The 261,823-nt window shown below is 46.6% G+C and overlaps 8 protein-coding genes across 15 annotated transcripts; 5 read left to right on the top strand and 3 right to left on the bottom strand.

Moving 5' to 3' along the window:
* Positions 1 to 1,388: 1,388 nt before the first annotated feature.
* On the bottom strand, positions 1,389 to 16,413 carry LOC149438141 (purine nucleoside phosphorylase-like). Of its 2 annotated transcripts, XR_016307949.1 has the most exons (7): positions 15,972 to 16,413; positions 13,693 to 13,856; positions 13,297 to 13,400; positions 11,183 to 11,358; positions 8,263 to 8,453; positions 2,298 to 4,061; positions 1,389 to 2,183 (listed from the first exon to the last, which is right to left on the bottom strand). XR_016307949.1 is itself a non-coding variant. In XM_089660212.1 (6 exons), exons 1-6 carry the CDS (start codon positions 15,992 to 15,994, stop codon positions 3,832 to 3,834), a joined length of 888 nt encoding a protein of 295 aa, XP_089516338.1. In that variant the 5' UTR covers positions 15,995 to 16,413; the 3' UTR covers positions 1,389 to 3,831. The 2 variants fall into 2 exon arrangements, 1 of the variants encoding a protein (XP_089516338.1); XM_089660212.1 differs by having other exon boundaries at positions 1,389 to 4,061.
* An 8,211-nt stretch (positions 16,414 to 24,624) lies between these two features.
* LOC149438140 (transcription factor Sox-12-like) lies at positions 24,625 to 26,638 on the top strand. The gene has a single exon (XM_089660211.1). It carries the CDS (start codon positions 25,107 to 25,109, stop codon positions 25,881 to 25,883), a length of 777 nt encoding a protein of 258 aa, XP_089516337.1. The 5' UTR covers positions 24,625 to 25,106; the 3' UTR covers positions 25,884 to 26,638.
* A 30,315-nt stretch (positions 26,639 to 56,953) lies between these two features.
* TBC1D20 (TBC1 domain family member 20) lies at positions 56,954 to 72,174 on the bottom strand. Of its 2 annotated transcripts, none has more exons than XM_089660209.1 (8): positions 72,019 to 72,174; positions 68,220 to 68,405; positions 68,055 to 68,135; positions 64,931 to 65,117; positions 62,741 to 62,842; positions 62,513 to 62,654; positions 59,883 to 60,070; positions 56,954 to 57,484 (listed from the first exon to the last, which is right to left on the bottom strand). In XM_089660209.1, exons 1-8 carry the CDS (start codon positions 72,041 to 72,043, stop codon positions 57,229 to 57,231), a joined length of 1,167 nt encoding a protein of 388 aa, XP_089516335.1. In that variant the 5' UTR covers positions 72,044 to 72,174; the 3' UTR covers positions 56,954 to 57,228. The 2 variants fall into 2 exon arrangements, with proteins under 2 accessions (XP_089516335.1, XP_089516336.1); XM_089660210.1 differs by lacking the exon at positions 72,019 to 72,174 and adding an exon at positions 71,887 to 71,908.
* Positions 72,175 to 90,629: 18,455 nt separating this feature from the next.
* On the top strand, positions 90,630 to 146,450 carry LOC149438138 (tyrosine-protein kinase HCK-like). 2 transcript variants are annotated; one of them, XM_089660207.1, is made up of 12 exons: positions 90,630 to 90,726; positions 95,362 to 95,669; positions 123,076 to 123,106; positions 123,280 to 123,376; positions 126,684 to 126,782; positions 129,355 to 129,458; positions 130,597 to 130,746; positions 132,391 to 132,543; positions 135,953 to 136,212; positions 138,573 to 138,726; positions 140,128 to 140,259; positions 142,982 to 146,450. In XM_089660207.1, the coding sequence occupies exons 2-12, from the start codon at positions 95,556 to 95,558 to the stop codon at positions 143,182 to 143,184; spliced, it is 1,497 nt and encodes a 498-aa protein (XP_089516333.1). In that variant the 5' UTR covers positions 90,630 to 90,726; positions 95,362 to 95,555; the 3' UTR covers positions 143,185 to 146,450. The 2 variants fall into 2 exon arrangements, with proteins under 2 accessions (XP_089516333.1, XP_089516334.1); XM_089660208.1 differs by lacking the exon at positions 90,630 to 90,726 and adding an exon at positions 95,116 to 95,253.
* Positions 146,451 to 156,242: 9,792 nt separating this feature from the next.
* On the top strand, positions 156,243 to 194,901 carry TM9SF4 (transmembrane 9 superfamily member 4). The gene is made up of 18 exons (XM_089660205.1): positions 156,243 to 156,291; positions 163,775 to 163,888; positions 163,975 to 164,074; positions 165,883 to 166,051; positions 167,472 to 167,601; positions 169,943 to 170,066; positions 171,474 to 171,592; positions 175,023 to 175,134; positions 175,212 to 175,282; positions 175,365 to 175,497; positions 177,949 to 178,030; positions 180,279 to 180,354; positions 181,006 to 181,089; positions 181,165 to 181,340; positions 183,902 to 183,965; positions 185,211 to 185,330; positions 189,620 to 189,709; positions 192,119 to 194,901. Exons 1-18 carry the CDS (start codon positions 156,277 to 156,279, stop codon positions 192,266 to 192,268), a joined length of 1,929 nt encoding a protein of 642 aa, XP_089516331.1. The 5' UTR covers positions 156,243 to 156,276; the 3' UTR covers positions 192,269 to 194,901.
* A 20,523-nt stretch (positions 194,902 to 215,424) lies between these two features.
* Positions 215,425 to 226,467, bottom strand: LOC149438136 (zinc finger protein PLAGL2-like). 4 transcript variants are annotated; one of them, XM_089660199.1, is made up of 4 exons: positions 226,235 to 226,467; positions 220,292 to 220,425; positions 218,322 to 218,627; positions 215,425 to 217,660 (listed from the first exon to the last, which is right to left on the bottom strand). In XM_089660199.1, exons 3-4 carry the CDS (start codon positions 218,555 to 218,557, stop codon positions 216,541 to 216,543), a joined length of 1,356 nt encoding a protein of 451 aa, XP_089516325.1. In that variant the 5' UTR covers positions 218,558 to 218,627; positions 220,292 to 220,425; positions 226,235 to 226,467; the 3' UTR covers positions 215,425 to 216,540. The 4 variants fall into 4 exon arrangements, with proteins under 4 accessions (XP_089516325.1, XP_089516326.1, XP_089516327.1 ...); XM_089660200.1 differs by having other exon boundaries at positions 220,292 to 220,358; XM_089660201.1 differs by lacking the exon at positions 218,322 to 218,627.
* On the top strand, positions 226,343 to 244,402 carry POFUT1 (protein O-fucosyltransferase 1). 2 transcript variants are annotated; one of them, XM_089660203.1, is made up of 7 exons: positions 226,343 to 226,638; positions 231,012 to 231,133; positions 234,197 to 234,379; positions 235,186 to 235,298; positions 237,903 to 238,095; positions 240,131 to 240,406; positions 240,523 to 244,402. In XM_089660203.1, the coding sequence occupies exons 1-7, from the start codon at positions 226,497 to 226,499 to the stop codon at positions 240,709 to 240,711; spliced, it is 1,218 nt and encodes a 405-aa protein (XP_089516329.1). In that variant the 5' UTR covers positions 226,343 to 226,496; the 3' UTR covers positions 240,712 to 244,402. The 2 variants fall into 2 exon arrangements, with proteins under 2 accessions (XP_089516329.1, XP_089516330.1); XM_089660204.1 differs by having other exon boundaries at positions 226,347 to 226,638; positions 240,131 to 240,373.
* A 2,869-nt stretch (positions 244,403 to 247,271) lies between these two features.
* On the top strand, positions 247,272 to 261,165 carry LOC149438134 (kinesin-like protein KIF3B). The gene is given in 4 exon segments (XM_089660198.1): positions 247,272 to 247,399; positions 256,754 to 257,203; positions 257,205 to 258,209; positions 261,019 to 261,165. Coding segments are annotated over 3 exon segments (1,542 nt in total). The 5' UTR covers positions 247,272 to 247,399; positions 256,754 to 256,798; the 3' UTR covers positions 261,151 to 261,165.
* The last annotated feature ends 658 nt before the right edge of the window (positions 261,166 to 261,823 follow it).

Raw genomic sequence — 261,823 nt, 5'->3', positions numbered from 1 at the left:
GCCTGTCATGATGGGGGAGGTTCACCCTCACAGCTTGTCATGACGGGGGAGGTTCACCCTCACTGCCTGTCATGAATGTATAGTGACCCAGGAATTGTCGGCTGACCCTTCATCTGATCCCCACACCTGAGATCCTGGCCGCACACCCACCCACTGCAGCCATTATTAAAGTGCATATGAGGTGCTAAGACCTTCTGCCTTCTTTATAGATTTGTTATTGTTGTCATGGAGTAGTATAGCCGTGGTGTAGCTGTGACTAATCCGAATATTGGGCCTGTACCTTCTGCACACACAATGGCTTCCAGGATCTCCTTGGGCTGTGACAATGAATGTAGAATTGGAGCTCCACACCGCAGTATTCAAGTCCAAATACAAGTTTATTCCAGGGGTAGACGGCTGTTGTGGTGCCCCCTGGCAGGTGACACAGGCTTGTCCAATACATCGGGTCTGTGTGGTACGTAGTCTTCACCAGAGCTCCTGACGAGGAACATGGGCCAGAAACTCTAGTATTCCCCCATTTTCGTTTTAGCAGAATGGCATCGGGTTGCAGCCCTTAGGATCGCCCCACCAAGGGGTTGCTAGGACAGAAGGGCTACTGTTCACAATACTATAGACAGAAGAGTAGCCAGGTCCAGGCAGGGGTTGTGGCATGCAGGAGATTAGTGAGGTACAGGAACGGGTGATGGCTTTCAAGAGAGTAGTCTGGTCCAGGTAGGGGTTGTAGTATGAGAGGGAGTAATCAGGACATGGCAGACAAGACAGTAGTCAAATCCAGACGGATCATGGTAGGCAAGACTGGTCAGGTTCAGGCAGGGGTCATGGCAGATAAGAGTAGTCAGGTTCAGGCAGGGGTTATGGCAGGCAAGAGAGTAGTCAGGTCATGGCAGGTAAGAGATTAGTCAGGCATGGGTCACAGCAGGCAAGAAAGAAGTCAGGTCCAGGCAGGGGTCATGGCAGGTAAGATTAGTCTGGTCCAGGTAGGGGTTGTAGCATGAAATGGAGTAATTAAGACATGGCAGGTAAGAGAGTAGTCAGGTCAAGGCAGGGGTCATGGTAGGCAAAACAGTAGTCAGGTTCAGGCAGGGGTTATGGCAGGCAAGAGAGTAGCCATGCCAGGTAGGAGATTAGTCAGGAATGGGTCACGGCAGGCAAGAGAGTAGTCAGGTCCAGGCAGGGGTCATGACAGGCAAGAGAGTAGTCAGGTCCAGGTAGGAATCATGGCAGGTAAGTAAGTAGCTAGGTCTAGGCAGGGGTCATGGCAGGCAAAAGAGTAGTCAGGTCCAGGCAAGGGTCTTCATCCAGAGTGGGGGCGCTCTAATACATGAGGTGTGGCCAAATCACCAGGTGAAAACAAAGGGGAAAAAAACATAAACAAATCTATTGATAAATACAATGCAATAAATTAAATTTTTTATTTGGGGGTTTAATACCGCTTTAAGACATCCGTATTTGAGGTTCTTACTTGCATTCGCTTGGATTTTTATGCATTTTATGGTCGAGAAGTAAATTCCATTTTAGGAGAAAGCAAGAAACTGGGAATATGTTGCTGCCAGAGTCTCCAAGAGAAATAGGAAGCAAATGGGTGATCCAGCAAGCCAGGTCCACCCATTACTGAGAGATCTGTTCTGGGGTTTGTTTGTTTTTTTTAACAACTGTACATTGAAAAGCAACCACTGCAATAGACAGTTAATAATGTTGTTTATTCTAAATGCCACATGTAATGTTTTCTGTGCTCAGACTGTGCTGCAGAGAGATGCTGGACCAGGATAATGATTTGTGTGCTCATGGTGCTTCCTTTTGTACCGTAAAGGGAACCAGTTCAGTAAAAGGAAGAAGGAAGCTGCCACTGCTGACTCCGCAGTCTGTGAGCGCTAGTTACCTGGCTCTTGAAAGAAGGCGAAGGGTCTATGTAACAGGAATTCTACGAGTCCAGAGGGAGGCCGGAGGTGGCAGCTTTTTGTGTTTCTCAGATAGGGTTTACTTCAGTAGTGCAGGTTCCGGTCTGCGGGGCCATAGGCTAGTTTGGTCAGATGCAGTGTTTCCCAAAAAGTAGAAAATTACTTGCAAGAGGAGTCTGTGCACAGTCTAGACGTATGGAGCATCATTTTTGGCCCTTGACACCCCAAGGGGGCAGTTTTTGGACCCAGGTTCCTAAGTACCAAAAGGTGTCAAGGTCAGTGGTCCTCGTGTCAAGGTCAGGGGTCCTCATACCAAAGGGTTTCAAGGTCAGGGGTCCACATACCAAAGGGTATCAAGGTCAGGGGTCATCATACCAAAGAGTGTCAAGGTCAGGGGACCTCATACCAAAGGGTGTCAAGGTCAGGGGTCCTCATACCAAAGGGTGTCAAGGTCAGGGGTCCTCATACCAAAGGGTGTCAAGGTCAGGGGTCCTCATACCAAAGGGTGTCAAGGTCAGGGGTCCTCATACCAAAGGGTGTCAAGGTCAGGGGTCCTCATACCAAAGGGTGTCGAGGTCAGGGGTCCTCATACCAAAAGGTGTCTAGGTCAGGGGTCCTCATACTTTCTAAATGAAGGGCCAGTTCCCAGTCCGATTTTATTTACATTTTTTAAATTGGCCAGTGGGAATAAAAAATAACCCAAGCAATGGAAATAAGACAAAAATTACCTAGCACCTGTGGTCAGTGGGGAGAGGAGGATTAGTGCCCCATCATTGGTATCAGTGGAAGGATTAGTGTCTCATTGTTGGTGTCAGTGGGAGGAATAGTGCCCCATCATTGGTGTCAGAAGGAGGAATAGTGCCCCATCATTGGTATCAGTGGGAGGAATAGTGTCCCATCATTGGTGTCAGTGGGAGGAATAGTGCCCCATCATTGGTGCCAGTGGGAGGAATAGTGCCCCATAATTGGTATCAGTGGGAGGAATAGTGCCCCATCATTGGTGTCAGTGGGGGGAATAGTGCCCCATCATTGGTGTCAGTGGGAGGAATAGTGCCCCATCATTGGTATCAGTGGGAGGAATAGTGCCCCATCATTGGTATCAGTGGAAGGAATAGTGCCCCATTGTTGTTGTCGGTGGGAGGAATAGTGCCCCATCATTGGTATCAGTGGGAGGAATAGTGCCCCATCATTGGTATCAGTGGGAGGAATAGTGCCCCATCATTGGTATCAGTGGGAGGAATAGTGCCCGATCATTGGTATCAGTGGGAGGAATAGTGCCCCATCATTGGTATCAGTGGGAGGAATAGTGTCCCATCATTGGTGTCAGTTTGAGGAATAGTGTCCCATCATTGGTGTCAGTTTGAGGAATAGTGTCCCATCATTGGTGTCAGTTTGAGGAATAGTGTCCCATCATTGGTGTCAGTGGGAGGAATAGTGTCCCATCATTGGTGTCAGTGGGAGGAATAGTGCCCCATCATTGGTATCAGTGGGAGGAATAGTGCCCCATCATTGGTATCAGTGGAGGAATAGTGCCCCATCATTGGTGTCAGTGAGATGAATAGTTCATCATTGTTGGTGTCAGTGGAAGAATTGGTGGCCCAAAGGCTGGACAAATGCAAGGCAGTTTGCGGTCCCCAGGGGCCCCCTGGTCTAAGTGGTACATAGAAATGCTTGCTGTCATGTAGGCAGGCCTGAAGCCTAGGCATAACATAAACCTGTCTCTGGGACAGGAAATGATGGGAAATCTTCTCATGGGGACACAGGCAAAAAAGGAAGTCGGTAGATCTTCTAATCTTTCCATTTTAAGCACAGAAAGTTTTGTTGGTAGTATAGGACCACCTAGAGTTTGGGAAACACAGCTCTATCATTTTCCGAGAATAGTTTAGCCGGCACTGGATTGGCAGAGTAGCCGGCTCTCGTCCAGCACAGCGTCTTATGCTGGTTCCTGTTTGTCGTCGCCTTTGAAGCTGATACTTTTCACCAGCTCAGTAATTAGCTCTTGCAGGACTTTTGATCTTTGCTTCCCCACTTCCAGCACGCTTGTGTGATCCACCGACTCCACCATCTCATAGGCCTGGGCCACGCGGTTCGTGATCAAAGAGAGGCCAAACACTCGCATCCCACAATGCTTTGCAACCACCACCTCGGGGGCTGTGCTCATACCTGCAAACAAAAGGTAATTTTAGCTAAAAGCTCATGATTGCAAGTCTGTTGCTTAAAGAAGACCTTTGTGGGGGTTCCTTTCTTGTCATACAAAATGTTTAGCTGTTAAGGTGTGGATCTGAGACTGGATGTAGTTTTGCAAAAAAAAAAAAAGGAAAAAGGCAGGACTGACACCACTCAGTCCACACAAAACCTGCGTGTTGTCAGCCCTCAGCAGGAAATTATATGCTGAATTCATTTCTGGAACATCAAAATTATTTCTCTGTACTTGCAGGATCTTGTGTGTGTATTGCAGAGTATACTGTATATGTTTTTATTTATTTTTTTCTCCCTGACATACATGTTTAAAATCTCCTATCATTTCCTGGAATACAGTCTATTTAAGTTGCAACCTTGATCCTTCTATGCTGGATGTTCCTCTTTCAAAATATAAAGGGGTCATTGACCATTACAGTACACAGTGTTTGAAAAGTTCAGCCTTGAAAAGCATCAGTCTGAGCAAAATTAACATAGATGTGTCAAAACAGGCTGCTATAGACAGAAGACCGAACTCACAGATACCGTCGTCTTTGGATTCTGTGATTGGACAGCCTGGAACTCCTTGTCCCACGATTATGGTTTCTCCTGAAATACGTTCGTGCCAGGAGCATCGGCCTTATGTTTTTCTTGTTTGGCTCCATAGACTAAACAGGAGCAATCGACTGAGCTGAGCATTTGTGTTTGGAGGTAGGCCAGAAAATACGGGTGCGTGAGGGGTGGATAGGCCATGCCTGCAGTCCAAGCACCCTCTTGTGTGTATGGGTACTTTTTCAAGGCAGTTTAACACATACTGACTGTTCTCTTTATACAGTGAAGGAAATAAGTATTTGCTCCCCGGCTGATGTTGAATGTTCGCCCCTCACAAAGAAATGATTGGTCTACAAATCGAATGTTCGGTGTATTGTAACACTGAGAGACCGAATAGCAACAACAAATTCAGCAGAAATGCGTCTAACAAATGATGACTGATCTGCATGTTCATGAGGGAAATAAGGATTTGATCCCCTTCACAAAACATGACTTAGTACTTGGTGGCAAATCTCTTGTTGGCAGTCACAGAGGTCAGATGTTTCCTGGAGTTGGCCCCCAGGTTTGCACACATCTCAGGAGGGATTTTGGCCCACTCCTCTTGGCAGATCCTCTCCAAGTCATTAGGGTTTGGTGGCTGACATTTGGCAACTCGAACTTTCAGCTCCCTCCACAGATTTTCAATCAGATTAAGGTCTGGAGACCAGGACCTTAATGTGCTTCTTCTTGAGCCGCTCCTTTGTTGCCTTGGCTGTGTAGTTTGGGTCATTGCCATGCTGGAACACCCACAACCCATTTTCAGTTCCCTGGCTGAGGGAAGAAGGTTCTCACCCAAGATTTGATGGTACATTGCCCCATCCATCGTCTCTTTGATGTGGTGCAGTTGTCCTGTCCCCTTAGCAGAAAAACACCCCCAAAGCAGAATGTTTCCACCACCATGTTTCACAGTTGGGATGGTGTTCTTGAGGTCATAGGCAGCATTCCTCCTCCTCCAAACACAGTGAGTTGAGTTGATGCCAAAGAGCTCGATTTTGGTCTCATCTGACCACAACACTTTCCACCAGTCCTCCTCTGCATCATTCAGATGTTCAGTGGCAAACTTCAGACGGGCCTGGACATGTGCTTTCTTGAGCAGAGGGACCGTGCGGGCACTGCAGGATTTCAGTCCTTGTCGGCGTAGTGTGTTACCAATTGTTTTCTTGGTGACTGTGGTCCCAGCTGCCTGGAGATCATTGAGATCCTCAACATGTAGTTCTGGGATGATTCCTCACTGTTCTCATGATCATTGACACTCCACGAGGTGAGATCTTGCATGGTGCACCAGACCTAGGGAGACTGACACTTGTTTTGTATTTCTTCCATTTGTTAATGATTGCACTAACTGTTGTCACCTTCTCACCAAGCTGCTTGGCCATAGTTTGGTAGCCCAGTCCAGCTTTGTGTAGCTCTACAATCTTGTCCCTGACATCCTTGGACAGCTCTTTGGTATTTGCCATGGTGGAGAGTTTGGAATCTGATGGTTTGATTGCTCCTGTGGACAGGTGTCTTTTATACAGGTAACACAATGAGATTAGCAGCTCTCCCTTTAAGAGACTGCTTCTAATCTCAGCTTGTTACCTGTATGAAAGACACCTGGGAGCCAGAAATCCTGCTGAATGATGGGGGATCAACTCCTTATTTCCCTCATGAACATGCAGATCAGTCATCATTTGTTAGACGCATTTCTGCTGAATTTGTTGTTGTATTCTGTCTCTGTGTTACAATACACCGAACATTCGATTATTAGGCCGATCATTTCTTTGTGAGGGGCAAACATTCAACATCAGCCGGGGAGCAAATATGCATTTCCTTCACTGTAGATTTTCATATATAGTTTGGATTTTTCTAGCATTCCTGAGCCTACATGTGATGCATAGAAGATCGCTGCACCTTGTGCGTTTCTTGAGCACGCAGTACAGTCGGCGAGCTGTAAGTATTGTGAATGCAATAGGGTACTGTACAATTTATCTCAGAATACCTCGGGAAGTCCCTGAACCCCAGCATGCAAATATGTACTTTGCTGTAAGTTGACTCTCAGGAATTTCCCACGTCTCGCCATGCAGTAGCATTTCCATAGGATGCTAACACATCCACGGTTAGGCTTGGTTCACACTGCAGCCCCTTTGTTGTGCGATTTCCAGTGCGACTTTCCTGCGACTTGAGGAGTCTATGGGACTCAAACCGCATGAAAGTCGCATCAAAGTAGTGCAGGAATCTTTTTAACCACCTCCCTTCCAGCCGTTGTATATAAACGGCCGGACGGTGGCAGTGCAGGGTTGGATGGCCGTTTATAAACGGCCTCCCCACCCCCTGCTTGTGCGCACTCACCGATCATCATACGGGACCTCTGTGTGAGGTCCCGATCGTGTGATCACTGATTGGCCAATCAGTGATCACATGCAGAGTAGTAAGCAAGATGTCACTTCTGACATCATTGCTTGCTACGTGTGAAATCTGTGAATGATCACAGAGGTCACATGGTACAAGGCCATTCACAACAACCATGTGACAAGCTGTGACCAATCACGGCTCACACAGTATTTCTCAATGGCTGCAAGAATGCAGCCAGAGAGAAGGAGAACTTATTGCGTTTACATCCTTTATGGGTGTAAAAGCAATCAGTGTAAAAAAAAAAAAAAAAAAAAATCTTCATCACCCCCCACAAGTAGTCACTATGGTGACACTGTACTGCTAGGGTGACAGTATGAAAAAAAAAAACTAATAATATAAAAAATGAAAATAATAATGTAAGAAAATGTTTGTTTGTTTGTTTTTGGTTATAAACGAATTTGGGTTATTTTTTTTTTTTTTACTAAAAAGATAACAGAATAAATTTTGTCCAAGATTTATGATGAAATATTATTTATTTGCAAAATGTTATAAGAAAAACAATTTTTTTCAAAATTTTTGTACATTTTCATTTACATAGCAAAAAAAATAAAAAATCCCAGCGGTGAATAAATACCACCAAAATAAAGCTCTATCTGTCTCAAAAAAATGCTAAAAAATTAATATGGGTACAGTGTTGCATGACCGCACAATTGTCATTCAAAGTGTGATAGTGCTGAAAGCTGAAAATTGGCCTGGACAGGAAGTGGGTGAAAGTGTCCGGACTGGAAGTGGGTGAAAGTGTCCGGACTGGAAGTGGGTGAAAGTGTCCGGACTGGAAGTGGGTGAAAGTGTCCGGACTGGAAGTGGTTAAAGTTGCTGCGACTTGAGTCACGTTGATTAGAACCTCCGCCATTGAAATAAGTTTTTCAATCGTCAAACGACTTTATTTGTCGCAAGTCACTGCAGGGCGAACAGAGAGAAGGAGGCAGGTCTAATCAGGACTAACATGAAGTCCACATGACATTTGCTTCCAGTTTGAAGACATCTGGGACATGCTCTTGCTATAGGGGCAGACGGTGAGGCAGCCATCTTTGGCACGGTCAGTAGAATATCATACTAGGGCCCATTTTGGATAGGAGCCAATTTTACCTAGTGGCATGTTTTGAAGTGTGGGAGGAAACTGGAATATTCAGAGAAAACCCGCAGGTGAGACAGAAGTTTATCAGGACAGAATCACTCAATGTCTGCTGTAATTCAAACTCACCCACAGCATCAGCACCCAGCCGCTGCAAGAACCTGGCTTCTGCGACAGACTCAAAGTTTGGTCCCCCTACCATGCAATACACCCCTTCATGGGTGAACTCCGCATGGCCGAGCCGGTGAGAAATTTCCAAAGCTGTAGAGCGCAGGCCCTGATCGTACGTGTCCCAGAGGGAGGGAAAGCGAGGACCGAACCTGCAACATGAAAAGGAATATTAGAGTGGCCATGTTGCAGATTTGTGCACTACTAACATTCAAAGCTAAATTTCCTTTATATTATTAAATGCAGAACATCCAGGCTACAGGCGTGTTTGGTGAGAACGCTGCAGAACATCCAGGCTACAGGCATGTTTGGTAAGAACGCTGCAGAACATCCAGGCTACAGGCATGTTTAGTAAGAACGCTGCAGAACATCCAGGCTACAGGCATGTTTGGTAAGAACGCTGCAGAACATCCAGGCTACAGGCATGTTTAGTAAGAACGCTGCAGAACATCCAGGCTACAGGCGTGTTTAGTAAGAACGCTGCAGAACATCCAAGCTACAGGCATGTTTAGTAAGAACGCTGCAGAACATCCAAGCTACAGGCATGTTTAGTAAGAACGCTGCAGAACATCCAGGCTACAGGCATGTTTGGTAAGAACGCTGCAGAACATCCAGGCTACAGGCATGTTTGGTAAGAACGCTGCAGAACATCCAGGCTACAGGCGTGTTTGGTAAGAACGCTGCAGAACATCCAGGCTACAGGCGTGTTTGGTAAGAACGTTGCAGAACATCCAGGCTACAGGCATGTTTGGTAAGAACGCTGCAGAACATCCAGGCTACAGGCGTGTTTGGTAAGAACGCTGCAGAACATCCAGGCTACAGGCGTGTTTGGTAAGAACGCTGCAGAACATCCAGGCTACAGGCGTGTTTGGTAAGAACGCTGCAGAACATCCAGGCTACAGGCGTGTTTGGTAAGAACGCTGCAGAACATCCAGGCTACAGGCGTGTTTGGTAAGAACGCTGCAGAACATCCAGGCTACAGGCGTGTTTGGTAAGAACGCTGCAGAACATCCAGGCTACAGGCATGTTTGGTAAGAACGCTGCAGAACATCCAAGCTACAGGCATGTTTGGTAAGAACGCTGCAGAACATCCAGGCTACAGGCATGTTTAGTAAGAACGCTGATATCAAAAAACTCGCCTTAAAGTTGCTGTAAAACCACACATATACCCAGTGAAGTGACTGGCCTCAGGCGATACACAGAGATGAAACAAATCCTCTTACATAAGTTGTACCTGTTTGTCTTCTCTTTTCTACATCCTTTCAAAGTTCTGAATTTATAAAACTTGTGAGTTCAGAAAAAAGGGAGAGGAAAGCTGAAATTTCTCTCTGCAGAGCTCAGTGAGGAGAGCTTTGAGAGCTGATTGGACGGAAGAGACACACCCGCTTACACACAGCTCAAGGGAATAGAGCTGAGGCTGTCAGACTGCTGGAGGTCCCTCCCTTGTCACCATTTTTCTCTTGGTGTCAGGAAAACTTGTCAGAACTGATTCATGATGATAGCAGAGGAATGAGGCAGCAGACAGAAATGACACTTAGTGCTCTGGACTGAGGCAAGAACACGCTATAGAGGGATATGCTTTGTTCATATTTCATGTCTGAGGTTTACAACCACTTTAAAAGAATGCCCCACTACATGTTTCCCCCTTCCATCCCTAAACACTTTCCATTCTTTCTTCCTAGCTTCACAAGGGACAGAGGCAACAGAGGGAGCCATAGGCTCCTGCTGACTTGAGCTGGAGCGGGGGCGTGACCCACCCGCTCTGTGTGTATCTATGGATGCACTCAGCCTGACTCTGAAGTGTGCCGGCATCGGTGCACCTCAGCATACAGTTTGCTGAGGGGGCACCAAGAGGAAGAAGGAGTAGACAGCACTGGCGGGGGACTCCAGAAGGGGAGGTAAGGGACCATTTTGTGAAATGCCATTGCACAGAGCAGGTGAGTATAGCATTTTTTTTTATTTTAAATTAAAAAAAAAATTATATATTTATATAATCTTTTACAATCACTTTAAAATTATATATTTATATAATCTTTTACAATCACTTTAAAGCTAAAATGTATTCTGTTGCTTTTGCCTTCTCTGCCCCCCTATCAACATGCTAATGACTTGCATACCTATCTTCTCTATGCAATGCAGGAAGATCGTGGCTGGTGGGAGGGGCAGACAGGGTGCTGTACATAGTTTCCTGAAAACATCACAGCACCCTGCCTCAGTACCCTCAGCCCCAATGAGCTTTCTCTTGGGAGGTGTTATGCAAATTTCAAATGCCTTGATGGGTGGATGTCAGTGTGGAGCAGTGATCATTCCTAGGCAGTGGCGTCCCGAGGCAGGTGCGGGGGGTGCGCACCACACCGGGTGACACCTACCGCACGGGGTGAGATCGGACCCGCTCCACGAAAAGGTAAGTTGTAAAGAAAGGCGATGATCCCCGCAGGATTGATCAGATCTGTGGATTGGGGAGCATAATGGATCGGACTCTGATCCATTATGCTCAATCAGCAGATCCGATCCATTCTGCGGGGATCGTCGGAGGGGGTGTCACCAAGTGTTACCGCACTGGGTGACACCAACCCTAGGGACGCCACTGTTCCTAGGCAAGCATGCAGACCACCCTAGGTAACGCTCACACGTGATGCTGAGTATCCATGGTTGAAAGAATTGGCATCCAGTGAATGGGGTGCAGGGTAGGGCCAGTCAGGCTGTGGAGGAAATGGTTAGCTATTTCCAAATATTGTTCTGCAGAGCAACAAAGCATTCTAAATTTGTTACAGCATTTATAAATGACTACAGCACATGCAAATTATCACCACTGCCCAATGCATTTATAATGGAAACAGTTCTAACAGCCCTTTTCTGCAGAGTATTCCTCCCCTCTCACCTCTCGTCGTTTGGCCCTCTCAGGGGGTTTAAGGCAGCCAATCCCGGCATATTGATGTGATCTCGGATGATCATGAGGTCCCCTGGGCTGTACGTCTCACATAGTGACCCCGCAGCGTTTGTCACCAGCAGGGCCTTGACCCCCAGAAGCTTAAACACTCGGATAGGGAGAGTGACCTGGAAAGACAATGTCAGAATGACAGCGACCGATGGGGTAAAGGTGTGCCGTACAAGGCAGTGCGCTCTATAGAAAACACAGATAAGAGTGAGCCTGGAGTTCATGAACTGGAGGGAGCCATGAATCCCATACAAGAGTCCCATACACTATGCAAGACCAGAGACGCCTCACTGCCCAGTACTGTTTCTTCATAAAAGATGGAGTTTCAGTATATGGTATTCGAGATCTGATACTAAGCAAAATAACATACTGTATTAGTGATGCACCGATATATCGTCTGCCAAAAATTATAGGCTGAAAATAGGGTTGTTGGCATTTTGCTGATAGAAAACAAAGGTGCCAATAATGATAAATAGCTTGAACGCAAAATCGCAGCCCATTGACTTCAATGCAAAGTGCCCCCTATGGGCAGCACAGTGGCTAAATGGTTAGCACTTCCGCCTGGCAGTACTAGTGTCGTTGGTTCGAATCCCAGCCATGGCACGTCCTGCCTGGAGTTTGCATGTTCTCCCTGTGCCTGCGTGGGTTTTCTCCGGGTACTCTGGTTTCCTCCCACACTCCAAAGACATGCTGGTAGGTTAATTGGATCCTGTCTAAATTGGCCCTTGTATATGAATGTGAGTTAGGGACCTTAGATTGTACGCACCTTGAGGGTTAGGGACTGATGTGAATGTACAATATATATGTGAAGCGCTGCGTAAAATTGACAGCGCTATATAAGTACCTGAAATAAATATTGCCTTTAATGCAAAACTGCGTCCCATTGACTTGAGTGCAAAAAAAAAACACCCCTATTGACTTCAATGCAAAATCGCGACCCATTGAATTCAATGCAAAATCGCATCCCGTTGCCTTCAATGCATAATCGCGTCCCATTGTCTTTAATACAAGAACGCATCCCATTGACTTCAATGCAAAAACACTTCTATTTAAGTTTTTACATTTTTTTTATATATATGGTTCATTTTATTTTCTGCCCAATTTTTGTGTGTTACTTTCAATAAACGTTATTTTATGTTCCTGGATTGTATTTGTTAAATTCATATTCATTCATGATTATTAAAAAGATGAGTGTAATACAATTATATTCAAAAAAATATTTTTTTAAAAAAAACTCCATTTTGGTTTCAGCCAAGTGCATCCTGAATTTTAGGTTTTGGTCCAGAATTTTCATTTCAGTGCACCACTATACTGTATGTTCATGTATATAGAACAAGAAGAAATCATGAGAGTTAAACCAAGCAAAAGTACAGAATAAGAACAGATTCCAAAAATTATATCCAGCATCCAGGACAGGAGAAGTGGGACTGTGCAGAGTCCATACATACAGAATAAGGACAGATACTGAGAATGACCCCGGCATCCAGGACAGGAGAAGTGGGACTGTGCAGAGTCCATACATACAGAATAAGGACAGATACCCAGAATGACACCCAGCATACAGGACAGAAGTGGGACTGTGCAGAGTCCATACATACAGAATAAGAACAGATACCAAAAATTACACCCAGCATCCAGGACAGGAGAAGTGGGACTGTGCAGAGTCCATAAATACAGAATAGAAACAGATACTGAGAATGACCCCAGCATCCAGGACAGGAGAAGTGGGACTGTGCAGAGTCCATACATACAGAATAAGAAGAGATACCGAGAATGACACCCGGCATACAGGACAGGAGAAGTGGGACTGTGTAGAGTCCATACATACAGAATAAGGACAGATACCGAGAATTACATCCACGGGGGCAGAGGCTCTATGATGGTACACTGCTTTCTAGGCACTGACGATTAGGAAGGACGTTGGACCTTTTTGGCAGTGTAGTGGTACTGAAATCAGAAGCACGTTGTAGATGGCACAGCACAAGGGATGTAATTCTCAGATAGAAGTTAGGGGGTTGATCATCCCCCTGTCACATGTGTACATCCCAAAGCCTTACTTTCCAAAGTGGATATCCTTCATAGACGTGGAAGCGGCCTTTCATAACAACGCATGACTTGCCTTGAAGGATGCCAAACACCAGCTGCCCCGAGTGCCCAACCACTGGAAAGACAGAGAATACAGAATAATGAGAGGTCTTAGGAAAAGAGAGGTAGTGAACATGTCAGCTGAAGAATTGGAGGAAGCCGCCATTGTTTTTGGGGAATACGAAGAGAATGGCTATTTTTTTTGTGAATCCTTGGAAGCAGCCATTGTGTGTAGCAAATTAATGAAAGCTGACTTTTTTTAATGGAATATTTTAAAAAACAGCAATTTGTGTGGAGAATTTGTGCCAAGGAGCTATTCTGTGTGGAGAGTTTCAGAAAGTGGCCGTATTCTAGAAGCTGGTACGTACCTGTGCTTGTAGGGAAATGTGGGATTTGGCCATAGTCGAAGGTCTTCACATCAGTCAGCGTATCAGCAAGAAGCCCCAGACCAGAGCCGCAGATGATGGCGATCACGGGAGGGGACTGTACACGGTCCAAGAGCCAACGAGCTGTCTCCTCACAGTCCTCGTACCTGTTAATAGAATCGACTGTGAGTGGAAGAGTTTTTTCACACAGGTTTTGGGGGTTTTAAGATGCATATATTTTCAACCAGCAGTTCAAAGGAATCCAGTGCTTTGTAACAACAACAGGTTATGATGTAGCAGTGCAAGTGGTCGATTCTGGGGTGAAAGGGAGAGGTTTAGGGAGGGTGGGCAAAGGGATTTGTATCAGGGGGGGGAGTAAGGTCAAGATGAAACCTAAGGTGTTAAGTGGGCGTATATAGGAGGATTGGGAGCTTCCAAAGGAAGGGTCCCAGGGGCTCGCTGGAACCATTTGAGTAAGGGGAGGAATTAGGGGCGAGAAAGTGGAGGGGTTGGTGCCTGGGAGTAAAGTTGGGGTAAAAGCGGGAGAGCAGAGGAAGGAGAGAGGACACCTAGGAATGAGGTGGAAAGCAGAGAATGCAAGTATGAAAAGGGTAGGTGGGAGAACTCGGGAGTCACCTAGTATTCAGGTTGAAAGTAATGAATGTTGGGGATTAGTGGCTCAATCATATAATATTTAGAAGTGTTCTGATTTATTTATTACAGGTACTTATATAGCGCCATCAATTCACACACTGCTTTACATAAGTATTGTAAATTCACATCAGTCCCTGACCCTCAAGAGGCTTACAATCTAAGGTCCCTAACCCTCAAGGGGAGTACAATCTAAGGTCCCTAACCCTCAAGGAGGGTACAATCTAAGGTCCCTAACCCTTGAGGGGCGTACAATCTAAGGTCCCTAACCCTCAAGGGGAGTACAATCTAAGGTCCCTAACCCTCAAGGAGGGTACAATCTAAGGTCCCTAACCCTTGAGGGGCGTACAATCTAAGGTCCCTAACCCTCGAGGGGAGTACAATCTAAGGTCCCTAACCCTCAAGGAGGGTACAATCTAAGGTCCCTAACCCTTGAGGGGCGTACAATCTAAGGTCCCTAACACTTGAGGGGCGTACAATCTAAGGTCCCTAATCCTCAAGGGACATACAATCTAATAATCCTCAAGAGGCTTACAATCTAAGGTCCCTAACCCTCAAGGGGCGTACAATCTAAGGTCCCTAACCCTTGACGGGCGTACAATCTAAGGTCCCTAACCCTTAAGGGGCGTACAATCTAAGGTTCCTAACCCTCAAGGAGGGTACAATCTAAGGTCCCTAACCCTCAAGGGGCGTACAATCTAAGGTCCCTAACCCTCAAGGAGGGTACAATCTAAGGTCCCTAACCCTCAAGGAGGGTACAATCTAAGGTCCCTAACCCTCAAGGGGCGTACAATCTAAGGTCCCTAACACACATTCATACATACACATACTAGGGCCAATATAGACTTTAAATAGTGAATCAAACTCCGTAACCAATGGAGACCTCAAAGCTGATAAAAATTGACATATAATTGGCCAATAAGGGTTGCCATACTTATTGTGCTTTTTTCTGTTTTACTGGTGAAAAAACATGACAGTTTTCAGGCGTGTCAGACAAGCACACAAGTAGAGGTCCAAAAACACCGGCAATGTCACCGACTTGCATTCACAACACTCGGGGGGCCAGCTCATTAAAATTTAAAAAAAAGTTGGTTACTTTTGATTTTGGAACTGCAGACATGGAAAATGTTAGAGTTCCTAAGAAAAGGGGAACTCCGGTGAAGTTAAGTGAATTTCTGAATGGATGTGATCTGCCTGCTGACACCTCTCGAAGGAGCCAATTCAATAACATTGGAATTAAGAAACATTCTATGGAAAAATAAAAGGAAGAATTATCATCGATTGCTGTTGGCAACGACTCCACTTTTTGTTTTTTAAATTTTCCCTGGTATTAATGAATTGGCCCAAGAGATTGCAGTTGTAACCCTGTAATAGCTACCCCCATCATCTTTTACAAAGGAGTCTCACACCCCCCTGTTGCAATCTTCACAATGTAAGATACATCAAACTTCCAACAGAAAAGAGGAACCCCTAGGGACCTTTGGTGCGAAGACTTCAGTGCAGGTTTTCCTGAGAGATCTAAGAACAGCGAGCGATTCATCTATCCTTCATTCAGCCAAAACTGAAATATTAGGACTGTCCAAGGACTGTAACATTCTTGCTTCCCCTGCTAGTAAGTAGCATTCACTCACCTGAGATCTTCATTGTTCTGCATGGTCTTCCTGTCTCCCGTCTGTCAACTGCTCTTGGAGTGTGACTGTGGACCAGATATATAAGGATGCCTGGTATTGCCTGAGGCTGCAGTTAATGATTTGCACGGGACAGTCAGTGGTTGGAGGGGGGGGGGGGGGAGTGGGCATTGTGGTGTCTTCTCCCATCAGTCCCAAAGGATGAGGCTGGGATTACTTCCTAGACTTGCAGTAACTGTTCCCTATACTACATACTGTACCTGTTGCCTGTTACAGGCTCCAAACCAAGCTGATGACCGGCATGTGATAGCAGTGCTGAGAGAAGATCCTTTAGCACCAGAGGCAAAAAAAAGTCGAATTGCGTCCCATTCCCCCCATGATCTCTGAACTATCTTAGCAGCATAGGTTGTAGGTCATGCCTATTTTTGTACCCCCCTTCCTTTTTTTTTTGAAGCACCCAAAGCAGGCTTCTCTTCTTTCTACCCCTCCGCCCGGCCCTGTCTGATGGCCTTGCAGTGAGGATTTGTTGCCTTGTATCCTAAGGCTGCATGTACACGGGACACTTCTGAACGACGGAGACTGACTGCTGGAAACGTAGGTTAAAAAACATCTGTTTAGCCACGTTTACATACCGCGTTTGCGTTTAGAAGCATTTTTTAAAGATAACCGCAGGAGACCTTCCAAAATGCACTGAAAAACAGTAAAAAAATAACTATTTCTGACATTTTGAGAGAAATAGAGAGAGCAGAAGCAGAGAGCAGTATGTATTGAGATTAGCTGTCTTTTCTTTTTTTGTGGTGTTTGGATGTTTTCCGGCTCATTTCTGTGCAGAAATTATTGCAGCGGTGTCTAACATATTTTTTCACGCGAAACCTCAAAGTACGGTGTAACGGGTCCATTTGAGTACCAGGAAAACACTTTGCATGCATTTTATATGATGAAAAAAGGCTCTGGATAGCATCTGGAAATGGAAGAGTTAAAAATTAACTATTTCAGACATTTTGAGAGATCTAGAGAGAGCAGTATGTGTTGAGATGACCTGTCTTTTCTGGTTGTAGTCACTATGGATCCCATCATGAGCATAATGCGGCGCATTCTACCATTTTTTTTTTCCTTCACACAAAACCTGCAACTGACTGCGCTGGTGTACCGGGTCCATTTAAATACATGGAAAATGCTTTGCATGCATTTCTGATGATGACAAAAGGCTCCGGACAGCATCTGGATATGGAACCGTTAAAAAACGTTTCTAAACGCAAACGCTTATAAATGCGTTTAGTTGCGTTTACAAGCATTTGGCGTTTAAAACGCTGATAAAATCTACTCCTGAATGCAAGTTTGGTTTGTTCTAAAAATCGACTAAACACAACGGCCCGTAAACTACGATGTGTACATGGACATATAGGAAAACATTAGGGAGAGTTCAGGGGCTGCTGAAAAAAACGTAGAAAAGCTGCTAAACGTGAGTTTATCAGCTGCAGTGTACATGGAGTATAATACCCAAGTTATTAAAGTAAGAATAAACCTTCCCTTAAAAGAGACAGTTTCGCTGCTCCTCCGCATCCCTGCTTTCTGTATCAAATTTGGTGGTTTTTTTTTTTTTCTAGAACCAGTTACCTTTTTCTAAAAGTTACCTTCTCCAACTTCCGCAATTCTGGCCTACGCGAGAATTACACCCCCATCTGCCTCCAACCCCCGGGACACCTCACACGTCCCATGTCCCAGAAGGCTGCGGTACCAGTCACTGCGTGATCTTGCATATGTGCAGTCCGGGGCTAGCAGTGATCCATCAGCAAGTCACAGCCTTGCCCCCACATCCAAGATGGCAGTTCCGGTGATTGGAAGCTCAGCAAAAGACTGGCTCCTGTGAAGCTGGCTGTGCCGATCACGGGGCGAACAGTCATTGTCAGCCTGTCATTACTGAGCGGCTGCAGCTCTCCACACACAGCTGTCATTTCAACTGCAGTAATTTGCAAATTCTCGCAGCTCAAATTCTCAGTGTGTGCTAATCGCCTGTGTCAATGCACGCTAACTGGACGACATTTAGTTTGCTCAAGCACTGTGTATCATAAACATATGCACCTTTTTAAACAATAAAGGAGAATGTCACCAGCACACAGAAGATCACCAGTATGGGTCCAAAAGTTTTAATGAACGATTACATAGTTACAGCAAGGCAACGTTTCGGAGTCTCGCAGGACCCCTTCATCGTCACATGCCTGATGAAGGGGTCCTGCGAGAGCGAACGTTGCCTATGGTCACATGCCTGATGAAGGGGTCCTGCGAGAGCGAAACATTGCCTATGGTCACATGCCTGATGAATGGGTCCTGCGAGACTGAAACGTTGCCTATGGTCATATGCCTGATAAAGGGGTCCTGCGAGACCGAAAAGTTGCCTATGGTCACATGCCTGATGAAGGGGTCCTGCGGGACCGAAACGTTGCCTATGGTCATATGCCTGATAAAGGGGTCCTGCGAGACTGAAACGGTGCCTATGGTCACATGCCTGATGAAGGGGTCCTGCGAGACTGAAACGTTGCCTATGGTCACATGCCTGATGAAGGGGTCCTGCGGGACCGAAACGTTGCCTATGGTCACATGCCTGATGAAGGGGTCCTGCGAGACTCCGAAATGTTGTCTTGCTGTAACTATGTGATCATTCATTAAAACCTTTGGACCCATATTGGTGATCCTCGGTGTGCCGGTGACATTCTCCCTTGCTGATTCTGATCGGTCTCTGCTGCACCCACTTATACACACAGCTTTTTTTAACGCAGGAACGTGTGTGTTTGGATTATACACTTGCTTTTTAAACAATAAAATACCTTTTTTATGGACACCCCCCCCCCCCATACTAATAATAAAATAGCTGCATATCTCATTAGTGAAGTGAGGTGTACGGTACACCTATGGTCATGTTACATCGCAGTGTATATAAGGGGCCTTGCTGTCCTGTTTTTTTGCACATATAGAAGCTTGTACAAAGTGGCTCTATAGCGCGTGGCACACTTGTGATCCTTTGGCTGTAGCAGGATTGCTAAGAAGTGCGGAAATCCCCTGTTCTCATGCACAGCTTCCTTGCTGGCGGGATGAGCAAAACTTCTCTCTAATGGAAGCAAAATATCGCTCACCAATGAGGCTGCGATTCATGGAAACCAGTGAATAATTCTCTGCTCTGTATAGCTAGGCCACGGGTGTCAAACTGGCGGCCTTCCAGCTGTTGCCAAACTACAATTCCCATGAGGCTTTGCAAGATTGCCAGTTACAAGCATGACTCCCAAAGGCATGATGGGACTTGTAGTTTCCCAACAGCTGGAGGGCCACCAGTTTGACATCCCTGAGCTATCCTAACATTGGTGGATTGTCCCCAGCGAGGGGGTCCGTTGTGTGTCATTGTCCTAAGTCCATCTGTGCCCTCAGAGTGTGGGAGCAAGCTGGCCTGTATTTACGTGACTGTGCCAATGGACCCATGGCTCCCATTTCAGGTAATGTAGGAGTAGTCCTTTCATTGACCATTGTAATACAAGGACCTGCCTGATTGGGTACAGTTTGAATGAATAGTTTGTCTAGATCCTGATATTATATTGTATTAACAAATCTAAAGCAGGCTGTACATCAAACTATTTTCTTTCCTGTAACCATGGGTTGAAATGTGTTGATGGGGGAATTCCTCCCACGGAGCTTTTGTATTCTGACAGTGGGAGGTTTCCCAGCCATCAGAATACAATGATTACTGCCAACTGCTATAGCCACCAGCAGTAATCGAGCAAAAAACCCCCCAAAAAAACACGACAGGCTGGTTGTACTGAAGTGGATCGATCAACTTTAGTACAACCAATCTGCCTGTACATGGATCGAAATTCGTCTGGCTCCTGCTGAACCGGCTGAATATTGATCTGTCTATGGCCACCTTTAGGCTTACAATACACAAAACAATTTAATTGTATGCGGGGCGCTCAAACCAAACCAGGAATAAAAGGGACGCTAGCATGGCGGTACTACACGCAGTAGTAAGTGCCAAATGAGTCCTATTACTGATAGGTGGCACTCATGTCACGGGCCAGTCCAGAGACCGTTAATCAAGATGGCAGATAGCAGTGTTAGTGCGTACATGGAACAGCGTGTGGTGATGATGTTTCTTGTGAACGAAGGCGTAAAACCTGCGGAGATCTACAGAAGACTTCAGGCGCAGTACGGTGATGAGACTCTCAGCCGCAGTAAGACATCTGAATGGTGTATTATTTATGTTTTTTGTTTCAACATACTGTCACCCTAGCAATACAGTGTCACCATGGTGACACTGTACTACTTGTGGGGGGTGATGAAGTTTTTTTTTTTTTTTTACACTGATTGCTTTTACACCCATAAAGGCTGTAAAAGAAATCATTTCTCCTTCTCTCTGGCTGCATTCTTGCAGCCATTGAGAAATACTGAGAGAGCTGTGATTGGTCACAGCTTGCCACATGGTACAAGGCTGTTGTGAATAGCCCTGTACCATGTGACCTCTGTGATTATTCACAGATTTCACACGTAGTAAACGATGTCAGAAGTGACATCCTGCATACTACTATTCATTTGATCACTGATTGGCCAATCAGTGATCACATGATCGGGACCTCACACAGAGGTCCCATACAGCGATCGGTGTTCCCGGATCACGGTGCTGCACGCTCCAAGGAAAGCAAGCACAGGCTAAAAAGGCGGGCGCCATTTATAAACAACACCCCTCTTCTGTACTGCTCCCGTCCGGCCATTTATATACATGGGCCAGACAGGAAGTGGTAAAAATGGCGGTGTGGAAGAGCATGGCCGCATAGGTGTGAACCGGGGGTTAGAATGGTGAATAAGAAGCATGGATAAACGGGAGTGTAAAACCTATTCTGGATCTACAATCCAGCTTGTGACTGCTCCTGCTCTCCCCCGAAATGATCCTGTGCTCTGATTTAATTTATTTATTAAACTTCAGCTCCCACTGCGTTCTCATCAGGAAGGAGAAGGAGCTTGTGCCTCCAATTATAAAACACTGTCTGGATTGTTGTGTATGCACTTCTATTAAAGCCATTCTCCATTAAATATCCGGTTCCAAGTTATAAGCGACTAATGTAATTTTGTACCTGCCAGCGTACAACAGGAGATGGTACAGACTGGCCACGCTACAAGAGATGGTACGGGACTGTGAACATGTGCTAGGAGTTGTGGGAGACATAGGCTAGGGATACATTACATAGAATGCCAGAGATCACTGATGTTACAACCCTTTACAAATCATTACTTCCACATTACTGTGCCTCATCCTCTCAGCAAGATCAGAAAAATTATAAAAAGAGAAAAGGGAGAGAAAAAAGTAAGATTGTGTGAAAGAAAAAAAAAGAAACCCATTTGAAGTGATTGTAAACCCATTGTTATGCTTACCTGCTCTGTGCAATGGCCATGCACACAGCAGCCCTGAGCCTCCTTATCTCGGATCCCTCGCCAGTGCCCCTGGCTCCTCCCCCCTGCAAGCCGCATGCTATAGGGGCACTCATGCGGGATTGCTCCTGAGCTGGCTCTGTATGTCCATAGACACACGGGTTTATTTACTAAAGCTGGAGAGTCCAAAATCAGACTCCCTTCTGCATAGAAACCAATCAGCTTCTAACCTCAGCTTGTTCAATGAAGCTTTGGCAATGAAACCTGGAAGCTGATTGGTTTCTATGCAGAAGGGAGTCTGATTTTGGACTCTCCAGCTTTAGTAAATAAACCCCACAGAGTCTGGCTTGGCCCTGCCTCCACTCCCTCCTCACTGGCTGTGATTGACAGCAGCAGGAGCCAATGTCTCTGTGCCTATGAGGAAGGGAGAGAGCTGCTGCTTTCATGCGCATCTCTGGATCAGGCTCAGATAAGTATATAGCCTTTAGAACCACTTTAACTATTGTTATATTTTTACTATTACAATATTTTCCCTTCACTGTCCTGAGTAAGCACCTAGGTAAGGAGAACACAGACTACTGCCTACAGGTGCCCAGAGAGCCACATGTGGCTCCCAGGCTGCAGTTTGGACATCAGCAGCCCTTATTTTCATGGGATAGACAGTGCCTCTAAACCACACATTATTCTTGCTCTGCTGACAGGTTTGCTTCAACCACTTCCCGTCCGCCCTATAGCAGAAATACTGCCACAGGGCGTTCACAGGTGCGCAAAATCACATATATATTTACAGTAGTATGCTTACAGTGAAGCACTAACACACACCACCTAGTAAAACTGTACACAGTTAACCCTTTGATTGCCCCGCATGTTAACCCCTTCCTGCCCAGTGCCATTAGTACAGTGTCAGTGCTTTTTTTTTAGTACTGATCAATGTATTGGTGTCACTTGGGATGTCAGTGACACCAAGCCAGGTCCCCCCAGTGTCAGAATGCCCGCCACAGTCCCTCTATAAGTCGCTGATTGCCGCTATTACTTGTAAAAATACAAAAAAATCCCAGTATATATATCACCATTTGTAGACGCTATAACTTTCATGTAAACCAATTAATTTACACGTATTGGAATTTTTTTTAGCAAAGACATGGAGCAGAATACATTTTGACCTACATTTATGAGGAAATTTAATTTTTTACATTTTTTTTACTGGACATGTTTAATAGGAAAAAGTCATAAATATTGTTTTTTTTTCTCAAAATTGTTGGTCTTTTTTTTTTTTTTATGGCGCAAAAAATAAAAACCGCACAGGAAATCAAATGCCACTGAAAGAAAGCTCAATTCGTGGGGAAACAAAGGACGTAAATTTCATTTGTGTGCAGCATTGCATGACCGCGCAATTGTCAGTTAAAATAATGCAGCGCCGTAGTGCAAAAAATGATCTGGTCAGGAAGGGGGGTAAATCCTCTGGACTCCAGTCAAATTGTTTATTTTCCCATGCAGTGGGGCTGTGCCAGCACTACATGGGATAACTGCTCGTTTTTTGCAAGGGTTCAGGAAAAAATCTATACTTACCCCATCCTCTGATCCTCCGGAAAGCTCCCCCATGTCCAGCGGTGGACTGTTCCTGCTGTCCTCACATCCAGAGCCAGTCTATGGGTGTGATGACGTCAGGAACAGCCCATTCACAAGATGGGGGGGCAGGAGCTGTGGGGATCGGTCTTTTGCTCGGAGGACCAGCGGATTAGGTAAGTGTATCTCAGCTTTTTGAACACATAGACAAAAATGAGCAGTTAACCCATGCAGTGTGGGCACAGCACCACTGCATGGGAAAATAAAATTTTTGCCCGGATTTTTTTATTTAAAGGGTAATGTCAATTTCTTATAAAATTTCCTTAACTTTTTGCTTCCTTTCCTTCCCAAGTAGGTCTAACCAGCCCTCTCGCCCTTCAAGATTGCTATACTTACCTAGATTTTGCTGTGAGGCCTATGAGATTGGTTGAATCGCTCCCGCGGCTTCTTGACCTGACATCTACGCCTGCGCAGCTCTATGGAGCTGGAAGATGGATTCGCTGTTATCTGTCTCCGGCTGCTGACTTCGGATCAAAAAGCCGACGGTAGGATCGGCCTAAAAGCAGGATCTGGGTATGTATATTGGGAGGGCAAGTCCCTCACAGGGGGGTTGGGGCAAAAGAGTAAGGGAACTTTGTGGGAAAGCCACACCAATGAATCGTGAATTTGTTATATTGCAGTGCAGTTTGCATCTCACTATCTTTACACATCCTTCTTTGCTTGGTACAGCAGTGGGTGATGTGCAGTAGCAGCCAATCATTGTTCACATTTCTGTAGCCAGATCAGTTAAGTCATTTTTGATTGGTCCATTCAAACCAAAAACAAATCACTGGAAAATACCAATTTGTTTTGCATGTGATTTTAGACTGTAGCTTTTTTTTTTAATATATTTTGCATTAATTTCCAACCAAAGCCGATAAAATTGTACTTAGGATTTTCAACAGCATTTATTATTATTTTTTTTTTCATCCTGATTTTCTTTAATTTTCAACAGCATTGCTTTTTTTTTTTTTTTTTTTTCATCCTGATTTTCTTTAATTTTCAACAGCATTGCTTTTTTTTTTTTTTTTTTTTCATCCTGATTTTCTGTGATTTTCGAAAGCATTGATTATTATTTTTTTTTTCATCCTGATTTTCTTTGATTTTCGACAACATTGTTTCTAATTTTTTTTTCCATCCTGATCTTCTTTGATTTTTGACAGAATTGATTATTATTTTTTTTCATCCTGATTTTCGACAGAATTGATTATTATTATTTTTTTTCATCCTGATTTTCTTTGATTTTCGACAGCATTGATTTTTTTTTTTTTTTTTATCTTGATTTTCTTTGATTGCATTGAATACCCCCCCCCCCCCCCCCATACACACACACTGAAACAAAACAATAATATTGTGGAATTGATGAATGTGCAGCCAGCATAAAGGCATCAGGCAGATATAAGCAGGACCCTGCCGGGTCCTTTAGTGCCTTTATAGCTGCCCAGCTTAATCAGCCTACTGGTCCTTGTAGCAGGCATTGTGCATGCCATCATACAGGAGTGACAACACCGCAGGTGACCGTCCCTCCCACCCGCGACATGACACGTGCTGGCAGTCACCTCCGCCACATACGGTCTCTGGGCTGTAGCTGTCTGAGCTGCTCTCCTCTCTTGGCTCATTAACGAGCTGGTGCAGACTTAGAACCGCCCAGCAACCAATAGCTGCTCAGGAAAAGAATATGGTTATGGAAGGGGGGGAGATGCAGACTTGTGTTTACACCGACCCCCCCAGACTGAAGTGGGGAGACAGGCAGTGAGGCAGCGTCTGGGACACAGCAAAGGAAGAGAGAGAGAGAGAGAGAGCAGAGCTATAGACAAAGGAAGGGAAGGAGAGAAGAGGAGAAGAAACACTGAAAACTCCTGGGCACTGATTGGGACTTCTGACCTTCTCCTGCTGTGCCAACGTCCTGCCTTCCAGCGCCAGAATTCTGCTGCCCTGCTTCCTGTCTGCAGGTATTTCTCAGCTAACCCTTTCCTAGCCTCTTGACTCTGCTCTGCACCTTCTGTATTGCCCTCTGCAGCATCCTTCCACCTCTGTGCCCTCCTCACCACCCACGTGCCCATCCTGCCTTCCCGACAGTCTAGTGATGCCACTGTGCAGCAACTTCCCATAGGAAAACTCAGCATGGTTCAACATAAATCTGTTGGGGGCAACCCAAAGAGCCAAGATGCAGTCCCCGGGGGCCCTAGCTGGTGCACGACCCCCAGCGGGCATATCAAGCGTCCGATGAATGCCTTCATGGTGTGGTCTCAGATCGAGAGGAGGAAGCTGATGTCTCTGTGCCCCAACATGCACAACGCTGACATTTCTCGCAGCCTCGGCCAACGATGGAAGTTACTGGAGGACACAGATAAGATCCCTTACGTCCGGGAAGCCGAGCGCTTACGGCTCAAGCACATGGCCGACTACCCCAACTACAAATACAGGCCACGCCGGCGCACACGGGATCCAGCGAGCAGGACACGTGCCAGGCTGTCCCGTACAACGTCGAGGTGCCAACCTGCTTCATCTCCGTGCCAGTCGGAAGTGAATCTGGGATCCAGAATGCACTGGGGGGAGGAAAGCTCCGGATGGGGGGGGCAAAAAGTCGGCCAATCAGAAGATACGCCGAATCAGGAGTCGTCAGAACGCAGCCCAGAGGTGCCCCCCTACTCTCCTGCCCAGCCCCCCCATGCCCGCTCATTGCCATCTTCACCAGAACCAGTGGAGGAAGATGAGGGACTGGAGGAAAGTCTGCCCGGGCTTTGCGCTGGGTCGCTCTACGTCCCATCGGACAGGGACCTCCTACCCAGCAGCGGGTCTCACTTTGAGTTTCCTGATCACTGCACTCCGGAGGTGGTGGAGATGATCTCCGATAGCGGTCTTCTTGGAAGTGTCTCTGACTTGGTGTTCTCCTTCTAGAGCGTTTCGAGAGGACCCGGCAGCAGGCAACACCTTGTTGAACTGTATACAGACTTTTTCCGAGCAACGAGAAAAAGGTGATTCGCATGGAACGTTCTCTCCGCAGTCTCTCAGCACTCTCCGTCTTAACCGTCTCTCTCCGAACACTCATACTTCAGTTTCTCAGGGTGCTCTCTGCTGTCTGCCTACGCTTCTGACTCTCCAAGCTATATCTCTGACGTTGCCATCTGAATTCCTGGCTGTCTCTTTTCAAGCACTCTCATGCTGTCTCTCAGTGCAACTCTCTAGCTGCCCCTCAGAACGAGCTGTCACTATGGTGGGAGCTCTCTCTGTTGTGCTGACCTCCTCTCCGCCTATTACTAATACAGACAGACAGACATACTGTGCACACTTCTGTCAGCACTATGCATGCATCAGTGTCTGTCTGTCCATCTCGCTCTCTCCTGTCTCTGATTCTGGGAGTCCAGCCCGGTGCAGACCCCTCCATCCGAGCCGGGGTCACCCCAGCCAGGTAAGGACATGCATACCTCTGTGTATGTATGTGTGTATGTGGGCCATTATTGGACCGATATCTGTCTATGTGTACGTTTGTCTGTCTATCTAACTATTTATCTATCAATACCTCTATATTACTGTAATGGGTCTATCTATCTATCTATCTATCTATCCCTCCCATATCTATCTATCTATCTATCTATCTATCTATCTATCATCCCTCCCATATCTATCTATCTATCTATCTATCTATCTATCTATCTATCTATCTATCTATCTATCTATCTATCTATCTATCTATCTATCTATCTATCATCCCTCCCATATCTATCTATCTATCTATCTATCTATCTATCTTTCTATCATCCCATATCTCTCCCCCCCATCTCTATCTATATTCCCATATCTATCTATCTATCTAGCTATCTCTCCCCCCATATCTATCTATCTATCTATCTATCTATCTATCTATCTATCTATCTATCTATCTATCTATCTATCTATCTATCATCCCATATCTATATCCCCCCCCCATATCTATCTCCCCCCCCCATATCTATCTATCTATCTATCTATCATCCCATATCTATATCTCCCCCCCCATATCTATCTATCTATCTATCTATCCTCAGGACAGTTGCCACTCCCTCCTCTATACAGCGATAAACCTCAGGACATATCTCAGGACACCTGCCCTGTATTTCAGGGTCTCAGACACCTTCAATAAAGAGCCTCAGGACCCCCCTGTGCACAGAGACCCCTCCCCTTACGTCTCAGTTTATCCTCAGAAGCTCTCAGGAACCAAATGACCTCAGATTCCCTCCTCTAGAAGGGGGGCTACCAGCCACTCTCCACCTCCCCACAGCCTCAGCAATGTCTGAATGTGTGTGTCTGCCTTCTCTGACGTGTCTGCGCAGATGAGCGCTTGCCTCTTTCTGTGTCTGAATCATTGAATGTATGGCTCTCAGCATACGTCTGAGCTGCACTTCACCCACACAGCACACTTGCATCCTTTCTCCAGGCCTCGCCTACACATTCTGTATATTTACACAGTGGACTGGAAGGTCAGCTCAGCAGAGAGTGCTACTGAAGGGCATCGATGCATTCCGTTGGGTTGGGGTATTGGGAGATGTTTTCCTTAAAGGAGAGCTCCAGTCAAAGACAAAAAAAAAAAAAAGATAAAACCCATTCTTAAGCCATAAAAATATCCGCTATCTGCCTGTACCATTTTATTTTTGGTTGAGCAGTCAAACGTTGATTCTGCCTCCATTCTGTATATTTCCACTTTCCGATCCCACTCGTTTGTCAGCAATGCATACCGAAGAAAGAAAAGGCTACCAAGAGGTTTCTGTTTTGAAGAGGTTCTCCAGAAAAAAAAAAAAGAAACTCCTTCCACTTATTCACAAAGGGATTCACATCCTTCAGTTTGTTCTTTCACACTACTTGGCTGTACTGTGAAAGCTGGGGGCTGCGAAAAACCTGGACATATCTGAAATCAAAGTGTGTCTAGAGGTGCTGCCATAGATCAATAACCAGCCCTCACGCTCGGGAGAGTTTAAAAGATAGACAACCTTTGATAAAAAAAATATATATAATATATCCAGGTAAAAGAAAGCACGTTGGTAAACGTGACCTTTTATTCTTCCTTTCATGGTCTTCAAAGACCCAGTTCAGATTTTCTTGTTAGTCTTCGGACATACTTGAGGTAGGGTTGAAGGCATTTTCGAAACACCAACTTGTGAAGATAGTTCAGAAGTGACTGGTGAGGATTTGCTGATAGGAAAGTCACATTGCTGCTGGAAGCAGGGGCGGACTGACCATTCGAGCACTCTGGCACTGCCCAATGGTCCAGGGTCAGCAGGGGGCCCCATGAGATGCCCTTGATACCTTTCACAGGCTTTTTTGGGTGTAGTTTGAGCATTGGCGAGGACACAGAGGCCCCATAATTTCCTATTGCCCAGGGGCCCCATGAGTTGTCAGTCCGCCCCTGGCTGGAAGTGTTTTGTTTTTTTTGTAAGGTTTGGGGGACATTTTCTTTCATGCTTTTCTGCTTTTTGTTACCTATTGATGGCATGCACTACATGAAAACATTTAGGCCCCTTTCACATGATCAGTCCGATCATGTCTGCCTTTCTGTTTTTGAGGCAGACCTGATCGGACCCTCCATTCTCCTCTATGTATACAATGGTTGTTATTAATTTTTAAACAATTTAAGACAGGAGCAACAAAACACGCCCACGCAGGGGCTATCAATTTCACATAAAAAATTTGAAAAAACAGTGCTCTAACACCAACAGAGCAAAAGGTGCGCCCACGCAGGGGCTATCGATGGCACATAAATGACAAAAACATTAGTATAACACCGACAGTAAGGCAGGCCATAGACGGGCTGTTTATCGGCCAAATGTTCGTCCGCACGAAAAATCGGCCGATAATAATCACACCATTAGTGGGGCCAGCCCATCGGCCGTTTTTCGCGGATCTGCTCATTTATTTTTATCAGTCATGCTGGAAAATCTATGAAAAATGGCTGTTTTTCATGGACATTGGTGGCAGCATCGACAACGGGGCCGACCGATTTTTCGTTTATCGGCCGACATTTCTATTCTATGGCCTGCCTAACTCAAACTAAAGGCAGCTATCCACTGCCACACCAAAAACAAACAAAAAAAGAAAAGGAAGGAGGAGTACAAAAGAAAAAAGATAACAAAACCAAGAGCAGGGGTCCGAGAACGCCAATACCGAACAACATCACATCCCCAGACTAGCCAGGGGGAGCGAGGGACAAATCTCCTCTATGAACCAGCAGATGCAAACGGACATGTGTTCGTTTACACCCGTCTACCTCCAATTCAGTCCAGGCCGAGGAAAAAAAAAAAAAAGAAGGGGATCTGACTGTCTGGGTGGGTTGGAGGGCAGCCGGGTGGTCTGTTTACATCCGACCGCCCATAGAGCAGAGCAGGCTGGGTCTGTGTCTGCTCTGCATAAGTGGAGAGGACACAGACCTGTCAGCCGCCTGCTCCACTCTGCTCAGTGGGGAATCAGACAGATCCTCTACTAAGCAAGCGGATTGCTTGTGAATAAAGGGCCTTAATGGCTCCTGGAACTGACTTTGTGAAGAGTAGAAGGATACATATGACAGGTGCTCATGATAGTTCTCATTAACTTGGGGCTTACTAAGGCCGGCCATACATAGGTCGAAATTCGACCGATTTTTCGTCCAAAAATCGGACCTAAGAATAATCGGCTGTTAGTGGGTCAATGACACCGGCCAATGTTCGTGGTTCCTCCCCTTTTTGGTGATCGGGCATGTTGGAAAATATATGAAAAACTACCGATTTTCAACTCAATGATGGTCAAATCGTACAATCGTTTTTCCGAAAAGAATATGCCCTGGAAGGAACAGAAGTTTTGCCTGTTATATGGGGTGAACTTTATGACTGGGTCGGCCGATCTTCTAAATCATTGATAGCGCCATTGGATTACCGAGCGAATGACGTTTTCGATTTTAGGACAAAAAAATTGTTCGGAGTTCGAACCATGTATGGCCTGCATTAAGCGTGCACCCGTTGAGGGCCTTGTTTACCTGCACACTGTGTGATATCGGAGACACGCACCTACACTCACATAGATGTCAAATTGTGAGCAGCGGATGTGTCTGTGCAGCTGTTGCGTCCCAAAATGATATCAATGGGACTACCTGCACAGAGCACCTGCGCATCTGTGTGCGGGTAAACATGGCCCTCCACACGCATACACTTTAGTACAGTCCGTGTAAACAAGGCCTTGAAGTTGAACTCCCCGCAAACTGCTAAACACACATCATATTAGTAACTTGGGCCCATTCACAATTATGTGTTGTGGGGTTGTGCGTTTAGACACATGGATAACATGCATCACCACAGCACATGACATCACACCTTTCAGTACCATTCATGGGGAATGGCACCCAAATTCACTATAGAGTGTAATGCAGAACACACAGCAGTGTACCACAACCCACACACACCATGCGTTGTGGTGTGCCGCACTTTGCGTCATTTACCTATCGTGGTGTGTTGGCAGCCCTTTCATTATAAATAGGCTGAATTGCATAATATTTTGGCATGTACTTCAAATGTGTGTTTAGCCGCCTGCCTGGGGTTCTGGAGTTAAAGCGGTTGTAAACCTTAAAAAAAAATTGAAATGTTTAAATACAACCAAAAGAAAGCTCTATTTATGTGAAAAATTTATATAAATTTCATTTGCGTACAATACTGCATGACCGCCAGTTAAAGTAGCACAGTGCTGAATAGCAAAAAATGGCTAGCACTGTGCATAAGAGCCATTGGCTGCTGCTGCTGTTAATCATATCCTATGACAAGGGTGCAGGGAACGGGGCTGAGTCCATTGACACAGACAGAGGGGCTCAGAAGTGAGACTCTGAGCCTCTTCTTCTGGGGTCCCCCGCTGGCGCTCCCGACTCCTCATCTGCAGTGAGTGCCCCCATAGGAAGTCGCTTCCTGTGGGGGCACTGGTGCGGGCTCACTCCTGAGCCACGCTGTCTGTGTCAATGGACTCAGCCCCGCTCCCTGCACCCTTTACAATGTTGCATGACCGCCAGTTAAAGTAGCACAGTGCTGAATAGCAAACAATGGCTAGCACTGTGCATAAGAGCCATTGGCTGCTGCTGCTGTCAATCATATCCTATGACAAGGGTGCAGGGAGTGGGGCTGAGTCCATTGACACAGACAGCAGGGCTCAGAAGTGAGGCTCTGAGCCTCTTCTTCTGGGGTACCCTGCTGGCGCTCCCAACTCCTCATCTGCAGTGAGTGCCCCCATAGGAAGTCGCTTCCTATGGGGGCACTGGCGCAGGCTCAATCCTGAGCCACGCTGTCTGTGTCAATGGACTCAGCCCGCTCCCTGCACCCTTGTCATAGGATATGATTGACAGCAGCAGGAGCCAATGGCTCTTATGCACAGTGCTAGCCGGTTTTTTGCTATTCAGTACGGTGCTACTTTAACTGGCATTTGTACGGTCATGCAACAATGACATTTTTATCTATTTTTCACATAAATAGAGCTTTCTTTTGGTTGTATTTAACCATTTTAATACCTTCACCCCCTTCCTGCTGGATAGGGCTCAGGTAAGAATATGAAGAACATGGGGGGTAAATGGGTAATTTGTTGATTTTTGCCTTAAAATAAAGAATGAATTAAGTTAAAAAAAAAACTTTAAGCCTTTAGAACCACTTTATCTGCATCTGAGCAACACAAACTGAATACAGAATGTAAATAATTTTTTGATAAGCAAAGCAAACTCCCTCATCCATCCATGTCTTGCATTATTTTGTTGAGAAATTACTTTGAAAAACACCCCACTAGCATATCTAGTTGCGGCCATCTTAAGTAAGGGCAAATAATTCATGTAGCATTTACTTCCTGGAATATGTTTACCTTTAGCTCAGGCGTGCAGGTAGGAGGACTTCTGGTGGGATGTATGACATCATTTTGGCCTAGGCCAGAAACTAGGAAACAACTGAAGAAATGTAAAAAAAAAAAAGGAAGGTTAAAACAATATATAATATACCTTCCTATATACTAATGTTAGCAGCACAGGGATTACAAATGGTTACCTGAGAGAGTTTAGATCCGTTTTGACTGTCTGGAGAACATCTTCAATCACTACCGCTCTCTTCCTCCTCTCTTATATGAGCAGCCAGTGTGGCCACTCCCACTGTCTGCCTGATTTGAAGTTTCAACCAGTGTGCAGCAGACAAAGCTACTGTTTTCTCTGTTGGAAGTCTTACCTCTTCTGGGCTGTCTATAAACCTGCTTCACCCAATGCCAATGCACAAAGTAAATCAAGACCAGATGCTGGTTCAGCGACTGACGGTATGACGTGTCTCAGTCACTCCTGCTCTTTGCCTTTTCCGCGGCCAGGGCAGGCGCTGCGAGTAAAAGATGGATGTTGGGATGGATGTCATGACACCCAGCAAACAGTTTAAACAGTTTTGTAGTTTTCAGTGACTACTAATATGGATTGAATGGAGTATTTTTTTTTTATTGCCTGGAGCTCTCCTTTTAGTGGCGGGGGGGATAATGTATTTTTTGGGGGTAGGGTGGAGGGGGGTGGGGGTGGGAATCCAAGTTGGGGTTCTCTCTTTGACGCTGGGGTATGTCTCTTGGGGGTAGGGTATTTTTCACTCTTTTTTGACCCCTCCCTCTTGGGGAAACTCTCAGACTTGCTCAGGAACTGAAGATTTTAGTGCAGGGAATTCCTATTTGATTGTAAGGACCATGGGCGTCGGGTGGCATTGACCAAAACTGACAAAACGAAGGCTTGTGTTCCAATGATGCCAGCAGGGCGGAGACACTGAGCAGTTGGACTTCCATCAGGGCTGGGGCTTTTTCGGGGGTTCGGGTTACCAGCGAACAGTGTTATCATGTCCCCCCTGGGATCACGCTATTTGCACATTTTTTGGGGTTTACTTGGAATGGAGCCAAGTGGTGACTTTTTACGGGCAAACTTCCCTGAGCCCTTGACCTTGTATGCCGGCCAAGCAGTAAAGGGTATGGGAAGAGGGGGGGGGGGTAAGGGAAGGTTGGGATTGGGTGGGAGGGGGTATATGGGTTTGATCTCACGTTGGATGAACAATATGTGGAAAATAAAATGCAAACATCAACATGTGTTTTGTGTCGTTCTTACAGTCAGGAATTGGGGACAACCGATAGATCCCATCAATTCCTGTGTCTGGCTGGGGCAGGAAATAGGGGTAAATCTCCACCAATGGGGACACAAACAACAATGAACAGTTGACAGGTTATAAACCGTACTCACCCTATACAAAATGGTAAGAAGACATTCGGCTGGTGTTTTGCTTTAATGTTGACATTTTGAATAGAATCTGCTTCTTTTCCCACAGTGATGGATCCTATTCACGGGTCATTCACGGATCCTATTCACGGGTCATTCACGGATCCTATTCACGGGTCATTCACGGATCCTATTCACGGGTCATTCACGGATCCTATTCACGGGTCAAACTAATACCCACCTTTGTCACACTCCCCGCTGCTCTATTGGGGCCTTTCTGGGTATGGGGTAGCATGTGACCTTCTCCACTTCCTCCCAAGATGCACTGCTCTGCCTTGAGAAGCCAAAAGCTGGGCCAGAACACTGTCACATGGCAGGGGGGAGGTCTCTAGGAAAAAGTGTTGGAGCTTACACAGGGATTTAACTGAGGGCTCCAACAGGTGAATACGGGAGCGCAGTGAAGGTCAGTATTAGTGAGGGGGGGTGGCCTGATAAGGGATTCTGTCGCTTTGCCCCAAATGGTCAAAGTGACAGAGGTCATAACCCTTCCCCACCTTCTACGAAACCAAGGTTTTGCTTTAAAGGTAAAATTTAAATGGAATGGGTCCCTATTGCACATAGTGATAGATTCTATTGACGGGTCACTCCCTCACACATACTGCTACCCACCTTTTGCCCTGATGCTCCATTTGTCTTTCGGAGCCCTTAGAAATGCCACTACGTTTGCGTATGGGGCATGTGATCTTCTCCTCTTCCTCCCAGGGGGAGAGCGGATATAGTGAATGCAGGGTCCGGGGTGAGCGGATATAGAGAATGCAGGGTCTGGGGTGAGTGGATATAGTGAATGCGGGGTCCGGGGAGACCGGATATAGCGAATGTGGGGTCTGGGAGAGAGCGGATATAGAGAATCCAGGGAGACCAGATAGAGTGAATGCAGGGTCCAGGGAGACCAGATATAGTGAATGCGGCGTCCTGGGAGAGCGGATATAGTGAATGCAGCGTCCAGGGAGAGCGGATATAGTGAATGCGGGGTCCGAGGAGAGCGGATATAGTGAATGCGGGGTCCGGGGAGAGTGGATATAGTGAATGCGGGGTCCAGGGTTTAGTATCACTTTAAAGCGGAGTTCCAGTTGATTTAAAAAAAAAAATAGCAGCTACAAAAACTAGCTGCTGACTTTTAAAATATAGACACTTACCTGTCCCACAATCCAGCGTTGTTCTCACCACGGCTGGTTTCACCTGCCATCTTCTCTCCCTGGCACCGGCATTTTCAGTGTTTGCACCCGGCTGTGACATCTTGCGGCTTCACAGCCGGGGGCAGACTGCACACGCGAAAGTAGTGCTGTGCTTTGCAAATGGTCCCCTAGTCTTCTGGGACCTGTCACGTGTCCCAGAAGACTACGGTGAGGGAGGGGGGGGGGCACAAGTTCCGATCACCTTAGTCCAGGGGTGTCAAACTGCGGTCCTCTAGCTGTTGCGGAACTACAAATCCCATGAGGCATTGCAAGGCTAACAATTACAAGCATGACTCCCAAAGGCAGAGGCATGATGGAGCTTGTAGTTTGTTGACAGCTGGAGGGCCACAGTTTGACACCCTGGAGTAAGGCTATCGCAGCCGAAGTGGATGACAAATTCAGGAACCCGCTCCCCAAACATGCCAATCCTTAACGGGGAGCTGGGGGCAATGCATTAAAGCGGAACTTCCCCTTTTGGGTGGAGCTCCACTTTAAGTGAGCAGGGAAGGCAATATAGGCTCCTTGAGAGCACACATTCAACAAAACAAAAGGGAGCAAATTAGAGAAGATCATTGTTGGCGTATGTTTCATGCCTTGTGTTCCTTGCATTCATCCCTGGGCACATACTGCCCCAAAAGTAAGCACCACTAGATGCACTGTCCAGCACCAACAGCTTGCAGCCCCATATGGAGTGTGCCCGGCCGCAGGCGGAGGGGCTGGACTGTGTACCTCTACCCACACCTAAACCAGGCTAATCACCCAGTGTGTGTGTAGTGCCTTCGGTTATGCAGTACCTGTAACAATGTAACACTTCCTTTTGTATTGTAGACGTTTGCAGCAGTGTCACCTTTCCCAGTGTGTAGGAGATTCACTTTTATATTTCAATGTTTTTTATTAATTTTAAACAGTATAAAACAGAGGCAACAAAACTCGCCCACGCAGGGGCTATCAATCGCACATATAATAAATAGTGCTCCAACGCCAACTGAGCAAAAGGTGCACCCACGCAGGGGCTATCAATGGCACATAAATTACAAGAACATTAATATAACTCTGACTGTAACTCAAACTAAAAGCCACACCAAAAACAGAAAAAGAAAAGAAGGAGGAGTACAAAGAGAAAAAAAAAAAAAATATATATATATAACAAAACCAAAGAGCAGGGGTCCAAGAACGCCAATACCGAACACCATCACATCCCCAGACTAGCCGGCTGGAGCGTGGGAAAGGGATATTGCAACCACGGCTCCCATATTTTCAAAAATTTACATTGGGAGTGGTTGCAGATACTCGACATCTGCTCATTGAGCATCATAGTGGTCATACGATCCCGCACCCCCTGAAGAGGGGCAATCGGGCTCTTCCAGGCCTGAGCAATTGTTCTAGTGGCCGATAAAAACAAATAGGAAGCCAACTTACAGTTGCAAGAAAAAGTATGTGAACCCCTTGGGATTACGTGGAGTTTTGCATGAATTGGGCATAAAATGTGCTCTGAACGTCATCTAAGTCACAACAATAGAAGAACACAGTCTGCTGAACATAATACTACACAAACATTAGATGTTGCCATGATTTAATTGCACATAACATGTAAACATTCACAGTGCAGGGAGGAAAAAGTATGTGAACCTTTGGACTTAATAACTGGTTGACCCTCCTTTGGCAGCAATAACCTGAACCAAACGTTTCCTGTAGTTGCAGATCAGACCTGCACAATGATCTGGAGTCATTTTGGACCACTCCTCTTCACAAAACTGTTTCAGTGTAGCAATATTCTTGGAATGCCTGGTGTGAATCGCTCTCTTAAGGTCATGCCACAGCATTTCAATTGGGTTGAGGTCAGGACTCTGACTGGGCCACTCCAGAAGGCGTATTCTGTGCTGTTGCAGCCATTGTTTTGTTGAATTACTTGTATGCTTTGGGTCATTGTCCTGTTGCATCACCCATCCTCTGCGGAGCTTCAGTTGGCGGACAGATGGTCGTACGTTTTCCTGCAAAATGTCTTGATAAACTCTGGAATTCATTTTCCCATCAATGACAACAATCCGTCCAGGCCCTAAGGCAGCAAAGCAGCCCCAAACCATGATGCCCCCTCCGCCATGTTTCACAGTGGGGATGAGGTTTTGATGTTGGTGTGCTGTGCCTTTTTTTCTCCACACATAGTGTTGTGTGTTCTTCCCAAACAACTCAATCTTGGTTTCATCTGTCCACAGTATATTTTGCCAGTAGTGCTGTGGAACATCCAGGTGCTCTTTTGCAAACTTCAAACGTGCTGCAATATTCTTTTTGGACAGCAATGGCTTCCTCCGTGGTGTCCTCCCATGTACTCCATTCTTGTTTAATGTTTTCCTTATTGTAGATGTGTCAACAAAAATGTTAGCATGTGCCAGAGATTTCTGTAGGTCTTTAGCTGACACTCTGGGATTCTTCTTTACCTCATGCAGCATTCTGCGCTGTGCTCTTGCAGTCATTTTTACAGGACGACAACGCCTAGGGAGAGTAGCAACAGTGCTAAACTTTCTCCATTTGTAGACAGTCTGTCTTACCATGGACACATGAACATCATCGCTTTTGGAGATACTTTTGTAACCCTTTCCAGCTTCATGCAAGTCAACAATTCTTGATCGTAGGTCTTCTGAGAGCTCTTTTCTGCGAGGCATGGTTCACATCAGACAGTGCTTCTTGAAACCAGTAAACCCAAAACAGGTGTGTGTTTTTTAAGGGCAGGACAGCTGGCAGCAACACATCCAATATCATCACACTGATTGGAGTCAAGGTTGGCTCACTCCTGGCTCCAATTAGCTCTGGGAGAAGTCATTAAGCTAGGGCCTCACATACTTTTTCCTCCCTGCACTGTGAATGTTTACATGTTATGTGCAATTAAACCATGGCAACATCTAATGTTTGTGTAGTATTATGTTCAGCAGACTGTGTTCTTCTATTTTTGTGACTTAGAGGACGTTCAGAGCACATTTTATGCCCAATTCATGCAAAACTCCATGTAATCCCAAGGGGTTCACATACTTTTTCTTGCAACTGTATGCCGATGAGCCAAGAGGCCCGGTATGGGACAATGAAGCAAAGCGTACCGAGCATCCCGGCGTATGGAGAGATGGAACAAGGTGAAAAGGAGGCAAAAACAAACGAGACCAAAAACGAAACAGTCTCGGGCATGACCACCAGATGTGCAACACATCACCACGATGGCCACAACCCCGAGAATCACTTTTAAAACAAGTTGCAGAGTGCAGTGACCCTTTGCCACCAATCCTCTTTTGTTTCTCATATTTGTTTTTGTTTTCCTGTGTTCATAAAATACAACAAAAAATAAGCACGAGATCTTTGAAAGATTTCGTAAAATTCTATAGATAGAACATCTGGAGCTGAAATGTTTCTGCAGTCAGTTTGCAGGCCTTCCAGGGGAGAATTATGTGTACGTAATGAATCAGCTCCCGTCTCCTCTCTGCCTTGCTGTGATCAAAGCGCGACGTCCTTATGTCAAGATCATGCCGTTTTATTCCGCAGTCTCTTTTCAGAGACCTGAGCACAAAGGCATTAATGTCTGCACTGTCATTGCTGCATTAGCTGAGAAGGAGCAGTGCTGAAGGTGGAGGGGGAAGGAAGGGAGAAGGGTGAATCTAGGTCCTTAAAGGGAACTTGTCAGGACAACTGAGCCAAGGCTCCAATCCATTGCGGGAGTGTGACGCAGCCCGATTCCTGGAAACAGTGCTGATTCCGGGGCAGAGTGCATCAGTCTGTGTCGTTTGCCTGCCTGTGTATCAGAACTGCGTGTCGGACTGAGACAATAGCAGCTGACAGGTTCCCCTTAAACACAATTTTGTATCTATAATTGTTTTTTTTATTTTCTTGCTTTGTTTATATACTGTACATGTGGATATCACCAGCTTAAAGAAGAACTCTCCTTTACTGTTTACAAAAGAACTCTCATTCCTGCACAAACCAATAGAAAATATGTCCTGACGTGAGCGCACACTCATCACTCGCATCTTTATGGCGACCAAACGATCATGAACGCTTGGAAATCTACATTTCGCTACGAAGAAGTCAAGAAATGGGTTCAGGGTGCACTTCAGAGAAGTGTGGGATTGTTGTTTTTTTTGTATTTCAATACTTTTATTAATTTATAAACAGTTTAAGACAGGAGCAACAAAACACACCAACGCAGGGGCTATTATTATTATACAGGATTTATATAGCGCCAACCAGGGGTGGACTGACAACTCATGGGGCCCTCGGGCAATAAGGAATCATGGGGCCCCTGTGTCCTTGCCCAAACTCAAAAAAACCTATGAAAAAGGTACCAGGGGCATCTCATGGGGCCCCCTACTGACCCCGGGCCCTCGGGCAGTGCCCGAGTTTCTAAATGGTCAGTCCGCCCCTGGCGCAAACAGTTTGCTCAGCGCTTTACAATATAACAGGATACAATACAGCTACAATACAGTTCAATACAAGAGGGATAGGAGGGCCTGATCCTGGGAGCTTACAATCTAGGAGGGAGAGGCTAGTGGTACAAAAGGTAGTAACTGTGGGGGATGGACTGGTAGAAAGAGTAGAAGATTCCATTATTAGCTATTATTATTATCAATTGCACATAAAAAATGAGAAAAAAACAGTGCTCTAACACCAACAGAGCAAAAGGTGCGCCCACGCAGGGGGCTATCAATGGCACATAAATGACAAAAATATTAATATAACACCGACAGTAACTCAAACTAAAGGCAGCTATCCACCACCACACCAAAAAGAAAAGGAAAAAGTACAAAAGGAAAAAGATAACAAGACCAAGAGCAGGGGTCCAAGAACACCAATACCGAACAACATCACAACCCCAGACTAGCCTGGGGGGGAGCGAGGGAAAGGCATATTGCAACCACGTCTCCTATATTTTCAAGAATTTCCATTGGGAGTCGTTACAGATACTCGACATCTGTTCATTGAGCATCCTAGTGGTCATACGGTCCCGCACCCCCTGAAGAGGGACAAACAGGCTCTTCCAGACCTGAACAATTGTTCTAGTAGCCGACAAAAACAAGAAGCCAACTTATGATGGTGTAAAACATATATAAAAAATCAAGCACAGTGTATAAAATATGGTAGCCGCTGGCAACAAAAAAGGCACCTCGGGAACCTCCACAGTAAATGATAAAGAATAAAAGTGCAGCGCTGCACTTTTATTCTTTAACAACTTATGATGGTGAGCCAAGAGGCCCGGAATGGGACAAAGAAGCAAAGCATACCGAGCATCTCGGCGTATGGCGAGATGAAAAAAGGTGAAAAGGAGGCCAAACTCACGAGACCAAAAACGAAACAGTTTCAGGCATGACCACCAGATATGCAATACATCACCACGATGGCCACAACCCCAAAAACATCGATCACAGGGTTAGCCTGGGCCAAACAAGCCGGAACCCAGTACCAACGAAGCGTTTTGTAGTAAATTATACTTACCTAGGTGGATGCAGCATCAGTCCCCCACCAGCTCTAAGTGTGAGAACTCAGCAATCACATGACCACTGATCCCTGAGTTCTCACAGCTGCTCTGAGCAGAGAGCGGTGACTGGGCTGTGAAGTGGGAGGGAGTGGGTGGCTCTGGTGGATCGCTGAGAGGCTGAGCCAGGTGCCGCTCCAGACTCTGGGGTGGATCTCGACTTTAAAGTCAGGATCTTTCCCCAGCCTGGACCGGCTGAATGACATCAGCTGACTGTCGCCTGAAAACGGGTCACAGCAGTGCAGAACTAACTGCACTCCTGTGATCCACAGAAGAAGCACAGCAAAAAGAGCTTTGGCTGTACTTCTCCTTTCACATGATAAATTATTGCGCACATGGCTTCACCACTTTCCAGTCTCAGCCCGGGTTCACACTGATGCGGTGTGGAATTCATACCGGTTTCTGTGCGAATTCCGCACCGCATCACCATCACACCCCATTTATGCGAACCTCTGCGGGTGTGTATGTTAACAATGCCCCGAAATCGGTTCTCAAAACGATGTGCAGAGTCAGATCGCATGGGTGTGCATACCCTTGCGATCCGATTCTAGTGCGGACCAAAAAAAGGGTCCTGCGCTATTTTGGTGCAGATTGAGGCGTACAAAATACATGGCTCAGATTGCACCGCACAGAAAAGGCATGTGATTTGCACAGGAATGCCGTGCGGTTCCTGTGCGGATCACATGCGATGTGCAGCACCGCATCAGTGTGAACCCGGGCTAAAGCTGCCACTGCCTACTTACTTTTGAAGGTGCAAGGGCCTGCTCATCCTGGCTTCCTTTTTGTCCTCCTGCACACGGGACGTTTTTACAGTGGCTGTATTTGGCTTTTGACGTTTTTTCTACAGCCAGTAAACCCCCCCCCAGCATGTTATCCTATGTGTCCATACACACACAGACTGTAATCAGCGTTTTTGGCAGGGGTGTTTTTTTGGCTGGAAAAAATACCCAGGACTTGTGGGATTCTAGAAGAGTTCTTTAGCTGTGAAAACACTCTTAAGCTGAAAAGCGTAGTAAAACGCCACAAACCAGCGTTTTTGGACTTTAAAAAAAATATTTTTTAGTTAAAAAAAAACGTTAAACGCAAATGCGGAAAAACGCAGCAAGAAGCCGCTAAATACTAATGCAAAAACGCTAAAAACCTTGCGGTTTTTAAACTGAGTTTACACCGCTAACATTACCAGCGTTACGAAAACGCCCCCCCCCCAGTGTGCATGGAGCCTTTTATTTCGCTGACCCGCTGACCCAGAACAAGCATGGAGCCTTTTACTTCGCTGACCTAGAACAAGCATGGAGCCTTTTACTTCGCTGACCCAGAACAAGCATGGAGCCTTTTACTTCGCTGACCCAGAACAAGCATGGAGCCTTTTACTTCGCTGACCCAGAACAAGCATGGAGCCTTTTACTTCGCTGACCCAGAACAAGCATGGAGCCTTTTACTTCGCTGACCCAGAACAAGCATGGAGCCTTTTACTTCGCTGACCCAGAACAAGCATTTAGCCTTTTACTTTGCTGACCCGGAACAAGCATAGAGCCTTTTACTTCGCTGACCCAGAACAAGCATAGAGCCTTTTACTTCGCTGACCCAGAACAAGCATGGAGCCATTTACTTTGCTGACCCAGAACAAGCATGGAGCCTTTTACTTCGCTGACCCAGAACAAGCATGGAGCCTTTTACTTCGCTGACCCAGAACAAGCATGGAGCCTTTTACTTCGCTGACCCAGAACAAGCATGGAGCCTTTTACTTCGCTGACCCAGAACGAGCATGGAGCCTTTTACTTCGCTGACCCAGAACGAGCATGGAGCCTTTTACTTCGCTGACCCAGAACGAGCATGGAACCTTTTACTTCGCTGACCCAGAACGAGCATGGAGCCTTTTACTTCGCTGACCCAGAACGAGCATGGAGCCTTTTACTTCGCTGACCCAGAGCGAGCATGGAACCTTTTACTTCGCTGACCCAGAACAAGCATGGAGCCTTTTACTTCGCTGACCCAGAACAAGCATGGAGCCTTTTACTTTGCTGACCCAGAACAAGCTTAGAGCCTTTTACTTCGCTGACCCAGAACAAGCATAGAGCCTTTTACTTCGCTGACCCAGAACAAGCATAGAGCCTTTTACTTCGCTGACCCAGAACAAGCATGGAGCCTTTTACTTCGCTGACCCAGAACGAGCATGGAACCTTTTACTTCGCTGACCCAGAACAAGCATGGAGCCTTTTACTTCGCTGACCCAGAACGAGCATGGAGCCTTTTACTTCGCTGACCCAGAACAAGCATGGAGCCTTTTACTTTGCTGACCCAGAACAAGCATGGAGCCTTTTACTTCGCTGACCCAGAACAAGCTTAGAGCCTTTTACTTCGCTGACCCAGAACAAGCTTAGAGCCTTTTACTTCGCTGACCCAGAACAAGCATGGAGCCATTTACTTTGCTGACCCAGAACAAGCATGGAGCCTTTTACTTCGCTGACCCAGAACGAGCATGGAGCCTTTTACTTCGCTGACCCAGAACGAGCATGGAGCCTTTTACTTCGCTGACCCAGAACGAGCATGGAGCCTTTTACTTCGCTGACCCAGAACGAGCATGGAGCCTTTTACTTCGCTGACCCAGAACGAGCATGGAGCCTTTTACTTCGCTGACCCAGAACGAGCATGGAGCCTTTTACTTCGCTGACCCAGAACGAGCATGGAACCTTTTACTTCGCTGACCCAGAACGAGCATGGAGCCTTTTACTTCGCTGACCCAGAACGAGCATGGAGCCTTTTACTTCGCTGACCCAGAACAAGCATGGAGCCTTTTACTTTGCTGACCCAGAACAAGCATGGAGCCTTTTACTTCGCTGACCCAGAACAAGCTTAGAGCCTTTTACTTCGCTGACCCAGAACAAGCATAGAGCCTTTTACTTCACTGACCCAGAACAAGCATTTAGCCTTTTACTTCACTGACCCAGAACAAGCATGGAGCCTTTTACTTCGCTGACCCAGAACAAGCATTTAGCCTTTTACTTCACTGACCCAGAACAAGCATGGAGCCTTTTACTTCACTGACCCAGAACAAGCATAGAGCCTTTTACTTCGCTGACCCAGAACAAGCATAGAGCCTTTTACTTCACTGACCCAGAACAAGCATAGAGCCTTTTACTTCGCTGACCCAGAACAAGCATAGAGCCTTTTACTTCACTGACCCAGAACAAGCATAGAGCCTTTTACTTCGCTGACCCAGAACAAGCATTTAGCCTTTTACTTCGCTGACCCAGAACAAGCATAGAGCCTTTTACTTCACTGACCCAGAACAAGCATAGAGCCTTTTACTTCGCTGACCCAGAACAAGCATAGAGCCTTTTACTTCACTGACCCAGAACAAGCATAGAGCCTTTTACTTCGCTGACCCAGAACAAGCATTTAGCCTTTTACTTCGCTGACCCAGAACAAGCATAGAGCCTTTTACTTCACTGACCCAGAACAAGCATAGAGCCTTTTACTTCGCTGACCCAGAACAAGCATTTAGCCTTTTACTTCACTGACCCAGAACAAGCATAGAGCCTTTTACTTCGCTGACCCAGAACAAGCATTTAGCCTTTTACTTCACTGACCCAGAACAAGCATGGAGCCTTTTACTTCGCTGACCCAGAACAAGCATGGAGCCAGAGCCGTGTCAGCACACCTAACATTGCTGGCCAGCAAATCACCAAGACACTATGCAAGGGGTCTGACAACCTTGGATCCGGAACCTTCCGATGAGCGGTGGGCAGCCATAACCAATTTTAGGCGCTCATCTAGCAAAGTAGAATTTTTCTGTCCATCTCCCTTGACATCTGCAGACCTCAAATGCAAAGCTTTGTTCTAGGGTTACTGCAGACGTCATACCGTTGAAGAATGAACAGACGTAGCTGCCAAGAACTATTCATTCTGCACACACTTAAGAGGCTAAACCCATTATCATGAATATCTATTTATTTTATATATATATATATATATATATATATATATATAGCTCCTTGCTGTTGACGTCACCTGCTTGCATTGGAACAGTGACCTACATAGGGCTGCAGTGATCTCAGTCTCCCATTAGGTGGCGCTACAGCATCTATAGATTGGACTGCTATGGAACATATACTGTGTGCTCGGCTGTGGCTTACATAACTGGCTGTCTAGCGTGTTCACCCATCTGAACGTATGCTAGGGAGAAATCAGTCACCTTGTTTGTGTTTTTACAAACTGTAGCGCCGGCCCCACGCCTAATGATAATCCAGCATGGATCAGGTCTTTCAATCAGAACCAATGGTCCAGCACAAGGCAAAAAAATTGGTTTGTTCAAATAAACCGGACTCTCTGCCAAGATGATCGTTCCATTTTTTGATGAAAGCGAACCTTCATTGATCAAACTGTTCGTTTAGCGAAATTAGTTTCTTAATTAAAAAAAAAAAAAAAGTATATACGATTTTTTTAATCAAGGATTTATGCAAATGATATAGAATTTTGTGGTGAAAAAAAAAAAAAGAAAATGGAAATCCATCAATCCATCTAGATATAGAAAACACAGATGAAGGCTGCTCTCTAATCATTAATACAGCAGTGAATTGGACTTGGTATCAGCTTTTTACAGTGCCTGTACAGCAGAGCTCAAACTGGGAGAGGGAGAGAGCGCTTTTTTTTTTAAATGTACAGAGCATTTTATAGGTGCTGCAATGTAAAAATACATGCGCTGCAGTGTGAAAGCAGCCCAACATATACCAAGTGAAGTGACTGGCCTCAGGTGATACACAGAGATTAAACCAATCCTCCTACATTAGTTGTACCTGTCTCTTCTCTACATCCGTTCAAAGTGCTGAATTTATAAATCTTGTCCGAGAGTTCAGAAAGGAGATCTGATTGGAGGGCAGGGACACACCCTCCCAACACAGGAACAGAGCTGAAGCTGTCAATCACAGACTGTGTGTTGGAGCTCTCTCCCCGTCACCTTTTTATCTCTTGTTATCAGTAAAATGTGTCAGAAGTGACTCAGGCTGATAGCAGAAGACCAAGGCAGGAGACAGAAATGACACTTAGTGCTTGGGATTGAGACAAGTGCACACTATAAAGGGATATGCTTTGTTCATGTTTCATGTCTGAGGTTCACAACTACTTTTAAGGCTCGTTCACACCATATGTGCATGAAATCCGATGGAAACTGAAGCTTCAGATTTCATTGGCAGAGACATCAGTTTTGCTGCACGCTGCAATGAGTTTTATACACTGCAGATTCCTGCGCAGAAAAAAAACTGCACGTGATACCAGTGTTGTGTGAACAGGACACATAGAGAACCATTGACTTTGTTTTGCCCTCGCAGAACGCATACAGAACAACCGACATCTCTGCACTATGGTGTGAATGAGCCCTAAGTGTTAATGAACTGCAGCAGAGAAAAAAAAAAATCAGGTCTCCTGCCCTGCCAGGCAGGGCTGTGGTATGTGACAGAGCTGTGTAAATCTCAGGACTGGGTAGGCAGGAATATGAACCCTTGGCGTCTATAAGATCTCCCGCTTCCATCTGCGTATGTAAGTGCTTACCCAGAGCTCACCATTCATGCATTATCCTTTCTGCATCTACTCATCTCATGAAGGAGCGTGACAGGACTGTGAAATCGGTTATCAGGAGGTAACAGGTTCTCTTTAAAACATATACTTCTGATACATGACGATTGGCACCCGCGGAGGGAGGTGAGAAGTAAAGCTCCACAATTTTTACCCCAGAATAAAAATGTCCTTCCTATGCGCATAGATTTTTGTAACGTTATCTTTTATTTTAAAAATATGCTGAGCATTTATCATTTGGATCCTTTTGGATCCTTCCTATGGTTCAGGATCTACAATGTTTTTCTGATTGGGATCTGCTCCTTCTGCCCAAAGCAGAGCCAGTTTCCCAAGAATGCCCTCTACTGGCAGTTAAGAGCACCATCAGCTGGTCACAGCTGATCCCATGTAAACAGATTGGCAGTTATTGGCATTCCTTTACTGCCATGCTGTGGAAAGGACATTGTTTTCACTGATAATCAGTGCCCTGATTATCTGTGCAGCCCCATCAGTGCCCATCAGTGTCACCTATCAGTGCCTTCTCATCAGCGCCCATCAGTGCTGTCTATCAGGGCCTCCTCAGTAGTGTCCTCTCAATGGTTCCCCATGAGTGCCACCTCATCAGTGCAATCTATCAGTGCCTCCTCATTAGTGTCCTCTCTTCGATTCCCCATGAGTACCACCTCATCAGTGCCCATTAGTGCTGTCTATCAGTGCTTCCTCATTAGTGTCCTCTCAGCAATTCCCCATGAGTGCCACCTTATCAGTGCCCATCAGTGCTGTCTATCAGGGCCTCCTCATTAGTGTCCTCTCATCGATTCCCCATGAGTGCCACCTCATCAGTGCTGTCTATCAGTGCCTCCTCATTAGTGTCCTCTCATTGATTCCCCATGAGTGCCACCTCATCAGTGCCCATCAGTGCTGTCTATCAGTGCCTCCTCATTAGTGTCCTCTCACCAATTCCCCATGAGTGCCACCTCATCAGTGCCCATCAGTGCTGTCTGTCAGGGCCTCCTCATTAGCGTCCTCTCATTTATTCCCCATGAGTGCCACCTCATCAGTGCCCATCAGTGCTGTCTATCATGGCCTCCTCATTAGTGTCCTCTCATCAATTCCCCATGAGTGCCACCTCATCAGTGCTGTCTATCAGTGCCTCCTCATTAGTGTCCTCTCACCAATTCCCCATGAGTGCCACCTCATCAGTGCCCATCAGTGCTGTCTATCATGGCCTCCTCATTAGTGTCCTCTCATCAATTCTCCATGAGTGCCACCTCATCAGTGCTGTCTATCAGGGCCTCCTCATTAGCGTCCTCTCATCAATTCCCCATGAGTGCCACCTCATCAGTGCATTCTCATCAGCACATATCAGTGAAGGAAAATTACTTATTAACAAAATTCTCTAACAGAAACTAAGAAAAACTTTTTTTTTCAAAATATTTGGTCTTTTTTGTTAGTTTAGAGAAAAATAAAAAAAACCATCAGTGATTAAATACCACCAACAAAAGCTCTATATGTCTAAAAAAATGATAAAAATTCCATATGGGTACAGTGTTGCGTGACCGCACAATTGTCATTCAAAGTGCGACAGCGCTGAAAGCTGAAAATCGTGGGCAGGAATGGGGTGAAAGTGTCCAGTAGGCAAGTAGGTAACAGTGATCACAATAAAATAGACATTCCCCTGTAAACTGTTAACATTCTTACCCCAGCACTTGCCAATGCTGCTGTCTCCTGTTGTCTCAGTGCTGCTTCCCTGAACTTCCGGTATTCACAGAAAAGAGTTAACAGTGGACAGTGCAGTTTCAAACCAGTCTGTTAGCTTGGAGAAGGGAGGGGGAAGAACAGGGGAGTGCCTTGCCATCCTAGGCTACAGGGCTAGGTGTTTCTATTGATGAACACACTGTGTAGGGAGACACAACTCTAGTCCTTCCATGCAGAGGTGTCTCCCTGGGATGCTGCAAGAGTAAGGAGCCACCCTGAAACAGGAAACCTGTGGTAATGGTCAAAGCACCAGAGCACTGACCTTCATACTAGGACAGGAAACCAACTCTAGATCCAGTGCCTCCTATCTGCTTTTCGAAAGCAATTTGAACCAGGCAAGGGGTCTAACTCTTCCCCACCCTATTAAGAATGTCACACGTTTTGGCTGCTGTTCCACGAAGGTCAGGGGCGTATCCACCGCCAGGCACACAAGGCGTTTGCCAAGGGAGGCAATTTTTAGTGGGGCGGCACCGCCCCCCCCCTCCCCTCGAAGAAGGGACCATTTGAGCAGGAAGATCGATGTGGGGGAGGGCAGTTGCAGAGCGACGATCGTGCACCTCTCCCTCCAGCAGCTGACAAGCCAGGACCAGGGGAATGCCTGGAGCAGGGAGAGAAGTGATGAAAGAGCCCGGAAGAGGTGAGCTGTGCTCTCTTCTGTGAGCTCTCCCTTCTGTCATCCATCCAGCAGATTACACTGACACTGATCACTGACAGATCGTATGGGACTGCACACACCTCCCCCCCCCCTTCCTGCTGCACGGAGATCAGCAGCCCTTGGAGAGGGGGGGGAGGGTGGTTGTGTGTGTGTGTGGTCCCATACGATCTGGGGGGGGGGGAGAGGGAGGGAAGAGAGAGAGAGGGAGGAAAGGGGGGGGGGGAGAGAGGGAGGAAAGGGGGGGAGAGAGAGGGAGGAAAGAGGGGGGGGTGGAGGAAGAGAGGGAGGGGGGAAAGGGAGAAATAGAGGGAGGGAGGAAGAGAGAGAGAAGGTGGGAGGAAGAGAGAGAGAGGGAGGAAGAGAGAGAGAAAGAAAAAGAGGGAGAGAGAGAAGGGGGGAGGGGAGAGAGGGAGAAAGGGAAGGGGGGGGAAGAGGGAGTGGGGGAGAAAAAGGGAGAGATAGAGAGAGGGAGAAAGGGAAGAGGGGGGGGGGGGGGGAGAGAGAGAGAGGACAGAAAGAAAGGGAGTGAGAATCATATATACATACACACACTTTATGAACTCTCTCATGGGGGGGGGCGCAAACTTTTTGTGTTGCCTAGGGCAGCACAAAATCTAAATACACTACTGAAGAAGGTGAAGTGAGGCGACTGTGATCTCAGCTCAGGTTCACAGATCACTTTCACTTGCTGCCTGGAATTGCTTCGTAATCGTCCTTTACCAGATGTAGCACATTCAGTATTTACACACTTTGCATCATTTCTGATGATCTGTCTGCATTGTGCGAAGTGCTGAATGCAGTGCAGGCCGTGGGCGAGCAGATGGCAGACACCATTGTCCTCACATCCATTGCAGATTTTCTTCGATTCATCACTGACGATGAAAAGTGTTAGTTGTTAAAAACGAGCTAATGTAAGGAAGCCAGGTTCACACCGGGTGCCTCGAGGGTAATCCGCTGCTGTACGGGAAAGTCTCAGCTTTCTGGAATCCTCACATAGAAGTCCTGAGCATCTTCTCAGCCTGGAAGTCAGTATACAACACTCTGGAGGTGTATCCGTCTTGCAGGATCCATGTGGCTCTAAACGCAAAACAAAAGTGTAAAAAAAAAAAAGCCTTTGCTGAAATACTCACTGGTAATGTGGAACTGCCCCCCTGCTGTACTTCTTTTCTGTCACTAGATGTCCTCGGTCTTCTGAGTGGAATGAGGGCCAGCATCATTCAACCCTATTTCTCTGAACCCGGACCAGGGGTGGACTGACAACTCATGGGGCCCCCGGGCAATAGGGGACCATGGGGCCCCTGTATCCTCACCCACCCTCAAACCACACCCAAAAAAGCCTATGAAAGGTACCAGGGGCATCTCATGGGGCCCCCTACTGACCCCGGGCCCTCAGGCAGTGCCCGAATGGTCAGTCCACCCCTGGCCTGAACTATCATCGACCTGCTCCCAGTCAGTGACAGGACAGTTAAGGAGCAAAAGCAAATTGCCTCCTGTATCAACTGCCTGCTCTTTGGACTATGAATCATCATTATTTATTTCAGGTACTTCTATAGCGCCGTCAATTTCCACAGCGCTTTACATATATATTGTACATTCACATCAGTCCCTGACCCTCAAGGGGTGTACAATCCAAGGTCCCTAACCCTCAAGGAGCGTACAATCTAAGGTCCCTAACCCTCAAGGGGCGTACAATCTAAGGTCTCTAACCCTCAAGGGATGTACAATCTAAGGTCCCTAACCCTCAAGGGGTGTACAATCTAAGGTCCCTAACCCTCAAGGGGCGTACAATCTAAGGTCCCTAACCCTCAAGGGGCACACAATCTAAGGTCCCTAACCCTCAAGGGGCGTACAATCTAAGGTCCCTAATCCTCAAGGGGCGTACAATCTAAGGTCCCTAACCCTCAAGGGGCGTACAATCTAAGGTCCCTAACCCTCAAGGGGCGTACAATCTAAGGTCCCTAACCCTCAAGGGGGGTACAATCTAATAACCCTCAAGGGGCGTACAATCTAAGGTCCATAACACATTCATACATACATGGGACAATTTAGACAGGAGACAATTAACCTACTAGCATGACTTTGGGGTGTGGGAGGAAACCCACACAGGCACAGGGAGAACATGTAAACTCCAGGCAGGTGGTGCCGTGGCTGTAATTCAAACCAGCGTCCCTAGTACTGCCAGGCGGAAGTGCTAACCATTGAGCCACTGTGCTGCCCATATCATCATCACATTGCTGAGATCCTCCTGTGAGCTGCTGGACATCTCCCAAAGTCTGCAATATGTTAGGCTGGCAGCACAAAATGAAGCCTCTAATGGCTAATTCACACCATCTGCGGTGACAAATGTTTTAATGCAGCATTAAACCTCCTTCACTGCAGGGACATGAAGGAAATAATTGTCTACGTGTCCCAATCACTTCACAGACATGCTGCATTTTATCTCAGCTTTTATCTCCACAGATTGTGAAAAACGTCCAAATATTTATTGAAGAACGATCACAGTTGCGCAGAACCCCTTCGTCAGGCATGTGATCACGTGACCGATGAAGGGGTCCTGCGGGGCCTCAAAACGTTGTCTTCTGTGAAGTGATCATTCTTCAATAAATATTTGGACGTTTTTCACAATCTGGTGTGCTGGCAAATATGTACATTTGATCTGTGATGCACTGAATCGCACACCACACTGCCCCCTACTGCCGGAAGGCAGAGCTGTGGGAGCCGTGAATCGCTCTGGCACCTCTGCATTATGGTGTGAATTCGCCCTGAGCGTAGAACCTCCAAAAGGTTGAAAGAAAATGTGAAGATAGATTTTTGTCGCTGTACGGATCAGCCATAACTTTACGACCACTGACAAGTGAATAACACCTATTATCTCATGACAATGACATCTGATAGTGGGTGGGATATACACCCACCGGCCTCTTTATTAGGTCCCCTAGACACCGAGCGCACGCAAATATGCGGCCTCTCAGCATCTGGGCCTTGACACCAAGGGGCCTCATATTTGCAAACCGTTTGAAAATACATATGTGCCCTGCGCGCTCCCAGCACATATTATTATTATTATACAGTATTTATATATCGCTAAAAGGTTTGCTCAGCGCTGTACATTATAGTGGGGGCAGAACATGAGACAATACACGAGGGGTTCGAGGGCCCTGCTCTTTCGAGCTTACAATCTAGGAGGGAGGGGATAGAGGTACAGGAGGAAGTGGCTGTGGGGGATGGAGTGGTAGGAGGAGTGGAGGAGATTGGCTGTTAGGTGAGGGCGGGGTAGGCTTCCCTGAAGAGATGGGTTTTCAGGGTGCGCCTAAAGGTGAGGAGGGTAGGTGACAGTCTGATGGATTGGGGTAGTGAGTTCCAGAGGATGGGGCAAGTCCTGGAGAAGTCCTGTAGTCGGGCGTGGGAGGTGGAGACCAGGGAGCTAGAAAGTATGAGGTCTTGTGAGGAGCGATGATTACGGGTTGGGTGGTATTTGGGTATCTGGTCGGTGAGGTAGTTCGGGGCAGCATTATGAATGGCTTTGTATGTCTGTGTTAGTAGTTTGAATTGAATACGTTGGGCAATCGGGAGCCAGTGGAGGGAATGACAGAGGGGGGTGGCAGAAGCGGAGCGGTTGGTAAGGTGGATGAGTCTGGCCGCTGAGTTCAGGATAGACTGAAGCGGGGATAGTCTGCGATGAGGTGAGAAGGGAGTTGCAGTAGTCCAGACGTAATAAGGAACATATGTCCATGACTCACGGAAAGGTCCTGATCTCCCCTTGCGAGCAGGACCTTTTCCGATCATGTGACAGCAAATCACGGTGGTCACATGACCCTAAAACCCCACCCCACCTCCCGAATTCTGAAGCTCTTAAAGGGCCTGGAGGTGCCAGCGCAAAGGGGTTAATCGCTTGGTAGCACAAATTGCTAATCAGCCAATCACATGGCAGCAACTCAATGCATTTAGGCATCTAGACATGGTGAAGATCAAACCAAGCGTCAAAATGGGGAAGAAAGGGGATTTAAGTGACTTGGAACGTGGCATGATTGTTGGTGGCAGACGGGCTGGTCTGAGTATTTCAAAAACTGCTGATCTTCTGGGATTTTCACGCACAACCATCTCTAGAGTTTACAGAGAATGGTCAGAAAAAGAGAAAATATCCAGTGAGTGGCAGTTATGTGGACGAGAAAACCTTGTTGGTGTCGGAGAATGGGCAGACTGCTTCAAGATGATAGAAAGGCAACAGTAACTCATGTCAATATGGACCACAATCTCAGTGGAATGTTTCCAACACCTTGTTGAATCTATGCCATGAAGAATGAAGGCAGTTCTGAAGGCAAAAGGGGGTCCAACCCGGTACTAGAAAGGTGTACCTAATAAAGCAACCAGTGAGTGTATTAGGCAGTGAGTGAACATGTGGTCCCTGAAGTTGAGGTGTTGAAAGCAGGACAAAAGGGCAAGCGTAAGAATTTGAGCAACTTGTAATGGCTACCAGAGTGGGTCAGAGAACCTCCAAAACTGCAGCTCTTGTGGGATGTTCCCGGTCTGCAGTGCCAAAGGTGGTCCAAGGAGGGAAAAAGGGAGAACCAGAGACAAGCCCAGGCTCATTACTGGACATGGGGAAGGAAGGCGGGCCTGAGTAGTCCAACCCAACAGAAGAGCTACTGGAGTTCAAGTTGCTGCTGGTTCTGATAGAAAGGGGAGATGTCCAGCAGCTCACAGGAGGATCTCAGAAAGATTGAGGTGCTATGGGCAGCACAGTGGCTTAATGGTTATCACTTCCACTTAGCAGTACTCGGGTTGCCGATTTGAATTACAGCCACGGCACCACCTGACTGGAGTTTGCATGTTCTCCCTGTGCCTGCGTGGGTTTCCTCCCACACTCCAAAGACATGCTGGTGGGTGAATTGGCTCCTGTGTAAATTGGCCCTAGTATGTGTATGTATGAATGTGAGTTAGGGACCTTAGATTGTACGCTCCTTGAGGGTTAGGGACCTTAGATTGTACGCCCCTTGAGGGTTAGGGACCTTAGATTGTACGCCCCTTGAGGGTTACGGCCCTTAGATTGTACGCCCCTTGAGGGTTAGGGACCTTAGATTGTACGCCCCTTGAGGGTTAGGGACCTTAGATTGTACGCCTCTTGAGGGTTAGGAACCTTAGATTGTACGCCCCTTGAGGGTTAAGGACCTTAGATTGTACACCCCTTGAAGGTTAAGGACCTTAGATTGTATGCCCCTTGAGGAATAGGGACCTTAGATTGTACGCCCCTTGAGGGTTAAGGACCTTAGATTGTACGACCCTTGAGGGTTATGGACCTTAGATTGTACGCCCCTTGAGGGTTATGGACCTTAGACTGTACCCCCCTTGAGGGTTAGGGACCTTAGATTGTACGACCCTTGAGGGTTAGGGACCTTAGATTGTACGCCCCTTGAGGGTTAGGGACCTTAGATTGTACGCCCCTTGAGAGTTAGGGACCTTAGATTGTACGCCCCTTGAGGGTTAAGGACCTTAGATTGTACACCCCTTGAAGGTTAAGGACCTTAGATTGTATGCCCCTTGAGGAATAGGGACCTTAGATTGTACGCCCCTTGAGGGTTAAGGACCTTAGATTGTACGACCCTTGAGGGTTATGGACCTTAGATTGTACGCCCCTTGAGGGTTATGGACCTTAGACTGTACCCCCCTTGAGGGTTAGGGACCTTAGATTGTACACCCCTTGAGGGTTAGGGACCTTAGATTGTACGCCCCTTGAGAGTTAGGGACCTTAGATTGTACGCCCCTTGAGGGTTAGGGACCTTAGATTGTACGCCCCTTGAGGGTTAGGGACCTTAGATTGTACGCCCCTTGAGGGTTAGGGACCTTAGATTGTACGCCCCTTGAGGGTTATGGACCTTAGACTGTACCCCCCTTGAGGGTTAGGGACCTTAGATTGTACACCCCTTGAGGGTTAGGGACCTTAGATTGTACGCCCCTTGAGGGTTAGGGACCTTAGATTGTACGCCCCTTGAGGGTTATGGACCTTAGATTGTACGCCCCTTGAGGGTTATGGACCTTAGACTGTACCCCCCTTGAGGGTTAGGGACCTTAGATTGTACACCCCTTGAGGGTTAGGGACCTTAGATTGTACGCCCCTTGAGAGTTAGGGACCTTAGATTGTACGCCCCTTGAGGGTTAGGGACCTTAGATTGTACGCCCCTTGAGGGTTAGGGACCTTAGATTGTACGCCCCTTGAGGGTTAGGGACCTTAGATTGTACGCCCCTTGAGGGTTAGGGACTGATGTGAATGTACAATATATATGTAAAGTGCTGCGTACAATGACGACGCTATATAAGTACCTGAAATAAATAAAGGTGTCAGAACACAGCATCAGTTTGTTGTGTAACTGCAGGGTGCCCATGCTGAAGCCCCAGTCTTTTGAGATGGAGGACACTGGCTGCATCTGCGTGGCTGCAGACACTGTCCGACTGAGAACTTCCAGACAGTTCCTCATTTTCAGATGGAAGCTTGCCCAGCTGGATGGCATTGACAGGGCCATGCAAGGTAAGAATTTGGCAGATTCAGCAGGAATCGGCTGACATTTGAGCTGCATATGTCTGGTACAAGGCCACCCTGCTGCTATGTCTTCAGATTAGATAACATCTGAGACTCTGAGGAAACAAAAGAACACAAAACAAAAAGGTGCGCAAATGACCACTTCCCTCTACACAGCTCATGCAGCCATTGTGGTCATGGCAGAGAGCTTCATACACTTCCATAACTCGTAATAAGCCATCACTGGATGGGACCTGGCATTGGATTATCAAAATATTTATCATTTGTATGACTATCACAATGCTGATGGTATAAAATGAAAGTGTATGCTGGGCCTATAGGCGTCCTTTAATTAGGTGCGGAATTCAGAACAAAATAGAAAGTAGTGCAGGTGCTGCAGACAGACCTGAAACAGGCCTTGTAGGCATGGGGCACGCCACTCGCTCCAGTTTTCTGCACCATTATAATAGTGCAGAGAGGTTTGTCAGAGCACATGGGTGCATGAGGACAGACAATGTACATCGCAGGCGTATTTCCACGCCCAGAAGACAAAGCTGCAGCATGCAACCGTCCGTAGCAACGATAAGGCTGCATGCAGGTATTCGCTGGACTGCGCTTGCAGATGTAGATCTAGGGTTGCCACCTCATCCCTTTAAGGCTAGGATCAAACCTATGCAGTTTGCTTTTGATCCACTTCTACAGTGTGTTTTTTGGTGCGTTTTGCTTTTTTGATGCTAGGCAGATTTAACCACTTCCAGTCCGGACACTTTCCCCCCCCCCCTCCAGTCCGGACACTTTTACCCCCTTCCTGTCCAGGCCAATTTTCAGCTTTCAGCGCTATCACACTTTGAATGACAATTGCGCGGTCATGCAACACTGTACCCATATGAATTTTTAGCATTTTTTTGAGACAGATAAAGCTTAATTTTGGTGGTATTTATTCACCACGGGGATTTTTATTTTTTTTGCTATGTAAATTAAAAAGTTTGGGAAAAAAAGTTTTTCTTATAAAATTTTGCAAATAAATAGTATTTCATCATAAATCTTGGCCAAAATTTCTTCCGTTATATTTTTAGTAAAAAAAAAATAATAACCCAAATTAGTTTATAACCAAAAATTATAATTTTTAAACTTTTTTTTATATTATTTTTTTTTACATACTGTCACCCTAGCAGTACAGTGTCACCATGGTAACACTGCACTACTTATGGGGGGTGATGAAGATTTTTTTTTTTTTTTTTTTTTTTACACCGATTGCTTTTACACCCATATAGGATGTAAAAGTAATCATTTCTCCTTCTCTCTAGCTGCATTCTTGCAGCCATTGAGAACTACTGTGTGAGCTGTGATTGGTCACAGCTTGTCACATGGTACAAGGCTGTTGTGAATAGCCCTGTACCATGTGATCTCTGTGGTCATTCAGATTTCACACGTAGTAAGCAATGATGTCACAAGTGACATCTTGCTTACTACTCTGCATGTGATCACTGATTGGCCAATCTGTGATCACATGATCGGGACCTCGCACAGAGGTCCCGTCCGACGATTGGTGTTCCACTGTGTCCGGAGGACACAGCGGGCACAGGATCGCGGTGCTGCGTGCTCCCAGGGATTTTTTTTTTTTTACATACTGTCACCCTAGCGCACCTGTGCCATCCAGTGTCCAGCAGTGCTGTCAGTGCCACCCATTAGTGCTGCCCATCAGTGCCATCAGTCAGTGCCACCCATCAGTGTCCAGCAGTGCCATCGGTCAGTGCCACCCATCAGTGTCCAGCAGTGCCATCAGTCAGTGCCACCCATCAGTGCTGTCCATTAGTGCCACCTATCAGTGCAGCCTCATCAATGCACATCACCGAAGGAGAAAAATTACCCGTTTGAAACAAAGAAAACCTTTCTTTCTTCAAATTTTTTGCTCTTTTGTTTAGAACACAAAAAATATATATTATATTGCCAAATATATTGGACTGCCTGCCTTTACACACATGACCTTTAATGGCCTCCCAGTCCATAGGGTTCAATATTGAGTTGGCCCCGTTCTTTGCAGCTATAACAGCTTAAACTCTTCTGGGAAGGCCGTCCACAAGGTTTAGGAGGGTGTCTATGGGAAGGTTGGACCATTCTTCCAGAAGCACATTTGTCAGGTCAGGCACTGATGTCGGGGGAGGAGGCCTGGCTCACAGTCTCCGCTCTAATTCATCCCAAAGGTGTTCTATCGGGTGGAGGTCAGGACTCTGCAATCTACTCAAGTTCCTCTAGGGCACAGCAGGTGTACAGATCTGGGAACTCAGCACAAGGATGGAGGGAACCCCTCATAATGGGCACAGCGAGTGTACAGACCTGGGGACGCAGGGGAGAGATCTCACTGATAGTCCCCAAGAGACAGAGCAAAGCGTTGGTTTAACTCTCCAGCAACCACCATAACCTGACGTATGATCAGGGGGGGGGGACAGCTACTCTGATATCAGGATATATATGAGATTTTTTAGACTTGGCATACAAAGTAATAGAGGAAGAGGTAAGTAAATGGAATGGGGAGGCACAAAAAGGACACCTGGAGGTGGTGTTAAATATTTATCATAAAGTGAATCAGAATTCTGTACAGATATACACAGGTTAATATCGTGACGACCTCCTCTGCCCGTCACTGGAAGCGTAGAACCGTGCCTGTGTTGCGCCTTGTAGCAGCTTCGGTAATACAAGCACTCGGATGTCCGCATCAAGAGTTCATAGTGGCAGATAGTGACATGTGTTGGGTAGAAGACCACATTAAAATGAGGAACTAGGAGGGGACAAAGGCACTTTCATCCACCCCTCTGTGCGATGATCCATTCTGTCATGGGAAAATCTGCAGTTCAAATTTGGGTGCCCACTCCAACGCGCTCTTCACTACTGCTAAAGCAGCGGCCCCCAGAGCCACCGTCAGTCCCATGACCGCCAGCTTCACCAGTCTGTTAGTGCGGGGTTTGGTTAGGATGGACTTGGCTGCGTGCTCTGGACGGACAGAGTCTCTAAAACGGCGCCGAAGGACCATATCTGGCCGCTGTTGTGTGGATGCCAGCTCAAAGTCTTTAAAGGTGGAGACTGCCGTCCTGGAGGAAGAAAGAGATGCAGGTTAGAGGCCAATCTACACAACATATTACATCCCAACTGATCTTTGGTGTACATTCACCAAATACATTCCAGGCAGATCCAGAGTCTTAGGGCTCATGTACGCTGCAGCTGATAAACTGACGTTCAGGAGCAGGGGCGGACTGACAACTCATTGGGCCCCCGGGCAATCGGGGATCATGGGGCCCCTGTGTCCTTGCCCAAACTCAAAAAAACCTATGAAAAAAAGGTACCAGGGGCATCTCATGGCACCCCCTTCTGACCCCAGGCCCTCGGGCAGTGCCCGAGTTTCCAAATGGTCAGTCCGCCCCTGTTCAGGAGCTGTTCAGCGTTTTGTTCAGCAGCCCCTGAACTCTCCCTAATGTTTTCCTATGTGTCCATGTACACATCGTCATTTACAGGCAGTTGAGTTTACAGTCGTTTTTTTTGAACGCAGAAAACTTGCGTTCAGCAGTAGATTTTATCAGCGTTTATAGGCGATTGCGTTTGAAATTTTATTTTTTACTCTTCCATTTCCAGATGCTGTCCAGAGCCTTTTTTTATCATCATGAAAAATGCATGCAAAGCGTTTTCCAGGTACTCAAATGGACCCGGTACACCATACTTTGAGGTTTTGCATGAAAAAAAATATGTTAGACACCGCTGCAATCATTTCTGCACAGAAATGAGCCGGAACACATCCAAACACCACAAAAAAAAAGACAGCTAATCTCAACACATACTGCTCTCTCTGCTTCTGCTCTCTCTATTGCTCTCAAAATGTCTGAAATAGTTAATGTTTTACTATTTTTAAGTGCATTCTGGGCATTTTGGAAGGTCTCCTGAGCAGGGGTGGACTGACAACTCATGGGGCCCGTTTCCTCGCTCACACTCAAAAAAGCCTATAAAAAGGTACCAGGGGCATTTCATGGGGCCCCCTACTGACCCCGGGCCCTCGGGCAGTGCCCGAGTTCTCGAATGGTTAGTCCGCTCCTGAGGTTATCTTTAACCCCTTCACACCGGCGCCTCCCGGACCTTTAAGAGTTTCAGAAGGCGGGACGGGTGGAGCAGGGTATATAGATCATGTGACCGCCGTGATGTCACATGATTGGGAAAGGTCCTGATCGAAAGAGGAGACTGGGACCTTTCCGTGAGTACCGGACATGTGCGTGCTCTCAGCACATATGTTTTTTCTTACCTGTACGCAAATGTGCAGCCGCTCTGCATCTAGGCCCCGACGCCGGGAGGCCGCACATTTGTGAGTGGCCGGCGTGAAGAGGTTAAAAAACGCTTCTAAACGCGGTATGCCAACACGACTAAACAGATGTTTTTTAACCAAGTTTTCCAGCAGTCAGTTTCCATCGTTCAGAAGTGTCCTGTGTACATGGGACCTTAGGGCTCGTTAACACCACATACAATCCAGTGCATTTTTTTTTGCATCAAAAACACATGGATAATAGGTTGTATGTTTTCCAATGGCACAGTTCACACCAGTGAGGTCAGTTCCAGAAAAAAAAAAAGTAGAACATATTGCATTCTTTCTGCACTGAACTATACTGGAACACATCAAAAATGCACTGGAATGAATGTCCTGCCTCGCACTGATGCGGTGCTGGGAACCGCATGTGATTCAGAGAGGAATCACACCGCATTCCAGTACAAATCACATGTGATTCTTTGCAGTGCCATTTCCGCCCATTCATTTTGACTGGCCTCAAAACGCACGCCCCCGCACCTTTTATTTTTGCTTCACTGGAATATGAACATCCAGGCGATCCAATTCAGCCAAACACACTGCATTTTGTGGCCCATTTTTGGGGTGTTGTTAACTTAACACTGACAACTGCAACAGAACTGTACTTTGAAGTGCATGTCTCGGCAAAATTACCCCAAAAAACGAAATACTACATCTCTGCAATACGCACACTCAGCTCCCTTTGTGTTCCCTTTAAAATGCTACAGATACAGAAAACTAGCTGTTGACCCGCCAATCATAATGACAGGTACTCTTTAAGATTGTTCCCAGCAGAATTAGTGTTTTCACTTTGAAGGTAAACCAGGGGATTTCAAACCAAAATTATCCAATACCCATTTCATATGTGGGTTGTTATTTACTAAATCTCTAGACTATGATGAATTCACTAGCAGAGGCGCTCCATGTAGCTCAGATACCATACATATAGCCAAGAACCAGAGAGCTAGAGATGTGGGAACACCCTGGATGTAATAGGGGTGAGATACCATGGTGGGCTCTACAGTGAGGAGATCTTGATGTGTGAATCCTCCCTCCCCACTTCAGATGACAGGACTCTGCCTACATGTGAAATTTTGCCATATGGTGGACTGACCATCCATTAGCAGGAAGTGACATTATTGAACCAAGATGGTTCCCACACTTACCTTTCAGCCTGGTGCTGCTGGGCAGCTTCCCTAGACAGCTCAGAAGGTGGAAACTGAACAAAGAGGTCGCCCGCTCTGCTGATGAGAGTCTCATAGGGCAGATCTTGTGGGATTTGTGACAACAGATGGTGTACGGAGGCCATGTCACAGTCACACTCTAGTACCTCTTCCTCTCTGTGCAGCACAATCTGCAGAAAATGACACGGGGCACCTCTTTAGTCAACAAGCCACAAATAACTTCTTGTGTTGGTCAATCATATTGTCACCCAGAACATCCAAATGTCTGCCTCAATGTGTGGAAGCCCTGCTATACCAATATCTTAGAGCAGTGGTTTTCAAAATGCGGTCTATTCCTCCCATTGACACCGATGATGGGGCACTATATCTCTCAGTGACACCGATGATGGGGCACTATTCCTCCCACTGACACCAATGATGGGGCACTATTCCTCCCACTGACACCAATGATGGGGCACTATTCCTCTCACTGACACCAATGATGGGGCACTATTCCTCCCACTGACACCAATGATGGGGCACTATTCCTCCCACTGACACCAATGATGGGGCACTATTCCTCCCACTGACACCAATGATGGGGCACTATTCCTCCCACTGACACCAATGATGGGGCACTATTCCTCCCACTGACACCAATGATGGGGCACTATTCCTCCCACTGACACCAATGATGGGGCACTATTCCTCCCACTGACACCAATGATGGGGCACTATTCCTCCCACTGACACCAATGATGGGGGACTATTCCTCCCACTGACACCAATGATGGGGGACTATTCCTCTCACTGACACCAATGATGGGGGACTATTCCTCTCACTGACACCAATGATGGGGGACTATTCCTCCCACTGACACCAATGATGGGGGACTATTCCTCCCACTGACACCAATGATGGGGGACTATTCCTCCCACTGACACCAATGATGGGGGACTATTCCTCCCACTGACACCAATGATGGGGGACTATTCCTCCCACTGACAACAATGATGGGGGACTATTCCTCCCACTGACAACAATGATGGGGGACTATTCCTCCCACTGACAACAATGATGGGGGACTATTCCTCCCACTGACAACAATGATGGGGGACTATTCCTCCCACTGACACCAATGATGGGGGACTATTCCTCCCACTGACAACAATGATGGGGGACTATTCCTCCCACTGACACCAATGATGGGGGACTATTCCTCCCACTGACACCAATGATGGGGGACTATTCCTCCCACTGACACCAATGATGGGGGACTATTCCTCCCACTGACACCAATGATGGGGGACTATTCCTCCCACTGACACCAATGATGGGGGACTATTCCTCCCACTGACACCAATGATGGGGGACTATTCCTCTCACTGACACCAATGATGGGGGGACTATTCCTCCCACTGACACCAATGATGGGGGACTATTCCTCCCACTGACACCAATGATGGGGGACTATTCCTCCCACTGACACCAATGATGGGGGACTATTCCTCCCACTGACACCAATGATGGGGGACTATTCCTCCCACTGACACCAATGATGGGGCACTATTCCCCCCACTGATACCAATGATGGGACACTATTCCTCCCACTGATACCAATGATGGGACACTATTCCTCCCACTGACACCAATGATGGGGGACTATTCCTTCCACTGACACCAATGATGGGGCACTATTCATACCACTGACACCAATGATGGGGGACTATTCCTCCCACTGACACCAATGATGGGGGACTATTCCTCCCACTGATACCAATGATGGGGGACTGTTCCTCCCACTGATACCAATGATGAGGCACTATTCCTCCCACTGACACCAATGATGGGGCACTATTCCTCCCACTGACACCAATGATGGGGCACTATTCCTCCTACTACTACTAACTATCCACAGGCATTTTTTCACTGTCCCTGGATACCAGGCCTGATGCATTGTTACTCCCACTGGCCACAGTCCAGCTCTTCTCAAGTACAATATACAGTAAACTGGCCCTTTGTTTAGAAAGTTTGGAGAGGCCAGTCTAAGAGGGAAAGGATTGGAGGGAGTGTGCTTATAAAGTGTCAATGTATAAAAGTAAAGGCATCCTTTAGGTTCTGATATGGGTGGAAGCGGGGCCACGGTCTTCACCTAAGCAGTTGGTCTTAATTTGTATACCAGATGACTACCCAGTTTCATGGCACCCAACATAAAGGGACCAGGAGCTGCTATTTTTTCTACACTTCAGGTCTACTTTAAATGGTCAGTTCTCCCAAAAGGTATTTCAGCTAAAGGTGGATGCAAGTGCAAAGAATCAAAAGGGAATCCACTGGCAAAATATGCCATAGTGGTGTTTCTGGGTTTACCTCTTACACAGTGGAACCCTTTATTCTTCAACAGGAAGAGTCGAGCCCCAATGCTGCAGATGAGTAGACATGGGAGACCTAACTACAGTAAACCTTTATAGACCAGTGGATGAGTCTGCCCACCACAATCTAACCAAAATTCAAGATTTTTTGAGGAATGATGAATGTTAGGCAGTTGCCATCAGTAATCAACCCAATCTTGAATGGTGCCTGGGCTAGACAGCAGTAGCACCGAGGTCTTCCCAAGATCACAGTAGACCCTTACCACAGCAGCAAAGTAGATGGGCATGAGCGGGTGACAGGCCAGGAAGAAGTCATACAACCTCACCACATGCCTGAAATCTGATAGGACGTGCCCAAACCAGGTGATGAGCCAGCTCAAGGCAAATATGGTGCCCACCTCCGCCCTGCCAAGAATGGAAGACACGGTAAGCCACACCAACGTACAAAGATGGCAGATGATTAAGAGGGATGGCACTCTGGCCACACTCACCTTTGCATGAAGTCGTGCAGCACTGGGTTCACCAGTTCTATAATAGGCATCAGGTAATTGAGAATGTGTTTGGTGTTATCCATACTGGGATCCATGAAGTCCCTATTGGAAGACACACGTTAGTCTGCCAAGTATGCTTAGAGTCAATGATGAATACTATCAGCCACTACTGAGTGGGTGGGAGATGGCTGTTTAATACATCACAAGAGGCATAGAAATATAAAAAAAACTATATAAAATTCTTTACACAGACTAGAGGAGCTTTTTTTTTTTTTGTTGAGAAAGGTGTTAATGACTGGCCTTTGTCAGAGAAGGGGTTAGGAGGACCAATAAGAAGCTTTATGCTTTTTACACCAAATTAGTAAAGAATCTTTAAAAAACAGGGGTTGGACAAAAATATGGAAACAGCAGGTAAAAAAACTAAATCGTTACCAAATATGGCGTTGGACTGCCTTTGGCATCCAAGACGACCTGAATTCTTCTGGGAATAAAAGTTTCCAATGGTGGATAATGGAATCTGATTCCACTCTTAATGCAAAAATCATTCCAGTGCTCGCAGAGGTGGGGGAAAACAAGCCCGAACCTTGTTCTCCAAAACTGACCATAGTGGCTCTATGATATTGAGGTCTGGCAACTACAGCACCCAAGGAAGGTGCGAGACTTCGTCTGCATGCTCATCAAACCATGACTGGACAACACCAGCTGTGTGAATCAGTGGCTCTATGATATTGAGGTCCGGTGCCTACAGCACCCAAGGAAGGTCCGAGACTTCGTCTGCATGCTCATCAAACCACGATTGGACAACACCAGCTGTGTGAATCAGTTGCTCTATGATATTAAGGCGACTACAGCGCCCAAGGAAGGTGCGAGATTTCCTCTGCATGCTCATCAAATCACGATTGGACAACACCAGCTGTTGGAATCAGTGGCTCTATGATATTGAGGTCTGGCAACTACAACACCAAAGAAGGTGCGAGACTTCGTCTTCATGCTCATCAAGCCACGATTGAACAACATCGTCTTGGTAAATGGCGCTGTCTTCGGCAAACAATGTCTGCACCATGGGGTACACTTGGTTGACCAAAATGTGTACATAGTCGCTGGCAGTGACTCAACATTTCAAGGGACTGCAGAATACCAAGATATCACTGCCCAAACCATGATTGCACCGCCACCATGCTTTACCATTGGCACAAGACAGTCCTGGTCGTAAGCTCGGGACGGTGTTCGCCACACGTAAACACATCCAGTGGTTGGGAACAGTGTGACGCTCGATTCATCAGACCATATTACAGTCTTCCATTGATCGACAATCCATGATTCATGGGTGTTGCAACACTCTCTCCTCCTCTGAGCATTAATATCGGTCACTAGCAGTTGGGTAGTTGCACCTCACCCTTGAATGTTCTGCTGATTGGGTAGTTGCACCTCACCCTTGAATGTTCTGCTTATGGAGTTCCCTCCGCAGTTTTTGTGGACACTGGCTTTGAAACACTGGGATTGAGCTCTGCAGTTACTTTTGCAGCAGTTGTTTTCTGATTCCGGCTCACAATCATGAGCAATGGCCTGTTTCTTTCGGTCAGTTGACCATGTCGATCACTTTTATGCTCATCATCCCAGAAACTGTATGCGCCGTCATAACCTTTTGGTACCGTACTTCGCGACACGGCAACAAAAATGGCAACTTCAGTCACAGGGGCACCAGCTAAGCGGCACCAACAATTTGCCCTCTTTGAAGCTCAGTAAGCTCTGACATGACTCCGTATTACTAGCAACATACGCAGTGAATGAGGAAAGTGAGGCTTCCCACCTGTTACATCTTTTCCGCTTTCAACGCGAAACATGTCGTCACCTCAAAACATGGAGTGTTTCCATTGGTTTGTCCAACCCCTGTATGCCATGTTTACCTTTCACCCAATTCCATCACCGAGGTATCAAAAGATACAGAAGGCAGGGAGTTTTGCAAGATGCTGCATTGTTGTTGTTTAATATAGAACACATTTACACAGCTGACATCCTTTGTGGAACTACAAGTCCCAACCACCCTAGCAAGCTGGAAATTTGCAGCTCCACAAGTTGTCAATCTCATCTGTGTGTTTGGTGAGTGACTACAGAGTAGGATGTGGATATTACGCAGGCCGATGGGGTGCGGGGTCACTCAGCAATACAGCAGGGCGCACCTGAACCCACCTTAGGTGATGTGTGGACAGTTTATCCACCAGCAGAGTGGCCAGCGGCCCACCCACCACCAGCAGGAAAGTGACGACAATGTCGTGATATCCCTGGTAATAGTGCAGCTGGGAATTTCGAGCCAAAACCTGTAGGATGATGTCAATCAGTTGCTCCTGCAAATCTTCCCGTTCCTTTAAAGGCATTCCTGAGAGGCAAAACCAGAGTACCCCATAATTGAAAGCAAAGAACCCCCAACAGTCACACCCCCCCCCCCCCCAGCACCAAGACATACAGCAAGGATGAGGCAGCTTCAGTCATTTTGAAAAGGCAGGCTCCAGTTAAAACTGAAAAGCCCTGACATGAGTGGTTTATCTTCTGATTTTCCTGCAGTTGCAGTGCACCAGCCAAATCGCAATTGCAAACACAAGAGGAACAGCAGGATTTCAGGACCACTCTGAAGAATCTCCTTACAGAGGAAGAAAGAGACCAGAGCAGAAATCCCGGTAGCAGGACCACTGAGTCACCTGACTGGTTCTGAAATGTAACTGCCACTGTTTACCTGAAATTAAAGTAAATTAAGGGCTTGTTCACAACAGCTTTGGTCTCTGAAGAGAGCATATTACAGGCGGTGAGGAGGCGTTGTATCATCAACTCAACAGCCTGCTTTAACCCTTTGATCTCCACAAAAGCGACAGGGGGTAAAATTCCATTATGTGTACACCTCCAGCCGCTGCCGGTGCAGCTACTGGGGGCAGTAAAAGTGTTGCTCAACCCTGAAATTTTACTGACCCCCCTCCCCAAAAGCAAATGTGAATGAGCCCTAAGTGGCCTTTTTAGTTTCAACATAGCCGAAATGTTTCCTGGACAGCAGGAATAGCCAGGTAATTTGGAGTAGAAATGGGATTCATGGCAGGTCAGGACTCCAAGCCACTCAGGGCCCCTTGCTTTGCAGCACTGCCCTGTTTACAGAAGCAGAAAGATGACCTTATCAATGTGATACTTATCCTTTACTGTCCAATCAGCAGCAATGGGGGGGTGTGTTCATTGAAAAAGCTGTACTGCTTACCTTCTTTGGGGGTCATGGACCTGTTTGCACTTGCTGGCACATGTGCCTGGATTGAAAGACTGCTAAGTTTTGAATCAAAAAGGTATGTACATGCCAAGCTGCCCTCCTGCTGGGAGTTAACTATGTTAGACCTGGTTCACATATATGCGGCCGTGCGGGCCGCGTTTTGCACGGGCACGAGAGCCCATTCATTTGAATGGACTCCTGTGCCTCGCAGGGAAGAAGTCCCTGCACTTCTTTGGAAACCGCAGTCCGCACGGGAACCTTGGATCTCAGTGCGGTTTTGATTTCCAGTGCGGGCGGCGTACCATTAGAATTAATGGCACCCGCCTGCGGGTCCGCATACCTCTGTGCGGGTGGTGCGGCTGCACGGATTTTCATGTGGATCTGCAGCAGCACCACCCGCACAGATGTGAACCAAGCCTTAGGGCTCGTTCAAACCAGTGAGTCATGTTCAACATATGGGCCCCAGGAGACACAGTGCGGATGCACCAGGAGACAGTGCGGATGCACCGATTCCAGCAATTTTCACAGTTTTATTAAACCGTCACTCGTTCTTTTCACCCCAAAAGCGTTGCGGTGCTTTGTGACGCAAGCTGCATGCAGCATTTTTCTCAGCGCACACCAGAGCAAAGCTGTGGTGTGATTGGACAGTATAATAAACAAGACATTTTGCCTTGTCTAGGTGCAGGGGCTGAGATGCAAATAGCTTTCAGTGTAGCCCCAATGCATTTGATGTGAACAAGCCTTGAAGATGGGGATATTCTAGGGCCCTACAGATTACCTAGAGCAGAGGCGGACTGACCATTTGGAAACTCGGGCACTGCCCGAGGTCCCGGGGTCAGTAGGGGGCCCCATGAGATGCCCCGGTACCCATTTCATAGGCTTTTTTGAGTTTGCGCAAGGACACAGGGGCCCCATGATCCCCTATTGCCCGGAGGCCCCATGAGTTGTCAGTCTGCCCCTGACCTGGAGTTGATCATTTATTGCTATTCTTCCCTTCTAGCCTCATAGTAATAGTACTGTGGATTAGCCATTTGGTTCTGTCAATGGAAAGGATTACATTTCGTTGTAACAAGTATTAAATATTTCTAATCCTAGATTATAGAACTGATATTTTAAAGAGGAACTTCACCCTCCCAATGGAGTGTTTTCCCACCTATCTCTGGTGCTTTGGTATGCTGAAACATCATAATTACAAGCCCAGCAGGTCCAGCCTTGTCCTCCTCTTGCACCACTCTCTCCTTTACAGGTCCTGTGTCACGCCACTATCTTTTTTTTTTTTTTCTTAAACCACTTTTTTTTTTTGTTACATCATCAGGAGCCAGCTGTCTCTCCCTGGTTCTTGCGTCCAGTGAGCTAATAATGAAGCGCCAGATCCTGCGCATGCACAGACAGGGATCTGGCACTACCTCTGCTTACATATTAGTCTAGAAATGGAGGAAAGTAATGTCCCCTGGGATACCATCACATATCACAAAAGGCATTATTTTTTTTTTTTAAATGAATGAAGGAAAGTATATAAAGGGAGGTAGAACCAGAGCTCTGTCTGTGCATGCGCAAGATCTGCCGCCTCCTCTGTTTACATATTGTTCTCAAGATGGGGGAAGTAATGACTCCCGGGATCTGTGACATTGGCATCCCAGGAGGCACCAGGAGATTGAGAACACAAGTGATTACCTGATCCAGAAATCCTCCAGGACCATCAGGTCCATATCAACGTCCTGGAGGAAAACACGAGTTATTGTTCTTTTCCAGGACGAGCACATGGACCTGACACCGTCTTGGAGGATCACGTCATTCTTGTCTAGGACAGCATAGAAGTGGGGGGTGAACAAGGTAAAAAAAAAGTTGTTTTTGTTTTTTTAAACAGTGGAGATCAGCTAAACTGATATTATAATTGTTTTTATTCTCTTTTGTACTCTTCTCCAACCTGCCAATGTACAGGTCTCTCTGGTCCCCTGACCCTCCATTATAAAGCCATTTGGATGGCAGTCGTCAGGAGAACTGAGGCTGCCCCATCCCTGTTGTACACATTCACTCCCCAAGACCCCATCATTCACCCGCACACTTTACCTGGAGGGAATCTTCGCAGTGAGCGCCTAACATCCAGCAAGACTTGTTCGTAATCTTTATTGTTGACCCGCAGCTCAGGCCCTGCACAGACCACGTTATATGTGAATCAGCAATGTACGACATACACCTAAAAAAGAAAACCTGGGCGAATCTACGCCGGGGTACCTGGGGGAGGGGGCAGCTCGTCGGTATTGACGTTGAGGAGTCTGGGCCAGACTTGACAACGGATTTCGTCAGATAGCAGCCCTCCTTCGCTGATTGCCATCCTCCGCAGGGTGGAGACATCGGGAGGGTCCTTGCTCAGTGCTTTCTGGATGTCGGTGAGCTTACGGCGCCGGCGGAAATCACTGCCTGATAACACAGAAAACAACATGAGCAACAGGCACTTCTGAGCTATAAAACTACCAAAAACCAAACGCTTTTCTTATTCAGTTATTGGTACGTTAGGGAAGGGTTATCCCCGGGATGACTGTCCAAAAAACATCATCTCCTTACTTCACAGAGATCTCCTCTCACTTTCTGCTGTGTATGGAGACAGTAAGTGATAGAAAATCGCCTCAATGGGATAGAAATCACCAACCCCCCCAAGAAAAAAACATATAGTTCAGCGACTCCTGCCATGTCATCCTGTAGCATCCCGATTCCCAATATACATCACCCTGCAGAACCCCAGTGCCCAGCATACATCACCCTGCAGAACCCCAGGGCCCGGAACACGTCGCCCTGCAGAACCCCAGTGCCCGGCACACGTCGCCCTGCAGAACCCCAGTGCCCGGCACATGTCGCCCAGCAGTACCCCAGTGCCCGGCACATGTTGCCCAGCAGTACCCCAGTGCCCGGCACATGTCGCCCAGCAGTACCCCAGTGCCCGGCACACGTCGCCCAGCAGTACCCCAGTGCCCAGCATACGCCGCCCAGCAGAACCCCAGTACCCGGCACACGTTGCCCTGCAGAACCCCAGTGCCCAGCATACGTCGCCCAGCAGAACCCCAGTACCCGGCACACGTTGCCCTGCAGAACCCCAATGCCCGGCATACGTCGCCCAGCAGAACTCTAATGCCCAGCATACGTTACCCTGCAGAAGCCCAGTACCCGGCACAGGTCGCCCAGCAGAACCCCAGTACCCAGCACACGTCGCCCAGTATCCGGCACACGTCACCCTGCATTGTCCTGGTCCCCGGCACATGTCACCCTGCATTGTCCCGGCACACATCACCCTGCATTGTCCTGGTCCCCAGCACACGTCACCCTGTATAGTCCCGGTCCACAGCACACGTCACCCTGTATTGTCCCAGCATACGTCACCCTGTATTGTCCCCAGCATACGTCACCCTGTATTGTCCCCAGCATACGTCACCCTGTATTGTCCCCAGCATAAGTCACCCTGTATTGTCCCAGCATACGTAACCCTGTAGTGTCCCGGCACCCGGCATACGTCACCCTGTAGTGTCCTGGCACCCAACATATGTCACCCTGTATTGTCCCGGTCCCCGGCATACGTCACCCTGTATTGTCCCGATCCCCGGCATACCTCACCCTGTATTGTCCCGATCCCCGGCATATGTCACCCTGTATTGTCCCGATCCCCGGCATACGTCACCCTGTATTGTCCCGATCCCCGGCATACGTCACCCTGTATTGTCCCGATCCCCGGCATACGTCACCCTGTATTGTCCCGATCCCCGGCATACGTCACCCTGTATTGTCCCAGCATACGTCACCCTGTATTGTCCCAGCATACGTCACCCTGTATTGTCCCAGCATACGTCACCCTGTATTGTCCCAGCATACGTCACCCTGTATTGTCCCAGCATACGTCACCCTGTATTGTCCCGGCACCAAACATGCGTCACCCTGTATTGTCCCGATCCCCGGCATACGTCACCCTGTATTGTCCCGATCCCCAGCATACGTCACCCTGTATTGTCCCGATCCCCAGCATACGTCACCCTGTATTGTCCCGATCCCCAGCATACGTCACCCTGTATTGTCCCAGCATACGTCACCCTGTATTGTCCCAGCATACGTCACCCTGTATTGTCCCGATCCCCAGCATACGTCACCCTGTATTGTCCCGATCCCCAGCATACGTCACCCTGTATTGTCCCAGCATACCAAATGTAATATCTCCTGCGCTCCGGGACCCAGGCCGGTGGTGAGTAGATGGAATCAAACTCCAAAGAGAAAAGAACCACCGGAATAAACAAGGTCGTGCAGCTCCACATCAAGGCTGGGGAAGCCCAAACAAAACTGTGAAGGAGAACAACAAAAGAGAAGCGCACCAACCTTGCGCATTACCTCAGTAACCAAAAATTTATTGAATAAAAGAATGGTACTCACAAACAGCGAATAAAAACAAGCATGTAAGTCCTCAAAGGGACTTTAGAGGCAAGATGCCAATGCGAATCCCATCATGGAGGAAGCCACTCAGTACAGCTGACGCGTTTCGAAGGACATGCCTTCTTCCTCAGAGCTCAGCTCAGCTCTGAGGAAGAAGGCATGTCCTTCGAAACGCGTCAGCTGTACTGAGTGGCTTCCTCCATGATGGGATTCGCATTGGCATCTTGCCTCTAAAGTCCCTTTGAGGACTTACATGCTTGTTTTTATTCGCTGTTTGTGAGTACCATTCTTTTATTCAATAAATTTTTGGTTACTGAGGTAATGCGCAAGGTTGGTGCGCTTCTCTTTTGTTGTTCTCCTTCACAGTTTTGTCCCAGCATACGTCACCCTGTATTGTCCCGATCCCCGCCATACGTCACCCTGAATTGTCCCAGCATACGTCACCCTGTATTGTCCCGATACCCGGCATAGGTCACCCTGTATTGTCCCGATACCCGGCATAGGTCACCCTGTATTGTCCCGGCACCCAACACGTCACCCTGTATTGTCCCAGCATACGTCACCCTGTACTGTCCCGATACCCGGCATAAGTCACCCTGTATTGTCCCGGCACCCAACACTTCACCCTGTATTGTCCCAGCATACGTCACCCTGTATTGTCCCGATACCCGGCATAAGTCACCCTGTATTGTCCCGGCACCCAACATATGTCACCCTGTATTGTCCCGGCACCCAACATATGTCACCCTGTATTGTCCCGGCACCCAACATATGTCACCCTGTATTGTCCCGGCACCCAACATATGTCACCCTGTATTGTCCCGGCACCCAACATATGTCACCCTGCAGAACCCCACTACCAGCCATACTGTGTGTTGCCCAGGTACCTGGCATATTTCACCTGTAGAAACCCTGTACACGTCACCCTGTAGTGTCCAACGATACAACATATGTCACCCCGTGTCAACCCCAATACCAGACATATAGGGGTTTATTTACTAAAGCTGGAGAGTCCAAAATCAGACTCCCTTCTGCATAGAAACCAATCAGCTTGTAACTGAAGCTGATTGGTTTCTATGCAGAAGGGAGTCTGATTTTGGACTCTCCAGCTTTAGTAAATAAACCCCATGTTGTCCTGTACTGCTCTGGTATCCGGCATGTGTCGCCCCGAGGCACCCCGGTGTCCGCCATGTGTCAGCCCGAGGCACCCCGGTGTCCGCCATGTGTCAGCCCGAGGCACCCCGGTGTCCGCCATGTGTCACCCCGAGGCACCCCGGTGTCCGCCATGTGTCACCCCGAGGCACCCCGGTGTCCGCCATGTGTCACCCCGAGGCACCCCGGTGTCCGCCATGTGTCAGCCCGAGGCACCCCGGTGTCCGCCATGTGTCACCTCGGTATCTGGCCAATGTCACCGTGTACTGTTCATAGCAGGCATATGCCCCCCTCTAGTTCTCCTGTACCTGGGATGTGTCCCGGTGTAGTACCCCGGTACCTGTCATCTGTCTCTCCCTGCACAGCCTCTAAGGCCCATCTCCCGGGTTCGGTTCTATAGTCCCCTCCATCCAACGTACACCGAACACCCATCACCTACACAACACTACACTCCAAGCCCCGCCCGTATTACCGTGCTTCCCCGGCTCCGCCCTCATGCTCGTACGGAGCGAGGGGTGGAGTCACCGGCCCCGTTACCGGCTCCACTTCCCGGATACACTTCCGTACAGCAGCCTCATGATGATGTCACGAGACCCGAGCCTGCGCGGTGAGCCAGCTGCAGAGCCCGTAACCACCGCTCGGCCCGCCCCCTGAAGGGAATGTCAGCCCATTGACCACGCCCACTTACCAACTCAGTGAAGTCCACCCAAGGACTGCTTTAACTTCCTGGATGGAATAGAAAGGCTGAGAGGCAGGGGCGGACTGACCATTTAGGCATTTGGGCACTGCCTGAGGGCCCGGGGTCAGTAGGGGGCCCCATGAGATGCCCCTGGTACCTTTCATAGTTTTTTTTGGGTGTGGTTTGAGTGTGGGTGAGGACACAGGGGCCCCATGATTTCCTATTGCCGGGGGGCCCCATGAATTGTCAGGCCGCCCCTGGTGAGAGGATATTCCTCATAGAAAGTTGTCACCCGAACGTGTGTCCCCACTGGGAGGTCTCCGCTGACAACTACTTCCAGGTCTCCCATCACTTTCTGTCCTAGTGATAGAGGATGGATGACATCAATAAATACCTGACGGGTTCTACCCTTCCACACGCCATCTAAAATCATTTATCTGGACTCCAGGCAGTTGTAACCAGCACGAATCAATGGAGATCTGCCTAATGGTGCCCCCTAGGCAGCAGAGCTCAGACTGGGAGAGGGAAGCAGCACAAGGAGCCAATCAGTTGATTCACAGTGCTAACAAGGCTGATAGGAGGGGAATGCAGAGTGAAAGGGAGATGAGCTCATCAGTCTGCTGCTTCTCCTTTGACTGTCCAATCACAGGCTGGGGAAAGGACAAGGCCTGTAAATGTTACTAAATGCAGCAAACCAACACTGGTGCCAATAACCATTCACTGCCCACCCACAATACATGTACTGCGGACAGGCGGCAACGACAGGCAGCGGATCGTGCTGGTACATCGCTTAGCACATGCTCATCACAGTCATAGCATTCACATGATTACAATGGCTTCCTTTCATAACAGCTTGATTAATATTGTGAGGCTGCGATTGGCCCACCGCTATCAAATGGTACCTGCTGCCCTGTACCATGTGATTAGCTGTAGCCAATCACAGCCTCACAATAGTAAGCAAGCTGTCATGAAAGCCATTCATGACAGCTAAAACTATTGCTTATAACAGTGATCATCACTCTTATCAGCAATAATAGTTTTTAAAAAAATAAGGGATGACCCCCCCCCCTCCCCAGAGTAGTACAGTGTTACTATGGTGACAGTGAGATACTGTGGTGCCAGTATATTTAAAAAAAAAATAGTAAAAAAAATGTTTTTAAAAAGTGAATAAAAATAATATACACTAAATGGCCAAAAGTATTGGTCGGCCGCCCTTTCCACGCACATGACCTTTAGTGGCCCCCCAGTCTTAGTCCGTAGAGTTCAATATTGAGTTGGCTGGCCTTTCCACGCACATGACCTTTAATGGCCCCCCAGTCTTAGTCCATAGGGTTCAATATTGAGTTGGCCCCGCCCTTTGCAGCTATAACAGCTTCAACTCTTCTGGGAAGGCCGTCCACAAGGTTTAGGAGGGTGTCTATGGGAAGGTTGGACCATTCTTCCAGAAGCACATTTGTCAGGTCAGGCACTGATGTCGGGGGAGGAGGCCTGGCTCACAGTCTCTGCTCTAATTCATCCCAAAGGTGTTCTATGGGGTTGAGGTCAGGACTCTGTGCAGGCCAGTCAAGTTCCTCCACCCCAAACTGGCTCCTCCATGTCTTTATGGACCTTGCTTTGTGCACTGGTGGGCAGTCATGTTGGAACAGGAAGGGGCCATCCCCAAACTCTTCCCAAAAAGTTGAGAGCATGAAATTGTCCAAAATGTCTTGGTATGCTGACGTCTTAAGAGTTACCTTCACTGGAACTAGGGGGCCAAGCCCAACCCCTAAAAAACAACCCCACACCATGATCCCCCCTCCACCAAACTTTACACTTGGCACAATGCATTCAGGCAAGTACCGTTCTCCTGGCAGCTGCCAAACCCAGACATGTCCATCGGATTGCCAGACAGAGAAGCGTGATTGGTCCCTCCAGAGAACACATCTCCACTTCTCTAGAGTCCAGTGGCGGCGTGCTTTACACCACAGCATCCGCCGCTTTGCATTGCACTTGGTGATGGAAGGCTTGGATGCAGCTGCTCGGCCATGGAAACCCATTCCATGAAGCTCTCTACGCGCTGTTGTTGGGCTCATCTGAAGGCCACACCAAGTTTGGAGGTCTTTAGCTATTGACTCTGCAGACAGTTGGCGACTTCTGCGCACTGTGCGCTTCAGCATGCGCTGACCCCGCCCTGTCATGTGACGTGGCCTACCACTTGGTGGCTGAGTGGCTGTTGTTCCCAGTTGCTTCCACTTTGTTATAATCCCACTAACAGTTGAACGTGGAATATTTAGTAGCCAGGAAATGTCACGGATGGACTTATTGCCCAGGTGACCACCTATCACGGGACCACGCTTGGAGTCACTGAGCTCCTGAGAGCGACCCATTCTTTCACCAATGTTTGTAGAAGCCGTCTGCATGCCTCGGTGATGATTTTATACACCTGTGGCCATGGAGGGGATTGGAACACCTGAATCACATGATTTGGAGAACTGACCCAACACAATACTTTTGGCAATATTGTGGGGGTTTTTTTACATACTCTAACCCATCACCCTAGGTTCACATCTGTGCAGGTGGTGCCGCTGAGGATCCACACTAAAATCCGTGCAGCCACACCACCCACACAGAGAAATGCAGACCTGTGGGTGGGTGCCATTAATTCTAATGGCACGCCGCCCGTACTGGAAAATGCAACCGTACCGGGAACCTAGGTTCCTGTGCGGGCTACGTTTTCCAAAGTAGTGCAGAGACTTCTTTCCCGGCGTGGCATGGGAGTCCATTCAAATGAATGGGCTCTCCTGCCCGTGTAAAACACGGCCGCACAGCCGCATATATGTGAACCGGGGGTCAGTATTCCTGATCACTGCTGCAGTGGTGAGAGTATGTTAAAAAAAAATTATGAAAATAAAATGTATATTTAATGTCTTCATTTTCCAAAGAATTGTGACAAAAAATGACAACTTCAAAAATCTCGCCATGCCTCGTATTAAAGCCCCCAGGCTGTCTACTTTGGGGAAGGGGGGGGGGGATTTGTACTTTCCTGACATTTTAGGGCCTCAAGAAATTAGAAAAACACTTCTGAATAATGGAAACTGCTGGAAAACGTAGGTTAAAAAAACGTCTGTTTAGCCGCATTTGCATACCGCGTTTATGTGCGTTTGCATTTAGAAGCGTTTTTTAAAGATAACATCAGGAGACCTTCCAAAATGCCCAGAATGCACAGTAAAAAATTAACTATTCAGACATTTTGAGAGAAATAGAGAGAGTAGAAGCAGAGAGAGCAGTATGTGTGGAGATGACCTGTCTTTTCTGGTTGTAGTCACTATGGATCCCATCATGAGCATAATGTGGCGCGTTCTACCATTTTTTCCTTCACGCAAAACCTGGAACTGACTGCGCTGGTGTGCCGGGTCCATTTGAATACATGGAAAACGCTTTCCATGCATCACTGATGATGAAAAAAGGCTCTGGACAGCATCTGGAAATGGAACAGTTAAAAAACGCTTCTAAACGCAAACGCTTCTAAATGCGGTTAGCCGCATTTACAAGCGTTTGGCGTTTGAAACGCTGATAAAATCTACTCCTGAACGCAAGTTTGGTGCGTTCAAAAAACTCAACTGCCTGTAAACGATGATGTGTACATGGACACATAGGAAAACATTAGGGAGAGTTCAGGGGCTGCGGAAAAAAAGAAAAGCTCCTGAAAGTCAGTTTATCAGCTGCAGTGTACATGAGCCCTAATAAGGCGGAAGCAGGGGTGGACTGACAACTCATGGGGCCCCCAGGCAATATGGTATCATGACAATTTATGCGCCAACAAGTCCCCTGGTCTAACTCGCCACGTGAAAAATTTGTAGTTAGCCCAACGTGACTGTTTATCCGCCGTAGTACTGAGGCACAAGTTAAGTTCCATACGAGCTTGATCAAGTTTAGCTAGTACCAGGGGCGGACTGACAACTCATGGGGCCCCCGGGCAATATGGGATCATGGGGCCCCTGTGTCCTTGCCCAAACTCAAAAAAGCCTATGAAAAAGGTACCAGGGGCATCTCATGGGACCCCCTACTGACCCCGGGCACGAGTTTCCAAATGGTCAGTCCGCCCCTGGGCGGAAGACACGAATCCTGCTATGAATTGGGCGGCCCATAAGGCCTCGGTTAGGGACTTTCTTATCCATTTATCCTCGCGACTCAAAAAGGCTTGTGACGATCTGATTTTGGGTAAATCTAAAGCCTGTACTGATCTAGTAGCCCAACATAAAAGGACCCCTGATCCTGATGTACTAGCCAGGGGCAGACTAACCATTTGGAAACTCGGGCACTGCCCGAGGGCCTGGGGTCAGTAGGGGGCGCCATGAGATGCCCCTGGTACCTTTTTCATAGGCTTTTTTGAGTTTGGGCAAGGGCACAGGGGCCCCATGATCCCCTATTGCCCGGGGGCCCCATGAGTTGTCAGTCCACCCCTGGTACTAGCTAAACTTGATCAAGCTCGTATGGAACTTAACTTGTGCCTCAGTACTACGGCGGATAAACAGTCACGTTGGGCTAGCTACACATTTTTCACGTGGTGAGTTAGACCAGGGGACTTGTTGACGCGTAAATTGTCTCCTAGACACTCCCATATAGTTCTTCATAAAATTAGACTATCGACCGGTTCTTTGTCCCTGGACCCCGGTAAAATTCTACAAGAATTCCATTCCTTTTATACTGATCTTTATGGTCCGCCTTGAGATGACACCTCCCCATCTGTTAACCGCTTTCTGACTTCCTTGACTCTTCCATCTCTTGAAGAAACCCATAAAGCTCTAATGGACCAGCCTATCACCTGTGAGGAAATACAGAACGCCTTAAAAACCTTGGCTCCACATAAGTCACCAGGACCAGATGGCCTTCCTCATACTTATTATAAAGCTTTTTCTGACCTTTTGATCCCACACATGGCTCATTATTTCAATTATCTACGGGACGGAGGTGCGGTACCATCTGAGGAGAACAAAGCGTATATTAGTGTCATTCCTAAGACTAATACAGAGACCACTGCCGTTTCTAATCATCGTCCTATTTCTTTGATCAATTGTGATCTTAAGATCCTCACTAAAATCTTGGCTTTACGCCTTAATACGTTTTTGGCTCATTACATTCATGATGATCAGTCTGGGTTCATTAGAGGCCATCAAACCCTTGATCAACTTTGTCGATCACTGGCGCTACTATCCGCTGTACAATCTAATTGGGATAATTGCTTGCTGAGGGAAGTATTGCTGCTGTCTCTAGATCTCCACAAAACGTTTGATAGTCTAACCTGGGACTATGTGTTTCAGACGTTGGGCGCATATGGGTTTGGCTCCTCCTTTTTGACGGCCTTATATTGTAACCCTTCGGCTCTGGTTTTTATTCGTGGGTACAAATCGGCTCCTCTTTCTATTAGGAGAGGTACTAGACAGGGTTGCCCTCTCTCCCCGTTACTTTTTGCATTAGCAATAGAATCTCTTGATATTGCTATCCTCTCTGACCCTGCCATCTCAGGTATCTATTGCGGCCGACGGGATCACAAATGTGCCCTGTTTGCTGATGATGTCCTTATGCATGTGTCCAATTGTCAGGGACTGCGGGTCTCGCAGCGGCGCACAGGTCTGCACATACACAGGTTGCCTAGGTGCACTAATAGGCAGGCACTAGGACCTGGGCGTCGGCAATTGCACCAGTGACTGTGCAGGGCGCACTATTTAAACTGGCCAGACGGTGACTAGGTTGCCGCAAGGTCTAGTTCCTGTACCCGTGTTCTGAAGTGTGTTCCTGTTGCCGATCTTGCTTGTCCTGATTTGTGTTGACCTTCTCCTGCTCTGACCCCCGGCTCGTCCCTGACTACTCTCCTGCCTGTTGTATATTACTATTGGACCTCCCATTGCTGAACCTTGGCTCGTGACCCGGCTGCTCTCTGTCTACTGTTTGGTACCTACCTGCCCCCACTGTTACCGATCTGGCTAGTCTGACTATGCTCATTCCTGACTGTCATCCATCCATCCCGCTTGGGACCTGGACTTGTCAGCCTCTTCACAGCAGGCTCACTCCCCCCCCCCGGCACGTACCCTCGGCGGGACCCCTCTACCACAGTTGGGAGCACTCAGGGGTCGCGACCTGGTTTCAGTCTCGCACCAAGTCCATCCCCACCATCAGGGGCTCTGGTGAAAAGGCAGACTGGGACTTAGAGTCCGCGTCCTGGGGAATCCCGTTCTGTGGATCACTAGAGATTCCGCCGGGCGGTGCCTGACACCAATCCTCCAGTGTCCTTGTCCAATTTGCTGACTTTACGCCATCGATTCTCTATAGCTTTGGGTCTCACCCTGAATTCTTCTAAAACAACTGCATTAAATATCTCGTTACCCCCTTTGAAGGTTCAGTACGTTCGAGACAACTTTGATTTTCAATGGGATCCCCGTTCTCTTCCCTATTTAGGGATTCATCTCACGCGTTCTATTTCAACGTTATATCGTGCTAATTATGCCCCTCTTTTTAAACGACTCAAGGATGATTTGTGTAGTTTGGCCGACCTCTCTTTATTTTGGTTTGGTAGAATTAATTCTATCAAGATGACCCTTCTACCAAGATTGCTTTATTATTTTCGGACTTTACCAATTGCGGTCCCCAGAGGAGAAATCTTGCGCCTACAATCTGACATCTTTCAATTTGTATGGGGGAATAAACGTCCTCGGATCAATAATTCGACTGTATATTCCCAGAAAAAGCATGGCGGTTTAGGACTTCCTAATATTCTGACTTGTTTTCACGTGGCCCAGATAATGCAGCTCTCCTATACTACAGCCAAAGGATATGTACCTCAATGGGTTAGCATTGAGGCCTTATCTTGTCATCCTTATGCTATTGGCTCTCCCATGTGGCCACCCAACCGATTGCGTCCTCCCATTCTTTGCCGTACGTTTTCCTACTCTTTAGCAATCTGGGATAGGTGGCGTACCCGTAAATCTTTATTTCCCCCCTAATCTTCCCCAAATTTCTACCTGGTTTAATGCCATCTGTGTTTCAATGGTGGATCAATAAGGGCTTTTTACGTATTGGGGATTGTTTAGATGGGCATCTTCCATATTCTTTCCAATATTTCTGGACAAAATGCCAAATACCTCCTAGCGAATTTTTTCGTTCTAATCAAACTATGTCTTTTACCTATTACAAGCTTAAATTACTGACGGAACCCCTTACGCTCACCTCTCTGGAAGTTTCTTGTCGAGCTTCTGGTGTGGTGAAGGGTCATATATCTATTATATATGCTTCCCTTTTTGATCCAAACGTTAAACTTTATTATATGATACAATGGGAAAAGGATTGAAATATTTCCTTAGAGTTAGATACTTGGCGGGATATAGGTAATGCTTTATCTAAAATTTCAGTTAATACCACACCTATTGAATCTAACTATAAAACGCTTCTTCGTTGGTACCTAGTCCCTGCACGTCTTGCTAAAGTGTACCCGACCACGTCATCTACCTGTTTTCGGTAATGCGGACAGGAGGGCACTATGTATCATATTTGGTGCCCTGTGGTGACTAGATTTTGGATCCGTTTATTTAATTTGCTCTATTCGGTGACAGGAGTTAATATTCATAGGACCCCTGAGGTGGGCCTATTTCAAAAATCATAACACATAAATGAACCCTCAAAAGTGACTCAGTAGCACACAAATATATAAGTGAATAAAAGGTGAACATAAAATTCAAATCAAAAATAAAAATAAAAAAAAATTAATAAAGTCCAAAGACAATTATTTTCCACCAAATGATTTTTTAAAATCTTCAAAATAAATCGCCACAGGAAAAAGAAACCAGTGTCTCCCCTATCGGGTGTACACTCACCAAATAGTGTTGCCCCCCACTCTCATGGTTGGCTGAAATCGCTCAATGGATATCTCTTGGTGGGATAAAGGATCAGTTAGTATCAGTATGCTTCCTCTCCTCCAATCTCCAAAAGCGCCTTTCCCCAAAAATGGCCGGCAATCATTCCTAATATGGAGGCACTTAGGGTAGCATAGAGGAGTACCTCCTTCTTCTAAATACTCCACACTCAGGTGTAATGGTCTCCTCTGCTGCCACTTCCACCAATGTCTCCTCTCTACTCAATTTAACCGATTTCTTGGGAATATCCGTGGGCACTTGTTGAAATAGATGTATAAAGTATGAGAAAATTGCGCTGAATACGGGAAAAAATGTGAATCATAAATAGAATTCAAAATTGCTGCCACTTCCAAAATTATCAACTATAACACATAAATGAACCCTCAAAAGTGATTCAGTAGCGCACAAATATATAAGTTAATAAAATGTGAACATAAAATTCAAATAAAAAATAAAAAAGGAGTAGAGAGGAGACATTGGTGGAAGTGGCAGCAGAGGAGGCCATTACACCTGAGTGTGGAGTATTTAGAAGAAGGAGGTACTCCTCTATGCTACCCTAAGTGCCTCCATATTAGGAATCCATTATCATATGAAATGATTGCCGGCCATTTTTGGGGAAAGGCATTTTTGGAGATTGGAGGAGAGGAAGCATACCGATACTAATTGATTCTTTATCCCACCAAGAGATATCCATTGAGCGATTTCAGCCAACCATGAGAGTGGGGGGGCAACACTATTTGGTGAGTGTACACCCGATAGGGGGGACACTGGTTTCTTTTTCCCGTGGTGATTTATTTTGAAGATTTTGAAGAATCATTTGGTGGATAAGAATTGTCTTTGGACTTTCTTTGGACTTTATTATTTTTTTTTTGATTTCTGTTTTTGATTTGAATTGTATGTTCACATTTTATTCACTTATATATTTGTGCGCTACTGAATCACTTTTGAGGGTTCATTTATGTGTTACAATTGTTGAAATAGAGGAACCTATGAATATTAACTCCTGTCACCTGAATCACTTTTGAGGGTTCATTTATTTGTTATAGTTGATAATTTTGGAAGTGGCAGCAACTTCTGTTTCTGATTCACATTTTGTTCGCGTATTCAGCGCAAATTTTCTCATACTTTATACATCTATTCCAACAATTACGGATATTCCCAAGAAATTGATGATTCTTTACATCCTTTTGCCGGCGTGAATTACAATAGCCAAACATTGGAAGCGGTCGTCAATACCCGCTTGACTTTGTCAAAAATAAATTGAATTGCATCATGATTAATGATAAACTTACTAGTATCCTTAATAATAATACCTCTAAATTTGAAAGTACTTGGGATTATTATTATACAGGATTTATATATTATTATTATTATACAGGGTTTATATATTATTATTATTATACAGGATTTATATATTATTATTATACGGGATTTATATATTATTATTATTATACAGGATTTATATATTATTATTATACAGGATTTATATATTATTATTATTATACAGGATTTATATATTATTATTATACAGGATTTATATATTATTATTATTATTATTATTATTATTATACAGGATTTATATATTATTATTATACAGGATTTATATATTATTATTATTATTATTATTATACAGGATTTATATATTATTATTATACAGGATTTATATTATTATTATTATTATACAGAATTTATATATTATTAATATACAGGATTTTTATTATTATTATTATACAGGATTTATATATTATTATTATACAGGATTTATATATTATTATTATTATTATTATACAGGATTTATATATTATTATTATACAGGATTTAAATATAATTATTATTATTATACAGGATTTATATATTATTATTATACAGGATTTATATATTATTATTATACAGGATTTATATATTATTATTAGACAGGATTTATATATTATTATTATACAGGATTTATATATTATTATTATTATACAGGATTTATATATTATTATTATCATTATACAGGATTTATGGCGCCAATAGTTTGCTCAGCTCTTTACAATATAACGGGAGACAATACAGCAACAATACAGTTCAATACAAGAGGGATAGGAGGGCCTGATCCTGGGAGCTTACAATCTAGGATCCATGGATTCGATATCTTTGTGTTACTTAGCAGACTCCTGGCTGACCCTCTACTCATCTTCCTTCATATTTTCCTTCCTTTTTATTTCCAGTTACCATTTTCAGTGGTATTGTTTCCTCCATTCCACTTGTACAATAAGTTGATATCTGACTTGAACTTGAGTACGTTTAGCAGTGCTTTGTTTTCATGACATATTTTAGGTCGGACCATTATTGCCATAACGACTTGCCTTGGACTCTAGCATGTACACGTGATATTGTTTGCTTTTATTTTTGACTGTCCTAGTCTGTGCCTTTACTTTGTTTATTTTGTTCTTTGCATCATTCCTCAATGAATAGATTTATTGTTTGACATTCTGCAGCCCACGACTGTAGGTTGCATTCTTTTCTTTTTTTATTATTTAAATGTTTTAATAATTTTTCACATCACCATTTGAAATATACAAAAGCCAATAAAACAGACAAATTACATTCCACCTATCTATCATAACATTCCCCACAAATTTCCTTAATCTTGGTGACCTTTTACCCCACCCCTTTCCTATTCCCCCCCTCCCTACTACCCTTTGACTATGCACTTTTAACTTCATTCTAAAAATCCTGTTCCTTGATTAATACTGATATTATACTATATTATACTATACTAAATACCACAAAAACCGTACTCTCTGCTCCTCACAAGACCTCCTACTCTCTAGCTCCCTTGTCTCCTCCTCCCATGCTCATCTCCAGGATTTCTCACGGGCTTCACCCATCCTCTGGAACTCCCTACGCCAAGCTATCGCCTACTCTGCTCACTTTTAGGCGCAGTCTGAAAACGCATCTCTTCAGGGAAGCCTACCTCGACCCCGGCTAACTACTGGAATCCCCTACTCCCCCAACCACTCCATCCCCCACAACTAATTACCTCTTGTACCACTATCCCCTCCCTCCTAGATTGTAAGCTCCAAGGAGCAGGGCCCTCTTGTATTGAACTGTATTATTACTGTACTGTCTCCTTCCATAATGTAAAGCACTGAGCAAACTGTCGGCGCTATATCCTGTATAATAATAATAATACTATATTTATCCCCCTTCACTTCTTTTCCCTATTTCACATATTCTTTGTATGCATCTGACTTTTTAATTTGTACCCACTTTTCCCATCTTGTACGACCTCCATTTTATCTTCCTCCATATGGCAAAGTTCCTCAGCTCTCTCTATATATATATATATATATATATATATATATCTTCTCCACTCTTTCTACCCAATCCTTTATTTTCGGTGCCTGCTGTTTCCTCCAAAACTTGGGTATCAGTCCCTTCGCTGCATTCAAATAATACAATAATCCAGTTTTTCTATATTTTTTAACTGAGAACTCGGTACCGAAAAGAAGACAAGTCTCAGGGTCCTTAGGAATATTTACCTCTGTTATTTCCTGATTTATACTCACTATATCCTCCCAGTATTTTTGAATTTTTGCATTCTTTTCTGTGCTGTTTATAAAATTAATAAAAACATTGAAATATAAAAGAATCTGTTAGAAAATCGTGGGTGAGAGCTAACGGAATGATGAGGGGTACTCTGTGAAGGGAAACATTGGGCCCTCTAGCCTCTTCTAGGGTCCATGCACACTGGGCTTAAAAAAAATTCCAGTTCTTGTGGCAGGAAAAAATGCTCATATAGAGCATTTTTGTACAGGTGTTTTGGAACGTTTAGCATTTTTTTCCTGCCAGAAAACTCTAAAAAACACAAACCAGAAGGGGTTTTTTCTGCCTCTAAAGGCTGAGCCTAAAATGTGCCTCCAAAAGTCCTCATGTGCATAGACACATAGGATAACATTGAGCTGCTTCTAAAGGCAAAAGAAAAAACTCCTCTAGAAGCAGTGTTTATTAAAGAGTTACTAAACCCATAACAGTACAATCAGTCTGTAGATACAGTAAAGCATGTTTGTTATACTCACTGTGGCACCTAAGGGGTTAATCCTCTGCATTGTGTAAAAAGGCTGTTTGATCCTGTCTTCTCTGATCCTTCCATTCTTCTCCTGTCCCCAATCCATCTGCTGATAGTACAGAGCTCTAGGAGTCACTCTGCAAATGCTCAGTTTAGTGTGTATGGCTAGAGATTTTTTTTTGGAGTGTGAATGTGATCAGCACAGGGCCAGTCTAGACAGAGGGTCTATGCACCCTCATAAGACAGTCAAAGAAGAATGAAAACTCCTCCTACAAGCTTAAACCAATGCTTGTCTGGACACTGATAGAAGTCACAAGACTGCTATGTACTGCTGATGAGAAAATGTATTTAGCAATTTATATTTACTAAAATAATTTCATTTCCATATTCTGTGTACTGTGAGAGACCAGATATAGTGAATGCAGGGTCTTGGGGTTAGTAACACTTTAAGCCCATTGTGCATAGAGCCTTAGAGACCTTTATTCTCCTATAGCAGTGTTCTCCAAACTGTGGCCCAGGGGCCAGATGCGGCCCTTTGCTTGCTTTTATCCAGCCCTTGGAGCATTATTCCATCCACTGACACCAACAATTGGAATTGACTTGAGGTGCATCTACAGTCAAAACAAAAAACTCCTGTAGAAGCAGTGATTTTTAAGGCAGTGTGCATGGAGCCTTAGTCTTCTTTAACCTTTTCTAGACTCCTCTAGATTCCTCTTGTCTCTTCTTGTCTCCTCTAGTCTTTTCTAGACTCCTCCTGTCTCCTCTAGTCTCCTGTAGTCTCCTTTATACTCTGCTAGTCTCCTCTAGACTCCTTTATTCCCCTCTAGCCTCTTCTAGTCTCCTCTAAACTTCTCTCGACTCCTCTAGACTCATCTAGTCTCATGTAGTCTTCTCTAGACTTCTCTAGACTCCTATAGTCTCCTCTAGACTCATTTGTCTCATTTAGTCTTATCTGGACTTCTCTAGACCCCTCTAGTCTCCTCTAGACTTCTCTAGTGTGCTCTAGACTCCTCTAGTCTCCTGTAGTCTCCGTTATACTCTTCTAGTCTCCTCTAGACTCCTCTAGTCTCCTCTAGACGTCTTTATTCTCCTTAAGTCTTCTCTAGTGTCATCTAGACTCCTCTAGTCTTCTCTAGACTCCTCTATGCTTCTCTAGACTTTTCTAGTCTCCTCTAGACTTCTGTAGGTCCTCTAGGTTCTTCTAGTCTCCTCTAGACTTCTCTAGTCTCCTCTAGACTCATCTAGTCTCATGTAGTCTTCTCTAGACTTCTGTAGTATCCTCTAGTCTTTTCTAGACTCCTCCTGTCTCCTCTAGACTCCTCTAGTCTCCTATAGACTTCTCCTGTCTCTTCTAGGCTCCCCTAGTCTCCTGTAGTCTACTTTATACTCTTCTTGCCTCCTTTAAACTCCTCTAGTCTCCTCTAGACTCCTTTATTCTCCTCTAGTCTTCTGTAGACTCCTCTAGTCTCCTCTAGACTTTTGTAGTCTCCTCTAGACTCCTGTAGTCTCCTCTAGTTTCTTCTAGTCTCCTCTAGACTTCTCTTGACTCCTCTAGTCTCCTTTAGACTCTTCTAGTCTCATGTAGTCTTCTCTAGACTTCTATAGACTCCTCTAGTCTCCTCTGGGCTCCTTTATTCTCCTCTTGTCTCCTCTAGACTCCTATATTCTACTCTAGGTTCTTCTAGTCTCCTCTAGACTCCTCTAGTCTTATGTTGTCTTCTGTAGTCTTCTCTAGTGTAGAAAACCACAGTTCTTCACTAGACAAACCACACGCTTCGTCAGGATGATATCTGAAGTGAATCTGTGGATTCTGTTCCCTATATACATTTTATTTTTATTTTTATCAGCAAAATGCTTTTCGTGGTCGGCTGGAAACCAGCCAAGTTCCCCCTGCCTTGGGCTGCTTTGTCAGGAGCAGTGGAAAGCCTGCTACACTGTCCTTATCCATTCCACAGTGCTCAGCAACACATGGCCAAGTGAAACAACACCCCCCCCCCCCCCTGGAGAACCGTAACAGCAGTGAGAAGGTGAACAAGGTGAAGAAGAATTATGTAGCTTTGTTTTTAAATGGTGAGGCATGCAGGATGCATGTAAACTGGATGCTAGCCATACTTTTATTTTTAAATTGCTATAATGTAAATGGGCCCTTCATTCAAAACTTCATCATCTTTTATAGTTTACCAAACATTTGGGTGGTATATTGTGTTTGTTTGCACTAAAGTTCATTAAAGTGTATTTTTTTTTTTTAAATTGTGTTTGAAAAACCACTTTGCAAATATCGTGTGACATAAAAATATGCATCATCCACCATTTTATTCTCTAGGGCCTCTGCTTTGAAAACAAAAAATAATAATAATGTCTGGGGGTGAAATACCTGATTGACTTTCTAACCTTCCCCTGTTTTATAGAAAAAAAAAACGTTTTGGCTGCAGTTTTGGGCAAAGAATTTCTGCAAATAGTTTTATCCTGACAGTAAACATGGTAAACAGAGGAAGTTACTTTGTACCCGGATCTGCACAAAATGTCATATTAAACCACAAGGGTAATATTGATCCTCTGTTGACTGCAGAAGGATCAGATAATATTAGTACAAAGATCTGGATAAAAAATGAACTTCTCTTTTTTTACATTTATCATTATTAAAGCTCTAATGAAGAGGGTCCACCCGGGAAACCATTCAGCGGTAATGCCTGCTGGAACAGTGGCTTCATGATCACTAACAGGATCAGATAAAGGGATCTTCCCACTGACCACCAATGTAAGGGACATTCTTCCCACTGACCACCAATGTAAGGGACATTCTTCCCACTGATCACCAATGTAAGGGACATTCTTCCCACTGATCACCAATGTAAGGGACATTCTTCCCACTGATCACCAATGTAAGGGACATTCTTCCCACTGACCACCAATGTAAGGGACATTCTTCCCACTGACCTCCAATGTAAGGGACATTCTTCCCACTGATCACCAATGTAAGGGACATTCTTCCCACTGACCATCAATGTAAGGGACATTCTTCCCACTGACCTCCAATGTAAGGGACATTCTTCCCACTGACCCCCAATGTAAGGGACATTCTTCCCACTGATCACCAATGTAAAGGACATTCTTCCTACTGACCACCAATGTAAGGGACATTCTTCCCACTGACACCCAATGTAAGGGACATTCTTCCCACTGAACACCAATGTAAGGGACATTCTTCCCACTGACCCCCAATGTAAGGGACATTCTTCCCACTGAACACCAATGTAAGGGACATTCTTCCCACTGACCACCAATGTAAGGGACATTCTTCCCACTGACCTCCAATGTAAGGGACATTCTTCCCACTGACCACCAATGTAAGGGACATTCTTCCCACTGACCACCAATGTAAGGGACATTCTTCCCACTGACCACCAATGTAAGGGACATTCTTCCCACTGACCACCAATGTAAGGGACATTCTTCCCACTGACCTCCAATGTAAGGGACATTCTTCCCACTGACCATCAATGTAAGGGACATTCTTCCCACTGACCTCCAATGTAAGAGACATTCTTCTCACTGACCACCAATGTAAGGGACATTCTTCCCACTGACCTCCAATGTAAGGGACATTCTTCCCACTGACCCCCAATGTAAGGGACATTCTTCCCACTGATCACCAATGTAAAGGACATTCTTCCTACTGACCACCAATGTAAGGGACATTCTTCCCACTGACACCCAATGTAAGGGACATTCTTCCCACTGAACACCAATGTAAGGGACATTCTTCCCACTGACCCCCAATGTAAGGGACATTCTTCCCACTGAACACCAATGTAAGGGACATTCTTCCCACTGACCACCAATGTAAGGGACATTCTTCCCACTGACCTCCAATGTAAGGGACATTCTTCCCACTGACCACCAATGTAAGGGACATTCTTCCCACTGACCACCAATGTAAGGGACATTCTTCCCACTGACCACCAATGTAAGGGACATTCTTCCCACTGACCACCAATGTAAGGGACATTCTTCCCACTGACCTCCAATGTAAGGGACATTCTTCCCACTGACTACCAATGTAAAGAGCATTCTTGCCAGTGACCCCCAATGTAAGGGACATTCTTCCCAGTGACCCCCAATGTAAGAGACATTCATCCCACTGACCACCAATGTAAGGGACATTCTTCCCACTGACCACCAATGTAAGGGACATTCTTCCCACTGACCCCCAATGTAAGGGACATTCTTCTCACTGACCACCAATGTAAGGGACATTCTTCCCACTGACCACCAATGTAGGGAGATTCTTCCCACTGACCCCCAATGTAAGAGACATTCATCCCACTGACCACCAATGTAAGGGACATTCTTCCCACTGATCACCAATGTAAGGGACATTCTTCCCACTGATCACCAATGTGAGGAACATTCTTCCCACTGACCCCCAATGTAAGGGACATTCTTCCCACTGATCACCAATGTAAGGGACATTCTTCCCACTGATCACCAATGTGAGGAACATTCTTCCCACTGACCCCCAATGTAAGGGACATTCTTCCCACTGATCACCAATGTAAGGGACATTCTTCCCACTGACCACCAATGTAAGGGACATTCTTCCCACTGACCACCAATGTAAGGGACATTCTTCCCACTGACCTCCAATGTAAGGGACATTCTTCCCACTGACCACCAATGTAAGGGACATTCTTCCCACTGACTACCAATGTAAAGAGCATTCTTGCCAGTGACCCCCAATGTAAGGGACATTCTTCCCAGTGACCCCCAATGTAAGAGACATTCATCCCACTGACCACCAATGTAAGGGACATTCTTCCCACTGACCACCAATGTAAGGGACATTCTTCCCACTGACCCCCAATGTAAGGGACATTCTTCTCACTGACCACCAATGTAAGGGACATTCTTCCCACTGACCACCAATGTAGGGAGATTCTTCCCACTGACCCCCAATGTAAGAGACATTCTTCCCACTGACCCCCAATGTAAGGGACATTCTTCCCACTGATCACCAATGTAAGGGACATTCTTCCCACTGATCACCAATGTAAGGGACATTCTTCCCACTGACCCCCAATGTAAGGGACATTCTTCCCACTGATCACCAATGTAAGGAACATTCTTCCCACTGATCACCAATGTAAGGGACATTCTTCCCACTGATCACCAATGTAAGGAACATTCTTCCCACTGACCACCAATGTAAGAGACATTCATCCCACTGACCATCAATGTAAGGGACATTCTTCCCACCGATCACCAATGTAAGGGACATTCTTCCCACTGACCACCAATGTAAGGAACATTCTTCCAACTGACCCCCAATGTAAGGGACAGTCTTCCCACTGACCCCCAATGTAAGGGACAGTCTTCCCACTGACCACCAATGTAAGGGACAGTCTTCCCACTGACCCCCAATGTAAGGGACATTCTTCCCACTGATCACCAATGTAAGGGACATTCTTCCCACTGACTTCCAATGTAAGGGACATTCTTCCCACTGACCACCAATGTAAGGAACATTCTTCCAACTGACCCCCAATGTAAGGGACAGTCTTCCCACTGACCCCCAATGTAAGGGACAGTCTTCCCACTGACCACCAATGTAAGGGACAGTCTTCCCACTGACCCCCAATGTAAGGGACATTCTTTCCACTGACCCCCAATGTAAGGGACAGTCTTCCCACTGACCCCCAATGTAAGGGGCATTCTTCCCACTGGTCACCAATGTAAGGGACATTCTTCCCACTGACCACCAATGTAAGGGACATTCTTCCCACTGACCACCAATGTAAGGGACATTCTTCCCACTGACCCCCAATGTAAGGGACATTCTTCCCACTGACCACCAATGTAAGGGGCATTCTTCCCACTGACCACCAATGTAAGGGACATTCTTCCCACTGACCACCAATGTAAGGGACATTCTTCCCACTGACCCCCAATGTAAGGGACATTCTTCCCACTGACCACCAATGTAAGGGACATTCTTCCCACTGACCACCAATGTAAGGGACATTCTTCCCACTGACCCCCAATGTAAGGGACATTCTTCCCACTGACCCCCAATGTAACGGACATTCTTCCCACTGATCACCAATGTAAGGGGCATTCTTCCCACTGACCACCAATGTAAGGGACAGTCTTCCCACTGACCCCCAATGTAAGGGACATTCTTCCCACTGACCACCAATGTAAGGGACTTTTTCCCACTGACCACCAATGTAAGGGACAGTCTTCCCACTGACCCCCAATGTAAGGGACATTCTTCTCACTGACCACCAATGTAAGGGACTTTTTCCCAATGACCAATTTACCAATCGCCCCAATTCTGTTAACATTGCGTAGTTGTATCTGATATAAGTTTGAGGTGGACTGCTCCTTTAAATACATAGCCTGCAAGCATAGACACCGCTGTGCGGGAGTTCTGTGGTGGTTATATTTACAGTATTGTGTTTCCTGCTGATAATTACATTTCTAGTTCCTCTTTTAACCTTCCTTGTTGCTGCTGCAGAACTTTGTGCAGCTCGAGATGTGAAGAGAGCGCTCAGCAACGCGGTAAGTGACTGTTCGCACTCATATCCCCAAACCTTCTCTCAGGACAAATTGGGGACTTTAAAAACACATTATGATGAGGGCCAACATTCTGTGCCTACATGGGCTCTGTGCCTCCGATCTGCTTTGGGTCTCATCTGAGGACTTGCAGTGTTCTAGCTGACAACCATGCTGTGCAAATTAACAAGGGGTGCAGGTTTAAATTCAAACAAACTTTATTTAAAAGAACACATTTTATGACTGCAAAGGTGAGTAAGAATCAGGTGCAGAGAGAATTCTGTGCTGCCCCGGGCTGGTAGTGCTTAGTATTCTCTCTAACTGAAGGATCAATTCACAGAGCAAAGGTCACCCGGTGCTTTGGCATGCATGTCCCATAAGGACTGTTGTTTTTCCAGCCATGCGACTGTTATATTCAGTATATTCATATATATACTAATTTGCTTTCAGTTGAATATTTAACACCATAAGGTAGAAAATCGGAAATGATCGTCCTTAGGGTTTAACCACTTGAGTACCCGCTTGTATATACCCCTTCCTGTCCTGGTCATTTTTCTGTTCTCATTGCTGTGATAGTTTGACTGACAGTTACTCAGTCATACCACACAGGTCCTCAGTTAATTTTTATTTCACTTTTTTGAGACCGATAGAACTTTCTTTTGGCGATATTTAATCTTTATGATTATTATTTTTACAGGTACGGTGGTCGATTTACATATGAGCTATGTTTTTTTTTATATTTTACTACATGAAAGAAAAAAGACAACATATTAAAAAAAAAAAACTGACCATCAATCACATTTCTTAAAACCCTAAAATTGCCAGAACAATACAAACACCCCCCAAATTGTTTCGTTTATATGCATACAGTGCAGTGGTCAGGATGGTGCAATGCAGCAATGGCCATTGGTGGTCAGCGAGCCCCATTTACGGTCAATAGTTTGCCCCACTGTGGTTGTTGGTCAGTGGAAGCGGTGGTACTTACAGGATCTGTAATCGGTGGCAGATGTGGTACTTACAGGATCTGTAATCGGTGGCAGATGTGGTACTTACAGGATCTGTAATCGGTGGCAGATGTGGTACTTACAGGATCTGTAATCGGTGGCAGATGTGGTACTTACAGGATCTGTAATCGGTGGGAGATGTGGTACTTACAGGATCTGTAATCGGTGGCAGATGTGGTACTTACAGGATCTGTAATCGGTGGGAGATGTGGTACTTACAGGATCTGTAATCGGTGGGAGATGTGGTACTTACAGGATCTGTAATCGGTGGGAGATGTGGTACTTACAGGATCTGTAATCGGTGGCAGATGTGGTACTTACAGGATCTGTAATCGGTGGCAGATGTGGTACTTACAGGATCTGTAATCGGTGGCAGATGTGGTACTTACAGGATCTGTAATCGGTGGCAGATGTGGTACTTACAGGATCTGTAATCGGTGTCAGATGTGGTACTTACAGGATCTGTAATCGGTGGCAGATGCGGAGTGGCAGGATTTATTTATGTTATTTTCTTACATTTGTAATTGGCTATCAAAAGGCACAGAGCCAGTCTGATTGGCTCTGTGTCTATGGACAGCACGCTCACAGGCAGGGGTGGACTGACAACTCATGGGGCCCCCGGGCAATAGGGGATCATGGGGCCCCTGTGTCTTTGCCCAAACTCAAAAAAGCCTATGAAAAAGGTACCAGGGGCATCTCATGGGGCCCCCTACTGATCCCGGGCCCTCGGGCAGTGCCCGAGTTTCCAAATGGTCAGTCCGCCCCTGATGCAATGTTTGCTGAATTACTGTCGTGTTGCTCTGCATTGGGAATGTCTCCTTCAGCTGTGTAACTGGAGCATTGGTCCACCTTTCCTGTGCCTTGCTGTTGGTTGTTAAGTTGCCTATCACAGTGATGAGCCAAAAGCAAAATGCAGGAGGTAGTCTAGAGGGCTGAGCTTTAGGGAAACCGAGCAATATGGATTTTGGGGCACCAGGGGTTCTGTAGAAAGTTACCTGGATGTGCTAATTTAGAAGGGTCCTGCACTTATACTTTATTAGTTACACCTTGCTACCCGGTGTGGTCTTCTGCTGCTGTAGCCCATCTGCCTCAAGGTTGGACGTGTCGTGCGTTCAGAGATGGTATTCTGCATACCTTGGTTGTAACAAGTGATTATTTGAGTTACTGTTGCCTTTCTATCCTCTGGAAGCAGTCTACCCATTCTCCTCTGACCTCTGACATCAACAAGACATTTCGTCTGCCACTCACTGGATATTTTCTTTTTTTTGGACCATTCTTTGTAAACCCTAGAGATGGTTGTGCGTGAAAATTCCAGAAGATCAGCAGTTTTTGAACTGCTCAGACCAGCCCGTCTGGCACCAACAACCATGCATGTTCAAAGTCACTTAAATCCCCTTTCTTTCCCATTCTGACTCAGCAGGGATCAGAGCTCTGCATAGAGACCACTGCTTTCACACAGTGAGCAAGGGTCCTACTTTGCAGCATGCTGGCAGGTGGCAGGCTTTTCTACCAGGATGTGGCTGCTTTCTAAAGAAGATGAACTGTAAAACTTTGCACACATTTTGCTTTGATGCACAAGGAATGTATTTAGCTGATTAAATTTGAAAAGTCAGTTGGGCTTTAGGGCTGGTTCACACTATAGAAACGCAGTCCAGATTTGTTATGGATGCCTTTCCACATGCGTGTTTTTGATGCGTCCAGTGTTTTTTTGATGCGTTTTTTAAGCTTTCTAGTTAACTTTTTCCCCTCTCTTTTTCTACAATTTAAAGCGGAGCTCCACCCAAAAGGGGAAGTTCTGCTTTAAGAACTGCTCCCCATTAAGGATTGGCACCTTTGGAGGGCGGGGGGGGGGGCAAGTGGGTACCCGAATTTGACAGGTACCCTCTCCCACTTCCGGTCTGATCGCCTAGGCGATCGGAAGTGGAAGGTGTCCACCCTCCCTCCGTAAGGAAGACCGGTCCCCTACCCAATACGATCACATAGGGGGCTTGTTAGCCCCTTGTGATAGCAATGAAGTTAAAGCAGAGCTCCATCCAAAAGGGAAAGTTCCGCTTTAACAACTGCTCCCCCGCTCTCCATTAAGGATTGGCACCTTTGGGGGATGGGGGGAGCGGGTACCCAAATTTGACAGGTACCCGCTCCCACTTCCGGTCCAATCGCCTAGGCGATCGGTAACAGAAGGTGTCCTCCCTCCCTCCCTGTAGTCTTTTGGAACACATGACAGGTCCCAGAAGACTACAGGGCCATTCATGAAGCGCAGCGCTGTCACAGCCGGGTGCCCACACTGAAGATGCCAGCCTCCTGGAATACAGGACGGCCGGTGAAACGGGCTGCGGGGGACACACCGTGGAGCCGAGGGACAGGTAAGTGGCTGTTTTTTAAGTCAGCAGCTACAGTTTTTGTAGCTGCTGAATTTTATTTTTTGGCAGGGTAAGTGGAACTCCGCTTTAAATTGGGACAAGTGCGTACCGGTGTGTTTTTGATACGTTTTACCGCGTTCCAGTACAGTTCCGTGCAGGAAAGATGAAGCCTTTTCTACTTTTTTTTTTTTTATGCAACGGAACGCACTGGAACTGCAAGCACTGATGTGAACTATGACATTGACCACCATATCACCTACTTTCTGTGCATTTTGGATGCAGAAAAAAAAAGCAACTGAAACGCGTGCAGTGAGAACTGGCTCTAAAAGCAGAATTAAACCACTTGGAAATGCTGGGGCCCCCAGGAGCTTTGGCCACGACCTGCAACATTCAGCATGCTTTCACATGATGAGAGACTTACCTTGCAAAGTACCTATCTCCAGCAATGGAAGAGCTGCCCTCTCCCTTGTCTCTGCATTGCCAGCAGTTCTATCTTCTCCCGGTCACCCCCTGAGTTCTTCAGCCATCTTGATTGATGAAAATGCGCAGGTGCGGTCAGGGGCGGACTGACAACTCATTGGGACCTTGGGCAATAGGGGATCATGGGGCCCCTGTGTCCTTGCCCAAACTCAAAGCACACCCAAAAAAGCCTATAAAAGGTACCAGGGGCATTTCATGGGGCCCCCTACTGACCCTGGGCCCTCGGGCAGTGCCCGAGTGCTCAAATGGTCAGTCCGCCCCTGGGTGTGTTCACAAATGTCTGCAACAGATCAGACCCTGTTGTAGCCTTCAGGTTCAGTGTACCCTGCTGACAGGAAGGGAAAACCATTTGTGACAGAAGAGACGGTCAGGGTTTCTTCTGTCATAAAAACATTCTACCTGTTGTTGACCTCAGTTCCGCTTGAACCGTTATCAACGTGAGATAAACTGCGGGAACAATCAATGACCAAACATTCTAAAGCTGCATGACTTCATTTGTTGTGTCACTTGGGGACTGTTGATAAGCCCAGTCCCACCTCCACATCGCACACCTCCATTGGAGGTCAGCCATAGACCTTTTTTTTTTTTGTTTTCCTCTTGGTCACCGTGAGTCCTTCTGTCTCTCTCGTCCCTCCACTTCTGCTTTTTGTTCACCTTTATCGAAAGCTTCTTCTGTGAAGTAATTGAATGTAAATGCAGTTTATAAAAAGAGAAGTTGGCACCCACTCAGGGGGTCAGCCCAGTTTTTGCAATTTTCAGCTTTTTTTTTTCACTGGCTTTCCTGTATTTCGTTACAGATAATCGGGGTTCTGACAAGAAGAGGTTCCGTAGGAGTTGCGGTGGAAAAGGAAACCCTAGGGCACCCTGGAACTGGAACTTCTCTGAGAATGCTGACTACTTTTTCGTCTCGTTTCCTTCTGTTCCTGTAACACATTCTACTTCCCGTTATCGTTGTCTGTCCCTCGCTCATTGTCGCCTATAATTCTTCAACATGGGCTGCATGCAGGCAAAACCATCCACTAATGTGCCCCCCAAGGTGATCAATCCTCCTAGCAAACCAGAAGTCGCCCACTATGTGATAGACCCTACTTTGAATAATGCTCAGGTAAGTAGAAGGGGTGATGGGGAGCAGGGGTGGACTGACAACTCATGGGGCCCCCGGGCAATAGGAGATCATGGGGCCCCTGTGTCCTGACATTCTACAGGCGCAGTGCAAAGAGACCGGCGTGATGGGTTCTATTCCCATTCCCAAGAAACATTCAGCTCTTATATGGACCATTCACACAACATTTCATCTTCCTAGATGGCTAACTATTTGGCAACTTTTCCATCGAAGGGGCTTCGTATTTAGAAGCGGGACTCCAGGGGCGGACTGACAACTCATGGGGCCTCCGGGCAATAGGGGATCATGGGGCCCCTGTGTCCTTGCCCAAACTCAAAAAAGCCTATGAAAAAGGTACCAGGGGCATCTCATGGGGCCCCCTACTGACCCCGGGCCCTCGGGCATTGCCCGAGTTTCCAAATGGTCAGTCCGCCCCTGACGGGGAGGTTTCGTTAATGTTGAACTCAGATGCGAAACAAGGGGTGGGCGGGAGGGGCCGCAGCCCTGGGCGCAATGGTTTACTGCAGGGATGGGGGGGCGCCTTCATTTTGTTACAAGACTGACAGGAGTAGTGATAGTGGCAGTGGTTTTGATAAGCGAGTCACTGCTGGGCGTAGGGCCCCCTAAGTTTGCGCATCATGAATGGGAAAGGAGGGGGGCGCAGTTTGGCATCTTTGCCCTGGGCACTGGATGACTTTGTCCCGGCTCTGAATGAGGGGGTGGGCCCTCCAGCTGTTGTAGAACTACAAGTCCCATGAGGCATTGCAAAACTGACAGTTACAAGCATGACTCCCAAAGGCAGAGGCATGATGGGACTTGTAGTTCACCAACAGCTGGCGGGCCACAGTTGCCCACCCCTGTGCTAGAGGATTTGTATTTTTTGTCCATGAGTCCTGAGTTTTAAACAGCTCTGCCACACAGCACAGTCCTGGCAAGGCAGGAGACCTGATTTTCCTTTCCTGCAGTTTAGTAGCACTTACATCTAAGTGTTTCTACTGTGTTTTGCAGAAAGGTTAAGGGGAGGCAGTAAAAACTGGGTTCAACACGTGTTTTTAACACCTCGCAACCGCAGGTGTAAACCAGGCCTAACCCCCGGTTCACGTATATGCGGCCTTGCGGGCCGCGTTTTGCATGGGTACAAGAGCCCACTCATTTGAATGAACTCCCGTGCCCCGGGACACGCAGGGAAGAAGTCCCGGCACTTCTTTGGAAAACGCAGCCGAGGTTCCCAGTACGGCTGCGTTTTCCATTGCGGGCGGCTTGCCATTAGAACTAATGGCACCCACCCGCGGGTCCACATTTCTCTGTGCGGGTGGTGCGGCTGTACGAATTTTCGTGCGGATCCGCAGCCGCCCCACCCGCACAGATGTGAACCTGGGGTTAGACCTTGCAAACCTTTTGTTTTGATGCACCTGGAATATGTTTAGTTGATTGACAGTGAAGGTTCAATTGGGCTTTACCCCGGGTTCACACCTAACCGTTTTCTGTTTTTCAGAAACGCACTACAATCCATTTAACATGATTTCCTATGGGACAGGTTCACATCTCCGCGTTTTCAGTGCGGTTTTTGGAAAGGGTCAGGGACTTTTTTTTAAATCAAAACGTTGCGTTTTTGGTTCTATAGACTTGCATTGCGTTTTTGATACGTTTTGTGTTTAAAATCTGCCTAGCAACAAGAAAAAGTAAAAAACGCAAAACGCATCAAAAAACGCAATGCAGAAACGACTCAAACGCAACCTGCATAGGTGTGAACCTAGACTTACAGATCATGCCTTTCCTCCAATCTGTGATTGGACAGTGAAAAAAGAAGTAGAAGACTGACAAGCTCATCTCGCTGTCACTCTGCGCTCTCCTCCTATCAGCATGTTTCTGTTAGTACATGAATACTGCAGCAGAACTGACTGGCTCCTTGTGCTGCTTCCGCCTCTCCCAGTCTGAGCTCTGCTGTACAGGGACTGCAAGAGGCAGGTACCAAGTCAAATTCAGACACTTGCACTGTTAGCATCTAGGGATGTATTAGTGAATACTAGCTGCCTCAAATTGTTTCTGTTTTATCTGCTTGAAGTTCAGTTTTACAATAGATGTGAGCATTTTGTTTTCCAAAGCACATTGAGGGGAATTTATCAAAACTGTGTGCACCAATCAGCTTCTATCTTTCATTTTCATAGCTTAGCTGAACAAGCTGAAGATAGGTGTTGATTGGTTGCCATGTACAGTGCAATGGATTCGCTCTGCTTCATTTTTGATAAATTTCATTGTATCATATGCAATTGTCATATTTTTTTTTTTTTTTGTCATGTTTATTTGCGTATTATTGCTGCTGATCTCCTCAGACCGCTCTCGGCCACTTCCTGTCCTCATGCACTCACCACAACATTGCCTGCACATCATTGCTCTGGACTGGCTTCCTGATAGTGACAACGTTAAACCATGCAATGTGTGTCAGAATATCCACTTGTTGTCTTTATCAGGGGCCCATGAGACAGGGTGACAACGCAGGAGCACATTTGGGAGACAGTTGTCATCTCAAAATAGGAAGTGCCGGAATAAGGACCTTCATGGTGGGATCCCTACGTATTATTTTCACGAAAGCTGCATATTTCAAAAGATTGAAACAACGTGAACATGTTAGATCTTGTTTGATTGGTTTTAGATCTACTTTGACAATACTTCATGTTTTGGTGCCAAGAAGCCAACACTGGGAGAGTTTAGGGTTTCAATGCCAAATAAAACATTGCCTAACACTTACTGACTCCTATCACTAAACTAACATTCACCCCTTTTCTCAGCCGGAATCCTAATACATAACTTCCAAAACTTGCCATTAAGGTTCAACCTACCCTTAAAATTGAACAAGGCTGGAAAATGGATAAATACGCCTTAAAGCAGAACAAAAAGTACTAAACTTACCTCCTCTCTAACGGTCCCTTGCCAGCACCAGCATCTTCTCCATAAATGCAAGGACAGGGCCCGTGCTGGCAATGGAAGCTGAGCTGCACAGGAATCAGTCATCCCGGCACACAGGGACAGTGCTGGCAATGTAAGCTGAGCTGCACAGGAATCAGTCATCCCGGCACACAGGGACAGTGCTGGCAATGTAAGCTGAGCTGCGCATGCACAGGAATCAGTTATCCCGGCACACTGGGACAGTGCTGGCAATGTAAGCTGAGCTGCGCATGCACAGGAATCAGTTATCCCGGCACACAGGGACCATGCTGGCAATGTAAGCTGAGCTGCACAGGAATCAGTCATCCCGGCACACAGGGACAGTGCTGGCAATGTAAGCTGAGCTGCGCATGCACAGGAATCAGTTATCCCGGCACACAGGGACCATGCTGGCAATGTAAGCTGAGCTGCCTATGCACAGGAATCAGTTATCCTGGCACACGGGGATCGTCCTGGCAATGTAAGCTGAGCTGCGCATGCACAGGAATCAGTCATTCCAGCACACAGGGACCGTGCTGGCAATGTAAGCTGAGCTGCGCATGCACAGGAATCAGTCATCCCAGCACACAGGGACCGTGCCGGCAATGTAAACTGAGCTGCGCGTGCACAGGAATCAGTCATCCCGGCACACGGGGACCATGCTGGTAATGTAAGCTGAGCTGCGCGTGCACAGGAATCAGTCATACCGGCACACAGGGACCATGCCAGCAATGTAAGCTGAGCTGTGCATGCACAGGAATCAGTCATCCCAGCACACTGGGACCATGCCGAAAATGTAAGCTGAGTTGCAGATGCTCAGGAAACAGTCATCCCAGCACAGAGGGACCGTGCCGGCAATGTAAACTGATCTGAATATGCACGGGAATCAATCATCCCGGCACACAGGGACTGTACTGTCAATGTAAGTTGAGCTGCACATGCACAGGAGTCAGTCATCCCGGCACACAGGGACTGTGCTGGCAATGTAATGACTTATTCCTGTGCATGTGCAGTTCAGTTTACATTTTTGGCAAGGTCCCAGTGTGCTGCAGATGCACAGAAGTCAGTCACCCTGACACGCAGAAACTGTGACAGCAATATAAGCTGACCTGCGCTTGCACAGGAGTCAGGGTTGGGGTTGTGGATTGTTTAATGCCATGTGGTTGGATCCCATTGTTCTATTGTGTGTCTTGCTTGGGACCAAACTATTATGGGATGTATGTGTTTATGTGTATTGGCTTGGTGGGGGGTGTCTCCAGCAGCTCTCCCTCCTGATGGGACTGTCTGTTAGTGTGTCTCTTGTTACTAAAGGTAGATTGCCCCACCCTGTGTCATTATGCAGGGAGGGGGGTTGTTCCCTTGAATGTATATATATATATTGTATCTGTGTTAAAATAAAGTAGTCTATTTCCTGGTATACTTCAAGACTGGTGTCGTCTGGTCTTGTATGGTCGGCTGTGGTGTCGGTTGTCGGTGTTCAGACGGGGAAGCGGTATCCTAACGGAAATACTCAGTGCAGGCTGGGACGATTCCGTTACATTGTTCATCTGTGGAAGCAGTTGGGACTTATGTGGGGGTCAAAGTTTCCCCACTGTGGATGCCCCCCTCCCTGCCCTCTACCTCCCTCCTCTTCCCTTCACCTCCCTCCTCTTCCGTCCACCTCCTTCCTCTTCCCTTCATTCTTTCCCACCCCAATTATCTATATTCCCCTCCCCCCTACACACCTCATTACGGACCTCTCTTGTCCACCCCGGACTTCTTTTTTTTTACGTAAAGCAGAACTTCGCTCTCTCAATCAACATGGACTATTTCTATCCTTATGCTGCTAGAATTAGTAAATAGATAGGAAGGTTTACTTGTTTTTTTAACATTTTTTCAGTTAATTCCTGGTTTAAGGCCTAGGCAAATGATGTCATACATCCCAAGAGCCTTCAGGAGGGGAGGAGCAGTTTTCCCACCTAAGAACACCCTCCTGCATGCATGCCTGAGTGAAGGATAGATGGATTCCAGGAAGTAAATGCTACATAAATCATCTTCCCTTACTCAAGATGGTAGCGGCTGGAAATTCTAGACGGGTGTTTTTCAAAGTGATTTCTCAGAAAAATAAAGTGTGAGGACATGGATGGATGGTGTGGGGGGGGGGGGGGGGGTGCTTCGAATATAAAAAATTAATTAAATAGCACTTTTGGGTTCTGGTGCTCAGATACAATGTAATTCCGTTTTAAGGAACCTTATACTTCCCCTATTTCCTTTGGAACCCAGATGACTTTTCTCCATCCCTCATCTCTGTGGGTGAGGGTAAAACTCCTTCCCATCTGGGCTCTTTATTCTGTTCTTTATGAAAAAGTTTCAAAATTGGAGGAAGCAAGGGTGCTGCTTTACTCAGTATCAGGGGTGGACTGACAACTCATGGGGCCCCCAGGCAATAAGGGATCATGGGGCCCCTGTGTCCTTGCCCAAACTCAAAAAAGCCTATGAAAAAGGTACCAGGGCATCTCATGGGGCCCCCTACTGATCCCAGGCCCTCGGGCAGTGCCTGAGTTTCCAAATGGTCAGTCCGCCCCTGCTCAGTATAGATTACAGAATGTATAGGGTAGTGCTGACCTGACCTTCATGTCCTGTAACCTTGGCTGTGAGATCTCTGACTATGAAGGAATCCATAAAACTGATACTGTCTGTATGTTTGACAATTGTGACTCATTGTACTGTCATGCTTCTCCCTATCCTCATCCAAAAAAAAAGAAACATCCAAAAACATTTCTTTTCATGATGGATGAAATAGGGCAGTGGTCTCCAAAATGTGGTCTGGGGGCCAGATGCGGCCCTTTGGTTGCGACACATGGGGCATTATTCCCCTCACGGTCAGCAACATAGTTACTGACAATGGGGCACTATTCTTCCCACTGACACCAATGATGGGGCACTATTCTTCCCACTGACATCAATGATGGGTCAACATTCTTCCCACTGATACCAATGATGGGGCACTATTCCTCCCACTGATACCAATGATGGGGCACTATTCCTCCCACTGACACCAATGATGGGGCACTATTCCTCCCACGGACACCAGTGATGGGGCGCTATTCCTCCCCCTGATACCAATAAAGGGGCACTATTCCTCCAACTGACACCAATGATGGGGCACTATTCCTCCCACTGACACCAATGATGGGGCACTATTCCTTCCACTGACACCAATGATGGGGCACTATTCCTCCCACTGACACCAATGATGGGGCACTATTCCTCTCACTGATACCAATGATGGAACACTATTCCTCCCACTAATACCAATGATGGGGCACTATTCCTCCCACTGATACCAATGATGGGGCACTATTCCTCCCACTGATACCAATGATGGGGCACTATTCCTCCCACTGATACCAATGATGGGGCACTATTCCTCTCACTGATACCAATGATGGGGCACTATTCCTCCCACTGACACCAATGATTAGAAACAATTCCTCCCACTGACTCCAATGATGGAACACTATTCCTCCCACTAATACCAATGATGGGGCACTATTCCTCCCACTGATACCAATGATGGGGCACTATTCCTCCCACTGATACCAATGATGGGGCACCATTCCTCCCACTGATACCAATGATGGGGCACTATTCCTCCCACTGACACCAATGATTAGAAACAATTCCTCCCACTGACACCAATGATGGAACACTATTCTTCCCACTGATACCAATGATGGGGCACTATTCCTCCCACTGACACCAATGATGGGGCACTATTCCTCCCACTGACACCAATGATGGGGCACTATTCCTCCCACTGACACCAACGATGGGGCACTATTCCTCCCACTGATACTAACGATGGGGCACTATTCCTCCCACTGATACCAACGATGGGGCACTATTCCTCCCACTGATACCAACGATGGGGCACTATTCCTCCCACTGATACCAACGATGAGGCACTATTCCTCCCACTGACACCAACGATGGGGCACTATTCCTCCCACTGACACCAACGATGGAGCACTATTCCTCCCACTGATACCAATGATGGTGCACTGTTCCTCCCACTGATACCAATGATGGGGCACTGTTCCTCCCACTGACACCAATGATGGGGCACTATTCCTCCCACTGACACCAATGATGGGGCACTATTCCTCCCACTGACACCAATGATGGGGCACTATTCCTCCCACTGATACCAACGATGGGGCACTATTCCTCCCACTGATACCAACGATGGGGCACTATTCCTCCCACTGATACCAACGATGGGGCACTATTCCTCCCACTGATACCAACGATGGGGCACTATTCCTCCCACTGACACCAACGATGGGGCACTATTCCTCCCACTGACACCAACGATGGAGCACTATTCCTCCCACTGATACCAATGATGGGGCACTGTTCCTCCCACTGATACCAATGATGGGGCACTGTTCCTCCCACTGACACCAATGATGGGGCACTATTCCTCCCACTGACACCAATGATGGGGCACTATTCCTCCCACTGATACCAATGATGGGGCACTATTCCTCCCACTGACACCAATGATGGGACACTATTCCTCCCACTGATACCAATGATGGGGCACTATTCCTCTCACTGACACCAATGATGGGACACTATTCCTCCCACTGACACCAATGATGGGGCACTATTCCTCCCACTGACACCAATGATGGGGCACTATTCCTCCCACTGATACCAATGATGGGGCACTATTCCTCCCACTGACACCAATGATGGGGCACTATTCCTCCCACTGATACCAATGATGGGGCACTATTCCTCCCACTGATACCAATGATGGGGCACTATTCCTCCCACTGACACCAATGATGGGGCACTATTCCTCCCACTGACACCAATGATGGGGCACTATTCCTCCCACTGATACCAATGATGGGGCACTATTCCTCCCACTGACACCAATGATGCTGCACTCTTTACTCCCACTGACACCAGGACATTTTCTTCCCCCACTGGCCACAACCCAGTCATCTAGAGTTTAATAAACAGTAAACTGGCCCTTTGTTTATAAAGTTTGGAGACCCCTGAAGTAGGGAATAGTGAAAACCCCTGCTTCTTCCCACCCGTGCCTCATTGGGGAGATTTCTCATCACTTCCTATTCTGTAGACACAAAGTGAAGGGAAATTCCTCCTTAGACTGTTTTCGCTGGAACAAATGTCCCCGTTGGAAGAGTACATATTCCTAATGAGGGACACAAATGCAGTAAAACCTGGCAAGGGGTCTAACCCCTGAATGCTTTATCCAAAACAAAAAATAACATTTTGGCTTTAGATAAACGCTGAGCCATCAGCACAATATAAATGATTGTAAACCACAAAGTCTACACCGATCAGCTCCAGACAACGTTGTCATGCACAGGATAGGCAGGGAACTGTGTAGAATGATGTAGAATGCGGCTCTGAGAAGGAAATGGGAGTATAATCAAATGTCACAAAGTCCATTGACGTCAAGGTGCACCTTTGGAATCCTGAGCATATATATAAGCAGTATAACATAAAAGATGCAGCGCTATAGTATAAATAAAACGTCCAAAATATCAATATATGGTGGTTAGGTGATTAATGTGATCACAAAAGTTGGAAGCTTATCCCCTTTGATGATGTGCGGTTAGCACGAAACGCGTCAGGGTAGGAGCTACAGCGTCACTATTTCTCTGCCGCCGGCACCACGGAGGTCCCGGCGGCCATCTTTCTATTCACCTCATGGTCAGTGATTGTTTGTTTTCCTCACCTATATCATACTGTATATGAAATAAATATCTTTTAAAACGGTATCATGCTATTGGTCTCCTTTCTTTGTGGCCCTTGGTGAGTCACTTATCACCTATAGAGCCACCTAAGAGAGAGACCGTGGATTACTAGCAACATCCAGCTGGTGGAGGAATATCTGGCCTGACCTCTTGAAGATACTTGTGGATCTAGTGGAGATAATATATCTCTAAATGCGCAGTTACACTGTGCATCTGGTGAGTGCACAGCCTTATCCTTTTCACGTTTACTGCATGGAAGCAGCACTTTGAAGAAAAATAACTGTCACAAGGACTGGTTTTGCACCGCATGTCACTTTGCTTGTGATATAACTTTTGTGATCACATTAATCACCTAACCACCATATATTGATATTTTGGACGTTTTATTTATACTATAGCGCCGCATCTTTTATGTTATATGGTTTGTAAGGTTCTTTGGTATCCTTTTTTGATGCTGCGGCTGCTTTTTTTGTTTTCGCTCACAACTTCTTTTATATTTATATATATAAGCAGAGAGCCGTATAGAGGTGTGCTGAGTATAGGAGGAAATGGGAATATTAGCATAGTCACATGAACAGTCCAATGACCTCAAGAATGATCCCTATCATTCAGCACAAATATCAGTGGTATTAGATGCACTCTCATGTCCCACCTAGGAGGAAATGGAAGAATTGGCACAATCTCCCACTTCAAGTCCGGACACTTTCACCCCCTTCCCGTCCAGGCCAATTTTCAGCTTTCGGTGCTATCACACTTTGAATGACAATTGCGCGGTCATGCAACACTGCCCATATAGCATTTTTTTGAGACAGATAAAACTTTATTTTGGTGGTTTTTGTTTTGTTTTTTTTGCTATATAAATGAAAAAGTCCAAACATTTTGAAAAAAAGTGTTTTTCTTTTAACATTTTGCAAATAAATCTTTCTTCATAAATCTCGGCCAAAATATATTCAGTTATCTTTTTAGTAAAAAAAAAAAAAACCCAAACTAGTTTATAGCCAAAAATTATAATTTTAAAATTTTATTTTACATTTTTATTTTATTTTTTTATATTATTAATGTTTTTTTAACATACTGTCACCCTAGCAGTACAGTGTCACCATACTTGTGGGGGGTGATGAAGATTTTTTTATTTTACACTGATAGCTTTTACACCCATAAAGGCTGTAAAAGCAATCATTTCTCCTTCTTTCTGGCTGCATTCTTGCAGCCATTGCGAAATACTGTGTGAGCTGTGATTGGTCACAGCTTGTCACATGGTACAGGGCTGTTGTGAATAGCCTTGTACCATGTGAGCTCTGTGATCATTCACAGATTTCACACGTAGTAAGCAATGATGTCAGAAGTGACATGTTGCTTACTACTCTGCATGTGATCACTGATTGGCCAATCAGTGATCACATGATCAGAACCTCACACAGAGGTCATGTACGACGAATGGGTTCCCACTGTGTTTCTCAATCTTTTTTCAGTCAAGGCACCCTTTGAAATTATGGACAGTCCCGAGGCACCCCATTAGCAAAGACACGGCGCAGAATACGCTTTGTCCTAAATTTATGACGAAAGTTGATTTTTTAAATTTTTTTACTGGATATGTTTAATAACAAAAAGTCAAAAATATTGTTTTTTTTCTCAAAATTGTCAGTCATTTTTTTTTACAGCGTAAAAAATAAAAACCGCACAGGCTATCAAATACCACCAAAAGAAAGCTCAATTCGGGGGGAAAGAAAGGACGTAAATTTCATTTGGGTGCAGCGTTATTATTATACAGGATTTATATAGCGCCAACAGTTTGCTCAGCGCTTTACAATATGCATGACCGCGCAATTGTCAGTTAAAGTAACACAAAAACTGCCTGGTCAGGAAGGGGGGGGGGGGGTAAATCCTCAGGAGGGTGAGTGGTGAAATTTCTCTGCAACAATTGCATTACATGGTGTCAAAAATGGGCGGAGCTTTATTAAAAAGCATCCTCATACACACATCCCTAGGGGGCACCTGAACCCGTCACACAGTACTGACTGCATAGGGGAGAGGAAAGTGCTAAATATAGATTTCTCTGGTATGTGTTAAAAACATCCCGGACCTTTTTTTAGACTAGTTTCGCTCATGTCACATGATGTGACATTTTTGTCATGATCTGTCATTACTACGTTGCAGTCTTTCCACTTCAAACCTTCAAATTAACACTCCCAGGTATCTTTAGTAGCTGCCAAAGCTGAACATTTTAGCCTCTGGCAGTGCAGATGCTGAAGAGATAACATTTGTATTAGGTTCCCATGGTGGAATTGCTTTTCCAGGAACAGAGTCAGCAAAAAAGACAAAAGTGACTTCCTCTTGTGGAGTGAAAATCAGTTTCGGGTGGACTGACCCAATGTAGACCTCCACTATGTACTGTTACTTCATTATCATTTTTGGAAAACCTGCATCTGATTAATACAGATTATGATGTCTCCACTTGTGTAATTGGCACCTCGGGTTAAGAAAATATGAATTTTAGCTGCTCCTCCTCTGAGGTACATCATAGATGATTGGGTGTAGACCAGGAAAGAATGTTCAGCCCCCAAGGAACATGCACTGCTCCTGTATGGTTTGCACTGCCAGCAACATAAAGCAGTGAAGGAGGCAAGCATTGACGCATCGTTGAGAAGGGTATGCCGTGTTGGGTTTTTAAGAGGACCTCCCGGGTTCAAGGACAAAAGTGTGAACTGTGGCAGTGCGGTATCCTGCCTCGGTCGAAGTCAAGCTGATAACCCTGGATTCTCAACCAGGCCCGTTGAGGGGCTCCAGAGGGTTTATGTAATGCAGAGAAAACTGGCTTTTCGGTCTCCTCCTTTATTGGTAAAGACCGTTTTGGGATCTGGAGCCTGAAGATTTCAAAGAGATCTGGGAGGGATGAAATCTCCAATCCGGGGTCCGTGTTTTGAGAACCCCCAGCACACTGATTGTACAGGTGTGTGCAGGCCTTTTTGTAGAGGCCTAACCAGACTGAAAACTCATGGGGCCCCCGGGCAATAGGGGATCATGGGGCCCCTGTGTCCTTGCCCAAACTCAAAAAAGCCTATGAAAAAGGTACCAGGTGCATCTCATGGGGCCCTCTACTGACCCCGGGCCCTCGGGCAGTGCCCGAGTTTCCAAATGGTCAGTCCTCCCCTGGGCCTAACCCATGTTTCTGGGCTCCACCCAGGCAGACAGAAGGTTGTTGCCCAGGAGTCAGAGAGCTTCACCTAGGAGAGGTGGAAGCCAGAGTAGCTGTGTGCTAAAAGCCATTTTTGAAGGAGTCGGTAGGAGACCGCTATATACCTGAGAGCAGGGGCGGACTGACCATTTGGAAACTTGGGCACTGCCCGAGGGCCCGGGGTCAGTAGGGGGCCCCATGAGATGCCCCTGGTACCTTTTTCATAGGCTTTTTTGAGTTTGGACAAGGACACAGGGGCCCCATGATCCCTTATTGCCCGGGGGACCCATGAGTTGTCAGTCCGCCCCTGCCTGAGAGAGCCAGAAGGTTGAATATTGTTTCATGTGTGTGATGGTGGATACCCCTGCGTGGGAAGCATTTTTGTGGAACTTTTTAAATAGAATTGGGCAAAAAGGCCCTGAAAAAGAAAGAAGCAAGTGGATGCGTGCTTTGAAAACTTTACATTTGATGCTATTTCTCACACAACGTTTCAACTCAAGGCTGAAAAACACGACTTATTATTGAGGACTGGATAACATGTACGCGGGTTTGCAGCCTGCGTTTGCGTGGCCATGGCAGCCCAGTTATTTGAATAGACCGCCGTGCCTGCATTTTCCACAGAAAAAAGGTTCATGCAGCCTTCGAAGAAAGCAGAAGCCAGGAAATCGCATGGTGCTTTTGCAGTTTCCACACCTGCAAATGCTCTGTATTTTTAGATGCGTGGGGGTGCTATTAGCATGAATGGCAGCCTCACGCATTTTCATATAGCAACACGTTTTGACTGTGGGCGGTTGCGTGTGCGGAATCGCTGCGATTCCCACACCTGCAACTATCCGTATAGATGTGAAGCAGGCCTTAGGCATTAAAGTAGTTGTAAAGCCATGAGGTTATTTTTTTTTTACCTTAATGCATTTCTCTGTGCAGATTTTTGTGTGGATCTGAAGCGGCACCACCCACACATATGTGAACCAAGCCTTAGGGCTCGTTCAAACCAGTGAGTCATGTTCAACATATAGGCGCCGGGAGACACAGTGCGGATGCACCGGGAGACACAGTGCGGATGCACCGGGAGACAAATGTGAATGCAGCGGGAGACACAGTGCGAATGCAGCGGGAGACACAGTGCGGATGCACCGGGAGACACAGTGCGGATGCACCGGGAGACACAGTGCGGATGCACCGGGAGACACAATGCGGATGCACCGGGAGACACAATGCGGATGCACCGGGAGACACAGTGCAAATGCAACGGGAGACACAGTGCGGATGCACCGGGAGACACAGTGCGGATGCACCGGGAGACACAGTGCGGATGCACCGGGAGACACAGTGCAGATGCACCGGGAGACACAGTGCAGATGCACCGGGAGACACAGTGCAGATGCACCGGGAGACAAAATGCGGATGCAGCGGGAGACACAGTGCGGATGCACCGGGAGACACAGTGCGGATGCACCGGGAGACACAGTGCGGATGCACCGGGAGACACAGTGCGGATGCACCGGGAGACACAGTGCGGATGCACCGGGAGACACAGTGCGGATGCACCGGGAGACACAGTGCAGATGCACCGGGAGACAAAATGCAGATGCACCGGGAGACACAGTGCGGATGCACCGGGAGACACAGTGCGGATGCACCGGGAGACACAGTGCGGATGCACCGGGAGACACAGTGCGGATGCACCGGGAGACACAGTGCGGATGCACCGGGAGACACAGTGCAAATGCAACGGGAGACAAAATGCGAATGCACCAGGGAACACAGTGCGGATGCTCCGGGAGACACAGTGCGGATGCACCGGGAGACACAGTGCGGATGCACCGGGAGACACAGTGCAGATGCAGCGGGAGACACAGTGCGGATGCAGCGGGAGACACAGTGCGGATGCACCGGGAGACACAGTGCGGATGCACCGGGAGACACAGTGCGGATGCACCGGGAGACACAGTGCGGATGCACCGGGAGACACAGTGCGGATGCACCGGGAGACACAGTGCGGATGCACCGGGAGAAACAATTCAGATGCACCGGGAGATAAAGTGCAAATGCAATGGGAAATACAGTGCGAATGCACCGGGAGACACAGTGCGGATGCACCGGGAGACACAGTGCGGATGCACCGGGAGACACAGTGCAGATGCACCGGGAGACAAAATGCAGATGCACCGGGAGACACAGTGCGGATGCACCGGGAGACACAGTGCGGATGCACCGGGAGACACAGTGCGGATGCACCGGGAGACACAGTGCGGATGCACCGGGAGACACAGTGCAAATGCAACGGGAGACAAAATGCGAATGCACCAGGGAACACAGTGCGGATGCTCCGGGAGACACAGTGCGGATGCACCGGGAGACACAGTGCGGATGCACCGGGAGACACAGTGCAGATGCAGCGGGAGACACAGTGCGGATGCAGCGGGAGACACAGTGCGGATGCACCGGGAGACACAGTGCGGATGCACCGGGAGACACAGTGCGGATGCACCGGGAGACACAGTGCGGATGCACCGGGAGAAACAATTCAGATGCACCGGGAGATAAAGTGCAAATGCAATGGGAAATACAGTGCGAATGCACCGGGAGACACAGTGCGGATGCACCGGGAGACACAGTGCGGATGCACCGGGAGACAAAATGCGAATGCAGCGGGAGACACAGTGCGGATGCACCGGGAGACACAGTGCGGATGCACCGGGAGACACAGTGCGGATGCACCGGGAGACACAGTGCGGATGCACCGGGAGACACAGTGCGGATGCACCGGGAGACACAGTGCGGATGCACCGGGAGACACAGTGCGGATGCACCGGGAGACACAGTGCGGATGCACCGGGAGACACAGTGCGGATGCACCGGGAGACACAGTGCAAATGCAACGGGAGACAAAATGCGAATGCACCAGGGAACACAGTGCGGATGCTCCGGGAGACAAAATGCGAATGCACCGGGAGACACAGTGCGGATGCACCGGGAGACACAATGCGGATGCACCGGGAGACACAGTGCAAATGCAACGGGAGACACAGTGCGGATGCACCGGGAGACACAGTGCGGATGCACCGGGAGACACAGTGCGGATGCACCGGGAGACACAGTGCGGATGCACCGGGAGAAACAATGCAGATGCACCGGGAGATAAAGTGCAAATGCAATGGGAAATACAGTGCGAATGCACCGGGAGACACAGTGCGGATGCACCGGGAGACATCGTGCGGATGTACCGGGAGACAAAGTGCAAATGCAACGGGGGACACAGTGCGGATGCACCGATTCCAGCAATTTTCACAGTTTTATTGAACCGTCACTCGTTCTTTCCACAGCGCACCACCCGAACAGATGTGAACCTAGGGTGACTCTTTTCAAAATGCGCACTGCACTGAACCGCAGAGTGTTGCACCACCATGCAAGTTTGGTGAAAACACCTGCGTTTGCAGATGTGTGGGATGACCTTAACATCTGTTAAAGGGCAATGCGTTTCTCTTTGTGTCGGGTAAGCACGCAATTTTGTGCACATTCCTGTCATGCAGAGAACTGAACGTAGCTTTAGTTTTCTATATTGACCTGCGTAATAGGACTGGGAGAGGGAGTGGCTATGTTGTGAGCTAATCAGGATTTGCTGCTTTGCCTAATTCTGCCAATGTTGCTGACAGGAGGAGGGAGCAGAGTGAGTGGGATGATGACCTCATCAGTATGCTCACACTCCTTCTTTGTCCTGCAGTCAGTAAGTGGTTCAGCGGCCAAACTGTATTGCTTACCTACAGTGGAGAAAAAAGTCAGACCACTAGCCTGGCGCTGATGTTTGGCAGGAGTGCCTGGATCAGCTGAACAGAATCACTCGCTCTTTGGCTGTAATTTTGTTCATTTGTTTGTATTTTGACTGTGTTGTTTCCCAGAATTTGGTTTTAAAACAAAATAACATTTCGGATAAAAAGGGAAATGTTAAAGAGTAAAAAATATCACATGATCCAAGTTCCCTTTTTTTCAATGTAATATGCAAAATAGCATGACTTTTCCTGACGGGTCCAGAAGCAAATCATAAGCTGCTTCTAATGTTTGTGCACCCTTCATCAACAACAATGGTCTGCTTTCATCGACCTTTCTCTTTGTTAAAGGACTGTCTATATCAGGGGTGTCAAACTGGCGGCCCTCCAGCTGTTGCCAAACTACAAGTCCCATCGTGCCTCTGCCTTCGGGAGTCACGCATGTAACTCAATCTTGCAATGCCTCATGGGACTTGTAGTTTGGAGAGCCGCCGGTTTGACCCCCATGGTCTATATTGTCTGGTAGCAGCCAATCGCATTCAAGCTGCACAGGAAAGTGAAACATGGAGAATGAATATTTACATTTGATTGGTTGCTTCAGAGTTCTTATGAAAGATTTGATATAAATGAGAATAAATGTTATAGATTTTTTTTTTTAAAGTGTATGTCCAGCCAAAAACTTTTTTTTTTAAATTTGAATGAAGTGGGAAATATTATTTTATTTATTTCCGGTACTTATATAGTGCTGTCAATTTACGCAGCGCTTTACATATATATTGTACATTCACATCAGTCCCTAACCCTCAAGAGGAGTACAATCTAAGGTCTCTGAACCCTCAAGGGGCGTACAATCTAAGGTCTCTAACCCTCAAGGGGCGTACAATCTAAGGTCCCTAACCCTCAAGGGGCGTACAATCTAAGGTCCCTAACCCTCAAGGGGCGTACAATCTAAGGTCCCTAACCCTCAATGGGCGTACAATCTAAGGTCCCTAACCCTCAAGGGGCGTACAATCTAAGGTCCCTAACCCTCAAGGGGCGTACAATCTAAGGTCCCTAACCCTCAAGGGGCGTACACTCTAAGGTCCCTAACCCTCAAGGGGCGTACAATCTAAGGTCCCTAACCCTCAAGGGGCGTACACTCTAAGGTCCCTAACCCTCAAGGGGCGTACAATCTAAGGTCCCTAACCCTCAAGGGGCGTACAATCTAAGGTCCCTAACCCTCAATGGGCGTACAATCTAAGGTCCCTAACCCTCAAGGGGCGTACACTCTAAGGTCCCTAACCCTCAAGGGGCGTACAATCTAAGGTCCCTAACCCTCAAGGGGCGTACACTCTAAGGTCCCTAACCCTCAAGGGGCGTACAATCTAAGGTCCCTAACCCTCAAGGGGCGTACACTCTAAGGTCCCTAACCCTCAAGGGGCGTACAATCTAAGGTCCCTAACCCTCAAGGGGCGTACAATCTAAGGTCCCTAACCCTCAATGGGCGTACAATCTAAGGTCCCTAACCCTCAAGGGGCGTACACTCTAAGGTCCCTAACCCTCAAGGGGCGTACAATCTAAGGTCCCTAACCCTCAAGGGGCGTACACTCTAAGGTCCCTAACCCTCAAGGGGCGTACAATCTAAGGTCCCTAACCCTCAAGGGGCGTACAATCTAAGGTCCCTAACCCTCAAGGGGTGTACAATCTAAGGTCCCTAACCATCAAGGGGCGTACAATCTAAGGTCCCTAACCCTCAAGGGGCGTACAATCTAAGGTCCCTAACCCTCAAGGGGGGTACAATCTAAGGTCCCTAACCCTCAAGGGGCGTACACTCTAAGGTCCCTAACCCTCAAGGGGCGTACAATCTAAGGTCCCTAACCCTCAAGGGGCGTACAATCTAAGGTCCCTAACCCTCAAGGGGTGTACAATCTAAGGTCCCTAACCATCAAGGGGCGTACAATCTAAGGTCCCTAACCCTCAAGGGGCGTACAATCTAAGGTCCCTAACCCTCAAGGGGGGTACAATCTAAGGTCCCTAACCCTCAAGGGGCATACACTCTAAGGTCCCTAACCCTCAAGGGGCGTACAATCTAAGGTCCCTAACCCTCAAGGGGCGTACAATCTAAGGTCCCTAACCCTCAAGGGGTGTACAATCTAAGGTCCCTAACCATCAAGGGGCGTACAATCTAAGGTCCCTAACCCTCAAGGGGCGTACAATCTAAGGTCCCTAACCCTCAAGGGGGGTACAATCTAAGGTCCCTAACTCACATTCATATACTAGGGCCAGTTTAGACAGGAGCCAATTCACCTACCAGCATGTCTTTTGCAGTGTGGAAGGAAACTGGAGTACCTGGAGGAAACCCATGCAGGCACAGGGAGAACATGCAAACTCCAGGGAGGTGGTGCCGTGTTCGGGATTTGAACCAGCGACCCGAGTACTGCCAGGCGGAAGTGCTAACCATTTAGCCACTGTGCTGCCCATCATAGAACCCCTGTTGGGTTTTTACTTCTTCTGGGGCTTCTTTAGAGAGATAAAAAAATAAAAGTTTGACATTGGGGTTCTAGTCTACTAAAAAAACCAGAAAATTGTATCTTAGTTACCTCGTAACATTCCTTTCCTGGAAAAGAAAAATAGAGGTGCTAATACCCAAGTATGTGTCCATCCCAGCATCTAGGCAGGTCCACGATCGATCCACATTATCTGTTCAGCATCTTTGTAGAAAATATTGATCCGCATGACCTCCACTGTGCTAAAGTCTTCTTTTATTGAGTCGACCACACAGAAAATGACATTGTAGGTACAACAGGTTGACGCGTTTTGGCCATACGGCTTTGGTCATTACCCTTATGACTTATGAGTTCACAGCTGTCATTCACCAGCTAGTGTAACCGATGATGCAGCTACTCAAGCATGATCTGTGCTGGAATAGCTGCATTGGAGGGCAGGGGGGACATTGGGGGTCTAATAAACCCCCAGTGCCACCATAAAGAGTACTTGTCACCTGCCCATGCTATCACATAGAGGGCGTATTAGCCCCTTGTAATAGCATTAACATAAAATAAAATAAAAGAAGTTTAAAAGTAATATAAATATGAATGATTAAAAAGAAATGAAAGCACCCTATTCACCCCCCGCACACCCCCCATACCAAAAACACAGGTATTGTCACAAACTTTAGAGTGAAAGCAATCATTCTAAGGCCATATTTCACAGTTAGCTCTAAAGTGATAACCTGTAAAGACGTTTAAGCATGGTCTATGGAGAATTCGAATAATTATTTTGTGATTTCACTTGTGTGCGCAACTTTGCAGCTTGACGTGTTTGGTATCTATGTACTCAATGCAACCCAATCTTTTATGTTTTACCAAAAAATTGGGTATAATATTGTTTGCTTGCACTAAAATTAATGTTAGTCTATTTTCTTTTCCCGGAAAATATACATTTGATAAACAGCTGCACAAATATTAGTCTATAGTAAGACAAAGTGAGCGCTCTTAATATAGCAGCTGTAGCACTAAAGGTAACCAAATGAACCTTGATAAAACTGTATAAATAAGAAGTGCAGCGCTAGTAAAATAACTCATAGGATGTAAGATAATAAAAGTACATAAAAGTTGTTAGAGATCCGGGTATGACCAGAAATGTGTGGGAACACAGGTGTAGCCAGGGCTGGAGAGGTGGAATGGTCAGGCAGGCCATTTGTTACTGTTAAGCACCGCCTGGCGGCGTCTCTAGCAGCCCACAGCACGGGGTTCCTCAGGGCGCGGGGTCTAAGTCCCAATCTGCTTATTCACCAGGGCCCTTGATGGTGGGGATGGACTTGGAGCAGACTGAGACCAGGTCGTGACCCCTGAGTACGTCCGGCAATGGTAGAGAGTGTCGTCAGAGGTGTGCGGGGAAAGGAGCCTGACGTGAAGAGGCTGGCAGACCTGGTAACAGGGAGAGATCCGTGCGGGATGGATTGATGGATCGTCTGGGTAGCGTAAGGCGTAGTGGGGCAGGCCAGGTCAGCAACGTGCGGGCAACGAGGTACCTGAGGAGCAAGCAGAGAATGGTCAGGGTCACAAGCCGGGTTCAGTAACTCACGGGCAGCGTGGTACAGAGGATCAGGCAGAAGGATGGTCAAGCAAGCCAGGGGTTCAACAGGAGACGGTCAGTAGGGTCAGGAACAATGCAGAGGTCGGCAACAGAAGATTCACAGGATACCAGGTACAGGGGCTCATGGGAAACAAACACCAAGGCACTGATTGCAGGCCTGGTCCTGCTTAAATAGACCTCCTGCAATCAGCCTCAGGTGATGGCTTGATTGCAGGAGCGAGACCCTGGCTGCTGAAAGCACCCTCTGGTAGGAGCTGGTATTGCAGCCCACAGAGCAAGTGAGCCACAGCACCACCAGTGGTGAGTCCATTCCTGACAAAAGTTCATATAATACGTGTAGGTGAATGATCCCCTCTGTAGCTGAATTTAAAAGCTTGTGCCTGGAAACAATGGTAAAATTGCGCACTCACCAGAAGCGCATAGGTAATGCGCATGTAAATGTATCCACCATGGCAGGTGGGCTATGTCAGGCGTCTGGTGAACTTCCTTCTAGATATTGGTCAGCACAGCAGTAGGTCTTGGGATTAAAGTAGAAATCTGCTGATCCAGAGGTCCCCTTTAGGATGGATGGGTGCTCAGCCTGCTTACAGGGCTCTCCCCCTCTGGATACTGGTTAGGTGAGGATCATCTGTAGGCTTAATAGCTCCAGGAAAGAGCCACAAAAGAAGTGCCCATAGTGTAGTACTTTTTTAAAATAAACTTTTATTCCAAAAGGTATGGTAAAACAGGGTGATAATGCAGAGTATATGCAGCGCAAACCCGATTAATGTGCAACATAAAAAAACAAATTTGCAACCACCACCATTTTATTCTTGAGGGGCCTCTGCTTTCAGAAACTATTATTTTTTTTTTGGAGGGGGTACAGTGATTTCTAATGAACAATGCAGATTCTAACGTGTGTAAAAAAGTTTACAAAATTGCCCCGGTAGACGGGTGTGATCATTTATCTTCCATATTGGAAAAAAAAGCAACAGAAGAAGTGAGACCCCATAAAAATTGAGGGAAGAGCTGGAAATTCTGATGGATAGACCTTTCTGTGGGCGACTACAAGAGACAAAGGAAGAGAGCGGGGCGTTCAGATGGCCAGAGACCCCTTATAACTACAGCCAGGGGCGTATTTACCACAAGGCAAACAAGGCATTTGCCTAGGGTGGCATTTCTTAGGGGGGCAGCACTGCCCCCCTAGAAGAAGGAATATATGCAGCATGGGGACCAGGTGGGATCTGAGAGGGGCTGCTTGATGGTGTATGCAGAGCCCGAGTGTCATTCCCAGGGCTCTCAGGTGGGGGTAGAGGTGTTGATGGTCACTGTCAGGCTCTCTTGGGGAGGGGGTCTGGTGTTGGTCAGTGTCAGGCTCTCTCCATATGGGAGGGGGGTCTGGTGTTGGTCGGTGTCAGGCACTCCCCGCCGGGGAAGGGGATGTCCGATTTCTGTGTTGCCTAGGGCAGCACAAAACCTAAATGCACCACTGACTACAGCATCAGTTTTGGGTGAGCGGACCCTTGAAATGCAAACTTTGAATACCTGACTGGAGTGAACCTTGGAGACACCATTGTGGTTTATGCAAACATTATGTATGAATTCCTCAAAAGCCTCGCTGCTTCCTTGTGCTGCACATTGATGAGATAGCGAAAGGTTTCCTTCTGCGTACTCAACACTGTTTCCTCATTCTTATTGCACTGACTGTGCCAAGACCTCCCTCACTTCCAGTTAATGGTTTACTCCAAAATGTTACAAATGTTTCCTCACGGCAAAACTATCAAGTTTTCTTTTCTGGTGACTTGTGGTTTTTCCTTTTTTTGTTTTATTAACAAGGAAGGTTCTAACATTTTCAATGAACTCCGTAACTTTTTGGCTTTAGAGCTGAGCTCTAGCCTTCCCTTCAGTCTCGCACAGTTGTACCGGCTCCTCTCCTGGACTGAAACGGCTTCCTCTGATTTCACTGCACACTGTGAGCTTCTCACAATGTGCATTGGAATCTGCAGCAAGTCAGACAGAGTCCGCTCCATTTCCTGGCTGGAGGGAGTCCAGCATCATCTAGCACTTTCCTCCCCAGCTTGACTGTCCCTGGCCCAGCTTCTTTCACTTATTGCTTTAGTCTTCTCTTCCCTCTTCTATTCTTTTGTTCCTTCTTTTTTGCATTTCACCTATTCCTATAGGCTGTCTAGGTTTGACCCATGCTTATTGGCTTCCTTGGCTTCACATATTGCTAAGGACTGCCTTGGTTTGACCCATGCTTATTGGCTTCCTTGGCTTCACATATTGCTAAGGGCTGCCTAGGTTTCACCTATTCCTATAGGCTGCCTTGGTTTCACCTATTCCTGTTTGCCGCCTTGGCTTCATATATTCCTATAGGTTACCTAGGTTTCTTCTCTTCCTATAGGCTGTCTAGGTTTCACAAATACTTATAGGCTGCCTAGGCGTCACCTACTTCTATAGGCTGTCTTGGTTTCACCCATTCCTATGGGCTTCTTTGGCTTTGCCTATTCCTATAGGCTTCCTTGGTTTCACCCATACCTATGGTCTTCCTTGGCTTCACCTATTCCTGTAGGTTGCCTTGGTTTCACCCATACCTATAGGCTGACTTGGTTTCGCCTAATCCTATAGGCCGCCTTGGTTTCACCAATTCCTATGGTCTTCCTTGGCTTCACCTATTCCTGTAGGTTGCCTTGGTTTCACCCATACCTATAGGCTGCCTTGGTTTCGCCTAATCCTATAGGCTGCCTTGGTTTTGCCTAATCCTATAGGCTGCCTTGGTTTTGCCTAATCCTATAGGCTGCCTTGGTTTCGCCTAATCCTATAGGCTGCCTTGGTTTCACCTATTCCTATAGGCTTCCTAGGCTTCACCCATTCCTATGGTCTTCCTTGGCTTTACCTGTTCCTGTAGGCTGACTTGGTTTCATCCATACCTATAGGCTGACTTGATTTCACCTATTCCTACTGGCTTCCTTGGCTTCACCTATTCCTATAGGCTGCCTTGGTTTCACCCATACCTATGGGCTTCCTTGGCTTTACCTGTTCCTGTAGGCTGACTTGGTTTCACCCATACCTATGGTCTTCCTTGGCTTCCCCTATTCCTATAGGCTGCATTTGTTTTACTCATTCCTATAGACTACCTTGACCTCCCCCATTCCTATAGCCTGCCCGGATTTCCCTTGTCTTCCCATGTCTGATTTTCAGCCGTATTAATTTCTGGAAATCCCCTGGGGAAATCGAGGGTGTTCAATGTGGAGATCACCTCTTTTATTTTGGGAAGTTACTTAAGAAGTTGCTTCATCATCATGTTGCAGAATGATAAATGATAGGAACTTGCTTCATCTAGTAGGGCTGTATTACATAGGAGGGGATGTTATGACACTTCTTTGGTTCCTACTTTTTTGCATGTGCAGGAAATTATTAAGTGAAGGTCTCTTGTCAGATACAAGCAAACAAAATAGCTTAATGCTGAACTAAATCCTCCTATCTGTTACAGCAGGGGTCTCCAAACTTTTTAAACAAAGGGCCAGTTTACTGACCTTCATACTTTAGGAGGGCCAGACTGTGGCCAGCTGGAGTAGAAAATGTCTTGGTGTCAGTGGGAGTAAACAGTGTCCCCCTCGTTGGTGTCAGTGGAAGGAATAGTGCCCCATCATTGGTGTCAGTGGGAGGAATAGTACCTCATCATTGGTGTCAGTGAGAGGAATAGTGCCACATCATTGGTATCAGTGGGAGGAATAGTACCTCATCATTGGTGTCAGTGGGAGGAATAGTACCTCATCATTGGTATCAGTGGGAGGAATAGTGCCCCATCATTATTGTTAGTGGGAGGAATAGTGCTCCATCATTGGTGTCAGTGAGAGGAATAGTGCCCCATCATAGGTATCAGTGGGAGGAATAGTGCCCCATCGTTGGTGTCAGTGAGAGGAATAGTGCCCCATCATTGGTATCAGTGGGAGGAATAGTGCCCCATCATTGGTATCAGTGGGAGGAATAGTGCCCCATCATTGGTATCAGTGGGAGGAATAGTGCCCCATCATTGGTGTCAGTGGAAGGAATAGTGCCCCATCATTAGTATCAGTGGGAGGAATAGTGCCCCATCATTGGTATCAGTGGGAAGAATAGTGCCCCATCATTGGTATCAGTGGAAAGAATAGTGCCTCATCATTGGTGCCAGTGGGAGGAATAGTGCCCCATCATTGGTATCAGTGGGAGGAATAGTGTCCCATCATTGGTATCAGTTGGAGGAATAGTGCCCCATCATTGGTGTCAGTGGGAGGAATAGTGCCCCATCATTAGTATCAGTGGGAGGAATAGTGCCCCATCATTAGTATCAGTGGGAGGAATAGTGCCCCATCATTGGTGTCAGTGGGAGGAATAGTGCCCCATCATTAGTGTCAGTGGAAAGAATAGTGCCTCATCATTGGTGCCAGTGGGAGGAATAGTGCCCCATCATTAGTATCAGTGGGAGGAATAGTGCCCCATCATTAGTATCAGTGGGAGGAATAGTGCCCCATCATTGGTGTCAGTGGGAGGAATAGTGCCCCATCATTAGTGTCAGTGGAAAGAATAGTGCCTCATCATTGGTGCCAGTGGCAGGAATAGTGCCCCATCATTGGTATCAGTGGGAGGAATAGTGCCCCATCATTGGTATCAGTGGGAAGAATAGTGCCCCATCATTGGTATCAGTGGAAAGAATAGTGCCTCATCATTGGTGCCAGTGGGAGGAATAGTGCCCCATCATTGGTATCAGTGGGAGGAATAGTGTCCCATCATTGGTATCAGTGGGAGGAATAGTGCCCCATCATTGGTATCAGTGGGAGGAATAGTGCCCCATCGTTAGTGTCAGTAGAAGGAATAGTGCCTCATCATTGGTGTCAGTGGGAGGAATAGTGCCTCATCATTGGTGTCAGTGGAAGGAATAGTGCCCCATTGTTAGTGTCAGTGGAAGGAATAGTGCCTCATCGTTGGTGTCAGTGAGAGGAATATTTCCTCATTGTTGGTGTCAGTGGGAGGAATAATGCCCCATCATTGGTGTCAGTGGAAGGAATTGTGCCCCATTGTTGGTATCGGTGGAAGGAATAGTGCCCTATTGTTGGTGTCAGTGGGAGGAATAGTGCCCCATCATTGGTGTCAGTGGGAGGAATTGTGCCCCGTCATTGGTATCAGTGGGAGGAAGAGTGCCCTATTTTTGGTGTCAGTGGAAGGAATAGTGCCCCATCGTTGGTATCAGTGGGAGGAATAGTGCCCCATCATTGGTATCAGTGGGAGGAATAGCGCCCCATCATTGGTGTCAGTGGAAGGAATTGTGCCCCATCGTTGGTGTCAGTGGAAGGAATAGTGCCCCATCATTTTTGTCAACGGAAGGAATAATGCCCCATTATTGGTGTCAGTGGGAGGAATAGTGCCCCATTGTAGATGTCAGGGGCAGGAACTATGCTGCACCGTTGCTGACAGTGGGGGGAATAATGGTCCAAGGGCCAGATGAAAGCAAGCAAAGGGTCGCATCCAGCCCTCAGGCCATAGTTTGGGGATCACTGCTTTACAGCGATTTGTTAGCTTGACAGTTCGGTGAAGAGCGCAAGTAACTGTGACAGTTATTCATGGCATGACTTGAATGCAGCTGTTCGATAAACAGTTAAATTGTTGAGTTTAGTTCTGCTTTTCCCCTTGTGAATCATTGCTTTGTCCTTTCCCATCATCACATACCTTTCCTTCACCCCCCTCCGCTCTGTTCAGCACCCACACTTGAATGCAACTTGGTCACGTCTGCCATGTCCAGGGGTGGGCTGACAACTCATAGGGCCCCCGGGTAATAGGGGATCATGGGGCCCCTGTGTCCTTGCCCAAACTCAAAAAAGCCTATGAAAAAGGTACCAGGGGCATCTCATGGGGCCCCATACTGACCCCAGGCCCTCCGGCAGTGCCCACGTTTCCAAATGGTCAGTCCGCCCCTGGCCATGTCACAGACCTTGTTCTCTACTACTGCCAAACTTCCAGGAGTGTCAGATGCCTTGGTCTCCAGCTGAGCTCTGGGGTTCCTTCAATCAGCCCCTGTGTCACTAGAAGCCATTCCGAGGATACACGGCGCACAGAAGTGGACCAGGCATCCAACCCAGAAGTGTCAGGTGTGGAAGTCTTTTCAGCAGAAACAGAAACGACACCTCCTACGCTTTAGGACTCAAACCAGTGGTGGAAGGGTCGAAGGAACCTCAAAACAATTCCACCAGTGCATGGAAGGTTGTGCAGCTCTAGAACAAGGCTGGGGAAGCCTGACCGATACTGTGAAGTGAAGAAAAAAAAAGAGCGCACCAACCTTGCGCATTACCTCAGTAAATCTGTGATTTTATTAAATAAAATATATATATATATACTCACAGACAAGGAATTATAACAAGCATGCTGGAGAGTGCAAAATCAGGTGCACTTCTGCATAGAAACCAATCCGCTTCCAGGTTTTAGTAACAAAGCCTAATTGAACAAGCTGATTGGCTACCACGCACAGCCAGTGGCGTATTTAGGTTTTTTGTTGCCCTAGGAAACACAAAAATTGCCCCCCCCCCGTAGAGAGAGCCTGACATTGAGCAACAACACCCTTGCCTCCCACCCGAGAAAGCCTTGAGAGAAAGACACTCACCTTCACAGCTCCGGACATCCCCGGGAACGAGAGTCGGGCTGTGCATACTCCGTCATGAAACCCGCAGCCTATCTCGGAACCCACCAGGTCCCCATGCCACGTGTGATCCCTTCTTCCGTCCTTTCTTCCACGGGGCTGTGCTGCCCCCCTTGAGAAATGCCGCCCTAGGCAAATGCCTTGTAACTACACCCCTGCGCACAGCTACACCAGATTCTGAGTGAACCAGTTTTAGTAAATCTCCTCCAGTGTGCTCTCCCCAAATGATCAGACTTCTGCTGACACCACCCCCCCCCCCCCCAGCCATTCACTGAGAATCTCAGTGTTCTGCCATTTCTCCCCCCCCCCAGCTCTCTCTTCTCAGCTGCATAAGGAGCTGAGAGGGAATGTGATCACTTATAAAACGGGAAAAAGGTATTCAACATGTTATTTTATATCTGCACACAAATGTTTTGCCTTTCACTTCTATTTTAAATTGAATGGATTGTAGGCAGGGGCGAGGACTGACCATTTGGAAACTCGGACACTGCCCAAGGGCCCGGGGTCAGTAGGGGGCCCCATGAGATGCCCCTGATACCTTTTTTATAGGCTTTTTTGAGTGTGGGCAAGGACACAGGGGCCCCATGATCCCCTATTGCCCAGGGGCCCCATGAGTTGTCAGTCCGCCCCTGGTTGTAGGCATGGGCATTTGGAGACTTTTGAGGCTTCTAATCCTCTCATCAAATGGGAGCTGCTTTGGACCTCCCACCAGCTTCCCAGAACTGCACACCCTGCAAGGACATGTCACAATACCTATGGGTTACCAATGAGTTCATCTGAAGCCTCCAGCCTGTTTTTGGTTTGAGTATTTATTGTTAGTGTATATGTACTGATCAGAAAGAATGCCCTGTGTACACCTAGAACTGCAAACTCTACCGTATATAGAAGTAAAGTTATAAAAAATAAATAACACACACTGATTAGATGATTTAGGTTAAGCAGATAACATTCAGTGCACAAAATGGTGACATTTTTGGAATTTGTGCTTTATTGGGAATAAGGAAATGACATTGTGTTTTATTCTTTTTTTTTTTTTCAGAAAAAACCTAAGGAGAGCTCAGTCGGTGGAGGTAAGTGCCCTGTGACAATGCAGCTTTACTGCTGAATGGATCTAGAACCCTGATAACCCCTTAGTTTGTGCAGAGGGCCGTGAATTCATCCAAAATGTATGGTTTGTTTATTGATGAAGCCCCACACTATTTGGGTATCCTGACAATATGTTTGCTGATCTGTTGTCTTGCAGGGGAAGAGGCGGACCTGGTGGCCCTCTATGACTATGATGGTGTCCATCCTGAAGACCTGACGTTTAGGAAAGGCGATTATTTCCAGTTACTGGAGGAGTAAGTTATACCAGTTCAGCCAACAATTGATCACTTAGATCACCAGAAGGCTTCACTGATGTATGTGTAGGAATGGGGATTATTTCCAGTTACTGGAGGAGTACGTTATACCAGTTCAGCCAACACTAGATCACTCAGATCCCTAGAAGGCTTCACTGATGTATGTGTAGGAAAGGAACGTTTCTGTGTTTTCTGAAGAAGCGTTAAATGCCAGCTTAAGTTATTTTTATTTGAAATAAATAGTCAAGCGCCTTCTAATGCATTGTCTGGGGAGACCAGATATAGTAATTGCAGGGTCCGGGGAGAGCGGATATAGTGAATGCAGGGTCCAGGGAGACCAGATATAGTGAATGCAGGGTCCGGGGAGACCAGATATAGTGAATGCAGGGTCCGGGGAGACCAGATATAGTAAATGCAGGGTCCTGGGAGAGCAGATATAGTGAATGCAGGGTCCGGGGAGAGCGGATATAGTGAATGCAGGGTCCGGGGAGAGCGGATATAGTGAATGCAGGGTCCGGGGAGAGCGGATATAGTGAATGCAGGGTCCGGCTAGAGCGGATATAGTGAATGCAGGGTCCGGGGAGACCAGATATAGTAAATGCAGGGTCCAGGGAGAGCAGATATAGTGAATGCAGGGTCCAGGGAGAGCAGATATAGTGAATGCAGGGTCCGGGGAGAGCGGATATAGTGAATGCAGGGTCCGGGGAGAGCGGATATAGTGAATGCAGGGTCCGGGGAGAGCGGATATAGTGAATGCAGGATCCAGGGAGGCCAGATATAGTGAATGCAGGGTTCGGGGAGAGCGGATATAGTGAAGGCAGGGTCCGGGGAGAGCGGATATAGTGAATGCAGGGTCCGGGGAGAGCGGATATAGTGAATGCAGGGTCCGGGGAGAGCGGATATAGTGAATGCAGGGTCCGGGGAGAGCGGATATAGTGAATGCAGGGTGCTGGGAGACCAGATATAGTGAATGCAGGGTCCGGGGAGAGCAGATATAGTGAATGCAGGGTCCGGGGGAGAGCAGATATAGTGAATGCAGGGTCCGGGGGAGAGCAGATATAGTGAATGCAGGGTCCCAGGGAGAGCAGATATAGTGAATGCAGGGTCTGGGGAGACCAGATATAGTGAATGCAGGGTCCGGGGAGAGCAGATAAAGTGAAGGCAGGGTCTGGGGAGACCAGATATAATGAATGCAGGGTCCGGGGAGACCAGATATAGGGAATGCGGGGTCCGGGGAGACCAGATATAGTGAATGCAGGGTCCGGGGAGAGTGGATATAATGAATGCAGGGTCCGGGGAGAGGGAGTATAGTGAATGCAGGGTCCCGGCGAGAGCAGATATAGTGAATGCAGGGTCTGGGGAGAGCGGATATAGTTAATGCAGGGTCCGGGGAGACCAGATATAGTGAATGCAGGGTCTGGGGAGAGCGGATATAGTGAATGCAGGGTCCGGGGAGACCACATATAGTGAATGCAGGGTCCGGGGAGACCAGATATAGTGAATGCAGGGTCCGGGGAGACCAGATATAGTGAATGCAGGGTCCGGGGAGACCAGATATAGTGAATGCAGGGTCCGGGGAGACCACATATAGTGAATGCAGGGTCCGGGGAGACCAGATATAGTGAATGCAGGGTCCGGGGAGACCACATATAGTGAATGCAGGGTCTGGGGAGACCAGATATAGTGAATGCAGGGTCCGGGGAGACCAGATATAGTGAATGCAGGGTCCGGGGAGACCAGATATAGTGAATGCAGGGTCTGAGGAGACCAGATATAGTGAATGCAGGGTCCGGGGAGACCAGATATAGTGAATGCAGGGTCCGGGGAGACCAGATATAGTGAATGCAGGGTCCGGGGAGAGCGGATATAGTGAAGGCAGGGTCCGGGGAGACCAGATATAGTGAATGCAGGGTCCGGGGAGAGTGGATATAATGAATGCAGGGTCCGGGGAGAGGGAGTATAGTGAATGCAGGGTCCCGGCGAGAGCAGATATAGTGAATGCAGGGTCTGGGGAGAGCGGATATAGTTAATGCAGGGTCCGGGGAGACCACATATAGTGAATGCAGGGTCTGGGGAGAGCGGATATAGTGAATGCAGGGTCCGGGGAGACCACATATAGTGAATGCAGGGTCTGGGGAGACCAGATATAGTGAATGCAGGGTCCGGGGAGACCAGATATAGTGAATGCAGGGTCCGGGGAGACCAGATATAGTGAATGCAGGGTCCGGGGAGACCACATATAGTGAATGCAGGGTCCGGGGAGACCAGATATAGTGAATGCAGGGTCCGGGGAGACCACATATAGTGAATGCAGGGTCTGGGGAGACCAGATATAGTGAATGCAGGGTCCGGGGAGACCAGATATAGTGAATGCAGGGTCTGAGGAGACCAGATATAGTGAATGCAGGGTCCGGGGAGACCAGATATAGTGAATGCAGGGTCCGGGGAGACCAGATATAGTGAATGCAGGGTCTGGGGAGACCAGATATAGGGAATGCAGGGTCCGGGGAGACCAGATATAGTGAATGCGGGGTCCGGGGAGACCAGATATAGTGAATGCAGGGTCCGGGGAGACCAGATATAGTGAATGCAAGGTCTGGGGAGACCAGATATAGGGAATGCAGGGTCCGGGGAGACCAGATATAGGGAATGCAGGGTCCGGGGAGACCAGATATAGTGAATGCAGGGTCCGGGGAGACCAGATATAGTGAATGCAGGGTCCGGGGAGACCAGATATAGTGAATGCAGGGTCCGGGGAGACCAGATATAGTGAATGGAAGGTCTGGGGAGACCAGATATAGGGAATGCAGGGTCCGGGGAGACCAGATATAGGGAATGCAGGGTCCGGGGAGACCAGATATAGTGAATGCAGGGTCCTGGGAGACCAGATATAGTGAATGCAGGGTCCGGGGAGACCAGATATAGTGAATGCAGGGTCCGGGGAGACCAGATATAGTGAATGCAGGGTCTGGGGAGACCAGATATAGTGAATGCAGGGTCCGGGGTTTAGTATCGCTTTACCCAAGGACAGATAAGAATCAGGCAATCTGAAAAATCTCCGTCATAATGACTTGATAAACAGATATCTTGTTTTTCAGATGTCCAATGAAAGCAGTGACACATGAATACCTTCTGTTTTAAAAAGGCAATTCTGTACATCTTTCACACAAGCCAGCTAGAATCTGATTATTATGGGCAATGCAGACACTTTCTTGTATTTTTTATTTATGAATGCAGTCTGGATTATGAAGTCCTCAATGAATCACCTTTTCTCTGCAATCACAAAGTTCATTTGCTGTCGCTGTAGGTCCGGGGAGTGGTGGCATGCACGTTTAATACACACAGGAGAAGAAGGCTATATTCCCAGTAATTATGTTGGAAAAGTGAACTCCCTGGAGTCGGAAGAGTAAGTTACACCTATATTTTATCGTTTCCTTCTTCTCAATAATCCATTCATTCGCTGTATGTGTTGGAGCACTTTGGAGTGAGATTTTACTCTTTTCCTAGAGCGCCTCCTCGTTTATTTGCCGATTGACAAAAGATCAGAGCTGCTGGTAGCAACAAGTGTATCTACAGACAAAACTTCCTTTTTAGGCAGGCGTTACATGGGTCAAATTCTGAACGAATTCTCTTTTGAAAATCGGAAATTTTGTGCGTTTTGTAATCCAATGGTGACACCGTTGATTTCGAAATTCGAACAACCAAGCCTTCAATTTACCTCATATTGCTACAGAGAAGAATTTTCGTGGCTGGGAATCTTCTTCTCTTTCCAGGTCACGGCTCATGTTCATTTCTTTGTATTTCTCCCATGATTTTCCCATCATTGATTAGAAATTTAGTTTTTTAAAAAATTTCTGACATGCCCAATCATTCAAATTTGATGGCCCCATGAAAGTTGGCAGATGCTGCGGCCCCCAGGAGGTATGAGTAGCCAAAAGTGGGCTTAGTTTACCAGATGCTACCTATAGTGGAAATATAAAGTGATCATTTTCATTCAGCATATATGTGGAGCTAATATTTACTTGAAATCGCTTAAGCAACAGTTGTTATTTCACCTCTTAGATTGTAAATATTATTCATGAAGATGATGATAATAAAGAAATGTAATCTCCAAACACGGAAAGGTTTCTTCACAGTAAGAGCTGTGAAAATGTGGAATAGACTCCCTCAAGAGTTGGTTGTGGCCAGCTCAGTGGATTGTTTCAAAAAAGTCCTGGATTCTTTCTTAGATACACAGAATATAACTGGATATAACATTTATAGGTAAAGTTGATCCAGGGAATATCCGATTGCCTCTCGGGGGATCAGGAAGGAATTTTTTTTCCCAGCAGGAGCAAATTGGATCATGCTTTGCTGAGTTTTTTTGTCTTCTTCTGGATCAACTGTGGGTGTAGGATTATAACTTTTTTTTTTAATGGTTGTACTGGATGAACTTTTGTCTTTTTTCAGCCAGACTAACTATGTAACTATGAATGCAGAAGTAGCAGCCTTTTTTAAACGTTGACTTTCCTAATAATGTCAAATGTTGTGCGTTTCTTATGCAATGCTGTCTGCTCCCTCAACCAATGACCTTTTGCTCCAGCCCTGCCCAGTACATCTCACTGTTTCTCTAGCCAATAACTTATAACTTAAAGCGGAGTTCCACTCACGCTGTCAAAAAATAAAAGTCATCATCTACAAAAACTGTAGCTGCTGACTTTTAAAAAACAGCCACTTACCTGCCCCTCGGTCCCGCGTTGTGTCCCCTGCAGCCCGTTTCACCGGCCGTCCTGTATACCAGGAGGCCGGCACCTTCAGCGTGGGCACCCGGCTGTGGTAGCTTGCGGCTTCACAGTCGGGTACCCACTACGCATGCGCAAGTAGCACTGCGCTTTATGAATGGTCCTGTAGTCTTCTAGGACCTGTCATGTGTCCCAAAAGACTACAGGAAGGGAGGACACCTTCCACTTCCTATCGCCTAGGCGATAGGACCGGTAGTGGGAGCGTGTACCTGTCAAATTCGGGTACCCACTCCCCCCCGCCCCCCAAAGGTGCCAATCCTTAATGGAGAACGGGGGAGCAGTCCTTAAAGCGGAACTTCCCCTTTTGGGTGGAGCTCTGCTTTAAGGAACCCACTGCATCACAGGAGAACACCTAGTCAGGTTTAAGAACGGAATAGCTTCAGTTACCTAGGAGCCATGTTATCAAGTATACATGCTCAGGTGTTTGAGGCAAAGAGCGATTGGCGTACTGTTTCAACATGCCGCATGGTTTGGTGGACTCATTGAGTATTTACTAAAATTGGTGCACTCTGTGAATTTACTGAATCTGGTGCAGCTGTGCATGGTAGCCACTCAGCTTCTAAATTCAGCTTCTTCAATTAGGTTTGGCATTACAACCTGGAAGCTGATTGGTTTCTATGCAGAGCTGCACCAGATTTTGCACGCTCTTGTTTTAGTAAATAACCCCAACTGTAGGTTGGAGAGACACAAAGAGCAGGACGAAACCTACAGGCAGGTGCTCTGGGCAGACAGCAGACAACAGCAGGATTAGGAAAGAATAGGTATAAGACAGAGCTCCAAAACAGTCCTAATCAAGTGAACAATTGTGAGTAGTGCACACAGTATTGGGTCAAACACAACCTGTTGATCAGGCACAAGCTGAATGTCCAACAGTATATTTAAGAAATCCTGATTGTGGCAGGTGTGCACTGCAGCAAGACCTGAGCTGCAGTGCTGAGTAATGACCAGCCGATGGCAAAGGTTCAAGGGTTACCATTACACAAGGTGGACATGTGCTAGGTAAGGGGGACCAAGGGGAAAAACAATGTAAGTGGAAACTCTGGGCACTAAACAACTCTATTTTCATATGGAATTCGATATTTATAGTAGTTGTGTGGAAAAAGGAAATAGCTAGGCCGGCCATAAATGTAATATTCTCCTCTCATCTCAATGACGGAAGGGGATAGATATCTCTAGATTACCATATTTTTTTTTCAGGTGGTACTTTAAGGCTGTTGGAAGGAAAGAAGCGGAACGACAGCTGCTGTCACCTGAGAATCAGATTGGAGCCTTCATGATACGGGACAGCGAGACTATGAAAGGTGAATGAATGATGCATTGAGGAATTCACTCAGTACTCCTCTTTCCTCATATTAGATCAAGTATTGGACTTGCTTCCAGACGCTTTGAGAATAAGGACAATTTTCAAAAGTTGGGCCCCTCTCCCATCTATCAGAGATGCAATGAGGTGCTATTACTATCACCAATCCCCAAACCCATGGCTCCACTCCTGACTTGCGCCTTTCATCCTACATGGATGACCCAGGCGCTGGCTACCACAGCCCATTTCCACTTTCAATCCCCACTTGTGAGCAAGTCGAGGAAGGTGGTTTTGGGTGGAGGCATCGATGTATGCAATTTAAAGCCGTTTATAACTCTGCCCCAAATTACATCACCAATCTCGTCTCCAAATATCACCTAAACCGTCCTCTCTGCTTCTTGCACAACCTCCTGCTCTCTAGCTCCCTTGTCTCCTCCTCTCTAGCTCCCTTGTCTCCTCCTCCCATGCTCGTCTCCAGGACTTCTCCAGAGCTTCCCCCATCCTCTGGAACTCTCTACCCCAATTTATCAGACTATCGCCTACTCTGCTCACTAGGCGATCTCTGAAAACCTATTTCTTCAGTGAAGCCTATCCCGCCCTCAGCTAATAATGGAATCTTCTGCTCCTCCTACCAGTCCATCCCCCACAGATACTACCTTTTGTACCACTAGCCCCTCCCTCTTAGATTGTAAGCTCCCAGGAGCAGGGCCCCCCTAACCCTCTTGTATTGAACTGTATTGTTGCTGTATTGTCTCCCGTTATATTGTAAAGTGCTGAGCAAACTGTTGGCGCCATATAAATCCTGTATAATAATATATAATACTCCTCCTACCAGTCCATCCCCCACAGTTATTAACTCTTGTACCACTAGCCCCTCCTTTTTAGATGGTAAGCTCCCAGGATCAGGGCCCCCCTAACCCTCTAGTATTGAACTGTGTTGTTGGTGTACTGTCTCCCGTTATATTGTAAAGTGGTGAGCAAACTGTTGGCGCTGTAGAAATCCTGTATAATAATAATAGTAATAATTTTTTTGCCGAATTAAATACAGAAAAAAGAGCTTAGTTATGGAGTTCGGCTTATATTTATTAAATACTTTTAGCTATCACCAGTTATTTGATATCCTCTTCTTTGTTTTTCAGGTTGCTACTCGCTATCTGTCAGAGATTTCAACCCTCAGACTGGAAACGCAGTTAAACATTACAAGATTCGCACCTTGGACGATGGCGGATTTTATGTTTCTCCAAGGAGAACTTTCAAAACGTTGCACGACCTGGTCCACTACTACCAGAGTAAGATCCAAAACCGTGTTCATCTTTTATTAGTACAAAAACGGAGTTCTGTTAAGATACAACAAAACAGATCCCCCAGGGTTTCTGGGAAAATGGGAGAAGGAACTGGGAGTAGAAATTGACCCACAGCAAAGGAATATTGTTTCCAAATTAACACATAAGGTGATAAATATGCGTACAGTGGAAATAAACTACAAATGTATAGCTAGATGGTATATAACACCAAAGGTAGTACAGAAGCAGCAAGTAGAAATTTCCCCCTTGTGCTGGAGAGGATGCGGAAAAGGAGGCACAATGGCACACATATGGTGGAGTTGCCCAAAAATACAAAACTATTGGAGGGAAATAACCCAACTTATGCAGGAAATATGCGAGATAACCTTTCAGAGAGACCCATGGAAGTGTCTATTCTATTATTTTGAGCCCTCATTGGAACTACATAAAAAGAAAGTATTATACCATTTAATTAGCGCGGCAAAGGCTTAATTCCCAAGTACTGGTGAGTTAGTAGAGGACTAAAAATGTCCGGTGCTTATCTGTTCCTGTCCTAATTTATGACGCTAGCTTTGGAATGTGCGCACACTGGAAGAGACTCACGCTGACACACAAGTTCAGTCTATGAATACTTCTAGTTTATTGTAATGAGAAAGTGAACTTATATATGCAGAATGACGCGAGAGTCATGTGACAATAGCATAAACATTATATTAGTCTTTGATTGGTCATTTCCACACGAAAACAATCTCCGTCATGGTATAGGTGTGATCTTCTTCCATCTTATCTTATAGAGAGAAAAACATTCTTTTGTCTTCCAAATCACACGGTGGGAGGGGGTCTGTGTGTGTGAGCAGACATTTCTTAAGCAAGGATTTCTTATAGTACCAGAAAGCCCAGCAGGCAGAAAATATTCACACAACATATGTATTAAAGTATAAAAGTAAATATTTATAAAACTTATAGAAATAGCGTATATATATATATATTCAATAGGAAACGAAATAGGCATTTTACCAAATCCATCACACTGGCAGGGGACCGATGCACCAAAAATCGGAGACTGGATAGATAGAGTGGAGGGTATCTTTAGAATGGAGGAATTGTACCATAGGGAAGAGGATAAAATGGAAACATTTAGAAACATATGGTGCAGTTGGATAAAATTCAAAACCTCGGAAACATATACAGAATTGATTAGAGTAAAGGGGGGAGTCTAGAAACTTGAAGAGAGGTACTATGGTAAATTCATGTAAGAGAAGAATTTGATGGAGACAGATAGGTATGAATGAAGAATTAGACAGGGAGGAAGGATGTGGATGGGGGGAGGGGTAGAGGGGGAGAGGGAGGAGGGGGGAGAGGGAGGAGGGGGGGGAGGGATATGAGAAATGTTTGGGGTTATTGGAGTATATATGAAATATTTTTATAACTGATGATTTGTTTCCATTTTGTGTAATAATCAAATAAAAATTTTAATAAAAAAGATAATACAAAACCATCCTACTTTTGGGTGGAGTGGTATATTATTTGCAAATAATTTATTTTGATTTATGTGTTTTTAGAGTACTGTGTTACTCATCTGAAACCTCTTTGTTATGTCAGTATTTCCTTTTGTTTCCTCTTTTTTTACCCTTACTGTTTTTTTTGTAGACAACTTGGATGGCTTGTGCCAGAAACTCACTACAGCGTGCAAATCCTCTCGTCCAGAGAAGCCGTGGGAGAAGGATGCCTGGGAAGTATCGAGAGATTCGCTGAATTTGGAAAAGAAGCTCGGTGCTGGGCAGTTTGGCGATGTTTGGTTGGGTAAGCCATACATTTCTTTTGCTGCTTGAAAAGTCAAAAGACAAAAAAAAACTCCAATAACAAGCTGTACTGTCTACATCTGCGATTCCGAAACTGTTCTTGAGATTCATCGATCGTGCAGATTTTCTAGGTAACCGCACACATGAGCAGTAGAGCCACCTGTATGGATCGCCAATAAACATGACCTGTTGGTGACATTTGGGAAATTGCAGGCCATAGACGGGTCGAAAATAGGCCGATTTCTCGGCCGGAAAAAAAATCTGACGATTTTCGCACCGTTAGTGGGTTAATTGGTTGGCCGTTTTTTGGGGCTTTTTGCACATTTTTTTTATCGGGCATGTTGGAAAATTTACGGCCGATTTTGACAAACGGACGATTTTCCCAGCAATGATGGGCAAATCGACCGATCGTTTTACCGATAAAAAATCTGCGCATGAGCCGTGACCTGCAAGAAGAAGAAAAAGAAGAAGAAAAAGAAGAAGAATTCCAGTCCGCTATTATATTTTATATGAAAGTCTTGCGGTTGCAACAATGTATCCATTTGTATCCAAATAAAAACATCTGTATCCGAAATGGATACATTGTTGCAACCGCATGACTTTCATATAAAATATAATAGCGGACTGGAATTCTTCTTCTTCTTCTTTTATTCTTATGTATTGCTCCCCTTTGTGCTCCCCTGTCTCTGCAAGGGACAGGAGTAATTATGGGGTTAAATGCCGGCCATAGACGGGACGAAAATCGGCAGATTTTTTTTACCGTTGGTGGTAACATCGGCCGATCGAATGACTGATTTTTAGTTTGTTTGTTTTTTAAGAGGCCGATTTTCAGCCCATCTATGGCCTGCATAAGGCTGTCGGGACTTGCAATTCATTTATTCACAGAAGTCCATGAATGAATGTCACAGTACGGGGAGATTTGGAAGCACAACACCCTTTTTTGGGGAAAGGTTACTGCTTATGGTTCCCATTTTATAAAGGTCATGCGGATATGAAATAATTAAAAAATAAAAAATATGAGCTACTTCCTTTTTTTTTCAGCATGTGAATGGTGGGGACAGACGCACACACAACCGCTGCAGGACAGGCAGGGAATCAAATGATTCTGGGCGTCCGTTTTAGGAGATCGGCTGATTTTCATGAAGTATTAGCATTCTTCACAGCCTCAGAGACAAAGGCACACTTGTTTATAAATAATATTTAGACGTAAACCATTCTGCCATCAGAAACTATAGAAAAGTTATTTTCCTTAGAGTTTACATACATTTTAATGCAGAATTTCTTCTAACAATGAACTCTTATTTGCTCCGTTTTGGTCTGTTAAATATACCATTGAAAGCTATTTGTCATATTTAGTCAGTATTTGCAAAAATACCAGTTGGCCTAAAATAGAGTGCTGTCTTTCACTTTGCAGTCCTTTCTCTAGCATTGGCTCAGCCCATCTAACCTATGTGAACAACAGAACATCTCCTTCTCTTGGTATGGAAATTAGGAGAGGGGAGGTGTGTTGTAGATCTATCCTAGGGTTCCAATGCTGTTGCTTTATACAGTAGATATAGTAGAGAGAAAGCGTTGTCACCCTAGGACAGGATGTGTGTTGCTGGCAGGGTCACTAGGTGAAAATAAAGGGGGGGGGGAAGCTTAAAATTAGAAAACAAATGCAGCTACTACAACTAAGGACTGGCAAGCTGCAATATATTAGGTTTTTGTTCTTGAGTTTGAATACGCTTTAACAACTTGCCCTTGACAGCAGGGGTGGACTGACAACTCATGGGGCCCCCGGGCAATAGGGGATCATGGGGCCCCTGTGTCCTTGCCCGAACTCAAAAAAGCCTATGAAAAAGGTACCAGGGGCATCTCATGGGGCCCCCTACTGACCCTGGGCCCTCGGGCAGTGCCCGAGTTTCCAAATGGTCAGTCCGCCCCTGTTTTGCAGTTGCAGGACGAGGAATGCGTTCAGTTAGGTGTTTTTAAATGGGGTACAAATAGATTCCATAAATGATTTAGCCAATAACGCTCAACCACTCGCCCTCCAGAGGATTTACCCCCTTCCTGACCAGGCCATTTTTTGTGCTATGGCGCTACGTAACTTTAACTGACAATTGCGCGGTCATGCAACGCTGCATCCAAATGAAAGTTATGTCCTTTTTCCCCACAAATAGAGCTTTCTTTTAGTGGAATTTGATCACCTGTGCGTTTTAATTTTTTGCGCTATAAATAAAAAAAGACCGGCAATTTTGAAAAAAAAAAACAATATTTTTTACTTTTTGCTATAAAATACATCCAATAAAAAAATTAATTACAAATCAAATTTCTTAGTAAATTTAGGCCAAAATGTATTCAGCTCCATGTCTTTGCAAAAAAATTTCCCAATACATGTAAATTAATTGGTTTACCTGAAAGTTTTTTCCAATAGCGGGACTGCGGTGGGCATTCTGACACTGGGCGGAACTGACTAACTGCCACTGACATCCCAATGACACTAATACAGTGATTAGTGCTACTAAAAAGCACTGACACTGTACTATTGACACTGGGCAGAAAGGGGTTAACATCTGGGGAGATCAAAGGGTTAACTATGTGCTGTTTTACATGATGTGCTGTGTGTTTTACTTGGGAAACATGATGCTGTGTATTTTTCTGCTGAGCAGTGATACTTGGCGGTCACCGGGCGCTGGCGGTGATCAATTTCTGTAGCCGCCACTGGCGGCGCGGGTAGGGCAGCGGGCGTGCCACCTACCCGGAAATGTAAAATCACGTATATACGTGATTTTGCGCAGTCCTGCCGCCCTGTAGCTGTAGTTCTGCTATAGGGCAGTTGGGAAGCGGTTAAGAAAGGGAAGAAGTAAATTGCACCACCTTCCTGTTAAACACCCCCGGTCACATCAAAGCCGATTTTGAAATCGTGCGCCTTACAGTGAAGTCGCATGATTTCAAAATCAGGTGACCTGCCGATTTCAGTTGCGATTTGCAAGACATCTGACACAGATGTGTATGCAAATCGCAACAAAAGTAGTGCATGTACTACTTTAGAAATCGGTGTGGCTCCGACCAAGTCGGAACCGCACCGATGTGACCGCTCTAATAGTGAACAATAGGGTGCGACTTGGCATATGATTTGCAAGTCGCCTGGCAAGCAGATCACGTGCCAAATTGCATCCGATGTGACCAGGGTCTTACGGCCCATACCCTTGATAAGAAAATCATACGAGCGATCGTGTGATAATCTGATCATTAGTATACATCTTTTGACAGCCGATCATGACAGTTCATGCGACAATAACTGAAGCGACAAATGGAAAAAATTTTCTCGCACAAATTCATTTTCTGGGCTTTCTTCCTGACCTAGGCTGTATCTTGCCCCAGGCTGCTACCCTCTAACTTTCCTCTCCACTTCCTCCCTCATTTAGCCACATACAACGGGCACACTCAGGTGGCAGTGAAGACGATGAAACCAGGAAGCATGTCTCCGGAGGCCTTCCTGGAAGAGGCAAACATGATGAAAACATTGCAGCACGAGCGCCTGGTGCGTTTGCACGCTGTGGTGACGCAGGGGGAGCCCATATTTATCATCACCGAGTACATGCAAAAGGGCAGCTTGCTGGATTTTCTGAAGAGCGACGAAGGCAATTCTCTCAAGGTGCCACAACTTATTGACTTTTCCGCCCAGGTAAGACGCCAGGGATTAAGGAAAGTTTTTTGATGTGCAGTCTGCTTAAAATTTATACCAGTAGTCTCCCCGTTTGTTCATTGTCGGGTTATAATTCGATTGTGTTTCACTCATTGACACTTTGGTCCCGTTATATATCCAAATTAGGTCTTATTTCCTCTGTCCCTCCGGGGTCGACCTTTTCAGGGACCCAAATTAGAAATCACTTTCGGTCCCTGAGACGGCCCTTAACCACTTCCTGTCCGGCCGCTGTATATAAACGCCTGGACGAGGGCAATGCAGGGGCGGGTTGCCGTTTATAAACGGCGCCCACCATTTTGGATTGTGCGTGCTCCCTGGGAGTGCGTGGCACCGCAATCCAGTGGAACACCGATCGCTGTACAGGACCTCTGTGTGAGGTCCTGATCATGTGATCACTGATTGGCCAAACAGTGATCACATGAATAGGTGTAAGCAAGATGACATAATTGCTTACTACGTGTGAAATCTGTGAATGATCACAGAGATCACATGGTACAGGGCTATCCACAACAGCCTTGTACCATGTGACAAGCTCTGACAAATCAGAATGCCTTTATGGGTGTAAAAGCAATCAATGTAAAAAAAAAAAAAAAAAAACTATGGTGACACTGTACTACTGGGGTGACAGTATGTTAAAAAAAAACCAAAACATTAATAATAATATAAACAAATAAAATACAAATGTAAAAAATTTTTTGAAAAATTATAATTTTTGGTTATAAACTAATTTGGGTTATTTTTTTTAACTAATAAGATAACTGAATACATTTTGGCCAAGAATTTATGAAGAAAGATTATTTATTTGCAAAATTTTATAAGAAAAACACTTTATTTCAGAAATTTTGGACTTTTTCATTTACTGTATATAGCAAAAAAAAAAAAATCCCACTGGTGAATAAATACCACAAAAATAAAGTGTACAATCTAAGGTCTCTAACCCTCAAGGGGTGTACAATCTAAGGTCCCAAACCCTCAAGGGGCGTACAATCTAAGGTCCCTAACCCTCAAGGGGCGTACAATCTAAGGACTCTAACCCTCAAGGGGCGTACAATCTAAGGTCCCTAACCCTCAAGGGGCGTACAATCTAAGGTCCCTAACCCTCAAGGGGCGTACAATCTAAGGTCCCTAACCCTCAAGGGGTGTACAATCTAAGGACTCTAACCCTCAAGGGGCGTACAATCTAAGGTCTCTAACCCTCAAGGGGCGTACAATCTAAGGTCCCTAACCCTCAAGGGGCGTACAATCTAAGGACCCTAACCCTCATGGGGTGTACAATCTAAGGTCCCTAACCCTCAAGGGGCGTACAATCTAAGGTCCCTAACCCTCAAGGGGCGTACAATCTAAGGTCCCTAACCCTCAAGGGGCGTACAATCTAAGGTTCCTAACCCTCAAGGGGCGTACAATCTAAGGTCCCTAACCCTCAAGGGGCGTACAATCTAAGGTTCCTAACCCTCAAGGGGCGTACAATCTAAGGTTCCTAACCCTCAAGGGGTGTACAATCTAAGGTCCCTAACCCTCAAGGGGCGTACAATCTAAGGTCCCTAACCCCAAACAAGAGAGAGTTTTTTTTAAATAATTTGAACCATTTTTTTCTCTCTATACAAGTCAGAGCAGCTCAAAGGACCTCAAAAGCAGGTCAGAAGAAACTCACAAACATCTGAAATCCGTGTGTGCCTGAACCTGTGCTGTTTCCATAACCTGGCCATGCAATCTAAATTCTTTTCGATTTATCAATACCTATGTAAAGCAACAGTGGCTTAGTGGTTAGCACCCCTGCCTTGGAGTAAATGGGTCAGGGGTTTGATTCCAAACCATGGCGCCTCCTGCATGGAGTTTGCATGTTCTCCCTGTGCTTGCGTGGGTTTCCTCTGGGTATTCTGGTTTCCTCCCACACTCCAAAGACATGCTGGTAGGTTAATTGGCTCCTGTCTAAATTGTTCTAGTTTCATCCCTGGCTATGCGGGATCTCCTGCATGGTGGGGGTTGGGGAAAGACCTGGCAACCTACCCTGTAAAGAGAATTCATGGAAAAAGTCGCTTACGAGTGACGGTCCATGTAATCACCAAGGGTCGAATACGACTGAATGGATAGATAGATGTAGTGCAAGGGCGTGGTTGATTATACATCAAATAAATTGTGTATTGCAATACACAATCAATGATAACATAAATAATGGCTATAAAAGAGTCGGTGTGCAGATTGTGTAATAAAATGATAATAATAGGCAAGCCGAGTTTTACATTTACCTAAAGGGTCAATTCAGTTTATAAACAACAAGGTAAGCCCTTCTCCTACATAGGAAATCTAAAGTAGATGACGACTTTTCTCCTTTTACACAGATTGCAGAAGGAATGGGGTTCATAGAGCAGAAGAACTACATCCACCGCGACTTGCGAGCAGCCAATTGCCTGGTGTCCTCCAGTATGGCATGTAAGATTGCCGACTTTGGTTTGGCCCGTGTGATTGAGGACAGCGAGTATACAGCCAGAGAGGGTGAGTACGCTCCATCTTACAGTATGTACTAATGAATGTACTACCAAAAGTGGTTCTAAAAGAAGAAGGTCTTTTTTAGCTTAAAGGGGAGTTCCACATAAAAGTGAAAGCTCCACTTGTTTGTCTCCTCCCCCCTCCACTGCCATATTTGACACTTTTTTGGGGGGAGCGGATACCTGGTTTTGACAGGTACCTGCTCCCATTTCCGGCTCAGTTTGCTGCGGAGAAGTGAGCCAGAAGTTCGGCCCCCCTCCTTCCTCCCGCAGTCTTCTGGGACACTTCACAGGTCCCAGAAGACTGCCGGACCAATCAGGATGTGCTGTGCGATTCGTGCATGCGCAGTGGGCACCTGGCTGTGAAGCCGCAAACTGTTACAGCCTAGTGCCCACAGTTGAGATGCCTGCGCCGGTGAGAGAAGGGACGGGGCAGGTGAGCACATCGCTGCATCCTGGGACAGGTGAGTGCTTGTTTATGTAGCTGCTGACTTTTAACCCCTTCACACCGGCGCCTCCCGGCCCTTTAAGAGTTTCAGAAGCCGGGAGGCGGGACGGGCGGGTGGGGTTTAGGGTCATGTGACCGCCGTGACGACTCACGGCAGTCAAATGATCGGGAAAGGTCCCGATCGGGACCTTTCCGTGAGTACTGGACATGTGTGCTGGAGGCGCGCAGGGCACACGCTCTCAGCACATATGTCCTTTTTTAATAGAACGCAAATGTGCGGCCGCTCGGGGTCTAGGCCCAGACGCCAGGTGGCCTCACATTTGCGTTCGGCCGGCGTGAAGAGGTTAATAAACACAAAACTGACTGAAACTTCGCTTTAATGCATTTTATGCATTAGGGTAAAAAAATCTGGCCTCAGCTCCCCCACTCAGGTCCTCCTTATAATAACTTCTAGTCCATATTGATCCAGCAATGTGTATGAGAGCAGAGGCTCTCCCAAGTCTCTCTTTCCTCATTAGCTCACAGCAGCCATTAGCTCCTGTTGCTATCAATCACAGCCAGTGAGCTAATGAGGGCAGGAACAAGCCATGCTCTGTGTGTGAATGGGCAAGGTTGCAATGGAAAAGAGTGCGACTTGTGAGCGAGCCTGCTTGAGAGCCCCCATAGAAAGAGGCTTGCTACTGGGGGCAGACGGCAGTGGGGAGGACCCAGGACTGCCGGCGGGGGACCCAAAAAGAAGAGGATTGGGGCTGCTCTAAGCAAAACCATTGCACAGAGCAGGTAAGTATAACATATTTTTTTTTTTTTTTTTTAATAAAAAAAATACAACCTTTAGAATCACGTGTTTAGAATCATAACTGCCAGCCAGCTAGCATTTTCAGAAAGAGGTCATCAATGGTCCTCTGTATCTTTCTCTTTTACAGTCTAATCATGTGATGGATTGTTTTTGTTTTTAAACAGGAGCCAAGTTCCCAATAAAATGGACTTCCCCCGAGGCTGCCAACTACGGCTCCTTCACCATAAAATCCGATGTGTGGTCCTTTGGCATCCTTTTGACTGAGATCATTACCTATGGAAGGACGCCATACCCGGGTGAGGGCGCTGTATTCCCTATACAGGGTCAGCCAGCATGGTAGATGGCATTCATATGAACTTACTACATGGAACAATAGCAGGGACAGTCCAGACCCTCTATTAGACATTTGGCCTGCCTTTGATAAGCCAATCTTAGCTGAGGACTAAGGCAGGCCATAGATGATGCGAAAGAAAATCGCTCGATACCCCTATCAACACAGTCAGTGTTGATGGGGGAATCCCTCTTATGGAGCTATTGTGTTCTCCCGGCAGGGAGGGGGGTGCGGGGAGCTATCCCTACCAGGGGAATGCAGTGATTATTGCTAGCAGCTATAGCTGCTGGCAATAATCGCATGTAAAAATCCAACATGCTGGATCGATCGATGGATCAATTTGGGTACAATCAGCCTGCCCATAGACTGGTCAAATCTCAACCGGGCCATGCTGAACCAACTATTTGAACCATCTAGGGCCATCTTTAATCTGCCTATATACATGACAGCAGGGGCGGACTGACAACTCATGGGGCCCCCGGCAATAGGGGATCATGGGGCCCCTGTGTCCTTGCCCAAAATCAAAAAAGCCTATGAAAAAAGTACCAGGGGCATCTCATGGGGCCCCCTACTGACCCCGGGCCCTCGGGCAGTGCCCGAGTTTCCAAATGGTCAGTCCGCCCCTGCATGACAGACAATCTTGTATTTATTAAAGGCCCCCCCCCTAACCCTGATGGCCTCCGTCTGGACGATCGAATAATATGGGGTGGTTTAAAAGCTTCTTAAGTCACTACCATTCCCACCGAGGTAAGCAACACTGGAAGATGTCACCTGTGCCATTCTTTCCATCTGTAGTCAGAGACAAAAATGTTCCATAGATTAGATTATTACTGTTCAATGAGCACCCAGACATGGCAGCTGCCAGAGGATGCATAGCCAGCTGTCTTCTTATACATATGGGCACCATCAGGCTATGTGCAAATAGATGCTCAGCAGGGAAAGAACCACACGGTGCAGCAACTCAGTTACTAACCTCTTAGATTGTAAATATTATTCATGAAGATGATGATAATAAAGAAACTGTATCTCCAAACACGGAAAGGTTTCTTCACAGTAAGAGCTGTGAAAATGTGGAATAGACTCCCTCAAGAGTTTGTTCTGGCCAGCTCAGTGGATTGCTTTAAAAAAGTCCTGGATTCTTTCTTAGATACACAGAATATAACAGGATACTAACATTTATAGGTAAAGTTGATCCAGGGAATGTCAGGACAGGAGCTGGGAAACGGACAGGCAGGCCTAATAACAATGTAACGCACAGGCTGACGACAACCACCACCCACAGACCGAAGTCCCTCAGGGCGCGGAGTCTAAGTCCCAGGCTGCCCTTCACCAGGGCCCCTGATGGTGGGGATGGACTTGACGCAGCCAGGAACCAGGTCGCGGCCCCCGAGGCACCCCAGCTGCGGTAATGGCCGCCGCCAATGGCGTGTAGCTAGTGGTAAAGACAATAGAGTAGTCGGGCTGGCCGGGTCAACAACAACGAGACAAAACGGTACAGGACAGCAGACGAGAATCACAGGTCACGAGCCGGGTTCAGCAACGGAGGGTCAGATCAAAGGAGAACACAAAGAATGGTCAGGTCACAAGCCGAGTCAGATTCCAGGAGAGTCAGAACAGAGTTATAGCAACACAAAGACACAAGACACAAGTGCAAAGAGCATGTGCGGACCACAGGCTTATATGTCATCAGCCACACCCCTCTGGGGGATGGACCTCAGAGACCTGAAGGCATAAAAGATTCCCACCATGCTCTGCAGAAATCCAAGATGGATGCCAGCACATGGAGTAACATAACCTCTGGGAAAAGGTAGGACCTTGACAGGGAATATCCGATTGCCTCTCCGGGGATCAGGAATGAATCTTTTCCTCTGCAGGAGCAAATTGGATCATTCTTTGCTTGGCTTTTGCCTTCCTCTGGATCAACCGTGAGTATAGGATTATAACTTTTTTTTTTTTATGGTTGAACTGGATGGACTTTTGTCTTTTTTCAGCCAGACTAACTATGTAACTATTATAAACACTCCACAGCGCCAAATAAATTATAAATAAAATAAAATTTCTCTAAATAATTTTTTTTTTCTAAATTTTATTTAGAGAAATTTAATTTTATTTATAATTTATTTGCGCTGTGGAGTGTTTATAATTTTATTGGATTGATTTTTAGAACAGCAGCATTTACATTTCCTAAGTTTATATATAGTTTTTTTCTGTGGCGCAAGTTTATATTTATTTTGTTTTAACTATGTAACTATGACAAAGGATTCCCAAAGCACCATGAAGTAGCTAACAAAAATACTGCGGATAAGATTTGTTTGGTAAAACATGCCTTCTGATAAGCGAGCGACTGTAATGACTTGTTGAGTGACCAGGCTTGTGTTTATCAGAGCTCCTAAGGACAGATAGTGAGGGGAAAGTGAGGAACACAGCAATAATAACTCTCTTTTGTTTGGCAGCGTAGGCTGGAGCCCCTAACAGATATTTATTGCTATCTTTCTTCTTGGAGATTTTCCCTCATTTTCTGCATGGCAGCATCATCACCAGGACAGGATTTGAGGGGAAATCTCCCCACCGAAGCCTCAGACAGCAACAAAGACTAGATATTTTCTAACCATTCTCTATACAAAAAAAAATGTTTTGGGGTGGAGTTACACTTTAAATCAGGAACTGAAACTCTGCTTTCTCTCCAGGTATGTCCAATCTGGAGGTGGTCACAGCTCTGGAACGGGGCTATCGCATGCCATGCCCAGCGAACTGCCCACGGGAGCTGTACAACATCATGCTGGACTGTTGGCAGCAGGCCCCTGAACAGAGGCCAACCTTCGAATACCTGCAAGGTGTTTTGGAAGATTTCTTTACTGCCACTGAACACCAATACCAGCACCAGCCCTGAGGGGGCGCCAACCCGCACTGCCCTGCCAGCACTTGCAGTGCCAACTTTGTGCTGGAATTAAAGGCCTGCCTTATCTTCACCAAGTTATTAGCATTTCATCTACACCAGTTCATAGCATAAAGAGGAAACAGTTTTGAGCCATTTTATTCAATATTCAAATTTTATTCCTGAATTCTTAATATTTTACACCTGGTTTCCCATTGCTGTGAAGGTTAAAGCAGAACCTTACTGAAGTGACATTGGAGCACAGTGCCTCTGGAAGGTGCTGTCTGTAGATCATTTTTCATACACAATTTTTTTATTTCTTTTACACATGCTCAAAGAGACAGGACCAGAACTGTGAGTAGCAGTGTGCACACTGAAAACTGTGAACTACCACTGTGCACACTGAAAACTGTGAACTACCACTGTGCACACTGAACATTCTGCACCTGTACCGTGTACACTGAAAACTCTGCACCGTATACACTGAAAACTCTGCACCAGCAACGTGCACACTTAAAACTCTGCACCTGCACCGTGTACACTGAAAACTCTGCACCTGCACCGTGCACACTGAAAACTCTGCACCTGCACCGTATACACTGAAAATTCTGCACCTGCACCGTGTACACTGAAAATTCTGCACCTGCACCGTGTACACCGAAAACTCTGCACCTGCACCGTGCACACTGAAAACTCTGCACCTGCACCGTATACACTGAAAACTCTGCACCTGCACCGTGTACACTGAAAATTCTGCACCTGTACCGTGTACACTGAAAACTCTGCACCTGCACCGTGCACACTGAAAACTCTGCACCGTGTACACTGAAAACTCTGCACCTGCACCGTATACACTGAAAATTCTGCACCTGCACCGTGTACACTGAAAACTCTGCACCTGCACCGTATACACTGAAAATTCTGCACCTGCACCGTGTACACTGAAAATTCTGCACCTGCACCGTGTACACCGAAAACTCTGCACCATGCACACTGAAAACTCTGCACCTGCACCGTATACACTGAAAACTCTGCACCTGCACCGTGTACACTGAAAATTCTGCACCTGTACTGTGTACACTGAAAACTCTGCACCTGCACCGTGCACACTGAAAACTCTGCACCGTGTACACTGAAAACTCTGCACCTGCACCGTATACACTGAAAATTCTGCACCTGCACCGTGTACACTGAAAACTCTGCACCTGCACCGTGTACACTGAAAATTCGGCACCTGCACCGTGTACACTGAAAACTCTGCACCTGCACCGTGTACACTGAAAACTCTGCACCTGCACCGTGTACACTGAAAATTTGACACCTGCACCGTGTACACTGAAAACTCTGCACCGTGTACACTGAAAATTCTGCACCTGCACCGTGTGCACTGAAAACTCTGTGCCAGACCGTGCACACTGAATACTCTTCACCAGCACCGTGCACACTGAAAACTCTGCACCTGCACCATGTACCTTGAAAATTGTGCACCACCCCTATGCCTAATCAAAAAACTGTACCAGCACTTTGTGTATTAAAAATTGTACATGGAAAACTCTGCACCTGCATTGTCCGCACTAGAAACTCTGGACCAGCACTGTGCACAGTGGAGCTCTGTACCAGCACTATGTACAGTGGAGCTCTGTACCAGCACTATGTACAGTGAAAGCTGCCCCAGTACTGTATACATGGAAATCTCTGCGCCAGCACTGTGTACATTGAAAACACTGGACCAGCACTTTGCACGCTAAAAACTCTGGGCCAGCACTGTATACACTGAAAATTCTGCACCAGCATTGTGTACACTGAAAACTCTGCATTAGCATTCTGTACTCTAAAACTCTGAATTAGTACTGTGCACACTGAAATCTCTAATGGTCCTGAATTGACAATGGAAGTAACCGTTACAACAAATCTATAAACTATATTAAAGTCCTTCCCCTCCCAAATAAAAAAAAAACACAGCTGAAGCCCTCAACTTTGAAGCAATTGACAGATAGTGATCGAACCGTTTCAAAGTATAGTTGGTGATCTTTTTTTTTTTTTTTGCAGAACCACCCTGCATTGTCTTAAAAGTTTACCAAATGTCAAAACAGAATGCATAAAAACATTTCATGAAAAACCTACAATCCAGTGTTGACGCAGTTGTTATGCGGAAATGTACATTACAGTGCCAGAGACGATAGCCACAGATATAGTGCAGTGGCCAGAGAGTATGTTAACAGTTTGATTAGGCTGCAATGTAAGAGGCATTTTAAATTATGAAATACAAATTAGAGTGTATTATTACAGAGCTGTTGTGTAGACTGCCTTGTGTAAGCGGTTTTACAAGGCCGCAATTAAAGAGGGAGAGATGAGGCAGGTTTTATCATCAAATAAAATTTAGCAGGTATTATTTCTGAGACAAAAGAAATATTGTACAGACTCAGTGCATGCCTTCGTTCAACATCCTGCCCTGTACTGTTGCACACAGTAAGTTTGGAAGGGATCACTGTGGTACCGTATGAATAAAAATTTAAGAAATAGCCGGAAATACTTAAAAACTGTGCGGGAAAACAGAAGTAAAGTCAATTTGCAAATCTATGAGGAAGCCACACTGACTGTGGGTGACAGTACAGGAGAGGATGGTGAATGTAAGTTACTTTGGCTGCGACTGTCACCAGCACCCCCAAAATATTTATGCTACCCATTCTTGGGACATTCATACACCATAGTAAGTTTGCTGACTGGCTGGTAAGTGTGCTGCCAAAGTACATCCTGTTTTAACCACTTAAGGACCACCAGCCTCCAATATACTGTGGATGGAGTGTCCTGTACCTGTACATCGCTGGCTTCTTTCAGGTACAGGGCGCTCGTGCTCCCCACTCCGCTAACTCCGGCTGTGATTGTACACAGCAAGAGTTTGTCAGCAGGTCCCGGCCAATGATTCATTGCCAGGACCTGCTGATCGGCTGTGCCCAATCACAGCCCAGAGCCCTGTGCTGACAATCAACACAGGAGTCTGTACAAAGGGAACAATCTCTTTGTTTCTTCTCCCTGCAAAGCAGGGAGATGGAAGAAGGAGATTTTTAGTAAAAAGCAGCACATAATAGACACACTTATTTTTGTACTGAAGACTTGCATCAGAATTCATTTTGGCCTAGATTTATGAAGAAATTTGATTTTTTTAAATGTTTTATTGGATATGTTTTATAGCAAAAAGTAAAAAATATTGTTTTTAATTTTTTTTAATTTTCAGTCTTTTTTCGTTATGTAATAATAAAAAAAAAGACCACCAAAAGAAAGCTTTATGTATGTGAAAATTTTTTTTCAAATTTTGTATGGCTACAGCGTTGCATGACCATGCAATTACCAATTAAAGTAGCGCAGTGCTAAATAGCAAAAAATGCCCTGGGAAAACCTTTCAGAGCTGAAACGGTTAAAGAGGTTTTATTCATTTCTGAGACACTTTGGAGGTCTTCAGCTGCCGGTGTCACTGCACCTTTAGGCTCCACGCACACGGGACCTTTTAATAACGCCGGTAACGTTTGCCGTGTAAAGTGACGTTAAAAACGCAAGTTTTTCAGCAATTTGTAGCATTTTTGTATTAGTGTTTTACTGTGTTTTTTGGCGTTTGCGTTTTTTAGAGGCTTTTTTGACCAAAAAATTTTTTTTGGTCACAAAAATGTCCAAAAACGCTGGTTTGCCGCGTTTTTCAGCGTTAGAGCATTTTTACAGCTCAAAAATCTCTTCTAGAAACCCACTAGTTTTTGTTTAATTTTTCCAGGCAGAAAACGTTGATTACAGTCTGTGTGTGCACGGACACATAGGATAACATGCTGGGGGGTTTACTGGCTGTAGAAAAAAACGTCAAAAGCCAAAAACAACCGCTGTAAAAAATGTCCCGTGTGCATAAGGACTTAAGGGGGAATTTGCTACCTCCAGACATACCTTCCTTGATTCTATTTATTGCTGTGTATGTTTGAGGGTAGGAGCTCTGTTGAATTAGATTTAGGGGCCACACTGAAGCAGTGTGGCTTCCCGGGGTGGACTGACCATTTGGGAACTCGGGCATTGCCCGAGGGCTCGGGCTTGGTAGGGGGGGCCATGAGATGTCCCTGGTACCTTTCATAGGCTTTTTTGGGTGTGGTTTGAGTGTGGGCGAGGACACAGGGGCCCCATGATCCCCTATTGCCCGAGGGCCCCATGAATTGTCAGTCCACCCCTGGTGGCTTCCACATAGATGCAACTAATATTTTATTTTGAATATAAGGTGATTAAACAGTGCTGACTATTTCTTTCATTTGGATTGATGCACACTGTGACAAACGCGGGCCAGACCACTTTCACCTTCACTAACTTGTGACAAATGACTGCTCAAGCACACACAGCGTTGTCACTGATTCGCAACAATGACACTCTCAGCCTCGCCCAGCGCAAAGATTTCCAGATTGTGAAACCAAACTTTTAAGTCCCAACAGGCTGAGAGCGATTGCCACTGGGTTTAGTTAACCACTTTTTGACTGCCCACCTACCTTCTACTGCGTGGCCACTGTAGGCAAAGCCATGATGCAGCCAAGAATTTGTTGCTTGCATGAACTGAAGGAAGAGAGAGGGGGAAGGCCACTGCAGCTACAGTCAGGTCCATAAATATTGGGACATCGACACAATTCTAACATTTTTGGCTCTATACACCACCACAATGGATTTGAAATGAAACGAACAAGATGTGCTTTAATTGCAGACTGTCAGCTTTAATTTGAGGGTATTTACATCCAAATCAGGTGGACGGTGTAGGAATTACAACAGTTTGCATATGTGCCTCCCACTTGTTAAGGAACCAAAAGTAATGGGACAGAATAATAATCATAAATCAAACGTTCACTTTTTAATACTTGGTTGCAAATCCTTTGCAGTCAATTACAGCCTGAAGTGTGGAACGCATAGACATCACCAGATGCTGGGTTTCATCCCTGGTGATACTCTGCCAGGCCTCTACTGCAACTGTCTTCAGTTCCTGCTTGTTCTTGGGGCATTTTCCCTTCAGTTTTGTCTTCAGCAAGTGAAATGCTCAATCGGATTCAGGTCAGGTGATGGACTTGGCCATTGCATAACATTCCACTTCTTTTCCTTAAAAAACTCTTTGGTTGCTTTTGCAGTCTGCTTTGGGTCATTGTCCATCTGCACTGTGAAGCGTCCAATGAGTTGTGAAGCATTTGGCTGAATATGAGCAGATAATATTCCCGAAACACTTCAGAATTCATCCTGCTGCTTTTGTCAGCAGTGACATCATCAATAAATACAAGAGAACCAGTTCCATTGGCAGCCATACATGCCCACGCCATGACACTACCACCACCATGCTTCACTGATGAGGTGGTATGCTTAGGATCATGAGCAGGTCCTTTCCTTCTCCATACTCTTCTCTTCCCATCACTCTGGTACAAGTTGATGTCGGTCTCATCTGTCCATAGGATGTTGTTCCAGAACTGTGAAGGCTTTTTTACATGTCGTTTGGCAAACTCTAATCTGGCCTTCCTGTTTTTGAGGCTCACCAATGGTTTCCATCTTGTGGTGAACCCTCTGTAGTCACTCTGGTGAAGTCTTCTCTTGATTGGTGACTTTGACACACATACACCTACCTCCTGGAGAGTGTTCTTGATCTGGCCAACTGTTGTGAAGGGTGTTTTCTTCACCAGGGAAAGAATTCTTCGGTCATCCACCACAGTTGTTTTCGTGGTCTTCCGGGTCTTTTGGTGTTGCTGAGCTCACCGGTGCGTTCCTTCTTTTTAAGAATGTTCCAAACAGTTGTTTTGGCCACGCCTAATGTTTTTGCTATCTCTCTGATGGGTTTGTTTTGTTTTTTTCAGCCTAATGATGGCTTGTTTCACTGATAGTGACAGCTCTTTGGATCTCATCTTGAGAGTTGACAGCAACAGATTCCAAATGCTAATAACACACTTGAAATGAACTCTGGACCTTTTATCTGCTCATTGTAATTGGGATAATGAGGGAATAACACACACCTGTCAGGGCAGGGCTGTGGAACGGACAGGTAGGCCTAGTGGCAGGGTAACGCACTGGCTGACGACAACCACCACCAACAGACCGAAGTCCCTCAGGGCGCGGAGTCTAAGTCCCAGGCTGCCCTTCACCAGGGCCCCTGATGGTGGGGATGGACTTGACGCAACCAGGGACCAGGTCGCGGCCCCCGAGACACCCCAGCTGCGGTAATGGCCGCCGCCAATGGCGTGTAGTTGGTGAGAATGACAATAGCGTAGTCAGACAAGCCGGGTCAATAACAACGGGACAAAACAGTACAGAACAGTAGACAGAGAATCACAGGTCACGGGCCGGGTTCAGCAACAGAAGGTCAGATCAAAGGGAAACGCAGAGAATGGTCTTAGTCACAAGCCGAGTCAGAATACCAGAAGAGTCACGAGCGTATACACAGAGCTGTAGCAAGACAAAGACACAAGACACAAGTGCAAAGAGCATGTGCAGATCCCAGGCTTATATGTACTCAGCCACACCCCTCTGGGGGATGGACCTCAGAGACCTGAAGGCATAAAAGATTCCCATCATGCTCAGCAGAAATCCAAGATGGATGCTAGCACATGGAGTAACATAACCTCTGGGAAAAGGTAGGACCTTGACAACACCTGGCCGTGGAATAGCTGAGAAGCCAATTGTCCCATTACTTTTGGTCCCTTAACAAGTGGGAGGCACATATGGAAACTGTTGTAATTCCTACAACGTTCACCTGATTTGGATGTAAATACCCTCCAATTAAAGCTGACAGTCTGCAGTTAAAGCACATCTTGTTCGTTTCATTTCAAATCCATTGTGGTGGTGTATAGAGCCAAAAATGTTAGAATTGTGTCGATGTCCCAATATTTATGGACCTGACTGTATGTTTCTTCAGACGACAAAATGGCATGGGGGACTTGGGACGCATGACCATTACACACACTATTTCAACTTTTTTATTAGGTCACAATTTTAGAGGGAGAGACTGGGTAGGTTTTATCATGAGTGTATTATTTCATAGGGGGAAAGACCTGGCAACCTACCCTGTAAAAATAATTGCTAAGAGAATTCATGGAAAAAGTCACTTGCGAGTGACAGTCCATGCAATCGCCAAGGGTCAGATACAACTGAATGGATAGATAGATTATTTCATAGACAACAGCTGAACATTTGGTACAAACTTCACAGTCAGCACTGAAGTAGTTGAAGTTGGCCGCGTTTGGAAAATGTAACATTGGGGTGTGCTTATTTCACCAAAAAAGCTACTGTACAGCGCTGAGCACACCCTTTGGCGCTATATAAATACTGTATAATAATAATAATAGTAATATTTTACTGAATCCATGCACAGAATTTAAAACATTTTACTTGGCTGCATTTTTAACAGGAGAGACAACGGGCAACTTTTAATAAAAAAAAAATAAAAAAAATAATCATCAATAGAGTGTATTGTTTCAGAAAGTCACCAAACAAGCTCTGTTATCCTCTTGCCTGCCTGGACTTCGGCCTGGACACCGGCCACTCGTGTGCCTGCTGCTGAATTTCTAAAATAATAGAATATAATAACAGAATAAAAAATAATAGAATAGAAAATAAAAGAATAAAATAGAAATAGAAAATAAAAGAATAGAATAAAATAGAATATAAAATAAAGGAATAGACAAGAAAAGAAAGTAAAAGAATAGAATGTAAAAGAAAAGAAAAGAATACAAAAGAATAGAATAGAAAAAAGGAATAGAACAGAATAGAATAGGGAAAATAGAGTAAAACAACAGAATATAATAGAAATTAAAATTATAGAACAAAAAGAATAGAGTAAAACAGAGCAGAATAGAAAATAAAAGAATAGAATAGAACACAATAAAAAAAAAATAGAATAGATACGGCAATTTTGTGAAATTCGAATTTCTAAAATAATTTTATATATTAACAGAATAGAACAAGAATAGAAAAAAAAGAATAGAAAATAAAAGAATACAACAAAATAGAATAGAAAATAAAAGAATAGACAAGGAAAGAAAAGAAAGTAAAAGAATATTATATAAAAGAAAAGAATAGAATACAAAAGAATAGAATAGAAAATGGAATAGAACAGAATAGAATAGGGAAAATAGAGTAAAACAACAGAATAGAATAAAAAATAAAATTATAGAACAAAAAGAATAGAGTAAAACAGAGCAGAATAGAAAATAAAAGAATAGAATAGAAATGAATAAAAAAATAGAATAGATACGTCCATTTTCCAAAATTTGAATTTCTAAAATAATTTTATATAATAACAGAATAGAACAAGAATAGAAAAAAAAGAATAGAAAATAAAAGAATAGAACAAAATAGAATAGAAAATAAAAGAATAGACAAGGAAAGAAAAGAAAGTAAAATAATATTATATAAAAGAAAAGAATAGAATACAAAAGAATAGAATAGAAAAAGGAATAGAACAGAATTGAATAGGGAAAATAGAGTAAAACAACAGAATAGAATAGAAAATAAAATATTAGAATGAAAAGAATAGGGTAAAACAGTGCAGAATAGAAAATAAAAAAATAGAATAGAAACGAATAAAAAAAATAGAACAGATACGGCCATTTTCCAAAATTCAAGTTTCTAAGATAATTTTATATAATAACAGAATAGAACAAGAATAGAAAAAATAGAATAGAAAAAAAAAAAGAATAGACAATGAAAGAAAAGAAAGTAAACGAATATTATATAAAAGAAAAGTATAGAATACAAAAGAATAGAATATAAAAAGGAATAGAACAGAATAGAACAGGGAAAATAGAGTAAAACAACAGAATAGAATAGAAAATAAAATAATAGAATAAAAAGAATAGGGTAAAACAAGCATAATAGAAAATAAAAGAATAGAATAGAAACAAATAAAAAAAATAGAATAGATACGTCCATTTTCAAAAATTCAAATTTCTAAGATAATTTTATATAATAACAGAATAGAACAAGAATAGAAAAAAAAGAATAGAAAATAAAAGAATAGAACAAAATAGAATAGAAAATAAAAGAATAGACAAGGAAAGAAAAGAAAGTAAAAGAATATTATATAAAAGAAAAGAATAGAATACAAAAGAATAGAATAGAAAAAAGGAATAGAACAGAATAGAATAGGGAAAATAGAGTAAAACAACAGAATAGAATAGAAAATAAAATAAAATTATAGAACAAAAAGAATAGAGTAAAACAGAGCAGAATAGAAAATAAAAGAATAGAATAGAACACAATAACAAAAATAGAATAGATACGGCCATTTTCCGAAATTCGAATTTCTAAAATAATTTTATATATTAACAGAATAGAACAAGAATAGAAAAAATAGAATAGAAAATAAAAGAATAGAATAGAACACAATAACAAAAATAGAATAGATATGGCCATTTTCCGAAATTCGAATTTCTAAAATAATTTTATATAATAACAGAATAGAAAAAGAATAGAAAAAATAGAATAGAAAAAAAAGAATAGACAAGGAAAGAAAAGAAAGTAAAAGAATATTATATAAAAGAAAAGAACAGAATACAAAAGAATAGAATATAAAAAGGAATACAACAGAATAGAATAAGGAAAATAGAGTAAAACAACAGAATAGAATAGAAAATAAAATAAAATAATAGAATAAAAAGAATAGGGTAAAACAGAGCAGAATAGAAAATAAAAGAATAGAATAGAAACAAATTAAAAAAATAGAATAGATACGTCCATTTTCCAAAATTAAAATTTCTAAGATAATTTTATATAATAACAGTATAGAACAAGAATAGAAAAAATAGAATAGAAAATAAAAGAATAGAATAAAATAGAATAGAAAATAAAGGATTAGACAAGAAAAGAAAGAATGGAAAATAAAAGAATCGAATAGAAAAGAATAGAATAGTAAAAAATAGAACAAAATAGAAAGAATATAACCGTCTTCTGAAATGCGAATTTAGAATAGAACCAGCTATTCTTCTCCATGAATTTGGATCGATTTGATATTTTCGATTCTAATTCTATTTGAATACTTCGAATCCATTGGAAAAATATGAATCCGGTCCAAACGAATAAATGAAACGAATTTCGTTACGAATGCAAAAAAACAAATTTAGTAACTTAATGAATCAAACCAAAGGAAACAAAACAAATGTTTTCGTTCTGCACATGTCTAATCCAGAATCATGGCTGCAGTGAAGTACTACTTTTGGTTTTATGCAAAGCTGGCAACATTTCTCAAATGGAAGAAGGGATAGGAGAAAATGGAGTTGCTCTTTCCATTACACCGGCCATGGCAACCTATGTGATGGTGATACGAGACTCTTTGTAAAAGGTGGCAGTGGCCTGTAATACAGTTCCAATGCGGTTGTGGCTTCCACAATGGGATTGGTGACAGTGTTGAGGAACGAACATCAATATTAGGCCTAGTAACAACGAGGAGGGGGACATGTTATAGCTTTAACTCGGCCTAGTAACAATGGCAAGGAACTGGCAGCCATGTCCTGGACTCGGCCTAGGAGATGGAGGCCATATTATAACCTTGATACCTGGCCTAGTAATCTGGCACCCATGTTTTGGTCTCAATGCCCAGCCTAGCAACAATATTAAGGAACTGGAGGCCATATTAAAGCCTCAATCATTGGTCTAGTGAGCATGGGGAGCATGAGGCATGTTATGGCCTCATTAACCAACCTAGTGTCAAAGCTGGGGAACTAGAAGCCATGTTATAGCTTTAATAGCCAGTCTAGTAACACTGCTGAGAAACTGGAAGCCCTATTATGGCCCTAATAATTGGCCTAGTGTCAATGTTGAGGACCTGATGGCAATGCTATGGCCTCACCTGACTGTAGTAACTGGCAGTTTGATTATGACCTCAATACTTGGCCTTGTGATAATGTTAGGAAACATACGCCAATGTCATGGACTAAAAACCTGGTGTGGTGACAATGTTGGGGAATTTGGGCCATTCTGTAGCCTCAACACCTGGCCTTAGTGGCAAGTGGTGAGGAACTAATGGTCATGTATTGGTCTTAATACTTGGCTTACTGAAAATATTAATAAACCTATGGCAATGTTATGGCCTCAATACTCGGCCTAGTGACCATGGCAAGGAACTCGCAACCATGTTATGGCCTCAATACTTGGCCTAGTGACAATGGCAAGGAACTCGCAACCATGTTAGGGCCTCAATACTTGGCCTAGTGATCATGGCAAGGAACCCGCAACCATGTTATGGCCTCAATACTTGGCCTAGTGACCATGGCAAGGAACCCGCAACAATGTTATGGCCTCAATACTTGGCCTAGTGACCATGGCAAGGAACCCGCAACCATGTTATGGCCTCAATACTTGGCCTAGTGACCATGGCAAGGAACTCGCAACCATGTTATGGCCTCAATACTTGGCCTAGTGACCATGGCAAGGAACTCGCAACCATGTTATGGCCTCAATACTTGGCCTAGTGACCATGGCAAGGAACTCCCAACCACGTTACGGCCTCAATACTTGGCCTAGTGACAATGGCAAGGAACTCGCAACCATGTTATGGCCTCAATACTTGGCCTAGTGACAACTTTAAGAAACCGACGGTGTTGTTATGGTCCAAAAACCTGGCCTAGTGACAGTGTTGGCGAACTGGTGGTCTTAATACTTAGCCTAGAGATGATGTTAAGGAACTTACAGAAATGTTATGGCCTCAATACCTTGCCTGGTAAAAAGGATGATCAACTGGCAGCCATGTTTGGCCTCAACACCTGGCCTAGCAACAACATTAAGGAACTGGAGGCCATACTACAACCTCAATACCTGGCCTAGTAACGATGCTGAGGAACCGTAAGTCATGCTGTAACCTCAATAAGCAGCCTAGCGTCAATGGAAAGTAGAAGCCATGTTGTGGCCTTAATACCTGGCCTAGTAACATTGTTGAGGAGCAGGAAGCCCTACTAGTGGCAACGGTGAGGAAATGGTGGCCATGGTTTAGTCTTAGTACTTGGCCTAGTGACAATGTTAAGGAACATACTGAAATATTCTGTCCCAAAAACATGGTATGGGGCATTGACATATATTATATTATATGGGGGAATGAGAGGTATGAGGCACTGACGCATTATATGGGGTAATGAGAGGTATGAGACACTGACATTATATGGGGTAATGAGAGGTATAAGGCACTGACATGTATTATATGGGGTAATGAGAGGTATGAGGCACTGACGCATTATATGGGGTAATGAGAGGTATGAGGCACTGACATTATATGAGGTAATGAGAGGTATGAGGCACTGACATTATATGGGGTAATGAGAGGTATTTGGCACTGACATTATATGGGGTAATGAGAGGTATGAGGCACTGACATTATATGGGGTAATGAGAGGTATGCGGCACTGACATTATATGGGGTAATGAGAGGTATTTGGCACTGACATTATATGGGGTAATGAGAGGTATGCGGCACTGACATTATATGGGGTAATGAGAGGTATGAGGCACTGACATTATATGGGGTAATGAGAGGTATGAGGCACTGACATTATATGAGGTAATGAGAGGTATGAGGCACTGACATTATATGGGTAATGAGAGGTATTTGGCACTGAGATTATATGGGGTAATGAGAGATATGAGACACTGACATTATATGGGGTAATGAGAGATATGAGACACTGACATTATATGGGGTAATGAGAGGTATGAGGCACTGACATTATATGGGTAATGAGAGGTATTTGGCACTGAGATTATATGGGGTAATGAGAGGTATGAGGCACTGACATTATATAGGGTAATGAGAAGTATGAGGCACTGACATTATATGGGGTAATGAGAGGTATGAGGCACTGACATTATATGGGGTAATGAGAGGTATGAGGCACAGACATGGGGTAATGTGAGGTATTCATTATACAGGGCAATGTTCTATGAGGCACAGACATTTATCATCCAGGATAGTGAGGTGTGAGGCACAGCCAGGCCCGGTCAGTGATGACAGTTCGTGCCTCACACCTCAGTCCTGTCAGAGAAGTGGACACTCCGCCGGTTGCCATGACAATAAACCCGGCTAGGCCCAGGAACGGGTCACTTCCGCTGACGTCACCAGGGACACGTGGATCCAAGATGGCGGCCGCTGCGGTGAGTCCCCGGCTAGGGGAGCTTAGGGGGCCCCGGGCGGGAGAGGGGGGACCCCGGGGGAGTTGGGCAGAGGCGGGGGCCCGGTGAGGGCAACGTGGTGAGGGGGAGGAGGGGGGCTCCGGACGGAACCGGAAGTCGGTGTCAAGGGGGCTGACATCCCGGAAGTGCAGAACCATAACAGCCCTTTCTGTGTGGAGGGGATGAGGGCCCCTGAGAGCACGGGGGGCCCCCTGGTACCGACTGTGGGGAATACAAGGGAGGAAAAGATGCCTCATTGCCTCACCTTCCTGCTCAGGGTGGAGGTGGGGCCCTACACAGGACTGGGGGCCCCTGACCATACTATAACAGCAACAGGAGAGCTCCTCCCACTTCACCCAGTGTATGGGGTCCCTGACAGCATGAGGGCCCCGATCCCTGGCCATATACACACGGGATGACAGTAATGGGACCCCAGCCATAGATACACACAGGGCCTTCAATGGATACAGTGTATGGGGCCCCAGCCATGTACATACAGGAGCAGCAGTGGATCCCTGACAGTATCGGGGCCCCAGCCTTATACATTCACAGGGGTCTCTAGTGGATCTATTTATGGGGCCCCTGACAGTATTGGGGCCCCAGCCTTATACATACACAGGGGGCTCTAGTGGATCTATTTATGGGGCCCCTGACAGTATCGGGGCCCCAGCCTTATACATACACAGGGCTCTAGTTGATCTACTTATGGGGCTCCTGACAGTATCGGGGCCCCAGCCTTATACATACACAGGGGGCTCTAGTGGATGGGACTGGGCCTGAAGTCTGTAGATCTCTGCGGGTTTTCTGCCTTCGTTCACCAGAAACGTCCTCCCCACACGCTGTCCCATGCACACACTAACACTGCTGTCTGCCATCTTGATTACCGGTCTCTGGACAGACCCGCGACATGTGCGCCGCCTATCAGTAATAGGACACGCCCCTCACTACTGCGTGTAGTACCGCCACTCCGGCATCCATTTTTATACCTGGAAAAGGAAAAGACTCGGGTTGACTTGAACGCCCTCATAGTAAGCGATCTACTACGGAGTCAGAGGTGTAAGGTAGAATAGATACAGTGCGTTCATAAAGTATTCACACCCCCTTCACTTTTTTCAATGTTATGTTGCAGCCTGATGCTACAGTTTTAAATTCATTTTTTTTTCTCATTAACCCCTCCCCCTCTAGAGGATTCCCCCCCCCCCCCCCCCCTCCTGATCAGGCCATTTTTTTGCATTACGGCGCTGCGTTATTTTAACTGAATTGCGCGGTCATGCAATGCTGCACCCAAATGAAATGTACAATCCCCCCAGCAACACAGATCTGTGCCTTGCATTAATCCTGTCTCAGAGCTCTGCAGGCAGTTACTTTGGCCTCGTGGCTTTTGCTCTGATACAGTATGCATTATCAGCTGTGAGGCCTTTCATAGAGAGGTGTGTGCCTTTCCAAATCATTTCCGATCAATTGAACCCCTCATCCTCCAGAGGATTTACCCCCCCCCCCCCCCTCCTAACCAGGCAAATTTTTTTTTTGCGTTACAGCGCTGCGTTAGTTTAACTGACAATTGCGCGGTCGTGCAGCGTTGCACCCAAATGAAATTTACGTCCCTTTTTTCCCCACAAATTGAGCTTTTTTTCTTTTGGTGGTATTTGATCGCCTGTGCGGTTTTTATTTTTTTGTACTATAAAAAAAAAAGTTTGAGAAAACAAATATTTTTGACTTTTTGTCATTAAACATCCAATAAAAAAAAATCTAATTTCATATAAATATAGGCCAAAACATTAACGTTTTAGCGTTTACAAATGGTGGTATATATACTGTGTTTTTTTTTGTTTTTGTTTTTACTAGTAATGGTGGCGATCAGCGACTTATAGCGGGATTGCAGAAAACTTGGTGTCACTGACATCCCCAGTAACACCAATACAGTGATCGGTGCTAATAAAAAGCACTGACACTGTACTAATGGCACTGGGCAGGAAGGGGTTAACAATGAGGGGCAATCAAAGGGTTAACTGTGTGCTGGGGAGTTTTTTTTTTTTTACTAAGGGGCGGGATGTGTGCAATTCACTCTAATCGCACTGCTCTGGATGGCTGTACTGTGCATAGCCATCCAGAGCAGTGTGCCTGAGCTGACAGGGAGGAGGGCTGTTAGGCTACGTTCACACTAGCGTTGTGTGCAGGTGGCAGAGAGGCGTTTGGGAAGCATTTTTACCGCTTCCCAAACGCCTCTGCCAATCTTGCACATTACAGCACATGGTGCTGTTCTAACGGGAGCGTTTGTGTTGCGTCGCGGCAAAACGGACGCCTCTGGTCGAGTCAGGAGGCGTTGAAGCCTCCTATTGTCATCTATGGTGCCGCTCCGCAAATGCACAGCCGCCGTGTGCGGTTGCGACGCGGTTGTGGGGCGTTTGCGGAGCGGTAACACCACGCGTTTGTGGGGTGGTATTAACGCTCGGCAAACGCCTAGCAACCGCCGCTAAACCGCGCATGTGGCGTTTGCGAAGCGTTTGCCGAGCAATAAAAAACGCTCCGCAAGCGCCGGACCAACGCTTGCCAAACGCTATAGGGGCGTTTGGCAAGCGTTGGTAAAACAGCCAAGTGTGAACGAGCCCAAAGTAAACAAAGCAGTCGTCCTCCCCGGTGATCGTCGGAAATCACTGGGCGCCGGTGAGTAATTACCAGCCGCGACCCGGTGATTGGCAGCTGCAGCTACGAATGGCGGCGCAGGTAGGGCTCGTGCGCCCCCTACTTGGGAATGCTTTTTTGGTTCTAGAGACTTCAATGGAGGTGCTGCAGAAAAGCATGTAGTGCGTTTCTGAGACGTTTTGCGTTTTAATCTGCCCAGCAATAAGTTGGAAAAAAACGCAAAACTCATCAAAAACGCATGTGCAAAACGCACCGCAATAAACACTGCAGACACAGATCAAAGGCAAACTGCATAGGTGTGAACCCAGCCTCAGATGTTTCTACACCTTGATTGGAATCCACCTGCGTTCTATTCATTTCAATAGACATGATTTGGAAAGGCAGACACCTAGGCCCCTTTAACCCCAGGTTCACATCTGTGCGGGTGGTGCCGCTGTGGATCCGCAGGAAAATCTGTGCAGCCGCACCACCCGCACAGAGAATTGCAGACCCGCGGGCGGGTGTCATTAGTTCTAATGGCACTCCGCCCGCACTGGAAAACGCAACCGTACTGGGAACCTCGGCTGCTTTTTCCAAAGAAGTGCCGGGACATCTTCCCCTGCGTGTCCCGGGAGTCCATTCAAATGAATGGGCTCTTGTGGCCAAGCAAAACGTGGCCTGCACGGCCGCATAGATGTGAACCGGGGGTCACACAAGGCGGACCCATCAGTGGATCCACTTACTCACTGGGGGGGGTCTGTCTGCTGATCCCCGCTGAATAAGTGGATGACCGGTCCGTGTCCGCTCCGCTTATGCAGAGCAGACACAGCCCACTGTCCTCTATGGGCAGTCGGATGGAGACAGACCACCTGTCCGTTTCCATCTGACTGCCATCTGAGCCAACAGGTGGAAGGGGAATGGATTGGATGGCAGTGGGTGTGAATGAACACATGACCGTTTACACCCGCTGCTCCATAGAGGTTCCGTTGTTGTCCGCCTGAAAAACGAGCAGGTGGATCCAATCAGAACGTGGCCTAAAAGGCCTCACAGCTGGCAGTGCATACTGTATCAGAGGGCATACAATCAAGGTCCCTAACCCTCAAGGGGTGTACAATCTAAGGTCCCTAACCCTCAAGGGGCGTACAATCTAAGGTCCCTAACCCTCAAGGGGCGTGCAATCTAAGGTCCCTAACCCTCAAGGGGCGTACAATCTAAGGTCCCTAACCCTCAAGGGACGTACAATCTAAGGTCCCTAACCCTCAAGGGGCGTACAATCTACGGTCCCCTAACCCTCAAGGGGCGTACAATCTAAGGTCCCTAACCCTCAAGGGGCGTACAATCTAAGGTCCCTAACCCTCAAGGGGCGTACAATCTAAGGTCCCTAACCCTCAAGGGGGGTACAATCTAAGGTCCCTAACCTTCAAGGGGCGTACAATCTAAGGTCTCTAACCCTCAAGGGGCGTACAATCTAAGGTCCCTAACCCTCAAGGGGCGTACAATCTAAGGTCCCTAACCCTCAAGGGGCGTACAATCTAAGGTCCCTAACCCTCAAGGGGCGTACAATCTAAGGTCTCTAACCCTCAAGGGGCGTACAATCTAAGGTCCCTAACCCTCAAGGGGCGTACAATCTAAGGTCCCTAACCCTCAAGGGGCGTACAATCTAAGGTCCCTAACCCTCAAGCGGCGTACAATCTAAGGTCCCTAACCCTCAAGGGGGGTACAATCTAAGGTCCCCTAACCCTCAAGGGGCGTACAATCTAAGGTCCCCTAACCTTCAAGGGGCGTACAATCTAAGGTCCCCTAACCTTCAAGGGGCGTACAATCTAAGGTCCCTAACCCTCAAGGGGCGTACAATCTAAGGTCCCTAACCCTCAAGGGACGTACAGTCTAAGGTCCCTAACCCTCAAGGGGTGTACAATGTAAGGTCCCTAACCCTCAAGGGGTGTACAATCTAAGGTCTCTAACCCTCAAGGGGTGTACAATCTAAGGTCCCTAACCCTCAAGGGGCGTACAATCTAAGGTCCCTAACCCTCAAGGGGCGTCCAATCTAAGGTCCCTAACCCTCAAGGGGCGTCCAATCTAAGGTCCCCTAATTCTCAAAAGACGTACAATCTAAGGTCTCTAACCCTCAAGGGGGGTACAATCTAAGGTCCCTAACCCTCAAGGGGCGTACAATCTAAGGTCCCTAACCCTCAAGGGGCGTACAATCTAAGGTCCCTAACCCTCAAGGGGCGTACAATCTAAGGTCCCTAACCCTCAAGGGGCGTACAATCTAAGGTCCCTAACCCTCAAGGGGCGTACAATCTAAGGTCCCCTAATTCTCAAGAGATGTACAATCTAAGGTCCCTAACCCTCAAGGGGCGTACAATCTAAGGTCCCTAACCCTCAAGGGGCGTACAATCTAAGGTCCCTAACCCTCAAGGGGCGTACAATCTTAGTTCCCTAACCCTCAAGGGGCGTACAATCTAAGGTCCCTAACCCTCAAGGGGTGTACAATCTAAGGTCCCTAACCCTCAAGGGGGTGTACAATCTAAGGTCCCTAACTCACATTCATACATACACATACCAGGGACAATTTAGACAGGAGCCAATTCACCTACCAGCATGTCTTTGGAGTGTGGGAGGAAACCAGAGTACCTGGAGGAAACCCACACAGGCACAGGGAGAACATGCAAACTCCAGGCAGGTGATGCCATGGTTGGAATTTGAACCAACATCCCGAGTACTGCCAGGCAGAAGTGCTAACCGTTTAGCCACTGTGCTGCCCTGTGTTGATGCGTATCGCAGTCTGTGTGCTGTTCATTGAAGGATCAGTGGAAAAATAAAGTAGTAAGATCCTTGAAGGATGGGAGAAGATTTCCACCGCTCCTTCAGTGCATCAGAAAACGGGGCATGACTTACATTTTTTCAAAACTATTTCCCGTACACCAGAGGAATGTTGTCAAAAATCTGAGTTGGGTGGAGAGTGAAAGTGTCGGTGAAGCTGCGATGGAGCTGATGATCAGGTCAGAACACAGAGGAAGTTTTTCTGTTTTTGTCGTCTTGGTTCCGTGGGTTGGCACAGTTGTATCACCTCCTCTCCTGGACGGAAATGGATTTCTCAGCACACTGTGAGCTCCTCACAATGTGCCTTAGAAACTGCAGAAAGTCAGATGGAGCCCCCGCCTCATATCCTGGCTTGAGGGCCTCTAGCATTAACTAGCCCTTTCCTCCCTGAATAAAAGGATGTAAATGTCATTTAGGTGCAGCGTTGCATGACCGCGCAATTGTCAGTTAAAGTAACGCAGCGCTTTATCACAAAAAAGGGCCGGGTCAGGAAGGGGGGTAAATCCTCTGGAGGATGAGGGGTTAAATTGATTGGACATGATTTGGAAACGCACACCCCTCTCTATGAATCGCCTCACAGCTGACAATGCATACTGTATCAGAGCAAAAGCCATGAGGTCAAAGCAACTGCCTGCAGAGCTCAGAGACAGGATTATTGCAAGGCACAGATCTGTGTTGATGGGGGGATGAGAGGGAGGGAGAGAAAGAGGAGGGAGAGAGGGGGGAGGGAGAGGGAAAGAGGAGGGAGGGGGGGGGGGAGAGGGAAAGAGAAGGGGGGGAAGAGAAGGGAGAGAGGGAGGGAGAGAGAAAGAGAAGGGGGGGGTGGAGGGAGAGAGAAAGAGGAGGGAGGGAGGGAGAGAGAAAGGGAGGAGAGAGGGGGGGAGTAAAAGAGAGAAGGAAGGGAGAGAGAAAGAGAAGGGAGAGGGTTCTGGACGTCCGAACACAGTGATTACACAGTGACAATAATCGCATGTAAATATCTGACATTCTGGTTGTACCCATGTCGTAATCGCATGTAATAATCTGACATTCTGGTTGTACCCATGTCGTAATCGCATGTCATAATCTGACATTCTGGTTGTACCCATGTCGTAATCGCATGTAAATATCTGACATTCTGGTTGCACCCATGTCGTAATCGCATGTAATAATCTGACATTCTGGTTGTACCCATGTCGTAATCGCATGTAAATATCTGACATTCTGGTTGTACCCATGTCGTAATCGCATGTAAAAATCTGACATTCTGGTTGTACCCATGTCATAGAACAATCAACTTGGGTACAATCGGTTTTCCCATATACGGTTTGCATCTCGTCTGGTCCCTGCTGAAGTGGCTGAGATTCAAACCATCTGTGGCCGACTGTGATTGGCCATAGTATGTATGTGAGATTGTAGGGTAGATGAGATTGTACGCTCCTTGAGGGCAGGGGCTGATGTGAGTGTACAATATGTAAAGTGCTGTGTAAATGGTCAGATCTATATAAATGTTTGTAATACAATTACGATTTAAAATAATATCTTTCACTTCCATATCGGGGGTTTTGGCTTCTGTTGACGAGGTCTGTAGAGTCTCCATGTCTTTAGGGGGTTTTGGCCACATGACAATGACGAGGCTTTTTTCTGTACACCGTACACACTTTACAGCAGGGGTCTCCAAACGATGGCCCACCAGCTGTTGAAGTACTACAAGTCCCATCATGCCTCTGGGTGTCTTGCCTGTGGATGTCGGAGTCTTGCAAGGCCTCATGGGACTTGCAGTTCCTCAACACCTGGAGGGCCATAGTTTGGACACCCCTGCTTTAGAGCGTACACATGCTGTGTAAATTGTGTTTTGGGGACACGTACTGTCATTTTGTGTGAAGCTGATCATTTGCTTCATCAAATATTCATTGATCTCATTCCGTAGACTTGGGTGTGGCTTCCAGTAAACTGTTTTTCTCACTCCTGGAAGCTCTCACATTTGTAGACAGGTCCTCTTTATGGATGTATAATGCTAATGTTTGTTTTCTGTTAGGTGACGTATGCGTGGCTGCTGATCAGTCTCAGCCTACTTCATGGGACATGTGCCTTCTATGTACCAGGCGTGGCACCCATCAATTTCCGCAAGGATGCCCCTGTGGACATTAAGGTGAGACGCCTTTCATATGGTCCGCCTGTTGTTAAATAATGGCGGCTGCTTGCTGACATGTGTCCTCTCTTTGTTTTCTCTACTAGGCTGTGAAACTGACCAGCTCCCGGACCCAGCTGCCCTACGAATATTACTCCCTGCCTTTCTGTCAGCCAGACAAGATCACATACAAGGCAGAGAATCTGGGTGAGTTTTAACCCGGACATACCAGTGTGGAGGGTATAGGTCAGAGGTTACTAGGGGTTCTGACTGTCAGATAAATAACCACTGACACCAATGATCATCTTAGTTGTCTGTAAAAGGGGGTTCTTCCCAATGACCACAGAATGGAAGGAGTATTCTTCCCCCTGGCAGTTATGCTAATTGGCTCACTGTAGATAGATTAGAAGGGGTTTCCTAAGAGAGGATAGTTATTGCATCTGTGTGCCAAAGGCTTAGAAGGGCACTCGGGGGCGCGTGGCGATCAGTGGTGCCCTGTGTCCCTGGGACACAGCGGATCATAGTAAAGAGCCGATGACGGAGGATCTATCGTGATCAGTCCAATCACAGCTGATTGTATGTAAATAGGAAATGCTGGTTATTGGCAGTAAGAGCCGATAAGCTGCATTCCTCAGAGGGGACATCTACACTGACCATCTGTGTCCTGGTTATCAGTGTAGCCTCGTCAGTGCTGCCTTTCAGTGCCCATAATTGCCACCTGTCAGTGCCCATCAATGCCACATACCAGTGCACATCAATGCCATATATCAGTGCCAGTCAGTGGCACCTAACAGTTCCAATCAGTGCCATATATGAGTGATGCCTTTCAGTGCCCACCAGTGATGCCTGTCAATGCCTATCAGTGCTCATCAGTGCAGCCTGTGAGTGCCCATGCCTGTCAATGCCCATCAGTGCAGCCTGTGAGTGCCCATGCCTGTCAATGCCCACCAGTGATGCCTGTCTATACCCATCAGTGCAGCCTGTGAGTGCCCAAGCCTGTGAGTGCCCATGCCTGTCAATGCCCACCAGTGATGCCTGTCAATGCCCATCAGTGCAACCTGTGAGTGCCCATGCCTGTCAATTCCCACCAGTGCAGCCTGTGAGTGCCCATGCCCGTCAGTGCCCACCAGTGATGCCTGTCAATGTCCATCAGTGCTCATCAGTGCAGCCTGTGAGTGCCCATGCCTGTCTATGCTCATCAATGCTGCCTGTGAGTGCCCATGCCTGTCAGTGCCCACCAGTAATGCCTGTCAATGCCCATCAGTGCAGCCTGTGAGTGCCCATGCCTGTCAATGCCCACCAGTAATGCCTGTCAATGCCCATCAGTGCAGCCTGTGAGTGCCCATGCCTGTCAATGTCCACCAGTGATGCCTGTCAATGCTCATCAGTGCAGCCTGTGAGTGCCCATGCCTGTCAGTGCCCACCAGTGATGCCTGTCTATGCCTATCAGTGCTGCTTGTGAGTGCCCAAGCCTGTGAGTGCCCACGCCTGTCAATGCCCACCACTGATGCCTGTCAGTGCCCACCAGTGCAGCCTGTGAGCTCCAATGCCTGTCAATGCCCATCAGTGCAGCCTGTGAATGCCCATCACTGCAGCCTCATTAGCGCACATCAGTGAAAGAGGAAAATTATTTACAAAATTTTATAACAGAAACTAAGAAAAAACTTTTTCTTTTTTTTTAATTTTCAGTATTTTTTAGTTTAGCAAAAAATAAACCCAGTGGTGATTAAATACCAACAAAAGAAAGCTCTGTCTGTTTGGTTGGGTACTGTGTTGCATGACTGCACAATTGTCATTCAAAGTGCGACAGCGCTGAAAATTGGCCTGGGCAAGAAGGGGGTAAAAGTGCCCGGTAGGGAAGTGGTTAAACCAGTGTAGTGATGCTGAAGGTCGGAGATCAGAGAGCAAACACACTCCCTATGTTTGTGGCACATGACTGATGATGTGATTAGTACGCCATGTGAATTACAGTGTTTGCTTGGAGCTCTTTTTTATGAATTGTTTTCCTCCATTAGGTGAGGTACTCCGCGGTGATCGCATAGTCAACACACCTTTCAAGGTGCTGATGAACAATGATAAGAAGTGTGAGAGTTTGTGTACCCCGCCCAGCAAGCCCCAGGTGCTGACTAAGGAACAGAGCAAACTGATCGCCGAGCGCATCCAGGAGGATTATTACGTCCACTTGTGAGTTACCATCTACCCCCCCCCCGGTACAAGATCCTGAGCAGTTTACTGTCACACGCAGCATTGGTGGCTGCTCCATGTATGCAGCGCAGCCTCCTCCCTAGCATGGAAGATGTTCTTTTTTTATCATCAGTGAAACAAGTATTCATTTTTCATTTAAAGTATAACTAAAGCAAAACTTTTTTTCATTTGAATATAGTGGAGGTGGATTAGACCCCCTGTCTGGTTTTTATTGCTGTCTGTGCCCTCTTTAGGGACATATTCAACCTCTCTATTTGTCCTTTTTACCATTCATCAAAACTGAAGGTAAAAACCTACATTTTGGTTTGTCTCCAGAACAGTAATAGGGGACAGTAGTTCTGGTGACCCCAATGAATTCCCTTCAACCGCTTCCCGTCCAGCTGTTGTATATAAACGGCTGGACGGTGGCAGTGCAGGGGTGGATGGCCGTTTATAAACAGCCTCCCCGTCCCCTGCTTGTGCGCGCTCCCGCGATATGGTGCCCGCTGTGTCCTTCGGACACAGTGGAACACCGATCGTTGTACAGGACCTCTGAGAGGTCCCAATCATGTGATCACTGATTAGCCAATCAGTGATCACATGAAGAGTAGTAAACAAGATGTCACTTCTGACATCATTGCTTACTACATGTGAAATCTGTGAATGATCACAGAGATTACATGGTACAGGGCTATTCACAACAGCCTTGTACCATGTGACAAGCTGTGACCAATCTGTGCTCACACAGTATTTCTCAATGGCTGCAAGAATGCAGCCAGAGAGAAGGAGAATTGATTGCTCAGTCAATCAGTGTTAAAAAAAAAAAAACTCTTCATAACCCCTCACAAGTAGTACAGTGTCACCATCTATGCGGCCGCGTGGGCCGTGTTTTGCACGGGCACAAGAGCCCATTCATTTCAATGGACTCCCGTGCCCGTGACACGCAGGGAAAGAAGTCCCTGCACCTCTTTGGAAAACGCAGCCTACACGGAAACCACGGTTCTCAGTACGGTTGCGTTTCCCAGTGCGGGCGGCGTGCCATTAGAAGTAATAACACCTGCCCATGGGTCCGCATTTCTCTGTGTGGGTGGGGCGGCTGCACGGATTTTCATGCGGATCCGCAGTGGCACCACCCGCACAGATGTGAACCTAGGGTAACTGAGAACCCATCGAACGATCCTGGCGCTGGGCATAGAGATCAGTGATGGAAAGATGGCCTCCACTCATCTCTATGCCCTTGGAGGACCGGAGCGACGTCACTATGTCACTTCCGGTTCTGGCGCCTTGTAAACAAGAATATAGCACCCCCACTTGCACTTAAAGTGAAGGCTCAGTAGTGGCTTCAGTAGTGTTCATTATTGGAAAGAAGGTATGTGTGTGTGCTTCCATAATGCATCTTCCTATGTGTATGTGTATCTAGAATAGCGGATAACCTGCCGGTAGCCACTAGGCTAGATGCCCATCTTGGCCACGAGGAAGATGAAAAGAAGAAGGAGCGGGAAGTCCAGTTTGAACATGGATACAGACTGGGGTTCACTGACAACAACAAGGTAAATGTGCCGTTATCACTTATAAGTACTGAGGCTTGGTGTGTTCATTGCATAGAACGAGGGTCTCAAAACTTTCTAAACAAGAGGGCCAGTTTACTGTCCTTCAGACTTTAGGGGGGCCGGACTGTGGCCACGGAGAGTAAACAGCGCTCCATCTTTGATAGCAGGGGAAGAATAGTGCCCCACTTTTGGTTTCAGTGTTAGGAATTATGTCCAGTTGTTTGTATCAGTGGGAGGAATAGTGTCTCGTAACACTAGGGGGAATAATGCCCCAAGGGCCGGATCAGGGCAAGCAAGGAGCCAGTTTGGAGATCTCTGGCATAGTGTATGTAGGGATCCTCACAATGGACTTCTCATATTTGGTCCCTTGTGATCTGTTAGATATAAAAGTGTTAATGATAACTGTGATACAACACCGGTTGATCCTGCCAGAAATCCAGTACTTCCCTGTTTACTTTGCCTTTATTATATCCAGCAATCTTCCCAAACCTGCCCAGGTTAATTCTGTGTTATGGAGATGAGAAGACCGGGAGGTGTACTGTAGTTCTAAGGTACTTCCTGTGCCAAGGTGACACAGCTGCTCCTCCATAGATTGACTACACTCACTCGCTGTATTCTTTCTAATGTCACCCTTCACATCACTGAGCATAGCAGTGTTCTCTGCCAACCTCCCTACCTTCCTAAAGCATTGTCTTCTGCCCCTCACTGTAGTGTCTGGCCCCCCAAAGTAGTGTCCTTTGCCCCCTTCACATCATTTTCTCCCCCACAATAGTATCCTCTGCCCCCTCACAGTAGCGTCCTCTGCTCCCCTTCACATCACTCCCCCAAGTAATTACCCCCGCAGTAGTGTCTTCTGCCCCCCTTCACATCACTACCCCAAATTAATTACCCCCACAGTAGTGTCTTCTGCCCCCCTTCACATCACTACCCCAAATTAATTACCCCCACAGTAGTGTCTTCTGCCCCCCTTCACATCACTACCCCAAGTAATTACCCCCACAGTAGTGTCTTCTGCCCCCCTTCACATCACTACCCCAAGTAATTACCCCCACAGTAGTGTCTTTTGCCCCCCCCTCCCACCCCCACAGCAGTGTTTTCTGCAGCTCAGTGCTGTAGTGTCCTGCGTCCCCCATAGCAGTGTTCACTGACAACCTCCCCACAGTAGTGTCCTGCCCCCCCAAAGTAGTGTTCTCTGCCCCTTTTCACATCACTCCCCCCCACCAATAGTATCCTCTGCCCCCTCATAGTAGTTTCCTCCGCAACCCTTCAGAACACTCTCCCAAGTAACTCCCAACCCCCCTCCCCCCGTAGCAGTGTTCTTTGCCAGCCTCCCCACCTTCACACAGCAGTGACCTCTGCCCCCTTACTGTAGTGCCCCCCCCCTTCCCCCATAATAGTATCCTCTGCCCCCTCACAGAAGTGTCCAATGCCTCCCCCCTTCACCTCACTGTACCCAAGTGATGTACTCTGCTTCCCTTTACATCACTCCCCCTGCTAACTCCTCCCACAGTAGTGTCTCCCCCCCACAGTAGTATCCCCCCCCCCCCCACAAAAGCAGTGTTCTCTGTCCCTCACAGTAGTGTCCTGCACCCCCCCCCACCCACCCAAGGTAGTGTCCTCTGCCCCCTTTCACATCACTTCCCCTTCCCCCTCTTACCATATTATCCTCTGTCCCCCCACAGTGTCCTCTGCCTCTCTGGCCCTTCAAAGCAGTGTTCTTTTCCAACCTCCCCACAGTAGTGTCTGAACCCCCCCCCCCAGTAGTTTCTTTTGCCCCCTCAAAGCAATGTCCTCAACCGCTCACAGTAGTGCCCTCCCCCCCTTCCCCCCAAAGCAGTTCTGTAGAAATATCTAGGGTGCATCTCCCCAACAGGCACATAGACAGAAATGTAAACCTGGCAGGGGTTCTAACAATTCAGCAATCTATTTGAAACCAAAAAATGTTTTGCATTTAGATAAACTGTACCTTTTTATTGCTTTTTTTTTTTTTGCGGGGGACAGGTTTATAATCTGTTATGCTTTTTAGTTTTCATTCACATATACAAAGGTCATAAAAACAAGACGCATATGCATCTTTATGCATTTGGGCGCATCTACACGCAAGTATTTTACTATACATGCAGGAACGTTTCTCCTGGAGAACTTGTGTAATAACATCAGTAAAATGTTTACAGCCGTTTGAATGAAGCCTTATTATGCCACGTCAAAAATGGGGACGACCACACACACCGACTGAAATTTCGATCTGTCAATGGCCAGCTTTAAACATACTAGTAAAGAATCTGTTTACATATATTTTGAGGATTTACCAACCTCATCATCTGTTTCTTTTTTTTTTCAGTTCTACTTGCACAATCACTTGTCCTTCCTTTTGTACTTCCATCGGGAGGAAGTGGAGGAGAATCAAGAGCCCACATTTAGGGTGGTGAGGTTCGAGGTGGTACCCCAAAGCATCAGCGTGGAAGGTAATAATGTGTGTCCATTAGTCAGCCTTAACCTCTTGGCGCCGACCGAATGCAAATGTGCGGCTTCCCGGCGTCTGGGCTTAGACGCCGAGCGGCCGCACATTTGCGTTCTATTAATAAAAAAAAAAAGTATATGTGCTGAGAGCACCTGCCCTGCGCGCTCCCGGCACACATGTCCGGTACTCACGGGAAGGTCCCGATCTCCTCTTTGATCGGGACCTTTCCCGATCATGTGACGGCGGTCACATGACCCTAAACCCCACCTCCCGGCTTCTGAAACCCTTAAAGGGCCAGGCGCCAAGGGGTTTAAGCGGTGGCTCACAACAGGAATCACACAGAATGGCGCTTTGCGATTCACATGCGGTGCAGTGCAACTTGAGCCTATTCATTTTGAATGGACCGCATGAAAAGTAGTGCATGTGCAATACTGCAATGGGATCACATGGTACGTATGTACAACGCGATCCATTGCAGACAAACGCACTGCGTTAGCGGCCTTCATTTGAGGTGTCATCAACTTTTCATTGACACCTGCTGCAGACCACAACTACAGTGCGTTTTTTAATGTGGGGGTTGGAAATGAGCACAGAACGCAATATTTATCCCTTGGCACCAGCGCCTCCCAACCCTTTAAGGGATTCAGAAGCCGGGAGGCGGGGCGGGGTTTTAGGGTCATGTGACCGCCGTGATTCAGTGTCACGGCGGTCACATGATCGGGAAATTATCACAGTCACATGATCTGTGAGTACCGGACATGTGCGCATGGCGTGCGCTCTCAGCATGTTTTTTTTTTAATTGCACACAAATGTGCGGCCGCTTGGTGTCAAGGCCCAGACGCCATGAGGCCGCACATTTGCGTGCGCTCGGCGTCAATGGACAATATTATTGTTCCTTGATGGTTGTTTGTCAGTCTGGAGGAGTATGCTTTCCTAAGCAGACTGTATCTGCATGCAGGCTGCTCTGGGTAATGCCCACATGTGGTGTCGACCCGCCATGTGTAAAAGAACGCATCAATGAATGAAAGGGGCAGGCCTGGGGAGGAAAGGGGTAGATGGTGCTCAGTGTCCTCCAGCCATGAAATGAGGCGGACTCTATCTGACTTGCTGCAGCTTCTATTGCATATTGCGAGAGGCTCACAGTGTGCAGTGAAATCAGAGGATTCAATTTGAGGAGAGGAACCGATACAATTGTGCAAAACTGAAGGGAAGGCCGGAGTTCAGCTCCTGGTGATCCTGCCAATGAAGCTCCTTGTTCAGGCATTTCCTGTGCAGGAGATCAGCAGCACCGAGGTGAAACAAAGAATTAGAATAGAGCCAAGACAAGGATTTTATTTATTGAGGGGCAAGTATTTTACCTAAAGGTAATCCAGTTAGGACCTAAATCTGTTTTGATCCTTTTGTGTCTCAGGTCTGAAAGGGAAGGAAGAAGGAGCCTGCATAGTACCAGAAAGCTCCAATTCTGCCCCCCTGGAGATCGACCCCGCAAAGGAGAATAAAGTGCTCTTCACGTACTCTGTGCACTGGCAGGTAGGAACATGGAGGTGCTGTGCTAGCGTGTTAGGCCTTTTTAGTGCTTTTTGCACTACAGTCCATTTAACATGGTTTCCTATGGAACTCGTTCACATCTATGCGTTTTCAGCCGGGAGTCAGGGACTTTTTTTCCCTGCAGCAGATTGTATTTTTGGTGCAATAGACTTCAATGGAACGTGAGAGTTTTTGATTTGTTTTGCGTTTTTTACAATAGGAAAGTATTGAGTGCGACTTTGAGTACCAGAGGGGTTAAGTCGCATCAGAGTAGGGCAGGAACATTCTCAAAGTCGCAGTGACTTTGAAAAGCATCTGTCACTACTTTTATGTGTCTTTGATGCAACGTTGAGTGCCAAAGTTTATTTATTTCAAATACTTATATAGCGCCGTCAATTTACGGAGCGCTTTACATACATATATTGTATATTCACATCAGTCCCTAACCCTCAAGGGGCGTACAATCTAAGGTCCCTAACCCTCAAGGGGTGTACAATCTAAGGCCCCTAACCCTCAAGGGTGTACAATCTAAGGTCCCTAACCCTCAAGGGGTGTACAATCTAAGGTCCCTAACCCTCAAGGGGGGTACAATCTAAGGTCCCTAACCCTCAAGGGGCGTACAATCTAAGGTCCCTAACCCTCAAGGGGCGTACAATCTAAGGTCCCCTAACCCTCAAGGGGCGCACAATCTAAGGTCCCTAACCCTCAAGGGGCGTACAATCTAAGGTCCCTAACCCTCAAGGGGCGTACAATCTAAGGTCCCTAACCCTCAAGGGGCATACAATCTAAGGTCCATAACTCACATTCATACATACACCTACTAGGGTCAATTTAGACAGGATCCAATTAACCTACCAGCATGTCTTTTGGAGTGTGGGAGGAAACCAAAGTACCCAGAGGAAATCCACGCAGTCACAGGAAGAACATGAAAACTCCAGGCAGGTGATGCTGGGGTTGGGATTCGAAACAGCGACCTTAGTACTGCCAGGTGGAAGTGCTAACCATTTAGCCACTGTGCTGCCCAAAGTTGCATCAAAGTCGCATTCAGTATTTTCCTTTTGCCAAAAACCCTCCACAAAACGCATCAGTTGCAACACGCATAGGTGTGAACTGGACCTTAACCACCTCCTGTCCGGCCGTTGTATATAAACGGCCGGACGGTGGTAGTGCAGTGTCGGGTGGACGTTTATAAATGGCCTCCCCGCACCCTGCTTGTGCGTGCTCCCTGGGAGCGCGCAGCACCGCGATCCGGTGCCCGCTGTGTCCTCCGGACACAGTGGAAACCCGATCGTCGTACGGGACCTCTGTGCGAGGTCCTGATCATGTGAACACTGATTGGCCAATCCGTAATCCCATGCAGAGTAGTAAGCAAGATGTCACTTCTGACATCATTACTTACTACTTGTGAAATCTGTGAATGATCACAGAGGTCACATGGTACAAGGCCATCAATCACAGCTCACACAGTAGTTCTCAATGGCTGCAAGAATGCAGCCAGAGAGAAGGAGAAATGATTGCTTTTACAGCCTTTATGGGTGTAAAAGCAATCGGTGTAAAAAAAAAAAAATCTTCATCACCCCCCACAAGTAGTACAGTGTCACCATGCTGACACTGTACTGCTAGGGTGACAGTATGTAAAAAAAACCAATAATTAAAAAATTGTAAAAAACAAAAGTTTAAAAATTATAATTTTTGGTTATAAACGAATATGGGTTATTTTTATTTTTTAACTAAAAAGATAACGGAATAAATTTTGGCCAAGATTTATGATGAAATATTATTTGCAAAATTTTATAAGAAAAACACTTTTTTTCAAAAACATAGCAAAAAAAAATGAAAATCCCAGCGGTGAATAAATACCACCAAAATAAAGCTCTATCTGTCTAAAAAAAAAAAGGTAAAAAATTCATATGGGTACAGTGTTGCATGACCGCGCAATTGTCATTCAAAGTGTGATGGCACTGAAAGCTGAAAATTGGCCTGGGCAGGAAGGGGGTGAAAGTGTCCGGACTGGAAGGGGGTGAAAGTGTCCGGACTGGAGGGGGTGAAAGTGTCCGGACTGGAAGGGGGTGAAAGCGTCCGGACTGGAAAGGGGTGAAAGCGTCCGGACTGGAAGGGGGTGAAAGCGTCCGGACTGGAAGGGGGGTGAAAGCGTCCGGACTGGAAGGGGGGTGAAAGCGTCCGGACTGGAAGGGGGGTGAAAGCGTCCGGACTGGAAGGGGGGTGAAAGCGTCCGGACTGTAAGTGGGGGGAAAGCGTCCGGAGTGGAAGGGGTAAAAGCGTACGGACTGGAAGGGGGGGAAAGTGTCCGGACTGGAAGGGGGTGAAAGTGTCCGGACTGGAAGGGGGTGAAAGTGTCCGGACTGGAAGGGGGTGAAAGCGTCCGGACTGGAAGGGGGTGAAAGTGTCTGGACTGGAAGGGGGTAAAAGCGTCCGGACTGTAAGTGGGGGGAAAGTGTCCGGACTGGAAGGGGGTAAAAGCGTACGGACTGGAAGGGGGGGAAAGTGTCCGGACTGGAAGGGGGTGAAAGTGTCCGGACTGGAAGGGGGTGAAAGCGTCCGGACTGGAAGGGGGTGAAAGCGTCCGGACTGGAAGGGGGTGAAAGCGTCCGGACTGGAAGGGGGTGAAAGCGTCCGGACTGGAAGGGGGTGAAAGCGTCCGGACTGGAAGGGGGTGAAAGCGTCCGGACTGGAAGGGGGTGAAAGCGTCCGGACTGGAAGGGGGTGAAAGCGTCCGGACTGGAAGGGGGTGAAAGCGTCCGGACTGGAAGGGAGGGAAAGCGTCCGGACTGGAAGGGGGGGAGAGCGTCCGGACTGGAAGGGGGGGAGAGCGTCCGGACTGTAAGGGGGGGAGAGCGTCCGGACTGGAAGGGGGTGAAAGCGTCCGGACTGGAAGGGGGGGAAAGCGTCCGGACTGGAAGGGGGGGAAAGCGTCCGGACTGGAAGGGGGGGAAAGCGTCCGGACTGGAAGGGGGTGAAAGCGTCCGGACTGGAAGGGGGTGAAAGCGTCCGGACTGGAAGGGGGTGAAAGCGTCCGGACTGGAAGGGGGTGAAAGCGTCCGGACTGGAAGGGGGGAAAGCGTCCGGACTGGAAGGGGGGGAAAGCGTCCGGACTGGAAGGGGGGGGAGTGTCCGGACTGGAAGGGGGTGAAAGCGTCCGGACTGGAAGGGCGTAAAAGCGTCCGGACTGGAAGGGGGTGAAAGTGTCCGGACTGGAAGGGGGTGAAAGTGTCCGGACTGGAAGGGGGGAAAGTGTCCGGACTGGAAGGCGGTGAAAGTGTCCGGACTGGAAGGGGGGAAAGTGTCCGGACTGGAAGGCGGTGAAAGTGTCCGGACTGGAAGGGGGGGAAAGTGTCCGGACTTGAAGTGGTTAAAGGGATTATGGGTAACAAAGCTATTGCTCGGTTGTCATCTTTCTGTTTTCTACCATCAGGAAAGTGACATCAAGTGGGCATCTCGTTGGGACACCTACCTCACCATGAGCGATGTACAGATTCACTGGTTCTCAATCATCAATTCTGTGGTCGTTGTCTTCTTCCTGTCAGGTAAGCAGGGGGGGCTGCTGGGGCAATGTTCGGCTGGCTTATCTTTTAGATGGTAATGTTTGTCTTCTGCTTATCAGGTATTCTCAGCATGATTATAATCCGAACACTAAGGAAGGACATAGCAAACTATAACAAGGAGGATGATATTGTAAGTGCCTTGGCTGATGCCAGTTTGCCTCTGTCATGTGACTTCAGCGTTGGCTGACGCCTCTGTTGTCTTTTCTCTGCAGGAGGACACCATGGAAGAATCAGGTTGGAAGCTGGTCCATGGTGACGTCTTCCGGCCACCCCAGTATCCCATGATCCTTAGCTCTCTGCTAGGCTCTGGAATTCAGCTCTTCTGTATGGTGCTGATTGTGATCTGTGAGTATGGCAGGGCTGAGGTGTTACTGGCTGGAGACTATAAGGAGGGTCAGTTGCAATTTTTTTTTTCAAAGACCAATACATCCTTGAAGATGCCTTTTTCATGAGTAGTGTACAGCCAAGCCCAGACGCCTGCTAAAATTCAGTCTGACCGATGCAGGATCTTTACACATATGCATTGTGTACTTGCATATACATAGTTAGTCTGGCTGAATGGTCTTTGGGAGACAGACGAGGGTCTAAAATGGAAGGCCTGAGCAGCACTGTGGTATGTTACATAGTTAGTTTTGGCTTAAAAAAATACAAAATTCCCTCCAATTCAACCATAAAAAAAAAAAAAGTTATAATCCTACACCCACAGTTGATCCAGAGGAAGGCAAAAAAAACAGCAAAACACGATCCAATTTGCTCCTGCAGGGGAACAAATTCCTTCCTGATCCCCCGAGAGGGAATCGGATATTCCCTGGATCAACTTTCCCTATAAATGTTATATCCAGTTATATTCTGTGTATCCAAGAAAGAAACCAGGACTTTCCTACAGCAATCCACTGAGCTGGCCACAACCAACTCTGGAGGGAGTCTATTCCACATTCTCACAGCTCTTGACCGTGCAGCACCTGTGAAGAAACCTTTCCGTGTTTGGAGATTACATTTCTTTTCCTCCAGATGTAAAGAGCGCCCCCTTGTCCTCTATGATGACCTCAGGATGAATAACTCTACACCGAGTTCACTATATGAACCACTGATGTATTTATACATGGAGGTCATATCCCCCCTTATGTATTATACATGGAGATCATATCCCCCCCTTATGTATTATACATGGAGATCATATCCCCCCTTATGTATTATACATGGAGATCATATCCCCCCTTATGTATTATACATGGAGATCATATCCCCCCTTATGTATTATACATGGAGATCATATCCCCCCTTATGTATTATACATGGAGATCATACCCCCCTTATGTGTTATACATGGAGCTCATATCCCCCCTTATGTATTATACATGGAGATCGTTCTCCAGTTCCCCAATGTTCTTTTTGTGAATTGGTGCCCAAAATTGAACTGCATATTCCAGATGAGGTATTACTAATGATTTGTACCGGGGGAAAAATAATATCTCTCTATAGAGTCTATACCTCTTTTAATACAAGAGAGGATTTTGCTTTAGAAACCGCAGCTTGGCATTGCTGCCATTATTATACATACAGATGCTCATCTGTTCCTTTATGCAAGTAAAACCCTTAGACTATTCAATGTATAACCAATTGCCTGCTGCCCAATAGCAGACGTACTGCTGCAGGTCAACAGGGCTGTGCAAAATCACATATATATATATATACACGTGATTTTGCATTTCTGGGTAGGGAGCACACGCGCCACCCTACCTATGCCACTATTGGCAGCTACAGATGTCAATCAACGGGTCCCGGCCAGTTATTCCCGGTCGACACTCAGCGATTGTTGGGGAAAGCCGACAGGGGAGAGACCTGTGTGTAAGCAACATAGGACTCTCTCCTGTCAGCATGGACATGCTGCTTGGTATTTCTCTGCACAGCATGCCACCCTAGTAAAACACATACAGCACACAGTTAACCCTTTGATCGCCTCAGATGTTAACCCCTTCCTGCCCAGTGTCAGTGCTTTTTATTAGCACTGATCAATGTATTGGTGTCACTGGGGATGTCAGTGATAGTCAGTTCCCCCCAATGTCAGAGTGTGTGCTGCAGTCCTGCAATAAGTCGCTGACTGCCTCCATTACTAGTATAAAAAAAAATAACTCCATTATATCTACCGCCATTTGTACACGCTATAACTTTCACGTAAACCAATTTACACGTATTGGGATTTTTTTTTTTGTAAAGACATGGAGCAGAATACATTTTGGCCTAAATTTATATAAAAATTTGTTTTTTAAAATTTTTTTATTGGATATGTTTTATAGCAAAAAGTAAAAAAAAAATTAAATTTTTTTTTTCAAACTTGTCGGTCTTTTTTTGTTTATAGCATAAAAACGAAAAACCGCACAGATGATCAAATACAAACGAAACAAAGCTCCATTTGTGGGTAATAAATTTGCACGGCCGCTCAATTGTCCGTTTAAAGTAACACAGCGCTGAATGGCAAAAAAATGGCCCGGTCAGGAAGGGGGGTAAATCCTCTGGAGGGCGAGGGGGCTGAGACTTCCTTTTGTCAGCCATTTACAGCTGTAAATTTGTCATCGGTGGGCACTTACGTGTCTTCACCCTTTGCAGACTTCCACAGACTCACATATTGATCTTTCCTTCACTCCATCATTTATCCATTAGGAGAGTAACAATGACCTGACCCCCCCTGTAATGGTGGAGCATGTGGCTCTCTGACTGCTAGGTCAGCGGTAATGGGTTTTATGTTGAGAAATATTTATTATGTTGCGATGATGTGTGATGTCTTTTGTCTCGTAGTTGTGGCCATGCTGGGAATGCTGTCTCCATCCAGTAGAGGTGCGCTTATGACCACAGCCTGCTTCCTGTTCATGTTTATGGGGTAAGAGTTAGTAAAACCGTCCATATCATCACAACTACTTTGTACAGCCGGGGGGATTATACTGCGTTTTTTTTCTGGACAAAATTGGGCTTTCATTTGGTGGTAAATGGTAATGGATATCTCCTGATTTTTTTTTTTTTTATTATCAAAAGAAAACTGGCCCAAAATAGTAAAAAAAACAATAATTGTTTTTATTTAGCTGTGTGTTTCTTGTTACTACCATAACCCACCACCAAAGAACAACCCAAAATAAATTCTCCAGCTCTTGAAGATCGCAGGTATACCATATATGTGGATGTTATCCAAGTACCACCCAACACACACACTCCGCTCCTCACAAGACCTCCTCTCTAGTTCCCTGGTCTCTTCCTCCCATGCCCGCCTCCAGGACTTCTCCAGGGTGTCACCCATCCTCTGGAACTCCCTGCCCCAACCCATCAGATTATCACCTACTCTCCTCTCCTTTAGGCGCACCCTGAAAACCCAGCTCTTCAGGGAAGCCTACCCCACCCCCTGCTAACTTGCCGACCTCCTCCACTCTTCCTACCACTCCATCCCCCACAGCTATCTCCTCCTGTGCCACCACCCCTCCCTCCTAGATTGTAAGCTCCAAAGAGCAGGGCCCTCGAACCCCTCGTGTATTGTATTGTTATTGTTCTGTCACATGTTCTGTCCCCCTTTGTAATGTACAGCACTGAGCCAACTATTGGCGCTTTATAAATACTGTATAATAATAATAATAATGTTTGTACCCGTAATACCGCCCAGAAACAATAGTGTGCATTTTGTTTTTGTCTTTTTTTTTTCTGTCCTAAAACACACAGACATTGACACTAACTGACACCGATACCAATTTTTTTTTAAATCCTGACCTTGACCCAAACAATAACCCTGGCACTGAACTAGATCAAACCTTGATCTCGGTATTTTTTCTTTATTTTTTCTTTTATTTTTGAATAATGTATTTAGCTTTTTTTTTTACAAACTTTTTTTCTTCTCTCTATGCCAGGAGTTCGATATATACAATGTATCTCTCTCCTCCATTCATAGAGAGAGAAAAAAAAAACAAGGGGGCCGGGCTGCACAGTAACTGATCACTGTGATAGGCAATCAGAGGCTATCACAGCGATCATGTGACCCGAAATCGGGAGTCCCGGGTCCCATTCGTTCGAACGGGACCCGGGGCTCTCAGTGAAACCGCGGTCTTTGTGCTGGGAGCGCGCTGTGTGGCGCGCTCCCAGCACAAAGACAGGTTCGATATATACAATGTATCTCTCTCCTCCATTCATAGAGAGAGAAAAAAAAAAACAAGGGTGCCGGGCTGCACAGTAACTGATCACTGTGATAGGCAATCAGAGGCTAGCACAGCGATCATGTGACCCGGAATTGGGAGTCCCGGGTCCCATTCGTTAGAGCGGGACCCGGGGCTCTCAGTGAAACCGCGGTCTTTGTGCTGGGAGCGCGCTGTGTGGCGCGCTCCCAGCACAAAGACAGGTTCGATATATACAATGTATCTCTCTCCTCCATTCATAGAGAGAGAAAAAAACAAACAAGGGGGCCGGGCTGCACAGTAACTGATCACTGTGATAGGCAATCAGAGGCTAGCACAGCGATCATGTGACCCGGAATCGGGAGTCCCGGGTCCCATTCGTTCGAACGGGACCCGGGGCTCTCAGTGAAACCGCGGTCTTTGTGCTGGGAGCGCGCTGTGTGGCGCTCTCCCAGCACAAAGACAGGTTCGATATATACAATGTATCTCTCTCCTCCATTCATAGAGAGAGAAAAAAAAAAACAAGGGTGCCGGGCTGCACAGTAACTGATCACTGTGATAGGCAATCAGAGGCTATCACAGCGATCATGTGACCCGGAATCGGGAGTCCCGGGTCCCATTCGTTAGAACGGGACCCGGGGCTCTCAGTGACACCACGGTCTTTGTGCTGGGAGCGCGCAGTGTGGCGCTCTCCCAGCACAAAGACAGGTTCGAAAATATGCGGCCTCACGGAAAAAAGCCCAGTTCCATGAGGCCGCATATTTGTGTGACGACGGCGTCAAGGGGTTAAATTACAGAGACTGCTCGATGCTGCATGGTTTGGAATCAGGAAGAACCTGTTTTGAATGGTATTTATCGCTTGTCAAGCAAATCTAATTCATACTTCATGTCTGTAGTTTGGCTAAAGGTTAGCTTTTAATGTTTTTTTTATTTTTTTGTTTTTTCTATTCCCTTCACGATTTTTGATTGTTTTCACAGTGTGTTTGGTGGGTACTTCGCCGGACGTTTGTATCGCACACTGAAGGGGCATCGGTGGCGTAAAGGAGCATTTTGTGTGAGTAATCAGTTTTCCTAGTGTAACATTCGTTTTATTTCTAAGCGGATGGCCAGTAAGCAGAAAGGTTTGCTGCTTCTTCTCAGGCTAGGTTCACATCTGTGTGGGTGGTGCCTCTGCAGATCCACACAAAAATCCGTGCAGCCGCACCACCCGCACAGAGGAATGTGGACGCGCGGGCGTGTGCCATTAATTTTAATGACACGCCGCCCGCACTGGAAATCGCAACCGTCCTGGAAACTGAGGTTCCCATGCGGGGTGTGTTTTCAGAAGAAGTGCAGGGATTTCTTTCCCTGCGTGTCACGGGGCACGGGTGTCCATTCAAATCAATGGGCTCTCGCGCCCGCGCAAAACAAGGACCGCAGGAACACGGATATGTGAACCGGGGATAAGAGCTGGTTTACACATATACGGTGCAGATTGAAGCTCAGGTTTCACAGCTAATTGACGCAGTAGTTGTTCAGCGGTTCAGGTCAGGTTTACAGGTCAGGTTTACATCAGGTTCAGGTCAGGATTTTTTTGCTGCAGAATTTTCTTTGTACACTTTCCATGAATAATCGCCTTCCTTACTTATAAATCGATGAACTGTATGGAATATTTTTTTGTATTTTGCTTTTAGCAAGAATAAAACTTTTTTTTTTGTATTTTCAGACGGCTACGCTGTACCCCGGAGTGGTCTTTAGTATTTGTTTTGTGCTGAACTGCTTCATCTGGGGGAAACATTCTTCAGGCGCAGTAAGTATATTTTCAGAGTTTGCCTCCAGGATAACACTGCTTACTTAGTGTGCTAACATTGCTGTATCTCTCTAGGTCCCGTTCCCCACCATGCTGGCACTATTGTGTATGTGGTTTGGAATCTCACTCCCCCTAGTCTACCTTGGCTATTACTTTGGCTTCCGCAAGCAGCCGTATGACAATCCTGTGAGAACCAATCAGATCCCTCGACAGATCCCAGAACAACGCTGGTACATGAAGAGGTTTGTGGGGTAAGTTCCTTTATGAAAGGATTCCTGTTGCAGTTATTCTTAGAAACTTTTCAAGTGCACAGAATTTTGATTCATGGTTTGACCAGGCAGTGTAAAACATAGTTACATAGTTAGTCTGGCTGAAAAAAGACAAAAGGTCCATCCAGGTCAACCATTGGAAAAAAAAAAAGTTATAATCCTACACTCAGTTGATCCAGAGGAAGGCAGGTTTATTTTAAAGGATAAGTTCCCAGACTCATCCACCTTACTAACCGTTCTGTATCTGCCACCCCTCTCTGCCGATCCCTCCACTGACCTCCACTCAGTGTCCTCCATCCCTCTCTGCCAATCCCTCCACTGACCTCCACTCAGTGTCCTCCATCCCTCTCTGCCAATCCCTCCACTGACCTCCACTCAGTGCCCTCCACCCCTCTCTGCCAATCCCTCCACTGGCCTCCACTCAGTGTCCTCCACCCCTCTCTGCCAATCCCACTGACCTCCACTCAGTGTCCTCCACCCCTCTCTGCCGATCCCTCCACTTGCCTCCACTCAGTGTCCTCCATCCCTCCACTGACCTCCACTCAGTGTCCTCCACCCCTCTCTGCCGATCCCTCCACTGACCTCCACTCAGTGTCCTCCACCCCTCTCTGCCGATCCCTCCACTGGCCTCCACTCAGTGTCCTCCATCCCTCTCTGCCAACCCCTCCACTGACCTCCACTCAGTGTCCTCCACCCCTCTCTGCCAATCCCTCCACTGACCTCCACTCAGTGCCCTCCATCCCTCTCTGCCAATCCCTCCACTGGCCTCCACTCAGTGTCCTCCACCCCTCTCTGCCAATCCCACTGACCTCCACTCAGTGTCCTCCACCCCTCTCTGCCGATCCCACTGACCTCCACTCAGTGTCCTCCACCCCTCTCTGCCGATCCCACTGACCTCCACTCAGTGTCCTCCACCCGTCTCTGCCGATCCCTCCACTGGTCTCCACTCAGTGTCCTCCACCCTCTCTGCCAACCCCTCCACTGACCTCCACTCAGTGTCCTCCACCCCTCTCTGCCAATCCCTCCACTGACCTCCACTCAGTGCCCTCCACCCCTCTCTGCCAATCCCTCCACTGGCCTCCACTCAGTGTCCTCCACCCCTCTCTGCCAATCCCACTGACCTCCACTCAGTGTCCTCCACCCCTCTCTGCCAATCCCTCCACTGACCTCCACTCAGTGCCCTCCATCCCTCTCTGCCAATCCCTCCACTGGCCTCCACTCAGTGTCCTCCACCCCTCTCTGCCAATCCCACTGACCTCCACTCAGTGTCCTCCACCCCTCTCTGCCAACTCCTCCACTGACCTCCACTCAGTGTCCTCCACCCCTCTCTGCCAATCCCTCCACTGGCTTCCCATTACCCAATGGATAAAATTCAAAACATTAACAATAACATATAAAGCCATTTATAACTCTGCTCCAATTACATCACCAATCTTCTCTCCAAATATCACCCAAACCATCCTCTTCGCTCCTCCCATGACCTCCTACTCTTTAGCAACTCTCTAGCTCCCTTGTCTCCTCCTCCCAGGCTCGTCTCCAGGACTTCTCCAGAGCCTCCCCTATCCTCTGGAACTCTCTACTCCAATTTATCAGATTATTGCCTACTCTGCTCACTTTTAGGCGATCTCTGAAAACCGATCTCTTCAGGGAAGCCAATCCTGCCCTCAGCTAATAATGGAATCTTCTATTCCTCCTACCAGTCCATCCCCCACAATTACTACCTTTTGTACCACTAGCCCCTCCCTCTTAGATTGTAAGCTCCAAGGATCAGGGCCCTCCTAACCCTCTTGTATTGAACTGTATTGTTGCTGTATTGTCTCCCGTTATATTGTAAAGCGCTGAGCAAACTGTTGGCGCCATAAATCCTGTATAATGATAATAATAATAATAATAATAAATTCCCTTTCAGGAACGTTACTTGTTCCACCCATTTTTAGGGTGGAGCATGTAACATGTTCCCTCTCCTGCAGCAGCTCAGTGATCTGAGCACTCTGTGTGGCAGCAGAAGTTCCTCATACCAAATGTTATTTTTTGAAAAGAGCACGGCACCCGCATAGCCGCGTCGTTCATTCACGGAGTTCTGTGAGTGAATCAACTACAACTACCAAATCCTTTGCAGATGTCGGCTTGTGGATCTCAGTGAACTACCACGGCACTGTTGAGCGCTCTGGTAGTTCATTGATTCTTCCTGTTAATGTGAAACTGCCTTCCTGTATGATGTTGCCCTGCATGGCACCAGTGATCAGCAGATGCTTTCTAGATGCCTAAAAAAAAAAAAAAATAGTAAATTCACATTTTTTGACCTGCCAAAAGATGTTAATTTGTTATTATTAATAATAATAATAATAATAATAATAATAATAATAATCAAAATAATAATCATAATAAAATAAATATATATATATTTTTTTATAAAGTGACCTTATCCTTTAATGCCGCTCTCCCCAGCAGCACATTGCTACTTTTCACCATAAATCCCGCTGCCTGAATTGCATTTGTTTTGTAGAATGTCTTGCAAGCATCCTAATATGATTTTCTTTCAGGATCCTCATGGCTGGGATTTTGCCGTTCGGTGCCATGTTCATTGAACTGTTTTTCATCTTCAGTGTAAGTATATTGGTTTGGTGTTTTGATTTGGAGTAGAACAGGCAAATAAATTCAAATAAAACTATGCTTAATTAGTAAAAAATTTTATGTTTGGTGGTCTTTAGTGATTACCGTGTGTCTGTCTAATGCACACCTAGTTGATAATGGTGGAGTAGTAAATTAGTGGCCAGTTGAAATTCCTAATTGAGAGAGTGGCTTCAATTCTTGCAAGGAAAGAAAACCTTTTATACCATACGAGGACCATCTATATGTGTCTGGTGTAGACAGGAGTTCTGGCAAAGAAGGGTTTGACCAACGGGGGTTATGGGGTGAGAGAGACTATTGTTCCCAAAAGAAGCGTTTTAACCTGGAGTTTGCATGTTCTCCCTGTGCCTGCGTGGGTTTCCTCTGGGTATTCCAGTTTCCTCCAACCCTCCAAAGACATGCTGGTAGGTTAATTGGATCCTGTCTAAATTGTCCCTAGCATGTGTATGAATGAATGTAAGTTAGGGACATTAGATTGTATGCCCCTTGAGGGTTAGGGACTGATGTGAATGTACAATATATGTGTGTGTGTGTGTGTGTGTGATATATATGTGTATATATATATATATATATATGTGTGTGTGTGATATATATGTGTATATATATATATATATGTGTGTGTGTGTGTGTGTATATATATATATGTGTGTGTGATATATATGTGTATATATATATATATGTGTGTGTGTGTGTGTGTGTGTGTGTATATATATATATATATATATATATGTGTGTATATATATATATAAATATATATCACACACACACACACACACACACACACACACACACACATATATAATGTAAAGTGCTGTGTAAATTGATGGCGCTATATAAGTACCTGAAATAATTACTGTGAATGAGTGATGCAGCCAGGTGGGCGGAGCCCTGTACAGCTACGGTTTTTTTAAAATTTTGACAGCTAGCAGGAGGAGAAGATCCCCGCTGGCTGTCAAAGGGGTGGAGTGGGGAGAATCGGGGGGCCTATCCTTTCATAACATGTTACGTGAATATAGGTGTAACATGTTATGAAAGGTGAAAAATCTGCATTATCACCAGCATTTTTTTTATTGGCAAAACATCATTAACCCTATTTTCGGCACATCATTAACTTATTATTAAGTATTCCATTAGAGCTTTCCAGCGATAGCAGGACAATGGAAGAATGGTTGAGGGGATAGATTTCTTCTTATAATATGCACTAAAATCTGTCTCTTTCAGGCCATCTGGGAGAACCAATTCTATTACCTCTTTGGCTTCCTGTTTCTGGTCTTCATCATTCTCGTGGTGTCATGTTCCCAAATCAGCATCGTCATGGTTTATTTCCAGCTGTGTGCAGAGGTGAGATATCTGGACAATGGACACATTTGTTAGGCTGTCCAGAGCAAAGTGGCATGTGTAAGGGCAAGGGAGAATGTCACCAGCACCCCGAGGATCACCAATATGGGTTCAAAAGTTTTAACCACTTCCCGACGGCCATTGCATATAAACGGCCGGACGGTGGCAGTGCAGGGTCGGATGGCGGTTTATAAACGGCCTCCCCGCACCCTGCTTGTGCGCGCTCCCTGGGAGCACGCAGCACCGCGATCCGGTGCCCGCTGTGTCCTCCAGACACAGTGAAACACCGATCGTCGGACGGGACCTCTGTACGAGGTCCCGATCATGTGATCACTGACTGGCTAATCAGTGATCACATGCAAAGTAGTAAGGAAGATGTCACTTGTGACATCATTGCTTACTACGTGTGAAATCTGTGAATGATCACAGAGGTCACATGGTACAAGCCTATTCACAACAGGCTTGTACCATGTGACAAGCTGTGACCAATCACAGCTCACTCAGTACTTCTCAATGAGTGCCAGAATGCACACAGAGAGAAAGAGAAATGATTGCTTTTACATCCTATATGGGTGTAAAAGCAATGTGTAAAAAAAAAAAAAATCTTCATCACCCCTCACAAGTAGTACAGTGTCACCATGGTGACACTGTACTGCTAGGGTGACAGTATGTAAAAAAAAAAAAAAAAAGATATAAAATAAAAATGTAAAAAAAAATGTTTAAAAATTATAATTTTTGGTTATAAACTAATTTGGATTTTTTTTTTACTAAAAAGATAACGGAATAAATTTTGGCAAAGATTTATGATGAAATATTATTTATTTGCAAAATGTTATAAAAAAAAGTTTTTTTCAAAAATTTTTGGACTTTTTCATTTACATAGCAAAAAAAATAAAAATCCCAGCAGTGAATAAATACCACCAAAATAAAGCTTTATCTGTCTCAAAAAATGGTAAAAAATTCGTTTGGGTACAGTGTTGCATGACCGCGCAATTGTCATTCAAAGCGTGATAGTGCTGAAAGCTGAAATTTGCCCTGGACAGGAAGTGGGTAAAAGTGTCCGGTCTTGAAGTGGTTAATAAACGATCACATAGTTATAGCAAGACGTTTCAGAGTCTCGCAGGACCCCTTCATCAGGCTTGTGACCAGTATGCCACATGCTGGATGAAGGGGTCCTGTGAGACTCCGAAACGTTGCCTTGCTGTAACTATGTGATCGTTTGTTAAAACTTTTGGACCCATATTGGTGATCCTCGGTGTCCCGGTGACATTCTCCCTCGCTGATTCTGTTCGGTTCCAGCCGGCAGTCGCTGCAGCGCCCACTTATACACACGATTTTTAATGCAGGAACGTGTGCGTCTGGATTGTACACATGCATTTGTAAGGGCATGTCCCTTTCTATCACCCAAAAAAACCCAATAGCTGCTCCTTGTGCCAGTGCTGTCCAATATTTTAATATGGCCATGTTTTATGATTGTATTGCTTGTATCACTCTACATCTACAGGTCTAAGTCTAGGTTCACATCCGTGCGGGTGGTGCCGCTGTGGATCCGCACGAAAATCCGTGCAGCCGCACCACCCGCACAGATGAATGCGGACCCGCGGGTGGGTGCCATTGGTTCTACTGGCATGCCGCCCGCACTGGAAATTGCAACCGTACTGGGAACCGAGGATCCCGTGCGGGTTGTGGTTTCCAAAGAAGTACAGAGACTTCTTCCCTACGGGGCACGGGAGTCCATTCAAATGAATGGGCTCTCATGCCCACGCAAAACGTGGCCTGCACGGCTGCATATATGTGAACCGGGGGTTACTGAGAGTCGTACACATGGGCAGTTTTTAAGATATTGTTACAAAGCATTTAAAAAGCAGGAAACTGATTTCTTGAAGCCCTTTGGCCTCTTGCGCACTGCAGCTTAAAAAAGCTTCGTACAGCATATTTTTTTTTTTACTGAGGTAAAATGGAGCCCATTATTTACAATGTGCCCTTGTATAAATAAGCGGCATGTATTCCTCAGTGAAAAAAAATTAAAATAGGAAAATCTGCATTTTTGGTCAGTAATTTACTCCGTGTGCAAGCAAATACACACGAATACAAGCATATCAGCATGTATTGGTCAGTAATTTACTCCGTGGGTGAGCAAATGCACACGAATACACGCATATCAGCATGTATTGGTCAGTAATTTACTCCGTGTGCAAGTACGAATACACGCATATCGCATGTATTGGTCAGTAATTTACTCCATGTGCAAGTACGAATACACGCATATCAGCATGTATTGGTCAGTAATTTACTCCATGTGCAAGTACGAATACACGCATATCAGCATGTATTGGTCAGTAATTTACTCCGTGGGTGAGCAAATGCACACGAATACACGCATATCAGCATGTATTGGTCAGTAATTTACTCCGTGTGCAAGTACGAATACGCGCATATCAGCATGTATTGGTCAGTAATTTACTCCGTGGGTGAGCAAATGCACACGAATACACGCATATCAGCATGTATTGGTCAGTAATGTACTCCATGTGCAAGTACGAATACACGCATATCAGCATGTATTGGTCAGTAATTTACTCCATGTGCAAGTACGAATACACGCATATCAGCATGTATTGGTCAGTAATTTACTCCGTGGGTGAGCAAATGCACACGAATACACGCATATCAGCATGTATTGGTCAGTAATTTACTCCATGTGCAAGTACGAATACACGCATATCAGCATGTATTGGTCAGTAATTTACTCCATGTGCAAGTACAAATACACGCATATCAGCATGTATTGGTCAGTAATTTACTCCGTGGGTGAGCAAATGCACACGAATACACGCATATCAGCATGTATTGGTCAGTAATTTACTCCGTGTGCAAGTACGAATACACGCATATCGCATGTATTGGTCAGTAATTTACTCCGTGTGCAAGTACGAATACAAGCATATCGCATGTATTGGTCAGTAATTTACTCCGTGTGCAAGTACGAATACACGCATATCGCATGTATTGGTCAGTAATTTACTCCGTGTGCAAGTACGAATACACGCATATCAGCATGTGTTGGTCAATAATTTACTCCGTGTGCAAGTACGAATACACGCATATCAGCATATATCGATCAGTAATTTACTCCGTGTGCAAGTACGAATACACGCATTATCAGCATGTGTGGGTCAATAATTTACTCCGTGTGCAAGTACGAATACACGCATATCAGCATGTGTTGGTCAATAATTTACTCCATGTGCAAGTACGAATACACGCATTATCAGCATATATCGATCAGTAATTTACTCCGTGTGCAAGTACGAATACACGCATATCAGCATATATCGATCAGTAATTTACTCTGTGTGCAAGTACGAATACACGCATATCAGCATATATCGATCAGTAATTTACTCCGTGTGCAAGTACGAATACACGCATTATCAGCATGTGTTGGTCAATAATTTACTCCGTGTGCAAGTACGAATACACGCAAATCAGCATATATCGATCAGTAATTTACTCCGTGTGCAAGTACGAATACACGCATATCAGCATATATCGATCAGTAATTTACTCCGTGTGCAAGTACGAATACACGCATATCAGCATATATCGATCAGTAATTTACTCCGTGTGCAAGTACGAATACACGCATATCAGCAGAAATATTAATGCATTCTCCTAAAAAATATACTGAAGGAGCATATGGGCGCGACTACACACATAAACACGCATGTATATGCACAAAACAAGTGCCTGACTATATGTTAATAATAAAAAAGCGGATGCTCCAACATCAGTATCGTGTACAAGAGGCCTTAAAGTGGAACTAAACTTGATTGGTGAAAAACTGCGAGCAGGCAGCTCTTTATTGCAGAAGAGACACGCTATGATGTTTACTGAATGCACATACGCAGCTCAGCACGCATTCTCGGCACACTTGGGCTGTGATGGACTCCCGTGTACATGTACGAGATGACATCATTCCACAACCAGCCAATCGAAAAGCTGAAAACCCGGCCCCCAGAAGTAGTCAGGGAGAAGGTGACAGCGAAGGAGTAACCGTGACATTGCTGGAGTGAGGAGGTGAGTATTTGTGTGAGGTTAGTTCCCTTTTGATGCACCCTTAGCTGTGTATTGGGAGTGCTCAGCACACGCCATTGTTGAAGGGCTATACAAACGTTTACATTTTCTGATCAGCCATGTTTGTGGAAACCTTTTCACTGAGAAATCTGTGACTGTTGTGGTTTTGTTGTCGGCCATCTCTGGTAATGATCATTGTGACAAATATGTTCTAGGACTACCGCTGGTGGTGGAGGACGTTCCTGGTGTCCGGTGGATCTGCGTTTTACGTCTTGGTTTACGCCATATTCTACTTTGTAAATAAGGTACGCATGGGGCTTGCTTTATCTTTTTTACGGTTCCTTTCAGAGGAAGGCAAAACAAATCAACCACAACCAAGTATGACCAACAGGTAGAAATCCTGATCCCACTAAGCATGACACGCAATCGCAGAAAAACTGCCTTAAAGCCGAGTTCCCCTCATCCCGTCAAAAAATAAAGACTGTAGCTGCTGACTTTTAAAAAATAGCCACTTACCTGTCTCCCGGTCCCGTGGTGTGTCCCCCGCAGCCCGTTTCACTGACCGTCCTGGATTCCAGAATCTTCAGTGTGGGCACCCGGCCGTGACAGCACCTTTTACAAGAGAACGTATCCTTTTAACCACTTGCCCTCCTGAGGATTTACCCCCCTTAATGACCACGCCTCTTTTTGCTACTCGGCGCTGCACTAATTCAACTGATAATTGCGCGGTCATGCAATGCTGCACCCAAACGAAATTTACGTCCTTTTTTCACACAAATAGAGCTTTCTTTCGGTGGTATTTGACCACCTGTGCGCTTTTTATTTTTCACGCTATAAACAAAAAAAGACCAAAAAGTTTGAAGAAAAACTTTATTTTTTGCTTTCAGCTATAAAAAATATATAGTAAACTCAAAGTTGGTTATAAAATTAGGCCAAAATGTATTCTGCTCCATGTTTTTGGTAAAAAAAATCCCAATGAGTGCATATTAATTGCTTTGTGTGACAGTTATAGCGTCTACAAACTATGGGATAGATACTGCAATTTACGCCATTTTTTTGCTATACAGCGCTGCGCTAGTTTAACGGACAATTGCGCGGTCATGCAATACGGTACATAAATGAAATTTACATCCTTTTTTTTTCCCCACAAATTGAGTTTTCTTTCGGTGGTATTTGATCGCCTGTGCGGTTTTTATTTTTTGCGCTATAAAAAAAAAAGGCTGACAATTTGGAGGAAAAAAAACAATATTTTGGAGTTTTTGCTATAAAACATGTCCAGTAAAAAAACATTTAAAAATCAAATTTAGTCATAAATTTCTGCCAAAATGCATTCTGCGACATGTCTTTGCTACAAAAACCCCAATACATGTAAATTAGTTGGTTTACATGAAAGTTATAGCGTTTACAAATGGTGGGAAAGATACTGGGATTTTTTAATTTTTTTTATACTAATAATGGCGGCGATTAGCGACTTATGGCGGCGATCAGCGACTTATGGCGGGACTACGGCGGACATTCTGACACTGGGGGGGAACTGACTTGGGGTCACTGACATCCCCAGTGACACCAATAGTGATCAGTGCAAAAAAAAAACAAAACACTGACACTGTACTAATGGCACTGGGGAGGAAGGGGTTAAGTTTATTATTCAGGGAAAGGGTTAACTGTGTGAGGGGAGTGTTTTACTAGGGGGCGGGGTGTGTACTGCAGGGAACACCACTGATTGGGACAGATAAACTCTTCTCTCCCGATCAGCGTGTCAGGAGCTGTCAGGGAACTGACAGAAAGCACAGCTACTGCAGCCCTGCTCTCTGTCACTGATTGCCGCTAATCGCCGGGACATAGCCGGTAATGACCGGCTGTGACCCGGCGACTGACATCCGCGGCCGTGATCGGCGGGACAGGTAGGGCGGCGGCGCACCTCGCGCGCTCCCCCTACCTGTTTTAAAAACACACGTTTTAAACCGTAGTTTTGCCCAGCTGTGCTGCCCTGCCGCCGTATTTCTACAGTGGCTGGGCAGCATGTGGTTAATATTCATCCAGTTCCAGGAATATAGGAAGAGAAGGCAGCGCTGCTCCATGTGGGCTCACCACTCCCACAATCCTTCAGTGTATGTGCTGGCCCAGTTTGCACACCTGTGCTGTAGATCAAAGGAAAGTCCGGGAGGCTGAGTAGATCAAAGGAAAGTCCGGGAGGCCACCCCAGGGGTTATGATTAAGCGCTGAGGTAAGCGCGATACGCGCAAACCTTCCTGCAGGCATACACCCCCCCCCCCCCCACCCCCGCCTGGCGTACAAAATGGTGTTTTTAAGCTGCTTTTCTATACAATAAAGTGGATATGTGCTTCAGTTCAGTCTCCCAGACTTTCCTTTGATCTAGAGTGCGGTTCCACCTTAAGCAGCCGGTCATACCGGTGCGAATCATCTAATGAACGTCAGCGTCTTAACACATGCGATTCGCTGCAGCGTGATTTCTAAAGTAGTTCTCACATGACTTTTTCTGCCGTTTTGTCGCGATTTCACATACATGGAATAGAATGGAAATCGCACTGCAAATTGCAAGAAATCTTTGAAAATCTTCACAAGTAGCGATAAAGTCTTTGGAAATCGCACCTGAAATTGACACAAATTGCGCGCTTTTACATCGCAGCGGCGTGACCGGTTGACCACTTGAATTTCTAACCCGAACTTTGCGTTTTATTCTTCTCTTTCAGTTGGACATTGTGGAGTTCATCCCATCCCTCCTCTATTTCGGTTATACCACCCTCATGGTTCTGTCTTTCTGGCTCCTTACCGGCACCATTGGCTTCTACGCCGCCTACATGTTCATCCGCAAGATCTACGCGGCGGTGAAAATAGACTGATGCCAGGGTTCCCTCGTCATACCAATCCAGCACAAGGCAGAGCCGGTCTCCTCCTCCCAAGACGCCACTACCAGGGAGCCACCATCCAATCAAAACCCATCATCCACATCCAGAATGTAACGTTTGGTACAGTGTCCGTGGACAGGGGGGGGGTGGGGGTGGGGAAGGGGAGTGAGGAGATTCATCCAACTGCATTTTTTTTTAAACCTCTCTGGTATTCGCATCTCTCCAGTGGCGGTTTTTACTTTTTAGCCGAAATCATTCCCGTCTTTATCATTCACTTTTTTCTTTTTTCTCTTTTTTTTTTTTAAATTATTACTGTTGTGGGGAAGAGGTCGAGTGGGGATGGTTTGTAAGGTGGTATTGGGGGAATGACCTTCGGTGGTTGGGTGCCTGTAAACCTAGAAAGGAGCTTGAATCTTTTGGCCCAGGCATCTGCACCAGCCAGCGCCAATCTTTGATCTGGAACAGAAAGTTGGTTCTCTTGTTTCTCTTTCTTTGCATGCCAACCCTGGGAAGCATGATTTGAAGGCCGGTGTACATGTGGCATACGCCAGCTTTGACGGCGGATGCCAAAAAGTACTGGCACAGCCATATTCTTGCTGGATATAAAAAAAAAAACTGTATGCCAAGGACTCTTAGCACTGCGGATGTTGGAACAATGGCACTGCTACAGCTTGGGTCGGAATTTAAACGGCTCACGGTCAAGACGGATGAAGGAACAGTTATTACTCTGAATGGTTTTGTCCATAAAATACTTTTTTTGCCACAAATCATGGCATGGGATTTGTTTTTTGTTTTTTTTTGGGGGGGTCCTATGAAGCACATAGCATCCTAGTTAAAGCTGAACTCCAGGCAGAAAAAAAAAAAAAATTCTAAATAGCCGCCAAGGATCAAATCAATAAGTCCAATTTGAGTGCACCAAATTGTGAAAGTTGAATATCATCACAGATTTTGCAGAGCTGGGGGAGGGACCCAGGAGATACACTCACTGCAGGAAGGGGTGGAGACTAGACCAGTCACCCTACACCAGGAGCAAGAGCAGCAGTGACTGGTCTTAATTACAGGAAGCTCCTGCTCAGAGGGCAAAGATTCACACTAGGTTATTGCCCTGATCTGGGAAAAAAAATACACAAAGCACTGCAAAAATCAAGGAAAAAATACACACGACCAATGTATTCAGACAATGTATTCAGACAATGTATTCAGACAATGTATTCAGACAATGTATTCAGACATTGTTTGCTTAGCCTGGAGTTCAGCTTTAAATGACCACTATTGCAGGTTGTTTTATGTACAAAAAAAAAAAGGTGTTAATGACATTCACGGATATGTAAAAGAATTTTGAGAATTTACATGTAGGTAGTATTCCCCCTAATCTCCAATCAGGTGATCCTACCGGAATACCGCCGCTCACAAGTAACAATAGACATTTGAAATACGTTGTTATGCTAAGGGAAACTCCTGAGATTGCCAGCTCTCCTAATTGGCCAGATCCTGCGACTTCAGCCGTCTCCGAGGTATCGGCATGGAACAAGTAAGCAGATCAGTTCCTGAACGGTACAGGTCGGCAGATCAGTTCCCGAACGGTGCTGGTCGGCAGATCAGTTCCCAAACGGTGCGGGTCGGCAGATCGGTTCCGGAACGGTACGGGTCGGCAGATCGGTTCCCGAACGGTGCGGGTCGGCAGATCGGTTCCCGAACGGTGCGGGTCGGCAGATCGGTTCCCGAACGGTGCGGGTCGGCAGATCGGTTCCCGAACGGTGCGGGTCGGCAGATCGGTTCCCGAACGGTGCGGGTCGGCAGATCGGTTCCCGAACGGTGCGGGTCGGCAGATCGGTTCCCGAACGGTGCGGGTCGGCAGATCGGTTCCCGAACGGTGCGGGTCGGCAGATCGGTTCCCGAACGGTACGGGTCGGCAGATCGGTTCCCGAACGGTACGGGTCGGCAGATCGGTTCCCGAACGGTGCGGGTCGGCAGATCGGTTCCCGAACGGTGCGGGTCGGCCGATCGGTTTCCGAACGGTACGGGTCGGCCGATCGGTTTCCGAACGGTACGGGTCGGCCGATCGGTTTCCGAACGGTACGGGTCGGCCGATCGGTTTCCGAACGGTACGGGTCAGCTGTATCAAAGCGAGAGACGGCCAGACTATCCTATCCGTGTTTTTCTCCCTTTAAATACCCGATTTCCCATGCAGGCCTGTAAAGGATTATGTACATGGCTACAAATGTTATTACTGTTTCACATGTTTTCTTGTTGGCTTTAGAGGTCCTTTCATGTGGATTGGTCACCTGCGCAGCGACATTAAAAAAAAAAGTCTACTGATAATCAAGGTTTGATGAATTTCGAGGAAGGCGTGTCCTACCTCATGCCTCGCCATCCTCATCCAGAACCTAATGAATGGATCGGCTGCCTTTTCTATACAAATAATGAGTTTCAGCCTGCACTGTGTTGGCCTAGCGTGTAGGTGACTCCATAAGGGTTTAAATTATTTTCCTGTTTTAAATGAGCATATTCCTGAGGAAATGACTGATTTTGTCTTTGTTTTTTGTTTTTTTTTACATGTTTTTTTTTCTGTATATCCATCTTTTTTTGTCCTTTTTTTGTAAATAAATGCCCCTTCTGGTGTTTAATTATGTAGAGCTACTAAGACTTTGTGATGACATGCCTGTGGCTGTACAGGGCCGATGCAAAAAAAAAAAAAACCGTTATCAAGCATTGGGAAATATAGCCATCAGTTGGAGTGAATGTGGGGGCAATGGACTTGGCGTGAATGTGGATGGTGGGTGAACCTTGAACCGGCCACAGAGTTCCGGGTTCCGTATGCATGAATGTGGGGGCAATGGACTTGGCGTGAATGTGGGGGCAATGGACTTGGCGTGAATGTGGGGGCAATGGACTTGGCGTGAATGTGGATGGTGGGTGAACCTTGAACCGGCCACAGAGTTCCAGGTTCCGTATTACGTGAATGTGGGGGCAATGGACTTGACTGTGGGGGCAATGGACTTGGCGTGAATGTGGGGGCAATGGACTTGGCGTGAATGTGGGGGCAATGGACTTGGCGTGAATGTGGGGGCAATGGACTTGGCGTGAATGTGGGGGCAATGGACTTCTCGTGAATGTGGGGGCAATGGACTTGGCGTGAATGTGCGGGCAATGGACTTGGAGTGAATGCGGGCAATGGACTTCGCGTGAATGTGGGGGCAATGGACTTGACTGTGGGGGCAATGGACTTGACTGTGGGGGCAATGAACTTGGCGTGAATGTGGGGGCACTGGACTTGATGTGAATGTGGGGGCAATGGACTTGGCGTGAATGTGGGGGCAATTGACTTGGCGTAAATGTGGGGGCAATGGACTTGGCGTAAATGTGGGGGCACTGGACTTGGCGTGAATGTGGGGGCAATGGACTTGGCTTGACTGTGGGGGCAATGGACTTGTCGTGAATGTGGGGGCAATGGACTTGGCTTGACTGTGGGGGCAATGGACTTGGAGTGAATGTGGGGGCAATGGACTTGGCGTGAATGTGGGGCAATGGACTTGGCGTGAATGTGGGGGCAATGGACTTGGCGTGAATCTGGGGGCAATGGACTTGGCGTGAATGTGGGGGCAATGGACTTGACTTGAATGTGGGGGCAATGGACTTGACTTGAATGTGGGGGCAATGGACTTGACTTGAATGTGGGGGCAATGGACTTGACTTGAATGTGGGGGCAATGGACTTGACTTGAATGTGGGGGCAATGGACTTGACTTGAATGTGGGGGCAATGGACTTGATGTGAATGTGGGGGCAATGGACTTGGCGTGAATGTGGATGGTGGGTGAACCTTGAACCGGCCACAGAGATCCAGGTTCCGTAATTATGTGATCGCTTCTAAAAGGAACTCCTGCGGGGATGTTGTGAGACCTGTGGCCCAGGCAGGGAGGAGCATGACGGCCACCCATCTTTCAAAGAGGAAATGAGGGACACGGAGCCGTCATTGTGGTGATTTCATAGTGGCTGCAGCAGTGGGTAACCATGAAGACTGTACTTGTTGAAGGTGAGCAATGTCATTTATAGTGTCTGCCGGGAGTTCACCTTTTACCCTTCGCTTTGCCTAAAACAGGTAAAGCAACCAGTTCACTTACGTTTAGTTCACCTTTACCAAAAAATTGACTTATGCAAATTAGGAGCATCTGTAGTAAAAAATAAATAAACTGCGCTGCGCTGATTAACATTGAATAATGCCCCTGCTGTGCAGATGTAGGCCATTTATGTACCTCCTGAAGCCTGCTTGGAATATTCCCAGGAAGTTGCTAGGGCGTTGCTAAGTGAGGTCTAGTCATTACCAGCACAGGAGTGAACTGTCAAATGCTGTGCTCAGTGGAGAGAGTGCATGTGAGGTTTGCCCCTGCTGTGCAGATGTAGGCCATTTATGTACCTCCTGAAGCATGACTGGAATATTCCCAGGAAGTTGCTAGGGCGTTGCTAAGTGAGGTCTAGTCATTACCAGCACAGGAGTGAGCTCTCAAATGCTGAGCTCAGGGGAGAGAGTGCATGTGAGGTTTGAATTGAGAAAATGTTCACTCCTGTGAAGGTGAGCAGTAATGACTAGTCTTCACTTAGCAACTTCTTAGCAACGTCTTGGGAGTATTCCAGCCAGCATTTGGAAGGTATGTAAATGGACTACACCTATAGCAAGGCAATTATTCAACTAGCCAATGCTGTAGAGTTTGTTTTTATCTAGTAATACCCCTGGGCTACCAGGAGGCACTATCCCTTTGCCCCGAATGGGGCTACTTCTACACAAATTTCCTTTTCTCCTGTGGCCGGGAAATGAACAGAAGACAAATATCAGCAGGAAATGAAGAGGAAAAGTCTGTATACATTCAGGTTGCTCTGGTTGGAGCTGACACAGAAATCCGGTCTCTTTTCTCACCCCTACCCAGTGCTGCATCCTGGTAGGATCTGGAGATTAACCCTTGCTGTTACCATACCTGGAAGTACGCCTTAATGAATGGAGAGGCAGGGGTATGAGCTGATGAGTATGGGCATTATGGGGGCCGGGTCTTCAACTGGACCCATTTTATTATAAACTGGTATGGGCACTATGGGGGCCGGGTCTTCAACTGGAACCATTTTATTATAAACTGGTATGGGCACTATGGGGGCCGGGTCTTCAACTGGACCCATTTTATTATAAACTGGTATGGGCACTATGGGGGCCGGGTCTTCAACTGGACCCATTTTTATATAAACTGGTATGGGCACTATGGGGGCCGGGTCTTCAACTGGACCCATTTTATTATAAACTGGTGCGGGCACTATGGGGGCCGGGTCTTCAACTGGACCCATTTTATTATAAACCGGTATAGGCACTATGGGGGCCGGGTCTTCATCTGGACCCATTTTATTATAAACCGGTATAGGCACTATGGGGGCCGGGTCTTCAACTGGACCCATTTTATTATAAACCGGTATGGAAACTATGGGGGCCGGGTCTTCAACTGGACCCATTTTATTATAAACCGGTATAGGCACTATGGGGGCCGGGTCTTCAACTGGACCCATTTTATTATAAACCGGTATGGAAACTATGGGGGCCGGGTCTTCAACTGGACCCATTTTATTATAAACTGGTATGGGCACTATGGGGGCCGGGTCTTCAACTGGACCCATTTTATTATAAACTGGTATGGGCACTATGGGGGCCGGGTCTTCATCTGGACCCATTTTATTATAAACCGGTATAGGCACTATGGGGGCCGGGTCTTCAACTGGACCCATTTTATTATAAACCGGTATGGAAACTATGGGGGCCGGGTCTTCAACTGGACCCATTTTATTATAAACCGGTATAGGCACTATGGGGGCCGGGTCTTCAACTGGACCCATTTTATTATAAACCGGTATGGAAACTATGGGGGCCGGGTCTTCAACTGGACCCATTTTATTATAAACTGGGATGGCCGGCCAACGTTTCAAATCGGCTAATCCCCAAAACCAGACATTAAAAACATGTTCTTGTCTGTATCTGCCCCGCTTTTAGGTGGACCTAAAGCCAAAAAATGCATATACTAACCTCATTCATGGAGAAGGGTCCTATGATGCACATGTGATTTCACAAGCAATAATTTGGATGTTTTCTAAATCCCGGCTGCCATTTTTAAAACTGCTAAACTGTGTTTATAAATAGTAAGGTTGCTCACACCGTCCTGAAAATACCAGTTCCCTGGCTGTCCTTCTGATGCTTTGGCTTCAAGAGGGTCTCTAAACCCTGAACAAGAGGGGGAGGAATTCTTTTATTTTGTTCCGGGGCTGCCGGAAGTTTTTAGTCCGCAACACAGCCAGGGGACTAGCAATATCAGATGGAGGCCAGCAATGGCAGCCCACGTTCTCCTTATAATAGATGTACTTTAAGAGGATACTAACGACTACAGATCTGTCTGTGAAAGTTTCAGGGCTAGAGCGGAGGACAGAGTTCCAGTCTGGAGGGAACTAAACCCTGCGCACAGCCGGCTTCCTGTCTGGTATTGTCAGTGATGGACGCAGCCGTTGGTGAGCCTTGTTTAGATACAGATTAATGATAATGTACAAATATAGACTGAACTGTATACTAAAATGTAAATACATCGCAAATGTCCCGGGGAACGTAAGATATCTGATACATATCTGTGGATGAGATTTATATATGTTTTCTGTTTCATATAGCTTCACTTGAAGGGCACATAAAGGATTACTCTGTGGAGATATATATATTATATATATATATATATATAGTGTATATATACAGTGAAGGAAATGCGTATTTGATCCCCTGCTGATGTTGAATGTTCGCCCCTCACAAAGAAATGATCGGTCTATAAATCGAATGTTCGGTGTAACACTGAGAGACAGAATACAACAACAAATTCAGCAGAAATGCGTCTAACAAATGATGACTGATCTGCATGTTCATGAGGGAAATAGGTATTTGATCCCCTTCACAAAACATGACTTAGTACTTGGTGGCAAATCCCTTGTTGGCAATCACAGAGGTCAGACGTTTCCTGGAGTTGGCCCCCAGGTTTGCACACATCTCGGGAGGGATTTTGGCCCACTCCTCTTGGCAGATCCTCTCCAAGTCATTAAGGTTTGGTGGCTGACGTTTGGCAACTCGAACTTTCAGCTCCCTCCACAGATTTTCAATCGGAGTAAGGTCTGGAGACTGGCTAGGCCACTCCAGGACCTTAATGTGCTTCTTGAGCCGCTCCTTTGTTGCCTTGGCCGTGTGTTTTGGGTCATTGTCATGCTGGAACACCCATCTACGACCCATTTTCAATGCCCTGAGGGAAGAAGGTTTTCACCCAAGATTTGATGGTACATTGCCCCATCCATCGTCCCTTTGATGCAGTGCAGTTGTCCTGTCCCCTTAGCAGAGAAACACCCCCAAAGCAGAATGTTTCCACCACCACGTTTCACAGTTGGGATGGTGTTCTTGAGGTCATAGGCAGCATTCCTCCTCCTCCAAACACAGCGAGTTGAGTTGATGCCAAAGAGCTGGATTTTGGTCTCCTCTGACCACAACACTTTCAACCAGTCCTCCTCTGCATCATTCAGATGTTCAGTGGCAGACTTCAGACGGGCTGGACATGTGCTTTCTTGAGCAGAGGGACCGTGCGGGCACTGCAGGGTTTCAGTTCTTGTCGGCGTAGTGTGTTACCAATTGTTTTCTTGGTGACTGTGGTCCCAGCTGCCTGGAGATCATTGACAAGATCCTCACGTGTAGTTCTGGGATGATTCCTCACTGTTCTCATGATCATTGACACTCCACGAGGTGAGATCTTGCATGGTGCACCAGACCTAGGGAGACTGACACTTGTTTTGTGTTTCTTCCATTTGCAAATGATTGCACCAACTGTTGTCACCTTCTCACCAAGCTGCTTGGCCATAGTTTGGTAGCCCAGTCCAGCCTTGTGTAGGTCTACAATCTTGTCCCTGACATCCTTGGACAGCTCTTTGGTCTTTGCCATGGTGGAGAGTTTGGAATCTGATGGTTTGATTGCTCCTGTGGACAGGTGTCTTTTATACAGGTAACACAATGAGATTAGCAGCACTCCCTTTAAGAGACTGCTTCTAATCTCAGCTTGTTACCTGTATAAAAGACACCTGGGAGCCAGAAATCCTGCTGAATGATAGGGGATCAAATCCTTATTTCCCTCATGAACATGCAGATCAGTCATCATTTGTTAGACGCATTTCTGCTGAATTTGTTGTTGCTATTCTGTCTCTCAGTGTTACAATACACCGAACATTCGATTTTTAGACTGATAATTTCTTTGTGAGTGGGCGAACATTCAACATCAAATACTCATTTCCTTCACTGTGTGAATATATCTATATCTATCTATCTATCTATCTATCTATCTATCTATCTATATATAAATATTTGATTGTCCTTATAACTGGGAGATTAAGAAAGGGATTTTTTTTCAATACACAAAAGTGGCAACCAGAGAAATTTGAGGCGTGGCTTGGCATGTAGGTACGACATATATATATATATATATATATAATGAGTGGACTGACCCTTGAAGTCGCCCATTGTTGCTCGTTGCTGAAATAAACACACAAAACTGAATGCTCTCTAGTAAATTTTTATTTAGCAAACTTCACTCTTTAAACCAAAAAAAATAGAATATTGTATCCTCCCCCCCACCCCCCATCTGTATTAAAAAAAAACAAATTGTCTGAAATCTACTATTCAGGCAAACTATCAATCTCAAAGTGCTACAATGTCAGTGATTGGTCCACAGTGTGAAGTGATGCTGCTGGTGCCCAAATTAAAGGGCAATGCACAAAGAAAAAAAACAAAAGACACAGAAAAGAGGATGGAACGGGTTATTCGGTAAGGAGAGGAGCAACGTGCAAAATATGTGGCAACCAGAATTGACCTATCGCAGCCCTCGCTATGTAGCCGTGAGACCTGGTCGCTATAGCTTACTGCACTTTGCTTTACTCACTAACGCAGGCCATAGACTGTTTGTTTATTGGACGATTTTTCATCCAAAAGAATAATCGGATGATTTTCGCACTGTTAGTGGGGCAATGGCATCAGACGATTTTCGCGGTTCCTTCCCCATTTCGTTTATCGGTCATGCTGGAAAATTTGTGAAAAACGGCCGATTTTCGCAATCATTGGTGGCAACATTGGTTTACAGAACGAACAAAGTTTTGTTTTTTGGACAAAAAATCGTCCGATAAACGAACAGTCTATGGCCTGCATAACCCTGCATATGTATCAACAGTTAGGGGCCGCTGCTGACGGGATCGTGGTTGCGTCACACAGGTTTTCCATTCCTATACACATCTGTAGGAATGCAAAACCTGCTTGGGATTTAGGTGGCCCCCGGAGGCCCTAGGGATTTGGCTGCAAAGGCCAATTTACAGACCCGTGGGGCAGCTGGGGGGTGTCCACCGAAACCCACCTGAAGCAGATCAAATGCATCTATCCATGAATTCTGAAGGGTCTAATGCAGGCCATAGATGGGTCGTTAGTGGACTAAATGTTCAGCCGTTTTTCGGTATTTTGGCAGATTTTTTTTATCGGTAAAGTTGGAAAAAATATCGGCCGACTTTGCCGATCGGCCGATTTTCGCGGCAATGATGGGCAAATTGGCCTATCTTTTACCGATAAAAAAATCTGCGCATGAGCAGTGACCTGCAAGAGGAAGACAAAAAGAAGAAAAAAGAAGAAGAGGATGAAGAAAAAGAAGAAGAGGATGAAGAGGAAGAGGATGGAGAGGATGAAGAAGAAGAGGATGAAGAAGGAGAGGATGAAGAAGGAGAGGAGGATGGAGAAGAAGAAGAGGATGGAGAAGAAGAAGAGGATGGAGAAGAAGAAGAGGATGGAGAAGAAGAAGAGGATGGAGAAGAAGAAGAGGATGGAGAAGAAGAAGAGGATGGAGAAGAAGAAGAGGATGAAGAAAAAGGGGAAGAGGATGAAGAAGATGAGGAAGAGGATGAGGAAGAATTCCAGTCCGGCAAAAAGTGTCCCTGCAGAGAGCTCCGCTATTTCTTTGACAGTTCCTTGACATTTATAGCGGTTGCAACAATGTATCTATTTGTTTCCAAATAAAAACATCTGTATCCTAAATGGATACAAATAGATACATTGTTGCAACCGCTATAACTGTCAAGGAACTGTCAAAGAAATAGCGGAGCTCTCTGCAGGGACACTTTTTGCCGGCTGTAGACGGGATGAAAATCGGCCGATTTTTTTTTTTTTTACCGTTGCTGGTAACGTCGGCCGCTTGATCGACCGATTGTTCGTTTTTTTAAAGAAAAATCGGCCGATTTTCAACCCGTCTACGGCCTGCATTAAAAGCAGCTCTAACTGCCGTCATTGACACAGACCCACCTAGGCCGTTAAAGCATTTTTAGATTGATTTACTAATAACGGCCAATCAAATCCTTTGCCGTTACCCCCTCAAATTCCCGCTGTCATTTTCTAGTGTAGGTTAAAAACTAAATAACAATAAAAAGGTAAATGTCATGACAGGTTGACTGAATGCTGAGAGATATTAAAGGATGAAAACTATACACAGCACATGTCCTAAGTTCAGTGTCAGGACCTAGGTGTACAGAAACAAAAACTCCGAGAATTTCTCAGAACAGGAAGAGACAGATAAAAACTTGACGGAGGTAGGTCTTGCCTGCTGAATGCAAAACTACAAAAAAAAAAGTTTTTGGTGGAGTCGGGCTTAAGACGGCCCCAGTTTCGGGTTACAAAAGGCAATACCTGATACAGGCGGGTGTCGGCTTATATGTGTGTCTCTAGCGGGTGGTGAGCTGAATCTTGAGCTCAGGGTGCTGCTACTATCTGACCATTCCAAGTGGCTGCTGTGGCCTATCCCACCGACTCCATTGTCTCTACAGGACTGGCGGGAAGAACTACAGGGACAAGCTATCCATACCTGAGCACCAGGAGCTATTCAACCCACCACCAGCTAGAATGGTCCACCCCTCGGCAGGGTCACTTTAAAATGATATATCTGGCAATGTGGTTCTCTCATCACTATTTTTTTTCTTTTTTCATAAAAACTTTTAATTTTTTCATTGTGTAGCTTATTATAGGCCCAGTGATCTAATCACTGGGTATCTGTGCTTTTCTATGCAGTGCAGGCAGACCATGGCTGGTGGGATGGGCCAGCAGGGAGCTGTACATAGCTGCCTGAAAACATCCCAGCCTCAGTACTCCTCTCGAGTCCTTATGCAAGCAGTGGGAGGAGTTCTGCCAATGCTAAGATTCCCTGACGGGTGGGTGATAGAACGTGTTTGCATGAAGGCTGCCCCAGGACATGCCCATGTGACATCTGAGCCTCCATGATTGAAAGAAGTGAAATCCAATGAACTAAATGGCCGGGCTGTGGAGGAAATGAGGCAGCCTCTATCTGCAGCTTCTAATGCACATTGGGAGAAGCTCACAGTGTGCAGGGAAATCAGAGGAAGCCGTTTCAGTCCAGGAGAAGAGCCGCTACACCTGTGCAAGACCGGAGGGGAGGAGCCGGTACAACTGGGTGAGACTGAAGGGGAGGAGTCGGTACAACTGGGCGAGACTGAAGGGGAGGAGTCGGTACAACTGGGCGAGACTGAAGGGGAGGAGTCGGTACAACTGGGCGAGACTGAAGGGGAGGAGTCGGTACAACTGGGCGAGACTGAAGGGGAGGAGCTGGTACAACTGGGCAAGACTGAAGGGGAGGAGCCGGTACACCTGTGCAAGACTGAAGGGGAGGAGCTGGTACACCTGCGCAAGACTGAAGGGGAGGAGCTGGTACACCTGTACGAGACTGAAGGGGAGGAGCTGGTACACCTGTACGAGACTGAAGGGGAGGAGCTGGTACACCTGTACGAGACTGAAGGGGAGGAGCCGATACATCTGTACGGGACTGAAGGGGAGGAGCCGGTACACCTGTGCAAGACTGGAGGGGAGGCTGGAGGTCGGATCTATATCCTCTGGATGAAAGGATACACTTGGTGTTATCAACTTATTAGCTTCTGGTTTGGTATAGTTGTTTTTTTTTCATTTTAAACAGATATTTATTAATTTTTTGAACTATAAATATAAACAATTCTTTATCAAACATTTTGTAGAAGGAGCTCCCATTGAACTGCTCTCACAATGCCTAATGGGATTTCTAGAGGGAGAAAGCAGAGTGTGTTTGCCTTCAGACTGTCACTCTCTGATTGAAACTCCACACAGCCCCTCCAAGCAGAGCAGGCAAGGAAGGGGAGGAGTCACCACTCTGACTCCTCCTAGTTGTGCTCATATTCAACTGAAATATTTGACTCCACACAGCCCCGGCAAGCAAGGAGGGGGAGGAGTCACCACTGACTCCTCCTAGTTGTGTGTATATTCACAGCCCCTGTGAGTAGAGCAGGCAAAGAAGGGGGAGGAGTCACCACTCTGACTCCTCCTAGTGTGCATATTCTGCTTTTGACCCCACACAGCCCCTCTGACCAGAGCTGGCAAGGAAGGGGAGGAGTCACCACTTTGACTCCTCCTAGTCGTGTGTATATTCAGCTTCAGCATTTGACCCCACAGAGCAAGAAAGGAGGGGGAGGAGTCACCACTCTTGACTCCTCCTAGTTGTGTGTATATTCACAGCCCGTGAGCCCAGCTGGCAAGGAAGGGGGAGGAGTCACCACTCTAACTCCTAGTTGTGTATATACGCACAGCTGGAAAGGAAGGGGGAGGAGTCACCACTGACTCCTCCTAGTTGTGTGTATATTCACAGCCCGTGAGCCCAGCCAGCAAGGAAGGGGGAGGAGTCACCACTCTGACTCCTCCTAGTCGTGTGTATATTCAGCTTCAGCATTTGACCTCTGTAAATATAAAGCAGTAAAGTGAATATGAATCGTCAGGGAAAACATAAAAGAGATTCTACAAACCACGTCCTTTCTAGGTGACATTACCCCCGGATCGCACTGGAGGCGCTCCACCCCCTCTAAGTGCTATTGTTCCCCTGTAATCATGGGGAGACGACATGGAGGTGAGCCGGACCCAACACTGACACCCCATATAGCAACCATATGAGGTCCAGCTGCTAATGGCTACACACACTTCCTGGGATCAGACCCCCTGCGGGTCTGACAGTAACCAATCAGGTGGAAGCCTTCATTGGAAAGTGACAGTTGGGATCTGAAAGGTGGTTCTAGATGGAGAAGACCAGATAAGTGCTACAAAGAATTCTAAATTCCAGAACCAGCAAATCCATACAGTGATAAAACGCAGCAGAAGGTGTAGCTACACGGGGTAGGCAGGACTACAAGTCCCATCATGCCTCTGCAAGTCATAGCTGTAACTGTCAGTTTTGCAATGCCTCATGGGAAATGTAGTTCCACAACAGCTAGCGAGCCGCAGGTTGCCCACCCCTGGTATAGTAGGATTGTGCTGAGTTCCCTGATGGACATGAAAAGACTAAGGCTTCCTTCACATCAAATCCCATTTTGAAATCGTGCGACTTACAGTGAAGTCGCACGATTTCAAAATCGGGTGAGAAGCCGATTTCCTTGCGATTTGCAAGACATTTGATACAGATATCTACGCAAATCGCAACAAAGGTAGTGCATGGACTACTATAGAAATTGGTGCGGCTCCGACCAAGTGAGAACCGCACCGATGCGACTGCTGTGATAGCGGACTATAGGGTGCGACTTGGCATGTCATTTCCAAATCGCACGCCAAGTCGCATCCAGTGTGAACCAGCCGTAACCGTAGGTTCACATCTGTGCGGGTGGTGCCGCTGCGGGTCCACACGAAAATCCGTGCAGCCGCACCACCCGCACAGAGGAATGCGCACACACGGGCGGGTGATATTAGTTCTAATGACACGCCGCCTGCACTAGGAAACGCAACCGTACTGGGAACCTGGGCTGCGTTTTCGGAAGAAGTGCCGGGACTTCTTCCCTGCGTGTCCCCGGGCACTGGAGTCCATTCAAATGAATGGGCTCTCATGCCCGTGCAAAATGCGGCCCGCACGGCCGCATAGATGTGAGCCGGAGGTAAGTCACAGGTCACACCGGTGCGATTTGTGAATTGAAATCGCACCTGAAATCGTATCTAATGAATGTGAATGTCTTCACATGCGATTTGCTGCAGCGTGATTTCTACAGTAGTTCTTGCATTACTTCTTCTGCAGTTTTGTGGCGATTTCACATACATAGAACAGAATAGAAATTGCGCTGAAAATTGCAAGAAATTGTTGAAAATCTTTACAAGTAGCAATAAAGTCTTCTGAAATCGCACGCAAATCGCACGATTTTAAATCTTGTGGTGTGACCTGTGCCCAAGTGCCCGGTCATACCAGTGCAATTTGTGAATTGAAATCGCATCTAATGAATGTCAGTGTTTTAACGTGTGCGATTTGCTGCAACGTGATTTCTAAAGTAGTTCTGGCGTGACTTTTTCTGCAGTTTTGTTGCGATTTCACATATGTAGAATATAATAAAAATCGCACTGCAAATTGCAAAACAAATCGTTGAAAATCTTTACAAGTAGCCATAAAGTCTTCTGAAAGCACATTGAAATTGCACACAAATCGCACGATTTGAAATCGCAGCGGTGTGACTAAGTGCCCGGTCATACCAGTGCGATTTGTGAATTGAAATCGCATCTAATTTATGTTGGTGTTTTAATGTGTGCGATTTGCTGCAACGCAATTTCTAAAGTAGTTCTTGCGTGACTTTTTCTGCAGTTTTGTTGCGACTTCACATACAACATAATAGAAATCGCATTGCAAATTGCGAAAAAAAAAATCATTGAAAATCTTTACAAGTAGCAATAAAGTCTTCTGAAATTGCACACAAATCGCACGATTTGAAATCGCAGCGGTGAGACCGGTGACTAAGGGCTCGTTCACGCCATGGTGTGGAGACGTCGGTTTTTCCTGCACGCGTTCTGCGAGGGCACAACACAATCAATGGTTCTCTATGCGCCTGTTCACACCACAACCTGCGGATCTGTCCTGCAACGTGCATGAAAACGGATGTCTCTGCCGTGCGTCATTTTCCATGCATGTACGGTGTGAACCAGGGGCGGACTGACAACTCATGGGGCCCCCGGGCAATAGGGGATCATGGGGCCCCCGGGCAATAGGGGATCATGGGGCCCCTGGGCAATAGGGGATCATGGGGCCCCTGTGTCCTTGCCCAAACTCAGAAAAGCCTATGAAAAAGGTACCAGGGGCATCTCATGGGGCCCCCTACTGACCCCGGGCCCTCGGGCAGTGCCTGAGTTTCCAAATGGTCAGACCGCCCCTGGTGTAAACGGAGCCCTGGAACCCCCTGCAGCAGCATCTGTGACTCCTCAATGATGTGTCCAGGTAACACTTCCTAGTATACGTAGAAGCCGCTCACAGAAATCGCATTCCTCTCCCTGACTATCATTCTTTTTTTGTTTTTCCTCCAGAAGGCCTGCATCATCTTTGTTCAGGCATCATCCAGGAGCAGCGCCTACTTCCTGGAAGGAGATGCCAGCTTAGAGGTGACCACGTCAATCCTGGTGCCTGTGTTTTACAAATGCCTGACGCAGGTCAGCCCCATCTCTGTGACTTGCTACAAAGCTCTAATGTACAGTCTGAGCGATCACCGAGGAAATGCTTCCTCCTATCTGCAGCAGAAGGATGTCACTCAGCCTGGACCAGAGTATAAGGTTTGATTTTTTTTTTTTTACTGATCAAAGAAGTAGCTTTTTTTTTTTTTTTTGTCCTGTTGTGTGTCAGGAATTTGTTCAGAAGTTGCAGACAGGTCCACTTTATTGTTCAATACTGCCAATAATAGTACTGGGCTTCCTTTATATTGGCATCCTGGTGGCTCCTGCACTGCAGGGCACAGAGTAGAAGAGGAAAGGATTGGACGGTGAGCTCCGGCTGGACACGCTGCCGTCCTTCACACAGGCTATATATGAGCAGTGTGAACAGCAAGCTTCCACAGAGCATTTACAGAGCTTTCACCGACTCCAGTGTGTAAACGCTGAACGCAGATCCTAATGGGAGGGCTGATTGCCACTTTAGGCTGCTAGCAGTTTTTCACCACTTCAATACCGGGCACTTACACCCCCTTCCTGCCCAGGCCAATTTTCAGCTTTCTGCGCTATCACACTTTGAATGACAATTGCGCGGTCATGCAACACTGTACCCATATGACATTTTTATAATTTTCTTTTTTTTTTTTACACAAATAGAGCTTTCTTTTGGTGATATTTAGAGTGTTACTAAACCCCGGACCCTGCATTCCCTATATATCCTCTCTCCCCGGACCCCGCATTCCCTATATATCCGGTCTCCCCGGACCCCGCATTCACTATATCCGCTCTCCCCGGACCCCGCATTCACTATATCCTCTTTCCCCGGACCCCGCATTCACTATATCCGCTCTCCCCGGACCCCGCATTCCCTATATATCCTCTCTCCCCGGACCCCGCATGCACTATATCCGGTCTCCCGGGACCCTGCATTCACTATATCCGCTCTCCGCGGACCCCACATTCACTATATCCGCTCTCCCCGGACCCCGCATTCACTATATCCGCTCTCCCCGGACCCTGCATTCACTATATCCGCTCTCCCCGGACCCTGCATTCACTATATCCGCTCTCCCCGGACCCCGCATTCACTATATCTGGTCTCCCCTGGACCCTGCATTCACTATATCTGGTCTCCCCGGACCCCACATTCACTATATCCTCTCCCCGGACCCCGCATTCACTATATCCAGTCTCCCTGGACCCTGCATTCACTATATCCGCTCTCCCCGGACCCTGCATTCACTATATCCGCTCTCCCCGGACCCTGCATTCACTATATCCGCTCTCCCCGGACCCTGCATTCACTATATCCGCTCTCCCCGGACCCCGCATTCACTATATCCGCTCTCCCCGGACCCTGCATTCACTATATCCTCTCCCCGAACCCTGCATTCACTATATCCTCTCCCCGGACCCCGCATTCACTATATCCAGTCTCCCTGGACCCTGCATTCACTATATCCGCTCTCCCCGGACCCTGCATTCACTATATCCGCTCTCCCCGGACCCCGCATTCACTATATCCGCTCTCCCCGGACCCCGCATTCACTATATCCGCTCTCCCCGGACCCCGCATTCACTATATCCGCTCTCCCCGGACCCCGCATTCACTATATCCGGTCTCCCCTGGACCCCGCATTCACTATATCCGGTCTCCCCTGGACCCCGCATTCACTATATCCTCTCCCCTGACCCTGCATTCACTATATCTGGTCTCCCCTGGACCCCGCATTCACTATATCCTCTCCCCTGACCCCGCATTCACTATATCCAGTCTCCCTGGACCCTGCATTCACTATATCCGCTCTCCCCGGACCCTGCATTCACTATATCCTCTCCCCGAACCCTGCATTCACTATATCCTCTCCCCGGACCCCGCATTCACTATATCTGGTCTCCCACAGTACACACAACATGGAAATGCAATTATTTTAGTAAATATAAACTGCTAAATCCCTTTTCCCATCAGCAGTATAGGGCAGTCTTGTGACTTCTATCAGTGTTCAGCAGAGCACTGGTTAAAGCTGGTAGGAGTTTTCTTTCTGGTTTAGGAGGATGCAGAACCCCTGACCTCTGAACAGTGCTGATTGGCCCTGTACTGGTCATATGCACTCTCCCAAGACAAAAAAAAAAACAACCTCTCTAGCAATACACACTAAACTGAACATGTGCAGAGTGTCTCCACATGATATGTCTTATCAGGAGATAAGAGGGGGACACTGGAAGAAGAGTAGGATCAGAGAAGACAGGATCAAACAGCATTTTTACACAATGCGGAGGATTAACCCCTTAGGTTCCACAGTGAGTATAACAAGCATGCTTTCCTGCATCTACAGACTGATTGTACTGTTGGGGGTTCAGTAACACTTCAATCACCACCGGTTTTTTTTTCTATTTTTTGGGGGGAACCCCCCCCGTGTTTTTCTTCTTTTTCATTATAACATTTTGCAAATAATCTTTCTTCATAAATCTAGGCCAAAATGTATTCGGCTCCATTTCTTCGGTGAAAAGAGCCCAAACCAGTGTTTATTATTTAGTCTGTAGGGAAAGTCCACCAACTATGGAGTAGATCTGAAAAATCCATCAATCCTGGTGGAGCATCTGATTCTGTGAGGCCAGATAATCCCGGGACAGTCCAAACACCCCCAAAATGACCCCTTTTTGGAAAGCAGACAGTCCATGGTAATTAGTAAGAACGCGGCATGGCGAGTTTTTTTTTTTGTTTTTTTTTTTTGAAGTTGTAATTTTTTGCCATAATTTTTTGGAAGAAAAATATTTAAAAAAAAATTTCATAATTTTTTATTTTTTTTTAAACATACTGTCACCAATGCAGTACAGTGTCATCATAAAACTGAGGGGGAGGTGATCAGGGACACTGACTGGTGACAATATGAACAAAAATATATATTTAAAATGTTATATTTACATTTTTTAAATTTAAAAAAAATGTTTTATTACAATTATTCCTTTTTTTTACGATTTTTTTGTTTTTTTATACAAACTGTGACGAGCAATACAATGTTACTATGGTAACACTATACTACTCTATTGAAGTGATCAGGATTTTTTTTTTACACATTATGATTGCTTATAGCAGTGAATTTCATTGCTATAAGCAAGCATTTTACTGAGTTCAGTATGTATTGTTGTGATTGGCTGTGACTGACTACAGCGAATCACATTGTACATATGGGCTGTGATTGGTCCTGTCTGTACCATGTGATCAATGTGACCAATCGCAACTAGCAACTCAATTGTGCACAATGAAAGGAAGCCATTCATTGTTAACAATTGTCATGTGATCTGCTGTGATTGGTCACCGTGATCACATGGTACCGGCAGCAGGCTGGTACAGTGATCGGTCATCAAATGTGGCATCAAATGCACAGCGTGTTCCAGGAGGATGTCATGTGACAAGTCCCGTCCAGCCGTCATGTTACAGTAGTAAAAGTGACAGTCAACACTCACATTCAGGGGCGGACTGACCATTTGAGCACACGGGCACTGCCCAAGGGCCCGGAGTCAGTAGGGGGCCCCATGAAATGCCCCTGGTACCTTTTTATAGGCTTTTTTGGGTGTGCTTTGAGTGTGGGCAAGGACACAGGGGCCCCATGATCCCCTATTGCCCGGGGGCCCCATGAGTTGTCAGTCCGCCCCTGTTCACATTAGGATCTGTGTTCAACATTTACAAACTGGAGCTCAATGATACTTTAAAAGCTGCAACAAAGCTCGCTGAAAGCTCTGAAAATGCTTTGTCAAAGCTTGCTGTTCACACTGCTCTTGTACAGCACAAGCTGAACCCTGACCGCACTGGACTTTATATTGGCATCCTGTAGTCTCCTGCACTGCACGGCACAGACTGGAACAGGAAGGGAATGCACAGTGAGCCCCGGCTCAACGCACACTTCTGTTCTAACACTGGTAACTTGCTGAAAAGAAGCAAAATTATCATGCCCGCTTGTGTGGGCGGGCTTTTGTCGGGATCAAACCAGGTTTTGCATTTCTATACAAGTCTATGAGAATGCAAAACTTGCTTGAAGCAGGTCCAATGCAAGTCAGAAGCAGGTCAAACCCACCTGACCTCAGACACGTCTCAAATCCGAAGCCTATCAACACAGGCCCTTAGTGTGCTCTGTGCGCCGGGTCACGTGTGTCTACAGGCGTACCTCCGTTTACGAATTGAATGCGTTCTCCGTCCTGTTTCGTATTGCGGAAAATTTGTAAATCGAAACGCGCTTTCCCGTAGGAATGCATTGAAAACCAATTAATCCGTTCCGGAGGTCAGAAAAAAAGTTAAAAAAAAGTATTTTATCCCTTCAAAACTCTTTATAAAGTGCACTTTAAAGGCATAAATACTGTACAGGGACATGAATAAAAATTAATTCAGAAATGCACTGAAAACCAAATAATCTGTTCCGGAGGTCAGAAAAAAGTAAAAAAAAATATATATTTTATCCCTTCAAAACTCTTTATAAAGTGCACTTTAAAGGCATAAATACTGTACAGGGACATGATTGAACATTTCCAGAATAGGAGCCATTCATGTCCCTGTACAGTATTTAGGCCTTTAAAGTGCACTTTATAAAGATGCAAAAACCGCTCTGACCCCTCCACACTCGACACCACGTGCTACCCACAGACTCCAGCATGCACGGGGGCACTATAAACCTCCCAGATGCAATGCATCCTGGGGAAACTTGCTTCGTATTGCGAAAACAATTTGTAAATGCATTGAAAACCAGAAAAAAAAAAAAAAAAAAAGTCTTATCTGTTCAAAACTCTTTATAAAGTGCACTTTAAAGGCACGGGGGCTGGCGCTATAAACCTCCCAGGCGCAATGCATCCTGGGGAAAATAACTGCGAAAAAAAATCGTAATCCGAGGCATTATTTTCAATGGATTTTCATTCGTAAACCGAGGTACGCCTGTATTTCAGATCCGGATTTACCACCAGCCCACCTGGCGCTCATCTCTACCACTGGAGTCCAACCATCACTAAAATACTATTTCAGTGTGGACTGTCCCTTTAAATGGTCACTCGGGTCCTAACACTGAGCCTTTGGATGTGGCTTGCTGCGACTGGGATCTAATCACTTGCAGCGATGCTGCAAATAGCAACCACTGTGCATCTCCCTACGTGGGCAGCTGCCTTGTGATTGGCACGCTCTGGAATGGGATTTGGTGATGGCAGTCGTGCCATTTTTGCTGCCCCCACCAGATTCGGCACACTTCCTCGTGACCCGCTAGCGTCTCTCCAATTTCAAATGAGGAAGGAAATACCTGCAGGAGAAGCATCAGATGAAAGCTGCCATCCGATGTCTTCTGGGCACAACGATCGGTGTCCGTTGAGACACCAGGTCACGTAAGCAGCCCAGGAGTCAGACAACTGAACAGCTTCCATCACGTGCTTCTAACGCAGATATTTTGATTGGCTGATACAGGCAACCACATCCCATTGCGCCATGTTGACGCAGCACAGCGTGTTTCAGGGTCGGGGTGGTGCCATGATATGAATAGAAGGATGGAGGTAATACAAGACAGACCTAATGAAAGCCAAAGAGTCTTCCAGGAGTTCAGGAGACCAACAAGTATCCTGGAGGCCCGCTGATGGAACTTTTTTGCTATTGTTACGGTACAATGTAAAAATGAAAACGAATATTGGATGTGAGGATTGAGTTGGTTGTGGCGGATATCGCCGACAGCGGAATGATCTGACTGTAGGTTATAACGAATACTATCTGTGTAATCCATACATTCTGCATTAACACTGAGGGAAGCAATGTAGCCATCTGCAGCACTGATGTGGGTCAGTGAGGGCTGTGTGCACTCTGTGCCCTTAACTGAAATCACTGGATATTGAGAGATTCTGCTGCTTAAATAAACGTGAAAAACGAGGCACTGGATACAGATTTTCATTGAATTAAACTGAATCATCACTAGGCACGCTAATTTGTGACCCTCCACACAGCGGGCACACTCCCAGAGCTAAGAACCAACATAGAGTCTAATAGCCTTTCTCAACCATTTTACCCCAAACCTGTACCTCTTGATATCATTTTCAAATCTTAGGGGGAACACCTGCTAGAAAGAATTCATTGGAGGCCAGTGGGGAGAATGGCTCTTACATTGGTGGTTAGTGGTAAAGATGTCCCACTTAAATTGATGGTCGGTGGGAAGAATGTCTCTTACATTGGTGGGAAGGATGTCTCACTTACATTGGTGGTCGGTGGGAAGGATGTCTCACTTACATTGGTGGGAAGGATGTCTCACTTACATTGGTGGTCGGTGGGAAGGATGTCTCACTTACATTGGTGGGAAGGATGTCTCACTTACATTGGTGGTCGGTGGGAAGGATGTCTCACTTACATTGGTGGGAAGGATGTCTCACTTACATTGGTGGGAAGGACGACTCACTTACATTGGTGGGAAGGACGTCTCACTTACATTGGTGGGAAGGATGTCTCACTTACATTGGTGGTTGGTGGGAAGGATGTCTCACTTACATTAGTGATCAGTGGGAAGGATGTCTTCTCTACATTGATGGTCTGTGGGAAGGATGTCCCTCTTACATTGATGGTCGGTTGGAAGAATGTCCCTCTTACATTGGTGGTCACTGGGAAGAATGTCCCACTTAAATTGGTGGTCAGAAGTAAAGATAATCCCCTTACATTGATGGTCGGTGGGAAGAATGTCCCTTACATTGGGGGTCAGTGAGAAGAATGTTCCTTACATTGGGGGTCAGTGGGAAGAATGTCCCTTACATTGGGGGTCAGTGGGAAGAATGCCCCTTACATTGATGGTCGGTGGGAAGAATGTCCCTTACATTGGTGATCAGTGGGAAGAATGTCCCTTACATTGGTGGTCAGTGGGAAGAATGTCCCTTACATTGGAGGTCAGTGAGAAGAATGTCTTACATTGGTGATCAGTGGGAAGAATGTCCCTTACATTGGAGGTCAGTGAGAAGAATGTCTTACATTGGTGATCAGTGGGAAGAATGTCCCTTACATTGGAGGTCAGTGAGAAGAATGTCTTACATTGGTGGTCGGTGGGAAGAATGTCCCTTATATTGGGGGTCAGTGGAAAAATGCCCATTACATTGGGGGTCAGTGGGAACAATGTTCCTCTGACATTGATGGGAAGAATGTCCCTCTTACATTGATGGTTGGTGAGAAGAATGTCCCTTACATTGGTGGTCAGTGGAAAAATGCCCGTTAAATTGATGGTCAGTGGGAACAATGTCCCTCTTACATTGATGGTTGATGGGAAGAATGTCCCTTACATTGGTGGTCAGTGGGAAGAATGTTCCTTACATTGGTGATCAGTGGGAAGAATGTTCCTTACATTGGTGGTCAGTGGGAAGAATGTCCCTTACATTGGTGGTCAGTGGGAAGAATGTCCCTTACATTGATGGTTAGAATGCCACCACTACAGACAGCTTAAAAAGATCATTGGTGCCATTCTGCTGGCTCTGCTATGTGGTATAGGGACCAGAACCATTCAGTTACCATCAGACAGGAGGTCAATCAGTCACATCTCAATGAACACCTAGCCAACCACTGGAGTATCCCTGGTTGAGAATGGTTGGACCAATGAAAACGCCAAACAAATGTCCAAAAATTCAGAGTTTGTAATGATAAAATTGGTTCACAGCAGAAAACCATTCGTCATTTGTGGGCCAAACAGACTCCCCACCCTCCCCATTAAACTCCAGACTCTTGGACGATTGTTTGGCACTCCTGGCCTGGTAGACTGTTTTAAGGGAGCAGGAACTGTAGAAAACCAAAGATCCGACTGAGCATTTACAGCAACATGAACACTGTAGTAGGTTTGATCTCAGATAAGGGTTCAGACTAAACACTAACCTCGGCTTGCCCATAAGAGGTAATAGGCTGTAACAAAACAGAAAGGCCCCTGGCCAATCGTCTATCTGACTGCTGTGGAACCTCCAGTAGAAGTCATCAAGAAAACACTGTGCGGATAGGTATAGACAGAAGACTTGGAATGAATACTGTTATGCTGTCATCCTGATGAACATAGGCAAGATATGTGTGCAGGACTCAACTTGAACACTGTGGTCAAAACTAAAGCACTTCTTTAAAAATGCCACCACGGGGCACCAAAGCACCCTGGCACAGCTTGTCACTTATCAGAAGAACTATGTACATTGTAAACTGCATAGTGAGGTATTATGAGAAGGGGAGAGGAAGTGGGAGCTACAACTGGGATTAGTACAACCATCCCACTGCGAGGGATTCAACTGGTCTCCTCCGGAAGGGAATAGTCTTTTACGTAGATCTAGAAGAGGTAGATGAGAATTGGCACTGCTATGGTAACAGAGGACTCAAAACAGGTTCTCATTCAGAAGACCCATTCCTACACACATCCAGAGGTGGCCAAGGGGAGGAGGTGTCGACGCAGGCTCAAGCAACACCACGGCCCGTCTGCCATCTTGTCCAACCCTCCGCCAATGCCACCAGTTTCACATTGTCGGGTTTCTTTCTCATTTCCACCAAACGTGGAATGGTTTGGTCTCTGGTCCTGAGGTAAGATTCTCTGTTGCTGAACAACTGGGGAAAAAAAAAAATACAGGTTTTTGCCAAAAACTAGACAAGTAGGGTCACCTAGGACCTCTAGGCCTTGATGGTGGCTAACGTGTTCGCTTGGAAGATGGCAACAAAATGAGGTAAGAATTGAAAAAAAACAACAAAAAAAAATGTTTTCACCATGTTTACTTGAAGGCTTGGTGAAACTGAGGCAATGTGGTAGAATTAATGTCTGAGGTATAATGAGGCAGAGCCAGTTCTCCGGCCATGGAGCCCGTTGGCGTCTGCGTGTGGCCCAAAGAAGACAAGAATGACTGATTTTCTCCCACCGTCGGTTCTGGGCCGGTGACCGGGAGGTTACACGGAGGGAAGTTAAGGGGCAAGAATCCAAGAAAATGGCTGAAATCTACGCCCGAGGATAGAGGATCGCACAACGCGGAAAGGAAAGACTCATCCAAGGACGCTTGAGGTGGAAAAGAAGACAAATCGGTGGAGGGGAGGGCGAAGCTGCCAGATCCATCGGACACAAAAGGATCCATCTCACTTTTTGGAAAGTATGAGGTAGATGTGAACTGGAACCTGCTCGATGGCTCTGTTGAGAAGGTAGGTGCACTTTCGGTGGGGTAGTTAAGCCCTAGGGGCAAGGAGTTTGGCATCAGAGAAGGGGGAAGGGCGGGGCTTGGCATTGGCTGAAATGGTGTAGTGTACATTCCTGCTGCTAGGTTATCCCGAGGCTGCATGCACATGACTGGCCCATGCTCTTCCTTCACGATGGCCGGTCGGCAGCTCACGTGGCTGAAGTCATCTGGGGGTTCCAGCTTAATCTGCACTTCCTCGCAATGGCTCTTCTTCATATGCCGCGTCAGGTGGTCTTTGCGGCCAAACATCTGCGCGCAGCAGTGGCACTGGAAATCCTTGCGCCCAGTGTGCACCACCAGGTGTCGGCGCACGTCTTTGCGGGTGTAGAAACACCGGTCACAGTGCTCGCATGGGTACTTCTTCTCCCGGTTGCCCGCTGGAGGACGGTGGTTGTGACTCTTCAGGTGCTCCAACACCGACTGGCGGTCTCTGAAGACCTGAAGGCAAATGGTGCAGCTCAGGTCTCCCCGGGCGATGGCATGTAAGGCGAGGTGGCGGCGGTGTCCGTATTTGGTGCTGTAGTTCTTGCTGCATTCTGGGCACTGGAGAGCCACGCGGTTCGGATTGTGGGTCTGCAGATGGTTCTTTAGATGGTCCTTGCGGTGGAACATTTTGCCGCAGTGAAAGCACTGGTGTGATTTCTGCATAGAGTGGGTAGCCATGTGCCTAGAAACAATTAGAGAGGCATGTTTAAAAATAATCTGCCTACAAGGCACTTTCCCTTTAAATCGGCTAAATACTTTTTGGGTGCAGCAAAGCAAGTCCTAAATTTCCCTTTCTTTACAAAGCAGAATAGCCTGTCCCCTGCCAGCATTCTGCACAGAAAGTACCTTGCTCTCTGTATGGAAGCAGTAGTCCCTCTGCAGAGGTCCAACATGCCTCCTGCTGTATCAGATTTACAGTCCTCCAATCAGCAAAAGCTCATGTTGCCTACTGATTGGAGAGCTTTCGCTCTGACTCGGCATGGGGGATTCTGGACCTCTGCAGAGAGACCACTACTTCCTCACAGAGCGCAAGGGTCCTTCTCTGTAGTGTGCTGGTAGAGAACAGACTGTATTGAGGGAAGACTGGATGGCGTTCGATGACTGTGAACAGAAATTTGAGTTGGGCTTTAGGGTTCATAACTGAGGGCACCAAATATGCCTCCGCCTATCACTGGCTCTTAAATATGCATCAGGTTTTCGGCTCAGTGACCCAGAAGAAATGGGCACTTCTTCCAGCATATGAAGCCAGGGCCCCTGTCCAGCTTACGTCTTTCGGGGGGGGGATGGTCATGTGACCTAACAAAGTACTAGTGACCCTATGAATGCCGCAATAAGAGCGCTACCTGCAGAGCTTGTACTTTGAGGCAAAGGTTTTGTCGCAAAGTATCTGGGGGCAGGTGAAGCGTTTCTGGTCTGGCTGTGGCGGACTCTCCTGCCCGCTTGTACGCGGCACATCCTGTCCAGTGGCGTCCTGTAGAAACCTGCTCTGCGCCCGTTCCTCTCCACGCTGGGGGTCACCCTCCGGCTTCCACTCGCCGCAACCTTCGTTAACTGCGGCATTAAAGAAGAGCGTCTTCATGTCCGAACTGCTTGTACCAACGTTACGTCTGATGTCGTTTCCCCATTGGTGCCAAGCTGCTGGCCGCTTCCTAGACAGACAAAACACTATTACTAGTGGCACCTTTAGAACAGATCTGCTGGATGACTAGTTTTAAAGCGATACTAAATTCTTGCTTTCTTCCCCTAAAAATAATAAACATGTTACGCTTACCTGCTCTGTGTAATGGGTTTGCACAGAGCAGCCCAGATCCTCTTCTTCTTGGGGCCGGCGCTCCTGGCCCCTCCCTCCTTTCGGGTGCCCCCATAGCGAACCGCTTGCTATGGGGGCACCCGAGCAGGCGCGCTCCGAAGCAGCTGCTCTGTGTGTCTATTCACACACACTGCTGCGGCTCCGCCCCCTCCCTCTCCTGAATGGCTCCCGCTGCTGCCTCAGCCAATCAGGAGTGAGCGTCCCCAGAGAACCAAGGCTCTTGTGGACATTGCTGGATCAAGAGGGGGCTCTGTTAAGTGTTGAGGGGGGGGGGGGGCTGCTACACGATTTTTACCTTAATGCACAGAATGCATTGAAGTAAAAAACTTGAATTTAGAACCACTCTAAATGTAACCTTTAAACTGTGTCCTGCTTTTTAAATCGCTGTGTTTAGCAATGTCCTTACTGGCCCTGATTCTGTACAGCCACATTTTTGGAGGCTGCACACCACGGGATCATCCAATGAGAGGCTGCACACCACGGGATCATCCTATGAGAGACTGCACACCACGGGATCATCCTATGAGAGACTGCACACCACAGGATCATCCAATGAGTGGCTGCACACCACGGGATCATCCTATGAGAGGCTGCACACCACGGGATCATCCTATGTGAGGCTGCACACCACGGGATCATCCTATGTGAGGCTGCACACCACGGGATCATCCTATGTGAGGCTGCACACCACGGGATCATCCAATGAGTGGCTGCACACCACAGGATCATCCAATGAGTGGCTGCACACCACAGGATCATCCTATGTGAGGCTGCACACCACGGGATCATCCAGTGAGAGGCTGCACACCACGGGATCATCCAATGAGAGGCTGCACATCACGGGATCATCCAATGAGAGGCTGCACACCACGGGATCATCCAGTGAGAGGCTGCACACCACGGGATCATCCAATGAGAGGCTGCACACCACGGGATCATCCAATGAGAGGCTGCACACCACGGGATCATCCAATGAGAGGCTGCACACCACGGGATCATCCAATGAGAGGCTGCACACCACGGGATCATCCAATGAGAGGCTGCACACCACAGGATCATCCAATGAGAGGCTGCATGCCAAACCTAAACCACTCTGAAAAGCCTGCTGAATCCAGCTGCAATATCATAAATCCAAGAGCTACGTATCGCAGTAGACTTTGCAGCTGTGCAAGATTCAGGACTGTTACAGCTTCACTGGGGAGGTGTATGGGGGGGGGTTACAATACCGAATCTACCTGGCAATTCATCCAAGGGGGGGGGGGGGGGGGCTGTGACCAGGGTGGGTAGACTTAGGTGCCTTTACACAGACTGTGGTCCATCAGGTTACACAGTGCTCTGTCAATGGCGGCTAGCTTGTTTCCTTTGATCTTCAGGCCGCCACCAGTCCTTTTAAAGGGACATGATTCACAACCTTTTCAAAGTGGTATCTATTTACCTGCAGCCCAGCATTAATAGGACTAGATATAAAGGAAAACGTTTAGGAGTGACAACACTATGACGTACCTGAGTCTCTGTGGTCCTGTTCACCCTGCGGGGAGACGCTGCAGTGACCACCTCACCATCTTCCAACCTGGACAGTAACAGAGAGGTCACAATGACAGGATGTAGAGGCGCACTGAGCCTGGGGGGCGTGGCTTCTGTAAAGAGGACATTAAGGGCGAAGGTTCAGTCTTTCATAGGTGTTTCTATCTTCCCCTGTGTGGTGTGGATGGCTCATCTCTATGTGATATGAATGGGGGGGGGGCGGCTGGCCCCTGTCCAGTCTTCAGAGATTAGGTGAGCAGGAATATCAAGAAGAGCAATACAGTGGCTAAGGGGGTTAGCACTTCCGCCTTGCAGGCACGGGGAGAACATGCTAAGTCCAGGCAGGAGGTGCTGTGGTCGGGATTTGAACGGTCAACCCTACGTCAGTTCAAATTCTGACCACGGCACCACCTGCCTGGACTTAGCATGTTCCCCCTGTGCCTGCGTGGGTTTCCTCCGGGTACTCCGGTTTCCTCCCACATGCTGGGAGGTTATTTGGCTCCTGTCTAAATTGATCCTACTATAAATGAAAGATAAGCCCTGTACACATGATGAGAATATTGGACAAATGATCTTCAATCTTTTTTCTTTGCATGCTATTCTCATATTGAAAATGAAGTTCTGAATATTCCGATAGGACAACACTTCGGAAGTGACGTCACGTATTCTTTTCTGCGCATGCGCGGTCTTGGTCACGTGATTTTTTTTTTCTCGTACAAATACTATACTAACTACACAGAAATTTGTTCTCTTCTTTTACGAGAAGAATATATAGGTTTGTCCCTTCGGGTATTTTTGCAAGAACTGTTGTGATTGGCTCTCGAGAGGTATCAGATTGTCGCTCTGAAAATGGTATTTTTCATCCGATTTTCTCATCATGTTTGAGGCTTAAGTAAGGGACCTTAGATTGTACGCTCGAGGACAGGGACTGATCTGAACGTACAATATATAGGAGTGTCGTGTAAATCGACGGGGCCACAAAGGTACCTCTATATACGATGGGGGGGGGGGGGGGATTGGAATATAAAGAGGGAAGGATTGTTACACTGGGGGTGGATGGATGTGATTATAGTATAGTGGGGGGCACAGGAGGGGTGCGATGTATAATACAGTCTGTATGAGGTACTCACGCCTTACACAACACAATGATCACCCACATTCCACCTCCTACAGTGGATATAAAAAGTCTTCACACCCCTGTTAAAATGTCAGGTTTCTGTGATGTAAAAAAAGATAAATAATTGCAGAACTTTTTCCACCTATAATACTGTACAACTCAAATGAACAACAAACTGAAATCTTTTAGGGGGGGGGGAAGTAAACATAAAAGGCTAAAATAATGTGGTTGCATAAGTGTGCACACCCTATTATAACCGGGGATGTCGCTGTGTTCAGAATTAAGCAATCACATTCAAACTCATGTTAAATAGGAATCAATACACACCCGCCATCATTTAAAGTGCCTCTGATTAACTCCAAATAAAGTTCAGCTGTTCTAGTTGGTCTTTCCAGACATTTTCTTAGTCGCATCCTACAGCAAAAGCCATGGTCCGCAGAGAGCTTCCAAAGGATCAGAGCGATCTCTTTGCTAAAAGGTATCAGTCTGGAGAAGGGTACAAAGGAATTTCCAAGGCATTAGATATACCATGGAACACAGTGAAGACAGTCATCATCAAGTGGAGAACATATGGCGCAACAGTGACGTGACCAACAGTGACGTCACCAACAGTGACATCACCAGCAGTGACATCACCAACAGTGACGTGACCAACAGTGACATCACCAAGAACTGGACGTCCCTCCAAAATCGATGAAAAGATGAGAAGAAAACTGGTCTGGGAGGCGGCCAATAGGCCTACAGCAACATGAAAGGAGATGCAGGAATATCTGGCAAGTCCTGGCTGTGTGGTCCATGTGACAACAATCTCCCGTGTTCTTCATATGTCTGGGCTATGGGGTAGAGTGACAAGACAGAAGACTTTTCTTACGAAGAAAAACATCCAAGCCCGGCTACATTCTGCAAAAACACATCTGAAGTCTCCCAAAAGCATGCAGGAAATGTGTTCTGGTCTGATGAAACCAAGGTTGGACTTTCTGGCCGTAATTCCAAAAGATAAGTTTAGTGCAAAAACAACACAAAAGACCACCATACCCACCGTGAAGCATGGTGGTGGCAGCTTCATTCTTTGGGGCTGTTTTTCTTCAGCTGGAACTGGGGCCTTAGTCAAGGTAGAGGGAATCATGAACAGTTCCAAATGCCAGTCAATATGGGCACAAAACCTTCCGGCTTCTTCTAGAAAGCTGAACATGAAGAGAAACTTCACCTTTCAGCATGACAACCACCCAAAGTATCCATCCAACTCCACAAAGGAACGGCTTCACCAGAAGAAGAGGAAAGTTTTGGAATGGCCCAGCCAGAGCCCAGACCTGAATCCGATGGAAAATCTGTGGGGTGATTTGAAGAGGGCTGTGCGCTGGAGATGACACGCAATCTGACAGATTTGGGGTATTTTGGCAAGGAAGAGTGGGAAAATATTTCCAGGTCAGGATGTACCATGCTAATAGACTCCTCCCCCAAAAAGACTGAGTGCTGGAATCACATCAAAAGGGGCTTCACCAAAGGATCAGTGTAAGGGTGTGAACACTTATGCAACCGGATTATTTTAGTGTTTTTTATTTTTACTTCCCTCCACCTAAAAGATGTCAGTTTGTTCAATTGAGTTGTACAGTTTATAGGTGACATTAAAGGTGGGAACATTTCTGAAATTATTTATATTTGTGTAATTTTTTTTATATCACAGAAACCTGACTTTTTAACAGTGTAGACTTTTGATAGTCACTGTGTGTATATAGGAATCCAGAGCAGACAATGACAGCTCCCTTCTGTATATGACTTCGTCTGTCCGAGATCCGGTACAAAGCAACAATCACACCTCCCACCATACAACCATCCGGGATACAGATTGCAAGATTTACTGATTGGAACCCGATGGAGGTCTAGACTGAGGTTGTTCCTCTCTATCCCCGATGAAGGAAATACAGAAATGTGATGTCACTGGATTTGTGTGTATATAGGTGTACATTTATATAGGGGGGGTGTATATAGGTGTACATTGATATAGGGGGGGGTGTATATAGGTGTACATTGATATAGGGGGGGTGTATATAGGTGTACATTTATATAGGGGGGGGTGTATATAGGTGTACATTTATATAGGGGGGGTGTATATAGGTGTACATTTATATAGGGGGGGGTATATAGGTGTACATTTACATGGGTGTGTGTATATAGGTGTACATTTATATAGGGGGGGGTGTATATAGGTGTACATTTATAAGGGGGGTGTATAGGTGTACATTAATATAGGGTGTGTGTGTATATAGGTGTACATTTATATAGGGGGGTGTATATAGGTGTACATTTATATAGGGGGGGTATATAGGTGTACATTTATAAGGGGTGTATATAGGTGTACATTTATAGGGGGGGTGTATATAGGTGTACATTTATAGGGGGGGTGTATATAGGTGTACATTTATATAGGGGGGGTGTATATAGGTGTACATTTATATAGGGGGGGTGTATATAGGTGTACATTTATAAGGGGGGTATATAGGTGTACATTAATATAGGGGTGTGTGTATATAGGTGTACATTTATATAGGGGGAGTGTATATAGGTGTACATTTATATAGGGGGGGTGTATATAGGTGTACATTTATATAGGGGGGTGTATATAGGTGTACATTTATAAGGGGGTGTATATAGGTGTACATTTATATAGGGGGGGGGTGTATATAGGTGTACATTTATATAGGGGGGGTGTATATAGGTGTACATTGATATGGGGGGGTGTATATAGGTGTACATTGATATGGGGGGGGTGTATATAGGTGTACATTGATATGGGGGGGGTGTATATAGGTGTACATTTATATAGGGGGGGTGTATATAGGTGTACATTTATATAGGGGGGGTGTACATTTATAGGGGTGTGTGTGTATATAGGTGTACATTTATATAGGGGGGGGTGTACATTTATAGGGGTGTGTGTGTATATAGGTGTACATTTATATAGGGGGGGGTGTATATAGGTGTACATTGATATGGGGGGGTGTATATAGGTGTACATTGACATGGGGGGGTGTATATAGTTGCGAGTTTCTTCCTGTACCCCTACACAGACTACACCCACAATTTTGACAAAAGTATTGTCCCCGCCCTCCAAATCATGTGATTCAGGTGTTCCAATCCCCTCCATGGACACAGGTGTATACAATCAAGCCCCTAGGCATGCAGACTGCTTCTACAAACATTGGTGAAAGAATGGGTCGCTCTCAGGAGCTCAGTGACTCCAAGCGTGGTCCTGTGATAGGTGGCCACCTGGGCAATAAGTCCATCCGTGACATTTCCTGGCTACTAAATATTCCACGCTCAACTGTTAGTGGGATTATAACAAAGTGGAAGCAACTGGGAACAACAGCCACTCAGCCACCAAGTGGTAGGCCACGTCACATGACAGGGCGGGGTCAGCGCATGCTGAAGCGCACAGTGCGCAGAAGTCACCAACTGTCTGCAGAGTCATTAGCTAAAGACCTCCAAACTTGGTGTGGCCTTCAGATGAGCCCAACAACAGTGTGTAGAGAGCTCCATGGAATGGGTTTCTATGGCCGAGCAGCTGCATCCAAGCCTTCTATCACCAAGTGCAATGCAAAGCGTTGGATGCCGTGGTGTAAAGCACGCCGCCACTGGGCTAAGACTGGGAAACCATTAAAGTTCATGTGCGTGGAAAGGCTGGTGGCCCAATACTTTAGGCAATATAGTGTATATATAACTGGGGTGCAGCTTTCTTACATTGGGGTACAGGGGAGGGCGGGAGTATAACATGAAGGTGGAGTGTGAATATTATGGGGGTGCATAGTGAAGGCATGTTAGGAAAAGGGGTATGATATATCGGGGGTGGGGGGTACAGGGGTGTTAGGGCAGGATTAGGGGGTCAGGATTATCTGGATTATTACAGGAAATGGGAATATCTATAGGGGGAGGAGAGTAGATAGTTTTGGGGTACAGTGTGTGTGTGGGGGGGGGATGCCAGTAACACTTGGGGTACAGGGGTGTATACAGATTATTGGGGGGAGGTTGGTGACATTGGGGTATAGGGGTGTATACAGATTATTGGGGGGAGGTTGGTGACATTGGGGTATAGGGGTGTATACAGATTATTGGGGGGAGGTTGGTGACATTGGGGTACAGGGTGTATACAGATTATTGGGGGGAGGTTAGTGACATTGGGGGTACAGGGTGTATACAGATTATTGGGGGGAGGTTAGTGACATTGGGGGTACAGGGTGTATACAGATTATTGGGGGGAGGTTAGTGACATTGGGGGTACAGGGTGTATACAGATTATTGGGGGGAGGTTAGTGACATTGGGGTACAGGGTGTATACAGATTATTGGGGGGAGGTTAGTGACATTGGGGGTACAGGGGTGTGAGTATATATGGGGGATGGGTGTATACAGATTGGGGGGTAAATTGGTCACATTGGGGGTACAGGGTGTATACAGATTGGGGGGAGGTTAGTGACATTGGAGGTACAGGGTGTATACAGATTATTGGGGGGAGGTTAGTGACATTGGGGGTACAGAGTTCTATACAGATTATTGGGGGGAGGTTAGTGACATTGGGGGTACAGGGGTATGAGTATATATGGGGGATGGGTGTATACAGATTATTGGGGGGTAAATTGGTCACATTGGGGGTACAGGGGCTATAAGGGGGAGGGGTAAGTACAGATATTATTGGGGGTACAGGGGTGTGAGTCTATATATTATTGGGGGGTTTGATCAGACACAAGGAGGGGGAGGGGAAGTTCTCTATATATTTTATTCTGGGATGGGGGAGGGGAAGGCCGCACTCACCCCGCTCTCTCTCTCCCGTTATCCCCGGAGGCCGGAGTCGGAGTCGCGGAGGATTGTGGGAGTGACGTGTGGGGCTGGGTGACCCGGATCCGGGTGTCTCTGTCCGGGGGATTTTCCGCACTCGGGTCACAGAGGGGTGTGGCCGGGCACCGCGCTATGTCTCGGCTGTCCAATTCGCGGCCCGGGGGCCTCCTCCTGTCACCGGCCTCCCCTTCCCTGCCCCCTGCAATATGGCGGCCTCCTCCCCTCTGCCACAACCAACATGGCGGCCCCCGGAGGAGGACTTCCGGCCGGGATGGGGAGAGCGGAGTGCCCCGGGATCCTCGTACTGCTCCTGATGGGGCTGAGTGTGGAGGGGGGTGCCGGGGAACCGACCGGATACCTTCTCTACTGTCCGTGTATGGGTGAGAGAGGGGGAGGGGAGACACCGACTTCTGACCCTATAGAGGGGGGCACTGACCTCTGACCCTACAGAGAGAGAGAGAGGGGAGGCGCTAACCTCTGACCCTACAGAGAGAGGGGGGGCACTGACCTCTGACCCTACAGGGAGAGAGGGGGGCACTGACCTCTGACCCTACAGGGAGAGAGGGGGCACTGACCTCTGACCCTATAGAGGGGGAAACTGACCTCTGACCCTACAGGGAGAGAGAAGGGGGCTCTGACCCTATAGAGGGGGGACACCGACCTCTGACCCTACAGGGAGAGAGAGAGGGGGACACCGACCTCTGAACCTATAGAGGGGGGCACTGACCTCTGACCCCTGACCCTACAGAGAGAGGGAGGGGGGCACTGACCTCTGACCCTACAGGGAGAGAGAGGGGGGCTCTGACCTCTGACCCTACAGAGAGAGAGAGAGAGGGGGGGCACTGACCTCTGACCCTACAGGGAGAGAGAGAGAGAGAGAGGGGGGGGTGCACTGACCTCTGACCCTACAGGGAGAGAGAGGGGGGCTCTGACCTCTGACCCTACAGGGAGAGAGAGAGAGAGAGAGAGAGGGGGGGGTGCACTGACCTCTGACCCTACAGGGAGAGAGAGGGGAACACCGACCATGGTGAATTTGATTTAAATCACTAGTCAGTAAGGCTTGATGTAAATCCTAGTTTTCTACATAAAGACTAATTCTTGCTGGTATAACTCTAATATACAAGTAGATGAAGATTTTTAGAACAACTTTTCATATTAGTTTTTTTATCCCCAGTTTAATAGGTTAATCATTCATATTTGGACAACTTTTCTGTTGTAATTAGGAAGTAGAAAAATAATCATTTCCTTAATAATAACAATTTAAATAGATTTGTTCATCTGAAACAATAACATTCCAGCATATGTGATTCGCTTAAACATCCATGTTTGGTAACTAATTTGGCTAAACAAAATATATATATTTGAAGAAACTTAGACTGTCAGCCCCTCCCTCCTCGCACTGTCAGCCCCTCCCTCCTCGCACTGTCGGCCCCTCCCTCCTTGCACTGTCTGCCCCTCCCTCCTTGCACTGTTGGCCCCTCCCTCCTTGCACTGTCGGCCCCTCCCTCCTCGCACTGAGCTTCACTTTCTTCTTGTGCAGATCTATTCCACTCCAAACAATCAGAAAAATATTGTTTCTATTCTATTCACTGAACTTCTTGCACCTTAGCACTGAAGGGGCTGATTCTGTATTCATAGGTTTGTAGAAGTTAGGATGAAGGTCTTTTTCTTAACTCTGTTCATGTTATAACATTGTTGCTGTGAAGAGGCCTGTGATCTCCGCTGAGTCAAATTCAGTTTTGAGAACTACAAAAGTAAACCAATCATCTGTGATAATATCTTGTAGGCAGAGAAACTGCCCAATAATCTTACAAACACCTCTGGAAGAGCGTGACATTGTGAATGGATTCATGGAATTTATTTACCAAAACAATTAAACATATACAGCCTTATTCTACATGATTAAAAAACTAATCTTTATTTCATGATGGAATAACCTTTGGATGGTAATATATTTTCCTCAAAAAGCATTTTATTTAAAAAAATCCGATTTAAATGAAAAAAAAATCCGATTTAAATCAAAAAAATCCGATTTAAATCAAAAAAATCCAATTTTTTTTATTTTTTTAAAAAAATCATTGATTTTTATCCACCCTGACACCGACCTCTGGCCCTATAGAGAGAGGGGGGCACCGACCTCAGAACCTATGAGGGGGGGACACTGACTTTTGACCCTACAGACTGTATGCTGACCCTATGAGGGTGTCATGTTTGTGGTACATAGCCGGTGATGAGGGTCTTCATTGGCCGCCCTCCATTGTGGTGACATGCTCAGATTTGGTGATTTCAGTGCGTTCCGGAGCCGCTCCTTATCAGCGATCTGCACCCCCATTATCCCTCATTCATTATTCTCTGTTTTTATATAAAATGGATTTCCTGAGGCACAGCGGAGGATCGGCACACCCTGCTCAGCCTAATCCGGGACAGGCGGAGAGGTCCCTGTGCTCCCAGCACCATGCTGACCATTGTGAACATAGCCCATCACACTGTCCTCCACCCTCCTCTCCTCCTCCCTCCTCTCCTCCACCCTCCTCTCCTCCACCCTCCTCTCCAGGGATTTCCTCCTTCCAGAATTCCATACTAGTGAGGGAAAGAAGCAACGCCGAAAGTGATGGGAAATCCAACGTTTCAAAGTGTTACCAGAACAGGAATAGAGGGAACTCTTTTCAATGGGGACACTTAAAAAAGAAGAGAGAGTGTAAGGAGCGGAGTCCTCCAGCAGTGCAGAGTATTTCAGGGGAGGAGTTATAGAGGAAGGAGCGGAGTCCTCCAGCAGTGCAGAGTATTTCAGGAGAGGAGTTATAGAGGAAGGAGCGGAGTCCTCCAGCAGTGCAGAGTATTTCAGGAGAGGAGAGTTATAGAGGAAGGAGCGGAGTCCTCCAGCAGTGCAGAGTATTTCAGGAGAGGAGAGTTATAGAGGAAGGAGCGGAGTCCTCCAGCAGTGCAGAGTATTTCAGGAGAGGAGAGTTATAGAGGAAGGAGAGGAGTCCTCCAGCAGTGCAGAGTATTTCAGGAGAGGAGAGTTATAGAGGAAGGAGCGGAGTCCTCCAGCAGCGCAGAGTATTTCAGGAGAGGAGAGTTATAGAGGAAGGAGAGGAGTCCTCCAGCAGCGCAGAGTATTTCAGGAGAGGAGAGCTATAGAGGAAGGAGAGGAGTCCTCCAGCAGTGCAGAGTATTTCAGGAGAGGAGTTATAGAGGAAGGAGCGGAGTCCTCCAGCAGCGCAGAGTATTTCAGGAGAGGAGAGTTATAGAGGAAGGAGAGGAGTCCTCCAGCAGCGCAGAGTATTTCAGGGGAGGAGAGTTATAGAGGAAGGAGCGGAGTCCTCCAGCAGCGCAGAGTATTTCAGGAGAGGGGAGTTATAGAGGAAGGAGCGGAGTCCTCCGGCAGAGCAGAGTATTTCAGGAGAGGAGAGTTATAGAGGAAGGAAGGGAGTCCTCCGGCAGTGCAGAGTATTTCAGGAGAGGAGAGTTACAGAGGAAGGAGCAGAGTCCTCCAGCAGTGCAGAGTATTTCAGGAGAGGAGAGTTACAGAGGAAGGAGCGGAGTCCTCCGGCAGAGCAGAGTATTTCAGGAGAGGAGAGTTATAGAGGAAGGAGCGGAGTCCTCCAGCAGTGCAGAGTATTTCAGGAGAGGAGAGTTATAGAGGAAGGAGCGGAGTCCTCCAGCAGTGCAGAGTATTTCAGGAGGAAAGTTATAGAGGAAGGAGCGGAGTCCTCCAGCAGTGCAGAGTATTTCAGGAGAGGAGAGTTATAGAGGAAGGAGCGGAGTCCTCCAGCAGTGCAGAGTATTTCAGGAGAGGAGAGTTATAGAGGAAGGAGCGGAGTCCTCCAGCAGTGCAGAGTATTTCAGGAGAGGAGAGTTATAGAAGAAGGAGCGGAGTCCTCCAGCAGCGCAGAGTATTTCAGGAGAGGAGAGGTATAGAGGAAGGAGAGGAGTCCTCCAGCAGTGCAGAGTATTTCAGGAGAGGAGTTATAGAGGAAGGAGCGGAGTCCTCCAGCAGTGCAGAGTATTTCAGGAGGGGAGAGTTATAGAGGAAGGAGCGGAGTCCTCCAGCAGTGCAGAGGATTTCAGGAGAGGAGAGTTATAGAGGAAGGAGCGGAGTCCTCCAGCAGTGCAGAGGATTTCAGGAGAGGAGAGTTATAGAAGAAGGAGCGGAGTCCTCCAGCAGAGCAGAGTATTTCAGGAGAGGAGAGGTATAGAGGAAGGAGCTGAGTCCTCCAGCAGAGCAGAGTATTTCAGGAGAGGAGAGTTATAGAGGAAGGAGCGGAGTCCTCCAGCAGCGCAGAGTATTTCAGGAGGGGAGAGTTATAGAGGAAGGAGCGGAGTCCTCCAGCAGCGCAGAGTATTTCAGGAGGGGAGAGTTATAGAGGAAGGAGCGGAGTCCTCCAGCAGAGCAGAGTATTTCAGGAGAGGAGAGTTATAGAGGAAGGAGCGGAGTCCTCCAGCAGTGCAGAGTATTTCAGGAGAGGAGAGTTATAGAGGAAGGAGCGGAGTCCTCCAGCAGTGCAGAGTATTTCAGGAGAGGAGAGTTATAGAGGAAGGAGCGGAGTCCTCCAGCAGTGCAGAGTATTTCAGGAGAGGAGAGTTATAGAGGAAGGAGCGGAGTCCTCCAGCAGTGCAGAGTATTTCAGGAGAGGAGAGTAAGGTGCCATTCATTCATAGAATAGTATTATGATGTTCCTATTAGTATGATGCAGATAGGTTGCCATGTGAACAATGTTCTATCATCTGACATGTTGGGCTTTTTGCTCAGGACGTTTTGGCAATCAGGCGGATCATTTCCTCGGTACGTTGGCATTCGCAAAGATGGTGAACCGGACTCTGGTGGTCCCTCCCTGGATTGTGTATAACCATCACCGCCAGCCATTCAGTAATGTGAGTATTAAAGAGACTATTACAGCATCAGAATTTCTGGGATAAATCTACATGACGTCTATAGATAAACTACAACCCGGGAACTGGCTTTAATTCACGTGTGTGTATATATATACAGTGGGGATCGAAAGTTTGGGCACCCCAGCTAAAAATTTGTATTAATGTGCATAAAGAAGCCAAGGAAAGATGGAAAAATCTCCAAAAGGCATCAAATTACAGATTAGACATTCTTATGATATGTCAACAAAAGTTAGATTTTATTTCCATCATTTACACTTTCAAAATAACAGAAAACAAAAAAATGGCGTCTGCAAAAGTTTGGGCACCCTGCAGAATTTATAGCATGCACTGCCCCCTTTGCAAAGCTGAGACCTGCCAGTGTCATGGATTGTTCTCAATCATCGTCTGGGAAGACCAGGTGATGTCAATCTCAAAGGTTTTAAATGCCCAGACTAATCTGACCTTGCCCCAACAATCAGCACCATGGGTTCTTCTAAGCAGTTGTCTAGAAAACTGAAAGCTGGAGAAGGCTATAAGAAGATAGCAAAGCGTTTTCAGATGTCAATATCCTCTGTTCGGAATGTAATTAAGAAATGGCAGTCATCAGGAACAGTGGAAGTTAAAGCAAGATCTGGAAGACCAAGAAAAATATCAGACAGAACAGCTCGCAGGATTGTGAGAAAAACAATTCAAAACCCACGTTTGACTGCACGATCCCTCCAGAAAGATCTGGCAGACACTGGAGTTGTGGTCACTATTCCACTATAAAGAGATACTTGTACAAATATGGTTTTCATGGAAGAGTCATCAGAAGAAAACCTCTTCTACGTCCTCACCACAAAAATCATCGTTTGAACTTTGCAAATGAACATATAGAAAAGCCTGATGCATTTTGGAAACAAGTTCTGTGGACCGATGAGGTTAAAATTGAACTTTTTGGCCGGAATGAGCAAAGGTACGTTTGGAGAAGAAGGGGCACAGAATTTAATGAAAACAACCTCTGTCCAACTGTGAAGCATGGGGTTGGATCAATCATGCTTTGGGGTTGTGTTGCAGCCAGTGGCACAGGGAACATCTCACGAGTAGAAGGAAAAATGGATTCAATAAAATTTCAGCAAATTTTGGATGGTAACTTGATGCCATCTGTGAAAAAGCTGAAGTTAAAGAGAGGATGGCTTCTACAAATGGATAATGATCCTAAACACACCTTGAAATCCACGGGGGATTACATCAAGAGGCGTAAACTGAAGGTTTTGCCATGGCCTTCACAATCTCCTGACCTCAACATAATTGAAAATCTATGGATAGACCTTAAAAGAGCCGTGCGTGACAGACAGCCCAGAAATCTCAAAGAACTGGAAGACTTTTGTAAGGAAGAATGGGCAAAGATACCTCAAACAAGAATTGAAAGACTCTTGGCTGGCTACAAAAAGCGTTTACAAGCCGTGATACTTGCCAAAGGGGGCAGTACAAGATATGAACTCTGCAGGGGGCCCAAACTTTTGCAGACGCCATTTTTTTGTTTTCTGTTATTTTGAAAGTGTAAATGATGGAAATAAAATCTAACTTTTGTTGACATATTATAAGAATGTCTAATCTGTAATTTGATGCCTTTTGGAGATTTTTCCATCTTTCCTTGGCTTCTTTATGCACATTAATACAAATTTTTAGCTGGGGTGCCCAAACATTCGATCCCCACTGTATATATATATACATACATACATATATACACCGTGTTCCAAATTATTCTGCAAATGATATTTTTCTCATTTCCCTCAATAATTGATGTAAATAACAGTCGGCAGAATTCTCAGGTTACAACTAGAAGAGTACAATTCACATTTTATTCAACAAACCTCCTAATGATAACAGGATTTGTGTTCCGGATTATTCCGCACAGGAAGTTTCAAAACACTTTATAGGTTGTAAAGAACTGAAAATTGTCATTTGTTGTGTTTGCAGCATATTTACTGAAATCAAAAGCTATTTCAATCAAACTTTTAACAACATTTTAATTTTTTAAACATTTGAAGCGGTCACGTTACATTGTAACATAGGACCCCTTATTTGATAGCAGATCACAAGTCTGCCATCCATTGAACTTGAGAGTTTTTGGACAGTTTCTGCTTGAATTTGTTTGCAAGATGTCAGAATAGCCTCCCAGATGGATATAAACTTCCTCCCACCCTCATAAATCTTTTGCTTGAGGATGCTCCAAAGCTTCTCAATAGGATTGAGGTCAGGGGGGGATGGAGGCCACACCATGACTTTCTCTCCTTTTATCCCCATAGCAGCCATTGATGCAGAGGTATTCTTTGCAGCATGAGATGGTGCATTGTCATGCATGAAGATGATTTTATTACGGAAAGCATAGTTCTTCCTTCTGTACCAGGGAAGAAAGTGGTCAGTCATAAACTCCACATAGTTTGCAGAGGTCATCTTTACACCTTCAGGGGCTCTAAAGGGGCCGACCAGCTCTGTTCCCATGATTCCGGCCCAAAACAAGACTCCACCACCGCCTTGCTGACGTCGCAGCCTTGTTGGAACAGGGTGGCCGCCCACCAACCATCCACTTCTTCATAGTGCGATGATCGTGCTTACGTTTTCCTGAAATATCGAATGTTTTCATCCCTCGTCCAAGGCTTCGAACTATTTCACTCTTTTCGGCAGCAGAGAGATCCTTTTTCTTCCCCATATTGCTTGAAAATGGTGCTCTGCTTAATAATGTGGAACCCCCTCCTTTAGTAGTTTTTCCTTAAATTGGGCTCACCAGCCAATCTAATTATCACAGGTGTCCAAGATTGTTTTCAGTGATCAAAAGAGCCCTGACACACAATGCCATCCATGAGTTACACTGAAAAACAAAATATTTCATCTTTGTGACACTTAAATAGAATTTGCATAATAATTTGGAACACGGTGTGTGTATATATATATATATATATATATATATATATATATATATATTTTTATATACACACACATACATACATACATACATACACACATATATATATATGACCACAGCGCTTTCCCAATGCTGCTAATCTTCCTGTATTCCAGACTCACGTTCCGTATGAGGAGTTCTTCCAGTTGGCTCCCCTGCAGAAGTATCACCGAGTGATGAGCATGGAGGACTTCATGGAGAAACTGGCCCCCAGACACTGGCCGGCGGACAAGCGTGTGGCCTATTGCTTCACAGCGGCTGCCAAGAGGAGCTCCGACCAGCAGTCCTGTCCAATGAAGGTGAATGAGAATTGATTGACAGGCAGATCATTCCGTGAGCTATTGTTATCCAGAAAGTGTGAATGTTTATGGGATGTTTAACTCTAACCTCCAGGAACAGAACGTTGCCACAAGGGGTACAAATGCCTTCACAAACCCAGATATTACCGTATATAAGTATCAGTGACATCATCACTGTGCTGTACATAGCCTGTGCAGAGAGAATAGCTGTGGGAGGGGCCCAGAAGGCTCCTCCCGCTGCAGACTGCCTGCAGAAAACTACAGAAGGGGGCGGAGACGAGACCAGACACCCAGCACAAGTATAAAGAGTTGCAGTGAGCGGTCTTTATCACAGGAAGTAAAGTGTCACACTGGATTATTGCACAGATCTGGAAGAAATACACAAACCACGTCAAGATTCCAGGAGAAACACACATGACCCTCCTATTTAGACAGCATGTGATGATCCTAAAGTTCAGCTTTCCATGTCCACTGTCTAGAGGCACCACGTGTCTATAGTCAGCTCAGTTTTGGATGGAGTGTGAAATAATTATAATCTATGTTGAGAAATTTCCTCTTAACTTCCTGTCCAGAAGACAGAACAGGAAGTGAGGAAACTTCTCCAAATGAGAGGAAATCCCCTTGGTGTCGGTGGTACAGCAGGTGTCCCCATTGAAACATTCCCCCTCCCACCTGTTGCGGTGACACCATTTGGATTTCTCATCACTTCCTGTCACTATGACACAGAGAGGGTGACTCCCCAATGTGATGACACAGGCAGTTCCCCCCAGAGGTTTTGATGATCATTTAATTTTTTTTTTTTTAAGGATGGCAACCCATTTGGTCCATTCTGGGATCACTTTCACATCGATTTCATCCGCTCCGAGCTGTTTGACGGAATTAACTTCAGTGCTTATTACAAAGATGCCTGGATGAGCAGGTAAGCTGAATGCTTTACCTGTGTGAATGGTACATTTTGAGGAAACCAGAAAATTTGGGGGGATGTTGAAGTAGCTGATCACGGATGACTGAAATGTACCGGGATCAATGTAGGGGGTGGCAGAGGAAATGTACCGGGATCAATGCAGGGGGTGGCAGAGGAAATGTACCTGGATCAATGCAGGGGGTGGCAGAGGAAATGTACCTGGATCAATGTAGGGGGTGGCAGAGTAAATGTACCTGGATCAATGTAGGGGGTGGCAGAGTAAATGTACCTGGATCAATGTAGGGGGTGGCAGAGGAAATGTACCTGGATCAATGTAGGGGTGACAGAGGAAATGTACCTGGATCAATGTAGGGGGTGGCAGAGTAAATGTACCTGGATCAGTGTAGGGGGTGGCAGAGTAAATGTACCTGGATCAATGCAGGGGGTGGCAGAGGAAATGTACCTGGATCAATGCAGGGGGTGGCAGAGGAAATGTACCTGGATCAATGTAGGGGGTGGCAGAGGAAATGTACCTGGATCAATGTAGGGGGTGGCAGAGGAAATGTACCTGGATCAGTGTAGGGGGTGGCAGAGGAAATGTACCTGGATCAATGTAGGGGGTGGCAGAGGAAATGTACCTGGATCAATGTAGGGGGTGGCAGAGGAAATGTACCTGGATCAGTGTAGGGGGTGGCAGAGGAAATGTACCTGGATCAATGTAGGGGGTGGCAGAGGAAATGTACCTGGATCAATGTAGGGGGTGGCAGAGGAAATGTACCTGGATCAATGCAGGGGGTGGCAGAGGAAATGTACCTGGATCAATGCAGGGGGTGGCAGAGGAAATGTACCTGGATCAATGTAGGGGGTGGCAGAGGAAATGTACCTGGATCAATGCAGGGGGTGGCAGAGGAAATGTACCGGGATCAATGTAGGGGGAGGCAGAGGAAATGTACCGGGATCAATGTAGGGGGTGGCAGAGGAATCCATAGTCAACCTACTTAACCACTTCCAGTCCGGACACTTTCCCCCCCTTCCTGCCCAGGCCAATTTTCAGCTTTCAGCGCTGTCACACTTTGAATGACAATTGCGCGGTCATGCAACACTGTACCCGTATGAAATTTTTAGCATTTATTTGAGACAGATACAACTTTATTTTGGTGGTATTTATTCAGCACTGGGGTTTTTATTTTTTTGCTAAATAAATGAAAAAGACCAACATTTTTTTTTAAATGTTTTTCTTCTACAATGTTGCAAATAAATAATCTTTCTTCACAAATCTTGGCCAAAATATATTCATCTATCTTTTTGGTTAATAAAAAAATAACCCAAATTAGTTTATAAGAAAAAATTATAATTTTTTTAAAATGTTCTTATACATTTTTCTTTTATTTTTTTATATATTTTTTTTTTACATACTGTCACCCTAGCACCATAGTGACACTGTACTGCTTATAAGATTTTTTTTTTTTTGTTTTGTTTACACTGATTACTTTTACACCCATAAAGGCTGTAAAAGCAATCATTTCTATTTCTCTCTGGCTGCATTCTTGCAGCCATTGAGAAATACTGTGATTGGTCACAGCTTGTCACATGGCACAAGGCTGTTGTGAATAGCCCTGTACCATGTGATCTCTGTGATCATTCACAGATTTCACAAGTAGTAAACAATGATGTCAGCTTGTTTACTACTGTTCATGTGATCACTGATTGGCCAATCAGGGATCACTTGAATTGGGACCTCACACAGAGGCCCTGTACAGCAATCTGTGTCACAGATCGTGGTGCTGCGCACTCTCAGGGAGCGCGCACAGGCAATGCATGCGGAGGGAGCACTCCCGTCCGGCTGTTTATTGGCAATGGGCTAGACGGGTATGCGGTTACAGAGGAGTTCCCTCGCCCCCCCCCCCCCAATAAAAAGTACTGTAGCTACTGTCTTTTAATGTTAGGTCACTTACCTGTCCAGGGATCCAGCAGTGTCCTCACCCCGAGCCGATTCCTAAATCGGCTGTCGGGTGCTGGTGCCGCCATGTTGACTAAGGGAAATCGGCAGTGAAGCCTTGCGGCTTCACAACCAGTTTCCTGCTGCGCATGTTCAATCGCGCCACGCTTTGTGAATGGGCCTCAGTCTTCTAGGACCTGTGAAGTTTCCCAAAGGGCTGCAGGGGGAAAAAGGGGGGCCAAATCTGTCAAAACCAGATACCTGCTTCTCCCCCCTTAATGTGGCAGGGGAGGGAGGCAGATAAGCAGAGTGGCAAAGTGAATGGGTCTTATTGCCCGCACCCTGCGCCCCATGTCCATGGGTGGCTAAGGTTTCTGTGCTGAGAGCGCGCTCAGTGCGCACTCCCAAAATGGTGACCAAGTGTGATGGACAGCTCCTGATCTCTAGGTCCCGCTGGTTCCCAATCATGTGACCACCGTGACAGCCAATCACAGTGGTCACGCAGTTGGGCAGTCCTCTCGGACCTGAACCCTCAGTTAGTTTACATTTAGGATACAATAAACAAATGCTGGGGATTGCTGTATATTTATAAAGTTTTTGTATTTTGGAAATACACAGATTTCTGCGTTTTTGGTAGAATGGTCTACAGGTGGCGCTCTTGGTACTGTTTTTTTTATCAGGTATCCTTCCTCTACACACCCGGTTCTGGCCCTCCCCGGGGCCCCTGCCCAGTTCCCCGTCCTGGAAGAACACAGAGGGTTGCAGAAATACATGGTATGGTCCAAAAAGATTGTTGAAGAGGGAGACATGCACATCCGGAAGTTACTCGTTAGACCCTTTGTGGGTGTCCATCTGAGGATCGGATCGGATTGGGTAAGTGATGGGTTATGTAAGCTGTGACAGTCTTCCCAAGTCTCCTCCATTGCAGCAGATGATTGGACGAGAAGACAGGCGCACTTTAAATCTTGTCCGAAAAGTAAACTGTGTTAGGTAAGGGGGGACTCTGATGTAAAGGGGATATTCTGAAAGAAGCCCTCATTAAAAGGGGGGACTTTGATGTGGACTCTCAGGTAAGGGAAGACATTGATGGAGTCCTTGATGTAAGGGGAGACTTTTTGGGGGGGACTCTGAGGACCCCAATGTAAGGGTGGACTCTGATGTAAGGTGGGACACTGATGGGGAGTCTGATGCTTACTCTTATGTAAGGGGAACTCTGATGAACACCTTGATGTAAGGGGGTTCAATGATGGGAACCCTGATGTAAAGAGGGGACTCTAATATAGTGTCTCCTGTATGGGGGGAACGCTGACAGAGGATGTCATGTAAAGGGGCACTGATGTAAGGGCAGACATTGATAGGAACTCCGATGTAAGGGGGGTCTCTGATGGGGATTCTCATATAAGGGGGTCTCTGATGGAGATCCTGATGTAAGGGCAGACTTTTGTTGGGGACACTTATGTAAAGAGGGGACTCTAATAGAGACTCTTCTGTATGGGGGGAACTCTGACAGAGGATGTCATGTAAGGGGGCACTGATGTAAGGCAAACATTGATAGGGACTCTGATGGGGATTCTCATGTAAGGGAGCCTCTGATGGAAATCCTGATGTAAGGGCAGAATTTGTTGGGGACTCTGACGTAAGAGCAGACATTGATAAAGACTCTGATGGGGATTCTCAATTAGGGGGGACTCTGATAGAGATCCTGATGTAAGGGCAGACATTGTTGGGGGCTCTGATATAAAGGGGGACTGTGATGAGGATCCTGATGTAAGGAGGGACTCTTATGGGGGCTCTGATGTAAGAGCAGACATTGATAGAGACTCTGATATAAAGGCAGACATTGTTGGGGGCTCTGATATGAAGGGGGACTGTGACGGGGACCCTGATGTAAGGAGGGACTCTTATGGGGGCTCTGATGTAAGAGCAGACATTGATAGAGACTCTGATGGGAATTCTCAATCTGATAGAGACTCTGATGTAAGGGCAGACATTGTTGGGGGCTCTGATATAAAGGGGGACTGTGACAGGGACCCTGATGTAAGAGCAGACATTGATAGAGACCCTGATGTAAGGGGGAACTCTGATGGGGATTCTCAAACAAGGGGGGACCGTGATGTAAAGGCAGATTTTGTTGGGGACTCTGATATAAAGGGGGGTCTGTGATAGGGACCCTGATAGAATTTTTTTGGCTGTTTTTTCTTCTATTGCTCTGACCACAGAAGAGCTCTTGATAGAACGTATTCCTCCATGTACCTTTCATTCCTCCATGTACCTTTCATTCCTCCATGTACCTTTCATTCCTCCATGTACCTTCCATTCCTCCATTCACCTTCCATTCCTCCATTCACCTTTCATTCCTCCATGTACCTTTCATTCCCCCATTCACCTTTTATTCCTCCATTCACCTTTCATTCCTCCATGTTCCTTTCATTCCTCCATGTACCTTTCATTCCTCCATGTACCTTCCATTCCTCCATGTACCTTTCATTCCTCCATGTACCTTTCATTCCTCCATGTACCTTTCATTCCTCCATGTACCTTTCATTCCTCCATGTACCTTTCATTCCTCCATTCACCTTCCATTCCTCCATGTACCTTTCATTCCTCCATGTACCTTTCATTCCTCCATTCACCTTCCATTCCTCCGTGTACCTGTCATTCCTCCATTCACCTTCCATTCCTCCGTGTACCTTCCATTCCTCCGTGTACCTTTCATTCCTCCGTGTACCTTTCATTCCTCCGTGTACCTTTCATTCCTCCATGTACCTTTCATTCCTCCATGTACCTTTCATTCCTCCATGTACCTGTCATTCCTCCATGTATAATACAGATTTCCCTCCTCCTGACTCTCTGTGACGTAATTCATGTCTGCGGATCAATAAAGATTTGATTGTTTTTTCCTGGGCAGGTAAATGCTTGTAAGATGGTGAGTGACGGCACGGCCGGTCCGCATTTCATGGCCTCTCCGCAGTGCGTCGGCTACGACCGCCTAAAGGCCACGCCCCTCACCGTGAGCATGTGTCTCCCGGACCTCAGAGAGATCAAACGTGCCGTGAGCCAATGGGTGAAGAGGACAAAATCCCGATCCGTCTACGTGGCCACCGACTCCACCTCCCACACCGCCGAGTTACAGAAAGCCCTGGGGAAGGAGGTAGGAGATTCCGGGGCCGATGGGCCCTTTGAGGTCTGACCGTTCACTCTGATCACGTGCTGTTTTACAGCTCCTGAGTGTGCTTGACTTTTAGTAAAATATGGGTGCTGTAAACTGAAGTGTTTTTTTTTTTTTTTGTTTCCCTCCAGGTGAAAGTGGTCAGCCTCCAGCCGGACGTAGCCCAGATCGACCTCTACATCCTGGGCCAGAGCGAACATTTCATCGGGAACTGCGTTTCGTCCTTCACCGCCTTCGTGAAGCGGGAGCGGGACCTACAGGGAAAGCCGTCCTCGTTCTTTGGGATGGACTCGCCTGGCAGGAAGCAGGATGAGTTGTGAACCGGGCGGGGGATGTGAGGTCGACTGACACATTCCTAAACCAATGACTTTTGAGAAAAAAACTTTCACCTGTGGAGAAACCTTGGGGGGAGATTTACATAGACAGGACAGAGTCATCCTGTGAGGGGTCATAGAGAGCCCTGTGCTGGGACCGTGGCCAGGTCTAAGGGATGCACCATTCAGAAGCCTACATGGTGGCTGAATCCCGAAACTGGTAGAAGGCAGCTGACACCATCGCACACTGGTAGTCACTCAGTCTTTGTAAATCTCCCCCTCCCAGTTGTGAAAGGTAAATCTAATTTCTACTGAATCTGAAGTGTCCTTGTCTCAGAACCTGGGGTCTTCTTGGCGGAGCTGACTTTCTGTGGTCGTGGTTAAAGCCTATACTTTATGGTCCCGTTGGGGAGATTTCCCTTCACTTCCTGTCCTGGTGACCCAGGAAATTTCTCCAAAATAAAAGGACACCCCATCTTGGACAAGTGTCTCCTTTTGAGAGATTTGCTCTACTCTCGTATTCCGGTGTGTAACGGAACCGGACCCTGACTGCACTGGGGTATTTCCGTTATACTACCGCTTCCCTGTCCGAACACAGATCCACGGACACCACTGTTTGTCCATATGAGACTAGAGGAGACCAGTCTTGGAGGAAACCAGGAAATAGACACAAGATATATACATTCAAGGGAACAACCCACCTCCCTGCATATGGACACAGGGCAGGGCAAACCAAATCTAGCAACCAGAGACCCATCAGCAGACACCCCCCACCAAGCCAATACACAAGCACATACATCCCATAATAGTTTGCTCCCAAGCAAGACACACAATAGAACAATGGGATGCACCACATGGCCGTAAACAATGAACAACCCCCACCCCACGTATACATGTCTACACAATATCAGGACATTCCACCCTGTACCCCTAACAGGCACAGGGTGACTTACACATAATAGGGATATGGGGAGCTGAGACAGGGATCTCCCCTGAGGTTAATCCCTCTCCACAGATCACAGATGGCATAAAATCTGACAGAGGTGCTAACACTTTTCTAGTCCAGTCTGCTTACAGCTACAATGTCTTCATCCAATCTCTGTTCAGTGTCCCCATTGGACAGAAAATGCTAGTGCCTTGGGGCTCATTCACATGGGTGCAGTGATCAGAACACCTGTGCAGAGTCCCGGGAGTCTCCGGGGGTCCGTGTTGTCAGCCTTTTAAAATCAATGACAGGCTGATGGCTCTTCACGCTCCTCCCTGTGTGGACACCCGATGCATGGCCGGGACAAGATGCCAAACAGCGCCCCCCCCCCATTCATGATTAGGGGTTCCTACGCCCAGCAGTCACTGGATTGTTAAAATCACAGCCACTGTTACTCCTGTCAGGAAGGCACCCCCATCCCTACATAAACCATTGCGCCCAGGGCAGCTGCCCCTCCTGCCCACCCCTTGTCCTCTGTGCAGCCACCAACCTGCCATTGGCTGGACCGGCCTGTAGGTGGAAGTACTGTCTGGAATTGTCTGGTGGCTCCTTTTATTTATTTATAAGGATTCCATCCCTTTGCTTCCATCAGCAGGAGCACAGAGTCTGTGTAAGCTCAGTGTTGGTTGCTTTTGGAGCTTACACGGGGTTAATGATGGTCTCCCTTCTCCATGTGACAGTGTTCAGGTCTGGATATTGGCCATAAGGAGAAAGAGGATAAAATCACATGATCTCCTGTACTCAAGAATACCATTTTTTTTCCAGGATACTCTAACTGATGAATGGAGCAGCATAGAGGTGCAGCGAGCCAATTAGTGATGTATGGAGAACCTTTCACTTCAGCTTGGATCGGCAAAGTGACAGGTTCTCTTGACTGACTTTCGATGGCCCCATGTGATCTCACCCCTTGTATGTGGCATTACTGAGCAGGACACGCCATTCAAGTGTAATTCCAGCTGACATCTGTAACAAAGAGGAAGAATGACTGGCCGGGGTTCAGCATGCGTGTACAGGCTTTTGAAGTGTCCATTGTCCTACCAGGGAAGTCGTCTGCCTCATGTATGGATGGGATCCAGCGTCTTCGTGTCATGGATGGATGGGATCCAGTGTCTTCGTGTCATGGATGGATGGGATCCAGTGTCTTCGTGTCATGGATGGATGGGATCCAGTGTCTTCATGTTATGTATGTATGGGATCCAGTGTCTTCGTGTCATGGATGGATGGGATCCAGTGTCTTCATGTTATGTATGTATGGGATCCAGTGTCTTCATGTCATGGATGGATGGGATCCGGTATCATCATGTCATGCATGGATGGGATCCAGTGTCCTCATGTCATGTACGGATGGGAGCCGGTGTCCTCGTGTCATGTATGGATGGAATCTGGTGTCTTCATGTCATTTATGGATGGGAGCCAGTGTCCTCATGTCATGCATGGATGGGATCCAGTGCCTTCAAGTCATGCATGGATGGGATCCGGTGTCCTAATGTCATGTATGGATGGGAGCCAGTGTATTCCTGTCATGTATGGATGGGATCCAGTGTCCTCATGCCATGTGTGGATGGGATCCGGTGTCTTCATCTCATATATGAATGGGAGATGGTGTCATTGTCTCATGTATGGATAGGATTCGGTGTCTTCGTGTCATGTATGGATGGGAACCGGTGTCCTTGTGTCATGTATGCATGAGATCCGCTGCCTTTAAGTCATACATGGATGGGATCTGGTGCCTTCAAGTCATGCATGGATGGGATCCGGTGCCTTCAAGTCATGCATGGATGGGATTCGGTGCCTTCAAGTCATGCATGAATGGGATCCGGTGCCTTCAAGTCATGCATGGATGGGATCCGGTGCCTCCATGTTGTGTATGGATGGGAGCCAGTGCCTCCATGTCATGTATGTATGGGAGCCGGTACCTCCATGTCATGCCTGGATGGGATCTGGTGCCTCCATGTCATGCCTGGATGGGATCTGGTGCCTCCATGTCATGCCTGGATGGGATCCGATGCCTCCATGTCATGCCTGGATGGGATCCGGTGCCTCCATGTCATGCCTGGATGGGATCTGGTGCCTCCATGTCATGCCTGGATGGGATCTGGTGCCTCCATGTCATGCCTGGATGGGATCCGATGCCTCCATGTCATGCCTGGATGGGATCCGGTGCCTCCATGTCATGCCTGGATGAAATCCGGTGCCTCCATGTCATGCCTGGATGGGATCTGGTGCCTCCATGTCATGCCTGGATGGGATCTGGTGCCTCCATGTCATGCCTGGATGGGATCTGGTGCCTCCATGTCATGCCTGGATGGGATCTGGTGCCTCCATGTCATGCCTGGATGGGATCCGATGCCTCCATGTCATGTATGGATGGGATCCAGTGTCTTCATCTCACACCCAGCACTGAGTGCCAGTCCTTCCTCTCCCTTTGGGTCTGGAGTTACTTCAAGAGTCTGTACAAGAATAAGCAACATTTGCAGATAATCGATAACAGATCTACCGATTTCCCAGCCATAGGATTTCCTTTCCTGACGCCAGTCCATGGCTGTGTACTAGCACACGTGTGCCGCCATGTTGGTGCCGGGATAACACGTTTGTCGGGTGGAGTTACACTTCCATCAGTCTATAGGCACATAACGAATCCTAATGTTTACCATGAAGATTTTCTATCACTTATTTTGTATCGATTTGTATAATAAAATATATTCGAGTTTACATGGTGTGTGTTGTATCCATCCTTCTATACTGTACTGGGGGGGAGGGGGGATGTTAAAGTAGCCGAATCCCAATCAGTAAAATCTCCTATCAGCTCTAAAGCCCAACTCCGGGACTTACCAAAAATACACCTTTGTTGTGGGCTGCTGAGCGCCCTCAGGGGGTCTGGGGGCACTTTGGGGGGGGGGCGCTGATGGCTCCCAGGGGGTCTGGGGGCACTTTGGGGGGGGGGGGGGGCGCTGATGGCTCCCAGGGGGTCTGGGGGCAGTGTGGGAGGTTGGGGGGGGGGGCGCTGATGGCTCCCAGGGGGTCTGGGGGCACTGTGGGAGGTTGGGGGGGGGGGGCGCTAATGGCTCCCAGGGGGTCTGGGGGCACTGTGGGAGGTTGGGGGGGGGGCACTGATAGCTCCCAGGGGGTCTGGGGGCACTGTGGGAGGTTGGAGGGGGGGCGCTGATGGCTCCCAGGGGGTCTGGGCAGGGCTGCTGTTAGAAACAATTAGACCCCATACAGTCAACCTGACAGCCCCCCCCCCCCAAAAAAAAAAAACCCACAGCTTACTATTCTTCAGTAATGAATTAGTAAGTGATTAGTACCAATCACTCATTGTGTTCATTCAGGAAAGGGCTGGTAAATGTGACATGTGTACTGGACCTTTCCCATTGGTGGGAAGGAGAGGAGGGAAGCTGGCAGCACTGTAGGGTTAGGGGGCCTAGACAGCAGGGGGAAACGTATGGTGCACAAGGAGGTTGGGGGGGGGGGCAATTACAGGAACCAATCCCCTGTATGGGCTCTCTCTGCAGCAGCTGAAAACCAGCAGAAGGGTGAGAGAAGGAAGCCAGCTGAGGGCTCTCAGGAGGGGGGGGGGGGGGTTGAAAGGTACTAAAAGCTCTCTGGGTGGGTATGGGGCACAGTGGGGTATTGGGGTCACAATGGGGGTGCGGAGGGGCTCTCGGGGGAGGGGAGTCTGGGGCCATTGTGGGAGGTTGGCGGTGCTGAGGGCTCTCGGGGAAGGGGGGTCTGGGGGCACAGTAGAGGATTGGGGGTTGCTGGGGGGGCACAGTGGAGGGTTTGGGGGTGCTAAGAGCTCTTGGGGGGGGGGGGTTTCTGGGGGCACAGTGGGAGGTTGCGGTGCTGAGGGCTCTTGGGAAGGGGGGGGTCTTGGGGCACAGTGTACGGTTGAGGGTGCTGAGGGGTCTCAGGTGGGTTTGGGGTGCAGTGGGAGGTTGGGGTGCTGAGATCTCTTGGGGGGGGGGTTCGGGGTGCTGAGGGCCCTCGAAGGGGGGGGTTTGGGGCCATTGTTGGAGGTTGTGGGTGCTGAGGCCCCTCAGGGGGGTCTGAGGGCACAGTAGAAGGTTATGGAGGGGGGGTTTGGGCCATTGTGGGAGTTTGGGGTGCTGAGGGCTCTCAGGGGGACTGGGGGCACAGTAGAGGGTTGTGGGGGGGTGTTGAGGGCTCTCGGGGGGGGTGGGGGTTGAGGGCCATTGTGGGAGTTTGGGGTGCTGAGGGAGGTCTGGGGCACAGTAGAGGGTTGGGGGGGGGGGTGCTGAGGTCTCTCAGAGGGTCTGGAGGCACAGTAGAGGGTTGGGGGGGGGGGGGTGCTGAAGTCTCTCAGAGGGTCTGGGGCACGGTATAGGGTTGAGGGGGGGGGGTGCTGAGGTCTCTCAGAGGGTCTGGGGGCATAGTAGAGGGTCGGGGGAGGGTGGTCTGGGGAACAGTAGAGGGTTATGGGGGGGTGTTGAGGGCTCTCAGGGGCGGTTGGGGGCCATTGTGGGAGTTTGGGGTGCTGAGGGGGGTCTGGGGCACAGTAGAGGGTTGGGGGGGGTGCTGAGGTCTCTCAGAGGGTCTGGGGGCACAGTAGAGGGTTGGGGGGTGCTGAGGTCTCTCAGAGGGTCTGGGGGCACAGTAGAGGGTTGGGGGGGTGCTGAGGTCTCTCAGAGGGTCTGGGGGCACAGTAGAGGGTTGGAGGGGTGCTGAGGTCTCTCAGAGGGTCTGGGGGCACATTAGAGGGTTGGGGGGGGGGTGCTGAGGTCTCTCAGAGGGTCTGGGGGCACAGTAGAGGGTTGGGGGGTGCTGAGGTCTCTCAGAGGGTCTGGGGGCACAGTAGAGGGTTGGAGGGGTGCTGAGGTCTCTCAGAGGGTCTGGGGGCACATTAGAGGGTTGGGGGGGGGGGGGGTGCTGAGGTCTCTCAGAGGGTCTGGGGGCACAGTAGAGGGTTGGGGGGGTGCTGAGGTCTCTCGGGGGGGGATTTGGCACCATGCACACGGAGCGGTTTAATAACGTTCGTAAGGTTCGCTGTGTGAAGTGTTAGAAATGTGAATTTTTCAGCGTTTAACGTTTAGCCGCGTTTTTCCGTGTTTGTGTTTTTTATCTTTTTTTACACACAAAAAAAATGCCCCAAAAAGGCCATTTTGCAGCGTTTTTCAGCATTGGAGCATTTTTACAGCTTAAAAACTCTAGAAACCTGCTAGTTCTGAGGGGTTTATTCCAGCCAATAAACGATGCTTCCAGTCTGTGTGTACAGGACACATAGGATAACACGCTGCTGGGTTTACTGGGTGTAGAAAAAAACGCCAAAAGCCAAAAACAGCCGCTGTAAAAACGTCCCTTTTAGTGTCTGCATTCATTTGTTTATCTGTGACTGAATCAGGGGGATTTTCCTTGACGTCCTGTCCCTGTGATACCCATATAAGAAAAAAAAGAGGGAGCCGTTGTCACCCAGACAGGAAGTGAGGATAACCCAGCATGGAGAGAGCGCTCCCAGGCTCCGCCCCTCGACGCTTGGCCGGACGATGTAGCCCCGCCCTTGTGAGTTAAGCTGCGCTGAGCCTCCCTCTGTAACCACGCCCTCATGGCTCTGCAGTGCGGGGGGGCGGTGCCTGTTGCCAGGGAAGTGGATTGTGCGGCCTGTTGACCGTTGCTAAGGAAGTGGCGGTCCGGCGGTCGGTCGGCATCCGGCTGTACTGGGACAGAGGGACGAGGACGGCGGCGGGATGGCAGGTGAGAGGGACAAGGAGGGGCCCCACCCGCTGTGTGTATTTTGGGGGAGGGGGGACACCAGCATGACTTCCGCTGTGTGCGCTCTGATTTCATCCTCCCATGTCAGGGCCTCTTAGACGCCGGTTCACAGGGCAGACCCCCATCACTGAGCACCACCGGGGGGGACACAGGGCAGACCCCCCATCACTGAGCACCACTGGGGGGGACGACACAGGGCAGACCCCCCATCACTGAGCACCACCGGGGGGGACACACAGGGCAGACCCCCCATCACTGAGCACCACCAGGGGGGGACACAGGGCAGACCCCCCATCACTGAGCACCACCGGGGGGGGGGACGACACAGGGCAGACCCTCCATCACTGAGAACAATGTATCATATGATGGGGGGTCAGGACCTCCTAGACATGTATACATTGTATATATCATCCATCCCACACAATGTACCCCATGATGGGGGGTCAGAACATCCTAGAGATGTATACATTGTATAGGGGACACAAATCGGACACAATGTATCATATGATGGGGGTCAGGACATCCTGCAGATGTAAACACTGAGTACAATGTATCACCTGTCAGGTGGTGAGGATAGACCAGGTCCTAGAGATGTGCAGAATGTCAGTCCTGAACTCTGACCACTATGTATCACCTATACTGTGGTCGGATATGTGGTCAGCACTGGTCATGTACCAGGATGCAGCCCAGGCACTGAGTACATTGCTGTTGGTGGGGGGGGGGGGGGTTATATAAACTGGAGAAACTATGCATGGGAACCAATCCGCTTCTAACTTTCTGCTCCAGTCTTAATAAATTCTCCCGAATGTACGCTGTACTGTGATGTGTGATCAGGCTGGGCCATGTGTCAGGACATCATAGTGTACACATTGTATAGGATATACTCCAAGATTCGGCCAGGACACTGAGGACAATGTATCACCTGTCACGTGGCCAGACTAGACCAGGCCATGTGTACCGGGATATCATACAGATGTAGAGAAGATCCATCCCAGACACTGACTGCTGTGTGTCACCTGTACTGTGTCCTGATGGGTATACAGGCCAGGTCATGTGTCCGGACATCATAGCGATGAATAGAACATCCTCCTCGGTGCAGCCCAGACTCTGAAAACAATGTATCACCTGTCATATGATTAGGCTAGACCAGGACATCATAGAGATACACTATATTGCCAAAAGTATTGGGACCCCCTCTAAATCATGTGATTCAGGTGTTCCAATCCCCTCCCAATCATGTGATTCAGGTGTTCCCCTCCCCCTCCATGGTCACAGGTGTATACAATCAAGCCCCTAGACATGCAGACTGCTTTTACAAACATTGGTGAAAGAATGGGTTGCTCTCAGGAGCTCAGTGACTCCAAGCGTGGTCCCGTGATAGGTGGCCACCTGGGCAATAAGTCCATCCGTGACATTTCCTGGCTACTAAATATTCCACGCTCAACTGTTAGTGGGATTATAACAAAGTGGAAGCAACTGGGAACAACAGCAACTCAGCCACCAAGTGGTAGGGCACGTCACATGACAGGGCGGGGTCAGCGCTTGGCCCCCTAGTTCCAGTGAAGGGAATTCTTAAGGCGACATGTTGGACAATTTCATGCTCCCAACTTTGTGGGAAGAGTTTGGGGATGGCCCCTTCCTGTTCCAACATGACTGCACACCAGTGCACAAGGTCCATAAAGACATGGAGGAGCCAGTTTGGGGTGGAGGAACTTGACTGGCCTGCACAGAGTCCTGACCTCAACCCCATAGAACACCTTTGGGATGAATTAGAGCGCAGACTGCGAGCCAGGCCTCCTCCCCCGACATCAGTGCCTGACCTGACAAATGTGCTTCTGGAAGAATGGTCCAACCTTCCCATAGACACCCTCCTAAACCTTGTGGACGGCCTTCCCAGAAGAGTTGAAGCTGTTATAGCTGCAAAGGGCGGGGCCAACTCAATATTGAACCCTACGGACCAAGACTGGGGGGCCATGAAAGGTCATGTGCGTGGAAAGGGCGGGGCCAACTCAATATTGAACCTACGGACTAAGACTGGGAGGTCACTAAAGGTCATGTGTGTGGAAAGGCCGGCCGACCAATACTTTTGGCAATATAATGTAGATACAACAAGAAAATCCAGATCAGACACTGAGGACAATGTATCACCTGTATTGTGTCTGATGTGTGAACAGCACCGACTATGTAGAAGGACATCATAGAGATGTAGAGTGGAGAGGGAGGTGGGGGCTGGGGACACCCCTTGGGGTACAGGGCTGGGGACACCCCTTGGGGTACAGGGCTGGGGACACCCCTTGGGGTATGGGGCTAGGGACACCCCTTGGGGTACACTACAGACACAAAGCATTTACAGCCAACAGAACTCAGCCCTTCCAGTACTGATGACGAGGAGAAGGATGAAGGAAGGGTAATCAGTACTATCCAAGGAGAAGCTGCCTCACCAACCAGAAAAAGAGCAATGTTCTGGCCGGAGTTCTGCTTTATATAAACACGGCCGCCCTGCCTTGATGGAGCTTTATTTGCTGTGATTGTTTTCCATCCCATAATGAAATCTTATACTGTGTTATTGGGTCCGTTACACCGATCCCAGGCAGCTTCCTTCTATGGGAAATCAATAGGACATGTCACATCACAATATCACAAATGATGGATTTGTCTATCAGATGGAATTCCCAGTTAGCCAGGCTGACACTTGAGATTTATCATATATTCAATAGAGAAGATGGGACTTTCAGGGTGCATGAACATGAATACCAAACATATTAAAAAGTTATAGAATTTTTATTTTGTATTTTTGTAAAAAACACAACAAGAGAGAAAACAATACAGAAACATAAAAACAATTTCAGTTCTAAGAATACAACTGAGATTAAAACTTAGTTACGTAGTTACTCCCTACGTGTTTCGCCCTCACGAGCTTCTTCAGGGAAGATTTTTTTGAAGAAATTTCTACCGCCGAGGCAGTCTAAAGGTAAATCAAAGGAAAATTGTTCAATTACCAAACAACTTTAATATATCCAATACAGAGTATTTAATCAAATATATATACATATATATGGGACTCAATGGCTCACCCTGGATGTGAAAGCTTGAGATTTATCATCTGTCATGAGAAGGAATCGTTTCTGGGGGTGGGTTTTAGTTTTCCTTAGTAAATAAAGGGAATTAGGTTTTGCCTGCTCAGGCTGATAGATAAGTGAGAATGATGGGAGGTGAGTTAGGTGTGTTCTCATATAGTCAGGACAGGTCACTGAGCCCCAATCTGTACCCAAAATACTTGTCATTGGGGGTCATTTACTAAAACCTGGTGCAGCTCTGCATAGAAACCAATCAGCTTCCAGGTTTTAGTGTCAAAACGTAATTGAACAAGCTGAAGTTAGAAGCTGATTGGCCGCCATGCACAGCTGCACCAGATTCTGAGAGCTCCAGTTTTAGTACATCTACCCCTGTAGAAAAAAACAAAACAGGGCGCCCTCTCCTTGTGCATTAACGCAAAACCAAAAATGTATTAAAAAGATGCAAAAACATACAAGCCATAAAAGTCATAAAAACAGAGATAAGAAGTCAAAGGTGCCCATCGTGGACAGCATGGGGTTTATTTACTAAAGCTGGAGAGTCCAAAATCAGACTCCCTTCTGCATAGAAACCAATCAGCTTCCAGGTTTCATTGCCAAAGCTTCATTGAACAAGCTGAGGTTAGAAGCTGATTGGTTTCTATGCAGAAGGGACTCTGATCTTGGACTCTCCAGCTTTAGTAAATAAACCCCCATGCGTCCTCGGATAAAGTACTAGCGCGTTTCGGGAGTTGAACTCCCTTCCTCAGAGCAATAGCAATGTGTGTTACCAAGCAATTGATCAATATTCATTATAAGAAGGTAAATCTTGTAAAGGTTCAAAAGAAATTGACATTTTCTGCATGGAGAAGATTTTAATTCATGTGACCGTGAGCAGGTAACATCTGAAGCCATTTCTGCAGATACATAACTTGGATCTCGTTCTTGTAAATGTGGTTGAAGAGATTGGGTCAGCTTGCTCAGACAGGCCACAGTGACTTTGTTTCTGCAAAGGTTCCCCCTGACCTACCTATACTTGCCTTACTTGTGCTTCCTTGCCACTCCTTCCTCCATCATAGTTGGTGACCAGGGGGATCAGTGATATCATTACCCCCCACCCCCATACTCCCCTTGTCTGTGTTTCCTTGCCACTCCTTCCTCCATCATAGTGACTAGGGGGATCAGTGATATCATTACCCCCCACCCCCCATACTCCCCTTGTCTGTGTTTCCTTGACACTCCTTCCTCCATCATAGTTGGTGACCAGGGGGATCAGTGATATCATTACCCCCCACCCCCCATACTCCCCTTGTCTGTGTTTCCTTGCCACTCCTTCCTCCATCATAGTGACCAGGGGGATCAGTGATATCATTACCCCCCACCCCCATACTGCCCTTGTCTGTGCTTCCTTGACACTCCTTCCTCCATCATAGTCAGTGACCAGGGGTTCAGTGATATCGGTCCCTCCCTGACACCCCCCCATAGTCGCCTTGCTTGTGCTTCCATGCCACTCCTTCCTCCATCATAATCAGTGACCAGGGGGTTCAGTGATATCGGCCCCTCCCTGACACCCCCCCATAGTCACCTTGCTTGTGCTTCCATGCCACTCCTTACTCCATCATAGTCAGTGACCATTGGGATCAGTGATATCGATCTCTCCCTGACACCCCCCCCATACTCGCCTTGCTTGTGCTTCTTTGCCACTCCTTACTCCATCATAGTCAGTGACCAGGGAGATCAATGATATCATTACCCCCCACCCCATACTCCCCTTGTCTCTGGTTCTCAGCCACTCCTTCCTCCATCATAGTCAGTGACCAGGGGGATCAGTCCCCTCTGACACCCCCCATACTTGCCTTGTCTGTGCTTCTCTGCCACTCCTTCCTCCATCATACTCAGTGACCAGGGAGATCAATGATATCATTACCCCCCACCCCATACTTCCGTTGTCTGTGCTCCTTTGCCACTCCTTCCTCCATCATAGTCAGTGACCAGGGAGATCGATGATATCATTACCCCCCACCCCATAGTCGCCTTGTCTGTGCTTCTTTGCCACTTCTTTCTCCATCGTAGTCAGTGACCAGGGGGATCAATGATATCATTACCCCCCACCCCATACTCGCATTGTCTGTGCTTCTTTGCCACTCCTTCCTCCATCATAGTCAGTAACCAGGGGGATCAGTGATATCGGTTCCCCCTGACACCCCCCATACTCTCCTTATCTGTGCTTCCTTGCCACTCCTTCCTCTATAGTCAGTGACCAGGGAGATCGATTATATCATTACCCCCCACCCCATACTCTCCTTGCTTGTGCTTCTTTTCCACTCCTTCCTCCATCATAGTTGGTGGCCAATAGGATCAGTGATATTGGTCCCCCTGACCCCCCCCCCCCCCCATACTCCCCTTGCCTGTGCTTCCTTGCCACTCCCCCCTCCATCACAGTCGGTGACCAGGGGGATTAGGGATAAGTCTCCCCTGACAGTCAGTGACTAGTGGGATAGGTGATATCGGTCTCCCCTGACCCCTACCCCCATACTCTCCTTACTTGTGCTTCCTTGCCTCTCCTTCCTCCATTGTAGTCGGTGACCAGGGGGATCAGTGATTTTCCTGGTCATGGTCTGGGGCCTCCTGATAGCATACCCATCCCATCAAGATCTACTCATCCATCCATGCTCCCTCACTGCCTCCCCTCTGCAGAAGTCTACCGTATGTAAGCTCCTGTCTTAGAGCTCACTCTGGCCACTGACATCACAAAAGTGTGGTGCATGTGCCACCTGGAGACAATCAAATGCCAAAAGTGTGCCCCCCCCCCCCCTCATCCTTCCCAAGCAGTGATGGTTGGAGCTTGCACAACTGCACATACAGTGGCCGGTCCAGCGCTGAGGACACAGATGACTCCCACTGGCTTCTGTCCCCAAAGTTACCTGTTTTTTGGTCCAAGAAAGCCAAATGGGATGTAGGGAGGTGTTAAACTAGCGTGAATTGGGGCTTGTTCACACGGGCGGTAAAAGATGTGGTTTTTACAGCCCCCTAACTGTCCACCTAAACTAAGAAATGCCAATACCAAAAATTAAAAGGCATGCTGTGTTCAACAGGAGGAACTGATGCTGAATATGACCCATTGAAGTGAATAGGGCTTTGGTTCAACCAACCTGCAGCCTGCAAGAATGTAGGAATGTGCTGGTCAGGTTTAGAATACAGTAGTGGCTCCAGACATGTCCCTCCTGTAAATCCATGACCACACATCTACTGCGAAAATATCAATCCATTCAGGAGCCACACGCTGGTGTCTGTCCCAATCACGGAACGTGTGAAGCTGTGAGTGATCCCATGCCTCTCCTGAGTGTGAAAAGTTCAGACAGCTGTGTTTGCCTTGGCAGGGTCGCTGATCAGAGTACAGAATCCAACAGGACCTTTATGTATCTAGGGAAACGGTGACGCGCCACGTGGGTGCCGTAACACAGCGACACAAGAACAAACCAATGTACACCAGAACTCTGGACAGATATAAAAAACACAATGCAGCTCTGTAATGATTAATTCACCAGTAAATAACTTAAAAAAAGAAAAAAATATATATATATGAAATATATATGTGTACAGTATCTATGTAAATGCTAGTTGCCTGGCCACCTGTGGCTTCAATATTTGGAGACACTGACCCAGCAACAGAGTGCAATCAGGACTCCCAACCTGCATGCTGGTCCAGACGTGATGACTGAATGTACTGCATTCACTCACTGCATCTACATGGCAGCCAAGGGACTAGTATTTTTAGAAAAACAGGTCATGCTGGCAACATTTGTACTCCCTCAGTGCAGATACCCCGAAGCCAGTTGTACATTATGGTTTTTCCTAAATGTAATCATTTCTTTAACATCCGTATTTATGTTGGAAGGAATTTTATATTGTACAAAATGCCCAAGCAGAGGGGATTTAAATGAAGTCTGAATGCCAATACAAAAAGTCAAGTCAAGCATTGCCCTGCATTGCACCTGTTGGGGCCCAATACAGATAGGGAATGCCCATTGGGGTCTGTTATGGATGGGGAATACTTATCAGGGTTTGTTATGGATAGGGAATGCCCATTGGGGTCTGTTATGGACAGGGAATGCCCATTGGGGTCTTTTACGGGCGCAGAATGTTTTCCAGGGTCTGTTATGGGTGCGGAACGCTTTCCAGGGTCTGTTACGGGCACAGAACGCTTGCCGGGGTCCGTTACCGGCGTGGAATGCTTGCCAGGGCCCGTTACGGGCACAGAACGCTTGCCATGGCCCGTTACGGGCACAGAACGCTTGCCGGGGACCGTTATGGGCACAGAATGCTTGCCGGCTGCGTAAAGTTTGCCAGGGTCCGTTACAGGCGGGGAACATTTGCCAGAAAACGTTTGCCGGGGTCCGTTACGGGCGGGGAATATTTGCCAGGGCCCGTTACAGGCAGGGAATGTTTGCTGGGGTCCGTTACGGGCCGGGAATGTTTGCTGGGGTCCGTTAGGGGCCGGGAACGTTTGCTGGGTTTCGTTACAGGTGGGGAACACATACCGGGGTCCGTTACGGGTGGGGAACACATGCTGGGGACCGTTACGGGCAGGGAACACATGCCGGGGTCCGTTATGGGCTGAGAACTGGGCTGGGGTCCATTACAGGTGGGGAATGTCTGCCTAGGTCCATTATGGGCTGAGAACTGGGATGGGGTCCATTACAGGTGGGGAATGTCTGCCTAGGTCCATTATGGGCTGAGAACTGGGATGGGGTCCATTACAGGTGGGGAATGTCTGCCTAGGTCCATTATGGGCTGAGAACTGGGATGGGGTCCATTACAGGTGGGGAATGTCTGCCCAGGTCCGTTATGGGCTGAGACCTGGGATGGAGTCCATTACAGGTGGGGAATGTCTGCCTAGGTCCGTTATGGGCTGAGACCTGGGATGGGGTCCATTACAGGTGGGGAATGTCTGCCTAGGTCCGTTATGGGCTGAGACCTGGGATGGGGTCCATTACAGGTGGGGAATGTCTGCCTAGGTCCGTTATGGGCTGAGACCTGGGATGGGGTCCATTACAGGTGGGGAATGTCTGCCTAGGTCCGTTATGGGCTGAGAACTGGGATGGGGTCCATTACAGGTGGGGAATGTCTGCCTAGGTCTGTTATGGGCTGAGAACTGGACTGGGGTCTGTTACGGACGTGGTATGCCTGCCGGGGTCCATTATGGGCTGGGGCCTGTTACGGGCAGGGATCGCTTGCCGGGGTCTGTTAGGGGCAGAGAACATCTGCTGGGGTCCATTATGGCCCGGGAACGCCCATTGGCCTCCGTTACGGGTGCACAAATTTTATGAAGCAAAATTTAAACGCCTAAGGAGAGGTGACTTTCTGTGAACTCTGAATGCCAATGCAAACAGTCATACCAAACATTGGCCTGCCTTCTTCTGCCGTCCTAGTGGAACTGCAATGTAATTGGTGCTCTCATTGACCAAACATTTTATATGGCTCTACTATCTTCCATCTCTATTGGTCGTTGAGTCCAATTAACAGTACAGGGAATGGGCGGGGCAAAGCTTGACTCTTGCATAAAAAGTCAACTTGTACATTTAACTCCAGCTGCCTCCATCCTTAGATCTACTGATCACTTCAACAGAAATGTACCTTATTTAGGCATTTACTCATTCTATGATTCCTTTAGGTTTGTTTTATATTGGTCTCCTAGCTCTTCATTTGGACTAAATGGCTCTTGAATTTTAAATGATTGTCCCCCTAATGCAAGTATGACAAGCCTTCGGGTGTAATGTGTAATATTAGTGTTTTTGGAAGTAATCAGTATTATTATATGAATCAGGGCAGATCATGTACTGAGGATTCCTCTATCCATGCTCCCCCTCCCACCTCTCCTGCATCATCCGCTCTGACCCACTTTGCCGGAACACTGACCTTGACGCTCGCAGCATGGCAGGGAGCGCGCTTGATGCTCCAATGACAGATGTGCTGATGGAATACCACAGCAGATCTCACAAACATCAATTTTCATAAATACTCCACAGGCATTCAAGGTTCCAATACAAGGAGACCTCTCCATACTGAGAAGATGATTGTGTTGCAGATTATGCAATGAGACCATTATGAATGTTACTTACAATAATTTGGTAACTACCGGTTGATAGTCGAACAGTAACAAGCATCCTATAATGAAACATACATAGAGTTGATTCTAAATGTTTTACATTTTAAAACCAATAACTTGAGATTTTCAGCTGATTTCTCTATTTTTGTTTTTTTTTGCTTGCTTTTCATGTAGGGTGGTAAATAGATAACTAGAGAAGAATCCTAGACCACACCGAAGATGTCGAAGTCCAAGAGCTCGGAGACTGTGAGGGTGGTGGTGCGGTGCCGGCCTATGAACACCAAGGAAACTGCTGCCGGCTTTGAAAAAGTGGTTGAGGTGGATGTGAAGCTCGGGCAAGTGTCGGTGAAGATTCAGAAAGGGGCCAGTAACGAGTTGCCAAAAACATTCACGTTCGACGCGGTTTACGACTCTAACTCTAAGCAGGTGGAGCTTTACGATGAAACATTCAGGCCGTTGGTGGATTCTGTCTTGCAAGGCTTTAATGGAACCATCTTTGCCTATGGCCAGACAGGAACTGGGAAGACTTACACGATGGAAGGACTACGAGGTGATCCGGAAAAGAGGGGTGTAATACCAAATTCTTTTGAACACATCTTCACCCACATATCCCGTTCCCAGAATCAACAGGTATTTGGTCAGGGCTTCTTATTTAGAAATCTACCAGGAAGAGATCAGAGACCTTCTCTACAAAGATCAGTCGAAACGTCTAGAACTTAAAGAAAGACCAGACACTGGGGTCTATGTCAAAGACTTGTCCTCTTTTGTCACCAAAAGCGTGAAGGAAATAGAACATGTCATGAATGTTGGCAACCAGAACCGCTCCGTGGGCGCCACCAACATGAATGAACACAGCTCCCGCTCCCATGCCATCTTTATGATCACCATTGAGTGCAGTGAGATTGGTTTGGATGGCGAGAACCACATCCGAGTAGGAAAACTCAATCTGGTCGACTTGGCTGGTAGTGAACGTCAAACAAAGACTGGAGCCCAAGGCGAACGGCTAAAGGAAGCTACAAAAATTAATTTGTCTCTCTCGGCACTAGGAAATGTTATATCTGCCCTTGTGGATGGCAGAAGCACCCACATTCCCTACCGAGATTCTAAACTTACTAGGTTACTGCAGGATTCATTGGGTGGCAATGCGAAGACGGTTATGGTGGCCAATATTGGGCCTGCCTCCTATAACGTTGAGGAGTCCCTGACAACTCTACGCTATGCCAATCGTGCCAAAAATATCAAGAACAAGCCGAGAGTGAACGAAGACCCCAAGGACGCATTATTACGGGAGTTCCAGGAGGAGATTGCAAGGCTCAAAGCGCAGTTGGAGAAGAAGGTGGTGGGGAAAAGACGAAAGCGAGGTAGGAGAAGACCTGGTGTCGATGGAGCAGCAGATGATGAAGAAGATGGAGACGGTGATGGGGACTCTTGTGAAGGAGAAGAAGATGGCGATGACAAAGACTACTGGAGGGAACAGCAGGAGAAACTTGAGACTGAGAAGAAGGCCATTGTCGAAGATCACAGTTTGGTGGCGGAAGAGAAACAGAAGCTTTTGAAGGAGAAAGAGAATAAAATGGCCGATTTACGAAAAGAAAAAGAGGCTATGGAAATGCTGACGGCTAAAGTCAAGGTAAACCTAACCAGTGGCATGCAAGTGTGGTCAGATATGCAGGCACTGTATGGCAGCTAAAGTTTGTTCTGACAAAAGATCTTTCCATAAACATGCATTCACAGACCAACTAAGTGTGCATGTCTATGGCAAAGCTGCTTCTTCCCTTAGAAATAGTTGTCCTAGCTTAGAATCTGGGCAACGGTGGTTTTTATGGGACATCCCTTCTACATGACCGTTCTAACTCATTCAGTCCATGCAGTGAATGAAATATGGGATGTCAGGCAGGAGAACAACGGAGAGGATGACTAGTAACCCTCGTGGTTGTAGCGAGGAGGACATAGCTGTTCTATGGCGGGTTAACCACTTCCCGACCGGCCGTTGCATATAAACGGCCAGATGGTGGCAGTGCAGGGTCAGGTGGCTTGTGCGCGCTCCCTGGGAGCGCGCAGCACCGCGATCCGGTGCCTGCTGTGTCCTCCGGACACAGTGAAACACCGATCGTCGGACGGGACCTCTGTACGAGGTCCCGATCATGTGATCACTGATTGGCCAATCAGTGATCACATGCAAAGTAGTAAGCAAGATGTCACTTGTGACATCATTGCTTACTACGTGTGAAATCTGTGAATGATCACAGAGGTCACATGGTACAAGGCTATTCACAACAGCCTTGTACCATGTGACAAGCTGTGACCAATCACAGCTCACTCAGTACTTCTCAATGAGTGCAAGAATGCAGACAGAGAGAAAGAGAAATGATTGCTTTTATACCCATATAGGATGTAAAAGCAATCAGTGTAAAAAAAAAAAAAAAAATCTTCATCACCCCCCACAAGTAGTACAGTGTCACCATGCTGACACTGTACTGCTAGGGTGACAGTATGTAAAAAAAAAATAAAAATAAAAAATAATAATATAAAGAAATAAAATAAAAAAGGTAAAAAAAAAGTTTAAAAATTATAATTTTTGGTTATAAACTAATTTGGATTTTTTTTTACTAAAAAGATAACGGAATAAATTTTGGCAAAGATTTATGATGAAATATTATTTTATTTGCAAAATTTTATTAAAAAAACACTTTTTTTCAAAATTTTTGGACTTTTTCATTTACATAGCAAAAAAAAATAAAAATCCCAGCGGTGAATAAATACCACCAAAATAAAGCTTTATCTGTGTCAAAAAAATGGTAAAAAATTAATTTGGGTACAGTGTTGCATGACCGTGCAATTGTCATTCAAAGTGTGATAGCGCTGAAAGCTGAAAATTGGCCTGGACAGGAAGGGGGGGAAAGTGTCCGGACTGGAAGGGGGGGAAAGTGTCCGGACTGGAAGTGGTTAAGGAAGGTTAAACAATAACAGGGATGCTAAAAAATGGACACCATAGGAGCAACTTAAGCATCAAGTTAGGTCAAGTGTATCAATAAAGCTGTTTGATAAAACATTACGTAATTCAGTGACTGTGAACCCTTTATGAAGGTGCAGGTCATCTGTACAGCCGCATTCTGCTTGGGTGTTATTCAGCAATAAACATCCATTAGACATGTGCAGTTTATTTTGTTCTAATTTTTCTTTTCTTCAGAGATTCACATGTATCCAAATTTCTGAATTACAATAGTAACGATTTTAAACGAATCCGAAATAACAGCCGAAATTGGAATCGAATTAGAAAAAAAGAACAGAATAAAATAGAATACAAAGTAAAGGAATAGAAAAGGACAGAATCGAAAAGAAATAGTGATCACTGCTAGCAGCTATAGCCACCGGCAGTAGTTGCAGATAAAAAAAAAACAATCTATATCCTTTACAAATCTGTAATACATTATTGCGACAATACTGTTAATTGTTGTAAACAATCAAATGACCAGTAAAAAACAATAAACGAATCCGAAATAAGGGCCAAAAATCAAATCGAATTAGAAAACAAGAACAGAATAAAATAGAATACAAAGTAAAGGAATAGAAAAGAACAGAATCGAAAAGAAATAGAGTAAAACAGAACAGAATAAAATAGAAAATAATAGAATAAAATAGAATAGGAAAAAAAAATCAATGGAATAGAAAAGAATAGAATAGAAAAAAAAGTAACAGAATAGAAAAGAATAGAGTAATACAGAAAATAATGGAAAATAAAAGAATAGAACAAAATAGAATAGAAAATAAAGGAATAAAATAGAAAATAATAAAATAGAGTAGATTAAAACAGCACAGAGAATAAAATAGAAAATAAAATAGAAAAGATTAAAACAGCACAGAGAATAAAATAGAAAATAAAATAATAGACTAGATTAAAAGAGCACAGAGAATAAAATAAAAAATAGAATAGATTAAAAGAGCACAGAGAATAAAATAGAAAATAGAATAGATTAAAAGAGCACAGAGAATAAAATAGAAAATAAAATAATAGATTAAAGCAGCACAGAAAAGAAAAGAATTGAATAAAATAGCATAGAAAATAAAGGAATAGAACAGAATAGAAAATAATAGAATAGAATAAAGTAGAATATAACCGTCTTTCGAAATTCGAATTTTGAATAGAATAAATTTGAATGCTGATTCCATGCTTATCTATTTGGTTGAATTGAATTCAATTTGACTGAATTCAGAAAATGTCATTGAATTAAAATACAAATCAACTAAACTAATTCCGAAAAAAAAATGTAACTAAAAAAAACGATTTAAATAGCGAATCAAAATGAAACAATTTTTTCGTTCTGCACATCTAACATCCATGACTTCTGTATCCAACTATCCAGATCTAAAATTGCTGATGAACTTGGACTGTTATGTGAACGTTGCTCATCATATCACTAATGATTCTACCTTTGCAGGCCATGGAAAGTAAACTTCTGGTTGGGGGTAAAAACATTGTGGACCATACCAACGAACAACAGAAAGTCCTCGAGCAGAAGAGGCAAGAAATTGCTGAGCAGGCAAGTGGCAGTTGTTTTAAAGGGGCATAGTCACTTTTTTTTTTTCATTCATCTTTATTAAATCTTACATATGTTGGCAATAGATACAAAAGATTAAAAAATGTGGCAAACCGTGTGCCCATCCAGCTTGATCACTGCCAGTTTCTGTACACTTATTGCAGTGGTTCTCAACCTTCCTAATGCCGCGACCCTTTAATACAGTTCCTCATGTTGTGGTGACCCCCAACCATAAAATTATTTACCCAGTAATTATAATTCATGAAGTGTTGTTTTTCCTCCAATACTGCCGCTTTCCACTCAGTAGCTGCTTTCAACACAGTAGTTGCTCTCAACACAGTAGCTGCTTTCAACACAGTAGCTGCTTTCAACACAGTAGCTGCTTTTAACACAGTAGCTGCTTTCAACACAGTAGCTGCTTTCAACACAGTAGCTGCTTTCAACACAGTAGTTGCTTTTAACACAGTAGCTGCTTTCAACCCAGTAGCTGCTTTCAACACAGTAGCTGCTTTCAGCTCAATAGCTGCTTTCAACACAGTAGCTGCTTTCAACACAGTAGCTGCTTTCAACACAGTAGCTGCTTTCAACACAGTAGCTGCTTTCAACACAGTAGTTGCTTTTAACACAGTAGCTGCTTTCAACACAGTAGCTGCTTTCAACACAATAGCTGCTCTCAACACAGTAGCTGCTCTCAACACAGTAGCTG

Source organism: Staurois parvus, unplaced genomic scaffold (genome assembly GCF_062004578.1).
Source record: "Staurois parvus isolate SC_StPar_1 unplaced genomic scaffold, SC_StPar_1.0 ptg001214l, whole genome shotgun sequence".
NCBI lineage: Eukaryota > Metazoa > Chordata > Amphibia > Anura > Ranidae > Staurois > Staurois parvus.
Note: the sequence above shows the minus strand (reverse complement) of the source record. Positions and strands in the feature narration are given on the sequence as shown.

Bases quoted from the DNA above. Each gene is read 5' to 3' on its own strand.
- LOC149438138 (XM_089660207.1), top strand. From the start codon at position 95,556: ATGGGCTGCATGCAGGCAAAACCATCCACTAATGTGCCCCCCAAGGTG. The intron at 123,107-123,279 runs GTAAGTGCCCTG...GTTGTCTTGCAG, and splicing joins GGAGAGCTCAGTCGGTGGAG to GGGAAGAGGCGGACCTGGTG. The intron at 136,213-138,572 runs GTAAGACGCCAG...CCTTTTACACAG, and splicing joins TTATTGACTTTTCCGCCCAG to ATTGCAGAAGGAATGGGGTT.
- TBC1D20 (XM_089660209.1), bottom strand. From the start codon at position 72,043: ATGAGGGCGGAGCCGGGGAAGCACG. The intron at 68,136-68,219 runs GTACCCCGGCGT...TGGTCTGTGCAG, and splicing joins CGAGCTGCCCCCTCCCCCAG to GGCCTGAGCTGCGGGTCAAC. The intron at 62,843-64,930 runs GTGGGTTCAGGT...GTCTTCCAATAG, and splicing joins CTGTCCACACATCACCTAAG to GGACTTCATGGATCCCAGTA.
- TM9SF4 (XM_089660205.1), top strand. The intron at 163,889-163,974 runs GTGAGACGCCTT...TTTCTCTACTAG, and splicing joins ATGCCCCTGTGGACATTAAG to GCTGTGAAACTGACCAGCTC. The intron at 175,283-175,364 runs GTAAGTGCCTTG...TTTTCTCTGCAG, and splicing joins ATAACAAGGAGGATGATATT to GAGGACACCATGGAAGAATC.
- LOC149438140 (XM_089660211.1), top strand. From the start codon at position 25,107: ATGGTTCAACATAAATCTGTTGGGGGCAACCCAAAGAGCCAAGATGCA.
- POFUT1 (XM_089660203.1), top strand. From the start codon at position 226,497: ATGGCGGCCCCCGGAGGAGGACTTCCGGCCGGGATGGGGAGAGCGGAG. The intron at 226,639-231,011 runs GTGAGAGAGGGG...CTTTTTGCTCAG, and splicing joins TCTCTACTGTCCGTGTATGG to GACGTTTTGGCAATCAGGCG. The intron at 238,096-240,130 runs GTAAGTGATGGG...TTTCCTGGGCAG, and splicing joins TGAGGATCGGATCGGATTGG to GTAAATGCTTGTAAGATGGT.
- LOC149438136 (XM_089660199.1), bottom strand. From the start codon at position 218,557: ATGAAGACGCTCTTCTTTAATGCCGCAGTTAACGAAGGTTGCGGCGAG. The intron at 217,661-218,321 runs GTAGCGCTCTTA...AATTGTTTCTAG, and splicing joins TCAAAGTACAAGCTCTGCAG to GCACATGGCTACCCACTCTA.
- LOC149438141 (XM_089660212.1), bottom strand. From the start codon at position 15,994: ATGCAGAACAATGAAGATCTCAG. The intron at 11,359-13,296 runs GTAAGGCTTTGG...TTGTCTTTCCAG, and splicing joins AAGGATATCCACTTTGGAAA to GTCACTCTCCCTATCCGAGT. The intron at 4,062-8,262 runs GTGAGTTTGAAT...TTTTGTTTGCAG, and splicing joins GCTGGGTGCTGATGCTGTGG to GTATGAGCACAGCCCCCGAG.